General features: G+C 43.6%; 4 protein-coding genes across 6 annotated transcripts in view; 1 reads left to right on the forward strand and 3 right to left on the reverse strand.

The window, feature by feature from the left end:
• LOC311228760 (uncharacterized protein) overlaps positions 1-13,029 on the reverse strand; it is a 22,849-nt gene extending 9,820 nt beyond the window's left edge. The window contains exons 1-4 of the mRNA XM_084314703.1: positions 12,904-13,029; positions 7,156-7,246; positions 6,568-6,704; positions 5,964-6,069 (exon numbers count right to left, since the gene is read on the reverse strand). Of these exons, the coding sequence (XP_084170829.1) occupies positions 5,964-6,069; positions 6,568-6,704; positions 7,156-7,246; positions 12,904-12,969 (400 nt within the window). The 5' untranslated portion in view covers positions 12,970-13,029. The remainder of the gene's footprint in view (positions 1-5,963; positions 6,070-6,567; positions 6,705-7,155; positions 7,247-12,903) is intronic.
• A 9,665-nt stretch (positions 13,030-22,694) lies between these two features.
• Positions 22,695-82,513, reverse strand: pum2 (pumilio RNA-binding family member 2). Of its 3 annotated transcripts, none has more exons than XM_084314982.1 (23): positions 82,380-82,513; positions 80,284-80,647; positions 67,963-68,031; positions 67,449-67,554; positions 61,780-61,967; positions 61,036-61,208; positions 60,475-60,838; positions 54,942-55,035; positions 54,665-54,772; positions 53,733-53,866; positions 53,502-53,622; positions 50,915-51,055; positions 48,714-49,016; positions 48,361-48,585; positions 37,729-37,996; positions 37,184-37,313; positions 35,676-35,810; positions 34,553-34,690; positions 32,459-32,584; positions 32,102-32,173; positions 29,770-29,891; positions 28,828-29,020; positions 22,695-24,006 (listed from the first exon to the last, which is right to left on the reverse strand). In XM_084314982.1, the coding sequence occupies exons 2-23, from the start codon at positions 80,632-80,634 to the stop codon at positions 23,875-23,877; spliced, it is 3,693 nt and encodes a 1,230-aa protein (XP_084171108.1). In that variant the 5' UTR covers positions 80,635-80,647; positions 82,380-82,513; the 3' UTR covers positions 22,695-23,874. The 3 variants fall into 3 exon arrangements, with proteins under 3 accessions (XP_084171108.1, XP_084171107.1, XP_084171106.1); XM_084314981.1 differs by having other exon boundaries at positions 35,682-35,810; positions 53,733-53,875; XM_084314980.1 differs by having other exon boundaries at positions 53,733-53,875.
• Positions 82,514-85,292: 2,779 nt separating this feature from the next.
• On the forward strand, positions 85,293-88,865 carry LOC311228963 (rho-related GTP-binding protein RhoB-like). Its single transcript, XM_084314932.1, has one exon. The coding sequence runs from the start codon at positions 85,450-85,452 to the stop codon at positions 86,047-86,049; it is 600 nt and encodes a 199-aa protein (XP_084171058.1). The 5' UTR covers positions 85,293-85,449; the 3' UTR covers positions 86,050-88,865.
• Positions 88,866-89,972: 1,107 nt separating this feature from the next.
• LOC311228361 (uncharacterized protein) lies at positions 89,973-169,134 on the reverse strand (the record flags this gene model as incomplete). The annotated part of the gene is made up of 53 exons (XM_084314271.1): positions 89,973-91,109; positions 91,280-95,940; positions 96,132-96,505; positions 96,735-96,850; positions 97,065-97,240; positions 97,357-97,529; positions 97,714-97,921; positions 98,042-98,163; positions 98,268-98,450; positions 98,568-98,776; positions 98,891-99,058; positions 99,221-99,424; positions 99,538-99,714; positions 100,328-100,541; positions 100,684-100,895; positions 102,651-102,797; positions 102,917-103,031; positions 103,150-103,600; positions 103,702-103,787; positions 104,146-104,270; positions 105,657-105,809; positions 106,755-106,902; positions 107,848-107,987; positions 109,399-109,511; positions 110,187-110,231; positions 111,473-111,545; positions 152,411-153,355; positions 153,532-153,676; positions 153,926-154,232; positions 154,349-160,330; positions 160,518-160,891; positions 161,001-161,110; positions 161,226-161,389; positions 161,662-161,849; positions 161,914-162,115; positions 162,810-162,940; positions 163,283-163,462; positions 163,563-163,768; positions 163,888-164,055; positions 164,257-164,460; positions 164,552-164,731; positions 164,829-165,024; positions 165,178-165,389; positions 165,490-165,636; positions 165,726-165,840; positions 165,954-166,401; positions 166,540-166,625; positions 166,748-166,872; positions 167,033-167,185; positions 167,373-167,520; positions 167,674-167,819; positions 168,089-168,201; positions 169,119-169,134. The coding sequence occupies 53 exons, from the start codon at positions 169,132-169,134 to the stop codon at positions 89,973-89,975; spliced, it is 21,321 nt and encodes a 7,106-aa protein (XP_084170397.1).
• Positions 169,135-204,485: the final 35,351 nt, after the last annotated feature.

Below are 204,485 nucleotides of genomic sequence, written 5' to 3' on the forward strand. Positions count from 1 at the left end.
GCCGCTGCTGCTGGCGGGGTCAATGTACATGACACTTGCCTTTGTGCTGCTCGATGGTACAGGTGCAGGCTTTCTTCTGTTACTGTCGTGTAGGACATCTAGGTGGGCTCCGTCACACCGACTGCACCTCTTCTTTAGGCGGCACTCGGCTGCCATGTGACTGCGCGCACATCGGTAACAGCGCCTGTTGGACTTTATCCATTGACTCACTTCTTCTGCATTCATCTTCTTGAACAGGTCACATTGTGACAGCCAGTGTTCCTTCTCGCAGTACGGGCACACCATCTTCCACTTCTCTTTTCTCGAGGGGGTACTGTGGTTCTTACTGCTCGGTACTGATTCTGATTGGTGCATGACAGTCACTGATCTTCTTCCATCGTTTACTCTCCTAGGTCCCTCTCTGGAGCTTGGTGTGCTCTGCACGAATGTATCCAAGCGTAGGCTGCTGACTTCTCTCGTCAGGAAGTCGGCTAAATCGAGGAGGGATGGTTCGGGACCGTTAGGATCACGGTGGTCTCTTTGCCGCCTAAAGCGCTCTTGTCTGGCGGGCGGCAGCTTCTCTAAAATCCTCTCGACGTTAGAGTTGGCGTATAGCTCGTGCATACCCTTTTCTCGTTGCGCTCCCAGCATCCCTACCAGGGACTGCACTTTTATAGACAGGTCGTCTAGTGAGCGATTGTCTGTTGCTGGGGGTAGGCGGTCAATATGCCTTATCTCTTGGATTACGTAATCCCATATACGTCCATATCTCTGGTCCAGCGCTGCTAGAGCCGCGGTGTATGGGGTCGTAGAGGTGGCATAGGCTAGCGCTATATTGTGCGCTCGGGGTACTTTCAGGTGCTTCAGTAATATTGCATACTTGTGGCGTTCGTCAACGACATCCACCATCATTGTCTCTAAGCACATCCGGAGCTCCGTGTACTGTGCTCGATTCTCATGGGTGAAGTCTGGAAACGTCGGTGTGCCAATGTATGACGCCGTGGATGGCTGGCACATCGGTGAGCGTTGGGAGAGAGGCCTCCTAGGCGAGTCTCCTCTTGCGCCTCTCTGTGGGCTGGTACCGGCAGGGTACCATGGCCCGCTGGTCCAGGTGCTGTTCCTCGGGGCTGGTCGTGCGTCATGCTCACCCGTGAATAGAGTCGGGGGTCTGTAGCGCAGCGCCGCGGGGGTATAGCCTGGGCTGTACTGGACCTCCTGGTCCGGTGGAGTACTGTGCTGTCGTCGGGCTTGGTTCTCCTCCTCTTCCTCTTTTTTTTTTGTATTTTATTTTTTTATTATTTTTTAAACAAACACATAAACAAACATGACAACACACAATAGGATATACAAATACACATATGCTCCAGCTCGTACCCCCCTCTCCCGGACCCCCCATTGGATAATCCAACCATTATAATTTGTTCCTAACCAGACACTACCATTATATGCTGGCTTTTATTCTCTCCACCACTTCTAACCACATTGCCATTTTGGATTCATTGAGACCCAAAATTCTAGCTGTTGATATTTCTTGATAAATCACATCGAGATATGTAAGAATCCAGACCTTACGGCACATTTTTTCCGGTTGAAACCATCTTCTTCTTCTGTCAGGTCCTCTAGATCCTGTAGTCGTTTATTTAGCCTCTCCGCAGTGTATGCTGCTCCTTCCTTGTAGCTGGGTCTCGCTTGGACCGGTCGGGGAAGGGGGTCTGCGGGGGGTATAGGCTCTCTCTGGTGGTCAAGTTCAGGGTCGCTTGGTCGGTTAGGGGATGCTGCCCTTGACTGTTGTCTCGACGAGGCCCTTGAACCCCTGGCGGAGGGAGAGGGTGTTGCCCTGGTGATCAGCTGCTCCATTAGCTGCGCTTGTAGTCTGTCGCGCTCGGCTTGTAGTCTGTCGCGCTCGGCTTCGCGCTGGATGAGAGCGATGTCGCGCTCTGCTTCTCTTTGGGCACCGTCAGCGGCGCGCTGGGTGTCGGACCGGTCTCTTGCCATATTCTCTTCCGTCTGAAGGCGTCTCATCTCCAGGCGTATGTGCTCTTCTTCGCTCCGCTGCTGTGTTTGGAGTCGATCGCGTTCACCCTGAAGTCGATCGCGTTCACCCTGGAGTCGATCGCGTTCGGTAGAGGCTGTCAGGCTGACGAGGAACGCCTGTGACAGCATCCTCTCCGCCTCGCTGGGGGAAGACGCTTGTAGAGGTGAGCCGCTCCTGGCTGTCCTCGTTGGGGAGTCCTGGAGCTCTATCTCCTCGGCGCTCTCCTCATCTTGTTCCGTGCAGGGTTCCACCTCTGGAGGGTTGTCTTCCTCCCGGAGCTGGTCGGGGACTACTTCTTCGGTATTGGCGGGGGGTAAAGGCATGTCTGTTCCCTCCTGGTCCCCACCGTGAGCTTGGTCAGTTACATTAGAACCCACTAGGGCCTCTGTGGTCGGGGTAACCTGGTCGTTAAGGTCAGACATAATTTTACTTTCTACTTTTACCGCGTTTACCGTCTGTAGAAGGCTAGGTAGTTGACTGACAGCTTAATCCTCTAAGTACTGAGGTGCCTGTCGTCTGCGCCGCGGGCGTTCTACGTTAGGAGGACCGTTTCGTGGAGTGTTCATCATAGGCCATTTCAATATTAATAACACTATATTAATATTACACTAGTTACCCTCCGGCTCGAAGGACCAATTGTAACTGAGGGGTACAATTCCCTGACTGTATTGATAAGTATGGTATCATTAAACCACTACCGCTTGATGTACTTTAACTTCTGGCCATACAGTACACGATATCTAAGTATGATGAACACTTTCCCACATATGAAATCAGGTCCACACAAATATAACAGTCGAAGGTTTAATATAGCAAAAGGTATATACAACATTCACTTAATTACATTTATGATTTGAATGCACTTGTAAGGCAAATGAGTATTCATAGGCAAATCAACACTGAATGTCCAATCTCTGGTTACGCAGGAAGCAAGTATACAACCTGGTTCTTTAGGGAAACTATAGCGATGGTACTTAAGGATTATAGCGGGATACTAAAGGGGTCCTGCTGGTTGTAAGTCAGTAAGGGGGGGGGGGGTTTGGAGAGCCGTCAGCTGCATCCCATCTGGCCAACGATTCCTGGGGAGAATTCAGGTACAGAAAACAGTGCCCGCAGGATCTTGATCCACAGATGAATACACTTGGGCCCTCTTGTAGACGGTAGCTGTAGGTCCACAACGAAGGAGAAGCGAGGCGGCCTCGGTCTGGGATGAGCGCCGTCTCACCTGGGCTCCTCTCGGGGGTAATTCCAACACTCACTGGTGTTGGCTGTTATCCGCTCCACAAATCAAAGCACCCAAAGCAAATAGATATTCCATGCCGTATAGGCTCAGCAGTCGTCCAGGTAGGTAATCCAATGTGCAGGTCCACTCGTCCTCGCCCAGAACTCCTCGGATGAAAGCACCACGCGTGGTCTGCCCAGCCTGGTTAAGACTCTAGATAACGCGAGGAAACGATGGGGGTGCTGCTCACTTTAGAACTTTAACCGAACGATGCACCATACATAATAGACTATTATTACTTAATAGAAATACGTCCCACTCGACGGTACAGTGCCAAACTATGACAATTCAGCTATGAATTTACACGAGGTCTCAATGCCTATTCTGGGGCCAAAATAGGCCATACTGCACCACACGTGGGTCGTGGGTGAGGCTTCACGTCTGTTACTAGGTTGGAGGGTAAAGGACTAATGGACTAAAAGAAAGTTCTACTTTACTTGCGCCCTATTTATATGCACGGTGAACAAATAGTACCATTCGTATTTCGGTAGCCGTATTCCTACGCGGAACCGGGGCTAGTTGGGACATGTTCGTCGGCACTATTGAACTTGACTCAAGGGGCCTGTCTGCTGGCGCCAGGTTCTTGTCCAATGAGAGAATGAACTATTATGGGCTGTAGTAGACTAAAGGGATATTCAGTGTATATGTACAAAGAATATACAAGGGATATCAAACGATATACAAATACTATTAAATATATATCCATAAATAAATATATATATTCGGTTTAATCTGATCCTTCACAACAGTTAGGGTTAAGTTTAGGCATTGTTTCGGAGTTGGTTAAGGTTAGAAGGGTTAAGTTTAGGAGCTGTTTCGGAGTTGGTTAAGGTTAGAGTTTGTCTTAGAGCATGGCAATATTCTTTCGGAGTTGGTTAAGGTTATGGTTAAGTTTAGGCATTGTTTCGGAGTTGGTTAAGGTTAGGGTTAAGGTTAGGCATTGTTTCGGAGTTGGTTAAGGTTAGAAGGGTTAAGTTTAGGCGCTGTTTCGGAGTTGGTTAAGGTTAGAGTTTGTCGCAGAGAATGGCAATAGAATGCAGCCAATTTTCCGCACTGCCGCTCTCTCGCGCTGCCACGGTCACATGGGCGTAGTGGCCAATCAGAGAAACGCTGAACACAAGTTGGTTGCCTAAAATATTCACGCCTCCCGCACGCATGTAAACACGGGTCTAGTCTAGTCTAGTGGGACGGGAGGACGGCGTCTCCCTGAGCTAACGTTAACTACCGTTACAAAATGACCCAGTCAACCATTCACTTCCAGTCCAATACATGATGAGGCATTGTCTAACCGAACGGTATCTAGCCGGCCAGCTACCGATAGCTCCTGACATCAACAAACGCTCCAGCAAGTCTAGTAGAGACGTGTATGATACCTCCGCTAGCTCACGTTAGCTGACGCCAGCTCACTGTTCAAAACGAAATGTCCCACTGAACTAAATAGTTCACTGAGGCGCTGTATCAACGTTATATAGCCGGCCAGCAGTAGCCACAGATAGCTCCTGATATCAATGTTTTATAACACTCATTCGATGCGTATTCGAGCTGAGGGCATGTTGTTGAATGTGATCAATAGGGTCCAGCTGCAGCTCCGGTGAATCCTGGCCGTAGCTGCAGGCTACTCGAGTATAGGGTCCAGCTGCAGCTCCGGAGAATCCTGGCCGTAGCTGGAGGCTACTAGAGTACACACAGACAGTGGAGCTTGTTGCGTGGTGGCGATGTCTCGCAGATAATACAAGTACAAGTCTAATTATATAATATATATATTTTATAAAAAAAATTAAAAATATGTCTTTTATATAAAATATTTTTTTTCTTTTTTTTTATCAAAACCGATCGGTATCGGATCGGTATCGGCCGATATGGCTCACAATGATCGGTATCGGTGGCAAAAAACGTGATCGGGGCATCCCTACTGACAACTCATAAAACGTCCGCTATGGACACAAGCCCTAATAGAAGAGAAGAGGAGAGAAGAGAAAAGGAGAGAAGAGAGAAGAGGAGAGGAGAAGATGAGAGAAAAGAAGAGGAGAGAAGAGAAAGGAAGAGAGAGAATAGAAGAGAAAATAAGATAAGGAGATAAGACAAGAGAGAAGAGAAAAGGGACACAAGTACAACTCCTATTTACATGCTACCATATCTACAGGAGCATGTCTGGATCTACAGACATAAACAGATCTCCATCTATATAAACAGAGTTATGCACACAATGAGTGAGTTTGACTTGTATTATGGTACAGAGAACATTTTAAAATAAATAAAGCACTGAGTATCATTAGGAGACGCCACTCCTTTTTACATCCAAAGGGGGTGACTGCCCACCCTTTATAGCACAAGGGATAATGGGCCTTTCACAGAATGTTTAGAATGCCTATTTGTCCTCCATGTCGGACGACAAAATGGTTTCTATGTGCAAAACAACGGTTGCTATGTGTTGATGTATGATAAATATATCCACAGAAATGTGATGATTTGGTGTTTTATGACTGGATCTGATAAACAAGTCACAGTGCAACAGTAATAGCATGCTTTTCCAATGTTTTACCTACTCTACGAATGCACAGAACTCAGGTATTTTCTTTTGAAAGTGGTTATTATTGGTTAACAGGGCAGCCATGTTGGAAGAAAGAGAACTACATCAACATGTATTGGTGAATGACTGCACCATACTTGCAAGGACGTCTTTGTTCTCCAGAAAGCTCTTGCTCTTGCCAACGTCTGCTCCGATGTCATCCACAGACCAATGTGTAACGTCAAAGATCAGATCCGAATCATCCTAAAGACACAAACAGGGACAATTGCATAAGTGATTTTGTACGTTGCCACCTGCCGTATAGACCACTGTACTTCCACGTTACATGGAGCTTGTGAGTGGAAGGGGGGAAAGGGAGTGTGGGGGGATAATATGAATGAATGTTGATTAGAGCCTTGACTTAAGTGGTTGTAGCTACGGCTGTGGCGGTGCTGGAGACATGATCCAATAGACTTTTTTTATACGCCTGAGTCTCCTGAACACGGAGAGACCAACGCCAAGTCAATCTGCACTTTCTCGGCCGAGCTAGTAACTTTTTCACACCTACTCCCCAACCGGCGCATGCGCAGATTGTCCAGAGAGACTCACTCTAATCAGGCTCTAATCAACATTCATTCATTTTATCCCACCACTCTCCCTTTCCCCCGCTCTCTCCCATGAGCTCAAAGTACCGGAAGTGTTGCGGTGGTCTATATGTGGAGGAGACAAGGACTGGCAGAAAAGAAAAGTCATGTTTCATACATGGATCTGATTCCTGGCACCGCCGGTCCCTTTAGCAGCGACGACTGTATCTTCATTGTTGGAGTCGGAGTCCTCCTTGTTCTTTTTCATTTCGATTGTTGAGATTTTGGTGAATCTCGCAGGGGAGGCAGCACTGCCTTATAGAGAAGACAGGGAAGATGGTGTTGTTTTTAACAGCAATATTGACACTAGTGCTGTGATGAGCAGAACAAAACAAAACACAACATTTTAAAGCATTGGATTCAATCTGAATCCAATATTGAATCAGCTTAATGAATTCAAATCTTTTCAAATCCTTTCAAATAGTCTAATTATAAAAAAAAAAATGTGTTGGTAAAGAATGTATATTGCTTTTCTATTTTCGCTATGTTGTAACTCACCTCTCATAAATAACTTAATATTGAAAAGGTTGAGGTTGAGTTGTAGAAGAGAGTATTTTATCAGTCTTTATAATCCAGTTTTAAATATATATATTTTTTAACTAACTTGGAACCGGTTCCAAAATAGAAGCGGCTAAAACTTGAGACCAACCCTGATGTCGAACCCCATTGGCACTCACTTTCAAAACATGGTACCCAGAAGAATTACCTGGTTCTTCTGACCAATCGCCTGAAACGGAGGCAGAACCATCTAGTTCATCGCTTCCTGATCCATCCTGGTCCTCTGGAGTAAAAGCAAGCTGTATTTACAGGAGAGAAAAGAGCATGATGATGAGGATGATGATGAGTTGTTTATGGGCAGGGTGTGTGAGGGGGGTAGTACAGCTGGACAGCGGCTGCACTTCAATGCCATTTCCTGCCTTATTGTTTGACCTCATGCTCCCTGTTTGACACAAAGGATAGAGGAAACACACAGTGGCATTATTGTCTCAATATAGAGCAACACGTCATCAACTCATGGATGAATCATCGGGTACAAAGTCCAGTGCTATGGAAGTAACCATTAGAAAAATAACAAAGGGTTTGTCACCCCCCCAAAATAAATAATAATACGCAAAATGACAAGAGTCATTAAGGTCATTAAGGTACAATATGCAACCGTCTGTCACTAATAATAATTAGTAGTAGGCCACGGTTAATATTACTACACATATCCGTTAAGAGAGTGAAGACAGAAAAACACAGGATCTATTGTCAACCACAGTATGAGGAAACATATTTTTTTTTTTAAACTTTGGCCATTCCCCTGGCTCTTTTTTGCGTTTATCGCATTTACTCTGGTCGAGAATGACCGACAGAAACAGGCTGAAGGGGTACAGATGGGGGGGCAGCACCCCCTCTAGTGGCAGCTTCAGTTACTGCACAAAAGTAAAAACGGTATTTTTATATACTGTAACATATATAATATAAGTTATAAGTTTATCCTGCTCAAAGCACTTGACTTCACCATTAAACTGACACACTTGTAAATATGTTAATTCTTGTTAGATTGCCCAACTGTATTATTTTCCTCGCTGTGTGAAATACTACAGTTGCGTCTGAGGGGAGTGGCCACTGGCTGACAGTGCTCCCTGCTGTCTCGGGTTTGATTGATTGATTGAATTGATTGAATTGATTGAAAACTTTATTAACAGATTGCAGAATGGGTACAATACACTTGAATACAGTACAGCTCAATACACACAATTGTTAAGGGGATGCAGACCAGAGAAAGACTTTCGTCTTGTTTACATCAGGGTCCCCCATTTTCAATTCATCAGGACATATATGACATACATGACATACAGATAGTCAGTACTGCTACATCTATACATTTATGACATACCAGATTTGCAAATACAGTACTGTTTGTGATACAGAAGGAGTCAGGAAAAGGGAGTATATACATTTGACGTAGAAACTGTACATTGGAGGAGGTTGGGTGGGGGGGGGTTGGGTACACTGGGATATTGACAACCATACTGGGTAATCTACATTGGAGGTGGTTGGGGGGGGGGGGGGGCACACTGTATATACAAGCAAAACTGTACATTGAGGGGGGGGGGGGGGGACACTGTACAAACAAACAAAATTGTACATTGGACTATTGACAAAACCATACTAGGTAAATGACTGTACATTGGAGGGGGTTGGGTTAGGATATTTACAGGGGCCAGTGTTGAATTGCAGTCTCCCGTAGGTGTCCCTTGAGAGAGGTTTTGAAAGTGGGTAGTGATCCACATTCCTTTACAGCTTTGGGTAGGGCGTTCCACATTGATGTGGCATAATTGCGAAACGTGTTTAGTCCCTTATTTGAGCCGAATCTGGGTTTAACATGATTTGTGGAGCTCCCTCTGGTGTTGTGATCGTGGTATTCACTGACCTTTGGGAAGTATTTTGACATGTACATGGGTACCTTGGTCGTGTAGTGTATCTTGTAGACCAGGCCCATTGCAAGTTGCTGTACTCTGTCGTCTACTCTAAGCCATCCTAGGTTGTCAAAGTGGGCAGGGGTGAGGTGGGTTCTAGGAGTAAGGTCAAGCAGTAGTCTGACCAGTTTGTTTTGAGATGTTTGTAATTTTGTTTTTAGCGCCTTTGAGGTGCTTTGGTACCATGAGGTGCAAGCATAGTCGTAGTACCCCTGAATGAGTGCTCCTGCCAGAGTCTTCAGGGTATTCTTGTTTACCAGAGAGGAGATCCGGTACAAGAATCGAGTTCGTTGGTTGACTTTTTTTATTACATTGGATGCCATTTTGTCACAGGAGAGATTAGCCTCTAGGATGGAACCCAGGTAGGTAATTTCATCTTTCCTTGTGACAATATTGTCACCCACTGTAACTGAGAAGCCGTCGGTCTTGCTGAGTTTGTTATTTGAACCGAAGAGAATGGACTCTGTTTTGCCCATGTGTAATGATAGTTTGTTATCAGCGAGCCATATGCAGATTCTGCCTAGTTCCGAGCTGAGGGTTTTTTCAACCTGTAACTTGTTCTTGTCAGAGACCAGCAGGGCTGAGTCGTCCGCAAACAGGAACAAGTTGCAGTCACAAGCTGACGACATGTCATTTGCATAAATTAGGAACAGTAGCGGTCCTAGTATGCTTCCTTGTGGAACACCACAGCTCACTGTGAGGGGGGGGGATAGGGTACCGTTTACCTCCACCATCTGTTCCCTCCCCTCAAGGTAGGATTGCATCCAGCTCACTGATAGACTATCAAAACCAATTGCTTTTAGCTTGTCAATCAGAATGGAGTGATTGACCGTGTCAAAGGCCTTTTGTAGGTCCAGCATGACCATGCCGCAGTATTTGCCTGCGTCCACCTCTTGTTTGATGTGGTCATTCAAATAGAGAAGGCATGTGTCAGTGGAGTGGGATGTTCTGAAGCCAGATTGGAATTCGTAGATTAGATTTTTTTCCCCTAGGTACTTTTCGACCTGTTCGTAGACTATTTTTTCCATGACTTTCGAGATGGAGGTGAGAATAGAAACAGGGCGGTAGTTGCCTGGGTCTAATTTGCTGCCCTTTTTGTGCAGAGGGGTCACCCTCGCAATTTTGAAGTCCTTGGGGACGTGTCCCTGTTTTATGGAGAGGTTTATTATGTGTGTGATGATTGGGGTGATGGCGGCTGCTGAGTCTCTGAGGAATTTGGGTGACGGAGAGGAGACGCACAGATGAGAGAGGAGATGAGAATGAATGAATGGAAACTTTATTTAACAGATTGCAGAATGGGTACAATATAGTATGGCTCAATACACACAATTAAGGGGATGCAGACCAGAGAAAGACGTTTGTCTTGTTTACATCAGGGTCCCCCATTTTCAATTCATAGTGTTCATAGACTCACCAAAATCCATTGCGGGTGAAAATTTGCCGCAAAAATTTATTTCTTTGGAACCGTTTGTGTTCAATTGTATCTGAATCGGGAGATGATCTTCTCTTGTCACAATTGAAATTGTATTTCTCCGTCGAGCAAAAGCTGGCTGGCAGTCTCATTGAATAATATACGCACTCCGAAAGTCTATAAACTTGTGCATAACGGAGCAGAGGTCCCCAACCATCGGGTCGCGGACCGATGTAATATAAAACACTTAATTAGCCGTGCATTGATAATACAATTGGTATCAGCTGTGTACCCCCCCCCCCCACTCCTACCCAACCCCCCCCCCCTCTGGACTCTTTTCGTATCACAAACAGTACTGTATTTGCAAATCTGGTATGTCATAAATGTATAGATGTAGCAGTACTGTCTATCTGTATGTCATGTATGTCATATATGTTACAATGAATTGAAAATGGGGGACCCTGATGTAAACAAGACGAAAGTCTTTCTCTGGTCTGCATCCCCTTAACAATTGTATGTATTGAGCTGTACTGTACTGTACCCATTCTGCAATCTGTTAATAAAGTTTTCAATCAATCAATCAATCAATCAAACGTCTTAATTTTGGCGCGACAGAGTCGTTGTACGAGATGCATTCAATCTAACATTGAAGCTAACCCATATATAGAAATTTGTCATACAGATTTGGAGATGGAGCCAAGTGAGGTATTCAGAAGTTCAAGTGAGGGGCGGCTAGGTGGTGTAGTGGGCAAGGCGCTCGCCATCAACGCTGGAGACGCTGGGTTCGAATCCAGCTCTCGGCGTTGGTATCAGCTTGGCTGGTCGTTCATACTAACACAATTGGCAGTGTTAGGGGTGGGAAAGCTGATGGGTGGGTCCTGGGCGTTGTGGACAGCGACCCCTACAGTTCGGTCGGGGCGCCTGCACAGCGAGGGTAGGATCTGGAGGGAGGTAGTGTGACCTTCCACACGTTACACTCTCCCAGTGAGAATCTGCGCTGCCAGGCTGGCTGCCGGCTGGCTGCACATGTGTCGGAGGAAAGCATGTGAGTATGTGACAGTCTCCGGCCTCCCGGACCAACAGTAGGGGGAGTGCGCAACAACCAGGAAGGGGGTTGGGAATTGGCATAACGACTAACAGTGGGATGGGAGAAAAATCTGAAAAAGGAGGGGGGAAAAAGATAAAAAAATAAAGAAAAGAAAAGAAAATAAGTTCAAGTGAGGTTTGTTTGTTTTTATTTCTTCAGACTTGAAAAGTCAAAATAAAACAATTATTATGTTCTTCTCGTTTGCCTCACGTCTCACGTCATTTTCAGTTAAAGGGTCATTAGAAATAACTTATTTCAAAGCCATTCTAAACAACGAACGTTCCTCTCACGGCGTTCTGAAAAAAATAATCTCAGAAAGGCCGCACCCCCTGCCGATTTAAAGTTCCAACGTGCCTGCCCATAATCGATCTTATCTAATCTTTGAGATATCCAGTTGATGAGGTGAAATAAAGCACAAGTCAAAGGTCATTTCACATGGAAACACAGCTCTGAAATAAGTCCTGAATTTCATCCTATTCCGCACTTGGCCTGCATGGTCTGTCATCCTGTCGTTCCTGCCAATCACCCATGGTTTTCTAAAGGTGATCGATTCTGCATAGAGTCACTCAACCTTTGGTTCAGAATAAATCACTAAGTACTGTAGGAGGTTCTTCTGTACCAATGGATACACATGACCTTTTCAGGTGCGCCACCACATCCCTTTCACTTGATGTCGAGCTTCCTACTCAGCCTTTTGTGTCAGGCATTTTTCATCCCTCCCAAGTAAGCGTTTAGTTTAATGAATTGGGGATCAATTGAGTATGGCCTGACTCAATTTGTATGAAAGTAAATAGTGTGTACACATGTACACAGTCAATGTACTTGATTGAAAAATGTATTAACAGATTGCAGAATGGGTACAGTACAGCTCAATACATACAATTGTTAAGGGGATGCAGACCAGAGAAAGACTTTCGTCTTGTTTACATCAGGGTCCCCCATTTTCAATTCATCATAAGTATTATGACACACACGACGACATACAGATACAGTACTGCTACATCTATACATTTATGACATACCAGATTTGCAAATACAGTACTGTTTGTGATACAAAAAGAGTCCAGAAAAGAGAGTATATACATTTGACATAGAAACTGTACATTGGAGGAGGTTGGGTAGGGGGGTGGGGTGGGGTTGGGTGGGGGGGGGGGGTGAACTGTACATTGGAGGTGGTTGGGTGGGGGGGTTGGGTAGGAGGGAATGTGCTTTCATTCCATTATAATAATACAAAATCCTAATTCTAGACCTGATATTGAATTGGAAGCATGAAAACCATTAAAAGAAATCCAGTGATACCCAACGCTAATAATGACGTCATTCTATATCTGTTCATAGATACCAGAATCAGAAACTACTCATGATGGCACAGTGCACCTTGATAAGCATTTGGGGAGAGAGCGAGAGCGAGAGAGAGAGAGAGATGCCTACGTTAAGACTTGGTTCAAATGTAGGCTACTCCTTTGTAATATTAATTAATTAGCTACTTACCGGCATAGTTAATGGAGGTGTTAAATCCATAGTTAATATTAGAATAGCTATCAACAACAGCTTCATATTTGAGCTTAATTTACATAACCTATTGTGCCCTCTTCCTTGTTGTGTTCTCGAGTTTGCTTCATGTCTCTCGAAACCACGCCCACGCGCACAAGGTGTGTGGCTGAAACCACGCCCACGCGCACAATGTGTGTGGCTGAAACCACGCCCACGCGCACAAGGTGTGTGGCTGAAACTTTCAGGTAAGATTTTTTTTTCTCTTTGAAATGTTGGTTGAAATGTAATATCCTACTGTAGCCCGAAATAGTAAACCCTATATGCAGTTAGAAGTAGGATCATTGACTTTTTGTGCAGCTCTTTATAAATTAATTGTAGCTTGCAAAAACGAAATTAAGCTAAATAAAATAAGCATATCCTTTTCCGGATAATCACTCTATTGATCAGTTATTCGCAAGTATATGCTATCAAGCAGCACCATCATCTCGTCTTCGTTCACATGTAGTAGGCGAGTATAGTTGAGAACAGTATCAACACAAAAGTGCCTTTAATAAATTATCAGTGGAGCACTTTAGATGTATTGTTTGTTGTTGTCCTGAAATAACCAAACAATTTTTTTAAAGGGCCATTATTATATAAAGACAGGCATGGCCCTCTCTATCCTAAAGGATCATTATAAAGACTGACCTGAGTTTTCTCTTTGGCTTCAGTTCTTGGAAGTTCATCTGCAAAGTTATTCCCTTTGTCAGCTTTTTCTTTGCTTCTTTTTTAATGTTCTCTCTCATCAAGGTGTGCCAACATTGATTGATTGATTGATTGAAAAGTTTATTAACAGATTGCAGAATGGGTACAGTACAGTACAGCAGACCAGAGAAAGACTTTCGTCTTGTTTACATCAGGGTCCCCCCCCCCATTTTCAATTCATCATATGACACACACGACATACAGATAGACAGTACTGCTACATCTATACATTTATGACATACCAGATTTGCAAATACAGTACCGTTTGTGATACAAAAAGAGTCTAGAAAAAGAGTGTATATACATTTGATGTAGAAACTGTACATTGGAGGAGGTTGGGTAGGTGGGGTGGGGTTGGGTGGGGCTGTACATTGGAGGTGGGGGGGGGGGGTTGGGTAGGGGACGACGACACTGTACACTGTACATTGGAATACTGACAAAGCCATACTTGGTCTTTACTGTACAACTGGGTTAGGACATTTGTAGGGGCCAGTTTTGAATTGCAGTCTCCCGTAGGTGTTCTTTGAGAGTTTTTGAAAGTGGGTAGTGATTCACATTCCTTTACAGCTTTGGGTAGGGCGTTCCACATTGATGTGGCATAATTGCGAAACGTGTTTAGTCCCTTGTTTGAGCAGAATCTGGGTTTAACATGATTTGTGGAGCTCCCTCTGGTGTTGTGATCGTGGTATTCACTGGCCTTTGGGAAGTATTTTGACATGTACATGGGTACCTTGGTCGTGTAGTGTATCTTGTAGACCAGGCCCATTGCAAGTTGTTGTACTCTGTCGTCTACTCTAAGCCATCCTAGGTTGGCAAAGTGGGCAGGGGTGAGGTGGGTTCTAGGAGTCAGGTCAAGCAGTAGTCTGACTAGTTTGTTTTGAGATGTTTGTAATTTGGTTTTTAGTGCCTTTGAGGTGCTTTGGTACCATGAGGTGCAAGCATAGTCGTAGTACCCTTGAATGAGTGCTCCTGCCAGAGTTGTCAGGGTATTCTTGTTTACCAGAGAGGAGATCCGGTACAAGAATAGAGTTCGTTGGTTGACTTTTTTTATTACATTGGATGCCATTTTGTCACAGGAAAGATTAGCCTCTAGGATGGAACCCAGGTAGGTAATTTCATCTTTCCTTGTGACAATATTGTCACCCACTGTAACTGAGAAGCCGTCGGTCTTGCTGAGTTTGTTATTTGAACCGAAGAGAATGGACTCTGTTTTGCCCATGTGTAATGATAGTTTGTTGTCGGCGAGCCATATGCAGATTTTGCCTAGTTCCGAGCTGAGGGTTTTTTCAACCTGTAACTTGTTCTTGTCAGAGACCAGCAGGGCTGAGTCGTCCGCAAACAGGAACAAGTTGCAGTCACAAGCTGACGACATGTCATTTGCATAAATTAGGAACAGTAGCGGTCCTAGTATGCTTCCTTGTGGAACACCACAGTTCACTGTGAGGGGGGGGGGATAGGGTACCGTTTACCTCCACCATCTGTTCTCTCCCCTCCAGGTAGGATTGTATCCAGCTCACTGATAAACTATCAAAACCAATTGCTTTTAGCTTGTCAATCAGAATGGTGTGATTGACAGTGTCGAAGGCCTTTTGTAGGTCCAGCATGACCATGCCGCAGTATTTGCCTGCGTCCACCTCTTGCTTGATGTGGTCGTTCAAATAGAGAAGGCATGTGTCAGTGGAGTGGGATGTTCTGAAGCCAGATTGGAATTTGTAGATTCGATTTTTTTCTGCGAGGTACTTTTCGACCTGTTCGTATACTATTTTTTCCATGACTTTCGAGATGGATGTAAGGATAGAAACAGGGCGGTAGTTGCCTGGGTCTAATTTGCTGCCCTTTTTGTGCAGGGGTGTTACTCTTGCAATTTTGAAGTTCTTGGGGACATGTCCCTGTTTTATGGAGAGGTTTATTATGTGTGTGATGACTGGGGTGATGGCGGCTGCTGAGTCTCTGAGGAATTTGGAGGGGATGTTGTCATGGCCAGTGGCCTTGTTCGGTTGGAGGGCGATCAGTTTTTTGAGTACCTCATCTGTAGTTACCATTTCCAGTTTGAAGTCGTCTTTGTGTACGCCTAGGTTCTTGTAGTATGCTACTATGTGTTCTACCCCATACTGCCCTGAGTGGGAGGGTAGTTTGTTTACCAGTGTTGTGGCTATGTTTGTGAAGAAAGTGTTTAAGTAATTGGCTACATCCAGTTTGTCTGTGATGAGCGTGTTGTCCGTCTTTATGTTTATGTTTGAGAACCTGGTTTTAAGTTTTTTACTGCAGCCTAGTTAATTATTGAGTAATTTCCAAAGTTCACATGGTTTATTTTTGTTTACATACCGTTGTCTAGCGCTTGAAGCGGACATTGCAAGCTCCTTGGTGATTGATGAGTTTCTCAAGGCAGTCTAACCAAAGCTTATATCGGTCATTAGAGAGCCATGCAATATTAAACATACACTTGCCCGGCCTGTCACAGATTCAAACAGGCATTAGCATTAATGGAGGGATGTTTACTACTGGACAGCTTTTCTTGGTTTTCCTTGCCGGTGGGATGGGAACCCTGTATTGGTTTGGTTTGGGAAAGCAGATAAAAAGCACATTTGTAAAAATTAGATTCAAATGTATCGTCATTCATTATACAGCACAAGTACAGTACAAATAAGTTTGGCATCAAACCAGAGTGCAAATGTAACAGTAAAGTGCTGTAGTAATATACAATGTAGCCTACAGGTGATTAAACTGGGTATACAAATATATAAATGAGTACTACGGAGTAGTGCTAATCAAATGCATGTACAGAGTTGTAGTAATAATAGTCAGCAGAGTTCCAAATGAACTCCCAGGTTGAACAGCAGAGGGCGCCAACAGAGGAGACAACAGCTCCAACCTGCTTAACCCTTCTACTGCCACACGACAAAGCGTTCACAACCACATAACAGATGGTTAACCTTTCACCACCACACTACAGACGGTCATTGTCTGTAGTGTGGTAGTGAAAGGTTAACCTTCTGTAGTGTGTGTGGTAGTGAAAGGGTTAAGAGCAGGGGCGTTTTTAGGGTTAGAAAACATTGGGGGCTTCAGCCCGGGGGGGAGGGGGGGGGGGGGTCATCTCTAGTCTTTACAGTTTTCTTCAATTGCATAAACACTCAAATCAAAAGTATTACACAATTATCAAAACCTTACACTCAAGGAGCAAAATATAGGCCCAGATTTGCACCCCTACAACCCCTCACACTTTTTGCAAAACAATACACAGTGATTTGCAAAACACTAAACACACTTGCATTACATTAGACACAGAATGTCAAATTACCACACATATGAGCCAATTGGTTAAACACAGCCATCAGATGCACAAACACACCATTGCTTAATTGTAGATACACCAATCAGGTTTAAGCACTATAAAAATGCAGCAGGTGAGTTCACCTGTCTTCAACCAAAATGGAAGGAGAGTGAAGTACTGTACACAGAGAATGTGAAAATATACAATACATTCACCAAACACTACACAAGACAACCAATGATGCAGACTGATGTAAATATACATTTTCTCCCATTTTCCCAAATCAGTCAACATGGAGAATCACAACAAAAAATTATCTTGCCAGATCCAGCTAGGCAAAGAGATAATGTCTAGTATTTTCTGTTTAAATATTTTCAAAGAAAATTTTGTTTTACTGTAATTTTAACCTGTACTGGATACAGTATTTTATGTTTGTCTGATATTTGCTGAGCTTACAGTGTTATGCACATAGTAGCATGAAAACTGGGACATGTATTGTTGTGATTCTCCATGTTGAAATGTTGACTGATTTGGTTATATGGAGAGAACATTTATATTTTCATCAGTCTGCATCATTGATTTGGGTATATGGAGAGAAAATGTTATTTTTTTCATCAGTCTGCATCATTGATTTGGGTATATGTAGATAAATAAATTATATTTTCATCACAGCATTGGTCTTGTGTAGTGTTTGGTGAATTTATTGTATATTTGCACATTCTCTGCGTACTTCACTTACAGTACTCTAATCACTGAGAAGTAGAATTGCTAAATGTGTTTTAGGTTAAGCACAGCAGTGTGTGTAACTGGTTCAAACAGAATTAAGTCATATGAAACGTGTGTTTCATATGGTAACAAAATGTAGTTTTTATAAATTAGTGTATGGTTTTGACAAGTGTTTAATTTAGCAAAGGATCTGATGTGTTCTGATAATTGTGTGTGTGGTTGTGCTAATTGTGTGTTTTGAAACACCAGGCCCGTTTTCAAAATCATGCGTAGGCAATCGAAAAAAAACTGTATTGTGTGTTTCATTATATATGTAACGGCCAAAATGGATTAATGTGCAGTGGATTTATGTGACCAGAAGGTGGCGCTTCTTTTATTTAAGCGCCAGGTAAACCTGTAGGAGGAGGAGTTTTGACCCGGAAAAGGGCAATGGTTTTTTGACCGCACGCACGACGCAGGTCTCAGGTCGAAATGTTTGTAGGCAATTAGTTATTGTGTTCATTATTATTTATCAGTTTATGAAGACATCCTGTTTGACGGTGAGGGAAAATAAACACCATTTTCCCAGTAAGCTGCCTGCATTGTGTCATTGGGACAAGGACTGTTTTTGGTATGAGACCAGGAATATAACGGCGCGTCAGCCAGTCTTAACTAAGGGATCAAGATTTCTCAGTAGCTCCGTATAGGACGGGAGCTCCTTTAATAATATACATATGTTTCAGTCTTCTCATAAAAAAAATATTCGATTTTTGGGTCTTTTCCTGCCTTTGGTCCGCTTTGCATTCACATCTCAAATGAACCGCAGCAGGGTTCACTTGCAAGAGTGAATGAGCTTTCACACCACCCCAAACCAACTGGACTATCCGAGGAAATTAACCAGGGTTTGATTAAAGCTTATTATAGGACACTGGACATGGGTATGGATGGCTCCAGGTGCTGCTGCGTTAAAGTGCACCACTTCAATATCTGTACTATTTAAAAGCACAGTGCAGGACACACTCAAAGGTTATCGCACCTCAGAGATGGCAGTGGACATGTATGACAGGACAAAGGCCATATGTAATGGCCTTTGGATTGAGGAACATACTACCAGCCAAAGGAGGAAGCAGAAAAGGATGGACGAGTATGTAGTTGAGTCATCTTGTGGCACAAGCTCAGACCTCAGCTCAGGAGATCAGCTGAGACAGAGACTGTTCTATCCAGTCGTCGACAGAATGCTGCAAGAGCTTGAGAGCAGGTTCTCATGAGTTGGATAACAACTTATGAGAGGCATACAGGCATGTTATCCAGCCTCAGAACAGTTTCTCTCAGTGGAATTGCTGCAACCCCTCGCCATACATTACAATATCCAACTATTGCCAGAGGAGATCACAGTTGCAAAGTGTTTCCTGGTCAGGACAGGCAGAGATGCAGTCCCTACTATCCAAAGTGTCTTTTCCCTCCTGGATGATAATAATAATAATAATAATAATAATAATAATAATAATAATAATAATAATAATAATAATAATGCATTTGATTTATAAGGCGCCTTTCAGGACACTAAAAAAAAAGTCCACAAATCGGTGAATGAAAGAATTATAGGATCAAATGAAAACTACTTACTAAAAATGGATGTTTAAAAGTACTAAAAACCAACAAAAAATACCAAACACGAACAAACATTCAGCACAGACAATGGGGATGCTGAAAAAAAAAAAAAAAAAAAAAGTAAAAAAAAAAAGTAAAAAAAAAAAAATTTAAACAATTTTTATTTTTTTTTTTTTTAGATCCGGGGCTAAAGCCCCGGAAGCCCAGGGCTAACGACGCCACTGGTTAAGAGGCGTCCAGGTGCACGACACAGGAAGTGGGCAAAACAGTGCATCTGACACTTCCTCCAGCTTGTTTTCTTACATCTCAGGCAGCTGGGTGGCGCAGCGGACTAAGCGCTCGTCACCAACGCAAGAGACACTGGTATCGAATCCGGCTGTCAGCGTTGCCTCTGGCTTGGCCGGCCGTCATACTGGCTCAATTGGCAGAGTCAGCGGGAGGGAAGCCGGTGGGGTGGTATTCTGGTCGTTGTAAACAGCGACTCCTACAGGTCGGTCAGGGCACCTGCACAGCGAGGGAGGGAGATGGCGAGGGTAGTGTGACCTCCCACACGTTACACCTCGCCAATGAGAGTCCGTGCTGGCAGGTGAAAAGATGCTGCTGGGTGTCTCCTATGTCTCGGCAGAAGCATCCGTTAAGACTTCAGGCAGGGCTCCCTAGACCGACCAGTGGGGGGAACATGCGAGCAACGACCAGGAAGGGGAGGGGGGAATTGGCATAACGACAAAAAATTGGGATGGGAGAAAATCACAGAAAAACAGGAGTAGAAAAAGTGGATAAAAAAAAGAAACCCTAGACATCTCATGAACACGTGAACTTTGCCCCGTTTACATATTCTTAAAATATCCATAGTTCTTCAAAATAGCTCTTTAACCTGGAAGGACCATATTTGGACATGTCCTGTGATGTCATCATGTACACGCAAATATAAGCCCCGTCTATCATTGGCCGAGTTAGACTCAATAGGGGCAGACTGTCTGATATGCGTGATTGCGAAACCTAGCCGCATTTCTCGGAGACGCTCTCTGATTGGCACTGACTGACGCTCTCCGATTGGCCACTGACGCGTTTGCCCAATCGCGTGACGAGCTGTGTCTTTGTCCATTTCCACGTCAAACAGCCTGCAAACTACCTGGGCGTTCTATTGGCTTCTACTTTTGAGTTTGTTTATTTTTGATAGAAATCTACCCCCATATTCTATCGCCATGCTCTAAGACAAACTCTAACCTTAACCAACTGAAACAGGCGTCGACCAATCAGAGAGCGTCTCCGAGAAATACGGCTAGGTTTCGAAATCACATGTCTGATATGCAGAACCGAGGTGACATTTTCCTAGCCGCATTTCTCGGAGACGCTCTCTGATTGGCCGACGCCTGTTTCTACACTGGTTAAGCTTAGGCACTCTTTCGAAGTTGGTTAAGGTTAGAGTTTGTCTTAGAGCATAGCGATAGAACGCCAGGTAGTTTGCAGGCTGTTCGACGCGGAAATGGGCAAAGACACAGCTCGTCACGCGATTGGGCAAACATGTCAGTGGCCAATCAGAGAGTCTCCGAAAAAAAATAACGCGACATTTCCCCGTCACTCTGGACTCATTGTCAAGGATTGTTCAGGGTCTCCATATACATATACAAATGTGAATGGGCTGGGTTGAAACCATTCACATTTATATTTTTTAATTCATACTTTGTAATTATCTCTATTTGACTTCAGAAAAGGAAAATATTTTTTTTTGGTTCGAGCATTCTTCCAGCTACACCATACAGAAGTTAGTGGCGAGTTTGAAATATGTTTACAAAAGTTATTTGAAGGTAAGGGAAGCTAAACCTTGACGATATGTACAGTGATACAGGTATAAAGACACTATGGACCATACCATATGTACAGATATCGAATCTACAGATATGTAAAAAGGATTATATGCAGGTATATACAGACAGATGTGGATAGATATCTATACGGTAAGAATAAATATAGTATACACAGGAATGACCTTTTGGTTCACACAGTACCATGAAGACCTTTTGGTTCACACAGTACCATGAAGACATCAAATGTGTGAAAAAAAAGCAGCACAGAACACATTAATGAAATGTTAGAAGAACGGTTTAATCATAGTCACAATTCTGCTTCCAAAAATGAGTCCTTTTTTTCTAACATCTGGAAATGTACATAAGGCCACCTGAAAATGTACATGACTTTGACAGTGTGACAAAACTCATATGTTCATATTTATATAATTGACAATATCTTACATTTCTTTTGCTTACAAGGTAGTAGCTGTTCCAAAATACAGCACTCTTCTGTACAAAAATAATTCTTGTCATATCCTGTGACGTTTCCGCGGTAGCAGAGGACTAAATTCAGCCTCTTTTTTTTTTAAGTACAGAGCATTGGTGGTCATTTTTGTTAACTGTCACACGTCAGAAAGACTATCAACATGAGGATGTTACGGCTCCGGTACAAATAGAGGCTGGCCTTTCCCATAACAGATTAAAAACAAAAACCATGCCAGATTGTGAAGCCATAAAAAGATTATTATTTTTTCTTCCTTTTAAAATAACTGATCAAATAAAACTGTATACATTATATTCAAGGGGAAAGGAGTGATGAATATACACACATCAAAATGCACATTTTTGCTTTTTTCCCCCCAAAGTGTAAAAGACATCCCATTTACAGCATCAACGTTTACAAATGTACAACTGTACAGACGAAATAAAAGCATCACTACCAATTTAGCAAGGCCTGTCAAAAACATCACAACTAGACATTTCAATTAAAACTAATAAACTTACACTTATTAACTGCACATATACTACATGTATTCTACAATTATTCATAAGAAGCAGAAAAGCCATCACTACTAGCATTACAGGTGAATCGTATTATCTTTTGATGGCCCCGCCCGCCTCCACCAATGCACTTGCATACCCAACCTAAGAAGGAGGAAAGAAAGAAGTGGGGGGGGGGGGGGACTAAAACAAAAGGAAAAACCAAAACATCCACAAGAGTTTATCGCAATCCTCACAATCCCAAACGATCCTCTTCTCCCATTCGCCACGCTACTTCTATCCCACTCTAGTCGGATTATACACCTGGGATTAGCACTTCACAAAAAAACCTTTGTCCTAACTTGCTCTGTACTTCAGGCGGTGGGGGTTACCATCAATGCCGCAGCCCCCCCCTACCCCAAAAGCAACAATATTTACTCGTACATAAAGATGCTATACATTTTTGCTAAAACTACTTCTAGGCAAGAGATGATATTCAGTACATAAAGATACAGTTTCTAGGGCAGTGTTCATCTCAAAAAACTACAAGACATAAGATGTTGCACAAAACATGATAAAGAAAAAAACCATTCCAAGTATTAACACCTGTCACAGCATGCCGACGCATACCCTCCCCCACCCACTACCACCCTGAAAAGCCCCCCCCCCGCCCCCACCCCCCAAGGTAATTTCCTGTAAAGATTACACCAGGTTACACACCCACTATACAACCAAAACTCATGCTCTGCTACTAAGAGTTATGTTAATGGTAGCTTCATCTGCCTGAAGCACTGAGCAACCACTAGCTAAATAATAATAATAATAATAATAATAATAATAATAATAGAATAGTAGTAGTAAGACAGTAGAGGTGGGGCTCAGTGGAAACTTAGCTTTCTATGGACGCAAACAGCTTGAGTTGTCGATCTCCACTGTTTAGTACCGATACTGTTCATCGCAAATGAGTCAAATCAAGCAAACTAAAAGCCGCTGGTCAACAGGGGTAATAAGGGCGCGTCCCTTGACGAAGAAAAGGAGGCAACAGAACAGAGGCAACAAAGAGCTACCACTGGATGACGCTACCCACAATCGAAGCATAGCTCTCCAAAGCCAAGTGCACTAGAAATTGGCCCTGAAGACCTTATGGGTAACCAACTGATTGGCACGAGACACATAGTTACCATCCGCGGATAGAAAAAGTTCATATCCATCCGTACTATGTAGTGCTATTTAAAATAAAAAATCAGCTGCGTTGGCGTGTCCACCACTGATTGTGCATGGGATTATGTAGAAATGCAATATTCACAACGCCTGGCTTTTTAATTAAAACAGCTGAGAAGATAAGAAGTTTGGGTACAAAAACAAATGGAAATGTTTTTTTGTTTTTTATCTTTTAAAAGGATCACTCAGTTTGGCCTTATAAAGTCACTTGCTGGTGTAATTGTAAGAATTGTAAATTTTCAGCAAATGTGTACATTTTTCTACAGAGAATTTACAAGGTAAAAAACTAAATGTACAAGATAATATATGAAAACCAGTCAGATACATCAATTACATCATAAACAATGGGTTTGTGCTTTACCCAGGAGACGGCCTGCAGACAGTGCGCCCCTCCCCCTGGTGGCTGTATAGGGAACCTCCACCAGTGGGAGGGGCCAGAGTGGCAGGGGTCAGACGTCACAGCATTCTTAGGTGAAGTTAAATCATATTTTTTGGTAATTCCCCGAAAAATGGGACAACAGAGGGTGTCAAAGGTTAACCCCTATGGCTAAGAAGCACCTTCAGAGAATAGGGTACGAGACAGGGGGCTAAGGAAGGCTCCTACTCTAGTCGTTTTAGGGGACCAAGGACGTCAGGGGGGGGAAACTACATGAGACCGTTTGTGGGGCCGCCAATGGGACCCAGATCGGATCCACTCTTCATGTAGTACTTTTCTAGCTTGGCCAGAATGTGCTTCCCGTAGGTGTACTTGCGTAAGGTGGCAATATGAGGCCGAATCTAGAAGGAAGAAAAAAAAAAGAGTAAAAGGTCAGTTGGTTCAAAGTCATTCAGGTTCCATCTCGTCAAAACGCGTACCATTTAGGAAGACGTACGAGGAAAGCGGACTGAATTTCTTTTAACGCTCAAAAACAATGTGTAAAACCTTTCGGTCTATAACATTCCTTTCAACATACAGGTTTAACACAATATTGACACTTATTACATGGCGTTTTCACATTCGCCGAAATGCTTGCTTGTGATTGGTCAATAGCCCCCCCGACTGTGGGACAATAATGACCGCAGTGCGCAGCTGTTCGCAATCAAGCCCACTGACACACACTGTTTCAGTGCAATTAGACACTGCCGGTGTTCTGCTGCCGGCGATGACAGGGGGCGGAGCGACGAGCGGAGCCAGAACGCAGCCAGAACCAGTGTTGCGAGTCGATGTAAAATGAATTAGGTATATTGTTAGTAAGTTAGCCATGTAATAAGCGGGATAATGTATAGCTATACTCGGTCATTGTCGCAAAATAATTGACCTTCACTGACGTTTAAAACACCTCGCCGAAGCGGCTCGGTATTTTAAACTCCGTGTCGGTCAATTATTTTGCGACAATGACCTCGTAGCTATACATTATCCCTTACATATCATCCGGAAACATTATGGAGAAGGCATTTCAATAGAGGCCTTGTGAGGAATGACTTCGTGTAGTTCTTACTTCCAACATCTGTAACCATTGGTAACCACTTTATATATCCAGTAATAAAACGCACATTTATAACATTTCCGTTGATATACGTCTCATATTATCAACAACACATAACAACCGTTGTTTCTTACAACATGGACAAATGGGCATTTTCAACATCACATGCAAGGCCTCTATTTCACTGGGCAAAATGGACGTGTGCTTCAACATTCAGCGTGATGAATAATGTAACAAGAGGAGGCTGGACAGTCTCTTCATACGTCTCATTACAAGATGGATTATTGAAGAGACATTTCAACCTCTTTGTTGTACCATAAACCTTGTATATTCATTGCACTTAAAACTTACGCATTACACCTGCGCACAAAGTGCAAGGGGGAATCGGTAGGAAGAAGAGGTATTGTAATCACTTGGGTCCGTGTACGTTTCTTTCGGTCTATGAGTGAGTCCATCAGTCACCAACGATGTCGGCCAAGGACCTGTGCTGCTGAATTTCTTCCAAATCCGTCAAAGCCATTGGTGAAAATAGTATTAAGTGCCAAGCAGGGTTGGGCTCGATTCACTTTAAAATCATCAATCAAAATTGTTTTATCGTTTCATGACGGTACATTATAATTTACTTTCAATTGTCAATAGTTTGGAAATTACAACCTTTTCACAATCTATAGGATTTCCAGCTGAGTAACAGTAGGCGTGGATGTGAGTGAGGGTGACATGAGGTCTACTCTGACCACACAACATTATAATGGTGTTCCTCAGCCTACTTGATATTCTCATGAATAATTCATGACTGGAGGAAGGAGCTTCCTGGGTGCTTTTGAAAACCTTTTTTACTGAACTGTATATATATATATATATATATATATATATATATATATATATATATATATATCTTTCCTGGGTCTTTCCTGGGACGAAGCGCAGGCCAAAGCACGAGACAGGATTCAGTGGCAGTGTATGATTGCGGCCTTATGCCCCAACCGGGACGAAGAGGATAAATAAGTAAGTAATATATATATATATACTAGGGGTGTAACGGTACGCGGATACGTACTGTACCGCCTCAATGTGGTCCTCCGGTACAGTATGTGCTGTGCACAGAACGATTGCAACGGTATGAAATCTTTTTTTGCGGAACTTAAATCCCCCCGGCCCTAATATAACACGCACAATTAACCGGATGTAGTTTGTTCATCCCACGCAGTGCGCAGCTACACTGAACGAGAGCTGTAATTCAGCATAGCATATTAGCCTTAGTATGGCGAGTCAATACTAACTGACCAGCCAGAGCTAGAAGATGCTCCCACAACATTCAAGTCTCCCGTTTGGGATCATTTCGGATTCCCAGTTAACCACAGTAATGGACAAAGACAGGTGGATTGCACTAAAGCTACGTGCCGGCTAGTCGTGACTGATGCACACTTGTGATGCAAGCCTTGCATCACAGTCACGAAAGGGGCTACGTTGCCGGCATTGTTCAACTTTATTGCAAACTTTATCACGCATTTGAAACGGCATCACCCTAATGTGAATATCACTGGTACACCGAAGAAGCAAACCCAGCTCCCTGTGGCATTCAAGCAGCATCTCGCTATTAATTCAGACCGGGCCAAAGCAATAACAAACGCCATATGCGTTTGTATAGCAGCAGATCTGCGACCATACTCAGTTGTCACAGAACACAGGGTTTAAGCACATGTTAAAAGTAATAGAGCAGCCCCGCTACCTAGTTCCCTCTCGTCCGTATTTCAGCCAGCAAGTCATACCAGCTCTGTATAAACTAGCCCCTTTCGTGACTGTAGCAAGCCCTGCCCCTGTATTCAAGCAGGGCTTGCTCATGAAAGGGGCTCTGTATAAACAAGCACACGCTACAGTTGTCCAAGGCATCTGCTATATAATAATCTTCAGATTTACATTAAGTGGTATTAGTAGGTTACAGCAGTAAGCATGAGTTTGCTCAGTAAATTATGGCCAATTCGTTTTATATTGTTTAATACAGCTAAATAAATAAATAGATAAATGAAGCAATTTTTTTTTACTGTACCGAAAATAATACCGAACCGTGACTTCAAAACCGAGGTACGTACCGAACCGTGGATTTTGTGTACCGTTACACCCCTAATATATACGCATCACTGGATATTTTAACAAACAAGTTACAACATCTTTCTTCATAAAATACACTACAAAAAGCACCATCGACTCCTTGCCCTCCCACAGGACACTATCTGTGCACACACTGTTCTTTCCAGATGCCAGACAACCTGTCGAACTCATAACACCTACCAACCAGTGTGTCAGAGGGGGTTATATATGCCACGCAGTACCCGGCCACTCCTTTATATTGGTATAATAATTACATAATGCATAAGAGAAGAGTGCCGTAAAAGACTCCAGAGCCCCACTAGTTGAACATTTCACGCAACAGTCAACACGACCACAGTTGCAACAATCTAGTTTTTGGGCTGTTGACTTAGGCTACGTTTAGACGGAGAGAGTCTGAACAGAAACCGCAAAAGTCGTCTTGCGGTCTCACTTTTAATTTTGCGTTTAGACTAGCGTTTTGGGATGGAATTCTCCGTGCAGACGAGGCTGTAACGACTCGAGACGACTGAGCCCCGCTGTCACATGATTGGCGCATATGTCACATGACGTGCTGTGAAGACCCGCCCTACTCTGCCTCTGATTCGCAGACTGTGGGTGGGGAATGTGATTGGACCAAAGCAGAGTCACTCACAGACAGTGGGTCCAGTCACGCCGCAGGACAGATTCTTGTGTATTTAAAAGTACTGCCAATGTAGCCTTCAGGTGATCGCCATGGATAGAATCAGACATGCTTTGTTTACGCTACTGGCGCATGCCTGTGATGTAAGCAGTACGCGCGACGAGAGCCTTGACAACCCTTTCGTCATCGTTTTATGCGGTTTGACAAGTTTAGATGATAACGCAAAGGTTTATCGTTTCTAGGAATTCCACCCTGGAAGGTGGTCTCACTTTTTTACGGTTTCACCCCGTAAAAACGCCGTTTCCGTATAAACGAAAGGCACATCCGAAAAAATATTTTTGCGGATTCACCTGCTAGCGTTTCTGTCTAAACAGGGCCTTAGTTCCTACAGACTTAATGAAGCAAGGAACTGATAATATATTTGAAAGGTAGCTCTAGTCTGTTCTCACACACCTGCTGAGCCACAGCCCTTCACCTGGTTCCAGCTCGGCTATATATCTAGATGCAGCCTCAAGATAAGATGTTCCTTTATTGACCCCCGTGAGGAAACGCAGGCGTCATAGCAGAATGGGGGAGGGGCGGGTACAGGTATGGGCAGGGTAATAGCAGGTAGACGATAAAAGTGACAAAATAGAGTCTGAAATGCAGTGAATTTCGCTTTCGCCCCAGTGCATTTTGTTAAAATGTCCACCGTTTGTTAAACTATCCAGTGTGCGGTTACTCAGTAAAATATATAATAATAAAACACAAAATAAATAAGCACTTATTCAAATGCACCCAGGAAGCTCCTTAGTTATATTGTAGTCTCCAGTTCCCAACACGTGTAGAAACATGAATGGTGGCACCAGTGATTTGCAATTGAAACAGCCGTCCTGTTGTAATTAGCATGGGGTGAGTTATGTCCTTGGAAGCGTTTGTAATAGATCCGTTTACAGTGTTCGAGCCAATCAGCAATAACAACAGAGTCACGTGACTCAAGTTGCCCCCTATCTGCACGAGCTGCTGCGCTAAAAAAAGTACAACAGGGCGCTATGGGAAATCCATGACACTCCCCTGACTAAAAGTAGTTTCAAACGAAAATGGCTGGATGTCATTTAGCCAAATCAGCATGGCTGTGAGTGAGAGTCCTTCACCTTTTACATATCTAGCTTTGGCATGGATTGATTAGATCACTAGCATGGCTAACAAATGCAAACATATTGTAGTCTGCCCCGTTGTTCTGACCAGGATTACGTATTTACATTCCTTTTTGCCCACATGATGCGCAGGGCACACCGACGTATACAGCGAACACTAGGTCTATAGAAAAGTCACTACCGACATCAAGGTGTGGGTCAGGAACCGGAGACCACTGTATGTTTGGCCTGCCGAGCTTCCGTTTGCCACGTCTTGGTCTCTACACACCTTGTGCATGATGATCTTGCGCTGCGCAGGCTCCGCCATGTCGATCATCCGCTGGACGACGTAGTTGGCGTACTGGTCCTTCATCATGGTGTAGAGGGCGCTGTGGGGGCCGTCCTTCTGGCAGCACACCTCGTCGATCAGCAGGGCCCTCTCCGCGCGGGAGGAGTGGATCACACACTTTTCTACCACGTTACTGAGGGAGAATGCGGTTGATGAGGCATACAGGGTGAAATGAGACATTCGAACAAATCTCTTATACAAAAGCTTTTTTTTTTCCCTTTATTGATCCCCTTGGGGAAATTCAGGTGTTGTAGAAGCATGAGGGAGGGGGGGGGGGTAAAGGTAATAGTAGAAAGACATAAATATAGACACAAAATTGGATCGGAATGTACAAATATGAGATAAATAAATCTGAGAAAACTATATAGTTAACTCTGTATGTAAAAATAAACCGCTACGAATTCTAAATATCAAAGAAAAAAAACTAGCCATTCAATTGAAATGTGAGATAGTAGAAAGAAAACTGTAGACAAGTCATGTCCATATAACTATAATATATATCTACAATCTTTATTTTCACAATAGTAGATGTTCAATATGGATATGAGAAAGTGCACTTTCTACATTGCACTACTTGTATCGTCTTTTATAACTATTCTTATATCGGCTTTTATACCTATTCTTATATCTGCACTTTATGCATTGCTTTTATTCAGTCAACTCTATGGACATTTTATACCCATGTTAATTTTATTTGCTGTGAAGCACTTTGAGCTACAATCCATGTATGAAAGGTGCTATATAAATAAAGGTATTATCATTTATGAGAAAATGACTATAGACATTTCCCAAATGATTCTGGAGGATGCGTTTCTACTTTTCACAAATTATGAACCTAAAATCCATTTCACGTGGAAATCTGACAGACGGAACTCTTCCTACCTTGCAAATTTATGCTGGCTCAGGAGGAGCACCTTCCCACGGACCTCAGCCACAATCTTGCTCTTGTCCTCGGGCCTCCCATGCTCCAGGACATGTTGAATGACATAATTGCCGTACTGATCCTGCAGGAGGTGACGGACACAAGCGTGTGATTAACTCCATGTTCCTTCAGCGCAGATCAACACCACACCCCCTATATCCCCTCCCCTCATTAGTGTTCATGCACTAGATTTCAGAATGGTCTTTGTTGACGTGAGATTATCATGCATAAAAAAACGACAGGTAAGACAGATGTAGGATATAAACCCCATTCGTAGTTGTGGGAATTAAACCATATGCCATTTTGACATGACTGCAGAAAGTCAAGACAAAACAGATGCTACTGGTGTGGAGCACCTGTTGCCCCTTCAGAAATGGTGTGACATATATGTTACGGGAGTGCTTTTAGTGGGAGAACTTATACTTGAAAGCAGCGTAGCAAGATGACACGACACAAAAACTCACCTGACCAGTTAATAAAGAACACAGTTCTGAATTTTCCGTTAATATTTTTGTAAATTAATTGCCATGTCTAAATTCCGAAAATCTTAAATGAGATTCATTGGAAACAATTATTTCCCCAATCGGCTTTATTGCGACTTTAAGCTCCGACTACTAAAGGTTATGTTAAGGAGGATTTATGCTGGAGAGATGAGTGGTTTGTCAGAGTAATTTTATCTTTTGTGCAGAGCACAGTTTAGTTTAACTTGTTTACCTTCTTCTGACAAACACAACGCTCATTGTTGTCAGTGACAGCTACCATTCACAGCTCTTCAAGCCTGTATTCAGCAGTTATGGAGGAAACTTTTTAACTACACCCGGGAAAAAACGTGTACCCATAATTTCCTAATTCACACATCCAATAATAGTATCAGCTAGGGATGGGCATTTGAAGGCATATCAATATTCTAATCAGTTAACCAAATTATTACCCACGAGAAGAAAAAAATATGAAACTAAATGTATCCTGAGGGGATACCGTGATCCTCGACTTCACTAAACAAATAACCATAACTGCAGCCGTCTTCCATTTATTGCTCAAATAACTAAGGAAATCCGAATGCAATTTGTTAAATTGAACATGGAAAAAGAAAAAAATTACTTGAAAATCTTTCAGCTGAATCAGTGCAGTCGACACAAAACAAAACCATCAGCTACGGTGGAACACCTGCCTCATTTAGAATAGAGGAATAACGGAACACCTGCCTCATTTAGAATAGAGGAATAACGGAACACCTGCCTCATTTAGAATAGAGGAATAACGGAACACCTGCCTCATTTAGAATAGAGGAATAACGGAACACCTGCCTCATTTAGAATAGAGGAATAACGGAACACCTGCCTCATTTAGAATAGAGGAATAACGGAACACCTGCCTCATTTAGAATAGAGGAATAACAGAACACCTGCCTCATTTAGAATAGAGGAATAACAGAACACCTGCCTCATTTAGAATAGAGGAATAACGGAACACCTGCCTCATTTAGAATAGAGGAATAACGGAACACCTGCCTCATTTAGAATAGAGGAATAACGGAACACCTGCCTCATTTAGAATAGAGGAATAACAGAACACCTGCCTCATTTAGAATAGAGGAATAACGGAACACCTGCCTCATTTAGAATAGAGGAATAACGGAACACCTGCCTCATTTAGAATAGAGGAATAACAGAACACCTGCCTCATTTAGAATAGAGGAATAACGGAACACCTGTGACCATCTCTAGGTTCAACAGCTGAAGGCGGCGAAACTGTGCTCGCCTCTTTTTCTTCCAAAAAATTAACAGTGCCGTCAAGTATAAATCCAGCCGTACAAACAGAACCAGCAACATGAACACTTTTAGTGCTCCAAGGTGTAAATAGTGTTTCTTCAAAAGCAAGTGATGTGAAATCAGAAAGGGGGGGGGGGGGGTACACATTTATCAGGAAACAGTTGACCTTGAGGGATTATCAGAAAAGAAGAAAAGCAAAGTGCTGTGTGAATCCTCTGTGGGGAAGAGAAAATAAAAAAAGAGGAGCCCAGTTGTAAAAGCAATGCCAAGAGAAAGAAAGAAGGAGGGAAGGAGGAGGGGGAAAAAGGAGGTGGCGACAAAAAGGAGGAAGAGGAGGCGTGCTCAGTGAGTTAGAGGAGGGCCTGCAAGGCGGGTGTGGCAGTCGGGAGGAGAGGTTCTCTACGGGTTAAAAAGGCGATTCTTTACAGAGAGAAAGAGACAGAGGGGAAAGAGAGGGGGGGAGACAGAGGGGAAAGAGAGAGACGAGGACATCCGCGTGAGGGAGGCAAATTGCTCTGACCTTGAACAGTGCATCGCTGGACACTGTATAATACGTTTTGGGTGTCATCTCCAATGAAACGCCTTGATATTTCTAGATGGAATAAGTGGGGGGCAGGGTGGATGTTTAAAATCATCATATCAGGTCAGATGGCATTGACAATTGGCAACTTAATTACATTTATCCTTACCATTAACCTTACACACAACATCTAAAAACGTCCAAGCAAATGGAAAGCACTAAAAAATGAAATGCAAAAATAATAAAAACAGGACACATGCACAATACAAGCTAACAAACACATTTTTGTTTTAAATGTTGCACTGGGTTTGGGGGTCAGAGATGAAACCAGGAGGGTGAGGCTATAGATGCGTTTACCTGGCCTAGCTGCTCAGAGTGCTGGTGCAGTTCTTCCAGGATGGGCAGCGTCTGCTCCTGGGTGCAGTGCTCCAAAATCCTTTGGATCACCCTGCAGCCATAGGGGTGGGTAGACAGCACAAACACCTGTGGGGGGCAGAGGATAGTATCAATGATTGATGATGATTACATTCCATCATCTTATCCATGTCAGGGATGATTAAAACGTGCCACTAGATGTCGCACTAGAGCACCAGCTTATCATTTATCCAATCGGGTGCATTCCACGTGGGGAACTGAAGTAGGGAGGGGATGCGTGAATATTTTAGGCAACCAACTTGTGTTTAGCGTTTCTCTGATTGGCCACTACGCCCATGTGACCGCGGCAGCGCGAGAGAGCTGCAGCGCGGAAATAGGCTGTCTATTGCCATTCTCTAAGACAAACTCTAACCTTAACCAGCTCTTTAACAGCGCCTAAACTTAACCCTTCTAACCTTAACCAACTCCGAAACAATGCCTAACCTTAACCAACTCCGAAACAATGCTTAAAGTTAACATGCCTAAACTTAACCGGCGAAAGAATGCACGTTAAAACAGACCGCAGGATCCACAGCAAGGTGGCGCTACCAGTTGAGCTAGTTGTCGATGTTAAAAGAGGGGGGATTACTGCTACATAATGCTGCCGCGACAGAGCTCCGCGGCAGCGCCAGATGAACGCACAGAGAGGAAACCGGTATCCATCTTCTTGTCTCTCTCTGGAGAAGACTGTAAGCCAATTTCCCAAAATGTTGACGTGTTCCTTTAATCACTAGAATAGTCTTACAGCCAGGGTCTCAAATTATCTTTGTTTCATCTGCCAAGGGCTCCTGTAGGCCCACTTTTCATAATAATATAATGGGCTACTGCTAAGACTACTGTGGCTTTTGTGATTGGGCTGGCCTCGTTATATCAAGGTAGCAAGGCATCTATGCTGAAAGTCATTTAGACCCCAGCCGTGTTATTATGATGGTTCTCTGTGGTAAATTATAGTTTATTCATGGCTTTTAAATAAATAGGTAAATGCCATCCTGTCCCATTGATATGGAAAGTAAATCAGCATACATCCTGTACCTTCTCTCTCTGACACACACACACCACACCTCTCCCCTACCCATCCATGTCAAACACTATGTAGCTTATCAACTCTCCACTATCAGTCTACGTCATTCTCCCCTATCAGTCTACGCCTACAGGCAGTCTGTTGTCATAATAAATCTAGTCAACTTCCTCTTGTAGATTAGATTGACGATTTCCTCACCTTTTACAGCTGGTCTTTTGCCAAAATATTGGTTGAGTCACAACAATTATTTACCAGGGAATATGGACACATTCTTTGTTCATCGTATTCATATTCTGAACAGGGAATGAGTCAGGGCAGCGCGGTGCCAATCACCAGTTCAAGAGACGGGAGCGACGGCATTCGTTAACAGTCATGAATGAGATTAATGTGTAAATGAGGCACAGCAGGAGAAATCATTAAAGAAAGTTGCGTAAACCCAGAGTAACCGGAGTTGCGTAAACCCAGAATAACCGGAGTGTCTGTAGCTAGTTAGCTCGCTCGCTCCCCCGTGCCATACTGACGCAAACTACGGTGGCCATCAGAGGACAACATTTTGAGAACACGAATAGAAAAGACTAACATGATAACAGAGGCAAATTCAAAAAATCTATTATTTTCTTTGAACAGGCATTTAGCCTGAGTTAATTTTGGACCCTGCTTACAACATTCAATGAACAAATATTTAAGACCTTCCCAAACAGAATCAAAGACTATTTAATACTTTTTAAGGCCTTTTATTAGCAAATGTTATTTAAACTTAATTCATTCATATAGCGCTTTTATCCAAACCGCTTTACAACTTATGCCTCACATTCACCCACTCACTCACTCACTGGCGGCGGGGGGGGGGGTCGACCATGCAAGGTGCCAACCTGTTAGGGGTCAAGTGTGTTGCTCAAGGACACTTCGACGACGAACACTGCCAAAAGGAGCCGGAATCGAACCGGGAACCTTCAGATTTTTTATGACTTTTAGAAAAAGGACCCACGGCCACCCGGTTATCGTTAGGAACCCACCTGGCCCTGGAAGGCGTCGATGATGAACTGTAGAGCCTGAGGCTGGACACACTCGATGCACTTCTGCACCACGTGGTTCCCATTCTGGTCCTTCACACACTTCAGCACATGCCCGTCCAGCTCACGAACAATGTCACTCTGAGAAGGAGAGCGAGATGAACTTTCCACTACATAGATATTGATCCTGCTTTCGTTTTAAAAGAAAAAAGGTATCCAACAGGAGTTCTTGACCACTAGTTCCCTAGCAGCAGAATTCCTGTGAAACCATCTATAGACAAGTTTCTTGTTTGTAAACACAATGTGTTCGAGGCAATCGGAAAAACCCGCTGAATCATGTGACCGAGTTGCCCTCTACCTGCGTTGAGCTGCTGTGCTAAGAAAATACAATAGAGCTCTATGGGGAAATCATGGCACTGCCCTGACTAAAAGTATAATGGAGCTGTATGGAGAAATCATGGCACTCCCCTGACTAAAAGTATAATGGAGCTGTATGGAGAAATCATGGCACTCCTGACTAAAAGTATAATGGAGCTGTATGGAGAAATCATGGTACTCCCCTGACTAAAAATACAATAGAGCTCTATGGGGAAATCATGGCACTGCCCTGACTAAAAGTATAATGGAGCTGTATGGAGAAATCATGGCACTCCCCTGACTAAAAGTATAATGGAGCTGTATGGAGAAATCATGGCACTCCTGACTAAAAGTATAATGGAGCTGTATGGAGAAATCATGGCACTCCTGACTAAAAGTTCTTTCAAAACAAAAAACACCTGGATGCAATTTTGCCAAATCGACACGGCTGTGAGTGAGAGTATTTAACCTTTTACATAACTAGCTCTGGCATGGATCGATAGCTTAGATCGCTGGCACGGCTAACAAATGCAAATATATTGTAGTCTGCCCCATTGTTCTGACCAGAACTTTTTGCCTCCTCGAGTCTATAGAAAACTATTTGGGTGGAGAAATGGGAATATAAAACAAAAGATTTTACAAGAAAACTCTGTTGGATACCTTTAAGTGTGACAGAAAGCAGGCGGGAAAGGAAAAGAGATGTAAAAACATGGTAATACAGTTAGGTAGCTGAAAGATTATTTAAAGAGATAAGTGAAAGTCCACTTACAATTACCTGCTGCTCAGAAGAGATGGACTCCAGGGCTTTCTGGATGACCCGGCAGCCGTACATCTGCAGAGCCAGGGGGAGGACGTGCCCTCGGATACGCGTTGCCAAGGCCAGCTTCTGATCTGCACTCCCAAACTGCTCGGCACAAACACAGGAACCACACTCACAACATGTTGCAAATGCTGGCCATTATTCAAATGCATGGTTCCTACACGCCTCTCCTTTCAAATTCCACCACTTGTTTTCTTTGCATCTTAAGTGAATCAATGTGCCTCATATCCTACTTTTTTTGGCGATTAAAAAATACATGCATAGAGTCCATACATCCAACACCAAATCCCACAATTCATAGCGAACAAGCGAGCGAGCTATCCATCTGGGACACCGGGATGTAGGGATGGGCAACACTTTTAGATAATCACTGGGAACTATTCAAAGAATGCCGGCACCCACCCCACGTGAACATATTTTATTTTCACTTCATAGCGAACGTGAGATAATCAAGCTAGCTGGCTGCAGTCATTGCCAACGGCTAGCTTTAGATATTTGGCAGGCAGACCAGGCGCAACGTAATTTCCGGGTACAAAAGCATTCATTCCAAAAATCACTTCAGTTTATGAATATACTGTAGCAACGGAGCATCTTCCAGCTGTTATGCTACCTGGCTAGCTAGCGAGCTGTACCCAGCATGATGTTCAGCGGTGTAACAGTTAATACAGGTCCCTTCTCAATACAGGTGCTGGTAGAAACAAGGGAAAATATATATATATTTAAGACAAAACGATAGTCACATTACCTATTAAATATTATATAATATAATAATTGAATGCCTATTCGAAAGTCGTTCGAAAGATGCCCATCCCTACTAAATGAAGGTATTTAAGTCTTAAATCAAAGTAAAGACATGAGCCAAACCCCCGAACGAAGCACAACATATTGATGTCTTAGTTGTATATAGTTGTTCTGTCACTGCATTTATGGTCAAATAAAGAAAACATGTTTCTTGTTAAGGTTTGGATTTTGTGTGCCCTGTATGCAACATCCTGTTATGAATTGCACTATTTTGGGTTGTTTTTCGAGATTTTAGATACGTTTTATACTCGTGCTACAAAAACATCAACCTCAGTTGCACCAGTGCCATGTGCAGAAAGTTAACGTACAGCCCTGCTAAGACCATCTTTTTTTATTAACAATCATGATTACGAACTTATGTAATCAGGAATTTTGTTATTGGGGTTATTATTCCTTCAAAATAATTAGATCTGCCAGCACAATGCTTGATGCTAAAGACAACACTGGGTGAAGCAAAAGATTATTCAAGATTAACAAATTCATAAGATTATTATTAAAAAGATTATGACCAAATGTCCATGACATTGCTGAAACATTTTGGATACAAATAATGTTCCCCGTCACATTTCCAGGCCTGGAAAAACTATTTTAGAGACGTCATGACTTTTCCAGGTTTTCCATAAGCAATCCTCGCCAACATCTTCTATGACCCCAACCTCAAAGAACTTCTGGATGACGTAGTTCCCAAACACGTCGGTCATCAGCTGGTACGCTGCCTGAAGAATCTCCCCGAACACCATCTGCCTCTCAGCGGGCGTGGCCCTCTCCAGCTTCTGTTGGATGAACCTGGTGGGACAATAGCGTGTTTACACGATTAATAACAGAAAGTTCTATTTAAAAAAGGTTGTGCATTTAAAAGTATGGACTTGCAACAGTCTTAACTTGTTATTCGTTGTGCCTATATGTATGAATCTACTGATAAGCGTCTTGTTTTGCAAGCTTGTTGTCGCTGTAAACTCATGTCTCATGAGTTGAAACAAAAGGTTTGAAATGAAGATTACATTTTTTTTTTCATTTAAAAAAAAGACTCGTCGACTCTAGACAATACTTTTTCAGCTCATCGGTAGCCAACAAAGTGACGTTTTAAAGCCACATCATGGCCGTTTCCACCATCAAATAAACAAGAATCATGTGCCCGTTTGCATTCAAGAGTCTGTAGCAAAGGCAGGAGGGGAGTCGTGTGTGTGTGTGTGTATCCCACCTGGACCCGTGCTGATCCTGAGAGAACTCCACCATGTGCCCCGGCAGGTCCCGGAGCTGCAGGTTGGGGAAGCGGTTGTTGCGGAAGTCCTCCAGCAGGCGGCTCCGTCCGGAGGGCATGACGTCGGAGCGGCTGTAGCGTGGCCGAGACGGAGGGAACAGCTGGCTGCTGGAGTTGAAGAGGCTGGAGGTTCCTCCGGTGCTGCGGTACTTGGCCTCGGCCCCGGGGGCGGCGGAGATGTAGCGCCCGCTGCCGTTCGTTAGGCCACCTGGGATCGAGAGACGGGGATTACACCCTGGCGGCCCGCGCGCATATTCTGCACAGACTCAAGCCCACCAGCGGCTTCAATTCAATTGCAATTCGGGAAATGGATTTTCTTTTAAAATGCAAATAATGAAAATCTTTGACTTGAACAGGGTTTTTATTATCCAACCTATCGACCAAGTAAACGGATGACGATGAAGTTCCATCATAGGCAAGTTGACGTCAACGTTTTCGATCCAGAACCTGCTCTCCAGCGACTGCCATCGCCCCACTGAAATCTACAAGCGCGTCTGTCTGAAGACACTCCCAACTCAAAAAGAGATTTACGATTTAAGTGCAGTCAGGAGGACAGAAATTAGGTTCTGAAGTACAGCAGGGGAGTGGGGTTGGGGAGCACAGCTGGGCCCGTTTCAATGGGCAGGAATACGTTGGTACTTCTACCAGGTGGGCCTGCTTGGTAAACCATTGGTTTCCTTTCCATTCATGCCTGTGCATGCCGTGTGGTGTGGCTGCCTACTGTACGCGAGTAGGGTGAGTCACCTACATGACATTACTGCTTTTTATCCATTGACTCATTATAGCTCCTTTATTATCTTGAAATAATAGAACACCCATCAGTTACTATGACATTGTTTATCATTACATACAATTTATCTATGCCTGTAGCCAAATGCTGAACAACTAAATTAGCTTTTTGGCTTACCAGCCAATGTGACTGGTAGATAAAAAAAGAAAAGAACTACCAGCCAGAGAGATATTTTACTGGCCAAAAAATATTAATTGGTTTTAGTATATCTCCATATGTTATGAGTATTATGTGTTATCTCTGCCAGCACAGGAGATGATTATTATAAAAAAATAAAAATGTATATAGGCTACACATATGTAAATCAATATCTTCCTTTTGAATTCAATAGGCATAGGAATCAGGATAAGCCAATTAGCCTAATCCATGTCCATTCTATTTACATGTTGCGCATGTTATGACTTTGAACGTCTGCCATTTCCACTGCAATGAAGGCACATGGGTAACAATATTAAAATAGACAAAATGTCATGGTCGACGTCAGACTCATTGTGGCAGCCCTAGTTCTGAATAAAATTGTATTTATTCAAGTACAGTGTATAAAGTTGCACAAGCTGCCCCCGAGCCATCACTGCACAAAATAAATAAATGGAAACACATGCTGGCATGTCATCATAGAGACGCTGAGCCCCTATACCATTGTTTAGGCCGGGAAAACCCTGGAATTGTCGATGACATCACTGGAGTGTGCTTTTTAAGATATTGCTGCAGGAAAATATATTCCGAGAGCCTGCGACTTCAAATCGCACTGGTTACAGAATAACTGATAATGGAAAATGATCAGCACATACATACATTGATAATGTGTACTTTCACAAACACCTCTCGCATACAGATCTATCACTCACCCAATATCTGTCAAACACGCTTATCACCTCTCCCCCATCTCTCTACAACGCTCTTCCCCATCAGTCTACGTCACTCACCCCTATCCATCTGCATGACTCACCCCCTATGTGTACAAATACACCCACTCAATTATGTCTACTTCCCTGAATAAATACATTGTTAGCTCGCCATTCTAGAGATCCAGGGTACGTATATATATTTTTTTTAAGTACTTGTTCTTTAATTTTTTTTGCAGCAGAACAGACCACTCATTCAAATTACATTTAATGTTGTAAATTCAATAGGATACTGGTTAAAGTGGTAGCAATTGGCAAATGCAATGAAAAGCCATCTAGCTACCGGGTCCTGCAGTCAATAATGGCCCAAACCACATGAGTTTTGAGTCCCAGCTCCTAGCCAGCATACAGGTACAGTAAGAAACGATAAACAAGCCATTTAGTTAGTAGACCACCAGCATCTACTGCAGCAGCCTCTCACTCAGCAAAATCATACAAGACTACAAACCACTATTTACCCAACTGATTCATCCAACCATTATTCCATCGATTAATCTGTGCATCTACACAATATATTGTTATATATTAAAAAAATAAGTATGTTTAATCTTTCCAATGAATGAACGCTAAATGCCTAGAGCATTTCTGAACAATGTTAGGGCTTCTGATCTTCACATACTTTAGCATTTCCGTCTATGACTAGATGCTTTGAAAAATCTTTCAAATCACAACGCAGCCATTTCACTAGTCTGTCAGATGGTCTCCCATGGCCCCAGATAGTAATAATATTCTCAAATAAAAAAGGCATGTAGGCCAAAACGGGATATTTTACAAACTTAATAATTAGGCAGGCAGCAGCTTGCTAGGGCACATAACTTCCCAACTTCCCATGTGTCAAGTCTAGTTACAATTTACTGACGTCGATAGCCAAGTTGTTGCAGTACACCAGCAGCGTAAATGTTTCATTGTGCATGAAAATGAACCATTTGTGGATTCCTTGATGCTGCTTAATTCACCATTAACACTTTGAGTGCCACGGGTCCGGTGCCCCGGAACCCCGTTGCGTGCCACCACCCACTTAATGACAGAGCTCTCATATTTGCGAACGCATAAACTATATCTTAAATTATGGCTATGTGTCTAATATGGCCGTCGCTTATCAATGACTTGTTTGCAGTCAACATTGTCGAAACAGATCTTTTTTTTAAATAATCGGTTCATTTCCGTTTTATACCATTTTGAAAAACGTTCGTTTTTTGAAAATTCCAGAAGAAAATAAAGATTGTGATAAACGCCCTTTACTGGAATACACAAAACACGTTTTTCAGCCTATTTATGAATAGTTTTCAAATAAACGCTAGATTATCGATAGTATATGTGTACTTATGCACGCTATAGAAGCGGGCTGAAAATCGATCTTATTTCCTGATCGCACACACACAGACACACACATGGCACACGCTGATATATAGGTGAAAATAGCTCAGATTATTCCAAGACTGGTAAAATAGATTCCTTACCTCAGATCAGATGTTCTCCAAAAAGATTATTCCAATTCCTGATCGCCATTCCAAATATCGATCGCGTTTATTGATCCAAGGCTGGGTACTGGAAACACACATTCTCCGCTGTTCTGGTGGGTGGCGATTACTTGGATCGTCTCCGGTTACTTGTCTGACAAGTAAAATGTGGAAGCAGGACTTTTGAGTTTCATTCAATCCAATGGGGTGCAGTACCATCCGGAGAGACGATAGGGGGCGGTATTTTCCCTGTTCGAGTTCAGACAGATCCCCACTGGTAACGTGAGGCTAGATTGATGAAAAATTAATGGAAATCGATTAAAAAACGAGATCTCTCGTCGCTGGCACTCATAGTGTTAACCATGTATTGGCTGAAAACAGTGCAACTAACGTTATTACGTGAACGTGGAAGTTGCTTGATTAATGTCATGCTGACCTCGCACCATTACGGTCTTTTGAAGGTCGTACCAGGCAGAGTTTTTTAGCTAGTGTGAAGTCAATTGATATACGAATCTTGGGATTGCATGGAATTCATTGACACACTAGCAGACCAGGAAATGCGCTAAATACCACTTGAAAATAGCGTAGTGAAAATAGTGTCTTGTTAGCGCTGAGCCACCCAGACCTCTCCCCACACTATGTTAGCGCCGAGCCACCCAGACCTCTCCACACTGTTAGCGCCAAGCCACCCAGACCTCTCTCCACACTGTTAGCACTGAGCCACCCAGACCTCTCCACACTGTTAGCGCTGAGCCACCCAGACCTCTCCACACTATGTTAGCGCTGAGCCACCCAGACATCTCCACACTATGTTAGCGCTGAGCCACCCAGTCTCTTCACACTATGTTAGCGCTGAGCCACCCAGACCTCTCTCCACACTATGTTAGCGCTGAGCCACCCAGTCTCTCCACACTATGTTAGCACTGAGCCACCCAGAGTCTCTCCACACTAGGGCTGCAACTAACAATTATTTTGGTAGTCGACTAATCTGTCGATTATTTTTTCAATTAGTCGACTAATCTAACGATTATTTCTGTCACACCCTCCATCTCTGCTTCCTGTGGGCGCGGCTCCTTTTCCGGGCTCTTAGCAGACTTCTTAGCTTAACATAACAGACCAACAGTAAGTTTGGGGGAACTAATGGGATAACTGGGGTTGCAACAAAAGTGCAACTAGGGCTAAAACACAATGAAATAAAATAATAAATAATATATCGTTCTTAGCAGACTTCTTAGCTTAACATCCCAGGGAACTAATGGGATAACTAGGGATGTTGTTTGCTCCTGGCAAGAGTCTCAAAGTTTGGGGTGATGGTAGACAAAGCAACTCTTGAGGTCATGCTCAATGTCCAATCTGTTCCTCTGCTTTGTCTTCAGCTGGACCAGAGCTGAGAAGCCACTTTCACAAAGATAGGCAGTGCAAAAAAAGAAAAAGTATATATAAAAAATAAAAAATAAATTATAAATACGACGCATCGACGCAAAAATTCGGCGTCAACGAGTTTTTATGATCAACGTCGCCGATTATGTCGACTCACGCCCAGGGCACACACAACGCGAATGAACACGGACGGGCGGCAGCCGCTTCACTTCCGCTCCCATGTTAACGGACACTACTGTGCACACTGGCCGCAAGCGGGAGCGCGCCTCGCGGGCGGCAAGCTATCTTTTCCGCTTTGGTTGGATTCGAGGCGGCGCGGGAGGCGTGCGCCACGCGACTGATAGAAAATTGTATTAACAGATTGCAGAATGGGTACAATACAGTACAGCTCTCTTTTTCTCCCTCTCTTTATTCTCCCTGCCTTTCTTTCTCTCTTTCTCTCTCTCCAGTCTCTTTCTCCCCCTCTTTCTTTCTCTCGTTTTCTCTCCATCTTTCAATAGATGTTGTTCAACCAGCTAATGTGTCTGTATCTTTCCCAATACAAATAAACCATATTACTATACTTAGTACCCCGCCCTGTCTGTGTCTGTTTGTTTGTCTATCTGTCTATATATCTGGTTGCCTGTCTGTCTGTCTGTTTGTTCAGCCAAACCATTGATAATGTAGTTTTATAGTGGCGTAGGAATCCGTCTGAAGAACTATACTATATTGCATAATAATAACGTTTTATTTACACGTTTTATTTGTTTCCTGATAGCTAATTATGGTAATTATTATTATTATTACTATCATGAAGCCAACTGGCCCTGCAAATGTCTTAACCCAACCCCCTCTAATGTACAGTAAATGACCAAGTATGGTTGTCAATATTCCAATGTACAGTTTTGCTTGTACAGTTGTGCAGTGTCGTCCCCCCCCACACCTACTACTACTAGAGAGAGCGAGAGAGAGGGAGAGAGAGCGAGAGAGAGAGGGGGGGGAAAGAGGGGGGGAGAGAAAGAGGGGGGGGAGAGATAGAGAGAGGGAGAGAGACAGAGCGAGAGAGAGCAAGAGAGAGGACGAGAGCTCGTGCTGCTGCTGGTGGTTCTATTGAGGGCTCCGCGCTGCAGTCTGTCGTCCGCGCGCTCTGTGTGTCTGGCCAGGCGCGCAATACCGCTAGGAATCCGCGCGTGAAATTCGTGCGTGTTGTATGTGCCCGGGCCGTAATGGTTGCAGCCCTACTCCACACTATGTTAGCACTGAGCCACTCAGCCTCTCCACACTATGTTAGCGCTGAGCCACCCAGTCTCTCCACACTATGTTAGCACTGAGCCACTCAGTCTCTCCACACTATGTTAGCACTGAGCCACCCAGACCTCTCCACACTATGTTAGCACTGAGCCACCCAGACCTCTCCACACTATGTTAGCACTGAGCAACCCAGTCTCTCCACACTATGTTAGCACTGAGCCACTCAGCCTCTCCACACTATGTTAGCGCTGAGCCACCCAGTCTCTCCACACTATGTTAGCACTGAGCCACCCAGTCTCTCCACACTATGTTAGCACTGAGCCGAGCCACCCAGAGTCTCCACACTATGTTAGCACTGAGCCACTCAGTCTCTCCACACTATGTTAGCACTGAGCCACTCAGCCTCTCCACACTATGTTAGCACTGAGCCACCCAGAGTCTCCACACTATGTTAGCACTGAGCCACTCAGTCTCTCCACACTATGTTAGCACTGAGCCACTCAGCCTCTCCACACTATGTTAGCACTGAGCCACCCAGTCTCTCCACACTATGTTAGCACTGAGCCACTCAGTCTCTCCACACTATGTTAGCGCTGAGCCACCCAGTCTCTCCACACTATGTTAGCACTGAGCCACTCAGCCTCTCCACACTATGTTAGCGCTGAGCCACCCAGACCTCTCCACACTATGTTAGCACTGAGCCACCCAGACCTCTCCACACTATGTTAGCACTGAGCCACCCAGACCTCTCCACACTATGTTAGCACTGAGCCACCCAGACCTCTCCACACTATGTTAGCACTGAGCCACCCAGTCTCTCCACACTATGTTAGCGCTGAGCCACTCTGACATCTCCACACAGGGGAGGAAACTAACTTTTTGGCTTACCAGCCAACTGGCGAGTATCTGATTTTTTTTACCAGCCAAACAGATTTTTTACCAGACAAAAAAAATCGCTAATTGTGATAATTACTTCTTTGTATGTCAAGCCGCGTCAATGTTGTGTATGCATCTGGGTAGGCACACTGTGCCTTTAAGACAGCACGGTGGTCTTACGACAGTGCTGTGAAGTACCGTCAAGTGTTGTGGTAACGTCAGTTGGGTTGGTGTGCTGTTGTGCACAGTGCACTGGTTGAGCTAGCCCCTTTCGTGACTGCGATGTGCAAGCCAGGGGCTTTTGAGCATGAAATAAAATGTCTAACCTTACGTCGTAGTCCGGTGCTTTTTTGGAAACATTATAGTCATAACAGATACACCTAGCTGGCTGCTTTGAGCACACAGGGCTAACGTTAGCTAGCAAGCAGCTATAGCTAAAACGCTAACTAGAAGCTAACCACTGTATACAGTTCCAGTAGACTAACATTACACCTCTGTGATTTAAATGTGTCCTTAGTAACTTATACTCGAGGGTTGTACTAGGGTTGGATGCAGTTCCCCGTTGGTCAGTCTGTCTGTTTTCCATCTTCTGCTGTGTTTAACGTTATCCGTTTGCGAGTGCTCCTGATGGCTAGCCTAGTACCGCGGGACTTTTATTATTATATGTCCGCGGGTTGGCCAGTACTGCGCAAACGTTTATTAAACATTATATGTCCGCGGGTGGTCTTGTGCAGTGCTCTCGTGGCACTGTCAACTAAAGCGAACACTCAGAAGACGCACACCGTTTGCCAGTGCAGTGATTGCAGAATGTTTTATTTTTTTGTATACTCGCCAGCAGGGGAGGAAACTAACTTTTTGGCTTACCAGCCAACTGGCGAGTATCTGATTTTTTTTACCAGCCAAACGTAAAAAATACCCGAATTTGGCGGGTAAAGTGGCCTAATTTCCTCCCCTGTCTCCACACTATGTTAGCACTGAGCCACCCAGTCTCTCCACACTATGTTAGCACTGAGCCACCCAGTCTCTCCACACTATGTTAGCACTGAGCCACCCAGTCTCTCCACACTGTTAGCACTGAGCCACCCAGTCTCTCCACACTATGTTAGCACTGAGCCACCCAGACCTCTCCACACTATGTTAGCACTGAGACACCCAGAGTCTCTCCACACTATGTTAGCACTGAGACACCCAGAGTCTCTCCACACTATGTTAGCACTGAGCCACCCAGACCTCTCCACACTATGTTAGCACTGAGACACCCAGAGTCTCTCCACACTATGTTAGCACTGAGACACCCAGAGTCTCTCCACACTATGTTAGCACTGAGACACCCAGAGTCTCTCCACACTATGTTAGCACTGAGCCACCCAGACCTCTCTACACTGTTAGCACTGAGTAGGGGTGGACGGTATAAATGGTATACGGTATAAGCGGTATGAATTTGCACTACGGTATGGATTTTGACTATACCTTCATACCTTGTGACTGGTAGACTAGAGCAGCTCTAAAGTAGCAATGATGTTAACGTTACTTGACGATTCACTCGACGTTTGCAGTGGTCGTTGAATAGTGTTTAATTGTACAGACACTTGCTCACGGAACTTGCCATATAGTTTTGGCATTTCAATTTGGCTAAGGAGGATGAGAGGAGACTTGCTTTAGCGCAGCAACGGGCTAATGTTAGCCACTAAGCTAACTCACGTTAGCCGATAACTAACGTTCAAACGTGACTCAGCGGCACCAGTTCCATTAGTGAGGAAAGGGGGGGGGGGGGGTTATATTGACGAGGCTTGACAACAGAGGTTCAAAGATAAATTCACATTTATTGGCTATTCGTTTCTTTATATCGCTTTATCCATCAGGCCGCTCCCGTTTCCAACTCTGTTGACAATGACGTCCTGGTGTGACATCAACTACGGCAACTTAGGAAGCTCAAACTCAAACCTATTACATCACGCTATATCGCTCTCTCTCTCACTCTACATTGTCAAACATGTACACTAAAGTTGAGTTATGTTAGAGTTTTATTGTATGAGTTGTTTGAGGGAAAGAAACCTCCTGTAGTTTTTATTTTCACTTTGTGCCGCATGATTTTATTGTATTTCATGAAAAAAGTGTTTTTCATAGATGGAAGTAACTTGAGAAAAGGTTTAGCATTTTTCTATTGCAGTTTTGCACAATAAATTCTCTTAAAATACCTCTGTACTATGTGAAATATGTCCTAGTAATACAAGAGTACAGTAATAGCTGCCATACCAGTGTTTTACCCCTTCAGAAGCATTTATATAGACATTTTAAGATAAATACCGTGATATATACAGTTACCGTCTATGCTTCAAATTATACCGTGATATACATTTTAGACCATACCGTCCAGCCCTAGCACTAAGCCACCCAGACCTCTCCACACTGTTAGCGCCGAGCCACCCAGACCTCTCTCCACACTATGTTAGCACTGAGCCACCCAGACCTCCCTCCACACTGTTGGCGCTGAGCCACCCAGACCTCCCTCCACACTGTTAGCGCTGAGCCACCCAGACCTCCCTCCACACTGTTAGCACTGAGCCATCCAGAACTCCCTCCTCACTATGTTAGCGCTGAGCCACCCAGACCTCCCTCCACACAGTTAGCACTGAGCCACCCAGACCTCTCTCCACACTGTTAGCGCTGAGCCACCCAGACCTCCCTCCACACTGTTAGCGCTGAGCCACCCAGACCTCCCTCCACACTGTTAGCACTGAGCCACCCAGACCTCCCTCCTCACTATGTTAGCGCTGAGCCACCCAGACCTCTCCACACTGTTAGCACTGAGCCACCCAGACCTCTCTCCACACTGTTAGCACTGAGCCACCCAGACCTCTCTCCACACTGTTAGCACTGAGCCACCCAGTCTCTTCAAACTATGTTAGCACTGAGCCACCCAGACCCCTCTCCACACCGTTAACGCTGAGCCACCCAGACCCCTCTCCACACCGTTAGCACTGAGCCACCCAGACCTCTCTCCACACTGTTAGCGCTGAGCCACCCAGTCTCTTCAAACTATGTTAGCACTGAGCCACCCAGACCTCTCTCCACACCGTTAACGCTGAGCCACCCAGACCCCTCTCCACACCGTTAACGCTGAGCCACCCAGACCTCTCCACACTGTTAGCACTGAGCCATCCAGACCTCCCTCCTCACTATGTTAGCGCTGAGCCACCCAGTCTCTCCTCACTATGTTAGCGCTGAGCCACCCAGACCTCTCCACACTGTTAGCACTGAGCCACCCAGACCTCTCCACACTGTTAGCACTGAGCCATCCAGACCTCCCTCCTCACTATGTTAGCGCTGAGCCACCCAGTCTCTCCACACTGTTAGCACTGAGCCATCCAGACCTCCCTCCTCACTATGTTAGCGCTGAGCCACCCAGTCTCTCCACACTATGTTAGCGCTGAGCCACCCAGAGTCTCTCCACACTATGTTAGCGCTGAGCCACCCAGACCTCTCTCCACACTGTTAGCGCTGAGCCACCCAGTCTCTCCACACTATGTTAGCGCTGAGCCACCCAGTCTCTCCACACTATGTTAGCGCTGAGCCACACAGAGTCTCTCCACACTGTTAGCGCTGAGCCACCCAGACCTCTCTCCACACTGTTAGCACTGAGCCACCCAGAGTCTCTCCACACTATGTTAGCACTGAGACACCCAGAGTCTCTTCACACTATGTTAGCGCTGAGCGATCGCGTGAGACCCTCGCTAAGAGTTTACATGGTCTGTGTTCCGACTAATTGTCCCCCACTTAACTACCATGAGTTCACGCATAGCCCATGGCGGCAGTCCTGCGTTACCTTTGTGGGCTCACATGATTCATTACAGGAAATAAAGCAAGTTGAATTGTCTTGTTTTTAGGTCTCAACATCATTCTAATGAATAGTAACTTGAGGTAGTCTTACCGAGGTGAAGGCTGGAAGAGGATCCATGAGAGGAGGGCAGAGAAGGTGGGGGTGTGAGTGGAGAGTGGCCCGGCGTGAGACCAATAGGACTGGGTGAGGAGTAGCCCAGGCTGTTGTAGAAGGGCTGGCCGATGGGGGTTAAACTGCTGCCACCACGTTTGTACAAGTCAGAACTGGCCAACAGGGAGTCCCTGCGAGATACACTGCTACTGGTGGAACCAGACACTGCAAGGAAGAAGAAAAGGATGTTAAACAGGGGATAGGGAGAACATTTCATGTTGCAAGCATCCAAAAACAAATTACTCAAGAATTCTGCCTCTCATTCGCACATAGTCCGGAGTCTTTCCACTAACCAGAAGAGCCGAAGCCTCCGAGAGCAGAGCCAAGGCCCACGCCAAGGGAGCCTCCGGTGTTGCTGAAGCCCAGGGAGGAGGTGGGGGGTGGCTGGGCAGCAGAGGTGTGGGAGAACAGGGAGCTGCTCTGGGAGCTGGCAGGGACAGAGCCAGAGCCATAGAAAGAACTGGAGGGCAGGCCGCTGCTGGGCGGGGGCTGCTGCTGTTGCTGCTGCTGTTGCTGCTGGGGCATGGAGCGGTACAGCCCGTTGGCCGGAGGACCGGACATGTTGTTCCCAGAGCCGGACGCTGATGCCGCAGCGGCTAATGGAGGGAGAGGAGGAGACGGCAGAGGTGAGGGAATCCCATGGTGAACATGGCCCAGAGCAGTACAGATGACGTGAAAATAGGGACGAACGCTAAGCTGCAATGGCTACAAAGTGATAACCATTGTGAAAATGGCCTTTTCTTGCATCGTTTACGGAATGAGGGGTCGTCCCAACACTGAGAAAATGGTAAATGTGCATTGTGCCTTTTCTGCAATTCAGCAGAGGCAAGAACCCTCCCTCTTGAAACGAGCCATTCAGAATTGCAGCCACAATCGCTGTAGTGAGTAAAACCTTATATGCACGTGTGAAGATATCTTGATGAAATGTGCACGTACAAGATGGCGGCTTGCTTGTAAATCTTTCCTTTTCTACGTTTAAGCTAAAATATGATTCCATTCCAACAACATTTAGAATGGTAAGATTGCCATGCTGTTGCTGGATCTCGAGTCACATTGGATCTCGAAACAGACCCACAGTGCAACCATTAGAGGAAGCCCTGTCCGCTTAGTACAGGTGGTATTCAGAGAACAGAGGTTGTTAATGTAAATGAGCATTGACGTGCAATGCAAACTAGCCCACCTCGGCTCATCACTTCATTTATAAACACAGACTGGGAAACAAAGGTAACAGGAAATAAACCTGCTCTACAGTTGAAGAAACACAAGTAGATTCTCACCTTAATCACAGACGCACAGAAACAACAAAAGGAAAAGTTGAAGAGCGAAGCTGTATCTGGCAACGCATGGATCCATGCAGTATCCTGACGTACTGCACCAGAGTGCCGTTTAGCAGCTGGGGGGGGCAGCTTTTGTGTTATATACCGGTATATATATATATATCTTGCAATTTCATTCGAGGATGATTTAGGCTCAAGGCATTGCTTAGTCTGATCGCTCTCCACGCCACGGCGCTGTGCCAGAGCGGGAGAAAGCCGCTACTGCGCATGTGTCCCACAGAACGTCCTTGCCAGATCATCCGTGAGCGAGTGTGATGACCCCTGTGGTCCGTCAGTGGGCCTATGACTCACCCGTCTGTTTTTTTGTGGGTCATCAGCACAGCTGGAAACACCTGGGCCTGGTGTTCTCCCCATTAGTCATGGCCTAAGAGCCAGGATGTGACAAATTGGGGGCTCGTCCAAGAATTGAACCCAGGACCTCTGAATCATACCCCTAGACGCAAGCCGTCACAAGCTGGCTCTTAAGGCCATGACGAATAGGGAGAGACACCATTGTAAATGTTTTTTTTATTAAGTAATTTAAACCAAAAATAGATGGCTCAAAAATGTAACTCTGGATTTGACAACGTGTGGGGTGTGAATGTCGGTATAATCAGTGGTGGAAGGTGTACATGAGTGACAGGAGGGTGTGTGCGTGTTGCAAAGTGCATAACAAAGTGTAAAGAAAACTAAAGCGGCAGCATAATCAGAAGTGTTCTTGTAGGGAGAAGCAGAGAGAGTTAACTGCAGCCTGAAGCGGCCCCAGGTGTTCCCAGTTGCACGGATGACCCACAAGAAATCTGACCGGTGAGTCATAGGCCAACTAGCACCCAGCAGACAGTAGGGGTCACAGTGAGTGAGTGATCCCAATTTCCCAGAATCCCAGGTAAAAAGAAGGGGGGGGGGGGGGGGGGGGGGGAAATCGAGCTAGTGTTCGATATACAGGCTAATTTGACACTTCATACTGGTCTTACATTTCAATATACATTAAATAATCCACTGCTGTTGTAAATGCAAGATTCAATGGTTTTATAATAGTTTCAATTAAGCAACATGGCTTAAGCAACTACAATTTGTGGCTTTAAACATTGTTGACAGTATGGTTATGCATTAGACAGTGTAAATAAACACTCAGCCTCCCATGCATCCAGTATACTGAACGTGGGCTAAACACTCACCAGCTTGTGCAGCAGCAGGGTTAATGAGGAGCGGGGTCTGGACCAAGCGGACCGGCCCACCCAGGCCTGTGCGGGCACCGGGGCCCATCACCAGGGCTCCGTTCTGGTCATAGTACGCTGCAGGGGTCAGCACCTGGTAACCTGAGGAGATATGGAAGAAGGGCAGATTAGATAAATTATAGGAAATAGCAGTCTGGTGGGCGGCTGAGTGGCGCAGTGGGCAAGGCACTCGCCACTAACGCAGGATACGCTGGGTTCGAGCCTAGCTCTCGGCGTTGCTACCGGCCGGTGGTTCATACTAACACAATTGGCAGTGTTAGGGGTGGGAAAGCCAGTGGGTGGGGATTGGAAGTTGTGGACAGCAACTCCTACAGCAGGGTATCTGCAGGTTTAGCCCAGTCAGATTTAAGGCTTTTTAAGACTTTTTAATGCCACTCAGAATAAAATTTAATGCCAATTTCACAATAACAAAATGGCAAAAATCATGGGTACTCTCAGTACACTCATTCAAGGGTACTACGACTATGCTTGGACCTCATGGTACCAAAGCACCTCAAAGGCACTAAAAACAAGATTACAAACATCACAAAACAAACTGGTCAGACTACTGCTTAACCTCACTCCTAAAACCCACTTTACCCCTGCCCACATTCAAAACCGCTCTTATTAAAGAGCACCTACGGGAGGCTGCAATTATAAACTGGCCACCGTAAATGTCCAACCCCCCCCCCCCCTCCTCCTAATGTACAGTATCATCCCCATCATATGTATATAATATTTTCTGTTAGGATCTCTGGGTAACAGTACTGTATATTATTTGCATATCGTATACAGTATGTCACGAATGTAACAGTACTATATACCTGTATGTCATGTATGTCCCTATGCCATAAATGTCATGATGTCATGTATGTTGTGTATGTCATAAATGTCACTATGAATTGAAAATGGGGGACCCTGATGTAAACAATACAAACATCTTTCTCTGGTCTGCATCCCCTTAACAATTGTGTGTATTGAGCCGTACTGTATTGTACCCATTCTGCAATCTGTTAAATAAAGTTCTCATTCATTCATTCAGTTGTTTTGTTTTTGTGGTTTGGTTGAATGAATGAATACTTTATTTAACAGATTGCAGAATGGGTTCAATACAGTACAGCTCAATATACACAATTGTTAAGGGGATGCAGACCAGAGAAAGAAGTTTGTCTTGTTTACATCAGGGTCCCCCATTTTCAATTCATAGACATTTATGACATGTCAGGGAACATCGCATGGAATACCTCTCCTAGTCCCTCATTTCCATTGTAGGACTGATGCTTTGCGACCGTATTTAGAACCCACAGTACCTCAGCTTCAAACGTTGGCGTGGAGCCGAACGTTACCCGGACAGGTGCAGATGTAATTGGTGGTAGACGGTCGACCTACCTGTCCCTGAGCAGTTGATGTGGACGGCGTCGAAAATAAATTTGATATTGAAGTTGTCTGCAGGCGGGTTTTTGCAGAGGTAACATATGCTTAGCGATGTGCATGTGTGACTCGACTGCTTTTATTCCCATCGTTCCCAGTTTAAAATCCTTTTTGCAGAGTTTGCAGCGGACCAACCACGGTGCAAACAGAGGGTTTTCGAGCAGGTTCTCATTAAATTTGCACTTTCCCATGTTAAATTAACGAGTGCAAATAAATACAAATCAATTAAACTAAACTAAACGTCAGCGTTATCGCTACGGCTTGAATAACGTGTTACCTATGCTCCGGTGTTCTGAAATAGCTCCCGACGGCGACACACATTAAGGACCATGTTATTGGTTCTGCCCCACTGCGTACCGTTTGCGTGAAAGAAAAAAAAAAGCCTGATTTATCTCCCGTTAATAATAATAGTTTCCCCCCAGATTTCACAATGAAACATTAGATGACATGGCATGTTTTTAAGACCTCCGAAAGTCGGATTTAAGACATTTTAAGACAAATTAAGGCCTTAATAGTTGATAGTTGAATTTAAGACTTTTTAAGACTTTTTAAGGTCCCGCGGACACCCTGTACAGGTCGGTTGGGTGACGCCGGTGTGGCGGAAACAGGAAGTATCGGGGGCAGCGTGAGCCTCCCACGCGTTACTCCTCGCCACTGAGAGTTCGAGCTGCTGCAGTGAAAAGATGCGACAGGCTGCCTCCTCGTGTACCGGAGGGGACACATGATGCAAGGCTTCTATCCTCACTACAGCCGACCAGTGGGAGGCATAGTCTAGCAACGTTCAAGACAGGGGAGGGAAGAATTGGATAATACGAAATTGGGATGGGAGAAAATTTTAAAATTAGGAGAAAGTGGATACAAAAAAAAAGGAAATAGCAGTCTGGCTAATGTGGGAACTACTAACTAGAAAAGGAGAGCGTGGTGTTTTTGTATCATGAGTGCTTTGAGTATCATAAGAAGTGACATAATTTCATAAATGGGAAAAAGTTTATGTGCATGTCAAGAGTTGTAGCGCCGCTTTAAACCTGGTTTGGCTACAACGCAAACAAAACATAGCATTTTTGGAATAACCACGTGTGTCTCATCAATATTCTGCTGTGAGCAGTAATGGACTGACCTTGCATGCCAGTGTAGGCCAGGGCTGGGTTAGCAGCAGCTGCAGCCGCCAGGGACTCCTGCTGACTCTGCTGGCCCTGCCCAGGGGTGAGGGGGCGCTGGTTGTTTCCTGTACGCATCACCTGGAGGCAAACGCACCATCATGGACTGACAAGAACAATCTTGAGGACTAAGACCAGGTTGAATGAATAAACTGACCCAAGAAGCAGCAGTACAGTACTAGCACGCTTACCTGTTGCTGGCCCGGCCCTTGTCCCTGATTGGATGCCTGTTGGTTAGCTGAGTGATTGGCATTAGCTGCAGCCTGTTGTTGGAAGAGGTTGGCCGGATACACACCCCAGGGAACACCATAGTACTGAGGTACAACTGTAGGCCCTTAGGGAAGAGGGTCATATACTCAATACCTTTGATGTCTCACTTAAACTGAAAACGCTTGCATCGTGCATCAAAAGCAATACCACCAGATCTTATTCGATACCACGGCAAAAACCTAAAATATCAGGAAAAGTAATGGAACATATTAGATGACAGAACATTTATCAAATTATTTTATTAATTATTATATTATTTATATTATTATTATTTAATTAATATTTTTATGCTGTTGAAACTTAAATAATCAAATACAATTATTCTGTTACAGCTGCGGAGCTATATGCTATAGCTAATGTCCATTTGTTATGTGTAATCTCTCCACACAGGAGATAACACACACACACACACACATCTTCCTCTTGAATGAAATAGGTTCAGGTTGGCAGAGAGAAAGAGATTTTTGATATTCTTTATGAAAACTTAAACTAAAAATAAAATACCCAGTTAAGACAAAAGTCCTCATGGCATCTTCATAAAACCAACCTACACACACGCTCACCTGCACACACAACCCATCCGAAAAATGTTCTTCAGTGTACATACAATTTTAAGAGAGAGTTGATACTGTTCACACGCCCACTACACAAAGCGTGCTCTCTCTCACACACACAGCTCCGGTCACGCATCCACTCAACTCAGAAAATAAGCATCAGGCTATTATTCTAAAAGCATCAATACTAATAAAATAGTGTTGAACCGTTTTTAACAGCTGGGTATTGCGATACTTTTCTAGTATCGGTGTATCGTGCAACACTATCACTAGTCGTGGATGTGGACTGGAGTGCTAACCTGCAAGTGAGGCTGCTGCCGCCAGCCCAGCGGCTGTGTAGGGATCAGATCCAGGGGGGCCAGCGTTGATGATGTAAGGGTTTGGCACAAAGGCAGGTGCAAGGCCAGCTGAGTAAAAACATCAACAAACCATGTTACCAACATATCCATTATGATATTTCCAATAAGAGTCGACACATCTGCTGCCTGTTGTCCAGCCAGAGACCTATGATGCAATGATAATCCGATTACATTACAAGACATTTACACACTGGACAAACGCAGACCAGCAATTTACCAAGATGTTGCTGTTGGGCAGCAGCCAGGGCATATTGTTGCTGCTGAGCTGCAGTGAGCTGTTGGACAGTCAAGTGGTTGGATCTCTGGAACAACTGGAGTGAAAAAACAGCCAAAGTTAAACTTAAGTTTAAAAGTCCAACTGAAATAAAAGCTGGACAATTACATTAAAAACGAATGTTCACAGAATTCCAAGCTACATTCAATCATGTACATGAGTGGGTGCATTCTGATATGCAATCTGAGGCTCTGTTCAAAATAAAGAGCATTACGATACCATTGGAACAGAGTGCAAAATAGCAGAGGGATTTACAATTCAGATAGCAGGCGTGACGTGGCTTGATTAACTACCGTTGTAAACATTGTTTAATCAGAGGATGATGCTCTGAATAAACAAACCCGAATTCTGATAGCACTCTGAATTTACAAATGGTCCAGAGTGCATGTTGGCGCTTGCAGTGGCAATAAATGAACATGGAACATAACGCAGCATCATTTAAATTCAGCAGTGAACCGTCAACTGCAAAAGTTGATCAAATCACTATAGCGTGTAGGTAGGCCTGTCACGATAACACATTTTGCTGGGCGATTAATTGTCCCATAAAATTATTGTGTTAAGCGATATTATTGTGGTTTTGAGAGAATTCTTTTTTTGAGAAATGTATTTCCCAAAAGTTTTCAATTAACCTTTTTTTTTTACTAATATAATAATAGCATAATAATGCAAGGAAACCGTTTCAAAGTGCAATAAACCTTTATTTAACATTGGAAGACATTTTGAATATCCTAAATAAAAAAATGCTCAGTTTGATTGTTTATTATAAAACAAACTGAAACTGGAAACAAGCCCTCTGTCTGGCTTTTTGTGTCATCCTTTTAACATGTACCGTACTTTTCGCACTATAAGCCGCACCTGACTATAAGCCGCAGCAGCTAAATTGAATGATGTGTACATATATAAGCCGCACTGGACTATAAGCCGCAGGTGTTTTAATGTTTAATTACCATATGTAATTAGCATTGGGACACAATACTGTCGGACAAATAACAAGAATTAACTCATTTACAAGTTGTATTAAGTTTAGCAAATAAGGGAACATATAAATAACATTTCAATGCAGTCAAAAAAGCAATATTTAGATTTTAACATTTTCAGGTTTGGTCACGTCGAGTCACATATAAGCCGCACCGTTATATAAGCCGCAGGGTCAAAAAATGGAGGGAAAAGCCGCGGCTTATAGTCCGAAAAGTACGGTACATGTATTATTAATGTACCTTGCGGTACCATGTACAAAATGTTAATAAAGTATGAGGAAAAAACTGTGGAAACGTAATAAATAAAAAGGCAGTGAAACAATAATCAAATAAAGACCAAAATATATACTATCTCTATTGGAATGGAGACTTCAGCACAGGATAAACTAGGGATGGGCAAAAATAATCCAGATCGATTGATCACATGATGTACTCGAGTACTCGTGGAGGAAAACGCTGTACAAAATAAACATCTTTTCCGGTGTTTTAGACTTTTATTTTGAAACCCACCGACCGGTCCGGAGCGGAAGTAGTGTTGTTATTATCCTAGCAGAACGTATTGAGCGGACAACTTGTCTCGTCCGGTTCTGTGTTTTTGAGCTAATGATAAAACAAATGTTGAGATTGTTGGTGAACAACTAACTTTAGGTTAGTTTTAACATTAGCTACTAACGTTAGATGCAGCTACTACAGGCAATCAATGATGAGGAGGAAGCGTCAAAGCCGTATAGAATAGCCCTGTGGTGCGTAGGGCAGGCACGACTCGAAACTACCTGTTATAATAAATTAATTCATGTTTAATTTGTCCCCGTGTCCAGTCCTTTGACTAGCCCCACCCGTTCATTGTAAACAATGATGCATGTAATTGTATTAACGTTATTGTGTGTTGTAGCTATGCTATACGTTGTATTTCGTTTGTTAGCTATTTAGCTAATGTTGATAGCATTGGATAGCGTCAACGCTAGATCTTTAATCTTTATTTAGCAGTCCAGTTTCTCCGGGCAGTAGCGAGTAACTACTTGGGTCTAAAAATAGCTACACTACAAAGAACGCTACTTGGTTAAAAGGAGCAACGCTATTGAGAAATGTAGTTAAGCTATGTGGCATTGCCCTACGGAGCTCCCGTGTTGTGCTCTAGTAACGCCAGTGGCCGGCCTCCCCACACGGAGTGACTGACAAGAGGTACTGGTTCCGCCTCATTAAAACAAACGCGCAAATAGCAATTAATCGCGCCCGTCAAAATCATTGCATTCATTTTAATTATCGCGCAGATTAATCGATTTATTGCTTATCGCGGCAGGCCTACGTGCAGGAAAGGGTAACACACTTGATAATTTTTTTTGAAATGTAAGTCTTTGTAACTATTTATACATGGTCAAAACAAGAATATTTTTTGTATCCACTTTTTCTCCTCCTGTTCTGCGTTTTTCTCCCATCCCAATTTATTCGTCATGCCAATTCCCCCCTCCCCTTCCTGGTCATTGCTCGCATGTTCCCCCCACTGGTCGGTCTAGGGAGGGTTGATAGTAGCCCCTTTCGTGACTGCGATGCAAGCCTTGCTTGAATACGCAGTCACTGATTCCCACGTTACTAGCCATGTTAATGTGCACATCAAGCACTGGTTAAAGATGAGCGGTGGGTCCAAAATATATCGGATATAAATTTCAAAAGGTACCCACCATTGCAGGAGCGCTGTGATTGCTGGCTGCTTTGTCACATGCCTGGTGCGCCCAGCAATCACAGCGCTCCTGCGTGAAAATGCGGAAGCAGCCATTTTAGCCAAGGCTAGCTCAGTGATTTTTTTACTCGTTTATAAAAATGATTTAAACATTTTATTAGCAACGCCGAGCTTTCAAACCCTGCCACGTGTGTGAAACCCTAATGCAACGGTGGGTACCTTTGAAATTTATATCAGATATATTTTGGACCCACCGCTCGTCTTTAACCAGTGCTTGATGTGCACATTAACATGGCTAGTAACGTGGGAATCAGTGACTGCGTATTCAAGCGAGGCTTGCATCGCAGTCACGAAAAGGGCTAGGTTGATAGATATTATCGCATGTCCCCTCCAATACATGCAGAGTCAGCCAGCCACTCCTTCTTTTCACCTGCCAGAGCGGACTCTCATTGGTGAGGTGTAACGTGTGGGAGGCTCACACTACCCTCACCATCTCCCTTCCTCGCTGTGCAGGCGCCCTGACCGACCTGTAAGAGTCGCTGTTTACAACGACCAGATTATCACCCATCGGCTTCCCTCCCGCTGACTCTGCCAATTGAGCCAGTATGACGGCCGGCCAAGCCGGAGGCAACGCTGACAGCCGGATTCGATACCAGTGTCTCTCGCATTGGTGACGAGCGCTTAGTCCGCTGCGCCACCCAGCCGCCCCCCAAAACAAGAATATTTGTAATCAATTTCGGTTGCACATTTAACACTTCCAGTGCCGTTCACGTAGAACTACGTTTCTGTCACTGTATTTATTTTATTATCTATTGCCATTCATAATTCAGCGGGGCACCTTGTGCATACTGTTCCGAGTGTGTCTGAGCTGGCAGACGGTATTATACCGCCCTCTAACGCCTTCGGCCAGTAATGCACCCTGTTAGAAACGGGTTGGTTTCTTTTGTCTACCGAGCTGCGACATGGGGGACGGTCCTAAACACTCCGGAAAAACACACGCTTCTAGGGACGGTTTGGACTACTGACCACGCCCGCCCGGACAGGATCGCTGTGGATAACTGGAATGGCGATGATTATTAGATTCTTTTTTTTGCATTACTTCAGAGACTGGGTAAGGACACCATATATGAAAGCTTGCATTGATCCGATATTTATTTCTACTGCGATTGAAGCTATCTGTGTTATAGCTGTATGCCGTTGGGTTGCAGGAGGGGGGGGGGGGTCTAAGCCACATTGCATGCGTGCACGACAAAGGATAATAGTGATGATCTAGCATTGATTTCAGGAAGATCCGATAATCAGGCGAAAAATTACAACGCGTTTAGTGTATTACACAAAAACGCTGTTTGTGTCTTTTCCCTGGAATTGCTCAGAAGCGGCCAGACTATGTTCATATTTAAAACTGTATAAAACGGAAATGTACGGATGAAAAAATTATCTGTTTTTTGCACGTTGACCAGAAGCAGCTCAATGAGACTCAACGGCGTTATTAGACCCATAGCTATACTATAAAATATAGGTTTAGGTCTACAAAGTACAACTATGTTTACATGGGGTTAATGGACGGCACAGAAGTGGTCACTTCCCGGAAGGGGCGTGGCACTCAATGCGTTAAGGTATGCAAACTCATACCTAAAAATCTCTTGTTAGATATTAGTTGTAGTTAAACATAGGGCTGGGCGATATGGCCTAAATATGATATCACGATATTTTCTGACCTTTCGGCGATACACGATACACATCACGATGTTTTTCTTTTTTACCCCAAACAATTCATTATGAGGCTTACCAAGACAGTATTTGAGTTTGCAAGCTAACATTAAAGACAAAATAAAATACCCATGCATTTAGCATTTTTATATTAGATTTAGATTATTAGATTATATATTGCATATGAGATATTATATGATTTAGATATGAAATATGATGAATTGAAAATGGGGGACCCTGATGTAAACAAGACTAAAGTCTTTCTCTGGTCTGCATCCCCTTAACAATTGTATGTATTGAGCTGTACTGTACCCATTCTGCAATATGTTAAAAGTTTTAAATCAATCAATCAATAAATAGCATTTTAGCATTTTTATGAAACTACTGTATATATGTATGTCTCTAAATGTTTTGATGAATTGAAAATGGAGGACCCTTATGTAAAAAAGCCGAAAGTCTTTTTCTGGTCTTCATCCTCCTGTACTGTATTGTACCCATTCTGCAACGTTTTAATACAGTTTTCATTCATTCATTCTGACGGAAACATAATCATTTTGATTGACAGTCGAGTCTGCCAATGACGTCACACCGCTTGCACCCACCCTGCTGTTCTTAGCACCAATCGGCAAGCGTTATTAGTTTTTGACTTCCTGAATGTCCCGTGTGCTGAACATCAACAAAGCTACTAACGTTAGCTCCCCGCGGCCGTCGAGTAGGAGACCAGTGCTTCACAGGATGACTAAATGAGGCATAATGATTTTACTACAACGAATGTTATAATAAAAGCCTTTCCATACATCTGTCTGATTGAAAACTTTATTAACAGACCGCGGAATGGGCATATATCAGCACAGGCTGAGATATGAACGAGTAACGTGTGGACAGATTGACGCGACACAATCCTCTTGGGCAAAACATCACGATATCCACGATACGTTGAAAAAGTGTATCGTTAATGAACTGTACCCGATATTTATATAATATCGTCATATCGCCCAGCCCTAGTTAAACAGACCTGCTGCTGGGAGTTGTAGTTAGATATTAGTTGTAGTTCAACAGACCTGCTGCTGGCAGCTGTAGTTGGATATTAGTTTTCGTTAAACAAACGCACCTGCTGCTGGGAGTTGTAGTCAAACAGCCCCACTGGGGTGCCAGAGGAGTCCACCTGGATCTGGTTTCCAGCATAGTCAAACTGGAGGGACTCGACGCCAGCTGCCTGCTCCATGCCCCCCATGTTCTGGGCCTCCTGGTTCTGGAAGTCCTCCGTAGGGGGCTTGTTCTGGGCAGGGTTCTGTTGTTGGAGGACATGAGGGTGGTGCTGGTGCTGAGGGTGGTGCTGGGGGTGGGGGTGGTGCTGGTGCTGCTGCTGGTGCTGCTGAGGGTGGTGCTGGTGCATCATCTCCAATCCAGGTTGACCAGGACCCATCCTCTCCACAGCCTCAGTAGGGGAAGCCTGACGACTTCCAGAGGTTGGGCTGGATAAGCAAAGAAAGGTGATTAGGAATGATCTGCGAGGGCCATTAGCATGCTTTCTTCCTCATCAACTGCAATAATATAGGGCTGATGAGACCCAATATCCTGATTTAAGTTTGAGAAATGTAATGTCCATGCTGCAAGTACATAGCCACACATGTATTCATGTGTGAGGAAACCAGCTAGGAAGAACACATACTTGAAGTCTTTGCAGTCTCTGTCCATGCCATTGAGCAGACCTCTTCCATTGGCTTTAGAGGGATCGCTCTCCTCTCCCACCTTCATCTCGGGACTTTTGTCCTCCTCATATGGGGAAGCTTTCTCCTGGACATCACCCTTTTCTCTCCCATCTTGGTCAGTATCCCCTCCACCCTGTAACGGTTCAAGATGCAGGACGACCTTTACGTTTTAGCAGGTGTCAAGCAGGCACTCTTAACCAATGACTTTACAAGCAGGCACTCTTAACCAATGACTTTACAAAAAGGCACTCTTAACCCTTTCACTGCTGCGCTACCAAACGGTTAACCCTTTTCACTGCGACAATACACAGGTTAACCCTTTCACTGCCACACGACAGTCAGTTAACCCTTTCACTGCCACACGACAGAAGGTTAACCCTTTACTATCACACAACAGATGGCGACCGTCGGTTGTGTGGCAGTGAAAGGGTTAACCAATGACTTTACAAAAAGCTCAAATGAAAGTATCGCCAACATGGCAAGTAGACAAAATTAGGAGTACTGCGGGCAAATCAGAGCCAAGTCAATAGTGTAGGAATGAGAAAACACAAGGTAGAAGTAGCCTATAATGAACACGTACAAGTATGAGACCAGTTTGTTAATTTCTGTGAGCAGTGATTATTCCAAAAAATATTCTCAGACTGCTGTAGGACAATTAAGAACATTTTATAAATAAGTAAATAAAAAATAAACACTCGACTTACATAGCCTCCATTCCTGTAGCGGCCATCCATCTTATCGCCGGGAGAGGAGCTGAGAACATACTCAACCATGCTCACTCCAAGGCCTCCACCTTCAGAGCGAGGTGAAAGCACAGAGTTGGCCTCACCGTTCCCATGGAAACTCTGGCCTGGTCGTCGCTGCACCATGATTGGCTGAGACACAGAGTGATCTGTGCGCAGGAAAGGAATGGGGATACGAATTTATTAAATATAAACGTTTGTGCATATGCAAATACTAAAGGCCAGCCCCATGTAGCCTGGTATTTTATCAATCAGCAGGTAGAACACTAAAGTAAGTAAGTAACACTATAAAAGGCATTAGAGTAGGGCTGCAACGATTAGTCGACATAATAGACTGGCGATTATGAAAAATCGTCGACGAGAAATTGTTGCGTCGATTAGTCATTAAAGAAATGACCTCGCCGAGGCGGCTCGGTATTTTAAACTCTGTGTCGGTCAATTATTTTGCGACAATGACCTCGTAGCTATACATTATCCCTTACATAACAGACCGACAGTAAGTTTGGGGGAACTAATGGGATAACTGGGGATGTTGTTTGGTCCTGACAAGAGTCTCAAAGCAACTCTGAGGTCATGCTCAATGTCCAATCTGTTCCTCTGCTCTGTCTTCAGCTAGACCAGAGCTGAGAAGCCACTTTCACAAAGATAGGTAGTGAGAAGAGAAAAAAATAAAATAAAAAGAAATCTAGTTTTTTTATATAATTGTTTTTCGATTAGTCGACAAATCGAAAAAATAAATCGACAGATTAGTCAACTACCAAAATAGTCATTAGTTGCAGCCCTACATTAGAGTCCCAACTACAGAAAAGCCAGTTGTGCCCATGAGGTTCAATGTACGGAGAGATTGGATGTGTATCAAAATATGTATAGATGATTCTTTTTGTTCTCCCTCAGTTGAACTGGTGGTATATTATGGCTACTGCTATAAGCATAATGTGTAAGGCTAATTCTCATTGTTTATACTTCAAAGTAGTTTTATTTTACTAAGCCAACCAGCTGTTTACTATATATATATTTATAAAATGGGTAGCTCAAATCAAGCAATCCGATTGGTTCATAGCCATGGTATTCTGTAATCACTCCATGTCTGAAAACAAGCCAGCCAGCTAGTGGGGGCAGCATTAATATCAACAAAGTGCTGGACCTCCGTGGTAGCCCACCTGGAGGAGTGGCGTTAGCAGTGCATATCTCAGGGAAATTTATTGCCTGCAAAGTGTAAACAAAAAGCCTGAATATACTAAATGTAGAACATTATCATGGCAGAGTAAAAGCAGAATCAAGGCAGACAGGCAGTGGCTTCGTCTCGGTCGCTCAGAGAGCACATTCTGGTCATTATGGAGCTATTCAAAACAAGATAACTGGCTAAATGATTTTTATTTACTGTATGAAGCACAATCTCAGGGGGCTCATACAGAACCAAGCACGTCACTGTAATGTACATGTATAAAACAAAACTTGAAATATTAACGAGCTAGCGTTAGCTGCAACACAAGCTGCATGTACCGTTGGCAAAGAGCTTGCAGAAGGAATCGGTTGAACGGAATACCAAACACCAGAGGGGTTTATGAATGGTTGGAATAATAACAGATGTGACGCTATCCATATCCTATACTTGGTGATTTTTTAGCAATAGCTCACTTCAGGCTGTGGTATATGGTTAGAGGCATACCACTCTACAATCAGCTTCTGCAGTATGAATACATTTTAATGCATAAAGAAAAAATATAATATAATCCTAAATTTTGTATTGAATCTGAAAATCTGTGTTTTCATTACACCCTCAACTATTCCTGCCCAACATCTCTGGATAAAGGAGGCAGTAAATAGATACACATACCAACACATGACATTATAATATGCAAGGAGACGGGGCAGTCAAGTAGCTTCAATGCTAAATATGGCAGCATCAACAGACCTACTTGCTACTATCAAAATAAGATAGACTAGGAGAAGACAGGAATATGATTGCGTCGCATGATTACCTGCACACTTGTGTAAATATCAGTTTTAACACATTGGGTGCCAGCAACGAGATATCTCGTTGTTGGCCGCCATGCGTTGAGTGCCAATGACGAGAAATCTTGTTATTTAATCTTTATTTCTTTTATTAGCGACATTCATTTTTCATCCATCCAGCCTCACGTTATCATTGGGACTGGCTCTGATCTCGAAAAGGGCAAATACCGGCCCCTATCGTCTCCCTAATGGTATTGCACCCATTGGATTGGAGTCAATGAAAAAGCATGAGAAAAAAACCCTCTGGATTCCACATTTTACTTCGGAGCCATGTAACCTGAGACTATTGCATTCATTGAGGCAACCGAAAGCAGCGTGGATCATCTGTTTCGAGGTCTAACGTTGGATCAATAAACGCGATCGATATTTGGAATGGTGATCAGGAATAGGATTAATCTTTTTGCAGAACATTTGATGTGAGGTAAGGACTTTATTTTACCAGTCTTGGGGTAATCAGATGTTTTTTTTCACAGCGTTCACAACGTGTCCCCTATGTGTGTATATGACGTTAGCGCTGACCAGGTCATGGATAATCGATTTTTCAGCCCGCTTCTCTTTCTACTGAACGCACAGAGGAAACTGGTATCCATCTTCTTGTCTCCCTCTGGAGAAGACTAAGCTAATTTCCCAAAATGTTGGCGTGCTCCTTTAACACTTTCAGTGCCCAGCAGGGGGCGCACATTTAGTGCTTGAATGCCCACCATCCACTGCAATGTTAGCATTAATATCGCCTAATCTGTTTTAAATTATGGCTATGAATGAATGAATGAATGAATGAATGAAAACTTTATTAACAGATTGCAGAATGGGTACAGTGCAGTACAGCTCAATACATACAATTGTTAAGGGGATGCAGACCAGAGAAAGACTTTCGTCTTGTTTACACCAGGGTCCCCCATTTCCAATTCATCGTATCGGCTATGTGTCTAATCTGCCCGTCGCATTATCAATGACTCATTTCCAGTCAACATTGTCGAAGCGGATTGTTTTTTTATCGGTTCATTTCCGTTTTATAGCATTTTGAAAAGCCCTCGTTTTCACGGAAAAATAAAAGATTCCATGATAATCGCCCTGTACTGTAATATTCTAGAACATGGTCATTTTTCTGCCTATTTATTAATCGTTTTCAAATAAACGCTAGATTATCGATAGTATATGTGTACGTGTGCGCGCTGGTGCCACACGCTGAAAATCGATTCTCTCAGTTCCTGATCGATCTTGCAGTCAAACAGCCATATCACATTATAGGGGAAAAGCTTATATCTCCGTGAAAACGGGTCTGATTATCCTAAGACTGGTCAAATAGATTCCTTACCTGAGATCAGATGGTATCCAAATGGATTATTCCAATTCCTGATCACCATTCCAAAAATCGATCCTTTTATTGATCCCATGCGTATACTGTAAAACACAGGGTGTAAGACACTGAGGGTCCAGAATGAATCTGATCGGCTCCGGTTACATGCATGAGAAGTAAAATGTGGATTCCGGAGTTTTTTTTTCTCATCGAGTCCAATCCAAAATTGTGCATTACCATCTGGGAGACAATAGGGGGCGCTTTTTTCACATCCGAGAGCCTGGCGGGGCAGGATTACCAACGGTAGACTCGGTTGATGAAATATGAATTCAGATCGCTAATAAAAAAAAAAATCAGAGAAATCTTGTGATGGGCATTCAATGTGTTAAAGGTGTTCCAAAATAATCCCTGCCATGACGCCAGTCATCAAGTGGCGAGTGTTGCCATGGTAACCTGCAACTCTGGGGCAGAAACCACTGGATGGTGCAGAGAAATCCATGTCCCAAGAGGAAAGAATGCATTTTCAATCACAAAAATGTCCTTTGCAACAAAACAAACGACTGTGTCGTACAGATTCTTGGACAAAGAATAAAAGGTAGCGGTCTGGTCTTGTTAGTCCTCGACTTATTGCCTGGCAGGTGGCAGAGTGACCGGACTTCTCTGTAAGCAGCTTTCAGACAGCACCAGGGAACTCGACCCCTACCCTCTGAAACCCATTATTTCCAAGGTTAGCTTGTTGCAAACTCGCACCCAAAGTTCAATCTTAGTTGAATTTGTTTTGCGCCACATGCTGTGACAAATCCCTGCACCCCGAAAAGAAACGAGAGGGCAGCAGCCAAGCAGAGGAGGAAAACATAGAAGTTGAAAACAGGCACTGTCAGACTTGTACAAACACATTTACAACCAAGTGAAGATCTCGTTTTTAAAACCAAGGGTGGGCAAACTTATAGGGCATGAGATTTTACTTTGCCATTTTCCCCAAAGCTGGAGAAATCTACCAGACAGCAGCCAAGAGTGTAAATCACTACCGCTTTAAAACACTTTCACTGCCACACGACAGAAGGTTAGCCCTTTACTATCACACAACCGACGGCGATGCTCCATCATTAGCTCAGCATCCGCAGAGCTAATGATGGAACATCGCCGTCGGTTGTGTGATAGTAAAGGGCTAACCTTCTGTATTGTCACAGTGAAAGGGTTAATCGGCTGCCGTGTGGCAGTGAAAGGGTTAAAACCCAAGGTCGCACTGTAGAGTCATCCTCTCCATCTCCAAGTCAGTGATGCCCATGTGCCAAGAAGTGATCCGAGACGCGGCTACACTGACTCCATATCAATATCCGTGACTTGGCTGGCCCGCGTGGGTAGCTGATGTATGCAACGACGGGCTCAAGAGAAGCCAAGTCAGCAAACCGCCTCTCAAACTCAGCCAAGATGCTCTTCGTGTGGCTGATATCGGTGTATTTATAATCCTGCCAGGGCTATTTCATGACATCATTCGAAAACCTGCAAAAGAAAAAGGGAATACACTCCGGAGGGAGGAGCCAAAGGGAATACACTCCGGAGGAAGGAGCCAAGTGAAAGAAGGCGGCGGGCCAATGAGCCACACAGGACGCGTCTATTCTAATACCAACCGGTTCATGCTTCCGCGTTCGCGTTTTGCTAATCCGATTGGCCACTGCCGTTTCTGGTGCGATCTGATTGGCCACGTACGTTTCTGGTCATGCGACATGTGCGCCCAATCGCGTGACGCGCCCATTTCCGCCTCGACCAGCAGCAAACTACCTAACGCCTAGTTTATCACTGGTTAAGCTTAGGCGACTCTGTCGAAGTTGGTTAAGGTTAGAGTTTGGAATCAGGGCTGGCGTTCTATCGCCATGCTCCATGACAAACTTCGAAAGACTGCCTAAGCTTAACCGGCGAAAGAACTTGCAGTCACACGATTGGTGCGACCAGAAACAGCAGTGGCCAATCAGAGCGCAAAACGCAAACGCGGAAGCATGAACCGGTTGGTATTCGAATACAGGCACACAGGACAGGGATCCCTGTATTAAAGCCAGCAAGCCTGAATGAGACTGCATGACTGGCTCAAATGATGGATATTTTATAAATCGTCCCAACAACCTTGTAATAGACTGGTAGCTCGCAAAACCTAGCTTGCCCACCTTTGGTTTAAACAATACAATACAGATATTTTATTTTTCTATGCTTCTACTACGATCTGAGTGAACATCTAGTTAGATCTGCACTGAACCAAGTGGCGAGTGCAGATCAAACCACATCCTATCTGAAAGCATCTTCTGGCAGACTTTTGACTTACGAGATGATCCCCATGCATTGTCCCTCCACTCTTCTCCAAGAAGCATGCCTTTCCTACCATCCTTGGCCAACTCATCAGAATCCCAGAGCTTCTTTGCCGGCAGCAGCTATGAAGTAAAGAATAACATTTGTTACTCATCACATGCTTAATTTGAAGGATTTGTATGGGGGGGGGGGGGGGGGACTTTAAATGATGCAATTAAACCACCAGACCAAGTTCATAAACAAATGCAAGGCTATTGGAAGTCCATTGGTTAATGAAACAATTATATATATAAAATAAAGTTAAATTAAACCCGATTCATTGCAGTTGAATATATTTACAGAAGAACCTTGCTTTTCTGCTCATTTGAGTGGGTGAAGTGATTGAAACTTTGAAATACATGGACAAATGTTCAAATTATATATACATATGTGATGGTCAATTTGTCCATGTTAGGGTTGTTTATAAAGACACTGTAGGCCAAAAGTGAGAGCCCTTTTGATTATCTGGCCAATTAAATTAATCAACTTACCTCCCCCATGCCCCTGGACTCCAAAGCAAGAGCTTGAAAGTCATAGTTCATCTCATCCACGTTACGAACCTGAGACCAGGGAAGACAACGGTTTGAGCAGCTATACTGTACCAATTCACAGGCTGAGTTTTGTTTAACACTACAGATGCAAAAGTACAATTTGATGACAATAAGCAGAGAGCTACAAACGCAGAAGCGCCGAAATGCAGCTCAATGGCAATATACATTGCTCTACACAGGGCTACAAGTCTACTACTGACAAAGTGGATGCCATACCCCGAGTTACAGGCAAAAAAAAGGAACATTAACACGTGACAGCATTATAATAAAAGACATGTGAGCCACTTATTCAATATGAATAGACCTCAGAGGCCACTGGCTTTCAAATGCTATTCCTGTGCCTTATGACAGGGTTGCCTCTAGTGAACATTTACTACTGACCCCCATAACCTGAAGGGAGAGGAGTTTGTCCCGCCTTCTGACCCGTGATGTCACACTCAAATTACAGCTCAATGGAGAATACATTGCAAATAGATAGAAATGGTGTCAGTGACAGAATCCCAGGATGATTTTTCTGGGGTTCCGTGGTACATTTCCTTCTATGGGGCCAAATCTTGATATATTATAGATATCTTCAATAAAAAAATGCAGGCACAATCTTTTTGAGTCCACAAAGAGAGTTTTCCCCCATTCGTTGTTAATGGGGAGCAGCGGCAACGGAAGATCTTAAAATAGAAAGCCTATATGTTATTTCTATAACGTTGTAGAGCTCAGTTTCACATTTGTGAAGATGCTCTTGACAGTTGCGTGTTTATATTGACTTCACTGTCCAGGATCATTAGAGAGCAATGTAAATTCTCCTTTGGGTGGATTTTCTCTTTAAAGTTAGACATGACATCAGAATTGGTCCTTTTTAGACAATATAGAATGTGCTGAATGAAGATGAGGGAGGCCCAACAGCACACAACCTCTCTGACCCCCACACCTATTTCAGACATGGGCACAGTCTTGAAGTCATCAACTTTCTTTTCATCAGGGTGGCTGATAACCGCCTCTCCCGTTTACATGATATGGGGCTGTTGGAACAAAGGTCTCGAGACGGTGATGTTCTCATGGAGCACGTTGACTTATGGTCCGGTTTTGGGGTCAGATTGTGCTCTGGTACATTGGAAGTGCCAATTCACACCTGGCTATTAGATACGGTCACATAATAGATGTCAAACCAGGTAACCCAACTACAACGACACGGTCCATTTACAGATGTACCCAATTAGGTTATTAATTTGCCAACATGGGGGAAAAAAGCTTTGTGTGAATCACATAGCTGAATTAACCATAAACAAACAAATTGGACAAAAACACTTCTATAAAAGTTTCATTTAGGAGTTTTTAAAGTGATTCAACTACTGGGTTGTGTGTGTGTGAGAGAGGAAATTAATCCATTTTATGATTCATAATCTTGACTCTGAAGTCTGAAGTAGCCAAAGTAGAGGATTGATGTGGCACAATTAGGGTTGCAACATTTTCAAAGGTGGACATTTTCCATGGGAATAAAATGAGGGTTATATTCACAGATTGTAGTTACAAGATAGAAACAAACCTTTTACCATATCCTATGTATATGACAAATATATATATATATATATATATATATATATATATAAGCTTGTGACAATGGCATATATTAAATATATTTGTATATACAAATATTCTACCGCAAAAATAGTTACACGTTGACACGTTATACACCCCAAAAAAATATAGACAGTTGGGAGTTAAGGCATATGAACTCGTGTAGATTAATAATACAAGCTCTCAGAAAAATTGATGTGAATATCTTGATGCACGTAGGAAATACAGAACTCTGAACACATACCTAAAATAAGTAGTAAAAAGTTGTCATTTACTTTGTGGCAACTCCGCTAAGGATTATCATAGAAACACCAGTGAGGGCTTGTTGGAAAGGTGTGGTTGTGATGAAATCAGACAGTAGCCCATTTTACACAGCCTGTTCAAGGTGGGAATCTTGCATCATTATTCTGCCTCACCATTCTGTACAAGAGGGCATCCACATTACATTAGTATGTTTTTGTTCTAGAACAGAGAAAACAATCTCCGTCCACACAAGGTTAAGCGCCGTCCCAGTAAACATCCCCATCCATCCAACCATACCCCGAACTCGTACACCACTCTCGAGACAAAACAGCAACACTGAATCATCTATTTTGGGATAAAGCCATTTCTGGGAGATGGAAAGGTAGGCTGTGACATAACATTTAATGACTGTTTAAGATGGGAGCCTAACGGGCGATTAGTAGCCTACAAGAATGTCCAAGGGCAGGGGTAATGCCTGGCACGCACTAGAAGATATTCCAAATCCTAACAGATATTGAAACAGTGGTAGACTCATCATATTTCACAGATTTGTGCATCTTTCCTTTGTTAGAACGCACTAGGGCTGTACCGAATGTCATTTTTTAACATTCGAAACTTCGAGTGTCTATAAAAAAAAAATTACAATTTTTTTTTCTCAAACTAAATACTCAATTTTAATAGTGATTAATCTGATTAATGAGTCTCTTTTATTCAATCAACTTTCTTTAATGAATATAACTCAGTTTCGTCAACATAAATAATCCAATAAGGGCACGGTTGGTATGAAAGTGATGGTGACGTCTTATGTATAATATTATAATATTAGTGTAGCCAAATCCCCATTGGTTTCAACAGATAAAAAGTAAAAAAAAAAAAAAAAAAAAAATTTATTAAACATTTAAAATTCGAATGTTGATTTAGAATTCGAATGTCAACATTATGATCGAAGCTTCGAAGCATTCGGCACAGCCCTAGAACGCACACATTAGAAGTTTTGGCAAAACTGAGGACTGAGCATCATGCACTTGATACTCGGGTCCAGACACAAAAATCTTGTGCCCAAAAAGGCACAAGTTACAGCAGAGAAGCAGCTTCTGCAGTTCTTGCAGTGGCATTTTGAAATAGACACCGCCGTCATGTTTGCAGCTAAGAACTACCTATAGGACTGCATCTCTGTTTGGATCGCCAGAAATATTTCTGGAACGTTTTGGAAAGTTGTGCAACCAGAGAAAAAGTCAGAAAGATAAAACAGCACAGCACCGAACAGCAAGGTCTGCTCATCACACCGGGGCTGGCTTTCTATGATAATCTTCAACAATAATAAACATAATATCATTGTTCTATTAATTGTGATACATTGTATAATAATTACATGACATAGCTGAAACAACCGGCAGCCTAATTGACCATAAACACCATTTCTTGCTGTCGCAAAAGGAGATTTTGCCGTTTGTTCCCAGCTTCCCAAAAGGGATCGTTTTAAAAAGAAGCTTTGAGAGGGTAAACAGCCTCGACTAACTTTGAATGTGGATTTATTTTTGTTTAGATAAAACGGTGATACGGCGAACATAAAGAGCTTTATTGACTTTCACCCCGGAAAGAGGGTGGCTCATCATCCAAGCCCTTGTGGCAAGGAGAGATGGCTGGAGCATAGACCTTCACGGTAGAGAAGCAGCTTCTGCAGTAGCACCTGGAGACGAGCAATACTTTCTGGAACGTGAGCCACTCTCCCAACATATACAGTGGTAGTGGAAGGAACTTGAACGCTCTGAAATGGTTCCGATGACCTTGAGGGGGGCCAGCTCTTTTTCCATGATTGCAAAGTCCAGCAGAGTGAGTCAGCAGTAGGGTTGGGCAATTAATCTAAAAAGATTTGCAATCTCGATTCATAGACCTATGCAATCTCATTTCTAAGTTATGACGATTTTTTTTTATTAAAAAAATAATTTTAATTTAAAATCTTTTAATTTTAATTTAATTTTTTAAATTATTTTATTGAAAAAATAAGAATCGTGAGAGAATCGTGATCTCAATTCTTAGAGAGAAAAATCGTGATTCACATTTTAGCAAGAATCGCCCAGCCCTAGTCAGCAGTATCATCAAGTACGTAGATGTGAACCCATCTCCCGCTGTCAGGACTTTAACTGGTCTGACTAATGTAAAGGGAGGGTACAGCACCTTCCTAGCCTGGAAGCAGTGCCTCTCTGGGAGACATCGATGGCAACCATTGGTTGAGGGAATTCACCACGCTGGCGGTGACGGTGCCTTCATCTAGCGAAGAGGGACTAGGCCACTCATCTTTCATGGAGACAGGGCCAGCATGACAACTTACCCGAGTGACACCTGGGGCTGAATGTTTTGCAAACTGGCCAGCAAGAAAGACCTGATCTCGGCCACTGGAACTAGATGGGGGTGGAAGAAAATGTAACACATTTGCTGCGTTAAATGACGTTTTGTTCCTTTACTTTAAAAAAATTTAATCTTTTTTTCTCCTTTTTCCGTTTTTCTCCCATCCCAATGTTAGTCGTTATGCCATTTCCCAATCCCCTTCCTGGTCGTTGCGCACTCTACCCCCTACCGTGGGTCCGGGAGAGCGGAGACTATCACATGCTTCCTCCGACACATGTGTACCCAGCCCACCACTTCTTTTCACCTGGCAGCGCGGACTCTCACTGGGAGAGTGTAACGTGTAGAAGGTCACACTACCTCTCTTAGATCCTTCCCTTGCTGTGCAGGCGGCCCGACCGAACTGTAGGAAGAACCCACGCATTGTGGACAGCGACTCCTACAGGTCGGTTGGTGCGCCTGCGCAGTAGAATCAGGAAGCGACGAGGGCGGCGTGTCCCTCCCACGCAGACCCTCGCCGCTGAGAGATCGCGCTGTGCAGGTGAAAAGATGCGACGGCTGCCCCCTCGAGTACCGGAGGAGACACGTGATGCAAGGCTTCGTCCACATTGCAGCCGGCTTGTGGGAGGCATAGCCTAACAACATTCGAGACAGGGGAGGGTAGAATTGGACAATACGAAATTGGGGATGGGAGAAAAATAGAAAAACGGGGAGAAAAAGTAGATAAAAAATAAATAAACACATGTTGTGGGAGCACAGGTGCTAGCCAGAGTCCACGAGGCAGTCTTGCATCCTTGGGCTTCAGATGAAGGCTGGGATGGTGGCTGATGGCGGGAGCACTGGTGAGGAACAAGGGGCGGGGGAGGCTACCGCGAGAGTGGCCTGGATGAAGCCCTGTTGGCATGAGAGGAGAGATGAGACTTGACCTTGGCCTGTGTTGAAAGTGGCTAGGTAGGCTCTCTCTGCCTCTGCTGCATGGAAAGCAGCAAACGCCTCAAAGGCATGATGAGGAGCCTGGTCCTCTATGGCCCATAACGCTGCCAATGGCAACTGCCAGCATCTGGGTCAAGAGGAGCATTGCGCCAGAAGACTTAGCCAATGTCTCCAGCTCCCCATTGACGACAGAGCAGAGGACAGCAGAACTATGCTGTTGGCAGCTACTGCACTCTGAACAAGCATACGACTTGCCAGCCAGGGAAGCAACGTGCTAGTGCAGCAGCTTCTAGGGTTGTAGCTCCCCGTCTGGATGTCAAACAGCATTAGGATCCATACATAAGGGCAGCCAGAGTTCTCCCGGCTCAGGATACCCACTACCCAAGTAGACATTCTACCCTATATCGGCATGTATGGCTTGCATAGGAAGCTACACCGCTGGTGGAGTCAGTGATGTCATCTTGCTCTTCAAGGGGCTGCTGTAGTCCTCATCGGAGTACAGAGACCGAGCAGCTGGCTATGGACGCGCCAGATGAGTGCTTCTCTATATTCTCATCCCTGGACAACACAGCGCAACAGCTGCATTCATCCGAGTCCATGGCTTGTGGATCACTTAACCTCTTAAGCCCTAGCCATATTTTCAGAAAATTCACCTAAAAGTACATACCCGCATAAATGGAAGATTGCTCCACTTCTACAAGGCTCATTTGCATGTTCTTGGTATCTAGGGACATTTATGGACCACAGGGAATGTATTCCCATTGTCAGAAATATTTCTACTGTTACTATGCTTGAGTAAATTGTAATGAACCAAAGGAGAATATAATTTTTTTTGTATTCATCTTTGATGAATTAGGATCTTAACTCTTGGCTACATTTGAAAAAGAAACGCAACATCAGGGCTGTACGCTAAGCTTTTTCACTAGGGGCACACTTGCCCCTAAATGAGAAATTTAGGGACAAAGAATATTTTTTGGGGGCAAATTTTTAAATAACTATTTTACCATTATAGTAGGGCTGGGCGATACGGCCTCTAAATGATATCGCAATATTTTTTGGCCATATCACGATATATATCGCGATATTTTTACATTTCCTCTAAAGCACTTAACATTTTTTGATTTAACCCTTTGATGCATACAGTCACGCCAATATGATGATTATAATAAGTCCCTGCAACATATGTTTGCATTATTAAACGATGATGCTTTAAAAAAGAATGAAAATGTACTAAGAGTAGTCTACTGACACACTAATAAAAAAAATTATTTACATCTAAGACCATTTATATAAAGACTCTTGGGTGCCTTTTTTTGCACAGTACTGTGTTTTCTATCCACTTTAGCCAAACACACACACATGTATCAGGGTTCCCACGCTTGCCTTGACATTTTTTTCCATGCTACCTCCTGATTTTCCAGGTACCATATTAAGTGATGATCTATAGGCCCCTGAAGCTTTCCGCCCACATCCGTGCCCCCCTCCCCTCACACACACACAACCCCCTAGGACACCTGACTACTTACTTGATTTAAAATATGTGCCAGTCAAGTCTACATTGTAAATGCTTAGAGATTATGTCTTATTGATAATATCAATGCATGAAATAATGCAACAAGCTGTAGCTGAACAACAATTTATTGAACTGGAACTTTGAAACACATGAGCACTGGGATTGATATATGTTCTCTCTTCCACTCCTCTCCCACCTCATCCTGTCCTCTTCTCTGCACACCTCCCCTCGTGTCCGCTGCCGTCTTCTCTTCCTACTCTTCTCAACTCCTCTCCACTCTTCTCCCTTTTCCTCTGTCATCGTCTATTCTCTTATCCTCCTCTTCTCTTCCCTCTTTCCTTTATTATTAGTCTTATTAGATTATGAGTCTTACGTAGAAGGGGTAGTATGCCTACTCTTACTCTGTCAAATCTTTTGTAAATCAAACTAATGAACCTAAAAGGGAAAACATAAGGCTGGTTCCCCTGTGGTTCCTCAGTACAGCAACCCCACTAGTAAGCTTAGCTTAACAGTATAGAATCAGTCTAGGCATGATCAATGATTTTTCAAAAATGTCTCACCCCAAATGTTCTTATTTAGTAGTATAATCTTTTTTAAGAAAAAAAACGAAAAATCACAAAAATAGCTAAAAGTAGATATAACAATGAATGTTACAAAATGTATCAAGACTAGACTATTCATGTCAACTAGTATAGAAGTAATGTCACAGCCTAATGTGGTAATGTATTGGTAGTTAGCTAGCAATGCAAGCTAGCCAACATAGTAGTAGCTAGTTAGTTAGCAAACTGAATGTTGGCTAGCAAGATTGCACTCCATGTGCTTGCATCATTAACAAAATCCAAAACAAACTCAAAACTGAAGTTGCTAGCTAGTTAGCAAGATTGCACTGCTTACTAACTAACGTTGATAAACCCAGGTTTACCACAGTTAAAACACAGCTACAGTACTTACAACATTTGAGGATAAACTTGCATAAGAAGTTTCACTGTAGATGTCAAGGCTCCCGTGTTGGCTGGGAAATGCATGTATTTGACCCTTCTATTGAGATCGCGAGTAACGTTATTATTCCTGAAGTCCACCAATCCGAAACTATACTTTTAAAGTCCATATCACCAAGTTGCCTGCATCGAATTCCAACATCCAATATAGGATGCCAAGAGCATGCTCTACAACATGGGATCATCCATTTATATCTACAGTAAACGCTGTTCACATGTAAAGGGTTTTTATAAACTCATCTTAATTTTGTGCTCAATAGTTTCATTTTATTACTATTTTACACATCATCCAATACAATTTTCCAGGACAACTGTTTCTATTTCCATGTAAGTGTTCACTTTTGCTCAGTTTCCATGACTTTTCCATACCTGGAAAATGAAAAAATGTATTCCATGTTTTCCAGGTACCGTGGGAACCCTGTGTGTGTATATATGTATATACTATGAGAAAATAATAATCACACACAAAGGGATAATGGCTTATAGCAGACTTAATGATTTTAGAATATTTCAGATAATGAAATTAAATGTTTATCTCATCAACTATCCAGTTAGTATTTATACTGTCTGTAACGTTTGGCTACTTTAAATCATTGAATGTAGAGAGAGAGCGAGAGAGAGAGAGGGGGCGAGAACGAACGAGAGAGCCAGCCCCCCACCCCCCCGCTCGGGTTTTGTTCTAGGTTCGCGTTTTGATCGTCTAAGCTGCCGTAGGTGATGACGTCACACTCGAATGTAAACAGGAAGAGTTTAACACACGGAGATGGAAACTGGATGATATACAGTAACGAATAACCAATAAATATGAAGTTATGTTTAAACTTCGGTTGTCAAGCGTTGTCAATATAACCCACCCCTTTCCTCATGAATGGAACTAGTGTTGTGGAGTCCGCTTTGACCGTTTTCCAGGGTTAGCAGCTAACGCTAGTTAGCTTAGCATAGTCCTAATGGATACCTTGGTTAGCAGCTAACGTTAGCCCATTGCTTGTGTCAATTAAATTGCATGTTATTAAAGGTCCGCGCTGGTCTGTCTAATGAAATTACAACCGCAACATTATGTCGCACTGTACAGCCCTGGTTGTAGGCTAATGTTTTACTATTTTCTTTATCCATTTTGTATGGATTAATTTAGGAGTGAAATGCGAATGAAGGGTTGAAATCACTACTCGCAAGCTTGCCCCCAGATATCATTTTCCACTCGCACGGGCGAAATTAGGGGCAATTTGCGATCATCTCGTCGCAGTGTACAGCCCTGAACATGAATTAATACAGACTGTATTGATCCATTTATGTGACGTGAAATGTATCTCGTATGCTCCGGCTTATGCACACCAGACAGTAGGGGTGGGAATCATCGAGGCCCCACGATACGATATCAGGATACTAGAATCACGATACTGTGATTACCTTTTTTCCAACTGCAAATTATGTCCTACTCTGCATCGCTCTTCATTACCTTTAAGTCACGATTGAGGAAGAAGAAGCATTAATGTGTGGTGCAAACCAATGTGGGGCAGGGACAGGACGATTTCTGGCATTTGCCACCCATTACAGCAGGTGATGGGCGGAATGCTGACACAGAAGGTCCAATAGGCAAAGCAAGATAGAGTTTCTTTGTAGTATTACTTTTAATTGAATTTTTCACCATTCTTCTCAGCCCCGGTAATGTGTGGTGTGTAGCTTGGAGTTGCAATTTGTCAATGTTTCATTTTCTTTGGTTTGGGACACCGCATACATTTAGTGATGCAACTCCATGACAATACATGCTACAGAAGTGCTATTGTCTGATTCATCACAAGCACACCTTTCCAACAAGACCTCACTGGTGTTTCTATGACAATCCATGGCAGTTAATACAACATAATTCACAACAATGTATTTTATTTTACATTTTAGAGGTGTTCATAGGTCTATATATTACACATTTCATATATTCACATCCAGTTTTGTTATGTAGAAGAATATCAAGTTTCAAAGCTCTCAGAGCTTGTATTATGAATCTACATGAGTTAATATGCCTCAACTCCCGTCTCCCATACAGCCAGGCTTTATTTGAGCTTGTCTCAGTTTTGGAGTGTATAACAATATCTATACTTATACCATTTTTGCAGTCAAATATATATATATATATTTCTTTACACAAGAATCCCTTTTATAGAGATTAGGAAAAACATTGTTGCGTTTTGTTCTACCTCCGGTAGGGGTATCTACAAAACGAAAGCCCCTTTGACAGTTTCTCACTAGGCTATGTAATAAAAATGTAAAAACATTTATAATAAATGTACGTTAAAAAAAAAAGGGACACTTCACCTAAATATGATGCCAAATTATTTAGCACATAATCTCATAGATAAAACTGTAAACCGTTTTGCACACATTAATTTAGTTATTGAAAGTTAATGAGTGAATGTCCTCCAGTGATGTCATTGGAGGAAGCTTGAATCCTCGTCTTGCGTCAATTACAGCTCAATGAAATTATGGACATGGAAAAAATAAAATAAAATAGCAATCCATTTACCGGTAGCTACTTTTGCACTGACTGCCTTTGTGGGCTATGGATGGCAAATTCACTCAAGACGATCTGGCGGGACGTTTTGTCGGACACATGTGCCGGTAGCAGCATGGATCTGCTCATTAATCTACATAATTTCATTGAGCTGTAATTTAAAAAAGGGGCACTTCACCAAAAAACAATGCCAATTTATTTTGCACATATTAATTTAGTTATGTCAGTTATTGAGCATAAATTAGCCTGAATATGGCCACTGGTAAAGTCATCAGGGACACTGAATCCTTGTGGTGTGTTAAATACAGAACCATGAAATGATGTAGATGATCAAATAGGAATATCTTGTCTTATAGATCTTTCTTAAATAGATCCAATATTTTCATTGAGCTATAATTAACACATCACACAAGATTCATCTGCACATGTGATGGAAGAGTGCTCTGTGGAGTAGGCTTGGGCGGTATGACGGTATACCAGGGTATTTAGAAATCCCGACGGTATTGAAAATCAATACCGTCAAAACTGAGTTTTGTTGTAGTGCACACACGCGCCAGCAGAGGGCGAGACCAGTCCTCACTAGTGGAGCGAGCCACGCAGAAGCTGGTTGTCTACACACAGGAGGAGGAGGAGGAGGGGAACCCCGCTTCAGTGGGGGAAATTAAATGAGACACGCTTACCGTTGCTGGTGCTGCGGGCTAACTGGCTATTCTGAGAGCTAACTGTTGTGTATGATCACAACGGTGTTCACGCTTTACGGTAATGTTGCGACAGTGCTGTGAAAATACCGTAAAGCGTTGTGGTAACGAGAGTGTGTGTTGTTGTTGTGTGTAGGATGCTGCGGGCGAACTGCTACCATTCTGAGAGCTTAACGTTAGCACTAGGATGCTGCGGGCGAACTGCTACAATTCTGAAAGCTTAACGTTAGCACTAGGATGCTGCGGGCGAACTGCTACCATTCTGAGAGCTTAACGTTAGCACTAGGATGCTGCGGGCGAACTGCTACCATTCTGAGAGCTTAACGTTAGCACTAGGATGCTGCGGGCGAACTGCTACCATTCTGAGAGCTTAACGTTAGCACTAGGATGCTGCGGGCGAACTGCTACCATTCTGAGAGCTTAACGTTAGCACTAGGATGCTGCGGGCGAACTGCTACCATTCTGAGAGCTTAACGTTAGCACTAGGATGCTGCGGGCGAACTGCTACCATTCTGAGAGCTTAACGTTAGCACCAGGATGCTGTGGGCGAACTGGCCATCTCCGTGATTTGTTTACTTGGTAACACGGGTTGCCACCTACCCCCGCCGATGATAATGAAAGTCATACCGTCATATACCGTATACCGGGGTATTAGGTAATCAAGGTATAAAAAAAATTATACCGCCCAAGCCTACCAGTGTGGAGGCATAGGGTTGTAATTAAATTCACATTAACCTCTTAAGCCCTATTTTCTGAAAATTCTCCTAAAAATACATACCTAAGTAAATGGAAGATTGCTCCACTTCTACAAGGTCCATTTGCATGTTCTTGGTATCTTAGGGACATCTATGGATCTCAGGGAATGTATTCCCAGTATCAGAAATATTGTGTCTGTTACTAGGCTTGAGTAAATTGTGATGAACCAAAGGAGAATATAAATTCTCTTTTTTTCTCCCTCATCTTTTAACTGAAATGAAATAAAATAAACTGTACAGTGTGTCTATTGTAAAATGTAACTAGCCTACCACAATAGCACTTTGTCAATGCTTCAGCATCTCAGCAAAAAGCATCCAGTCCACAGAGTGGAGCCGACACAAGGCAACGTTGTCATTAGCATTTAATGTAAATCTATAATGTTACGATTGCTAGTTAAAATTATGGCTAGTAAAGAATGTACATTAACATTAATTATGGCTACATCTACATGTAATGGCTGGTTAAGAACATAAATCAATATGGTGGCTAGTTATTATGTTAGGATATCCAAGTTATCTATGGACGAGACTGGTCTTATTTTCTCTTGTATATTTACTATTGCTCTTTATAGCAAAAGTTATTCCTTATCCGATTGATCAATGAAATAATTAGGTAGAATACTCTAATTCCTAAAATAATTGATAGGTGCAGCCCTAACTGAATACAATTTCTATGGCTTTCTCTGAGCATTTGTACCTGATCGACATGATTGCCATCTCCAGTGGGCCAGCGGTGCTTGCTGGGCGGACAGCCTCCAAGTTGCTCGCCAGGCTGCCTCTGAAAGAAGTATCCCACTGTAGCGTCGTCCTGAGATCGCCCACTTAGTGGAGGCTGCGGGGTTCCCGGGGTGGGGTTAGCCCCCCTGTCCATGCCCTGCATATGTGCCCCCCCGGGACCTTGTCCGGCTCCCCCGACGGCGGCTAGAGGTCCTCCTCCATGAACTCTGACACCGCCGGTCTCAGGAGCACCATTTGCATGCAGCATCCCACCTCTTGTCTCCTGCCAGGCCACGTCATTCATACCTAGGATGCTGCATGGAACGCTCATTCCACGGGAAAGCCTAAAGTACAAAATTATAGAAATGTTGCCTGGCTGATGAATTATTAAACAGGTGTTCTTTTTATTTAGTCTAGAACTAAATTTAGATATTGTTTGTGTATGTAGGCCTGCTGGGTTTACAACAAAACACAATAACATATTTGGCACACATTGATTGATCATGCTGAATAGCCTAGTTAGCTTGACCATTTCACGTAGGCACTTTAACGCCCATATAGTCACTTCTTGACGCACCAACACAAACCATTATACTGGTGGTGAAATTGTATTATTCGGTCACAGGTGTTTCACGTAACGTTTAGATACCATGACAGGCAACATTCATTTTTGTTGAAATAAGAACATTCGCTTTTTACGAGTTTTTTTTCTTTTCTATGGACCTCTCTCTAGTAAGTGTCTGGAATAAAGATGAATTTAATTTAATTGATGAGATGGCGTGGAACATGCAATGCAATATGCTATACCAGAAAATTGCTAAAGAATGAACAATTTCCTTGATTTGATCAAAAGAATACTTGGAACGTTTAACAATTTGAGCCTTGTTCATTGTATATATGGTCCCTTGTGCACCAATTCTCATTGTTTCTGGGAGGATGGACACTTGACACACAGGGCCAGTAAGTAACATCAACGTTAAGCCAAGTGAGTGGAGAAGACAAAAACAGGTGACTGACAACAATGTTGACGGCTTGCTACCCATCATGATACTAGGAAGGCTAACACTAGCTGATGTAAAACTAGCTTTAGCCAACGCGTTTGATTGATTGAAAACTTTATTAACAGATTGCAGAATGGGTACAGTACAGCTCAATACACACAATTGTTAAGGGGATGCAGACCAGAGAAAGACTTTCGTCTTGTTTACATCAGGGTCCCCCATTTTCAATTAATCATAAAGGGGAGTCGATTAACCAACTGAAATTGATGTTAACGTTAATTTACAAAATACGAATGTATTTAAGGTTAGATAATTTGTCAATAAAATGGCATTTGTGCTTGGAACTATTGCCATGATTTCCAAGACGTCCATTAGCTTCTCCAGCAAATCGTCGCACATCCAGCCTTCCTGGTAGCTAGCGAGCTAACGTTAGCTAACTCGCTAGTTAGGTTAGGTAGCCAACATCAGGCTGGTGGTCATATCATTTTTACGTTAGCTGGGTATTCATTTGAATGGCTAATAAGCTTCATGCCATTCGGGGCAATTGGCTAGATAACAATGTTAATTGAATTAACGTTCTCTTTATTGGGGACATTTTGCGTTAATTAAATGCTAGCGTTTTACTAGCTGGCTAATAATTCCCACCCGGGTGGACGTTAGCTAAGCAGCTAGCAGGCCTCTTTTTCCTTTCTGTTTATTATTGGCTAACGTTATAGCTAACTGACATCATATGGTAACATACTGAGTAACAGTTTCGTTGGCTGTGTTTTAAAAAACAAATGCTTTCGTGGCTTGGGTCAACATAATAGGGGCATCAAGCTCCCTGTGTTGTAACTAGTCCAACAAACAAAAATAGCTCGACTAAGTTATACTTTGGTGTTGCTTGAACTAAAACAGCAGCCCAAACACTCAGTGGCTGAACAACATGGCCCCCCTCCAAGTGCCAAACAGAGGGGCCTGCACCGCGTAACAAAAGGGAGAAACACTCAGAGCAAGGAAATCACGTTTTTTTTAATACTGGCATCATGTAAAATCTAGCCAATTAAATCATGCCAAATAAATGTGAGATACTCACGCGTTGTCGTGTCGTCGGGAGAGGGTCTGTGTTTCTTGCACACAGTCAGGCCGAAAAATCTATATTGTTTTGTTTCCGTGGAGATCGGGGATTTAGCAAGGCTCGAACGTGTAGTCAGAAGCTAGGAGTTCGCTTACGCCAGTGACGCCCCCCCTCCCTCCCTGCATATAACCGTTACGCTAGCTACGTAGACCTGCGCAGAACGACGTCAACCCCAAAATATTCACAGAAGAACATGAAAAGCACAATTTATTAACGTATACACAATGATAAATTAATTTCTCCATATTTATCCCGCACTCAAAATCCACTCAAAATCGTATAGCTAAATATGCACCATCCAATGAATGAATTAATGAATGAGAACTTTATTTAACAGATTGCAGAATGGGCACAATACAGTACGGCTCAATACACAACATCAGGGTCCCCCATTTTCAATTCATAGTGACATTTATGACATACACGACATCATGACATTTATGACATACACAACATACATGACATTTAGGTATATAGTACTGTTACATTTGTGACATATGCAAATATACAGTACTGTTACCCATAGATCCTGACAGTATATCCTGAGTATATACATATGATGGGGATGAGACTGTACATTAGGAGGGGGTGGGAGAGAAATATACATACGGTGGGGAGAGAATATACGGTGGGGAGGAGACTGTACATTAGGAGGGGGTGGGTGGGTGGGAGAGAAATATACATACGGTGGGGAGAGAATATATACATACGGTGGGGAGGAGACTGTACATTAGGGGTGGGTGGGTGGGTGAGAGAGAAATATACATACGGTGGGGAGAGAATATATACATACGGTGGGGAGGAGACTGTCTATTAGGAGGGGGTGGGGGGGTTTGGACATTTACGGTGGCCAGTTTCTAATTGCAGCCTAGGTCTAGGTGCTCTTTTAGAGCGGTTTTGAATGTGGGTAGGATTCACATTCCTTTACAGCTTTGGGTAGGGCGTTCCACATTGATGTGGCATAATTGCGAAACGTGTTTAGTCCCTTGTTTGAGCCGAATCTGGGTTTAACATGATTTATTGAGCTTCCTAAACAAATGCCCCTGATACCCACCACCATGCTGCTAAATCATTGGCATGGACTGTTTGAATGGTTGTTAAATTGTTAAAACGATACGCGAATGGGCAGACATAGCTATAAATAATGGCAGTTCAAATTAAAATATCATAACTGGACTTGCCAAATTTGAATTGGCGTGCTATTATGGGCGACTGTGTTCAGTAGCGAGCACATCTGACAGACTCTTTTTGTATCAGAAACAGTACTATATTTGTAAATCTGGTATGTCATAAATGTATAGATGTAGCAGTACTGTCTATATCTGTATGTCATATATGTTATGATGAATTGAAAATTGGGGACCCTGATGTAAACAAGACGAAAGTCTTTCTCTGGGCTGCAGAGCTGGTGCAGCTGCAACAACCTGGAGCTCAATGCTCAAAAGACAGTGGAGATGGTAGTGGACTTCAGGAGGAAAGCAGCCCTGCCCCCTCCCATCATACTGGGAGGCACTCAGGTGGCCTCCGTGGAGTCATGCCGATTCCTTGGCATGACCATCTCCCGGGATTTGAAATGGGAGCTCAACATCACGGGCCTGCTCAAAAAGGCCCAGGGGAGGATGTTCTTCCTCCGGCAGTTGAACAAATACAAACTGCCGAGGACCATGATGGCCCAATTCTACACGGCCATCATTGAGTCCATCCTCACCCACTCCATCATCTCCTGGTTCCCCGCTGCAGCGGCAAAAGATCTCGCCATTCTGCAGCGGGTGATTCGCTCCGCGGAGAGGGTGATCGACTGTCCCCTGCCCTCCCTCAGGTCCCTGCACGACTCCAGGGCGCTGAAGATGGCGAGAAAGATCATGGCCGACCCCTCCCACCCCGGTCACAGCCTCTTCACCCTGCTCCCCTCTGGGAGAAGGCTGAGGATCCCAAAGGCTGTGAAAGCTCGTCACAGACTGAGCTTCTTCCCCTCAGCCGCCAGGCTGATCAATGCCTCAGGTGCCCCCCCCCCCCCTCTGCCCCCAAGTGACACTGGCACAATGACACTGACTGCACTGCACTAGTCCTTACTGGAACTCTGCACTTTACACTTTATATATATATATATATATATGTATTTAAATGATTAATCCTCCACTGCACTGTTTTTTGTCCTGTGTCTGTGTTGGTGTTTGTTGTTACTGTGAACAAAGAAATGGAAAATGCATACACTGTAATGCTGCAACAATTACCAATGTGTTTTTACACAAATGGCTTAATAAAGGAATCTGAATCTGAAGCAGTACTGTCTATCTGTATGTCGTGTGTGTCATATATGTTATGATGAATTGAAAATGGGGGACCCTGATGTAAACAAGACGAAAGTCTTTCTCTGGTCTGCATCCCCTTAACAATTGTATGTATTGAGCTGTACTGTACTGTACCCATTCTGCAATCTGTTAATAAACTTTTCAATCAATCAATCAATCAATCAATCAATCAATCAATCAATCAATCAATCAATCAATCAATCAATCAATCCCCTTAACAATTGTGTGTATTGAGCCGTACTGTAATGTACCCATTCTGCAATCTGTTAATAAAGTTTTCAATCAATCAATGAAAGTGGGGATACAACTGGGAAATGTAGTAAGTAAAGCTAGATAAATGCTTAGGCGACTGTCAGGCCTGGATTTTCTGGCTGATCCTGGATCGGGTGGTTCCTCGTGGCGCACGACCCGCCTCCACATGTTGAGATCCAATCACCGCTCCCTTCACAAACAGTGACCTCACCTCCCTATTTTCGATTGGACGGCTATATTTAGGAAAGCGCCCTGGCGCTTTATAAAGAAAGCGCCGTAGTTACTGCTAAAGAATCTGTAGTTGGGAGAGGGCCGTGTGGCTTTACCTCCGAAACCGTTTCAGCTCTTTCAGTTTAACCAGTTTATAGCTTGTAAAAAGCGAGACATATATATATATATACACAGTCTACGTCGTTCGACTATTTAATTTGAGTAACAGTGTTAATTAAGACAACAAGCGACAAATGGCAGATATACGTAAGAAACTTGTCGTGGTCGGGGACGGCGCGTGTGGAAAAACATGCTTACTGATCGTGTTCAGCAAAGACGAGTTCCCCGAAGTCTACGTCCCGACGGTGTTCGAGACCTACGTGGCGGACATAGAGGTGGACTCGAAGCAAGTGCAGCTCGCTCTGTGGGACACGGCCGGCCAGGAGGACTACGACCGCCTGCGTCCCCTGTCGTACCCGGACACCGACGTGATCCTCATGTGCTTCTCGGCGGACAGCCCGGATTCCCTTGGGAACATTCCCGAAAAATGGGTGCCAGAAGTCAAACACTTTTGTCCAAACGTGCCTATTATTTTAGTCGCCAACAAGAAAGACCTGCGCCACGACGAGCACGTAAGGAGCGAACTTTCCCGGCTGAAGCAAGAGCCGGTGAGAGCGGAGGAAGGACGGGCCATGGCGACGCGCATCGGCGCGTACGACTACATGGAGTGTTCCGCCAGGACCAAGGACGGCATCTGGGAAGTGTTCGAGACCGCGACGCGGGCGGCCTTACAGAAGCGACCGAAGCCATCATCACCGAGCGGCTGTGGTGTCAGCTGCTGCCTATTGTTATGAATGAGCATTGGCCATCCATTGAATGAATGGGAGCTCTGACGTGTAGTAGGAGTAGGGTCTATCTGCAGAGCCGCAGTAGAGACCAAACCAAGACGATGCTTCTCCTCTCCTGGGATCTGTTGTTGTCTCTGAAGCATGCTTAATAAGCAGTGATCATAGTGGACCATCTCTCCTTATGAGGAGACCTTGGTTTACATTGGTTGAAGCAACACGAATGAGTGCAAAACAAGTTTGTTCTAAAAAAAAATATATTTTACAGTTGACTGCATGTTCTTCATGGCTCTACACATGGATGTCGGTTGTAAAACTATTGTGGAGGGGCAAAAGAGCACTGTGTTATGATGAGGACAAATCAACACACCATCTCGTTTTAGGGGATGCTTATCCCTCAAATGGCCACGATTTATTTAAGAGAAGGACTTATGCTGAAAGCCACCTTTCATGCCAAGGTTTAAAATGCACAAAAGACTGTGCTGTATTTTTTTATGTTTTTCTTTTTTGAAATGTCAGTATCTGCATACTTTTGCCTCAAACTTTTCAAGCCAAGCTGTTTTTTATGCTACCAGAAAGGCTGCTAAATTTGCACTCTCGTCGTTTGTCGACTTTGTATTGTAAAATGAATGTATGGCTGCACACGGCTGCTTCCAACATACATACGGTATTGTGTGTATACACAGCAACGGACTACGTATGCTGTGATGATGGTGTAGTCAGAGATGACTAAAACATTCACGTGTGCTGTATATTTTGTGTGTTAAGTCAATGTCTACTGTATAGTTGTGCCTGGTGTTTTTTTTTCTTTTTTAATAAAGACATTTTATTGGTAGAGCCCTATGCTACTCCTAGGTTGTTTAATTTAAATAATGATTGTAACCACATACAAAAAACTAAATTTGATATGTACATCATCACAGAGGCAACCATATTAGCTGCATGGTTACAAGATGTTCATGCACATGTTATATAACTGACTGAATTTGAATCCAGATCTGGTAAACAAAACATTTAGCTAGTTTGGGAAAGGCTGAGATGATCCAGGATGTAGGTATCAAGTAGAAATACTATTATAGAGACCTATGCACTAGTACTAAGTAACAAAGTTACTTACTGTACCACCAAGTGCCCGAATGATTGTCACGGCCCAATCTTTCATGCTTGTTTGTGTAAAATAATGAGAGACATGTTCCAGGGAAAAATAAAGTCTAAACCCTGATGTGGAATGAATGAGGCGTTTTGGAATGTGGCTACAGTGGCTGATAGTGTTATCAGAAGAGAAGGGAAGCAGCAGCCTTGATAAATAATGACCTGGAAGTAGTATTTCCAGCACAATAAGAGGAAACACATTAAGACCGTTTACTGTCACAGCCTGCCCACACAAAAATAGCACTGAACTCAGCATTTCTGAATACTACTATCTGTATAGTATGGGAAATACATATTATATACCTACTTGTATATGCTGTGTAAACAGACTTGCTTGACCTTTTTTTTTATTATTATTATTTTTATACTTACAACTTTGTGTAGAATTATGTGGGTGATAATATTAGTCATATTATCAATTGATTACTCGTTCTGTAATTTATTTAATATCACAGTGTATCTGGTTTAGAAACACATGGAGACGAGCTCATTCCGTCTCCTTACACACCATGAACTATAGGAATCAGTTGCTCTCGCATATACACCCATGCAAGTTAGTATGCTATCATACACATTTTACATCCTTCGATATTGCAGCCCACGTGAGATGTGAATGGGGTCTGTACAAATGTGATACATTAGAATAATGGCTTTGTCATTCTTCCTCGTATGACGGAGCACACACCCCCCTCCATCAAGAGGATATATGGGAAATATTAATATACTTATTGCAAATGTCAAGTTACTAACAGCAAATGTGAAATTATAGCAGCCATCCAACCACTAAACCAGTTTCACACTTTTTTTGAGTTAAGTAGAACATTGGCTCTGTGCACACAGAGTGCATTATGCTATAACTGACTTTATATAGTGATGGAAGTGTTTGTTCTAAATGACGGTACTGAATATCAGTTGCAGACATCATCACAATTCTTCTCTGTTTCCCCCTCAGCCCCATTCTAAGACCTCCCTAAGGGAGTCTTATATACACCCTAAATAACTTCACAGATCTAACATTACTGTAATGCAGGTTTGATCTATTTAGACCGGATTTAGGCCACACAGGAACACATGTGACTTCTAACTCTTTGTAATGTCCAAACTTTTCACGGTTTTCCGAGTGGGAGGGTCAGATTCTATGTGGGTTCTCCCCATTGAGACGATCGTTAAAAAGTTGTATTTGTATGCCAAAGAGTTCAAATTCAGAACTTTAATCAGTGTGTAAATCCAGCTAAAGTTACAGTGCTTTAAAAGTCACATTCTTTCCTTGCTTCTGTTGCTGGGCCCTTGTTGACATACAGGACAGGAACACAATGTACCGGGTAATGTTCCACACTAGTCCCTCCGATCCCCTCCCCCACAAAACCTCCCTGGTACTTTTTGTGTTCCTTGGTCATCACATGACCAGCCAATGTCATTTTTGTTTTTTCTTCCCAATGAAAAAGATGGAATAGTAAAGTGAAAATACTTAGGCAATCTGAGAGACATGTAGCTAAATTGTACTTGTGGAACAGTTATGGGACAACAATATAATAATAATAATATCACACATTGTGTATTTAAATGGTTCACTTCCTTAAGAGAAACCAATGGAAAGTTGTGTGTAAAGAAACTACAGAATGTAAGGGAGCAACTGCTACCAGTGAGACGATCAATAAATTAATCAAAGCATCTCTTACTGTGTCATTCTTTCACCTTTTCACAAACTAAGAAACAGATTAAACCTTACACTAAACCATTATGTTCTATTATGTTACAGAGCATTATATTCTATGCTACAGACATGAGCACTGATCTGTAATTTTCTGTTCATTCCATAGGCCTAATACCCTGCATGTACAGTTAGATTGACCATCCAATTTGTGTGATGTTCCCTTAATTCCTAAAGGCACCTCCCTGATGGAACTTCACTTGCAGCCTAACTAGTATGAGGGATTTTAGCTTTTTGATTACACCAGGCCAAAGTTAACTTGCTTATTGCACAGGCTTGGCCTTTACCGTTGAGAATAATAATGACTGAGAATTAGCCCACTATGGCTCAGTATCCAAATTTATGTTGTTTTGTTTATGAAGAATGTCAGTGTCACATAGGCTGTTTGTGTCTCCTCTATATTTTGACTACAGGATGGATATACTGGCTAGTTTAAAATCAATGTATCATCATTAATCATATTGTTCAATGAATGTCTTCTAATGTATCTGGGGGAAATATTTGGTTATTTGTTCCTTGTTGTTTTGACTCATATTGTAATGCATCATACCAGGAAATTACCAATTGGCGGCACAGCATTGGGAGGCCTGCAGCACCCTCTGAGGGAGCATCAGAATATTACCGTTGTTGGTATAACAGCACTAACTAGCCTTGTTTGCAATCAAGAAGTAATACACATGCTAAGAAGTTGATTGTTCAGTTGTTGATTATTTGCTTTGAGATACAGAATAAACAGATGTCATATGCGGTACAAATTGTCTTTATTGATGCTTTCATCAATTGTATTTTAAATAGAATAAGACACAAAGGGACCACAGTAGGATGGCAGTCTACTGTGAAATAATAAACAAAATGATTCATTTACAAAAACAGTTATGGAAACAAGCATTACAGATACACACTTGACTTTTGTTAGTACAAGATATTTTTTTTGCATGATGAAAAACAATAATTTAGGCTTAATATGTCTAGTTGTTAAATACAGACACAAATGTAATCTCTCAAAAAATACTAAATGATAGCATATTACTGTTATGCAGCTATTCAGTTGGATTTGCTATGCAGCCCTTTAGTTGGAATTGGCAATGAATGGAAAAGGAATGTTAATGTCCATCTGTCTGTCACTCACTCTCACAAAAGACTCAGCATCTTTGGTGACCTCCTTCAGGAACTCAATGACCTTGTTGTGGAAAACATTCATGCGTTTCACCATGGAGTCAATCCAGGACTGGATGTCAGCATTCAGTTGCTCAATGGACATATCAGCAAACATATCCTGGAGCTTTTCGCTGATGACAGTGATGTATTCCTTAATAATTCTTCTGGCCTCATGGACCTGCTCTGTGATATCGGCAAGGACTTTGGACTTCATGGCATCAGTGTAGACGTCACTCAACCAAGTGAAGAGCTGCTCTAAATCATTAGATGCTAGGGAGGTGAAGAGTTCCTCAGTTTTCTCAACAGTAACATGCATGAATGCAGACAACCTCTCAATGGTGTCATCCAGCTGGATATCTCCCAGTTTCTGTACAATGACGATTATCTGGGTCTGCACTTTCTCCAGTGCTACCAACAGGTCATCTAGGATTTCTCCTCCACTCACGCTGTAGCTAGAGCCAGGGAGAGTGAATGTAATGCTTCTGATATAGTCAAGGATGGTTTCGAATTTGGAGGCAAAGAACTCTGGGACCTTAATGATAGCCTCTTCAGACACATCGGCTACAAGGGCACTAAACTTCTGGTAGACTTCAAGTCCAGACAGCTTCTCTTCAAATCCAGGGAACTGGAACTTGGTTTCTCTCAGGAACCTGATGGCAGCATCAAGCACCTTTTGGACATGCTTCTGGTACTCCCTGAGGATTAACATGGTGCTCTCTGAGACCTTGGTGGTCACATCAGAAATATTAAAATAATCAAAGTTGTCTGCCAGAGTCCTGACCACTACATTGGCCTGCTCTTTAGCCTGCTCAAACGAACTCGCTAGAATGCCAACAAGTCTGATGATTGCAGCGTATGTCTTGACAATGGGATCAGACACAATCATCTGGAAGGATTCTGCTGACACAACATTAGGCACCCTCTCCTTCAGTCCCAGCATCATCTCATAAGGGAGCTCTGTATTCCAGGTTGCATGAATGGTCAGCTTCTCAGGGTTCATCAGAGACATCCTCACGGCCAAGATATCAACGTCATTTGTAGGCTCGGACTATGTGAAAGAAGGAAAAAGGGAAAATATTCAGATAAATAAAGACCATAGCAGAGCTGTTTATGTTGACGTGGTCAGCTTAATTGAACTCACAAACACAAATGATTAGTAATCAATTCATTTAAATCATATATATATGATATATCATATATAACATATATGAGTCTTACCGGGTAGCGGCCATAGAGTCTTCCTTTCACTTGGACTGGGTGCTTAGTCTGTACTTGGAATCCAAGGAGTCCAGTGGATGGAGAGGACACGGAGACAATGAGTCCTTCCTGTGGGTTTACAAACATCTCCTGGTTGACCTCCATAGTCAGGATGGGAAGGTTGACCTTTGCCGAATTGGTGATGGAAGCATCCACAGCTTCACCGGTGATGCTGATGGTGCTGTCATGGTTTCCATCTACCCACATGTGCTTCACGGACAGGATAGAGGCCACTTTCATTCCATTGTCTCGGTTTAGGGTGGCGGTGCCTTCAATGTTACCAATCAGAATGTCAAACTCGGAGGAGGAGGAGGCATCAATTTTGACAACGACGTCACCCTGGTTGATGATGCTAGCATCAGCCTTGAGTTTGATCACAGCTGTCTTCATGGAGAAGTCGTAGGTTAGATCACCCATGGCAGGGATCATGATTTTCTGCATTTCAGGGAAATTGATTTTTGGGAGAGTTAGCTTGCTAACAGCAGATGGAACATGAAGAGTAGGCATTGTGATGAGGCTGAGGTCGGGCAGGGGAATAGTGAAAGAAGACACCTCAACATTTATAACTGGAACAGTGTATGCAGGCACAGTAAGGGTTTTGGGCATCTCAATGCTGTATTTTTCATACTCTTCCTTTCCTTTCTCATAGGAGTTGGTGAGTACGTCAACAACCGTATCCTTGCCAATGAGCAGGGTCTTGCGCAGAGTATTGGTGTTCGTGTTTATGGCATCAAATATTTGCTCGACATCAATGACAATGTCAGGGTTCTTCGTGTACGTGAGCTTGGCATCGATTTCAAAGGTCTGCTCAGTTGTGGTCAGGAGCGTGCTCAGGAAAGTGTCTTCCCACAGAGAGTAGCCATCAACTGATGGGGTCCTCACACCAAGGAATGGCACTCTCATTGCACGAATGGTGATAGGTTGTTTCAGAACATCAAGGTTAGCTTCGCCATTCATTTGTGCAAAGATCTCAATTTCCCTCTCACCATTGTCCATGGTGAAGTAGTGGGAGTATTTGTACTGGTTGAATTTAGCCAGACCAGTCCAGCTAGCTTGTTGTATTTCAGAGTTCAGGGTGATAATAAAGTCATTCTGGAGATCCACGACTTCAGGCTTGATGTTCCACTTGTTCTTGGTGTCAAATGTAAGCTCAGAGGGTGTGACCAAAGCAATGACAGAGTTGGAGAGAGTTCCCTCGATCCTTCCCACCAGTTCGGCCTTATGAGAAGCAGTCACGTCTATTTTCAGTTCTTCAACTTTAGCCTGGGCCTTCAGCTCTGCAATGCTGCTCGTCATGAAGGGTGTTTCTGTCTCAGCCTTGGCATCGATGATAACGTGGCTGAAAATGCAGATGTCAGCAACCACATTTTGGCTCATGCTGAGGTGTTTGCAGTTTGTTGCTCCAGTGAAAGTCACTTTGATGGTGTGGATATCCATGGCAACCTCAATGTCACTCTTGTGGGTTCCCTCATCTGAGTAGCCCTGAATGGCATATTTTGCCTTGCCATCATTGTTGATGGTCAGTCGAATAGTGCCAGCCTCAACCTGGAGAGCAGTCTTCTGGTTATGGGATGCTTCACTGAAGATGTTGATAAGTGGCATGTTGATCTCGTGATTATAGGCAGTGTCTATAGTGGCGGAGATTCCACTTGCCATGGCAAAGAATGCATCACTGACAAGCTCTGCTTGGTAGGGGTCACTTGTGGCCTTGGCAGTAGTCTTACCGGAAGCCTGAACTGTAAGGCCATACAAAGTCACCGTTCCCTGGTGGTCGATGCTGAACGCGGTGTGTACAGCTTTGACATTCTCAGAGACGGACACACGATTCATCTTGGGCACAGCAATGTGAGCACTGGCGTCCAGAGTGTAGGCCAACAGATCAACAGTAGATGTGGCATGTGAGTTGAGGTTCACTGTGAACTCAGGTGTAAGAGGAGTAGTGGTGGTGTTCTGCAGCTCAGCAGTGGTCCTGAGAGTATAGTCAGGTGAAACAATTCTGAACTCTCCGTAGAGTTTTCCGAAACAGGAAATCTGGCTTATTTCAGATAATTTCTCTTTCAGCTCCAAGGTGAATGTTTCATAATCAAAAGACCTAATTTTCTGGAACAATCCTTCAAAGTATACACGGATGTCATCAACCATTTGTGGGAAGTCAAAGGTATACAGCTCATTCACCAGATCCTTCACAGGGGCAATAAGTTGGTTAAGCAGATCTGGGATGTCAATTGACTTCAGAGCGGCGATTGCAGCCTGAATCTTTTCCCTGACTTGGTAGTGCCTCATAATTTCAACAGCCCCATTCATGATAGTCTCGACAATCATTTCAATCTCATAGTTGGACAGAAGCTCTTCAATCTTGGAATAGATTACATTGAACTTGTCAGTAAAGTTAAAGCTCTTCATCCACCCCATGATACTGTCCACGACTGATCTCAGCATGTTAACAATCTCCTTAGTGGGGAGCTTACTCAACATGGTGGTGATGTAACTTTCCATTGAGTTAAGGAAAAGTTTCAGGTCTTGGACAAAGAGGTCCAAGTCAAAGGAGTCAATGACCTGCTGAATTTCTGATATCTTCACCAGGCCTCTGATGTCATACTTGGAATTAATATCCCTCAGCGTCTGAATGCTGTCTTCCATCAGTCTCATGATTACATCTTTCATTTCTTCAATGAGTGCGGGCAGATGCTCAACGAATGGGATCTGGAAGAAATCGCTATTCTTGTCATACTTCACAGATCCAGAGATGGAGTAGTCTTGGTTCTCACCGACACTGTTCAACATATTGGTGGAGGCAGCTCCTATCACCTCTAGTCCCATTTTCTCTGCATTGTTGTAGGCATTCATTTCCTGATCGAAAGTGTGCTCGTTCAGCTTGGATGTCATCTTCAGTGTTACACTCTGCTCTTGTGGGGTCAACAGGCTGTTGAACTTGTTGTCAATATTGATCTTAACCACTCCATTTTCCAATTCATGAGTGGTTGAAGCCCTGCATTCAAATGACTGTGTGAAAGCCAGGGGTTCTGCCTTCAGAAGGAATTTGCTGTACAGTTCACCACTCTGCTCTCCATACAGATGCACTTCTCCATTTGAGTTGAAAAGAGCATCGATATTTAGTGTGAAGGGCTCAGCAACCATTTTGACAGTGCTGTCGAGACGAAGAGATGGTGAGTTGAAGTTAGCCACACTGTTGAACTTCATGTTCAGACCAGCAATCTCCATGTCTGTGGTATGAGCCATTTGAGTTCCCAGGAGTTTACCATTGGTGTTACACTTTGCTGCTAAGAAGGTCATGTCAGTGAATATGATTTCAAATGAGTGCTTAAACTCCTCCCCAGAGAAGATCCCCACCGATGTTCCGGTCAGCTCCATCTTGTAGGGCTCTGCATTATACTGGGCTTCATTCACAAAGTTGACATCCATGATCTTCAGGTCACTGGCCATGACAACTGCGGCAGTGAAATGCCCCAAATCAGCTGTGATGTCATGCTTGTAGTAGTTGTCATAAAGGACGTTGTCAGTCGTGGATCGGAGGGCCAGGGATCGAAGAGTGAGAGTCAGGGAGTGTGTGCTCTCAGTTTTAAAATCATCATCAAAAGATCCAACCAGGTTGTTGGAGAAGTCCAAGCCATATTCATTTAATCTGAGGCTCACTCTGTTCCTGGTGTTGCCACCTAAGAGGTTGCCCTCGAACACACTGTTCAGATAGGCCTCAGATGTTCCAAGCTTCCCCTCAGCATTGACTTCAGCTGTGTTCTCCCCAATGGCTCCCTTAGTGGTGATGGCCATGGTAGATCCAGAGGCGTCAAACCCTCCATGGAAGACATTCTCAAAGGTCATTGGACTCCTCTGTGCAGTTGTGGTACAGCTGGTACTAAGGCCATTCTCATTCAGGGTCAGTGTTGCTTTGTGAGAGGCACGGCTTTCAAATATGTTTAGGGAGGCATCAGCGTTAATCTCCACGCCAGAGGGGTTCATGGACCCAGACAGCAAACAGTAGGCACGGTTCTCAGTATCATCAGCCTGATTCTCTATCCTGATACTGGTTTCTGCTCTAGAGGCAGTGAAGTCCACCTGGCTACGGACCATCCTCTCTTCAGCCTTGGTCACAGAGTCCGACTGGATTGTAAGTTGAGCATCTTTGTAGCCGATGCTAAACTTGGTGGTGTGCTTGATTGGGTCATTGTTCATGTTGGTGTTGGACTCAATCAGAAGCTGCTCATCAGCATACCCTGCCTTGATCTTGTTCAAAAACTCCAGGGTTGGAGAGTTCAGCCTCAGTGTGGACTCGGTTCTTGCCTCTTTCTTTACTGGCTCAACAGCAAAGGTATGGGAGAAGGAGGTGCTAACAGTTGCATGGCCAATGGTTACACTTCCCTCCATTTCTGTATCTCCAGTGAGCATGTCTGAGTCCAGGGAGCACTGGGAGGAGATGTCCATGGATGTTTGCACACCCAGAGGGCAGGTGGCCTGGAAATTGCAGCTACCAGTTAAAACGACTTTGTCTAAGATAGCAATGGTTTCCTTTAAACCGAAGCTTGTGTCCATGAGCTTGTGCTTCAGGTTTCCATTGATGCCAACCTTCAGAGTATCTTCTGGTGTGTCACTAATCTCTGCAGTTCCTGTAAAACAAGTTACACAAGGCAAATTAGTAAAATTATGAAACACTGCATATTATATTGAATATGATCAATTATGTTTACATATTGACATTATATATTTATATTAATATAGTTAAACAGCATATAATAATCAGCATTATTGAGTAATTATATAATTCCTCTGATATAGGTAATGAGAAAGATAAATTTACCCTCAGATGTGAAGGAGAGGAGTTCGATAGGACTGTCAGCCATTACTTTGAACTTGGCTGTGTAGCTAGGAGAGTCCTCAGTGTTGTTGCCGGCAGAGATCAGGCCTTGCCAGTTGTAATAGTTGCTGTTGACCTTGGCAGACACTTCGACCATTCCCATGAGTGGCAGAGTGAGATCATAGTCAGAGGGGATGTGGAAGGTGGGGACTTGGATCTCGGTGGAGTCTAGGTCCAGGCCCATCACGGGCACAGTCATGCGTGGGGTGTGGAACATGGAAGGTATGTTAAGATCCATAGATGACTTTCCGCCGAGAGGCAGAGGGATGGTGATGGTCATATGCTCCTTGTTGAACTGGTATTTCAATGTGCTCTCACTAGTTGAAAGAAAGAAAGAAAGAAAGAAAGACAGACAGACTTTATATGACTGGATTCACTGTTTATTTAATTGTTCTTGTAAATAATATGTGTATATTTTGTGATTAAATAGAAATACAGTTGAAGGTTTTTCATGATGAATGTAAATGAATGAAATGAGGAATTTCTAATCTAAGAGGCACATGGGAAATGCATTGATGGCACCAGGATGCATTGAGTTTGACTTACAATGCCATGAACAGTTCCTCAGGCATGGTGGGCATTGCCAGCTCGGCCATACTGTTTTTCAGAGTCTCAACATAAGGAACATCAGTGGTGATCTTGTCCATCCATATATTGCCAACCTGTTAAAAACAAATGATCATGATTGTGTCTCAGAAAGAGATATTCACCTGCCTATACAAAATGATTGCTAGCAAAAGTTAAATGCATAAAAATAATTTTGCGGAAGGAGTCTTGTTCTATATGTTCTTTTCCCCAATATTGATTAATATTTAATATAATTTTTCACAATGGATTTTCTGGCACTTTTAAACTGAAAGCCTTCATTTTTCTCACCTCAAGAGCCTTGTCAAAGACGTGACGTGGTTTCATGTCGCTTATGACCAGCTGCTGGTCCATAATGTCTTCTGCGAGCTGTGTCAGCCAGGCCTGAAGGCCTTCATTGTAAGGTACGAGGGCCTTCATATCAGAGTTCACGTTGGACATCAGCTGAATCTCAGCCTGCTCCTCATCTGAAATAATGCATATCATTTTAGCAATCAACAACCATGAAACTCAATTTGAACAAATCCTTGAAGACATCGTCCTTCTAAATCCAGAAACAGTCGTGTTTGATCAACCAGTGTACCATATTTGAAGGTGACTGCCTGAACAGAGGAGGTTTGCAGGAACTTGATGTCACTCTTGACCTCCATGGTGAGTTGGTCAGCGTTGCTCATGGTGGCAGTAATGGCAGCATCGGTCAGGAGGGACGGGACCAGGAGCTGAACCTGCAGCATACCGTCAGTCATGGCCTGAAGCCTGTGGAGCATGGAATCAGGACATTATAGTCATACAATTCATTTATTTAAAAATGTCTGCCTGAAGATGGTCCATTTAGTGTGGACTTGTAATGCGTTTACATTCCTTCATATTTGTCATGCAATGTATATACACTTCAAAAATATTTGATCAAAGATATTTCTTGCGTTATTGGGTCACTTACTTGGCACGGCCAATCAGAGACAGTTGGGGGATGTTCTTGTTGGAGATCTCTAGAGTGATGGATTTGCCTGTGGCACTGCTCTCAGTGATGCCAACCCTGATGCCGACCTCCACGTCGTAGTCCGGGATCTGGACATCGGTGGTGATGACGTTCCTGTTCCTGTTGTACTTCATGGTGGCCGTGGCCTCGATGGTGGGCTGATCAGCTTCTAAAGCTACAAAGAGAACGAGACGATGATGTGCGTGACATTAGTTGATGCAGTTTGATATACACGATCAATACGTTGACTATATACTGTATTACGTATATTGAGCAAGGATGTCCGTACGTTCTGCTTTCAGGATCATCGTCAGAGAATCGACCTTCTCGTCGCTTTCACTGAGGAGTTTGTAAGCAATGGTGGCAGTGTACTCTGCGACTTCAGCAGTGGGCTCGATATCCACAGCGAATCTACAGGGTAAAGATCAAGTTAAGAATGTTAGTGCTTAATCGCTTAATAGTATTGCATTGATGACAATCATGTGAGCAAACGGAGTGTCCACATTAAAACGTACTTAGTCTCTCCATTGAGGGGGAAGTAAGGAGCGGCAGCGTTAACACCAGCAACAGAGTAACGGACTGTCGTGCAGTACTTGACTCCAGTGAAGAGAGGGTTGCAATTCACAACATTAGTCCTGCCCTCATCCATTGGTGGGATCAGAGTAACCCCATCAGACGTGACAGTCAGCATTCGGTTGCTATTAAAAGAATAAACAAACAGCTTAATAACTTTCCTCTTTTCTCCATGACCTATTATGGAACATAATATTTATGTTGATATCAATATCGGTTTTCCCTCTTGTTATTAAATGTACCTGATTCTGAAGAGCTGGGTTTTACCCTGTGGGGCAGGGAGGGTCAGCTTGACCTGGTTCTCTTCCACCATGGTGATCTTGGCATTGAGAGCACTCTCGTGGTACAGGTTGGTATGCATCTCAATGGCAGAAGAGTAAAACTCTGGAATGTGGACTCCCATCTGGGTCACAAACTCCACTCCCACAGAGGGCACGAAGGACACTTCCTTCTACAAGCAAACAAATTGATATTGTGTTACATGTAAGCAGCCTCAGAATCATGGCATGGATTATTTTGACGGAACATTGTAAGATGGTTGACCATAAAGAGTAGGATATTATACCACGTCTGGTGAAATACGGATTCCTCCCTTTGCTCCGGGAGCGAAGGTACCAGACAGAGCGAACTTGAGAGGGAAACCAGATGCAGTTGAGAGAGAGAACTTGTTGTCCATGAAGATGTAATGGGCGAAGATCTCATTTTCAGTACTGGACATCAGTTTCTTCATGGCCTGAAAAAAATATATAGATAAATTGAAGGTTCTCTATCACCATCCAAAATAATTCCAATGGACCTATGATCTCAAACAAACAAAGTTTGTCAGAGGGAAGCAACTGATCAATTTAGCAGCTGTTACTATTATGTGTGTGAGAATGAGAATGAAAAATAGTACCTGTGTTGGCATAGAATATAGAAGAATCTCAGCGTACATTGCTGCGGTTTGAGCGATGAATTTGAAGTCGGTGCCCTTGATATAGCCAAGCTCAGCTCCCATGATCTTCAGGTAGGCCATGGCCTCTGGTGAGTCCTGAGTCTGCAGGTCCTTTGCCAGTTTGTTGAAATTACGGACAATTTCCCTTACGATGTTATCGGGCACCTTAATAAAGAGTGTCATTGGGGTAATATTAGCACTTTTTATTTAATATTTTATAAAACAACACTGAGAAACAGCATGTAGGAGAGAAACATATATTCATGATGAGTAATTACCTTCCTCTGTCCCTCAGCTCCCTCGCGTGGAGACAATTTCTCAAGAACCGCATTGATCTTGCCTGGCATTTTATCTCCAGCCCAGTACATGGCCTTGGATACGGTGTCTGGGAAGAATCCATTCTTCCCAAACAGAAGCTCAATGGTTGTCTCAAAGCCCTTGCCTTCCATGCCAATCTACAGACCAACAAGACAAATAGATTAGTGCTGTCAGGCAATAATTTTTTTTTATCTAATTAATTACAGGATTTGTAATTAATTAATCTAATTAATCGTATTTTAATCGCATAACCATTTTAGGCCTGATATTCTATATTCTATAATCATATTTCAAATTGCATGTGTCCGGATGACAGAATTCAGTACTGTATCTACAAAACCTTCTGTTTAATCATCTTCCATTTTTAGCATGGTGTTATTCACAGTCAAAGATAATTTTTTAATTGATATTCTCATTTGGTTCAATACAATTTACTCAAGCCTAGTAACAGACACAGTATTTCTGACACTGGGAATACATTCCCTGAGATCCATAGATGTCCCTAGAATCAGATACCAAGAACATGCAAATGAACCATATTAAAAAAAAGTCTGCAAATGTGTATTCTACGTTCTTATGGAATGAATGAGATAAAAAATATTCAAATATATATATTTTTAATTAATTAATTTTGAGTTAATTTTCATAACGCAATAATTTACTGTGTAATTAATTAATCTAATAACGCGATAAACTGACAGCCCTAATATATATATGTATATTATGCTTATAGGTCATAGTTTCATTTACCTCCCAGATATCCATATTGTAGCCAAAGGCTTTCAAGGTAGTTTCCAGCAACGCTTCCCTAGGCAACTGGCTAGAAGGATCAAAGATGACGTTTCCATAAATACTGGCTTTTTCCGTTCCCATCTTGTAGTTGCGGGACATTGTGGTGTAGTCAGTGTGGGATGGAATATCCACGTCATTGCCCTGCAGGACTTCCAGGATCTTACTACCCAGCCTGAGAAGAAACACGTTAAATAAGTCAATTAGTCAGTTAGCTGGTTGAATAAATCGGCATTGTTGGTCCAATAGGCCTGAATAATATAAGGTGAGAGTTTCTATTCAGCGAATTGCATCTGACACTTCCAAGGGACTCTTACTTCTGGGTCTCGGGATCCTCAGAGTTGATGATGTTGTAGATGTGAGAGGTCACAAAGGCCTTGACCTGCGCATTCTGCTCCTGGGTGAGCACCTTCCTCACCAACTCCAGGTCACTGGCTTCAGGATTCCTCATCAAAATCAGGTAGGCTGCGATGCGCTTCTGCACCGCTCCCTTGGCATACTGGCTGACTCTCTGGATGTTAGAGCGCACCTGTAGACGCACACATGCAGACACTTATCCGTTGATGTATTTTGGGAGGGAGGAGGCTTGTCTAAAAAGTTCACTTTCTACATTAACTAGTTCAGTTCACAGTTCACACATTTGAAAATGAACTAGTTCAGTTCATAATTAAACATTTTGAACAAAAGTTCATGGTTTAAAAAATGAACTAGTTTATCCCTTTCACTGCCGCACTACCAAACGGTTAACCCTTTCACTGCGACAATACACAGAAGGTTAACCCTTTTCACTGCCACATAACAGCAGGTTAACCCTTTCACTGCCACACGACAGAAGGTTAACCCTTTACTATCACACTACCGACGGTTAACCGATAGTAAAGGGTTAACCTTCTGTCGTGTGGCAGTGAAAGGGTTATAGTTATTTTTTCAACTTCAGGTTAAACTTCAATATGTTGCTGCAAGCTATTATTTGTCAAAATTATAGCCACAACCCATATAAAACCACAGACAGCTAGCAATCAGAATACTGGCATTTCAATCACACTGTGATTATTTATCAGTGTTTCCCCTACCATTGCCTTGAAGGGGCGGCCAGCGTAACGAGTCTCTCTCTCTGCGCGCAACACACACACACCGAAACCTTTCGATGTGTGATTGATTGATTGAAAAGTTTATTAACATATTGCAGAATGGGTACAGTACAGTACAGCTCAATACATACAATTGTTAAGGGGATGCAGACCAGAGAAAGACTTTCGTCTTGTTTACATCAGGGTCCCCCATTTTCAATTCATCATAACATATATGACATACATGACATACAGATAGACAGTACTGCTACATCTATACATTTATGACGTATCAGATTTGCAAATACAGTACTGTTTGTGATACAAAAAGTAACCAGAAAAAGAGTGTATATATATTTGACGTAGAAACTGTACATTGGAGGAGGTTGGGTGGGTGGGGTGGGGTTGGGTGGGTGGGTGGGTGGGGGCTGTACATTGGAGGTGGGGGGGGGGGGGGGGGGGGGGTTGGGTAGGGGGGGGACACACACTGTACACTGTACATTGGAATACTGACAAAGCCATACTTGGTCATTTATTGTACAACTGGGTTAGGACATTTGTAGGGGCCAGTTTTGAATTGCAGTCTCCCGTAGGTGTTCTTTCAGAGTGTTTTTGAAAGTGGGTAGTGATTCACATTCCTTTACAGCTTTGGGTAGGGCGTTCCACATTGATGTGGCATAATTGCGAAACGTGTTTAGTCCCTTGTTTGAGCCGAATCTGGGTTTAACATGATTTGTGGAGCTCCCTCTGGTGTTGTGATCGTGGTATTCACTGACCATTGGGAAGTATTTTGACATGTACATGGGTACCTTGGTCACGTAGTGTATCTTGTAGACCAGGCCCATTGCAAGTTGCTGTACTCTGTCGTCTACTCTAAGCCATTCTAGGTTGTCAAAGTGGGCAGGGGTGAGGTGGGTTCTAGGAGTCAGGTCAAGCAGTAGTCTGACTAGCTTGTTTTGAGATGTTTGTAATTTGTTTGTGTGTGTGTGCGGCCGTCCAAAATCGGGCACACTTTTGAACGAAGTTATACTGTGATAGAGCGCCGAGAATGGACGTGTTCACAATTACGTTCATCTAGCGGAAATACAGTATGTTCAGTTCACGTTCGCCCCAAAATATGAACGAGTTCATGAACGATCGTTCATTGAATGCGTTCAGGTACATCACTGCCTACTACTGTATTGACCTTCAAAAGGGTCTTGCTCGTTATTTACCTCCTCGGTTACAGACATGCGTCTGAAGGCCTGGATGGCAGCCAGCTGGACGGACAGCGTGGTGGCAGGCTGTCTCATGCACTTCAGAAGGGTGGTCTTTACACTGGGATCCGCAGCCTCCATAGCATCTCCCATGTTACCAACAACCTGCAATTTGGATGGAATAGGATAGGAACACAGAAAAAACGTCAGTAACTGGATATTTCCTTATAGCTTTTGATTATAAGGAGTGCATTTAGGGCTCGATTTCAGAAATGGTTGCTTACCCTCAGAGCCAAGAAGGTCAACTCTTTCTCCCCGGCGCAATCGGCGCCCAGAATAGAAGCCATGAACTCAGACACAGCAGTGATCTCAGGGGTGATGCCCTCAGCCTTGTATAGCCTGGAAACCAAAGCACGGCGTTCACACACAAATAAACACATTGTTCACTGTCACTGTAATGAGTTGTGAAATGGATTTCTTTGACGCTCACAAATTGAAATAGCAAATTTCCACTGACCTCCTGACCACGTTGCTCAGGGCATACATGCTGGGCTTGCTCGTTCTCTCCCGAGCCATTTCCAGCATGTCTTTGGCCATAAGACGGGAGGGGTTGGGCAGGAAACCCAGGGCGTAGACGGCAGCGGCGACCTCAGGAGCAGAACTGTCCAAGGTACTGAGGATGTACAGCAGGGCACTGTTGCAGCCTGGGGTACCACACTGGGCCAGGGCTTGGAACGTCAAGGGTATGGACATCTCCATCATCTCATTGGCATGAGGGCGAATGGTCTCGCTCTCCAGGCCACGAAGCTCAGACACGAGCCTCTGGAAGATGGCGGCACGCTGGTGACCCATAGAGTGTTCAGACAGGGTGTTCAGCTCCCTCATGGCGCCCATGACAGCCTCAGTGCTCTGGACTGGGGCCTTGTCCTCAGCAGCCTCCATGGGCAGGAACTTTAGGTTGTCTTCATCTTTGCAGAATAATAATACAGGAACCAGTAAGACTTTGCTGGGAATTTCTTTTTTTAACATATTTTGACATATTCAAAGACCTAAACGAACAAATACTCACTGTGATCAAAGACCCTGTCATTGATTTTGTTGGTCTCCTGCAGAGTCAGAGTCTGTTTCACTTCAGTGGAGACTCCATGTTCATTTCTATTTTAAGAACAAATGACGACAAAATGTCAGCAAATAGCCATCATGTGGACACAGGGCAAAATCATTTATTTCATATTACAAAACATCTTAATTTATCAGAATTTTTGTGGAATACCATTTGTCAGAATTCTGAATTCTGAAACACATACTATGAAATACTATGGCTATATAGCTAAGAAATGCATGTATCTCCATAACAATAACAAAAGGTTCTCTACCATATCATTGGTACATACATACAAAAAACAAGAAGATTCCAACAATTGAAAGAATCAGCCTATATGTTTGCACTGCTACCATTTTGTAGACTGGCAGGTTTGGACTGTACCATTGTTGTATCCCTGTATGTACTTACTGGTGAGAGAAAGGCAAGAAGATGTGCTTCTCGGTGCAGGTTCCAGCCGTCATGTGCTTCTTCTGGTTGTCAAAGTTGTAATTGCAGGTCTGGGTGCTGCTAATCATCTTGGAGAGAGGGTAGTGCTGATGGGAAGGATGAAAAAATATCATGTTTTGTTATATCATGAAATGGGAAGGTAACAGTGTTGATATACCTGAAAGGTGCTTATATTGATTATGTAAATGAACATGATTTGACCCCCGACTGACCTATCCAGCAATAGCATGTTAATCATAAATCACTTCTACACATTAATCACGAATCACTTCTAACACAACAGTATCTATCATTTTATAGTCTTAATCAGTAACCAATGAAAATAACATAGTTGTAAAATCACAAACTGATATAGGCTATAACCCCCCCCCCCCCCCACGCACGCACACACACGCACACGCACACACACACACACACACACACACACACACACACACACACACGCACGCACGCACGCACGCACGCACGCACGCACGCACGCACGCACGCACACACACACACCCAAAGAAAGACAACGTTTAAAAAAGGAAGATCATTCGGTCCAGTTCATCCAATTGGTCCTTTAAAATAAATGTTACCATTTTCCCAGACCTGGGTTGTTAATGAATATGTTTATAAGTGGCAGAAATCATATGCCTAATGCATTGTCTTAATCAATACATAATATATGCTTACAGTTGCCATAACATGTTTATCTTTTAGTGATTATTGTTTAATCAGCTATTTGCTGATATTTATGAGCAATGGCATTGCGTGACTTACACAATGATCTTTACAACAACAACAACAACACAGAGCATCTCAATGAAATCAAGCCAAATGAGATACAGGCTCAAATCTGATGTAGACAATGTAGAAAAAGTAGCCAATTTAGATATTAATAGAAATGTGTAAACTCATTTCAGATATCAACAAAAAGAGACATTCATCTTCACTCACTAGCAAATTGGACTCAACATATATGTTTACGTAACTGCGAGAGTCAATTGCAAGGCCACAATAGACTAATGATCTGCAATTACAATATTTGATTTTGGATGTCACTTTGCAAGCTGACTTTGAGCAAAAATGCCTGTTATAACTTGGACCCAGACTTTTGGAGACCATAGGCAAGGTAAGTGGAGCCCTACGCGCCTGATGTACCTAGTTGAAGGATGCTGTTATGAATGGTGAAATAGAGTTGAGTTGCTGATTTATTTAGTATGGTTAGTTTAGTTAGTTAGTTTAGTTAGTATTGTATTTGTGGTTGGAGCCTTTGTGTGTTTTATTTTTTAGATGTTGAGAATCTAAGGTGTTTCTTATGTTTTTATTGTTTTTTTGTTACTGTAATGTACTGTAATGTTGTAGGTTGTGTGTTAGGACCCCAGGAAGAATGGCCTTTCACCCATGGGTGTAGACTAATGGGGATCCATAAATAAACAAATAAACAAATGCACTTGTTGTTAGAACACTGTCATCGTGTAAACTCTTACCATGCCAGAGATGAGGGCCAGGGGGCTAGTGTGGTCCCTCTGAGCAATGAAGCTGTCACATCCAGACAGGTCTCTGGTAATGGTCACATCCGTGGCGATGTCCTCTGCGGCGTTGACGGTGTAGACGGTGTCACAGACTCCGTGCACGGTGGCCTGCGAATGACGAGGGGGATAGAATGAGGAAAAAGAAAATCCACCCGTAAACTTGTTTTCTGTTGAGCGAAAACTCAACCTCTGTCAACGATATCTTGTGTATATCAAGCAATAAAGATCAGCCCCGTCAGGAGTGTACAGGTGATGCCATTAACAAGATAAAGGTATCTTAAGACTTTGACCCGCAGCTGAGAAAACATGATGTTACAGAGAATGGTATTTACCACCTGAGATTGCTTATCTGTTCGTTGCGCAACTTGTTTATCTTTGCGTGGCTCAGCATCACCAACAGATTCAAACTCAAATGAACTGTTTTGTACGTAGTATCGGCAGGGGTGTCAAAAGTACCCAGAAATTATACTTAAGTGAAAGTATGGGTACCGTCTCAAAATCTTACTCAAGTAAAAGTCAGAGTATCTGGATAAAAACACACTTGAGTAAAAGTAAAAAAGTTTCTACTTTTAAATGTACTTAAGTACTAAAAAGTTTAAACTTTTTTTCTGACTGTCTATTCTTCTGATAGCATGTGTTTAATCAAAGATCCCCGCGTTCTAGTCTTGCACAAGGACCAATCAGCATGGGTGGGTTAATTTTCCATTGATGGGGATTTGATTGGCTGTCTTTAAATAAACTGCAGCCGCAGGATTAATAACGTTAACGTTAGTTCGGCCAGAGAAACAAATATACTTATTAAAATGGTTGGACCTGCGAGATTTGTACTTTGTAGGTCTGCATTTGAAATGTAAGGAGTAAAAAGTATGTTTTTTTCCTCTGAAATGTAATTGAGTAAAAGTACAAGTATCCAAACCTAATAATACTTGAGTAAAGTACAAATCCCCCAAAACAGTACTTAAGTATTGTAACGAAGTACAATTACTCAAGTACTTTACACCCCTGAGTATATTCGGTGATAAGACGCTGAGCCGCCGTGGGAGCATCTCTTACCATTTGCTTGTTCCTCTCCTCCTCCAGGACGGGCACCACCAGGGCAGAGATGATGCCCCTCTTGATGTTCAGGATGTTGACGGGCTCGTCGGCCTCGGGGAAGAGCTTGACGTCTGTCTGTCCCTCAACTGTGACCTTCAGGGAGTTCCTGAACAAGGAGGGCAGATCGAGCGGCAAAATGAAACGAGGATAAACTATGAACTCGGATCAAAATAGTATACATATTTTTTTTTATTTCCCTAAGAAAATACCATATTTTCGTATAACTTGCATCAATCTGATATTAATACAGTATATCTCTATACTATAGAATTTCAACCATAGCGTTTTATATGATCCTAAAAGGGTGGGTAAACTGAGTTTAGGTGGGTTTAACCCTCTACATCCCTGCTTATATGCCTCAACTGTTAGAATCATCGAGCAGTACCAGAGATCCCAGAATATCAGGATCATCGAGCAGTACCAGAGATCCCAGAATATCAGGATCATCGAGCAGTACCAGAGATCCCAGAATATCAGGATCATCGAGCAGTACCAGAGATCCCAGAATATCAGGATCATCAAGCAGTACCAGAAATCCCAGAATATCGGGATCATCGAGCAGTACCAGAGATCCCAGAATATCGGGATCATCGAGCAGTACCAGAGATCCCTGAAATGTTATCTCAGGAACTCTTCCAACATCACAGATTTTTTACTTGATGTCCCCATCTATTTTTTTTCGATGACCAAAAACCATAAATGTAGTTTTCTTAGAGAGAGACAATTTATTAATACAAAAAGTTTTGAGAATTTACAGCTCACTTTCAATATCAAACAGAAGTTCATTTAAATTACTTCCTGAGCAATATAAATTTGTATGGTCTGCAAAAATAAAGAATTTGAACAGTTCAGTAACATTGCAAATATCATTAATATTATAAAGTATAAAAAGCTTTGGCCCTATCACCGATCCCTGGGATATTCCACAGGTGACCTTCCTGAATCCTGACACAGTGTCATTAATTTGCACACATTGCTGTCTGTTTTCCAAGTAGCTCTTCAGCCAAGAGTTAGCTATACCTTGTGACATAGCTACTGTAAGATGACTTACTTTGCCATGGCAGCCTCAAAGGCTCCAGCATCCATGGAACCAAACACTGGGGCACCAGCCTCCATGTTGACAACCTTGCTCAGAGAGCACTCGGTTGTTTGCACGATGAAGCTGCAGGTTTGGGGCACATCGATTTCAACCTGTAGGCAAAGAAAAAGTACATTCCTGTTTCCCCTTGCACTTTTGTTATACTTTTGTGCTATTAGCTCAAGTGTTTATATTGATATACGTTTTATGTTGTGTTTGGAACTATGTGTACTGCTAACCTTCTCGGACAGGTCTCTCTTTTTCTTTTGTAAAGAATATTTTATGGATGTTTTCAGATGTGTGTATGTGTGGGCGGCTGATTGGCGCAGTGGGCAAGGCGCTCGCCTCTAACGCAGGAGACGCTGGGTTCAAGCCCAGCTCTCGGTGTTGCTACCGGCTGGCCGGTCGTTCATACTAACACAATTGGCAAGTGTTAGAGGGTGGGAAAACCGGTGGGTGGGGATTTGACGTTGTGGACAGCGACTCCTACAGGTCGGTTTGGTGGCGCCGGTGCGACGGAAGCAGGAAGTGACGGGGGCAGCGTGAGCCTCCCACGCGTTACGCGTGATTACCAAACCTAGCCGCATTTCTGGCAGACGCTCTCTGATTGGCACTGACTGACGCTCTCTGATTGGCCACTGACATGTTTGCCCAATCGTGTGACGAGCTGTGTCTTTGCCCATTTCCACGTCGAACTACCTGCAAACTACCTGGCGTTCTATCGCCATGCTCTAAGACAAACTCTAACCTTAACCAACTTCGAAGAGTGCCTAAGCTTAACCAGTGTAGAAACTGGCGTCGGCCAATCAAGTTAAAGTTTCTTTAATAGTTGTCATACAGAAGTACAGAATACTTTTATACAAAATGCTTCTTTCTGTTAGGCTCCAGAGACTGTGCTAGACAAAAGATAAGTATGAAATAAAATAGTATAGCATGTAAAAATAGAAGTAAAAATAGAAGTCACGTACATAGACACAGTGTTTGTTCAGTATATACATATGTACAATGTTCGATGCAGAATAGAAGTAACTGAGTTACCATACAATATACAATATAATATACAATATAATATATCAGAGAGCGTCTGCCAGAAATGCGGCTAGGTTTGGTAATCACGCACGCGTTACTCCTCGCCACTGAGAGTTCGAGCTGCTGCGGTGAAAAGATGCGACAGGCTGCCTCCTCGTGTACCGGAGGGGACACATGATGCAAGGCTTCTGTCCTCACTACAACCGACCTGTGGGAGGCATAGTCTAGCAACGTTCAAGACAGGGGAGGGAAGAATTGGATATACGAAATTGGGATGGGAGAAAAATAGAAAATGGGGAGAAAAAGTGGATAAAAAAAAAAAAATATGTGTGTATGTGTAATCCATGGTATGTTAATGTAGTCGTTCTTGAAAAAGATATCTTGAATCACACTAACCAGGATAAAACAAAAGTTCAATGATAAAAAGGAATGGTATAGATCCGTCACTTTTCTTTAAGGTGACATCGTAGGCGTGCTGGTGGTACCGAGGCTCACCTTGCAGGACACTTTGGGACCATTCTTGACATGGGTCGCCCCGGTCACTCCGCTCAAGGTTTCGGCTTCATACTGGTACACATACCTCCTGAAGTTCTTGAACCTTTTGCCCACTGAAGAGGGTTGAGTTAAGAGTTAGACATTAGAAGGCTGGGAAATAGGATACATTTTCTTTTAATAATAAAGTTTGATATCCATAAAGACTCTCTCTCTTCGCTTGAGATAAGAAACTGTGGACTTGGGTATATAGCCGTCGATACGCAGGACACCGTTGACTGAAAGATGACCTGATACTGACTGGAGATCTAATCAGTGAGGGAGCAAAGTCAGACTGGGCAATATATTTCATTTGAAGGATGCATTTGTTAAAGGAACATGCCGACATTATGGCAAATGCGCTTACAGTCTTCTGCAGAGTCACATGGATACCAATTTCCTCTCTGTGTGTTCAGTGGAAAGCTATCCGGCTGAACTTCCATTCATTTGTGCTAAGCTAGCCTAGCTTGCAGCCGGGGAGTTTGCAGCCGGGGAGCTTTCTACTGAGCGCACAGAGAGGAAATTGATATTTCCCATAATGTTAGTATGTTCCTTTAAGTTCAGTTTAAAAGTTCAATTTGGGGAAAATCCTGAAAATCTCAATCACTTTTCCTATGCATACCTGTATTTTAAGGACATGAAATCAGTCCCTATTCATTGTTCCTTTTTGCAATATCAGTATTTCTGATGAAAAGCATAAATGGCATTTAGAAAAAAATAATAATCACAAGAACTATAAATATGTAACTTACATAAACATGTTGGAGACTGTCCATCAGCATTTCCAACTTCTTGCTCTGTAAATGATGAGAAAGGTATATTTTAAAACACCACACAACTCAATTTCAATATCTTTACTCAGAGCGTCATTCAAATACAAATTAACCTATATGAAATTATATTTAAATTGTGGTTATTCCGCTGTATGGCTGAGCTCAGATAAGCTGTTGTGAATTTTACCATAAGCAGTATGATCATCTCAGCAGTAAAACAAAATTGCTTCACTGTTTTTCTATAGACAATTTCTATTAAATTTTATTTAAAAACATGTATTTTTATTTTGTACACAGGTTGTAATTTGTGTAATTAATACAACTTCCAAAAGTTCTATCAGACAATGACTGCATCCCACTGAGGACACAATTTAGACATGTTGGTTAAATTTGTATCGTCTGTGTGGAGAAAACTCTGTAACCATCATAATTTTAAAGGGATACGCCAACATTATGGGAAATAATGTTACCATCCTCTCCAGAGTCAGACAAGAAGATAGATACCAATTTCCTCTCTGTGCGTTCAGTAGAAAGCTATCCTAGCTTAGCACAAATTAATGGGAGCGGATACGGATCAGCTAGACTATACTGTTGGCCAAAAACACCCCTCCCGGAGTTTTAAGCTAGTCCGGCTGATCCGTATCTACTTCCATTAATTTGTGCTAAGCTAGGCTAGCTTGCAGCTGGATAGCTTTCTACTGAATGCACAGTGAGGACATTGGTATCTATCTTCTTGTCTGACTCTGGAGAAGCGCATTTCCCACAATTCTGGCGTATTCCTTTAAAGATACCCGACCAATCGTTTTTTCTCTAACCTCTTCAAATAAGCTAATTAATCAAATCAAATGTATTTGTATCGCCCGAGATCACATGGAATAGCCCCCATGGGCTGTACAAGTCAAGAAGAAACATCACAATAGATCAAAAACAAAAACCACCATGAAATCCAAAAAGTGACACTCCTAGACATTCCCCAAATGAAGATAAGGAACGACTCACTAAAAACCTAGCAATAGGAAAGAAAAGCACCACAGGTGGCGTGGAGGAGAGAAACCTCAGATGGGCTGTTCAAAGGGGGGATCCCCCAACTGGATATCCGTGATAATATAGTGTTACAATGGATGATAGATGGATGGATAATAGAACAGGCAAATAATTGGTATGAATGTACATGTAATGTAAAATAAATAGAGCTAAGAACAACAACAAAAAAACTATGAATAGGAATAAACAAATAAACAAACAAACAACACATCAGTACTCACGAGCCAAGGCATAGGTGCCCAGCATCAGCAAAAGGCAGAGCTTGGTTCCCCCCATGATGGGTTTGAATAAGCTCTGGAAGTCTTTGGATAGGAGTCCTCGTGTTAGCGAAGACTGATGCCGAGGCTTGTCCTCTTGGCTTTTATACTTCTCACATCTTACTGTACAATGGGAGTTGCTAATGTGTTGATTCCAAAGTCTAAGCAGTCCTTGTGGCAGACCAAAGGTGAAGCGTTTCACAAACCCTCGCAAAGACTTGTCTGTCAGCACTGGACGTGATGAGCCTCTCTGATTGCATTCGATTATCTGTTGTTTTCCTACGTGGATTATTTTGGGGTTTTGTTTTCGAGAGCTGTGGGGAAGAGGAAGATTTAATTTAAATGGAGTTCTTGTGGCTTAATTCTGATTCCAAAGTGAAATGATGTGCGCTTTTTAACATAACAATCTCATGCATGGGTGCTTTTATCTAAGTGATGTATACTCATATTATATCTAGGGAATATACTAAGTAATATATTTTGATCAACTATCTTTGACTGCTTGCTCTAGTCTGCCTGTAATACCAATGAGGCATAATTTGAACAAATATATACATACAATTTATATTCAACTTATTTTTTATTTTTACAGAGACAATGCACATCAATGTACATTTCTGCACAGTAAATGTGCCAGTGTTAGTATATTTGTAAACATTTTTAACTCTTTCACTTTCACTTTAAAATGTGTAACGGTTAACCGTCTGTAGTGTGGTAGTGAAAGGGTTCAAAGGAATAACATTGTCACAGGTCTGACTTATAGCTCAAGTTGTGCTGCTCTATTACACATTTGTGTATTTATCTTAAAAAGAATTTATCTATCTTGTATTATTTGTCTAATGTATTTGTCATTCAGTAGTAGACTAATCACACATGGTATTACATGTATTGTATGGTGCTGCATCACCCAATTTCTTGTGTCTAGACTGTTTTCTTTATGAAACCTGGAACTCATTACTGAGAGAAAACAATACCCATTTCAGAAATGGATATAAGAAAATCAGTCCCCCAAGGTTGCATGTTGAATGGTATAAGTTCAGAATTTTGGACACTTCGCTGCGTATTTCCTTTCATCCATCATTGTTGGGTATCCAGTATGAATATTGACAACACCATTGGCAAGTAGGAAATAGAATACAAAAATAATTCTGAACCTACCATTTAAAATACAAACATGGTTGGCTAACCTTTCACCTACAGAGGAAAGAATCTATGAAAAAACCCTTGATTAGTATTACAACAGAAGTGAACTCAGTCGACGTAATGACCTACAGTGAGAAGATAAGTGAAGTTGCATAAGAGTAATGGGAGTACAGAGGACCACAATTATCTAAGGAATATATGTCATTGGGGCTGGAGCAAAGGGCCATAAATGGTAGTCATAATGATTCTACTGAGAGGGCATACATACCCTCATCTTGCACCTTGTTGCCCATATGCGCATGTCCAGAGTTAACCCTTTCACTGCCACACGACAGAAGGTTAACCCTTTACTATCACACAACCGACGTTCGACGATAGTAAAGGGTTAACCTTCTGTCGTGTGGCAGTGAAAGGGTTAAGAGGATGTTGTGTGGCAGTGAAAGGGTTAACCTTCTGTGTATTGTCGCAGTGAAAGGGTTAATTATATTGTTATATTGTTTACACTGCCTTTTATTTATTCTATTTTTATTTTTTACTTCTCCACTGTACTATAATTCTATGACCTGTACCATGTCTTCTACTACCTGTACCTCCCCTCCCCCCTCCCCCATGCTGCTATGATGCCTGAATTTCCCCAAGGGGATCAATAAAGGAATATCTTATCTTATCTTATCTGAAGCGATGAGGCAGAGAGGAACAGTTGAAGGAACTCTGCACTGAGGCTGAGGTTACACCTTTCGTATCATCTTCGTATTGTTTTCTTATACGCATCGCCGCGTATCGCCGCGACGTCATGCGCCTCGAGTCACACTTTCGTTTTTTTTTCGTTTTTGTCAACCAAGCACACTGATGTAGTACACTGCCAAAGCAGTAGGTGGCAGTAGGTGGCAAACATGAAGGCAATTTCAACCAATCAGAACGAATGTGCCAATACACTTCCTGGTGGAAGCTCCACCAGAAAATGTCAATAAGGCAGCCTATGCCGCGCCACCATCTTGTTTACTCAATGCAGCAATAATTTTCCAGCAAAGCCTAATAAAAGTGCAATAAACAAAACGGATACATTCACTGTGTGTTCTGCTTGTCATTTGTTGATGAAACAAAACTAACATCAACACAAGTGACCACCAAGAGCGGATAGTTTTAGTCTAAAAACGATCGGTAGCATTGTTAGGGCTAGAAGCTAGCATTGTGGCTAGAAGCTAACGTTAGCTCACGCTACTTAGCCAGCACGAAACTGATGATATCGCGAGCTATCAGTAGTTAGATAACATTAGAGACAACGCTGTGTGTATTAAACAAAGGTGAATAGATGACTGGGCCATTTTGTTTAATGCTTGTTAAGTTGAAAGAGGAACTCTGAGCTAACAGGGTCTGAATCCTGATAGCTCACGTTAGCCAGCTCATGCAATCGGTAATGCTAGCAGAATGAATGGATGTAAACTTTATTTAACATATTGCATATGGGTACAATACAATACGGCTCAATACAAACAATTGTTAAGGGAATGCAGACTGTTGTAGCTTGGACTGGGGTCCTTATAACAATAACTTGACAACACATGGTAGCTGAAGCTATTTGGGACACGGAGCTCTGCCTCTGTCCCAAACACACACACACTGTACACAGGAAGGGCACGCAGATGGTATCTACTGCGCATGGGCGTTTTCGCAACAACTGCTCCGTGCTGACTACACGCTGTATTCCTGGCGTTTTTTTTGCGTATCTCCAAACGCAAACACAATTTTGCGTTTCAGCCGTATCCACAAAAAAACGCCAAAAAACGCGTTTCTGTGTAGATAGGACATGATACGTCGTCAAAAACGTATAAAAAAACGCCAGGAATACACTAGTCTAACCTCAGCCTGAGAGGCATTTAGATTGTAAAGCCTACACTTTAAACCATTCCATATACATGTAGCCACACTCTCGAGGGTCTTGGTAGGTCAAGGGATCTTGAAGAGGTCACAACATGTACAGTATTTGAAATGCAGCAAAGTGAAATCCATCCACAGATGTTATATGTTATAAGTTCTGGTTTATCTCAATGTTGAATCCACCTGCAAGTGTCTTGCCCTAGAAAGGCTCCATTTTCTTTACCCATTACATAATGAATATTGTTGCAACCTGCAAGCTATGGGTACATGCTAGTCCAGTGGCAGCCTGGCCTAAAGGTTAGAGAAGCGGCTTGGGACCGGCAGGTCACCGGTTCGATCCCAAGGAGAGGCTGAAGAAATATGGACGGCGAAGTGAATGAATAACACTATTCCGTCCTTGAGCAAGGAACTTAACCCACAACTGCTCCAGTGGAGCTCCTCAGTGGCCAACAGTGTCAGACTGTGGTTGTACTGGGCAGCTCCCAGGTGTGCATTTGTGTAACTCTGAGAGTGTGAAGCAGGGCGTTGCTCAGCAAACCTGTGATTTGTTTAGAAGATCCAGTAATAAGACAGCAAATGATTATGTTTTTGTTGATATAGTTCTCATGTATCAACACATAATCATTGTCTTGCACATAGCAACCGTTGTCTCTTCCATTGCCATGTTGGATGGCAGAACTACACAAACATTCCATGCAAGGTGTCTATTCTGGCTATTGTACCAGTACAAGTAAAGAGTCACTAGGGGGACACGGTGTTGCAAACATACATATACGTTTTTTTGGATGATGGAAGTTCATCCACCTTTTGCACAGAATGCTTGATGAGTTCTGAGCATTCAGTAGAAAGCTATCTGGCTGCATGTTAGCCTAGATTAGCACAATGAAGGAAAGCGGACATGGCCGGTTAGCCTTCGGGAGAGGTGTTAGTTGGACAATGCCTAGGCTAACCAGCCATGTCCGCTTCCATTCATTGTGCTAGCTAACATGCAGCCAGATAGCTTTCTACTGAACGCACGTTCCCTCCGCTCCGGCACAGCCTACCTCCTCAAAGCCCCCAGGACTAAGCTGCACTCCATGGGCGATCACGCCTTCTGCTCCGCCGCACCCAGACTTTGGAATGCTCTCCCCATCCACCTGAGAGCACCACAATCCGTCAAGGTTTTTAAAAGGGGCCTAAAAACATTTCTTTTTAACAAGGCTTTTGCCTGATTTTTCTTTTACTTTTATTTTTACTTCTATTCATTTTAGTATTATTTTTATTTTATTTTACTCTTAGGTTCTTCCATTTCACTGGTTGTTAGTCTTTTTAATTGTTTTTATTCATTTTAAATTGTTTTATTCATTTAACTTTTGTCTTTATCTCCTGTAGCACTCTGAGATTCTCACGAATGTAGAGCGCGGTACAAATTGAATCCATTATTATATTATTATTATAGGAAACTTATATCTTCTTGTCTCTCTCTGGAGAAGACGGTAAGCTAATTTCCCAAAATGTTGGCGTGTTCTTAAGACAAAAGTTAAGATAAAATGTCATCGTAGCTCCACTTTTAACTCAATGGACGTCACAGCGATATGCGTGATGTGTTGTTAAAAGGCCGACGCTCTAAAATATAGGAATACGTGGCGGTGTTTTCAGGGCTATAACTATATTTTATAATATAGCTATGGATACAATACTATGGCCCATTTGACATCGACTATCTATTTTAGAGCAGCGGTTCTCAGACAAAAACAGACACTTGCAGACAAAAACAACACTTTGGCAGAGAAATGTGCTGATAATGAGCTGGAAACTGTTAGTGGCACTCCAGGATAATCAGCAGAGATTTGGGGGTATTTACTCAGCTTGATGGCTTGTTGTAGGAACAGAATGCAGGAGGCGCTCAATGATCTTTCGTGTGACGAGCTACTGAAAGTCAAGTTCACTGGACAGGCCCTCGCATACAGTCAAGTTCACTGGACAGGTCAAGTTCACTGGACAGGCCCTCGTTCTGGATATCAGTCCGGAACGAGTACCCAGTGTTGTGTAATGCTGTGCTGATAAAGCGTGTCCCTTTCGCATCAACATATCTCTGTGAGGGCGGATTTTCAGAGTAGAAGCGGATCTCTGCCAAAGCGCACGTGAGCGCATTTTCTTTTCATGTTCTGGCAACATATTTTGGCTAAATATGCCTTGTTTTATAAATGTATATTGAAATTCTTTATTAGGAATAACCCCTTGAGATGAACCATCTCGTTTTCAAGGAGGACCCAGATTACAAAATAATCATACATTTACGACAAGATATTTTACAGACAGTTCAGACAACATCAATGAGACAAACGAACAAAACAAAGAACTAAACCAAACAAAGAAAACACAATAGTAACAACTACAATAACTACAACAGTACACATAACACATGTATCATTGCATCAATGAACTGTGATAATGATGAATGGTCAAAACATGATGATTAGTCAAAACATGAACAGGTAATCTCAAAGTGAGAGGAAAGAGCAGTTTTAAATAAGTGAAAGGATGTTATTGAACGGATATGAACAGGTAGATTGTTCCAGTCAGAAGGAGCCTTAAACTTAAATGATTTTTTGCCAACACAGTTGGAACTTCAAAATAAACCTCGGAGCAATGTTGTAAACGATGTATGGAAGTGTAAGGTTCCAAATACTGTTTGAGATACTGGTACTGAAAATGAATACATTTGAAAACAAACTGCAGCCAATGTCTTCTTGATGTGGGAGATGGTAGATTGAGATTTTGATACAGGGTACAGTGGTGGGTCAAATATGGACAATCAAGCACAAATCTGCATAAACGGTTATATATTGCGTTAAGTGGAAGTAGGTTTGTTTTGGGGGCGGTCTAATAGACTACAGCAGCATACTCAAGGATTGGTAGTATGAGTTGTTGAACAGGTTTCTTTCTGACTGTAGATGTGAAGCATTTTCTGTTTCGGTATAGAACACCAGTACTGAAGTTGATTTTCATTATTAAGTTATCAATATGACATTTAAAAGATAGACCTGCATCGAGCCAGAGACCGAGATATTTGATGTGTTCAACTCTATGAAGTTGAGTTCCATCCATTTTTAACAACCAGGGTTTTTGTAGTTATGGAGAAATATGCACAAAATTTAATCTCACCGAGTCCACATGGCTTTTTTTACATACAGTTACAGCTATGTCTGAAGTCTCACAGTGTTCCATTACATACCAGTTGAACACCACATATACCACAAATTCTTCTATGAAAGAGAGACATCGAGAGGTTTTGTATCAGGTTTTTATCATCAATTACTAACGTCCTCGTATGAAACCCTCCAACTAGACTCTGTCTGGAGGAGGGATATACCAGACCTAGAAAGTGACTTTGATTGGCAAGGAGCATGGGCAAATGTCCGTCTTACATCAAGGAACCCGGACCATCAACAAATCAATCTTAACTATATTCACAGGACATACTTGACCCCTATAAGACTGAACAGAATGGGTCTCAAACAAGACTCAAAATGCTCCCAATGTACAAATGGAGACGAAGGAACATTTATGCACATGTATTGGGACTGCCCACCAGTTAAGGCATTCTGGAAAGATGTGACCCATCAATTATCAAAACACGTATCTTGGAATATACCAGTACACCCCTCTGTATTACTATTGAATGATGTTTTTGAGTTTGCAGTAAATTCACAGCTAAAGAGATTGGTTTTATCGGGTATCACAGTAGCTAAAAAACTGATCGCATCACGCTGGTTTCAACCGGAAAAAATGTGCCGGAAGGTTTGGTTTCTTACATATCTCGATGTGATTTATCAAGAAATATCTACAGCAAGAATTCTGGGGCTCAACGAATCCAAAATGTCAATGTGGTTAGAAGTGGTGGAGAGAATAAAAGCTAGCTTATAATGGTAGTGTCTGGTTAGGAGTGAGGGATAATGGAGGTACTATCCAAGGAGGGGTCCGGGAGGGGGGGGTTCGAGCTGGAGCATATGTGTGTAGGGTTTTAGATAATAGGTATTAGGAGTATATCCTTTTATTTTTTAGATTTATCTTTTTTTATTGGAAGAATTAGTACATATTTATACATTTCAGTTATCAAAATTATACAACTTCCATTTCCTTCCTCATTCCTATCCCCTAATCCCACCCATCCCACCCAGTGAGGGCGACGACAAACATACATGAAAAAGAAAAAAAAATAGATATAAATAAAAAATAGACATTTAAATAATTAAACAAAAGTACAGATGTGGCAGACAAAGCTACGCAAAAGAAAAATGAAGTCAAATTAAAATAAAACAAAGATAAAACAGAGATATTTTTATATATACATACCGTAATAATAATATATAATATAAGTGTTACTCTCCATTTTAGTAGCGTAATTTCCAGATGGTAAAACAAATAAAATGGAGAGTAAATTTAACACCCTTAGCAGACCACCACAATGCCATCTCCCTAGCCATGCGTGGGCTAGCAGTGTCATGAAGGTAGATAGGGGGTGGAGGGGGGTCATGGGGTCCCAAGATTGGATGGAGTCATATGGGTTTTGAAATGGGATAGGAAGGGCTGCCATGTTTTGTGGAAGATATCCGTGTGGCCTTGTGTAGTAAATCTGATTTTCTCTATATGTATAAGAGACATGACATCCCTCATCCAGTGTAAGTGTGAAGGGGGAGTGGCTGCCTTCCAGTTGAATAGGATGAGACGTCTGGCAATGAGTGAGGCAAAGGCCATGGCATTGGATTGCCCAATAGATATTGTAGCGTTTTCCGGTGTCAAGCCAAATAGTGCAATAAGAGGGCATGGGTCAATGTTCATAAAAAATATGTCTGAATAAGATTTAAAAATGGAAGTCCAGAAAGGGGCCAGTACTGGACAATGCCAGAACATATGGATAAGTGAGCCAGGGGCTTGGTGACACCGGTCGCATGTGGGATCCATGCCAGGATTTATCTTCGCCAGTCTAGTCTTTGACCAATATAGACGGTGGAGGAGCTTGAACTGTATCAGTGAATGGCGGGCACATATTGAAGAAGAGTGTATTCGGGCAAGAGCGTTTTCCCATTCTTTGTCTGTAAATTGATGATTTAGATCGGACTCCCAGTTTTGTCTTATAGCCAATACTGAGGAGGGTAGGGATAGGGATATGATGTTATATAGTTTAGATATTGAGCCTTTGATTACAACCTTCACCTCCAAGATGCGATCGATCAAAGTTTTTGGGGGTGTATGGGGGAACTGGTCAAATTTGCTCTTAACAAAATCACGTATCTGTAGATATCTGAAAAAATTTGTTTTTGGTAAGTTAAACTTTAGGGACAGTTGTGTGAAAGACATGAAAGAACTGTGTGGGAACGAATCATAAATGTTCAGAATGCCCTTCTTAAACCAGTTGCTGAAGGTTTCATCCACCATAGAGGGAGGGAAAAGGAAGTTTTTGTGGACAGGTGACGACTGTGACATGGCGTGGAGACCAAAGTGTTTTCTAAACTGGGACCAGATCCGGAGGGAGTGTTGTACTAAGAGGTTGTTGGTATACTGGGCGGTTGTGACTGGGAGCGAGGAGCAGACTAAGGATTGCAAAGATGTTCTAGAACAAGATGCCCTTTCCATGTCCACCCATGCCGGTACCCACTGACAGAGTCCGTAGTGGGAGTGGCTCCAGTAGAGAATGCTGTGAATATTTGCAGCCCAATAGTAGACCAAGAAATTGGGTAGTGCGAAGCCTCCCTGTGATTTAGGCTTCTGGAGGGCCATTTTATTTATTCGGACTGGGCGTTTGTTCCAAATAAAATCTGATATTGCCTTGTCGAGGGCTTTAAAAAATGACTTTGGAATAAAGGTTGGAATATTTTGAAATAAGTACAGAAATTTCGGTAATGTGTTCATTTTCACAGTGTTCACTCTGCCAACAAGTGATAAAGGAAGTGATGACCATCTGATAAAATCCTGCTTGGTGCGCTCCAGTAGAGGGGTGAAGTTGGACGCTATGAGATTAGAATGTTTATGTGTTATCGTTATGCCAAGGTAACGGAAGCTACTTGGGGAAAGCTTGAAGGGGAACCTAGAGGGGGGGATATTTCTAGCTAAGGAATTTATGGGGAAGAGTTCACTCTTGTTTAAGTTTAATTTATAGCCAGAAAAAACACCAAACTCGTGTAGTATGTGAAGGACACGTGGAAGTGTGGCCGCTGGATCCGCGATATACAACAGGACATCGTCCGCATATAGCGAGATTCTTTGTTCCTGTCCATTTCTGATGATGCCTTGGACATGGCGGTCCTTGCGAAAGGAAATAGCTAGTGGCTCGATCGCTAGTGCAAATAGTAGCGGAGAGAGAGGGCAACCCTGTCTTGTACCGCGTTGTAGGGGGAAATATTCCGAAGTCACATCATTTGTTCGAACTGATGCCACTGGAGAGGAGTATAAAAGTTTGACCCAGGACACAAATTTCTCGCCGAAACCGAATTTCTGCAGAGTATAGAATAAATAGTCCCATTCAACCCGGTCAAAGGCCTTCTCTGCGTCTAGCGCAACAACGACCTCTGCAACGGGAGACTCGGTGGATGAGTAAATTATATTCATAAGGCGCCGCAGGTTGAAAAAAGCCATTCTATCCTTCACAAAGCCAGACTGGTCTGGATGGATAATACTTGGTATAACGGATTCCAGTCGTCGAGCGAGTACCTTTGCCAAGATCTTTGCTTCATTGTTAAGGAGAGAAATAGGACGATATGAGCCACAGTCTTTCGGGTCCTTATCTTTTTTTAAAAGCAGGGATATTGAGGCTTGATAGAGAGTCGGAGGAAGCGAGCAGGATTGAAAAGATTCCTCAAACATTGAAGCCATAATGGGACATAACTGGGTGGAATATTTTTTTTAAAATTCCACTGGGAACCCGTCTGGGCCTGGGCTTTTCCCACTCTGCATCATAGTTAAAGCCTGTTGGATTTCATCAGCGCTAATGGGCTCTTCCAAAAGAGTCATTGAATCATTGTCTATGACTGGTATATCCAAATTTGCGAAGAAACTATTCATGAGAGAGGGGTCTTTGGGGGAATCAGAGGTATATAGTGCAGAATAAAATGTTTTGAATTGACCATTTATTTCCAATGGGTCCGTATAGATCTCTCCAGTGGCAGAGTTAATTTGCGTGATCAAGTTCTGAGCGGTGCGGTGTTTTAGCTGTAGTGACAGCACTTTACTAGGTTTATCACCGAATTCAAAAAAGGACTGCCGTGATTTGAGTAGAAGCTGCTCAGCATGACTGGTGGAAAGGAGGTTAAATTCCGTCTGTAGGGTCACTCTTTCATTATAAAGTGCAGGTGTCGGAGAGACTGCGTATGAATAATCCAATTTAATAATTTGGTCTGAAAGTTCAGTGCGTCTGCTGTTGTGCAGTTTATTACGTCGAGCACAATTAGAAATAATTTCTCCACGGAGAAAAGCTTTAAGAGCTTCCCAAATAATGGACATAGGCATGCCAGGGGTAGAATTTACCTCAATAAAAAATGTGATCTTAGTGGACAGGAACGATGAAAATGAGTCCTCAGATAGCAATAGTGGATTAAGTTTCCACGGCCTGAATGATGGACATTTGTCCGGGAAGGCTAGCTCTAAGATTATTGCTGCATGGTCTGAAATAACAATGCTATCGTAAGAGCAGGAACGCACTTGAGATAGAAATGTGTTGTCAATATACAGGAGTATATCCTGTATAAGACATTGGTACAATTGGTAATTTCGTTGGATATACACTGTATACGGTAAAATATTATTATATACTTTTTTTTGTTTTCTGTTTCTGTACTTGCATGTCATTTTAGCCACCTTAATTGTTTCATTATGCATTGTGTGTTGAGTACTGACTTTTAACAATTTTGTTTTGCAATAATAAAAAAAAAAAAAAAAAAAAAAAAAGTTGAGTTCCATCGAGACAGGAGATATTGTAGGTTTGATTATGAGTTTTTGATTTAACATTCTGAATAGTCCCAAAAAGCATTGTATTTGTTTTAGTTTTGTTTATAATTAATTTATTAGCTGAGAGCCATGTTTCAAGTTTATTGAAGTTAAATTGTAATGTAGGTTGAATTTGTAGTAAGTTAGTTTTTGATGAGTATATGACTGTGTCGTCTGCATATAGTTGAATACTACAGTCGGAGAAGATTGAAGGAAGATCATTAATGAAGATGGAGAAAAGTAGTGGACCTAGGGTTGAACCTTGAGGCACACCACGCTCCTGCACTGCTAAATCAGATTTACTGCCCTGTATTTAAACACATTGTTTTCTATTGTGCAAGTAAGAGTTGAACCAGAGTAATGCATTACGTGACAGTCCGATAGAATAGAGTTTATCTAGAAGAAGATAGTGGTCCACCAGGTAAAATGCTTTGGATAAGTCAATAAAGATTGCACCAGTAAGTTCGCTATTGCCAGATGAATATATGTTGTTGGTGAGTTTTAATAGAGCAGTTATTGTAGAAAGATTTGAACGGAAACCTGATTGCGAGGGTGATAGAATATTCTATTCTATTATATATTCTATTATTTATTATTTATATACATATAGAACTGCTCCACATGGTTTTTAATATATCATGCTTTAAGTACTGTAGTTTTAATGTAGTTGGTGTTTTTTTATATATTGGTCTTTTTATTGTAGTTTTAACTATTTTTTTTATAGTGGTGAGTGTCTATGTATTGTGACTGTATGTTTGTCTTTCAACCACTGCACAAATGAAGTTCCGAAAGGAAAAAAAATTAATTTGAAGTTGAAGTTGAAGTTGAATTATGTTTAGAGAGATAATTGGAAAATTATTTGTAAATACATTTTTCAAAAACTTTAGCTGTTGAACAAATGATTGAAATTAGTCTATAGTTGTTGGGATCGAGTACATTACCAGCTTTGTGCAGTGGAGTGATACGTGACCACTTCCAGATAGAAGGTATGTCATGAGTAGAAAGAGACGGATTAAAAAGATCGCAGAGAGGGTACATGAGAATGTGCTGAGCAAGTTTAAGGATGTACCCCAAAAAGAATATTCCAATTATCTGATCGCAAGTCCCAGTATTGGTGTCGATCATGTCGCCAACATAATCCGCCACACATCATGCACTGGGAGCAATTCACGCTTCTCAATCCGAAAGTTATAACCGCCCCCCTTGCCCGACCAATAGAAATCCGACCGGAGACTTTTGATCGATGCACAGGCCAAGATATAATGTCTCAAAGGGTGCTCAATACTGCCACCTGGGTGGATGCGGCCGGTATTACATTCTCAGGATGATTCCCCATGTTAACCCAGATGTGTGCCTGTAATGAATGGAAATATCAAATAAAAGAAATAACGATGAAAACACGACTATACTCCGGTCTGGCGCTGAACGGTTGGCGAGTTAACCTGACTATCATCAGGTCCGGCGCTGATTGAATTAAGACCTTTTCGGGCCGATTTTGGGATTCACGAACGGTCCCTTCTTGGTGAATCGCTCGTAGCTAAGAGCAGGATTTAGGAGCGCTAAAGAGCAGTCGTAAGTGGGACAGACTGGTGTGCGATGTTCTTAAGTGTTATGGTTTGTTAACAACCCCAACAGCACGGCACAGACAGGTAGTTCAGAGTTATTTCCAATAACAGAGAATAGCAAAAACAACAAAAAGCACAAGGGGTGAATGTTCTTGGGCAGAGTAGTCTGCAGCTCTGCAGCTCGTCTCAGAGCAGAGAAGGCACTGTGGCGTTGCGCCTCTGACTCTGCGTCTCTGCAGCTACTTGAAGATCCACTCGTGAAGGAACAGAGAGAGAGAAAATGTCAACAAACGAGCGAATGGAATACAAGGCAGTCCAGTCTTCCTTAGCTGAGTCCAGTACAAACACAAGCGACAAACTTCAGTGTTTACCAAACACACAAAAAACAGATAGGTCCCGAGTCCAGAAAAATGCGAGAAAAAACAGAGCATCCAAAAAAGTATGTTTCCAAAACTCACCAAGGCGCAATTGTGCAAAGCGGTCAACGAGGCACAGATCCAACGGATGGCAGAGAGGAGCAACAGCGGTGACTTCCATAGACGTCCTGGAGAAAACAGACGAGGTACAACACGGGAGGAAAACAAGCAGCAGCTATGGTAAGCCCAAAACGACCCGACACAGAACGTTCGGAACACCAGAGTATATAAGGGCTCCACCGAGCTGATTTGGAACTCACTTCAGGTGCGTGAAGGTAATTGGTACCTGGAAGCGTGCGGTAACGAACCAATCCTCACATTAAGGGCTTTATGTGGGAGGAATCATGGTGATTGCGTTCACGTCAATCCTACAGACATCCTTGGAATTAAATAATAATAATAAATACGACAATATTTGTATGATAAAAAATAACTTTTTACATTTACGAAAATAAATAAAAACACTACACCAACACTGCAAATAACAGTGGATAAATAAATAAGAACTAAACCCAATCGTGTGGATATAGCTAGTGGAATAGACTGTATTAATATTCCATATTTATACCATCTTGTTGCGCGCTCCTGGCCACCTGCCTCAGCGCACACACACACGTACACGCACACATGCATACTGTATAGCCTACGTGCGGAATGAATTAAATGAACAGTAGGCTTATATTATTCTAATGACTTGTTTTATTAGGAGATCGCAGATACTGTATGCACTGCCCTATAGTAGTAAAGGTTTCCGCAGAGGTCCGTGCGGACTCAAAGCACATAGGCTATACAGTACGAGTGTGTGTGCGTGTGTGTGCACTGAGGCAGGTGTCCAGAAGAGCACAACAGGATGGTATAAATATGGAATATTAATACAGTCCATTCCACTATAGCTATAGTGTGCTGTATGATGACAATGACAATATTTAGTTCTATTTTAATCTGTCGTAAATCGCTTCCGTGCTACCTGTTGAATACGGGGGTCAGCACATCACAGATGCAATGCTGACTATCTCGCTTCCGTTTTGCACACAGCCCTGGCCTTATAAGGAGCTGGCGGGGCGTGTCGGTATGCAAATTCAGATGTACGAGAACGCGCTTCCAGTTTGAGAATGAGTGACGTACTTCATTCAGGGGGTCGCAGCTGCGATCATTTTGGCAACTTAAGAGAACCTCTCCACACGTTGATGAATCCGGGGGTAACTGTCATAGGTTTTATCTCACAAACTTCCAACGAGGTTGTCGTAAGAAGGGAACTTACTGTACCACAATGTTGGTGAATGAGGTCCAATATATGTAGCATAACATGAACCAAGTGAAGCCTGTGAGCAGGCAACATATCTCAGGTTTGGAAATATCTAGTCTGTACGAAGACAATTCAACAATCACTCATTCAACAATCTGATGTGTTCATGCATAAGACCATTACTGTTTCCTAGCCCAACATTCCACCTGAAACAATGGCCTTACTTGACTCTGGCATTGACCTACTCATTGGGACAAATGCTTCAAAGGTATTGGAACTGGTCAACAGCCAAGGGGATGGACCATACACGATGAGGACACTACTGGGGTGGGTCATCTAGTAGTCCCCTAAGAGGAGACAATGACATCAGGGAGGAAAATGACTGCTCTGCTGCTACTGTCAATCAAATATCCATTGCAAACTTAGAGGAGCTACTGGTGAGTACAAGTATGACTTCAGTGAAAGAACCAGCAAGGAAACGGAAGAAATGTCCAGAGAAGAATTATTTATTAAATCCAGACTATTGAAACTTAAAGAGTTAGCTGAAATACAGACTTCATTAGTTTTGTTTAGAGCAAAATGCAGAGTATTACCAGCAAATATACAGAGGTTGTTCATTCCCTGTCCAGATGACAGCAGAAGGAAATTCAATTTTAAGCACCAATTTGCACGAACAACCTTAAAACAAAGGTGCACCTCAGTTATAGGTATCAAACTATGGAACTCTTTGCAGAATGATGAAAAGAGTTCTACTAATATATTTCACTTCAAAGGGTTGTGCAAAGAAAAGATACATAGACAGTATAGCACAGTTTAGTATAATATTGCAGTTTAGCGTGTCAGGATGACGTAGCATAGAGTTGCAGTGTAGGCCAGTATGACTTGAGTATAGTAATATAGCAGTGTAACATAGAATAATAATATATTAAAATATTGTATAATACTGTACTAATGGTGTAGTATAAATAGTATGATTTAGTTATATTATAATAAAATAGAAATTATATAGTATATAGAAGTATAATACAGAATAATACATTATATAAATGTATAGCTACATGTGTGTGTGTGTGTGTGTGTGTAAATGAATGAACCTAAATATGTAGTTTGACTGATAGATACACAAAATGGGTTTATTTATGTTGATTTAATTTGGTTGTGTTGATGTTTCCATTTTTGCAAAATGGGTATATTCTGTTCGGTTTTACGCAATAAGTCTATCGGTGTGTTGTGTGTGTGTAGGGGCAGGTATATATAAGAATTTTTTTTCTTCCTGTTCCTTTCGGCCATGGGATTTGGTGAATTATATGAATATGTACTGTTGGACTGTGGTAATTCCATGTACGAATAAATAAATGATGATGATGATGATGATGATGATGATGATGAAGATGTGAATTCTTGGATATTGTGAATCACCCAGCAAAAATGTCAGATGGACATTACTGCCTATACCTGCCAAAAAAATCCCAGCATGCCAAATAATCCTTGCAGAACAGCATATTCAGAGCCTTAAACACAAGTTTGGCAAGAATGAGAAATGTCATGATGAATACATATTTCCTCACAGAAATGATTAACAGCGGTTATTCCTGAAATGGTACCAGTAGACCAGCTGAATCGAAGTGATGGAGAACTCTTGTACGTCCCACATCACGGGGTGTATCACTCAAAGAAAGGAACGTGTGGTCTTTGATTGTGGTGCAGTCTTCAAAGGAACATTGCTTAACTGCCAACTGCTGCACGGTCCACATCCTACCAACTCACTCATTGGAGTTCTCATCAGATTCAGACAAGAACCGGTTGCTTTGATGGCCGACATCAAAGCAATGTTTCATCAGGTCAAAGTACCAGAAAAGCATATTGACTGAATCCCGAATGAATGTACATGTTTTTGGAGCTGTGTCATCACCAAGTTGTGCAAACTTTGCATGAAGGAAGACTGTTGAAGACAACAAAACTAGTAACAAGTAACAAACACAGTAAAAAACAACTTCTATGTAGATCAGAGGTGGGCAACCATGTCTTTTTGATCTACTAGTTGATCTCAAAGGGCCTCTGAGTCGATCACTGGACGAGCTGGAAAACCCAGAAAAAGTAATTAATCACAGTCAGAATTGCTGGTTCAAACTTCTCAGTGAATCCCTGTCCTCACATGTGGCTATTTGGCCCGCGAGCTATCACTGGGTCCCCTGCCAACTGTGAATCTATAATTAAGGATGGGTTAGGCTATAGGACGAGATGCCAAGAGTCAGTGACCTACACAGACTGGGATTTTTTTCCTAATTTCATTCAATAAGGATATTGAATTAAATAGAATAGAATATAATATTACTATTTATTGATCCCGAGGGAAATTCAGCACCACAGATCGCTCACAATGAAAATTCAGTTAGTAAAAAATCTAAAATAAGAATAGGAATAAGAATAAAAATAAAGATACACAGTCAGATATATACATTCTAAAATATGTATTCTAAAATATACAGTCCAAAAATATACAGTAATATACAGTAAAATGTACAGAAAATGTCAAATGTAAAATGTAAATGTACAGGAAGATATACAGGGATTTACTCAGTGAGGCACAGTGAGGCATTGTACAGTCTGATGGCTGTTGGTACGAAGAACTTCCTGTGATGTTCAGTGTTGCATCTTGGGAGTCTGAGTCTAACACTGAACGTGCTCCTTCTATCAGAGGTGATGGATGTTCCATTCTGGCACAAAGTACAGAGGGGGCTGTACGTGTGCTTGGAGGAGAGGGAAGGTTGCCACCTACCCTTTAATAAGCTAAATGTTAATAACAGTATTAGGCAGCGTACAGGCGAGGTATCTTCATAACACTTGAACGTGCTGTATCCAACCAACTTACTGCTTATCTCTTACAGAATGACCTCCTGGACCTAGACCCTAATCAGTCTGGCTTCCGGACTGGCCACTCCACAGAAACGGCCCTCATTGCGGTCACAGAGGCACTTCACTTAGCAAAAGCGAAAGGCCTCTCCTCTGTCCTGATTCTCCTAGATCTATCTGCAGCCTTCGACACAGTCAACCATCAGATCCTCCTCGCAGCCCTCGCAGGAATGGGAGTGGCTGGCTCTGCGCTGACATGGCTGACATCATACCTCAATGACCGCTCCTACCAAGTGTCATGGAGAGGGACCCTGTCGGCCACCCGCCCCCTGCGGACGGGTGTCCCCCAGTCCAGAAAATAATGATGATACATGATTGTGCAAACATTTAAAAACGAGTCTAATATTACAGAAAATTACAAGATTGTGCTTACTCACAACACTGCAGAGATGCCATCGCATTGGTTTATGGTCCATGATTTTTATAGCCTGTTTGTATATAAAAGTTATGGGTTTTAGTATGGTTTGTGAGGGTTGTGACCATGATGTGGTAAGACAAGTGGGAAAGAATCATAGCATGCATATAAAGTTGAGCAGCTTTAGTTGACAGATCCCTTCTAATAAAACGAAAACCGTTTAAATTAGGCTTGACCTTCTTACATACATAATGTACCTGTTTATCACATTTTCGGTTCTTGTCTAATATGATTCCTATAGGTACCTGACCTCATTCACTTCGGCAATTATTTCATTTTTTATTTGCACATCAAACAAATCATTTATAGGCCTTTTGCGTATGGAGATACACAGAGACCGTTTTCTTGACATTCAAGGTCAGATGAGACGACACAAGCCAGTCGGAGATGTTATGTAACACCTGCAGGTGCTCAGCTGCCATGCTAGCTGTTTTAGCAGAGACACATAGATGACGGTATTGTCAGCGTACATCTGGCAGCTGACACCTGGACAACTTTGCGGTAGGTCATTAATGTACAGGGTGAATAACAGTGGCCCAATTACAGACCCTTGCGGTACTCCCATGCTGTTGGCAAGCAGTTTGGATTTCTCCCCATTGACCTTGACACACTGTTGTCTCCCCTCCAGGTATGACTTAAACCACCGTGTTGATGTTTCATTACCTTCAACAACCGTGCCCAGTTGAGTAGCATTGCCATACAATTGATAATCTCTTCACCACTACATAAAAGGCTGCTTAGAAACCTGAAGCAAGGAGCAACATGGAGCAAGTCTGTTATGGTTTGTAACCGACCCCAATCGCACAACACAAGACAGGTATGAGAGTAAGCCAAAACAGGGCATTTATTTCTTACATAACAAAAAGCGGCACAGTCCCTTTAAGGGAAAACACAAAAACACTAGAGTCAAGGAAATATGGAAAATGCGGCACTGTGCCTTTAAGAGGCGAACAGGCTAAGGGACTAAGGCTAAGGGCCAGGGCTAAGGACCAGGGCTAAGTGTCAGGGCCAGGACCAGGGGCACTGGAGAGGGGGACAGGGACAGAGGCCCGGAGACGCGGGCTGGAGACAGGGACAGAGAACAGGGTTAAGGCCTTGGACAGGGCGAGGGCCAGAGCTGCTTACAGGGATGAGGACAGGGTTCCGACGGCGGAGGCCTGGCAAGGGGACAGGGGCCCGACGGCGGAGGCCTGGCACGGGGCCAGGGGCCCGACGGCGGAGGCCTGGCACGGGTACAGGGGCCCGACGGCGGAGGCCTGTCACAGGGACAGGGGCCCGACGGCGGAGGCCTGGTACGGAGACAGGGGCCTGACAGCGGAGGCCGGGGGGAAGAGGCGCCATCCTCCCGTGGAAATAGGGAGCGATGACGCGCCGGCTTGACGTCTGGAGTGGAAACACTGGAAAACCTCCCGTAGAGAATTAGAGAGCGAAGACGGTGTCCCACTCCAGGCACGGAGATCCTCTTCCTCCACGGGTGCTGCAGACGGGCAGCGCAGAACAAAGGGGTCCCAGGGGACCGGGGCGAAGAGACGCATCCTCCCGTGGAAATAGGGAGCGATGCGCGCCGGCTTGACGTCTGGAGTGGGAACACTGGAAAACCTCCCGTAGAGAATTAGAGAGCGGAGACGGTGTCCCACTCCAGGCAAATGGCGACAGGTGGTGATGGCTGGCACGTCGTCTCACGCCGGAGACGCGGCAGGAGATGGTAACGTACAGGATGGTAACCGTACAGAACTCCATGAACACAGAGTGAACATAGATACAGATACAGAACGAACACAGAGTCCAGAACACAGAACGACCCGACAAGGACTGGAGGGGAGTCTGCAACCTATGTACTCTCCCGAGGTGATTGCAAACTCCCAACAGGTGCGTGAAGGTAGAGGATCAAGGATGTCCAAGGGTGGGGGCTGGTGAAGAGTAGAGGAGAGTAAATCATCGCAAGGGTGGGGGCTGGTGAAGAGTAGAGGAGAGTAGACAGGGAAAACACAGGAAAAAGGTCCAGGGACAGGCGAATCCTCACAAAGTCGGTGCAGCTGAGGTTGGCGTGGTCGTGGCCAAGGAGGCAGAAGAACATCTGTCTCAAATGAAATTATAACCACAATTGTTGACCACGTAATACAGTGAACCGAGGTCTAACACTGGCTGAAGCTGGAAAGTGGTGCAGCCAAACCTGAACAGGACAACGGTGGCATCCATTATAAGATCTTTATAATAATATATAATAATAATGCAGGACCTGTCGCAGGGGTCTTTAATTGGCATGCAATAACAAAATGTTAGCGGCACACAGCGGTTAGTTTAGCACACACAGACCGGAACACACACGCATGCATTGTTTGTAGGAGCGCCGATGGGATACTCCTCTGTGCTTAACCCATCCTGTCGTCCTTCCCCCCAAGCACAGCCGGGGGGGAGTCTTCGGAAATATTCAGCCTCACGACAATTGACCATTGAAAAAGCACCAAGTAACCCTTTTTTACTGTACTTTACAATAGTTTGTTTACTGTAACTGTAACTGAGGGGTACAATTCCCTGACTGTATTACTAGATATGATACTTACTACCACTACCTTTGTACTTAATATTCGGCCACCCAGTACACGGCATAAATATATTATCATAAACACTCTCACGTAGATGAAACGGATCCAACACAAATGTACGAAGTCGAAGTATGCGTTTATTACTACACAGCAATGGTGTGTAGAGCAAGCACATAATCACTTAATTACATTTATGAATTGAAATAGTATGCACTTTTATGGCAAAGAGTATTCGTCGGTATATCAATAGAGAATGTCCAATCTCTGATGGCGCAGGTGGTAAATATACGACCTGGAATAGTTAAGGAATAACAGCAATGATACTTTAATGATTATAAGACTGGATACACTAGGGGGGTTAATCCGGTCGCTTGTAAGCCGACAGGAGTAGGAGGGGGGGGGGGGTAGAATCCGGCTGCCTCGTCCGGCCAAGGGTATCCCAGGTGAACCCACTGTAGTGCCGTTCAATGCGCCGGCGATCCTTGGACCACAGATGAAAGCAGGTGGACTCTTTGTGGGCCGGCTCTCTCCGGTCCACGGGGGAGAGACGTGAAGCGACCTCGTCTTGCAGAGCGTCTCCTCACCTTGCGTCCTCTCCAGGGGGGGGGGTTCCAACACACGGCAGTGTCGGGGGTCTTTATCCATGGAATAATCAAAGTATACAAAGCATAATCCGTGCCTGGGAAGGCGGGCTGTCGTCGGTAGAATAATCCGGTATACAGGTCCACTCGCTCGTCGGCTCTGGGGCTCCTCGGGTGCAGCTTCACATGGGGTCAACCACCCTGGGTAAGCAGCCAGTTCTCTGCCCGAAACGATGGGGTACTGACTACGGTAGTATTCTCACCGCACGAAGCACTATATATTAACAGACTATTATTAGCTTAATAGACTACGTCCAACTCGACGATATAGTGCCAAATATGACTATTCAAATATTAATATACACGATGTCTCAATACCGATGGTAGGCGAACTTGGCCTTACTCCCACACGTGGCGTCGCGGGGAGGCTTTACGTCTGTGACTCTATTGGAGGGTAAGAAACTGGACTGAAAAGGAAGTCCTACTTTAGTAGCGCAGTATATATACGCACTATGAACAAATAGTCCCATTAGTGGTGCGGTAGTCAGATTCCTACGCGGAACTAGGACTTGTTCGTACATGTGGAGCGGTACGTTTGAACTGGGTCTGAGGGGTATGGCAGCCTGGCACCAAGGTCTCGACCAATAGTAGAATGGAGACTATTATGGGATGTTCAGTAGGCTAGAATGGATATTCAATGCATATTGTACAAGGAATATACAAGGGATATCAGGGAATATTAGAGAATATACAAATACAATTAAATATATATATATAAATAAATATATATATTCGGTTTAATCTGGCCCTTCACAACAGCCACCCCCTGAATAGGTCCCAGACCTAATCAGTTAAACAGAGACAGATTAATCGCGTTGTCTATTTACACATAAGGGTTTGCTGTAGGGGTCAGTCAACTTCACAAAGTCATAGGGTTGTAGGGTCATGGTCATCATCGATTGTGTCTGGGAGTCGAGGCAGTTCTATGAGCCTCGCCACGGGACGGGTGTAAGTGCGACCCTGGACGAGCACTTCAGCTGCTCGGACCTTGCCGTCGGCACCGGTGATCACTTTGCTTACGCGGCCGGCCGGCCACATAGCTCTGGGCAGTGATTGATCAATAATCATGATGACTGTTCCTTCTGTCAAATTGTCTCTCTCCTTTACCCACTTCTGGCGGGTCTGTAGAGACGGTAGGTAGTGCAGTAGGAAACTGTTCCAAAACTTGTCGGCTAATACTTGGCTGTACCTCCACATTCGTCGGCCGTTCGCTTCTTCAGGCCGGTACATTGTCTGGGGTAATGCAGGATCTAGCCGCCCCATCAGGAGTGTGTTGGGGGTAACTGGGTCGATATCCGCCACATCACTGGAGACATATCCGAGGGGCTTCGAGTTAAGTACTCCCTCAATCTCCGTGAGGACTGTCATTAGGACTTCTTCCGCCACAGTCTGGGCCCCAAGTACTGCGTACAGGGCTGTCTTTATGGAGCGCACTTCTCGTTCCCAAGTGCCACCGAAGTGGGGTGCGTTTGGGGGGTTGAATTGGAAATCAACCTGTGCTGGAGCGAGGTGGGTCTTAAGTTCTGGGCCCATAGCTTGGAAGCTCTCTCTCAGCTCTCTTTCGCCGTCTTTGAAGTTTGTCCCATGATCGGACAATAGGGTAGACGGTCTTCCTTTCCGTGATGTGAATCTTCGGAAGGCCATAAGGAATGAGTCTGTGCTCATGGTCGGGAGAAGCTCGATGTGTATCGCTCTGGTGGTCATGCATTTGAATACAATACCCCACCGCTTCTCGGTTCCTCTTCCTTTCTTTATGTGCAGCGGGCCAAAGCAGTCCATACCCGTTGAGTGGAATGGCTTGTCACCGATTCGGAGGCGACATGGAGGAAGGTCAGCCATCCTTGGTATGCTGGGCTGCGCGCGCCACTTGCGGCAGTCTAGACATGTTCGCTGGAAGCGTCGTACCGCTTCTCTTCCTTGTAGGATCCAGTAACGACGTCTGATTTCCGCGAAGACTCTTTCTGCTCCTGCGTGATGTACATCCTCATCGTATTTCTTTATAATCAGCTCTGTGACCTTGTGTCGGCTGTTCAATACGATCGGGTATTTAATGTCATCCGGTAGATTGGGGGCTCTGCGTAGGCGACCACCCACTCTGATGAGGGTATGAGCGTCGCTCTCGGGGGCCAGATGAATTAATCTGCTGTCGGATGGGACGGGCTTTCCTCCCTGTAGACAGGCCAATTCATCGGGGAACGAGTCTCTCTGGGCTCGCTGCAGTAGAAGCAATTCTGCTTCCTCGTAGTTAGCTGCTGACATATCAGCGGGGGACTTGCACTCCGGGTGGTACCGCAGGAATGTTCTTTGTTGTGCACTCTCTATGGACGTGCAATCGTCTATGTTAGGGTCGGTGGAGGCTACGGTGCTCAATCCACAGAACACAGACTTCTTATTTTCCACCTCCTTTGGACTTGCTTCCCTCGGGATAGGCATGGGCCACTGTCCTTCCGGGAGTCTTAGGAATGCGGGGCCGTCACTGTAGACATTGCGACGGGTGAGGTCATCCAGGGGCATCCCCCGGGTGATGACGTCAGCTGGGTTCTGTTTTGTATCAACGTAGCGCCACTCTGTTTCTCCGGTTAACTCTTCGGTTAAGTCTTGAATCTCGGTGACTCTGACTCCCACGAAGACCTTGTACTTGCATGAGTCCGATTTGATCCAGGCGAGTACCGTCGTGGAATCTGACCACAGGATTGTTCTAGACACCGGTATGGTGAGCTCACGTTGGATGAGCGTGGCTAGGTGCGCTCCGGCTAGGGCTGCGCAGAGCTCTAGACGTGGGATAGATTGTTGCTTGCGTGGGGCTACTCTCGAGCGGGCGAGGACAAATGCTGTGTAGATCTCTCCCCCCTGGTCTTGGGCCCGCAAGTAGGCTACTGATCCGTATGCGACCTCTGAGGCGTCACTGAAGACGTGTAAGTCCATTTTACATGTCTCTGGCCTCACCGTGGGTGGGAAGTAGCTTCGGCGCATATTAACGCCTGGGAGTGAGTGGAGCTCCATCTCCCACTCTCTCCAGGTGGATGCAAGGTGTGCGGGAATGGGGTCGTCCCAGCCCTGGTCCTTGTCCCACAATGCTCGTACAATCATTTTTGCCCTGGTGGTGTACGGTAGAATACATCCTAGCGGGTCATATTGTCGGGCGAGTGTTGTGTACACACTCCGTCTGGTGGTTGGCGCCGCCGCCGGCCTTCCCTGCTCCGTAGTCAGGGGCTTGTGTCTGTAGTGAAGCGAATCTGTTTTGAATCGCCACACCAATCCCAGGGTCATCTCCTGGGCTTCTCCCGGGATTGTAGCCATCCAGGTCTCGCTGCTGGCTGCCTTGTCCTCGGAGGAGAGGCTGCGCAGTACTTGCGGATCGCTGCTGGCCCACTGCCTGAGATCAAAGCCGCCTTTGATCAATGAGGCGCGGAGTTTAATCAGGAGAGCCTCGGCTTCTTCTTGGGTTGAAAGGCTTTGTAGACAGTTGTCTACGTAGAAGCTGTTCTTTACGCTGTGTCGGACCTCTTCGTCCGCTGCTGGGTCCTCTGCTACATGTTTCTGTAGTGCAAATGTAGCACAGCAGGGGCTGCACGTCGTTCCGAAGGGGAGGACTTCCCATTGGTAGATGGCTGGGTGCTCATCTCCTGGCTTCTCTCTCCATAGGAACCGTAACAGGGGCTTGTCCGCCTCTACTAATCTCACCTGCAGGAACATTCCTTTAATGTCCCCGCTGATGGCCACCTTTTCCTGGCGGAAGCGGAGTAGAACGCCGAGTAGGGAGGGGCCGAGTGTGGGACCGGGCAGTAACTCTTTATTTAGATTTTGGGATCCGATCTGGTAGCTGCAGTTAAATACTATGCGGTCTTTACCGTTGTGATGGACCTTGTGGTGGGGCACGTACCACGATTCAGTGGTCTGGTCAGCCTCTTTAATGTCCATCTTTGTGACGTGTCCCGCTGTGATGAGCTTCTCAATCTCAGCGCGGTATACACTCTCTTGGGCGGGGTTCTTGGCTAAGCGCCGCTCCGTGTTCAGCAGGTACCGTTCTGTGGCGTCTGTCTTGGCGTGGAAAGTAGGCATTCCTTCTCGCCGCAGGAGTGGCGTGGCGTATCTCAACACGCCGTTGACCGGGACTCTCTTGGTCCCTGTCTCGAGGAGGTGAATGGCGTAAATGTCATCTTTAGAGCGAATGTCTTTCTTTCCGTTCTTAAAGGGCATTTGTTCCAAGGTCCATAACCGCTCTACGTGTTGCAGGAGTGCGGTTTCTCCCTCTGTGACTCGGGAGTGGAGACATCTAGTGGCTGTACTTCGGTTGAGAGATTTGGCGAGCGGGCCTTGGAGAGTCCATCCCAAACGGGTCTCGACTGCTGCAGGACAGCCTCGGGGTCCGGTATGAACCCGGTCTATCGGGACAATGAGGTCTGCATGGTCGGAGCCTATCAACAGGGTCGGCATAGCATTGTCTATGAGCGGGATCGGTAACTTGCGCAGATGTGCATATTTCTCCATCAGCTTGGCGACGGGGTATGTGTACCGCGACAGTCCTATTTCTTGGCTGGTGAAAGCGTCTGTAATCTGGTACCGTCGCTCAGGCTGGCCGCTTGCTGCGATAGAGAATGAGACATTCTCGCCCTTTATCGTCTTCAAATCTCGTCTTATTGTCCGAATTGTCATTTGGGTTTCGCTTCCCCGCAGCCCTAGCTGGGCCGCAGCGGAGGCGAGCAGCAGGGTCTTCTCTGACCCGTCATCGAGGACGGCGTAAGTGTCCAGGACTTTATTCTGGTAGCTTAGTGTCACACGCACTACTTTTAGGAGTACTCGGGCTCCACTGCTGCTGGCGGGATCGATGTACATGATGCTCGCTTTGCGGCTGGATGGTGCGGGTGAAGGGCGCCGTCTGTTACTGTCGTGAAGTATGTCCAGATGGGCTCCATCGCACTTGGTGCACCTTTTCTTTAAGCGGCATTCGGCTGCCATGTGTGAGCGCGCACAGCGAAAACAGCGCTTGTTGGACTTTATCCATTGACCTGCTTCCTCCGCGTTCAGCTTGGGGAAGGAGTCACATTGCGCTAGCCAGTGTTCTTTCTCACAGTAGGGGCACACTATCTTCCACTTCTCCGTTCTGGAGGGGGTACTGTGGCTCCTGCTGCTCGGTACTGACTCCGATTGGTGCATCACAGTCACCGATCTTCTTCCATCATTTAGTCGTCTGGTTCCTTCTCTGGAGCCAGGGGTGCTCCGTCCGAATGTATCTAGCCGTAGGCTGCTGACTTCTCTCGCCAGGAAGTCTGCTAGATCGAGGAGGTTCGGTTCGGGGCCATTCGGGTCTCTGTGGTCCCTCTGCCGCCTAAAGCGCTCCTGACGAGCGGGCGGCAGCTTCTCCAGAATCCTTTCCACATTTGAGTTGGCGTAAAGTTCATGCCTCCCCTTCTCTCTTTGCGCTCCCAACATCCCTACCAGGGACTGCACTCTGATGGACAGGTCGTCCAGTGCTCGATTGTCTATTGCTGGGGGTAAGCGGTCGATGTGTCGGATCTCCTGGATCACGTAATCCCATATGCGCCCATACCTCTGGTCCAATGCTACCAGCGCTGCTGTGTATGGGGTGGTGGAAGTCGCGTAGGCGAGCGCTATATTATGTGCGCGGGGTACCTTTAAGTGCTGCAGTAGGATGGCGTATTTGTGGCGTTCATCCAATACATCCACCAACATGGTCTCCAGACACATGCGGAGTTCTGTATACTGGGCCCGGTTCTCTTGGGTGAAGTCGGGTACCATAGGCGTGCCAATGTATGACGCTGACTGTGGATACATCGGCGAGCGTTGGGGGAGAGGCCTCCTAGGCGAGTCTCCTCCCGCTCCTTGGTATGGGCTGGTACCGGCAGTGTACCATGGCCCGCTTGTCCAGGTGCTGTTCCTCGGTGCGGGTCGTGCGTCGTGCTCACCCGTGTATAGAGTCGGGGGTCTGTAGCGCAGCTCCGCGGGAGTATAGCCTGGGCTGTACCGGACCTCCTGGTCCGGTAGAGTACTGTGCTGTCTTCGGGCGTGGTTCTCCTCCTCTTCCTCTTCGTCTTCAGTTAGGTCACCCAGTGCTTGTAGTCTCTGGTTTAGCCTCTCCACAGGATATGCTGCTCCTTCCCGGTTGCTAGGTCTCGCTTGGACCGGTGGGGGGAGGTGGTCTGTGGGGGGTATAGACCTCGTCTGTTGGTCAAGTTCAGGGTTGTTTACTCGGCTAGGGGATGCCGCCCTGGAGGTGTGTCTAGACGAGTTCCTGGAGCCTCTGGCGGAGGGAGAGGGTGTTGTCCGTCTGATCAGCTGTTCTATTAGTTGCGACTGCTGTCTGTCGCGCGCTGCGTCCCGTTGAGCACCGGCTCGTTCTCGGGCCACATTCTCTTCCATCTGAATGCGTCTTATTTCTAGACGTATCTGCTCGTGTTCGCTTCGCTGCTGGATCTGCAGTCGGTCGCGTTCAGCAGCGGCGTTCAGGCTGATGAGGAAGGCCTGCTGTAGGGTCCTCTCTGCCTCGCTGGGAGAAGGCGGTTGTATAGGGGAGCCTTCCCTCGGGGTACTCCTTGCGGAGCCTTGGAGCTCTATCTCCACGGTGCTCTCCCCGTCTTCTTCCGTGCCGAGTTCTCTCTCGGTAGCGTTGTATTCCTCCCGGGACTCATCGGGGACTACTTCTTCAGTACTGGCGGGGTGTGAAGTCATGTCTGGTTCCCACTGGTCCCCACCGTGAACTTGGTCAGTTACATTAGAGCCCGTAGGGGCCTCTATGGTCGGGGTAGTCTGGGCGTTGGGGTTAGACATACTTTTACTTTCTAGTTTTACCGCGTTTACTGTTAGTAGAAGACTAGGTTGTTGACTGACAGCGTAAGCCTCTAAGTACTGAGGGAGCCGTCGTTCGCGCTGCGGGCGTTGGTTAGGAGGATCGTTTCGTGGAGTGTTCATCATAGGCCATTTCAATATTAATAACACTATATTAATATTACACTAATTACCATCCGGCTCGAAGGACCAATTGTAACTGAGGGGTACAATTCCCTGACTGTATTACTAGATATGATACTTACTACCACTACCTTTGTACTTAATATTCGGCCACCCAGTACACGGCATAAATATATTATCATAAACACTCTCACGTAGATGAAACGGATCCAACACAAATGTACGAAGTCGAAGTATGCGTTTATTACTACACAGCAATGGTGTGTAGAGCAAGCACGTAATCACTTAATTACATTTATGAATTGAAATAGTATGCACTTTTATGGCAAAGAGTATTCGTCGGTATATCAATAGAGAATGTCCAATCTCTGATGGCGCAGGTGGTAAATATACGACCTGGAATAGTTAAGGAATAACAGCAATGATACTTTAATGATTATAAGACTGGATACACTAGGGGGGTTAATCCGGTCGCTTGTAAGCCGACAGGAGTAGGAGGGGGGGGGGGGGTAGAATCCGGCTGCCTCGTCCGGCCAAGGGTATCCCAGGTGAACCCACTGTAGTGCCGTTCAATGCGCCGGCGATCCTTGGACCACAGATGAAAGCAGGTGGACTCTTTGTGGGCCGGCTCTCTCCGGTCCACGGGGGAGAGACGTGAAGCGACCTCGTCTTGCAGAGCGTCTCCTCACCTTGCGTCCTCTCCAGGGGGGGGGGTTCCAACACACGGCAGTGTCGGGGGTCTTTATCCATGGAATAATCAAAGTATACAAAGCATAATCCGTGCCTGGGAAGGCGGGCTGTCGTCGGTAGAATAATCCGGTATACAGGTCCACTCGCTCGTCGGCTCTGGGGCTCCTCGGGTGCAGCTTCACATGGGGTCAACCACCCTGGGTAAGCAGCCAGTTCTCTGCCCGAAACGATGGGGTACTGACTACGGTAGTATTCTCACCGCACGAAGCACTATATATTAACAGACTATTATTAGCTTAATAGACTACGTCCAACTCGACGATATAGTGCCAAATATGACTATTCAAATATTAATATACACGATGTCTCAATACCGATGGTAGGCGAACTTGGCCTTACTCCCACATGTGGCGTCGCGGGGAGGCTTTACGTCTGTGACTCTATTGGAGGGTAAGAAACTGGACTGAAAAGGAAGTCCTACTTTAGTAGCGCAGTATATATACGCACTATGAACAAATAGTCCCATTAGTGGTGCGGTAGTCAGATTCCTACGCGGAACTAGGACTTGTTCGTACATGTGGAGCGGTACGTTTGAACTGGGTCTGAGGGGTATGGCAGCCTGGCACCAAGGTCTCGACCAATAGTAGAATGGAGACTATTATGGGATGTTCAGTAGGCTAGAATGGATATGCAATGCATATTGTACAAGGAATATACAAGGGATATCAGGGAATATTAGAGAATATACAAATACAATTAAATATATATATATAAATAAATATATATATTCGGTTTAATCTGGCCCTTCACAACAGTAACTGTTTTTGTTTTTACTGTACAATACAGAGCATTACTGTATGTATTTTTCTTTACTGTAATGATTAAACTTCAAATAATGTAATCAAATATTTTGTTTGTCTTTCATAAAAACAGACTGCAGTCTATCACAGGCAGGGACGTGCACAGGACTTTAGAGGGGCAGGTGCTCAAAGGCTGAAAAGGGCACAACACTTGTGTGTATATATTAAGCGAGCTTGAATATTGAACTATAATAATCAGTGCAGGAGCTCACTTATCCTTGAAAGACACTTTTATCACTGACTTAAAAGGCCCATACATCTCCATAAATGTTCAGGGGGGAGGGAATAAGTGCTTACCCTACAGACCCCAAGAAGTGCTGTATATTCTGTATTGTTTAATATAAATGCATTTTTTATTCCAATCCCGATTTGTATTTGAGATTCCCAAATCCCATCGGACTTGACTTCTTTGTGTCCCTCAATGAGTGTAATACCAGCATTCAACTGTATGCGCCACAGCGGTTTCTATCATCATCATCATCACCACCCACGCTATGCATAAAATATATAGGTCCGCGGAGAGGCACGCTGAGGAGGCCGTGCAAACTGCAATGGAATATGGGGCATCTCTCTCTCTTTACCTAATATTTTTATTCTATCCTGACATTTTTCAGTTGGAAGGGCAGTCTATATGCGTAACAGTAAAAAATAAAAAAAAATTATTTAAATTTCTTTTCAAAAAGGGCACTTTTTTGATGAGGCTCAAAAAGGCAGGTGCTCAGGCACCCCTTGGCCTCTATGTGTGCACGTGCCTGATCACAGGGGTTATGAGGAAATTACCATTGCATAGTCTATTTTGGTAACAAAGTATTTTGTGTTTGGTCGCATTATTTGATAATGACCGTTGTATTTGAAAAGTGCACCAATAATTAAACTTCAACGATGAACATATCCACTGAAACATTGTGCTCACAGCATTAAATAATGAAATAAAAACAATTTCATTATTCTCAACAAACTGTTATTTTGAGTTTATTCTCAAGATTTTGACTTTAAAATAGTTAAAATACAATAAAGAATTATTTTGATTAAAGTCAAAATCTTGAGAATAAAGTCAAAATAACAGTTTGAGAATAAAGTCAAAACGTTTATTCTCAAAGAACAATGTAAAATATTTAGCTTTCTTCCATGTGGATGTTCTTGTGCCTCTCTGGAATTCATTGTAGCTGTTACAATCATAGATATCTAGTTACAATGGCCATTAGCTGAATAGTAATGAGTAGCTATAGCTGTTGCCTGACTGTGAGCCATGCAGCCAGTAACTGCTATCTGTGACAAGCCAAGCCTTCACCACCCTATACACCCCTAGTGGTTGCATTCTCAATGGAGAAAATGTCATCATTCATTTGGACCAATTTTCTAAATGTTAGGCTACTACAAACCAATAACTGCATATAATGGCTTTTGGGATAACAATAAAATATGAAATATATCAATAACATGCATCAGGCCTTGGGCGGCTACGTGGCGTAGTGGGCAAGGCGCTCGCCACGAAATGCTGGAGACGCTGGGCTCGTCAGTTCGAGCCCAGCGCTCCACATTTGCTTTCAGTTTAGCTGGTCGTCCGTACTAATACACATTGGCCGTATTAGGGGGTGGGAAACTGATGGGTGGGGATCGGGCGTTGTGGACAGCGACTCCTACAGGTCGGTTGGTGCGCCTGCGCAGTAGAATCAGGAAGTGTCGGGGGCAGCGTGAGCCTCCCACGCGTTACTCCTCGCCACTGAGAGATCGAGCTGCGCAGGTGAAAAGATGCGACTGCTGTTACCTCAAGTACCGGAGGGGACTTGTGCTATGTATGACTTAGTCCACATTGCAGCCGGCTTGTGGGAGGCAAGAAACAGCGTCCGTGACAGGGGAGGGTTGAATTGGATGATACGAAATTGGGATGGGAGAAAATATAGAAAATGGGAGAAAAAGTGGATCAAAAAAAAAAAACATGCATCAGGCCTTCATCAGTGCATGCCTTCCGCCCTCAACGAGCACCTACGGGAGCAGTGGCGCCATTTCAGTAAAAGCCAAGGTATGGCAAATAGGGAGGGGGGGGGGGGGGGGGGGGGGGGGTGAAGGGGGGGTTTGTTTCCCCCCTTGGTGGATTATTTTTGTCAAATCAGTTGCGCAATAGTCACTTTTGGTGAGTTGTTTCTATACAATTCACTTATATGACATTTAGGTATGACACAGGACTACACAAGCATTTCTTGTATAGAAATGTGTCAACAGACTAAAGCAGGGAACCACAATATTTTGCATACAATTTATGCAGAATGTAATATCATAACTGTCTATTATTTTTCTTGCAATTGAGCCAATTTTCCTTAGGTACGGTTTTGAGGTGTGTGTTCAACAGAATGTAGTATCAAAAACACGTTCACAAAAAGTATGGGTTACTGAATGCTGAACTGCACTGTTATAATCACTAAGCCATTGTAAGACCTTACCTGTGTCCCTGTATCACTTGTCTCTGCTGCCCTTTGATTAAAAAACGTCTGTATGTCCTTTTTTTTGTGGCATATTTGAGTTAGTAGTAAAAGTCACCTAGTAAAAGTGAGATAATTGACAATATCAAAACAAGCTAGGGCTGTACCGAATAGTTCGAAGCTTCGTTCATAATGTTGACATTCGAATTCTAAATCAACATAAAAAAATGTAATTATAAAAAAAGAAAAAAATATATATATTCTTTATTTAATTTTTAATTTGCCAAGGTATGGCGAGTGCCATACCTTGCCATACCAAAATGACGCCCCTGTACGGGAGGCTGACATTTACTGTCCCCCGTAAATGTCCAAACCCCCGCCGCCCACCCACCCAACCCCCTCCTAATGTACAGTTTCTTCCCCCTCGAATGTATATTTTCTTTTAGGATCTCTGTTAAACAGTACTGTATATTTGTATATCATGTAACAGTACTGTATATCTGTATGTATTGTCATGTATGTCATAATTGTCATGATATATATCTTTGTTGTATGTTGTGTATGTCATAAATGTCATTATGAATTGAAAATGGGGGACCCTGATGTAAACAAGTCGAAAGTCTTTCTCTGGTCTGCATCCCCTTAACAATTGTGTGTATTGAGCCGTACTGTATTGTACCCATTCTGCAATCTGTTAATAAAATGTTCAATCAATCAATCAATCAATCAATCAATCAATCAATCAATCAATCAATCAATCAATCAATCAATCAATCAATCAATCAATCAATCAATCAATTCCCCTCCAAACAAAGTAACTATAATGCATCAATAGGCCCATAAATAGCTCCACCTTTTGGCCACAGTGAAGCTCTTGACTGGGGCCTTCGCTATCTCATAGCTGGACGGATCACATGATAGTTCAACATCCATACAGTACTGAACAGAGACAATTCCAGTAAGGAAAGACCTGAAGCTAAGCATATAGTTAAGCATGTTAAAGCATTTAAACAAGTAATGGTCTATGGTCTACAAATACCAGAATAAATTGCAAGAAACTACAAGTGAGCACAACGGTCTGTTTCTCACAACTTTCTTGAATGGAATAAATTCCAGAGAGGAAAGAGCTGAAATGAAAGAAAAATATAATTATGAGTATTTATGGGGCTTTCAGGTTTATACAATCATGGACCTAATAACATGTCTTACATGACATTAATAACGTGTCCTAGTACATATCAGTTATAACATGGAGCTATAACATATAGCACCCAAAGGGGGCACTGTATGATAACAGTTATCGACCAGTTAAATAAAACATAATAAATAAATAAATTACAAAAATAAAAATACAATCTAGCCAGTGTTTTAAATAATATGAGTATATATATATATATATATATATATATATATATATATATATATATATATATATATATATATATATATATATATATATATATATATATATATATATATATATATATATATATATATATATATATATATATATATATATATATATATATATATATATATACACAGTGTGTATAGTGTTATTATACATTGCTATTATACAGTGTTATATGGATACACTACATATTGGATATAAGTATTATGAATACAGTGTAAGACAGATGTGGTTTCAGTCAGGAGACTGTATTTGTCTTCTTACTATCAAGAGAAGGACTCTTAGTAAATATGTCTTAGTAATTATTATAATCTAAACCTTCTGGTAGTATTCCTCATATGAAGTATAATATGAATATGAATATCTAACCCTAACATTTTCCGCTTGTATATTTAGTCAATATTCTGATCATTTTGGACAAATAAGTCTCCCACTGAGCCGCCTCCAGCACAGATCTGAAGCATTGCTCAATCATGAAATATTTATTGACCTTCCATTCAAACTCCTTCCACACTGGACTATTAGTTTAATTATGTCTATCTCAGTGTATGCCAGTGGGGAAATAAAGTGCTGTTTCTGCTTAAATCCACTAGAGGGCACTGTCCCCGTTCCTGACCTCTCTAATTGCAAGGTGCATTGGGTAATGGCGGACATTCATAAAGCTGCTGTGATGTAATTTAGGTTTCTCGGAGAGTCCACGGTGCAACGCGGGCAGAGCATTCTTCTTCCGTGGTCACAGCAAGGTGGGTCATATCACGTCAAACATTGAGGGTATATGGCACAGTTACAATTTGGCAGCAATTCCGTACATTTTGCCCTGCCCTAGGACACTCCACCAGCACAATGTGATAATGCACCATTGGACAGCATGCATCAAGCCCCAGGTTGATTGATTGATTGATTGATTGATTGATTGATTGAAAACTTTATTAACAGATTGCAGAATGGGTACAAATTACAATACAGTACGGCTCAATACAAACAATTGTTAAGAGGATGCAGCAGACCAGAAAAATACTTTCGTCTTGTTTACATCATTTTCAATTCATCAAGACATTTATGACATACAGACATACAGATATACAATACTGTTTCATCAAGACATTTATGACACAAGACATATACAATATACAGTACTGTTTAAGAGAAAGAGATCTTAAAAGAAAAAAGAAAAAAATATACATTTGAAGGGGAAGAAACTGTACATTGGAGGGGGTTGGGGGGGGGTGGGGGGGGGGGGGGGGGGGGGGGGGGGGGGGGGGTTGGACATTTACCGGGGCCAGTTTCTAATTGCAGCCACTCCCGTAGGTGCTCTTTGAGAGCGGTTTTGAAGGAGGGTAGGGATTCACATTATTTTACGGCTGTGGGTAGGGCGTTCCACATTGTTGTGGCATAATTGCGAAACGTGTCTGTTTAGTCCCTTGTTTGAGCCAAATCTGGGTTGAACATGATTTGTGGAACTACCTCTGGTGTTGTTGTCGTGGAATTCACTGACCTTTGGGAAGTATTTCGACATGTACATGGGTATCTTTTTTATTTAATTTTTTTTACTTACATTTTTATTAACATTTATAGACATACAACACCAGTGGTTCTCAAACTTTTTACACCAAGTACCACCTGAGAACGTAGCTGGCTCTCCAAGTACCACCAATGGCCGACGTTAAAATACAGTCTATTCAGCTATGCACAGTTCACGCAGGAGGCAAATGTATTCCTAATACCATTATTTATTGTTAACTTTTGTCAGACACAGCCACAATGTACAAAGGGGTAGCACTAGAACTAGCAAACTCTTCCACACAACTCATACAATGCAAGGGGCATTGAGAATATAATAACTAACATTCTCACATAGCAAGTGAGAAAATTAAGAACAACTGTATTTCAGCAAATGTACTTAATTCTCTCTCTCTCTCTCTCTCTCTCTCTCTCTCTCTCTCTCTCTCTCTCTCTCTCTCTCTCTCTCTCTCTCTCTCTCTCTCACACACAGCAAGCAATTGTCCTTCATTCTCTCTCTCACACACACACACACACACACACACACACACACACACACACACACACACACACACACACACACACACACACACACACACACACACACACACACACACAGGGCCGGATTAACGACCGGGCCGTCCGGGCCGCGGCCTGTGGGCCTCTAGTGATGAGGGGCCTAAAAAAAGATTTTTTTTTTTTTTTTTTGAGGCCCCTCGTCACTAGAGGCCCCAACATTTTCTTTTAACTTTAATTTTAAATTTTTTTGAAGGCCCCTCGTCACTAGAGGCCTTTTGGAGGCCCCTCGTCACAAGAGGCCCCAAATTAGTATTATTATTATTATTATTATTTTAACTTTTATTTAAATTTTTTTTGGAGGCCCCTCGTCACTCGAGGCCTTTTGGAGGCCCCTCGTCACTAGAGGCCCCAAATTATTATTATTTTTTTTTTACTTTTATTAAAAAAAATTGGAGGCCCCTGGTCACTAGAGGCCCAAATATTTGTTTATTTTTTTTTTACTTTTATTTTAAAAGAATTTGGAGGCCCCTCGTCACTAGAGGCCCCACATTTTATTTTAATTTTTTTTCTTATTTTGGAGATCGATGTCATACTGTGACACTGAAATGAAAACATATTTCATCAACTAAAATATTTAGTCAACTAAAATATTTAGTCAACTAAAATATTTTATCAACTAAAATATACAGTATGTCACACCCTGCCGTCTGCAAGTGGCTAATCTTGAGTATTTTTTCTCCTCTTCATAAGAGTTTGAGGTTTTCCGTTTGAGGTAAAAACAGCAATAAAAAGTCAAAACTTTCATCTCCACATCCCAGCCCCGACGCCTGAATACTTTTACCAACGGATTTCCAGTTCCGCGTTCGCATTTTGCGCTCCGATTGGCCACTGACGTTTCTGGTAGCGCCAATCGTGTGACGCCTCTTTCTTTCACCGGTTAAGCTTAGGCACTCTTTCGAAGTTGGTTAAGGTTAGAGTTTGTCTTAGAGCAGGGCGATAGAACACCAGCCCTGATTCCATACTCTAACCTTAACCAACTTCGAAAGAGTCGCCTAAGAAACGTCAGTCAATATTTCGATTGTATTTTTTTCTTTTATACATACATACATACATACATACATACATACATACATACATACATACATACATACATACATACATACATACATACATACATACATACATACATACATACATACATACATACAGCCCCACCCCCACCTAATAGACAGTCCCCTCCCCACCGTATGTAATGTATATATTCTCTCCCCACCGTATGTATATTTCTCTCCCACCCACCCAACCCCTCCTAATGTACAGTCCCCTTCCCATCATATGTATATACTCTCTGTCAGGATCTATGGTTAACAGTACTGTATATTTGTATATGTCACAAATGTAACAGTACTATATACCTGTATGTCCCTATGCCATAAATGTCATGATGTCATATATTTTGTGCATGTCATACATGTCACTATGAATTGAAAATGGGGGACCCTGATGTAAACAAGACAAACCTCTTTCTCTGGTCTGCATCGCCTTAACAATTGTGTGTATTGAGCCGTACTGTATTATTTGTACCCATTCTGCAATCTGTTAAATACAATTTTCATTAATTCATTAATTCACAGACAGTAACCCAGGACAAAAACACATTTCAACCCCCTCCCTTCCCTAATTATAATTTAAATTGACATTCACGTCAAAGTAAGCTTACTATTCTAATATTATATTCTTGTCTCCAAAGTGTGTGCATGTTTTTTTTCTTCCTGAGGATGGCGCCATCCCCCCATCTAAACATGATGTGTTTCTTTTCTCTTCTTGATTGATTGATTGAAAACTTTATTAACAGATTGTAGAATGGGTACAGTACAGTACAGTACAGTACAGCTCAATAATTGTTAAGGGGATGCAGACCAGAGAAAGACTTTCGTCTTGTGTACATCAGGGTCCCCCATTGTCAATTCATCATAACATATATGACATACATGACATACAGATAGACAGTACTGCTACATCTATACATTTATGACATACCAGATTTGCAAATACAGTACTGTTTGTGATACGAAAAGAGTCCAGAAAAGAGAGTATATACATTTGACGTAGAAACTGTACATTGGAGGAGGTTGGGTAGGTGGGGTGGGGTTGGGGGGGTGGGGGGGACTGTACATTGGAGGTGGTTCGGTGGGTGGGAGGGGTGGGTGGGTGGGGGACACTGTACAACTGTACAAGCAAAACTGTACATTGGAATATTGACAAAACCATACTTGGTCATTTACTGTACATTGGACGGGGTTGTGTTAGGACATTTACAGGGGCCAGTTTCGAATTGCAGTCTCCCGTAGGTGTTCTTTGAGAGTGTTTTTTAAAGTGGGTAGTGATTCACATTCCTTTACAGCTTTGGGTAGGGCGTTCCACATTGATGTGGCATAATTGCGAAACGTGTTTAGTCCCTTGTTTGAGCCGAATCTGGGTTTAACATGATTTGTGGAGCTCCCTCTGGTGTTGTGATCGTGGTATTCACTGACCTTTGGGAAGTATTTTGACATGTACATGGGTACCTTGGTCGTGTAGTGTATCTTGTAGACCAGGCCCATTGCAAGGTGCTGTACTCTGTCGTCTACTCTAAGCCATCCTAGGTTGTCAAAGTGGGCAGGGGTGATCAACGTCCTTTTAGCTTGGCCCTCAGAGCCAGCCCACCACTTCTAAATATTCTATTTATTTTTTAAAGTGATATAAAAACGCCACTGTGCATGCGTGCACGTGTATGTGTGTGTGGGGGGGCCTCCACAAGAATCTGGCCCAGGGGCCTCTGAAGTCTTAATCTGGCCTTGCACACACACACACACACACACACACACACACACACACACACACACACACACACACACACACACACACACACACACACACACACACACAGCATGTCATTGACAACTTTATTTTTACCCTTTAAATTCCAGTGTTTGTGATGGGCATCACAAATTATTGAAAAGAAACAACAACAAAAAACACATATTCAATACATTTTCGAATTGTAACCCTTTAAATGCCAGTTTGTGTGATGGCATCACAAATTATTGTAAAAAAAACCCACAAAAAGTAACACAGATTTTGATGGATTTTTTGTAATGTCTGCATTACTCTCTGTCACATTGATCTCCTGGTTGTTCCCCACTTAGGTTATCTAACTATTGTGCCACCACAACTAGAAACACTGGCCTGGCCTGCTTCTAAGTTCAGTGGCCTGACTGCAAAAAAAAAAGAAAAAAATTAGTACCACAGTTTGAGAACCACTGACTTAGACAAATTGTTCGTGAACGTCCCATCACTAGTGTTCATTGGAAATCCCAGGTGTGAGTTTACTTATTCAAGCGTCAGAGTGTGTAGTCGAATTTTCTATAGTTTCAGTGATTAACCGTGTGGTTGTTTTACATCAGTATCAAGTGCTGAGACGGTGCTGGCCATCCATTCACTGAGGTGTGCCTAGTCTTCTGCGTATATCACATCATTACATATTTCTTATTCAGAAGTAGTCTATAGTACCTAGACATCAAATCTGGCCCACTTATTTAGTCAAATAAATACCCCTACATTGTTCAAAGACGAGAGTCTGTCTGCTTTCTAGACGCTGACATTTTAACTTTCAAACCATTAGTTTATATTCAAAACTTTAGCGTGCAGAGAGCAGATAGACTTTGAAATAGAAACATTTTCAACAACTTTGGGGGTGTGTTTGACAAATACATGGCCCAAATTATGTTTAGGTGTTAGAATATTTTTTATAAATGATTTGGGATCTTTAATCCATGCATTTGACTGGCTGTGGTACTATAGCAATGTAGCATTGTAGCTAGTGTAGTGTAGCATTACAGTTTATGTAAATATCAAACAATGCTTTCAGGGCAGTTATCAAGCAATGCTTTCAGGGCAGTTATCAAGCAATGCTTTCAGGGAAGTTATCAAACAATGCTTTCAGGGCAGTTATCAAGCAATGCTTTCAGGGAAGTTATCAAACAATGCTTTCAGGCCAGTTATCGTCAAACAATGCACTGTGAATTAAACATTTAGTTTATGGGGCATTAATGGGCGAAGTGAGTTCTGTTTGTGATGTCGTGCCACCTACTCTGATTTGGTGGTCTATTTGAAGACCTCCCCATTCAGACACAGTCTGTTTACATTTACATTTAGTAATTTAGCTGATGTTTTTATCCAAAGCAACTTACAAGTTCTGTACGACAAGTCATCAGGAAGGGCACAGCTGAGTAACAATGTTCATCAAAGTGTTGAGTGCTACAGTGTAGGTTAGTATTAGGACAAGCGCATGACAGTAAGGTTAGACTTTTATTTAATACATATTTTTTTCATTTCAGATAATGGTTGAAGAAGTGTGTCTTTAGTCAACGGCGAAAGATTGGACGGGTTTCGGCTGTCCTGACTGTGGTGGGAAGTTCGTTACACCATTGTGGTGTTTGCAAGTAAGGTTTTCACCCATAGCCACCCCCTCTACCTGCTTTGGTTCTACTCTGTATTGTATGCAACTACTCTAGTGTGCTGTACTCTGTAAACTACATCCCCTATGGGGGATTTGTTTGCAGTGCTCCCTGCTTTTACCCAATCAGCAGTTTGTTAAGACGATTACATCACAACTTGGGCAATGTACCATCAATACCCCTGGTTTCTTCGACTTGGGACACCTGACATGGGAGAGCGTTCAAGTGTTTTCTTCCTGGTGGGGAACTTGTCTGATCATTCCAAAACCATATGAATGCACAATAACACTAACGCCAGCAGGCAACATATTCTGCCATAAAAGTATAACTTATTTGAAACAAGGACACACAGTCGACAGTGGGGCGACAGTGGCTTGGGAGGTAGAGCAGTCATCTGGTAATCTGGAGGTTGCCGGTTTGATTCCCGCTCCTCCCGGGCAGTGTGTCAAAGTGTCCTTGAGCAAGACACTTAACCCCTAACTGCGCCCAATGGGCAGGTTGGCAGGCACCTTGCATGGTTGCCTCCGCCATCGGTGTGTGAATGTGCGAGTGAATGGGTAAAAATGTGAGGAACAAATTGTAAAGCGCTTTGGATAAAAGCGCTATATAAATGCACCATTTACCATTTACACAGTCTCATAGATGTGAAGCTAACTCCTTATACAACGTGTGATGCCTGTGAGCTGCCACCAGGGGCACTAGTGAGCTAGTGATATAGCCAGTTTTACTATCATGCTTGATTATTACAATATTTACACAATGTAATTTGCATACCCTTATTATCATCATTGACAACATGTTTCAACCATTGTCTCAAGCTGTTCGTTTTCTGTGATCTCACTATTAAAAATGTTTCCCCTTCAAACATACTTATATATAATACAACAAGTAATTACCTATTTTATCGAAAGTATTTGTAATATGATACCAACCCTGTATGATATAGCTTGGGTGCATCATACATTTTCAAGTATAGATTTCAAATTCAAATTCATTTCTAAATTTAAATTAAATTCCCATTTAATGATAAACATTTGGACAAAAACGGATCAGTCATACACAATGCAATATAGTAAATGGTCTTTATTTCACACACTTATTGCATCTTATACGATACAGAAAGGTAGAGAAGAGGAACAATTTCAGCACTGATGATGATGATATTTTACACAGGTTGTTACATTCACTGTTGCATATTAATAGAACGTTTCTTTTTAAATACAGCTGAATGTCCCACGTTCTTCTGAGATGGTAGTGTTTCTTAGATTACAGTTTCAGTCCTTTAGGCTTAGTGGCTGAGATAGAAGGGAAGGTCGATCTCAAGCCTTCCATCCTCAATCTTCACGTAAGCTTGGAAATCAGCAGGAGCCTGCTGCATAAAACCAGAGACGGCGTTTCTGATGGTATTCACCACTTGTTCGACAACCTCCGCGATGTACTGCAGGGTGCCGTTCACATGTTCCATGTCCACAACACTGTTGACTTGGTCCACAACGTCCTTGGCCAGGCCGACGAGGTTGGAATAAGCAGCATTGATGTAGATAGCAACGGCATCAAGGATGTCAGACTTCAGGCTATTGTCAACGAACACCTGAGCTTTGTCAACAATGGCCTTCTGGGTCTCACCAAGCTTCTGCAGGATCATGTCCAGGGTCTCCAGGCGCCTAATAAGATCCACAATTTGGCTAAGGGTGCTCCTCACTGCATTACGAAACTCATCTATCATCTGGGCTCCAGACATGACCTGACCAATGGGCATAGTGACCTGAATAGTGCTGACCACATCAACCATGGCATTGAAGATATTCTCAGCATTAAGAAGGATCAAATTGAAAGCCTTTTCGAGCAGAGAAGCAAAGCTGTTGGTCAGATTCTTGAAGACCTCTGGGATAGTAGTCATCTCTTCAGAGCCGGGCAGCTTGAAGTGGGTCTCCCTCATGAATTTGATGGCAGCATCCAGCATGACCTGGACGGTCTTCTGATACTGGACGACGACGTTCCTGAACAGGATGGACAGCTGGCTCAGTTCAGCAGCATGGTTGTTGGCAGTGGTGTACGCCTCCTCGAGGAGGTTGATGATGGCAGTCTTGAACCCAGCTACGAATGTGAAGAACTCGTACTTCTCACCAAAGTTGGTCAGTGAGGAGGTGATGGCGGGGAGTCTTTCCTTGAGTCCATTGATCATGATTTCAGGGGCTTCCAAGTTGAAGGCAACCTTCAGATCGATCTTAGCACCCTCGCTGGCAGCGGCTCTAACGGTGAGAATGTCGACGTCCTCTTCAGGAGCCGACTAGAGAAGAAAAGAAAGGAGAGATCAGTGAACTTTCATTGGCTTTCTCTCGTATAATGTATACCCATTTCAAAATGATTTGATAATTAAAAAAAAAAAAATTCACAGGCAGAATAGCAATATAAGATACTCACAGCATAACGACCATAAAGTCTGGCATTAATCTGGGATGGTACCCTGCCCTGGAGCTGAAGACCCACGAAACCAGTTGATGGGGTGGAGATGGAAGCACTGACACCATCTCTGCGGGCAGTGTAGCGGAAGTTCACATCAGTGAAGGTGGGGCTGGTGATGTCCACATTCAGTGTGAGGCGGGAGTCACTGAAAGAAAATTATTTTTGTCACTTTTCTGTGGTAAAAGACATTGAAGGTAATTTTAGCTTATTGTAATGGATTAAATGTTCAGGTCATTGGAATGTTTACCTTCCTTCTTCTTGGCGTTTCTTCCTGAAATAGGCAAATTACAGAAAAAAATTTGTCAATGTATGATCCGAGTAAGGAATTCTATGAGGTAAAATAGTCAAATCCCTAAATGTATAGCATGAAATGAACACTGAATAAAACAGTTACCTCAGGGATCCCTCAACAGCCAGGCTCTCATCCACATCAATTTCCACGACCTTGGTCTCATCAACAGCCTCAACAGCCTCAACAGCCTCAGCAGCCTCAACAGCCTCAACAGCCTCAACAGCCTCAACAGCCTCAACAGCCTCAACAGCATCAACAGCCTCAACAGCCTCAACAGCCTCCTTGGAGGTGGAGCGCCAGCCATCAACATTGAGAACATGTTGCATATCCATGGTCAAGTCAGCATGGGTCAAGACAGCCTTGCCAGTCAGGCTTAAACCACCATTTTCCAAGCTTGCGGCGATGGCAGCTGTTGAAACACAAAGATTGCTTTGGTAAATAATTCAAAATAAAACAAAAGAGATGTATTTAAGTAAAAGGCAATGGTATGTATTTTTTACAAGAGAAGAATGTATTTCAACTCACAGTCCAGATCATAATCCAAGAGGACAATGGCGGAAGTGGCAGATGACTTGAATGCGACCTTGAAGACAGGGGCATCACCCTCGACCTCAGCTGCCAGGCTTGTGGTGTACACTGGGCTGACAATCTTTGCAGTGGCAGAGATCCTCTGCTTGGGGGCAGTCAGCTCAACAACTGTCTTCTCGAAGATGGTGAGGTCACCCAGGCTGCTTGGCTGAGAGATGTCAATCTCAACATCAGCAGTCAAGGAAGAAGTTGGTGCAAGGTCAATGGTAACTTGAGCAACATGCTTTCCATTGGTGGTCAAGGTAAAGATGTTTGCCTCGTTGTTGCTGGCAATCTTCAGCACTGCATACACACGGCTCAGGGATGCCTCAACAGCCAGGTTCTCATCCACATCAATTTCCACGACCTTGGTCTCCTCATGGTTGAGTTTGGCATTAGCAATCACCTTGGAGGTGGAGCGCAGGCCATCAGCATTGATGTACAGGTTAGCCTCATTTTCCATGGCTCCCAAAACTGCAAACTCCTCAAGCACTTTGCCATCGATGTTAGCCTTTGTGGTTGTGTCTATGGAAATATGCTCAACAGTTACCTCTGCCTTCAGGCTGTGATCTGCCTCTGCCTTTCCACCAGTATTAATAAGGGGCACGTTGAAATCACCCTTAAGCTTCAAGGTGGAGGCAGCGTTTACTTTGTTGTCAGTTTCTCCAACTACAAGATTCTGGTTGGCTTCCAGGTTGAGGATGGGCAGGGCAATCTTTGCAACAGTAGCCACAGAGATGGCAGCCTCCAAATTGTCAGTGTTCAGACTGAAGGTGCTGTCATGGGTACCCTCAATGTGAGGATTCTCCAGGGACAGGGAGTTGGCCAATTTGATTCCTCTCTTGGTTGTCAGGCTAGTTGTGCCATCAAGCTTGGCCTGCAGGCTCTCAAACACAGAGACTGTGGTTGCACCCAGACGGAACACAATATCATCTTCATTGTACAGCCCAGCGTTGACATTCAGATTGATCATGGCAGACTTTAGAGACAGCTCTGTGATCAGATTACCAAGAGAGGGAATCTGGACCAGACCCATCACATCAACAAGGGGTGCAAAATGGCTCTTCTGGTAAACAATCTTGGCATCAACATCAAGAGTCTGCTCAGTGGTTACCAGGATGTTCTTCAGTCCAGCATGATCAAACAGGCTCAGATCACTGATGGATGGGGTGCGCAACTTGATAAAAGGTATATCAAATTCAGGGATGCTGATGGTGCTTTTTAGGAAGTCAAGATTAGCCTCACCGTCTACAGCAGCAAAGATGCCAGCCTCATTCTCATTGTTGTCAATAGTGAGGTTGTAGAAGATTTTGTAGTGGCCAAGACGAGCCAGAGCCAGAGTGTTAATCTGTTGGGCTGCAGGTGTTATGGTGGCTGCGTAATCATTCTGCAGATCAATCTTGGTGGTCAGAGCCTCATTGAAGGTGACAACGGTATTTCCCTTGTTCTGGAAGTCAATGACAAACTCAACGGGACGGACAACAACTTTGATTGTATTGGAAAGGACTCCACTGACTAGACCAACCAGCTGTGTGTCATGGTTTGCCTTTAGCTCAAGCTTCATATCATAAAGGTTGAGATTTCCGGATACCAGAAGGAGGCTGTTCTTGACAACTGGGCCCTCTGCCTCAGAGCGGGCATCAAACTTGAAATAGCTGGGGATGACAGAATCAGCATTCACGGTTTGTTTCAGCTTCAGAAGGGCAGTGTCTGTATCACTAGTGAAGGTCAGCTTGGCAGTTGTGGGTTGGATTGTGAACAGCAGGTCACTCTTATGGGTGCCTTCATTAGAGTTGAAATTGGAAGTACCCTCATTTCCAACAGTAAGAGTGATGGTGGTTCCCTCCTGGCGAGCAACAGCCTTTGAGGTCACAGCAGTCTCACTGGTCAAGCCAATGAGGGGGATGCTAAGCACATGGTCATAAGTGGTGTCAATTGTTCCAGACAGGCCTCCTTCAGTCGTGAAGAATGCGTTGTTGACTAGATTAGCATTGTAAGCTGTAGTGGTGGCTTTCACAGTGGTCTTAGCTGAAGCCTGGGCTGAGAGGCCATGGAGAGTCACAGATGCCTGGTGTTCCACTGCAAGAAGAATGTGTGTGTACTTCAGGGTCTCTGCAACAATCACACGATGTGTCTCAGGGGCAGCGATGCGAGCAGTGGATTCCAGGTTGTAGCTCAGGAACTCAAAGCTAGGAGATGTAGCCTGGGAGGTCAAGAAAGCTGCCAGCTGACGAGTATTCTCCTCATCAACAGAGCTCTTCAGCTCTGCGGTGTTCGTGAGAGTGTAGATAGGAGAGGTGATTTTGAACTCACCATACAGTTTACCAAATCCTACAATCGTGAGCTCAGTGGGGATTGTGGGTAGCTTGAAGTCAGGGATCTGGAGTGTCGCAACAAGCTTCTCTACAGGCACATGAGGGAAAGCAGGGAAGGAGATCTCTGGAAGAGTTATCTCAGGGATGGCAATCTCAGGCAGGGCAGGAAGGTAGTTCATGGTCAGATCTCCAAAGAAAGCATCCACATCAATCACATGGATCTCAATGTTGACAATGAAATCAATGAGTGCAATGATTTTCTGCTTAATGTCATCAAATGAGATGGCAGTGGCTGGCACAGTGTGGAAGCCAAGGATGGTGAACTCAGGGAGGTCCAGCTGTGTTGGGATTTCAAACTCGTGAAGCTTGTCCAGGCTGAGCTTTATGGAGGGCACAACCAGGTCAGTTAGAGGGAAGGTGAAGGATGGGATTTCCAGCTCAGCTGTCTTCAGTCCAGTGGTAATTCCCTCAACAATCTGCTTAACCTCACTGACAATCTGTTGTTCTGCAACCAGCTTATTAATGACCTCAATCACATTGATGAGTATGTCGGTGACGATGGCCAGACTCTTGGTGTAGTATTCACTCACCACATGTAGGACAGCGGTAATCTCAGCATTGACATCAATCTCACTGATCTTCTGCTTCAGGCTCTCAGAGATTGCTGTCAGGTCATTAAGCAGGACGTGGTCAATGACGTCCTTCACATATTTTATCAAGTCTGTAACCTTGATTTCCCTCAGGTGCTCCAAAGAGCCGATGACAGAGGATAGAACAAAATTTACAAACTCTCTTGTGGCCTCAAGTTTCTGGGGGATTTCAAGTGCCTTGATCAATGCATTTACCTGAGCGGTATACACAGAAATAAACTCATTTACCTCATCAGCAAAGGCATTGTAGTCAAATGACTCAAGCTTCTGTACAATGGTGTCAATATACAAATTCAGTTGTTCAATCACAGCATTAATTTCAGCGGCCTTGAGGTAGTTGAGGGATTCTTCCAGGACTTGTATAACCTTGGCAGGAATGTCAATGGCCTTCAGGCTGTTGGCTACAACCTGGATGGTTTCATCAATTTTGAATTGCTTGATGAGCTCCAAAGCCTTCTCCAAGATGACCTCAACCTTATGGTCAAGCTCTAACTTGACAATCAGCTCCCTCAGCTTGGCATGGACGGCGTTGATGTTTCCAAGGATGTCGAAACGCTGGAGCAGTTCTTTGAGAGTTTCAATTGCTGTGCCAATGATGTTTGTGGGAATTTGTGCAATCAGCCCCTCAATATGGGCATCCAGGTTGAGGGATGAAATGAAGGCCTTCAGGTCTTCAGCTAACTTTGTAATATCAAAGCTCTCAATGACATTCTTCAGTGTGCTCACGGCTGTCTCCAGACTAGCTTTGACACCAAACTGGGTATCAATATCAGACAAGAAGGACAGGCTACTCTCACTTAGTTTCTGGAGGTCAATCTGCTTGATTATCTCCTCAATGGCATCAATCACAGTAGCAATTATAGCTTTGATATCATACTCTTCAAGGAAGGCATTCAACTCCTGGTTGACTCTCTGGATCACATTATCAGCCAGGGTACCACTTGCAATAATTTCCTTGGTAGCAGAAACAATGATCTCCACACGGGATGCAATTCCAGTCAGCAATTTCTCAACAGCAGCCTTCAGGTTCAGCAGAGAGGCCTCCAGGCCATCAATGGTAAGGACATATTCCTGGGTGAAAGCAATTAGGCCCTCTTTGAGCTGAACTGCTTTGCCCTCAAGGTTCAGTTCAGTAACAAAGTCACTCAAAAGCTGAGGGAGAGCCTCCATCTTAGCTTTAATGTCCTCATTGTTGATGTAATTTTGCAGTGCCTCTACCATGCTCACAACAATGATCTTGACATCTTCCAGAATAGCTGGGAAGGCCTCCAGGAAAGGTAGCTGAATAATGTGGCTCTCTGTGCTCTTATCGTACTTCAGGAAGCTAGCAACGGCAAACTCCTGGTTTTCACTGGAATCTGTGTTGAGGAAGCTAGTGAGGAGGGTGCTGGACACCTCTAGTCCAAGCCTCTCTGCATTGTTGTAGGCATTCACCTCCTGGCTCAGGGCATTGTTGTTCACCTTAGATTTCAATATCAGTGTGGCCCTCTGTTCCTGAGGAGTCAGCAGTGCATCCAACTTGTGGTCAATAGTGGTCTCCAGGGAGATGCCATTGTCCAGCTGCTGGCTCACTGAGGCTCTGTGTTCCTGAGAGGCTGCGATAGCCAGTGGCTGTACCCTGAGGAGCAGCTTGCCATAGAGCTGAGCAGTCTGCTTTCCATACATCGTTACATCACCATCAGCATTGAAGATGGCATCGAGGTTGAAGTCGAAGGGAATGATGCTGGCACGGATGGTGTGGTCAATGCGCAGAGGCTGGGAGTTGAAGCGGACATCATTGGTGATCCTAGCAGCAAGACCAACAACTTCAAGTTCAGTGTTTTGGCTCAGGTGAGTTCCAAGGAGTTTTCCAATGGTGCTGCACTTGGCATCGGCACTCAGGTCAGCATAGTTGATCTCATAAGTGTGTTTGATCTCCTCTTCACCATAGAGAGCTTTCAGGGTTCCAGTCAGGTCCACCTTGTAGAGCTCTGCCTTCAGCTGAGCCTCATTGATGAAGTCGGCTGCCAGAACCTTCAGGTTGTTATTCACATTTGCAGAAGCAGTGTAGGGCTTCAGGTCAATGGTGATGTCATGTGTGTAAGAGGCATACTCACTGACAACAGCTTCAGCCTTAGAGTTGAAGTCAAGGCTAGAGAGAGTGATGGTCAGAGTGTTGCCATTATCAACCTTGATGTCACTCAGAGCAGCCTTGTTGTTAATGGTCAGAGTAGCATGAGAGGCATCAAGTCCAGCGCTGAAGGTGTTTTCCAGGGTCAGGGGGCTCTGGAGGGTGGTTGTTCCACTGGTGGCCAAACCATCCTTGTTCATGGTCAGAGTAGCTTTGTGAGTAGCTTCATTCTCAAGGATCTTTACATTGGCATCAGAGTTCAAAGCCAGGCCATTGACATCAAGGGTGGCAGTAAGCAGAGAGTAGACACGGTTTTCAGTATGGTCAGCACTGGTCTCCATCTTGATGTTGACTGCGCCAGCGCCAGCGGAGGCCTCAGCCTGGTTGTGGATCTTCATGCCGAGGGCAAGGGCATTGCTGTCACTTTTCAGGGTCAGCGTGTTTTCCTTGAAGGAGAGCTCAGCAGCATTTGTCAGGACATCTTCGAAAGCATTGGTGTTTGACACAACTATCAGCTCACCATTAACAAGTGTTGCTGCAATGGTGTTCTGAGCCCGAAGAAGGGTGGTGTCAATCTTCAGAGAAGAATCAACCTTTGCCTCTGGCCTGGATGGGAAGATGGAAATAGCCTGTGTGGAAATGGCATTGCCATAGATGGGTCCAGCTTTGACTGATCCTTCAAGGTTGCTCTCAGCAGAGATTTCTTCAGTATTGAAGCCAACCAGTCCAGTGTGCTCCAGATTGATATCCAGGCCAAGAGGACTTCTTGCTTCAATCTTGCTGCTGGACTTCAAACTGATCTTGTCTGTGATGGTTCCAACTTCCTCGATGCTGACACTGGCTTCAAGGAGCTTGTGGACCACAGCTGTTTTGATGAGGGCCGTAAGAGAATCCTCAGAAGGAGAGCCAACAAGCAGTCCAGATCCTATTTGAAAGAGGGACAATGTTGTATTGATGAATTTGAAACAATTAATATAAAAAAGAAGGGGAAAAAAGCATATACATAGCATATTATCTTGAATGATTTCAACAACATGGAAGTGCAATTGTACCTTCAATCTTGAGGGACAGGAGGTCCACTGGGGAGCTTCCCTCCACCTCAAACTTGGCTGAGTAGCTTGGTGTATCGGCAGCATCCTTGCCAGCAGATACAGAGGCCTCCAATTCGTACAGGTTGGTGCTTGCTTTGGCTGAAACCTCAGTCTTTCCAAAGAGGGGCACAGGCAAAGAGATGGTCTTAGGGATAAAAAGCTCTGGCAGGAGAATTTCAATGGAGGCGATCTCCAGGGCAAACTGGGGCAGAGACAGGGATGGGGTGGTCAGGGCAGCTGGGAAGTTCAGTTCCGCTGTTGACTTTCCTCCAAGGGGCAGAGGGATGGCGATAAGGAGGCGCTCATTGTTGAAATAGTAAGCAGCCTTGGCCTCACTGTCAAAATATAATGATACAACAATAAGAAATACCACTCATGGTAATTGGATATCAGGTAGAAAGAAATATTCAGCAATTGTTCCCACTTTTCCAATTCATAACTTACGTATTGAAGAAAAGTTTCTCTGGCAGAGTAATATCGGGCATGGCAGGAATTCTCACATTCTGAATGTATGGGATGTCAGCAACATATTTCTCCAAATAGGTGTTGGCACCCTATTATAGAAAAGAAAAAGCTTGTATAAATATAAAACATAAAAAAGTTATGTAGGCCAAGATAATCAATGTATAATATTTATGAATATATTTAGACAAATGTGTATAATATTACCTCCACAGACAGGGTGAGGAAGTTACGGAGCTTAATTTCGGTCTGTCCAACATGCAGGTCAAGAACCTCGTTGATAATCTTCTCAACTACCTCAGCATTGGGAAGAAGATTCTGGATCTGAGAGTTGATTTCAGACTTGATCTCAGCCTCGATCTTGGTGTCATCTAAAAGAAGAAAAGAAAGTTCCATTCAGCATCACAGCCAAAACGTGCAAATAAGTCACAAACACAAACGTCTTTGGTGTAAGCCGAACTAGTGAAAATGTCCCGACTGACGGGTGCACTATAAATACCAATTGAGTTTACAATTACACAATTACTGCCCTAATAAAAGGGAATTTGCTGTTCAATGGAGCAATGGCGCACCATTAGAGAGGGTTGTAACATCTAGTCCACCAGCCTACCCTGAACAGTATAATATTTACTGTATATCTTACCATATTTCAAATCAATCTTCTGCACTGAGGTGGTCTCTGGGAGCTTGATGTCACTCTCGAGCACAAATTCCAGTTCCTCACCACGCTTCAGATTAGCCGTGAGAGTGACTTCACTTGCGATCATGGGGACGGCGAGCTTGGCCTGCAGCATAGCAGCATTCAAAGCATCCAGCCTGCGAAGAGGGACTCTATGAGTCAACAGGCATAAAACAAAACAATGAAGAGAATATAGTTTTCTATAATTCAACTTACTTGGCACGGCCGACCAGGGTGAGCTCAGGGATGTTCCTGTTGATGATTTCAAGGGTGATGGAGTGAATTCCTTCGTCCTTGGTGCCATCGGCAACATGGAGCCTGATTCCAGCCTCCAGATCGACATCAGGGATCTCAATGTCAGCGGTGAGGACGTGCTTCCTCCTGTTGTACTTCACGGTTGCTGTGGCCTCACCAGAACCTGTTGTTGATTCAGATGCTTTAAGTTGGTTGCATCACATGCAGTAAGTTTTCCACTTTGGTAAACATCTTTTCTTTTGAGCAATGCATGAACCCCTAGTATAAATTCATGAACACTTAGGTGCCGCAGATATCCATTGTGGCATCAATTACGTTCATTAAAGTATTTTTGCCTTTTTGATATTATCAGTAATGAAAGAATGAAAGAGGGGAAAAAACCTGATTGTGACTATGCCCAGGGCAGCTAATGTCAGAGGTTGACTATTTATGAACTCATCTGGGGGAAAATGTTCTACCACAAATATAGCTTTACAGTCACAGTCCTTTCTATGACTTAAAAATGGCAGAAAAATCCAATATGGCGGACGTCATAGGTCCTCATGGCAAATTTGTTGTCCATGAGGAGCCACGTCCCTGGATATAATTTTGGATCAGGTTCAGGAGTTACACTCATTTGAATAATGAAATTGACCTGCAGGTGGTGCCAGAGGAAAGGTCATAGGGCCACCAGAAGCAATATCATAAGCAATCGTCCTCTACTAGGCACAGAAAATGTGAAAAGATTGATTCGGATTAAAGCTATTTAAGTTTTCACGCTCACGCAAAGGATCTTCCATGGCGGCAGTCGGGGGGGGGGGGGGGGGGGGGAGATCCATACTATCACAGACACAGTCATTCGGGGATATGATAATTACCTTCAGCCTTCACAACCAACTTCACAGCGTCAACCTCCTCGATGGCATCCTCTCCCTCCATAAGGAGTGCGTAGGCGATGGTGGCAGTATACTCGGTAACCTCACCAGTAGGATGGAGCTCCACAGCAAGCCTATTGAGGTTGTCAATATTAAAATAATTACTTAGCTGTTTGTTACCTTATGATTAATTCATTTTAAGAACATAACTTGTTGAATTAAATGTTATCGTTACATATTGTACATTTAGCTGACGCTTTTTATCCAAACCATCTTATGAGTTCTGTACAACAAGTCAGCAGGAAGGGTAAGTAACATTGTTTGTCAAACAGTGGCGAACTAGAGAGCTACAAACTTGAGTGCATATTAGCATAGCAGGTAATATTATAGGCAAGGTAGATTCCTTAGTGCAAGAGTGCATACTTGTAAAAGACAGTAGAAAGGTTAGTATACAGTATGTATTGTCTTGCACTTACTTGCTGTCTCCGGTGAAGGGGAAGTAGGGAGTTTCATGATTGTAGGCATCAGTGTACTGCAGGGCAGTGCAATACTTCATTCCAGCGAAGAAGGCAGTGCACTCGTGGACATCAACCTTATCCTCCACAACAGGGGGAATAGTCTTCACCTCTGCACCAGTCAATGCCTTGAAGGAGTTCCTATAATCGGGACAGAAGAAAGTAAACATTATTGTAATCTCATTCTACATGGGTTTGTATTTCAGCAAATATTTGTATGGAAGATCTGTCCATTGCTTACGTGATGCTGATGAGCTTGATGGGGTTGGTGGGAGCAGGGACGGTCAGCTTGACCTCGCCACTTCCGATGGAGATCTTGGCACTCAGTCCGCTCTCGTGGAACAGGTTGGTGTGCATCTCCAGTCCAGAGTTGATGTATTCGGGGATGTGGGAGCCGATATGGGTCACAAAATGAATGCCAACAGAGGGCATGAAGCTAACCTCGCTCTGTGTGGAGAAGATCAGGGAAAGGATGAGTCATACAACTGACAGATATACTGTATGTGATGGTTCTGCTAGACAAAAGTTGATGAACTGGTTATATGAAAATAAAAAGAATAGTTTACCAGGTCACGTGCGATGTTAAGTCCACCCTTGATACCAGGGGTGATGGCACCATGCAGGGCAAACTTCAGAGGCACACCAGTGGCAGTGGGCAAGTAGAATTCATTGTCCATGAAGATGTAGTGAGCGAAGATTTCGTTGTCAGTGTTGGTCACCGCTCCTTTCACCAGCTGTTTCAAATATTGTTAAAGTAGACGTTAAAATGTTGAATCCATGCGGTAATGAAAAAGATAATTCACAAATATACAATATGTATTCATTGAAAAGGTAAGTGTGAGACACTTTCAGCTGGCTAACAGTGAACAACATACAGTATGTATGGGAAATGATTTAATAAAGGGAAATAATACAATTTAATTCATTGAACTTACATCGATAGGGAGCATCTTGAGCATGCTGTCAATGATGAAGAAAGTAGAGTAGGCCATCGCCTCCAAGTCTTTGGTCTTGAGGTATCCCAGTTCATTTCCCAGGAGTCTCAGGTAAACCATGGCCTCAGGGGTCTCCTGGGCCTCCAGCTCACTCACCAGTTTATTGAGGTTGCGTCCGATTTCCCTCATGATGCTCTGGGTGGTCTAAGGACATTAATTACATTATGGTTATATGGTAACATTCTGGCATTTGACAGATGACTCTTGATACAGATACAACAGGCATTTTAAGTACCTCTCTCTTCTTCCTGTCAGCCCTCAGAGCAGGCAGCAGGTTCTTCAGGACTGCGTTGATCTCAATAGGCATATGGTCAGAGACAAAGTACATGGTCTTCAGGGTGGTGTCTGGGAAGAATCCGTTCTCTCCGAACAGGGCTTCAATGGTTGGCTCAAGTCCTGTGCCTTCCATGCCAATCTTGAAATTGAAGAATATGTTTTAGTGTCATTTTGGAAACAATTAGTCCTTTACGTCATCAGTATTGCATCTTGAAAGAAAGCAATGTTCAATTTACCTCCAGCATGTCGGCGTCAACACCGAAGGCCTTCAGCGTCATTTCCAGCATGACCTCTTTGGGCAGGTGACTGGCACCCTCAAATATTATGTTGCTTTCAATAGATCCAAGCTTGTAGTTGCGGGAGAATTTGCTTGGATCCATGACAGTTCCAACCTCATTACCCTGCAGGGCCTCAAGAATCTTCTCTCTCAGCCTGTTAGAAAGACAACAAATTAAGTGATTAAAGTACTGGCGGTGAGCATGAAGCCTAATTAAGAAGCTTTGTAGAAGCAAAGGCCTGCCATTTGTATTTTTTTTGTGATCAAATATTGGCCTGCCATTTGTCATACTGAGTTGTTTCACTTACGCTGCGGTCTCAGGCTCCGTTGAGGACAAGATGTTGGTCAGATGGGAGATGACAAAGCTCTTGGCCTGTTGGTCCTCCTCAATGGGCAGGGCAGCAGCCAGCTGGGCCAGTTCACTTGGCTGGGGGTCCTTCATCAGCACCAGGTAGGCAGCAACACGCTTCTGCAGGGGGCTAGCACTGTCCAGAAGGACCTGTATGAGCACCTCTCTGCCCTGTGATAGGAAATCACATGCGTCATTAAGAATAAATGGATCAAAGAAAATTATTCTCAATCTCAATGATTAAAGGATTACAATCTTTAGTTTGACTTGCCTCATCGGGGACAGGGGTCAGCCTGAAGGCCTGGATGGCAGCCTGCTGGACAGCTGGGGAAGCGGCAGCCTGGTTCACACACTCGATGACAGCGGTCCTCAGGGCAGGGCTGGCAGCTCCCATGGCTGCAGCCATGTTTCCAATAACCTAAAACCAGAGAGAAAATTATGTTTTTGATCTTTAAATTTGTTTTTTCAAAAAAGAAAATAAACCAATGAAGACAGGCAGTCACTCACCCTCAGGGTCATGAAAGTATGGTCATTGTCACCAGTGCAGTCACCCAGCTGGGAGCCCATGAACTGAGCAACATCATGGATCTCAGGGACTAGTTTGCCCTCAGCCTTGTAGAATCTAGTAAGGAATATGATACAAATATTAGGAATCTAGTATTTTGTGCGGTACTTACAGTATTTGACACTTTACATTCCTTTGTAAAAGAATGCAAATTGGTCTTGTTCACTCACCTCTTGACAACATTGCTCAGGGCATACAGGATGGTCTTGCTTGGCTTGTACTGAGCCATCTCTAGCATGTCGTGGATCAGAAGGGCGGAGGGGTTGGACACCAGTCCCAAACCGAACACGGTGGCATCGACCTGAACCGCGGAGGTGTCGTAGGTCCTGAGGATCTGCATGATGACACTGCTGCACTCAGGAGTGCCGCATTGGGCCAGGACTTGGTAGGTCAGGGAGGAGGAGATCTCAAGAGCCTCGGGAAGGGCAGGGCTCAGGATCTCAAGCTTCATTCCACGGACCATGGTGACGAGCTTTTGGAAGAGGTGGGCCCTCAACTCACCCTGAGTTGCAGGCAGTGTGGCCAATTCCCTCAGGAGGGCCAGACCAGCATCCTTATCCTGGATAACGTTCTTGTCCTCAGCAGCCTCCATGTGCAGACCCTTGAGGTTGGCCTCAACTGAAAAAACAAGACACAATTTCAATGATACAAGGGTTTAAAATAGTTTATTAAACCCTTTGACAGAGAGTCATTGTTTACAGTTGTATGCAAGTATGAATGGGACACAGCCACCCAAATAGAAAATGTGATTCATACCGATTTCAAAGTCTGTCCCGTCGTAGGCAGCAACCGCCAGCAGAGTCAGAGACTGTTTGCCGACGTTGGTCACTCCATTTTCTCCCCTGTGGCCAGACATGATATGTTTGAGACATACAGTATTGTACATCACACATGTATTATGTCCTTAAAGGTATTTAATGGAACATGGATGATTTGCAGAGAGCAGTATAAGTATTTGCCTTACTTGTGAGAGAAGGGTACCAGGATGTGGTTCTCAGTGCAGGCACCAGAGGTCATGTGCTTGTTGTCATTGTCAAACTTGTAGTTGCAGGTCTGGGAGCTCCTGACCAGCTGGGCAAGAGGGTAGTGCTGCAGGTGGACAAATATTCATGGTATTGTACAGGATCTTTTTAGAATTATTATTGCAGAACCGCCTTAAACATGTTTTCTTTGGGGTTTTGTTTTAGGATGTTAGCTTGGAATACATTAGAAAATCAACCTAAGAATCCCTTTAGTTTGGATGTCTTACCAAGCCAGAGATGAGTGCCAGGGGGCTGGCGTGTTGTTTGATGGGGACAAACCCGTCACATTTGGACAGATCCCTGTTGAGGGTGACGTCAGTAGCGATGTCCTCTCTTGCGTTGACAGAGTACTGGGTCTTGCACATGCCATGGATGGTGGGCTGTAAGGTGTGCAAACAGAAGAAATACTACATGAACTCACATGTCAGGTTATATATTACCTTATTATTATGGGCAAACAGCTGTAACTTTGGAGTTGCCCTCACATGCTTCACTCTGAAAATCTTCACATTTTAAAGTTACAATTTTTTAGAGTGTTTCTTTTTGGGGCTGCTTTGAGTACAGTACCATGTTCTTGTTCTTCTCTTCCTCCAGCAGAGGCACAGCCAGGGCGGAGATGATACCTCTCTTGATGTTCAGGATGGTGATGGTCTCACCCTCCTCAGGGTACAGCTTGATGTCATACGCACCATCAATCGTAACCTTCAGAGGATATCTAAAGAAAGCAATGGGAGACATAATTATGGTAATTATGGTTCTATCCTAAAAAGGTTTATTCGTGATTATAAAGTTGCATTCCTGAGACCGCTTTAAATCAAAATAATCTCACATCAGATTGATTACAACAATTCTGAAAGAGCAAACTCACTTCTCCATTTCAGCAGCAAAGGCATCAGAGCTGGGTGCAAGACCGAACACAGGGTGGCCCTCTGCGTCCATGTCCACCACCTCACTCAGGCTACAGCCAGTGGTGCGTACGATGTAGGCGCAGGTCTGAGGCACTTCGATCTCGACCTGTGAGGAGATTTTGATTGATTGATTGATTGATTTTATTTGACATAATAAAATACAATACACATGTGCATACAGTATAAAAATACATCAGGATAGCGCAAGAAAGTCCTTAGACTTATTTCCATTGCGGTGCCGAGATAAGGCAGGCAGAGCAAAAAGAGGGACATGCTCAGTATGCTACTCCTCCTACTTGACAAAATGCACATCACATGGGGAGAATACAGGTGAAATGATCTGAGACCCAATGGTCAGTGTATCGCATCATCTACCTTGCAAGAGCCCTTGGGTCCATTGCGGAGACTTGAGGCTCCGGTGATGGCATTTATGGACTCTGCTTCGTACTGGTATTCATACTTGTTGAAGGCTTTGTACCTTCCATCCACTGTTGGAGAAGATAGTGATTTTATTAAAATAAAAAAGTGTTGCACACTGTCAATACAGTGAGAACTACGATTCATTATGGTCAATATGTTCAAAGTGCAATAACTACAGTACGAGTTTATACAAACATGTTGGGACAAAAAAATATATATATATATATATATATATATATATATATATATATATATATATATATATATATATATATATATATATATATATATATATATATATATATATATAATTGTGTGGGTGTAAAGACGTATCATGAAGTCACCCCATCATTTGGGAGTCTGAATGATTACTGTGAAACCAACATATAAGATTCATGTATAATTTCTTATGAATATCTCACAAGAATTGGAACTTACACTGGCATGATGGTTCTGTATGATGGGCATCTGTATGGAAAACATATGAAATTTACACAAGTCACACAAACTTGAATTGGAATAAAGTACTTTCATTTAAGTCTTAGACTTAAGAATTAGAATGATTCTATTATGCAAAATAGCAGGATCAAGATCACACAAAATGTATCTACTAATTAAACACCATTTCAAATGAATCTCATTCTGCATTGTATGTCTACATAATTTACTCAATATGATTAAATTATGCATATTATAAAAAATAAAGAAAAATAAAGAAAAACATAAAAGCATAGAATAAATCAAATAACTTACAATACAGTTTACATTTTTAGTTTCCTCTACTGTAAGTGTGCAGTTGTAAAGATACTTACAAGCCAAGGCAAGAGTGCTTAAAAGCAGCGAAAGGCAGAGCTTCCCCATGTTGGGTTATATTTAAAGCTCTCTCCTTAGTTGGCGAGTACTCGGTTGAGACTGTCTGCTCATACCCAGCAAAGGTCTTTTATACCCAAGTTGTTGTGGGTGGGATTCACATACAGTACTGTACCGGCTCCAAAGTTCATTCTGTTCGCGTGTGTGGAGGGACAAAGGCAAGCATTTCCATGGATATGATAGCCAACGTGCAGAATCAGTCTTTTTGGTTTGAAACACCTATATATGTTGTATAGAAGGCCGATAAGAGAGAGAGCAGAGTACTGATGCTTTTTTCTCTCTCAATGAAATTAAACTATCTTGGGCATAGCCCCTCCATCCACTCTGCTACTAATATAATGTCAGCTTTAAAGGTTAAGTTATTGCTTTAACCATATTGTTTCAGTGAGTAATGTACGAAAGAGTAAAATAAAACAAAGTTGATTTGGGTCAAATAATAGACTGTAATATACAGATAGTCTGCCCCCCACCATAGTAGCCCTTCATAATCATGGTAGTTACTTCAAATAAGGGTGTGTTGTATCACTTTTCCTAAAGATAGGCCTTGAACTATATGCAATAAGGGGATTCTTTGAAATGGCTATACAAATGTGCTGACTACTGTACCACTAGCAAGCATGCAGTGGTGGAAAAAGTACACAGTTCCTTTACTTAAGTAAAAGTAGAAATACCCAAACAAAACAGTCCTCCATTCAAAATGCTACGAGACGTGTTTTATATGGAATGTACTTAGTATCAAGTATCAAGTATCAAAAGTAAAAGTTCACATTCTACATGATGTTTGTGTATTCCAGCGCTTGAATGAATGAATTAAACATTTATATAGTGATTTTTCTTTAGAGTCTAGACTCGAAGCTCTCCCCACAATGTAGGGTGGAAATTGCCTCCTTCACCACCACTGTGTAGCACGTGGTCAATGGTTCATGCCTCGAACCATTGACCTCTAAAGGTTATGTTAAAGTGGTGTGTGGTCCAGTTATGCTGCTCTGATTAAAGGTTATGTTAAAGTGGTATGTGGTCCAGTTATGCTGCTCTGATTACATCCTATTGAAGTTGTCAGGCTTCAGATTTGAAAGTACCTAATCAATCTTGCCATGTTTTTTATGCAAACCCGATGGGTTCAGATGAATGTAGTGGAGTAAAAAGTTCAAACTTCCCTAAAATAAAAACACTCAAGTAAAGTACAGATTCCTCGAAATTGTACAGTACAGTACTTGAGTAAAGATATTTACCACTGCAAGCATGTGGCATGAGCATCCGTCAATACCAACCAGGTTATGGAAAAGTTAAATCATGGGGAGTGTATGATGTCAAGGTTGTGTCAAAACTATCTTTTGATACTGGTAAATGTAGACAAAAATCTGGCAAATCTGATATATCAAGAATTTCATCTCATCTAAATGAATCAGTTTGTCTCACATATACTCTTTGTCAAAACCTGTAAAGAAAGGGTCATTTTCTAAATTCGAAAATGGACCAAAATATGAATGGAAAGAGGTGACCCAGCAATTATCAAATCTCTTAACTCTGAATATACCTGTACACCCCTCTGTATTACTGCTGAATGATGTTTTTGAGAATGCAGTACATCCACAGCTAAAGAGATTGGTTTTATTGGGTATCACAGTGGCTAAAAAGCTGATAGCATCACGATGGTTCCAACCGGAAAAAATGTGCCGAAAGGTCTGGATTATTACATATCTCGATGTGATTTATCAAGAAATATCTACAGCAAGAATTTTGGGTCTCAATCAGTGTTGGGCAAGTTACTTTTAAAAAGTAACTAGTTACAGTTACTAGTTACTTCTTCCAAAAAGTAACTAAATTACTTACTCAGTTACAAATTATAAAAGTAACTAGTTACTTCAGAAAGTAACTATTGCGTTACTTTCAATATATATATTTTTTTTACATAAACAACATACACAAATCTAAACTATTTTAATGTTGCTGTGGGACAAAGTGAGACTAGCCTCCAATCAAATGCCATGTATGTAGATATTATAATTACTATGTTTATATATTAGTGGATCATACAAATACAATAGATGTTTTGGAACTTTCGATATGTATTGCCCCTCAACAGGCCACAACTGGGCAACATTAAATTATGCTTGTTAAGCACTATACCAAAAATAAATAACAAATATATACTGATATTCAATATTGATTGAACATTTTAATTAACAGATTGCAGAATGGGTACAGCACTACGGCTCAATACACACAATTGTTAAGGGGATGCAGATCAGAGAAAGACTTTCGTCTTGTTTACATCAGGGTCCCCCATTTTCAATTCATGACATACACAACATACAGATATAAGAATCTAATCGAATCATTCTAAAACAATCTAATCATGACATTTAAGACATGCATGACATACAGATATATCTCTGCGCAGTGCACACCAGACTGTGCTATTAAACCAGGAAGTGCAGCACTATGTTGAGCCCATAGATTTATATCTATGGTTGAGCCTGTCAGCAGTAGAGCCACTACTGCCCTGCGCTGCAACACAAGAGTGAACCGCGGTCTCACGCTGACTGCTCGCTTATTATGTTGTTCCGTTGGATTCGTTTTAGATTATTTGGGATCAAACCGTACACTACAGTGACTACACAGACGGGGCCCTGTTTCTTGTACCTGGTTCAACTAAGTCGATCAAGATGTCATTATCCAGCTTCAGTTAACCCGATGTTTGAAGCCGGGATTTTCCTGTTCCTCGAAGGTGGATTCAGTCTCGTTAACTCAAGCCAGACTTGCGACCCAGGCTAAATGCGCGCGGCCGCTTCAGTTGAAAAGCCAGCACGTATCGATAGCAGAGAATCTGATTCTCTAGCGGCATTGATTGATTAATTGATTTAGAACTTTATTAACATATTGCAGTACGGCTCAATCGCCTCGCCGACAAGTTAAATGCCCATCTAAATGTCTATCTATAGGCTAATTTCAAGTCCCTCATTACCTCAATCAATCAGATTATATTTCTTTAAACTTGCCTGCTGGATTGAATAATCAAATGAGATCTTGCTAGCGAAAATAATTAGTAAAACTGTTATACAGAATAACGATACGGCTCCCTTACCCATTGATTGATGTATGGTCGATCTTTTACTTATCTTCTCTGTGGTCTAACGGGTTGTTCTTTTGACTTTCACGCAGACGACCGGGGTTCGAGACCCAGTCGTCTCCTTCTTTTTGCAATATAGGAATAATTCAATTTGGTGCACGTTGAGAGCTATATAAAGAATGACATCCTCAATGCATGTAGATTTATAATATTTTAACTTAAAACTATGCTACCTTTGCGTATAATCATTAATATTATATTCCAAAAATTTATATTGGAAAGACAGGGTTTCGAACCCCGGTCGCCGGGTTGCCAGGATTGAGCACTACCGCTGAGCCACTGTGCCAGATGGGATAAATTCATTGTTTATACATTAATGAACGAGAGACCCGTGTTTAGAATATTCTCTGTTTTGAATGAAGTTTTATCTCTTTATCCTCATTCATTAATGTGACGTCAACGGCTCATTCAATTTCTCAAATCCGTCAAACAGCGCATCTCATCAGACATCTTAATCCCAGTTACAATTAAAATAACCACATAATGTGTACATCGCACGAGCGAGCGCCACGGTATATATAACGTGCATTATTTAGGACAAAGTGAATTTAGTATCAGCATTTTGGGTCTATTTTACATTTCAAAAGCCCCCTCTGGAAGAATGGAGCACAAAAACGTAATTCAGAATGGTATAATGCAGATCGTAGACTGTGGGAATAATTTCAGGAAACGGGCTGTCACTTCTTTGCGGGGTGTGGCGATGGTTCAGGCTAACTTGAACTTAAACTCTGCTTTCGACCAGGCTCAAACTTTTGGATCTGTTGTCATGGTGATTTGGAAAATCCAGGTACGGGGAACCGGAAAGTCCGGCTAACTCAGTTATCCAGTTAAAGTTATCCGGCTAACTCAGTTATCCAGGTACGAGGAACGGGGCCCCGCGGTCTCCGCTGACTGAATCGCTTGTGTTGTGGCTCGAGTGGCTCAGACTCTGGATGCGTTAGACCCGCCCACCTCTACCTTTGATTGGCTTACCATGACATTTTACTCAGCCTCAGCCAATCGTCACTCGTCAGCTGTATCCGCTGGACTCGCGCACTGCCCACTAAACAAGGAAGAACATAATATTGCCTCTCTCAGCGGCGTCTATACAAATAGTAGCTCTAGTTCTGCAGACCCCTCTCTGATTGGTTGAGCTCCATTTCTGCAGCCCCTCTGCTGGGAGCTGTCGCGCGGAAATAGGCTGTCTATTGCCATTCTCTTTGACCAACTCTAACCTTAACCAGCTCCTTAACAGCGCCTAAACTTAACCGTTCTAACCTTAACCAACTCCGAAACAATGCCTAACCTTAACCTTAACCTTAACCATGCCTAACCTTAACCGGCGAAAGAATACACGTTAAAAAAAAAATCACGTTAAAAAATTTTTTTTTATGGGATTCGAACTCGTCAACAACGGACCGCAAGGACCGCAGGACCGCTGCTCTGCCAGGTGAGCTGAAGCGCTGAATGAAAATCATGGCAGATTCCGCGATAAGCACCTCAAAGCACCGCGATAACCTTACGCGCGAGGGCTTCGCTCAACCAATCAGAGAGGGGGCTGCAGAAATGGAGCTCAACCAATCAGAGAGGGGGCTGCAGAAATGGAGCTCAACCAATCAGAGAGGGGTCTGCAGAACTAGAGCTACTATTTGTATAGACGCCTCTCAGCGCAGATATCTGTCTGATGAAAGAAACAGGTTCATTCATAGTAACGCGCCGGATTTATTTGCAGTAACGGCAACGGCGTTATTAAGATTGGAAGAGTAATCCGTTAGATTACTCGTTACTGAAAACAGTAATGGCGTTAGTAACGTCATTACTTATAGCGCCGTTATTCTCATCACTGGTCTCAATGAATCAAAAATGAAAATGTGGTTAGAAGTGGTGGAGATAATAAAAGCTAGCATATAATGGTAGTGTCTGGTTAGGAGCGTGGGATAATGGATGGATTATCCAATGGGGGGTCCGGGAGGCGTGAATATTAAAGGCAACCAACTTGTGTTCAGCTTTTCGTTCAGCATTTCTCTGATTGGCCACACGGCCACGTGACCGCCCTAGCACACGCCCTTATCCGCGCTGTGTGTTGTCAGTAACAGAGAGAGACGCGGCAGACGCGGCATGAGGCATGAGGCTCCCCCAGGTGCTCTGAGAGGTGCTCGAGAGGTGCTCGTTGGTTAATGCCTCGTTGTGTTTGCGTTGTTGGTTAATGCCCGTTGTTGTTGGTTAATGCCATATCGCTATCGCCGCATCACTTAACGCCATAACTAACTGCCTAACTAACTAACTAACTAACTAACTAACTAACTAACTAACTAACTAACTAACTAACTAACTAACTAACTAACTAACTAACTATTTCGCGATGGACCCTGCCGCCAACGTGCAAGCTTTTGTGCCAGCACAGAGCAATTCGCATGTTTCATTGATTAACGCCATTACCTGCTGTGCTGTAGGCACAAGCAGAGGTACAGTAAGGTACAGTAGGTGTAGGTTACATGTTTCATTGATTAACGCCATTACCTGCTGTGCTGTAGGCGCAAGCAGAGGTACAGTAAGGTACATAATTGTAAGGTGAATTCTACACATCTGACAACGCCATCTGACAATATCATAATGATGTGTTTTCTATATTATATCCACAATCATTCATCTAAAAAAATTTATTGGGCGTAAATACATGTTAAGATATTCAAAATCGTCACAGCAGTATAGTTTGTTTATACTTCAGAAGTGATGTACAGTGACGAGTGAATCTGGTAGTTGGTTGTTAAAAACGCGAAACATAATAACGTTACGCTTTCTAGTTCAGTCAGCTAGTTTGTTTACTTCAGAAGTGATGTACAGTGACGAGTGAATCTGCCTCAACATTATGCTCCACGCATTTCATAATCAGTCAGCGTTAAAAACGCGAAACATAATAACCTAGTTTGTTTATACACTGTAAACCCGAATAAGTTTCCAGAACTTAAAAAAATTGAGGCCATACATGGCCTCAATTTTTTTAAGTTGATAAACTCAAATGTTTTCAGTTGGCTAAGACTTACAATTCTCAGTTAAGGCAACTCAAATATGGTCTGTTACTGTGACTTAAGGTTCTCAGTTAAGTCAAATCAAATATGGTCAGTTACTCTGACTTACAGTTCTCAAGTGGAGTCAACTCAAATATGTTCAGTTACTGTGACTTACAGTTCTCAGTTAAGGCAATTCAAATATATTCAGTTACTGTGACTTAAGGTTCTCAAGTGGTGTCAACTCAAATATGTTCAGTTACTGTGACTTACAGTTCTCAGTTAAGGCAATTCAAATATATTCAGTTACTGTGACTTAAGGTTCTCAAGTGGTGTCAACTCAAATATGTTCAGTTACTGTGACTTACAGTTCTCAGTTAAGGCAGTTCAAATATGTTCAGTTACTGTGACTTAAGGTTCTCAAGTGGTGTCAACTCAAATATGTTCAGTTACTGTGACTTACAGTTCTCAGTTAAGGCAATGCAAATATATTCAGTTACTGTGACTTAAGGTTCTCAAGTGGTGTCAACTCAAATATGTTCAGTTACTGTGACTTACAGTTCTCAGTTAAGGCAGTTCAAATATGTTCAGTTACTGTGACTTAAGGTTCTCAAGTGGTGTCAACTCAAATATGTTCAGTTACTGTGACTTACAGTTCTCAGTTAAGGCAGTTCAAATATGTTCAGTTACTGTGACTTAAGGTTCTAAAGTGGTGTCAACTCAAATATGTTCAGTTACTGTGACTTACAGTTCTCAGTTAAGGCAATGCAAATATATTCAGTTACTGTGACTTAAGGTTCTCAAGTGGTGTCAACTCAAATATGTTCAGTTACTGTGACTTACAGTTCTCAGTTAAGGCAGTTCAAATATGTTCAGTTACTGTGACTTAAGGTTCTCAAGTGAAGGCAACTCAAATATGTTCAGTTACTGTGACTTAAGGTTCAACCTTAAATCCATGTGATTAAGTTAACAGAACTCAACGACATTGAGGCCATCCCATGCCTCATTTCTTTTAAGTTAATCAACTCAAATTTCTAAGTTCTGTTCCGTTAGAGGCTCTGCTTGGCATCACACTGCACTCGCTCGCGCACGTGCACGCGCACTGAATAAATTCCACAATGTACCTTTAATACCAGTATTAGTCTGACCACACCCCTCATCAGCTTACCTTCATAAGCAGGTGTGTGGTCACCTGCTCTCCTCCTTCTCGCTTTCACCACAAGAGTGTGCCTCGGTAGTACCCCACTTGACGTGTTGTTAGGGGAAAGTTAGTTAGTTTACAAGGAGTGATACGTTGACATCATATCTTTATTTTCTCTCTCACTATTTTCGAGAAAATACGGCGATATTGTCTTCGTACTGGAGTGTCTAGAAGATGATCATCATTCTAAAAACCCTCCACCGGTTTTCGTATTGGGAGCACGCCGCTGCATGCTTCTCAACTGCAGTTCCTTGCTGTGTTTGTTGGGGTGAAACCTGTCATGCCACAGCTGAACTGTCGGACATGCCGCTGTTGTGAGGAGCGGTGCGTTCCAGGTTGGGTGAGTAGTGTTTGCTGGCAGGCTCCACTTGTCTGTTAGTGCTATGGGGGCTACTTGACAATGTTTATGGAAACCGGCCCCAGGCTAGGGTCCTTTGTTCAGCCACCTAGGCGACAGAAGACCTTGGTCTGAAGACCATTATAGTTTTAACTAGTGGGCCGCGACCATTGACACTGGTGATCCCTGTGTGTTTTGGACGAGTGGATTCTCTCTGTCACCGTGTTAAGGCCCCATCTTTCATATCCAAATGAGAGTATTCCTTCACGAGGGGATATGTGCATGAATGTGCGATAGCGGCAGATTCATGTTCAAAGTCAGCTACACAGGCCAGTTGGTATTGTGCTGATTCCGTCGGGTGTGGTAAAATCACCGTTGTGAAGCGGTGTTGACATCTTGTTTTCTCTTTTCTCTTAAAAAGTGAGGAGAGGTTCAGAACGGCGGCCTGTCTGGGTGAGTGTTATGTCATTGTTTACATGTTCATAGCTTGCGGTTAGCCAGTCAGCTGTTAACTGCTGCGTTAGCCTGCTGGATCGCTGCATGGCCTGCTTAGGTTGGGCCTACTATTAGCCAGTCAGCTGTTAGCTGCGGGGCTAGCATGTCGTGGTCGCTAGGTAACGTTAGCTTGCTGCTATAGGCCATGGCCTGGCGCGGGGTAGCTTAGCTTCTCGCGCGCCGCCGTGAGCTCGCTTCTGATCGCGTGCGTCGTTAGCTCGGCGTCTCGCGAGCAGAAGCAGTAGCACCCGAACGGTTGGAGCGGCCGTTAGCTTGATGCTATTCTGTTGAACGTGCTTTGATTTTAACATGTTTTACACTCTTGACCACGACGTCATCCTTGACAGGGGATGTTTCGTCGACCCTGCCCTGAGCCAGGACGGCAAGGTTGCATCAACAGGGGACTGTAGTGCGGGTTGGGGCGGTGACGCTGCCCAGTTCGGACAACACAGGAGCGGCTGTGTTCCTACGGTGTCTGTGACTGCACTTCGCTGATCTGCATTCCGGGTAGGAACGGGGTTGACCAGACCTCATAACACGTCTTCTGGTTTTACTTTGCTAAATGTATTGTGAATAACGGTGTTTTTCCCAAAACGTGTGTTGCTGCAATGCATTTAGGATACGTTGCGGGTTATGTGTGAGCTGTTTTTGTCACTGGCAGTTAGCTTCTCCGTGCAAATCGGGATGTAATGATCTGGTTGTTGTGTGAGAAACATCATGGTGTTTATATGTACCGTGTACTCACAACTAAGGTAACTAACCTATGAAGCTATGCTTGGTGACAAGTGAGTAAAAGAATGTTCTTTCTCAGACTGTGATGACAATGAACAGTGTGTTCACATATTAACAGGTTTTCCTGTTTTAACTGGCCGTATTGAGGGTAAAATAGGAGGATTGTGTTTTCCCCCCCGGTTCCCTGGGGACTTTTTCATCCTCCTATCAGACATGTTTGTGCACTATTTGTGTCTTTTGTGTGGTAGGGATGCGATGTAACTCTTAGCTTGATTGCTGAGGTTGTGCTAAATCTGCTGGAGAGACTTATTTTCCTAAAAAAGAAAATGGTTTGGTTGCTGTCATGTGTGCTTAGCAAGGCCTGTGGCCGATACTAATCGAGAATGATGTATTCTCTCATTGTGAAAAAAACGGCGTTCCTCTGTTGAGTGTTTTTGCCATTTTTTGTAGGTGATGATGGGTTGTGTGTGTCATGTGACCTACAACTGGGTTGGACTGGCCACAGAAGCACATGTGTATGTTGGACCGGGGCTCTTAGAGCCCTCTCTATTCTGTGTTTTTCCTTAGTAAAAATCAGATAGCAGGTTAGCTCATGCGCTGTGTGGAGCTGTAAAACACTTCACAGAGTTGACTATGACTGTGTCATATTCTCTTTTTGTCATTACATCGTATCATGGGTGTGGGGTCGTAAAGGGGTGAACTGGTAACCTTTCCTCTCCCCATTGTTTCTGTCGGTCAGGGGTACACCCCCTGTCCTTCAAGGTTCCCGTCACGTGGCGGTTCGGCACGTTACGGGGGGGGGGGGGGGGGGGGGGTGGGAGTTCCTGGTCCCACGGCCTGGTATATTGGGCGTGTGCACCGCAGGAATTCCCCCGCCATAGAGTACGTCACCGTGCGCGTCTCTGTTGGTAGGACTTCCGTGTGCTGTTCAGGTCCATGTGATGGATCTGTTTTCAGGGGGGGTGGTCAGGGCTCCTCCTCACCAAGCGCCTATTCGGGCCTTCTGTGAGTTCGGACTCCTTCTTCCATGTGAGGGAGCCTCCATCAGAGTACAGAGCCTTCCTCCTCAGATTGTCAAAGTGAGTGGACCCTCTAGAAGGGTCCTTTTCTATTGTATGTGTATTCGATTCAATTCGTTTATTGAGTGTGTATGGGTTCAGTGCCTCTTCCCCGGAGAGCCCTAAAACCAGTTTTTTACATGGCTCAAGGTGCAATATATTCTTTTCAATCTGTACAGCTCGCGTGGGAAGTCTCTCTGGGGATCCCCGTCTCCTTCCTATGGGAGGGTGGTGGGATGTAAAAATGTGAACATTTTTTACCCCGGCTGTGTAGACTGGGATACATACTGTTGATGCTTCCTTCTTTTCTATTCCAGAAGTGTTGGAGTTAGGGAGTGTCACACCCCTCTTGTCGTTCCCCTGGGCGCCTTGGGGATTCAATGACAGGTCTAAATAGCCTGTTCATTGATGGGGGTGTGTCCCGACGCACGTATAGTGCTAGCTCGCTGTAAACAGGCGATTGACTGGCACGCCTTGGTTGCTTGTGGTTGAAACAGCGTTTTTATAAAGCAACTGAGATGGGGGTTTTTCCTCTTCCGACGACCAAATCCCACGACCTGGGTTGGTTTTTCGACGGATTCTCGTTCATGTCTGGGGGATGATGACGGAATGGATCTGAACATATGTGGAGGGGTCTCACGCCCTTGGGGTGGGCCACCAGGCGCGGTTCGCCCGAACGTCTGGGTGGCGCCTTCTTTTCATGTTAAGATCGACACGCATATCTGCCCTTCTCCTGGAGTAGGCATGTCGGCGTGGTTAGGGCACGGGACTGGTTCTGGTCATCAGTTGAACCCGTTGTCCGCCGGGGATGCAGATCTGCTGTTCTGGTACCCTGAGGGACTTGGGCTTTTTTCAGGGGGAAAAATGCCAGGTCGGTCTGGGTGTCACAGGGTTAAGCGCTATGGAGACCCTGGTTGGGTATGTTTTTACTCAGCACTGTCGTAATGGCTTACAGCCATGCCATTCTGTACACGCTCGATCTCGTCGGATCTCGGCCGCTACACAGGTTGGTCCTGGTTAGTACTTGGTTGGGAGACCGCCTGGGAATACCAAGTACGGTGTGCTTAGGGGCTGGTTCTCCATAATTTTTCGCTCCTCTCTCACGCATGGCGAAGAGGGGCCTGTGGGGGTGGTTTTTTGACCTCCTCTGGTGACCCTGTGCTTCCCGTACCGCCAGGCCCGGTCCGAAGTGATGTTTGCGACCCGTAGGCCTGGGTTAACCCTTTTTGAAAACTGAAACACTTGTACTGCGGTATAGCCGGTGTATACCCGCAGGTGTGTTTTGGAGTTTTTTCTTGAGGGGTTATAGGAACAACCACCGCATTGGGTAACACCGAGGTGGTTGATTCCCTGGTGTGTTGGTGCAGTGTCAACTCCCGGGTTCACCGGTTGAGGGTGCCCCTGCACGTTCATGACGTCTGCCAATCGTGTCAGCCTTCTCTGCCTCGACCCCTCTGGGTGGGGGTTTTTAAATGGAGGCTTGGTCATGCAACAACGCCAGCATACGCCCCTTCCGCCGGGGCAGCTGTGTTCAGCTGTCCCCTCTGGCGCCTGTCTCGTCCGCAGTCTCCAGGCTAGGGTTAACAGCCTGTTGCCTGGTTTTTCCCCGGTGCGCTGCCTGCTTCCGTTGGTTAAACCTTTTTTTTTTGTGTGCTTACGGCCATGCTGACTGTCTGTTCTACAGGGTCAGTGTGCCAGGCGGTGTACTATTGGGGGGACGGGGCCCGCTCGGCTTACGGCCATACCGACCTGAACACGCCCGATCTCGTCCGATCTCGGAAGCTAAGCAGGTTCTGGCCTGGTTAGTACTTGGTTGGGATACCGCCTGGGATTACCAGGTGCAGTAACTGGGGGGCCTTTGTCCGAATACGCTGGCGATGTGGGGGGCGGGGCACTACGTGCCCACCTGGTGGGGTCTTGATGCTGGCATCATGGACTTCTCCGGGCCCCTATTCCAGGGAGTCCAGTCCTTTTGGTGGGTCTGGGTCTTCCTTCGCGCTCCGCTGCTACGGCCTTGCCACGGGGTTGGGTTTGCCCTTGACCCCGTGATTCTGGGGGCAGTAACGAGGTTGTTCCTCCGTTCGTTCCCGGGTGGCATGCGGGTTGTGCGTGTGTGTAGTCGTGGGGTCAAGCCACGGTCTGCTCACCCTGTGCGTTGAGTTGCTTGAGTGCCTCTTCGCACGGTTGGGTCCGTCGCCTTCCCGTGAAGCCCCTAATAGGGGGGATACCCTCCATTAGGGGGGGTCGGGGGGGCTCGGCCCTCCCTGTTCTGATGGTTTTGGGGGGCTGTCAGCGGGGTGTATTTGTCAGCCAGCGGCTCCGCTTGGCCTCCCATTGTGCAGTGTGATGCCAAGCAGAGCCTCTAACGGAACAGAACGCTAGGTTATGACTATAACCAAGTTCTGTTAGTTAGAGGTGACGCTTGGCATCAGACGGCCGCTGCAGCCCTTGACCTCACCTTGTGGTGAAAGCTTGGGAAGGAGGAGAGCAGGTGACCACACACCTGCTTATGAAGGTAAGCTGATGAGGGGTGTGGTCAGACTAATACTGGTATTAAAGGTACATTGTGGAATTTATTCAGTGCGCGTGCACGTGCGCGAGCGAGTGCAGTGTGATGCCAAGCGTCACCTCTAACTAACAGAACTTGGTTATAGTCATAACCTAGCGTTAATCAACTCAAATATTTGCAGTTACTATAACTTAAGGTTCAGTTTTAAAATCCATGTGAAAAAGTTAACAGAAAAATAACTACACAAGCACATTATATCAACTTCAAACAACTCTTTTATTTTTTTCTATTCAAAGAGTATAAAAGAGTATACATATATAATCTGTATGTTAGCAATGTACAATAACACTGTAAACACCGTACACTGTTTTTGGACTATATATGTTAACAATACCGACCAGGTATTAGTGCCTTGCAAAGTGCAGATATGAAGTTTTCCCCTTTTTTTGTATGCATTTAGGAGGTTTTGTTCTTCATCGAAACTATTTATCTTACAAAAACATTGTGTTACAACTTCAAACTCTTTATATTTATTTCTATTCAAAGAGTATACATCTATTTATCTTACAAAAACATTGTGTTGCCCTCTCCAACATTATGGCAATGTTAAAATTGAAAATATATATATATAGAAAATATATATAGAAAATAAATACATGCATGTTATAACATGTACATACAATGTAATGTATATTACACATTTAATCCCTCTGGTCACAATAGTGTAATAATGTTTGTTATAAGGCTCTGAAAATGTTACTGAATGATGTATCAATGTATTTCCAGCAAATATTGAAATAATAAAGGGTCTCAATATGTGCAGTGCACATGACCAGAGCCGTTTACATCCTGGCTGAATTACTCAAATTTGTATAGTGTGGTCATAGAATGAGCAAACATGTTGACGGCAACTATTGTGACCGTTGGGATAACACAGTGTATCTATGTACAGTACAGAATAAAATGTATAGATTATCTGAAAATTGTCAATCCGCTTGGCACATGTAAAATTCACAAACGTTGTGCTGTATATTGGGTCCTGCCAATGTGGAACCAAAATACCAATCCACATTACATGCTATACAGCTGGCAATACTGTTAATAGTGCACATACCTACATATGGAAATGCAGCTGCATGTATTTGCTCCATGATGTATCATGGAACAAGATGGTGTTTTCATTGAAAGAGTTAGTCAGAATGTCAGAGGCACCATCCGTCATTTAGAGCAGGCTATGTTTGCAGAATGATAACTAGAACACTACAGTACTCTGTACTAAGAACACTATACAGTACACTAACTATACTGCCCTGTCAAGGCAGACCGCAGTAACTTCCAAACAGTGAAACTGAGAAAAATGGCTTTAAAGTTTTTTGACTTGCCATCCAAAATGTGTTATAGGTAGATAGATGATAGTACCCAGATTTAACATGTATTAATGAAGTAATCTTTAGGCATACAAAAATATGACGTAGTTATTTTAATTAACCCCAAAAAAGCAGATACTGCACTCTGCTGCACGATTTCCTTAAATAATTATACAGGTAATGTACAGGCAAAGTGCAGTAACTTCAAATGCAATGTTGTTTTCCCTCCAGCTTTCATAACTTCACCTAGCCATTTTATTTGGATCATCATCATTCCAATATATTCAGGTATTAAATTTCATTTTCAAAATGGCTAGGTTAAGTTATGAAAGCTGGAGGGAAAACATTGTATTTGAAGTTACTGCACTTTGCCTGTACATTACCTGTATAATTATTTAAGGAAATCGTGCAGCAGAGTGCAATATCTGCTTTTTTGGGGTTAATTAAAATAATTGTGTCATATTTTTGTATGCCTAAAGATTACTTCATTAATACATGTTAAATCTGGGTACTATCATCTATTTACCTATAACACATTTTGGATGGCAAGTCAAAACACTTTAAAGCCATTTTTCACTGTTTGGAAGTTACTGCGGTCTGCCTGGGTTTTGAGTGTGATTTTGTAGTTACTGCAGTTTTTAAAACCCCATATCTCCAAAACTGAGCGACATTAACATCTGAAACTTGGTCACAAGATAAAACATTTATTGACAAGGTCAATTTCACTCATAACTAAATTTTTACTTTTTTCAAGTTACTGCGGTTAGCCCTTGACAGGGCAGTATACTACTGCCTACAAGGTCTCAAGGATACAGTCCCACTCTCAGCATACAAGATCGATGGTCTGCTGCTGCTGACTCCCAAGCGATTCATTCAAGTGAAACGGAACTGAGTCCAGCTAATGGTGAATAGTTATTTTATTAATCAATTATTGTGTCTTTATTCACTCTAGTTGTGTAATTGACCAGTTCATATTCTGTATAAGTTCATATTCTGTATATGTTAATAATAACGCTTCTGTGTTGCGTTTATGGCTCCTGGTATATCGCCTTGTACTCTGTACTGAGAACACTAACTCTACCACTGCCTACAAGCAATGGAAGCAGTCAGAGCAGAGTGGCATTTATGCCCATTGCCTCCTATTGTTCCTCGAGAAACAAACGTTTGGGACTTGGATGTTGCCTTTGAGATTCTGATAAACTCTTTCAACTCTAAAACTTACTTGGATGAAATTACAATAATGCCAGCTATAGACGGTTAAGAAAATTCGAACTGTAAAACTCTCAAATGTAAACATATTACATAAAAAATAAAGAACAAGGTACATTGAGTAGTTTGGACCTATTGGCTGAACATCTGCAAAGTAGTACAGCAACTTTTGAAGGTATTATTTTGACATGACAAGACATTTCAGATGAGTTTCTATAGACACACTTTTGAGGTGTTGGTAAGTGCTTTGGGGTAGTGCATAGATTAGTCCAAACATTACAGGAAGGAATCACCAAATCTGGGGAAGCTGATCATGATATGACTTTCAATGACAATAGAGATTGTCACAGGCTGGTAGTGAACTGGACTTGTGTCATGATCACTGATTACAGTAAGGAATAGAAACTCATCTGAAAGAAGGATGTGGGGTGAGGTATTAATTTCCTTGTCATGTCAAAATAATACCTTCAAAAGTTTAATGCAAGAGCGGTCAGGTGACGTAGCGGAGATTGCGTTCGTCACCAACGCTGGAGACACTGGATTCGCGTGTTCGAATCCAACTCCCTGCGTTGTCACCAGCTTGGCTGGCCGTTCACACTAATACAATTCGGCAGTATTAGGGGGTGGGGAAGCTGGCGGGTGGGAATCTGGCGTTGTGGACAGCGACGCCTACAGGTCAGGTCTCGGCACTTGCTAAGCGGGGCAGGACTTGGTGGAGATAGCGTGCCCTCCCACGCGTTACACTTCACCAATGAGAGCCCTCGCTGCCAAGTGAAAAGACGTCACTGGCTGTCGGCGCACGTCTCGGGGGAAGCGTGCGATCGACTCGGGACGCCCTTATACCGACTCGTAGGAGAACATGCATACAGCACCAGGTAGGGGGGGGGGGGAATTGGCACAACGACTAATTGGGACGGGGAGAAAATCCATTGAAAAATCAGAAGAAAAAAAAATGATTGCATCATCAAGTCATTCTTGAGAGTCTGCAACCTGGGCAACAGTTTACCAGCTTCTAGACCTAGTAAAATCTTCTGAATGAATTCAAAAGTGTTGGTAAGTCCCTTGGGGTAGCTGAGGTGTAGTGCATAGATTAGTCCAAACATTACCAGGAAGGAATCACCAATCAGAGATTGTCACAGGCTGGTAGTGAACTGGACTTGTGCCATGGTCACTGATGACAGTAAGGAGGGCCACTGCAACACCCTGAAGCTCTGGCTCATCAGGCGTGTCCTGAAGGAATGAAAGAGACATAATAATCACAAATAAATCCATGGTTTCTACAAAGTGCAGCACAAAACTAAGTATATGGAGTTGTGTTTGTAAGTTATATTTTAGTTAGAACTATTTTTTTGGTGAGAAGGTTATTTTTATTTAACCAGGTTAGTCCTGTCGAGATCAAATATCTCTTTCACAAGGGAGACCTGGAAGGAAGGAAGACTGATACTTAGCATTTTGATTAACTGTTCACTTAATATACAGTTGTACTGTAAATTATTTTCACTCGGACTCACTGTGCAGGTTTTGAAAAATCCAGAGACTTCCTCATGCAGATACACAGGCAGGGCATGGAGAACAGTGGTACGCCTGGTGTGAACATCATGGATTTCCTATTAAGATGTAAGATTAAGAAGAAAAAAAAGAATTGTATTATATGGAAATGTTTACTGAACAAAGCGGATTTTAAACAGTCCAATCAGATATGTCCACAAATAACATGTTCACATCTTTAATGCAATCAGAAAAATGGCAAACACAATGGTGGACTAATTGTAAAATTCAAAAGCTCATTTGAATCATTGAACCTGTTCAATGTTACAGAGGTTCGACCTATGACATGTCATGTATAATAATCTATTCACCTGTTCATCGTGGATTTTTTTAAATGTGAGCCAAAGCATCTGCCGTGTTCCCAGTTTTGGACGCCTTCTGTCTGAATAACGTCATCAGTTGAGGAAGATGGCGGTCAAGCTCAGCGTAGAATGTGTTGGGCAGGTTCTGGTTGGCAATCAGCTGGAACTCTGCATACACCTATATTTATAAACAGCAGGACAATATAGTATATCAACATCAATTAGTCACTTCAACTTGGTGGATCTCTTACTTTGTTTGGTTTGGGCTTCAGAGCATGACGGAGGGATTTCTGGCATTTTGATTAACTGTTCACTTAATATACAGTTGTACTGTAAATTATTTTCACTCGGACTCACTGTGCCGGTTTTGAAAAATCCAGAGACTTCCTCATGCAGATACACAGGCAGGGCATGGAGAACAGTGGTACGCCTGGTGTGAACATCATGGATTTCCTATTAAGATGTAAGATTAAGAAGAAAAAAATAATTGTATTATATGGAAATGTTTACTGAACAAAGCGGATTTTAAACAGTCCAATCAGATATGTCCACAAATAACATGTTCACATCTTTAATGCAATCAGAAAAATGGAAAACACAATGGTGGACTAATTGTAAAATTCAAAAGCTCATTTGAATCATTGAACCTGTTCAATGTTACAGAGGTTCGACCTATGACATGTCATGTATAATAATCTATTCACCTGTTCATCGTGGATTTAAAAAAAAATGTGAGCCAAAGCATCTGCCGTGTTCCCAGTTTTGGACGCCTTCTGTCTGAATAACATCATCAGTCGAGGAAGATGGCGGTCAAGCTCAGCGTAGAATGTGTTGGGCAGGTTCTGGTTGGCAATCAGCTGGAACTCTGCATACACCTATATTTAAAAACAGCAGGACAATATAGTATATCAACATCAATTAGTCACTTCAACTTGGTGGATCTCTTACTTTGTTTGGTTTGGGCTTCAGAGCATGACGGCGGGATTTCTGGCATTTTGATTAACTGTTCACTTAATATACAGTTGTACTGTAAATTATTTTCACTCGGACTCACTGTGCAGGTTTTGAAAAATCCAGAGACTTCCTCATGCAGATACACAGGCAGGGCATGGAGAACAGTGGTACGCCTGGTGTGAACATCATGGATTTCCTATTAAGATGTAAGATTAAGAAGAAAAAAGAATTGTATTATATTGAAATATTTACTGAACAAAGCGGATTTTAAACAGTCCAATCAGATATGTCCACAAATAACATGTTCACATCTTTAATGCAATCAGAAAAATGGCAAACACAATGGTGGACTAATTGTAAAATTCAAAAGCTCATTTGAATCATTGAACCTGTTCAATGTTACAGAGGTTCGACCTATGACATGTCATGTATAATAATCTATTCACCTGTTCACCGTGGATTTTTTTAAATGTGAGCCAAAGCATCTGCCGTGTTCCCAGTTTTGGACGCCTTCTGTCTGAATAACGTCATCAGTCGAGGAAGATGGCGGTCAAGCTCAGCGTAGAATGTGTTGGGCAGGTTCTGGTTGGCAATCAGCTGGAACTCTGCATACACCTATATTTAATAACAGCAGGACAATATAGTATATCAACATCAATTAGTCACTTCAACTTGGTGGATCTCTTACTTTGTTTGGTTTGGGCTTCAGAGCATGACGGCGGGATTTCTGGTCAACCATGTCATTACATGCTTTGCGGAATCGGTCGCTGATGACTAGCTCGCGGGGGCGCACAGAACACACACGCAGATGCGCCGCTAGAGTATATAAACCAGGCTTAAGAATCACAAGTTTCACTTTAAAACACACAGAATGTGCCAAATGTTAACACAGGAAAGAGAGCTGATCTATATTACCTCAGACTCCATTTTGAGAGCAGGCCAGAGGTCCATGAGCTCTTTCACTGGTGGGCTGGACTTCACTATGGTCTGTCGGCGCAGGGCAAATATGGTCTGCATCAGCTTTCTATGTCACAAATACATGTAGAATGTAAAACGTTGGGTTGGCAATAGTTTAGCAATAGGTTAAAAGTGTACTTATATCATTTTAAGTTTTCTATTTGCGATCGTCTATTCTGACCCGGAACCGGAAATGGAAATGTTGAACCATCGGAATTGTAGTTTACTTGCCATTTTGTAGAGGAGATCGCTAGCTATCGGCCTGCGTTGAAATTTCTCCAATCTACACTTCCTGTCACATACTATGGTGGTTCAAAGTTCAGCGTTCTGAATGAATCATATCAATAATTGTTATGATTCACGATAATAAGCTACAAAAGGTAACGTTTTTGACAAATATTGAAACGCAGTCAGTTTCTCCACACTATTGTTACCATGTAGGAAGAATTAGATCTGAAATTAGTTTCAAAATGGTTACACTGTGGGGGAAATAAAATAGTACAGTCGATTACAGTAAATATCAGTATCTGTTATTATGCACACCTGGTGATACTATATCCAAATTGAACTCGGCCATTTGAAATATACTATATGTATATATATATAAATGTGCTAATTGGCTATAATAAGGTAATGTATAAGCATATATTCTATATTCTATAATAATATTTCAAATTGCATTGGTCCGGATGGGAGAATTCAGTACTGTACATACAGAACCTTCAGTTTGATCATCTTCCCTTTATCAATTTCCTTAGATCTTTTGTACACATGATCTCAAGAGGGTACTGAATGTTTAAGTTTGGTCATTATTATCATGGTTTTATTCACTGTCAAAGATGAAAAGAAAAATCATAATTCATATTTTCCTTTGTTTCATCACAATTTAAGCAAGCCTAGTAATAGACACAATATTTCTGACACTGAGAATACATTCATTGAGGTCCATAGATGTTCCTAGATACCAAGAATATGCAAATAACCCTTGTAGAAGTGGAGCAATATTTCATTTACCTAGGTATACATTTTATGCAGATTTTCACCTGGGGTGGAACAGGTCACTAGTTACAACAATGCTTATGTAACTATTAAAAACGTACATTTTAATCACAAAACAAAATGGCAGACTAACGTTAGCTAGCATGCTAGCTAGCTAACGCTAGTAGCATGCTAGCTAGCTAACGCTAGTAGCATGCTAGCTAGCTAACGTTAGTAGCATGCTAGCTACTGTAATAATATGCAATACTATTTGCTAAAACAAGCTCCAAACTATTTGCCACGGCACAGAGATAACATTTAGTCAAACGATAACAGCCCGGTGATGGTATCTGAACGTGATCATACTATTCCCATAAGAACTCACTTACCAGTTAACTAGTATACTATCTAGCATGCTAGCTAATAATGCTAACAATGCTACAAGCTTCGTTCTGCACTGTAGGCTACTAGTTGCTTGCCACCACGGTAATAATTCACAAAGTAGCATGTAGTCAAACGATGACAGCAAGATTATGGTATGTGAATGGCATAATACATTATATTGTCAATGACTTACCAAGGAGTTTGGCTCAGACTATTTGTCAAGCCAGTAGTGAAGACATCATCGCGGCGATCGCGCCAACAAGTTACGTTTGAATACCTCAAGTCCCGTGAGATCTTCTAGGTCTCGTGAGTTGCTTAGGACTACCCTCTCGAAGGGGAGGGGAGGGGGAGGAGGGGAGGAGGGGAGGAGGGGAGGAAGGGAGGGGGGGAGGGGGAATCTATTCTCCACTTGCACAATCTGATAGTAGCCACTTCCGGCTGACTTCCGGTTGCCAATGGCACTTCCTTAATTATCTTAAGTTGTACTTAAGTTATGCTTTTACATTATACTTACTTAATAAGTGAATAATTCCAAGTCAATCAAAAACTATGAGTTTTATTTACTCAAAACATAATGCGGTTTAGAGTCTGTATCTACTTAATTATCTTAAGTTGTACTTAAGTTATGCTTTTACATTATACTTACTTAATAAGTGAATAGTTCCAAGTCAATCAAAAACGATGAGTTTTATTTACTCAAAACATAAGAACACGTCACACGAACTCAAGACATTCAAGTTCTGTATCGTTAGTGGCTTAGCTTGGCATCACACTGCACTATCTCGCGTACGTGCACGCGTACTGAATAAACCACAAATGTACCTCTAATACCAGTATTAGTCTGACCACACCCCTCATCAGCTTACCTTCATAAGCAGGTGTGTGGTCACCTGCTCTCCTCCTTCTCGCTTTCACCACAAGGAAGAAGTGCCTCGGTAGATTCCCACACTTGACACCATGATGGAAGAAATTGGATTAGGAACAGCTTTGGGAAACAAGGATACGTTGACATCATATCTTTATTTTCTCTCTCACTATTTTTCGAGAAAATACGGCGATATTGTCTTCGTACTGGAGTGTCTAGAAGATGATGATCATTCTAAAAACCCTCCACCGGTTTTCGTATTGGGAGCACGCCGCTGCATGCTTCTCAACTGCAGTTCCTTGCTGTATTTGTTGGGGTGAAACCTGTCAGGCCACAGCTGAACTGTCGGACATGCCGCTGTTGTGAGAAGCGGTGCGTTCCAGGTTGGGTGAGTAGTGTTTGCTGGCGGGCTCCACTTGTCTGTTAGTGCTATGGGGGCTACTTGACAAAGTTTATGGAAACCGGCCCCAGGCTAGGGTCCTTTGTTCAGCCACCTAGGCGACAGAAGGCCTTGGTCTGGAGACCATTATAGTTTTAACTAGTGGGCCGCGACCATTGACACTGGTGATCCCTGTGTGTTCTGGACGAGTGGATTCTCTCTGTCACCGTGTTAAGGCCCCATCTTTCATATCCAAATGAGAGTATTCCTTCACGAGGGGATATGTGCATGTAATGTGCGATAGCGGCAGATTCATGTTCAAAGTCAGCTACACAGGCCAGTTGGTACTGTGCTGATTTTCCGTCGGATGTGGTAAAGTCACCGTTGTGAAGCGGTGTTGACATCTTGTTTTCTCTTTTCTCTTAAAAAGTGAGGAGAGGTTCAGAACGGCGGCCTGTCTGGGTGAGTGTTATGTCATTGTTACATGTTCATTGCTTACGGTTAGCCAGTCAGCTGTTAACTGCTGCGTTAGCCTGCTGGATCGCTGCATGGCCTGCTTAAGGCCTACTATTAGCCAGTCAGCTGTTAGCTGCGGGGCTAGCATGTCGTGGTCGCTAGGTAACGTTAGCTTGCTGCTATGGCCATGGCCTGGCGCGGGGTAGCTTAGCTTCTCGCGCGCAGCCGTGAGCTCGCTTCTGATCGCGTGCGTCGTTAGATCGGCGTCTCGCGAGCAGAAGCAATAGCACCCGAACGGTTGGAGCAGCCGTTAGCTTGATGCTATTCTGTTGAACGTGCTTTGATTTTAACATGTTTTACACTCTTGACCACGACGTCATCCTTGACAGGGGATGTTCGTCGACCCTGCCCTGAGCCTGGACGGGGATTGCGTCAACAAAGAGGACTGTAGCGACTGGTTGGAGCGGCGACGCTGCCCGGATCGAACAACACAGGACGGCTGTGTTCTACGGTGTCTTGTGACTGCACTTCGCTGATCTGCGTTCCGGGTAGGAACGGGGTTGACCAGACCTCATAACACGTCTTCTGGTTTTACTTTGCTAAATGTATTGTGAATAACGGTGTTTTTCCCAAAACGTGTGTTGCTACAATGCATTTAGGATACGTTGCGGGTTATGTGTGAGCTGTTTTTGTCACTGGCAGTTAGCTTCTCCGTGCAAACGGGATGTAATGATCTGGTTGTTGTGTGGGTAACACGGCGTGTACTCACAACTAAGGTAACTAACCTATGAAGCTATGCTTGGTGACAAGTGAGTAAAAGAATGTTCTTTCTCAGACTGTAATGACAATGAACAGTGTGTTCACACATTAACAGGTTTTCCTGTTTTAACTGGCCGTATTGAGGGTAAAATAGGAGGATTGTGTTTTCCCCCCCCGGTTCCCTGGGGACTTTATCACCTCCTATCAGACATGTTGTGCATTAATTGTGTCTTTTGTGTGGTAGGGATACGATGTAACTCTTAGCTTGATTGCTGAGGTTGTGCTAAATCTGCTGGAGAAACTTATTTCCTAAAGGGAAATTGGTTTGGTTGCTGTCATGTGTGCTTAGCAAGGCCTGTGGTCGATACTAATCAAGAATGATGTATTCTCTCATTGTGAAAAAAACGGCGTTCCTCTGTTGAGTGTTTTTGCCATTTTTTGTAGGTGATGATGGGTTGTGTGTGTCATGTGACCTACAACTGGGTTGTACTGGCCACAGAAGCACATGTGTATGTTGGACCGGGGTTCTTAGAGCCCTCTCTATTCTGTGTTTTTCCTTAGTAAAAATCAGATAGCAGGTTAGCTCATGCGCTGTGTGGAGCTGTGAAACGCTTCATAGAGCTGACTATGACTGTGTCATATTCTCTTTTTGTCGTTACGTCGTATCATGGGTGTGGGGTCGTAAAGGGGTGAACTGGTAACCTTTCCTCTCCCCATTGTTCTGTCGGTCAGGGGTACACCCCCTGTCCTTCAAGGTTCCTGTCACGTGGCGGTTCGGCACGTTACGGGGGGGGGGGGGAGGGAGTTCCTGGTCCCACGGCCTGGTATATTGGGCGTGTGCACCGCAGGAATTCCCCCGCCATAGAGTACGTCACCGTGCGCGTCTCTGTTGGTAGGACTTCCGTGTGCTGTTCAGGTCCATGTGATGGATCTGTTTTCAGGGGGGGTGGTCAGGGCTCCTCCTCACCAAGCGCCTATTCAGGCCTTCTGTGAGTTCGGACTCCTTCTTCCATGTGAGGAAGCCTCCATCAGAGTACAGAGCCTTCCTCCTCAGATTGTCAAAGTGAGTGGACCCTCTAGAAGGGTCCTTTTCTATTGTATGTATATTCGATTCAATTCGTTTATTGAGTGTGTATGGGTTCAGTGCCTCTTCCCCGGAGGCCCTAAAACCAGTTTTTTACATGGCTCAAGGTGCAATATATTCTTTTCAATCTGTACAGCTCGCGTGGGAAGTCTCTCTGGGGATCCCCGTCTCTTTCCTATGGGAGGGTGGTGGGATGTAAAAATGTGAACATTTTTTACCCCGGCTGTGTAGACTGGGATACATACTGTTGATGCTTCCTTCTTTCTATTCCAGAAGTGTTGGAGTTAGGGAGTGTCACACCCCTCTTGTCGTTCCCCTGGGCGCCTTGGGGATTCAATGACAGGTCTAAATAGCCTGTTCATTGATGGGGGTGTGTCCCGACGCACGTATAGTGCTAGCTCGCTGTAACCAGGCGATTGACTGGCACGCCTTGGTTGCTTGTGGTTGAAACAGCGTTTTTATAAAGCAACTGAGATGGGGGTTTTTCCTCTTCCGACGACCACATCCCATGACCTGGGTGGGTTGTCGACGGATTCTCGTTCATGTCTGGGGGATGATGACGGGATGGATCTGAACATATGTAGTGGGGTCTCACGCCCTTGGGGTGGGCCACCAGGCGCGGTTCGTCCGAACGTCTGGGTGGCGCCTTCTTTTCATGTTAAGATCAACACGCATATCTGCCCTTCTCCTGGAGTAGGCATGTCGGCGTGGTTAGGGCACGGGACTGGTTCTGGTCACGCTGGTCCAGATCAGTTGAACCCGTTGTCCGCCGGGGATGCAGATCTGCTGTTCTGGTACCCTGAGGGACTTGGGCTTTTTTCAGGGGGAAAAATGCCAGGTCGGTCTGGGTGTCACAGGGTTAAGCGCTATGGAGACCCTGGTTGGGTATGTTTTTACTCAGCACTGTCGTCATGGCTTACAGCCATGCCATTCTGTACGCGCTCGATCTCGTCGGATCTCGGCCGCTACACAGGTTGGTCCTGGTTAGTACTTGGTTGGGAGACCGCCGGGGAATACCAGGTACGGTGTGCTTAGGGGCTGGTTCTCCATTATTTTTCGCTCCTCTCTCACGCATGGCGAAGAGGGGCCTGTGGGGGTGGTTTTTTGACCTCCTCTGGTGACCCTGTGCTTCCCGTACCGCCAGGCCCGGTCCGAAGTGATGTTTGCGACCCGTAGGCCTGGGTTAACCCTTTTTGGAAACTGAAACACTTGTACTGCGGTATAGCCGGTGTATACCCGCAGGTGTGTTTTGGAGTTTTTTCTTGAGGGGTTATAGGAACAACCACCGCATTGGGTAACACCGAGGTGGTTGATTCCCTGGTGTGTTGGAGCAGTGTCAACTCCCGGGTTCACCGTTTGAGGGTGCCCCTGCACGTTCATGACGTCTGCCAATCGTGTCAGCCTTCTCTGCCTCGACCCCTCTGGGTGGGGGTTTTTAAATGGAGGCTTGGTCATGCAACACCGCCAGCTTACGCTCCTTCCGCCGGGGCGGCTGTGTTCAGCTGTCCCCTCTGGCGCCTGTCTCGTCCGCAGTCTCCAGGCTAGGGTTAACAGCCTGTTGCCTGGTTTTTCCCCGGTGCGCTGCCTGCTTCCGTTGGTTAACCTTTTTTGTGTGCTTACGGCCATGCTGACTGTCTGTTCTGCAGGGTTAGTGTGCCAGGCGGTGTACTGTTGGGGGGACGGGGCCCGCTCGGCTTACGGCCATACCGACCTGAACACGCCCGATCTCGTCCGATCTCGGAAGCTAAGCAGGTTCTGGCCTGGTTAGTACTTGGTTGGGATACCGCCTGGGATTACCAGGTGCAGTAACTGGGGGGCCTTTGTCCGAATACGCTGGCGATGTGGGGGGCGGGGCACTATGTGCCCACCTGGTGGGGTCTTGATGCTGGCATCATGGACTTCTCCGGGCCCCCATTCCAGGGAGTCCAGTCCTTTTGGTGGGTCTGGGTCTTCCTTCGCGCTCCGCTGCTACGGCCTTGCCACGGGGTTGGGTTTGCCCTTGACCCCGTGATTCTGGGGGCAGTAACGAGGTTGTTCCTCCGTTCGTTCCCGGGTGGCATGCGGGTTGTGCGTGTGTGTAGTCGTGGGGTCAAGCCACGGTCTGCTCACCCTGTGCGTTAAGTTGCTTGAGTGCCTCTTCGCACGGTCGGGTCCGTCGCCTTCCCGTGAAGCCTCTAATAGGGGGGATACCCTCCATTAGGGGGGGTCGGGGGGGCTCGGCCCTCCCTGTTCTGATGGTTTTGGGGGGCTGTCAGCGGGGTGTATTTGTCAGCCAGTGGCTCCGCTTGGCCTCCCTTGTGCAGTGTGATGCCAAGCTAAGCCACTAACGATACAGAACGATAGGTTATGACTATAACCAAGTTCTGTTAGTTAGGGGCGATGCTTGGCATCAGACGGCCGCTGCAGCCCTTGACCTCACCTTGTGGTGAAAGCTTGGGAAGGAGGAGAGCAGGTGACCACACACCTGCTTATGAAGGTAAGCTGATGAGGGGTGTGGTCAGACTAATACTGGTATTAGAGGTACATTTGTGGTTTATTCAGTACGCGTGCACGTACGCGAGATAGTGCAGTGTGATGCCAAGCATCGCCCCTAACTAACAGAACTTGGTTATAGTCATAACCTATCGTTAGTAGAACTTTCATAGAATATTGAGTATACCCTACTCAAACTAATTGATTATTTTGAACGTGCGGGTTTACAGTGTACTTCAGAAGTGATGTACAGTGACGCGTGAATCTGCCTCAACATTATGCTCCGCGCATTTCATAATCAGTCAGCGTTAAAAACGCGAAACATAATAACCTAGTTTGTTTATACTTCAGAAGTGATGTACAGTGACACGTGAATCTGCCTCAACATTATGCTCCGCGCATTTCATAATCAGTCAGCAGCCTGCGTCCTCCACTGCTGCCGCTTGCTCCTTGGATTTCATTTGGGACGTGGGACGGCTGCCGCTTGCCTGCCGCGTGGGGGCGGGGGGTCGCGGCCAATCAGAGAAAAGCTGAACACAAGTTGGTTGCCTTTAATATTCACGCGTCCGGGAGGGGGGGGATACGAGCTAGAGCATAATGTGTGTAGGGTATTAGATAGCAGGTATTGGGGGTATATCCTGTATAAGACATTTAACTATATGGTGATTTCATTGGATGTGCACTGTTAATAATGCTTGTATATCTTATCGCGTGTTGTCATGTTTGTTTATATGTTTGTTTAAAAAATTATAAAAAAATAAAACACAAAAAAAAGAAAAGCTGTATATTTAGGGACGCTAAAAGCTGATCATACAGGAGCAACGCACTGTGGTAACCGGAGGTTTACATAATTTTTTTTATTGTTGCTGTTTAAATGACATCTGTTTGCACATTTTAACTGTGATCTGGTCCTGCCTTAACTGTCTTCTGGTATGCTTTAATTTTTTATATCTATTTGTGCTGAAGCATTGCGACGTTGATACGCAGATTCAGAAGTAGTTGGTTACAGGGATGGCGTTGAGTTATTATATAATATAGCTAATTTTTCCCTTATAGTTGCCTCATATTAGGGCCAATGTTCACGTTTGTTTTCACTAGTAATACCTTCGGTTGATCTGTTTTGTTGTGTTTCTAGGTCTTGGTTTTTCTTTTTTTTTAGACTGGGTTTGACCGGATTTGAGCCTTAGGCTCCGGTCATTGAATGTCGGGTTATATATATATAATATATAATAACAGGTTGTGTCAGGTATAGCTTATTACTACCTCCGAGTTAATGAAGGTGTTTACTCCTATTCTTATATAGGATTTTGTCATTCCAGCCTATGTGCCTGACCAGAGGGACTGTGAAATGCTTGCACCTTGACCAATAACTTTATTTTTATTTTTATTTTTTGTTTCTTGGACTAGTGGGGGGTTTAATCAGGGTTTTATCTAGAGAGGGGGTCGGAGTGAAGAGCATCTTATTGGATCCATGATTCCAGTGGGAAACGATAGGAAGATGACCATCCTTAGTAGATGGAGCATAGGGAGGGGATTGGAGAGTGGGTATAGGAAGGTTAATATTAGGATGGGTGGGTTAGTGTATAGAGTAGAAGTAGGGGGGGTTGTAACTGGGGTGGTATTTTTCTGTGTTTTCTGTACTGTTGTCCTGTATGTGTGTAATTATTCCTCCTCTGAACTCTTGGGATTGACCGTCTGGGCCCGCCTGGATCAGCGCCTCTGTCCTCAGCCTGGCTGCACTGGTATGTTCTCTACACATTCAGACAAATTCGACCATGGCTAAATTGAATATTTTAATTTGGAACGCAGGCGGTCTTAACACCCCACACAAGCGTACCAGTGTCCTTTGGTTATTGAAGAGAAGAAGTATTGACATTGCTCTCCTTAGTGAGACGCATTTATTGGTGAGTGATGTATCAAGACTAGCAAATCGACAATATCATGTTATCTCCTCATCCTCAGCCGACAATAAGACAAAAGGAGTCGTTATAGTTACAAGACGTAACCTTGATATCAAAGTCCTGGATGTGTGGTCGGACACGGAGGAAAGGATTACTATAGCAAAAGTTGAGTTTTCTCATAGGAAGATAGCAATAATCGCATTGTATGCCCCTAACACATTTGATTCAGCGTTCTATAAAACAATCACAAGGAATATGTTGGAACTTACTGGATACGCTCTCATTGTGGGTGGCGATTTTAATGCGTGCTGGGATGCGGAGATGGATAGGTCCGGGTCCTCTGAAACACATGACCAAAAACAGTCCTCTAAGGCCCTCAGGATGTGGGCCCAGGACACTGGGCTCGCAGACCTCTGGCGCATATCCAATCCCACCCTCAAGGATTACTCTCACCTGTCAGCCAGACACAAAACCTTCTCTCAAATAGACTATGCATTCGCGTCCCCTAATATTTTTGATAGTTTCGACATCTCATTGGTTCCCCTAGCTCTCTCGGACCACAAGGGGATTTCCCTTATGGCAACCTTTGGCAAGCTCTCCACGAGAGCTCCCAGATGGCGTTTTAACTCAACCTTATTAAAAAGCGATGATTTCTGTACTGAGTTCAGGAGTAAACTAGTTGAATTCTTGCAGATCAACGTCGGCACAGTCGAAGACCCTAGGGTCCTGTGGAACGCATTGAAGGGATTTATCAGGGGTCATGTCACACTTTTCGCCTCCAATTTGCGTAAATCCCAGTCAAAAAAACTAGAAGGACTGGAAACATTATACGCGGACCTATACGCATCTTTGCAAGCTAACTATAATGAACGACTAAACACTCAATGCAAGATAGTCAAGAAAGAAATAAACTCCATACTTAAGCAACAGTCTGAGTTCTTAATACATAGGACAAGGCAAAATTACTACTTTCACGGTTCCAGACCTAGCCATCTACTGGCAATGAAAATACGCTCGAATTATCATTTCTCTGATATTCCTTCGATCAAGACACGACAGGGAACAGTCACTACTGATTCGAAAAAGATCAACGACACTTTTAAAGAGTTTTACTCACAGTTATATAGCTCAGAGGTTAATTTCGATAATTCTAAATTTGAATCGTTCATTGGCGGGCTTGAGATACCCCACATTTCTGAGGAAGAGGCTAAGGAACTGGGAAAACGATCAGTCTTATGGAACTTAGGGAGACGATTGCTGAAATGCAGAGGGGTAAGGCACCAGGCTGGGGGATTCCACCCGAGGTATATTTAGCTTTCTGGGACCAATTGGGTCCATTGATGCTCGATATGATCAATTACGCTATCGAACAAGGGGAGTTCTCAAGAGATGTCAACATGGCATTGATTTCTTTACTTCTCAAGAAGGATAGAGATCCCAATGACTGTGGTAGCTATAGGCCCTTGAGTCTTCTCGGGGCCGATCTAAAAGTGTTTGCCAAGGTACTGGCCCGCCGCCTGCAGAAGTTTATGACGGTACTGGTACATTGCGATCAGACTGGTTTTATCCCGGGGCGCCTGGCTGCAGATAATCTTAGGAGGCTGTTACATGTAATCGATAACAGTAAAGACAATACAGCTCCGGCCACAGTTCTGTCCTTGGATGCCATGAAGGCATTTGACAGACTAGAATGGTCATACCTGTGGAAGGTACTTGAGGTTATGGGACTTGGAAAAAGTTTTATTCATATGATTAAAGTCCTGTATGCCTCGCCGTTGGCGATGATACTGACAGGCAAAAACTGTTCCACACTTTTTCCAGTCTCCAGATCTTCTAGACAGGGTTGTCCTCTGAGCCCAGGACTTTTCGCGCTTTCCCTTGAACCATTGGCCCAATTTATTAGGCAATCGGAGGACATCGTCCCCATAATGATCTATAATACACCACACAAAATTGCTCTCTATGCAGATGACCTACTGATTTTTATGAATGACCCCTCCCAATCAGCCACAAAATTACTGGAAATAATCGACGACTTTGGTAAATTGTCTGGCTTTAAGATTAACTGGAACAAATCAGCCTGCCTACCTCTTAATGAGCTGGCCAAGGCGGTGCGACTACCAGCTGATATCCCCATAGTGGAACATTTTAAATACTTAGGCATAGAGATATTCCCCACACTAAGTCAAACTACTAAATACAACTTCACGGGTACTTATAATAAAATACACCAGGATCTAGATAGATGGTCGTCCCTTCCTAACTCCTTACAAGCCCGGGCTTCCATAATCAAAATGAACGTCCTGCCTAGGATACATTTTGTTAGCTCAATGCTCCCCTGCCCCCTCCAATAGACCACTGGCGCAAGGTACAATCGATGATATCTAAGTTTATCTGGAATAACAAACGCCCGAGAATCAAAAGAGCTACCACTCAACATAGGAAACAAGATGGGGGCCTCGCAATTCCTGATTTTAAGCTTAATTTCTGGTCCTTTTCACTGAGACCTCTGATGTGCTGGCTAGACCCTGTAGATGCTGTATCTTGGCACTCCTTAGAAGCGGCGGCGGTCTCACCGCTAAGATTACAGGATGTAGTATACTCCACTATCCCTATTTCAAAATGCCGACTAAGATATGGACCGATCATAACTCACATGATCCAAACATGGCGTAATGTACAGAAGTCGTGTGCGGTTAAATGCCCATGGCACCTGGACTCTCCAATTTTTAATAACCAGCAACTACTTGTTGGGCACAAACCGGTTAGTATTCCTCAATGGCAAAGGAGGGGAGTTCATACTCTGGGGGATATCTATGATAAGAACGGCCTTCGAGCGTTTCAGGACTTAAAAGAAGTTTATGATCTTCCCGGCGAGTCCTTCTTTCTTTACCTTCAACTAAGGTCAGCGCTGAGGGCGCATGGCGTGCCGTGGGCTCAAGCTTTGCACCCACACCCCTTCCTCAGGCTCATAGTGGACAGGACAACCTCCAGAGGGTTTGTCTCAGACTTTTATACGCTCTTAATTCAATCCACGTATAAAAATGTATCATTGGATACAATCTGGCATGGGGATATCCCGGAGTTGGACCCCGAGTTTGACTGGGATGAGGTTTGGACAAATGTGGCATTGTCCTCCCGCAACCCCAATCACCAGCAAATTAATTTTAATTATATTCATAGGACCTATCTTACACCTAGGAAGCTATTTGCTATGGGACTGGTAACCGACTCTCGGTGCACTTTGTGCTCTCAAAGGGCCACTGGCACTTATATGCATATGTATTGGGATTGCCCACCAGTAGCCCGCTTCTGGAGGTCAATAACGGACAAACTTTCAGATCTATGTGGCTTAACAATCCCATTCACAGCTGTTACGCTACTCCTGAACGATATAACAACACTACCTGCGTCCGTACAACATAAAGGGTTATCCTAGCAGGCGTCACAGCAGCGAAGAAGCTGATAGCATTGAGATGGAAGGAGCCTGAGAAGCTCACAGTGATTAACTGGTCCCTAACACTGATGGATGTGATTTATCTTGAGATATCCACGGCGCGGGTGATTGGGGTGGGGCAGGCTGGGATTGAACTGTGGGTCGCAGCAGCTGAAAAGGTCAGAACCGCTGTGTGCGGCTGAGTGGGGTTGGGGTGCTTGTTCAAGTTCAAGTTCAAGTTCAAGTTCTTTAATAGTTGTCATACAGAAGTACAGAATACTTTCATACAAAATGCTTCTTACTGTTACGCTTCAGAGACTGTGCTAGACAAGATAGTATCAAATAACATAATAACATAATATAGCATGAATTTAGAAGAAGAAAATGAGGTCACAGTGTTCGGTATAGACATATGTACAATGTTCTGAGTTACCATATAATATACAATACACAATACTATGCAGTGTACTAATGTACAGTACTATCTAGTGCAAAGCAGAAATGGGATGAGGTACAATTTTAGGTACAATTTACAGTAAGGTGTACGAGTTGTAGTGCAATCCTTCATCCATATATATAAAGTGTGGGGAGTGGGTGCTACAGTGTGTTTGTTTAAAGTGGGTGTGTGCTATAAGTGTGTGGAGTGGGTGCTACAGTGTGTTTGTTTAAAGTGAGTGTGTGCGTGTGGATGTGTGTGCTATGTGCGTTTGGTGGTTGTTGTTGTGTAGTGTTCATTCATTGTTCGTTTAGCAGCCTGATGGCCTGGGGATAGAAGCTTCTTCTGAGTCTTTCTGTGCTCGCCTTGAGACTCCTGTATCGCTTGCCTGACCGCAGCAGTTCAAAGAGGCAGTTGTTCGGGTGACTGGAGTCTTTAATGATTCTCTTAGCCTTGCCCTTGCAACGCTTGTAGTAAATGTTCTGGAGGGTGGGGAGCCCCCCTCCAATTGTGCGTTCGGCTGAACGTGTCACTCTTTGTAGTCTGCTTTGGTCTTGTGCAGTGCTATTCCCAAACCAGGAGGTGATGTTGCCGGTCAAGATGCTCTCTATTGTACATGAGTAGAAGTTCTTAAGGATCTTCTGGCTGACTTGGAACTTCCTTAGGCGCCTGAGGAAGTAGAGGCGTTGTCGTGCCTTCTTCACAACACTGTTAATGTGTGTGGTCCATGTCAAGTCCTCGGATATGTAGGCTCCGAGGTACTTAAAGCTGTTGACTCTCTCAACCGGTGCCCCGTCGATGCTGAGGGGGCTGTAGTCCTTGACCCCTGACCTCCTGAAGTCCACAATCATCTCCTTTGTTTTGCTGACGTTCAGGGAGAGGCTGTTTTCCTGGCACCATCCCGCCAGGACCTTGACCTCTTCCAGGTAGGCCCTCTCGTCGTTGGCAGAGATCAGGCCCACCACCACTGTGTCGTCAGCAAATTTGACGATTGTATTGCTACTCCGCTGAGCCACACAGTCGTGTGTGTACAGGGAGTAGAGGAGGGGACTCAGAACACAGCCCTGGGGGGCCCCTATGTTGAGGGTGATGGATGAGGAGGTGCAGTTGCCTGCTCTCACCACCTGGGGTCTGCCAGTCAGGAAGTCCAAGACCCACTGGCAGAGGTCATAGCCCAAGCCCAGGTCCCTGAGCTTGGCTATGAGTATGGAGGGGACTATGGTATTGAATGCCGAGCTGTAGTCGATGAATAGCATTCTCACATAGTTCCCCTGCCTCTTGTCCAGGTGTGATGCTGCTGTGTGCAGCACATGGGATATGGCGTCCTCCGTGGACCTGTTGGGGCGGTATGCAAATTGCAGGGGGTCCATGTTGATGGGGAGGGAGGAGCAGATGTAGCCCTTTACTAGCTTCTCGAAGCACTTCATGGCTATGGAGGTGAGAGCTACAGGGCGGTAGTCGTTGAGGCAAGCAGGCTTGGATTTTTTGGGTACAGGGATAATAGTGGACTTCTTCAGGCAGGTGGGGATGACAGCCTGTTCTAAGGACAGGTTAAATATGTCAGTGAATACTGGGGCCAGTTGGTCGGCACAGACTTTTAGGACGCGGCCGGGGATGCCGTCTGGACCTGCTGCCTTCCTGATATTCACTTTTTTAAAGGTCCGCCTCACCTCATGCTCTGTTACCCTGAACACTGCGCCTCCATCAGCAGCCGACCCCCCCCCCCCCCATTGCCGAGGCTTGTGAGCTGGTGTTGTTATTACCAGCATCAAACCTCGCATAGAAGGTATTGAGGTCATTTGCTAAGGAGATGTCACTGTTCAGTTTGAGGGAGGCGCCTTTGTAGTCTGTCATCGTTTTGAGCCCCTGCCACATAGCTCTAGAGTCAGCTTGTTCAAACTGGAGTTCAATTTTATCCCTGTAGCGTCGTTTGGCCTCTGACACTGTCCTCCTTACGTTGTATCGCGCCACCTTGTGGTCATTCATGTTGCCTGCCTCTAGGCCGTCGTTGTATGCTTTGGTGCGCTCTCTCAGAGCTTCACGGACGGATTTGTCTACCCAGGGTTTTTGATTTGGGTAAACTTTCATTTTGGTAGTGGGGATTGTTTCTTTCACCCTAGTACAAACATAGTCCAGCACTGTCTCCGTGTAGACATTAATGTTATCTGTGTCGCGGAACACATTCCAGTCTGTGTGGTGAAACACTGACCGGATCGTCTCCTCTGACGTCACATCCCATTTCTGCACCTCTCGCGAGACTACGGGAGTACTTTTAATTCTCTGTCTGTACTTTGGTGAAAGAAAGATGGACGCGTGATCTGACTTACCAAAGCCACTATCCGAATGAGCCTTGTAGCCACCTTTAAATTGCGTGTAACAGTGATCTAGGATGTTACCGCCTCTGGTGTTGCAAGTCACATGCTGATAGAAGTCAGGCAATACCTTTCTCAGATTGGCGCTATTGAAATCTCCCAGAACTAAAATGGCGGCGTTAACATTCGCCACTTGGATTCTATTTACCTCGTCGTGTAGTCTGGAGAGCGCAACCTTGTTGCTGGCTTGCGGTGGAATATACACTCCGACCAGGACGATCGCCGTTAACTCCCTCGGGAGGAAGAAAGGACGACACTTGATGGTTATATATTCCAGGGAGAGTCCGGCGGTCTCGTGGGAGGGGGAGGAGGAAATGTCTTGTCTGTCTTGTCTTTTGTGTTGTCCTTCTTAACTTTAACTGGGGGGATTTTATTGGGGGGAGCTATTTAGCTATTTCTTCACTATTTGGGCACTTTTACACGGTTCCTGTGAGTCTATGGAACACCTCTGTAGGTTTTTGTTTTTCAAAAAGGTTCATTGTTTTATATTTCTAATCGAGTACTCAAAGGCAGCGTTTTTCTACCTCACGATCTTAAGCCGTTTTGAGGCTGGGCTCCAACCACTGTGTGGCCTGGTGGCAATTGCCACATTGTTATGCAGCTGGGAAATCTCTGACATCACTGATATGCACATTTTGAGATGACTCAGTTCGGTGAAGGTGAATGTTGTGAGGGGAATTGGAAGAATGCGCCCAATACGAGAATTAGAGACATACGTTTTATTACTATAGGGCCACACGGCCGGGAAACGGTGCTGAATACTGGGAAAGGCCATTTATGAGATAGTACCCCTTTAAATTTAAAATGTTGTACTCTTTTTTTTATTTTTTTTTTTTTTTTTATAATTTGTTATTTCTGTATTATTATTGTTTCTGTTATCTCCCTGTGAAGTTCTGTGTATTGTTATTATGGTTATTGTGTTGTCTTGTTTTCATGTAAGTAATAATAAAAAAAATTATTTGAAAAAAAGAATTAATGAAAACTTTATTTAACAGATTGCAGAATGGGTACAATACAGTACGGCTCAATACACACAATTGTTAAGGGGATGCAGACCAGACCAGATGCAGACCAAAGACGTTTGACTCGGTTCCCTTCGTTCCTACCAAAGAGCCGTTCAAAAGAAACAAATAGTTCGTGAACGTCCCATCACTAGTGTTCATTGGAAATC

The sequence above is a fragment of the Notolepis coatsorum genome (genome assembly GCF_963971535.1).
Source record: "Notolepis coatsorum genome assembly, chromosome: 5".
Taxonomy (NCBI): Eukaryota; Metazoa; Chordata; class Actinopteri; order Aulopiformes; family Paralepididae; genus Notolepis; species Notolepis coatsorum.

What these genes read in the sequence shown, in the direction of transcription:
- pum2 (XM_084314980.1), bottom strand. Translation starts at nt 80,634, where the DNA reads ATGAGCGTTCCATGCAGCATCCTAGGTATGAATGACGTGGCCTGGCAG. An exon ending in CAGGATCAGCACGGGTCCAG is followed by an intron (nt 37,314 to 37,728) that starts GTGGGATACACA and finishes TTGTCCCACCAG; the next exon opens with GTTCATCCAACAGAAGCTGG. An exon ending in ACTCTGAGCAGCTAGGCCAG is followed by an intron (nt 32,174 to 32,458) that starts GTAAACGCATCT and finishes TATTCCATCTAG; the next exon opens with AAATATCAAGGCGTTTCATT.
- LOC311228963 (XM_084314932.1), top strand. Translation starts at nt 85,450, where the DNA reads ATGGCAGATATACGTAAGAAACTTGTCGTGGTCGGGGACGGCGCGTGT.